At 40.8% G+C, this 231,707-nt stretch overlaps 12 protein-coding genes and 3 long non-coding RNA genes across 24 annotated transcripts; 4 read left to right on the forward strand and 11 right to left on the reverse strand.

Moving 5' to 3' along the window:
* Positions 1-24,532: 24,532 nt before the first annotated feature.
* On the reverse strand, positions 24,533-25,855 carry LOC110015905. The gene is made up of 2 exons (XR_002874168.1): positions 25,403-25,855; positions 24,533-25,007 (listed from the first exon to the last, which is right to left on the reverse strand). It is a non-coding gene; the product is annotated as an uncharacterized LOC110015905 (long non-coding RNA).
* A 28,819-nt stretch (positions 25,856-54,674) lies between these two features.
* LOC101160743 (homeobox protein Hox-A1a) lies at positions 54,675-57,203 on the reverse strand. Its single transcript, XM_004073855.3, has 2 exons — positions 56,124-57,203; positions 54,675-55,719 (listed from the first exon to the last, which is right to left on the reverse strand). The coding sequence occupies exons 1-2, from the start codon at positions 56,725-56,727 to the stop codon at positions 55,352-55,354; spliced, it is 972 nt and encodes a 323-aa protein (XP_004073903.1). The 5' UTR covers positions 56,728-57,203; the 3' UTR covers positions 54,675-55,351.
* Positions 57,204-60,381: 3,178 nt separating this feature from the next.
* On the reverse strand, positions 60,382-93,629 carry LOC100301594 (homeobox protein Hox-A3a). 8 transcript variants are annotated; one of them, XM_023959823.1, is made up of 5 exons: positions 92,680-93,629; positions 81,601-81,713; positions 73,128-73,188; positions 61,973-62,238; positions 60,382-61,420 (listed from the first exon to the last, which is right to left on the reverse strand). In XM_023959823.1, exons 1-5 carry the CDS (start codon positions 92,688-92,690, stop codon positions 60,708-60,710), a joined length of 1,164 nt encoding a protein of 387 aa, XP_023815591.1. In that variant the 5' UTR covers positions 92,691-93,629; the 3' UTR covers positions 60,382-60,707. The 8 variants fall into 8 exon arrangements, with proteins under 8 accessions (XP_023815591.1, XP_011479176.1, XP_004073901.2 ...); XM_011480874.3 differs by lacking the exon at positions 92,680-93,629 and adding an exon at positions 86,688-87,106; XM_011480869.3 differs by lacking the exons at positions 60,382-61,420; positions 61,973-62,238; positions 92,680-93,629 and adding exons at positions 65,337-67,036; positions 69,120-69,693; positions 86,688-86,818.
* On the forward strand, positions 63,759-65,456 carry LOC105355068. Its single transcript, XR_909580.2, has 2 exons — positions 63,759-63,906; positions 64,910-65,456. It is a non-coding gene; the product is annotated as an uncharacterized LOC105355068 (long non-coding RNA).
* On the reverse strand, positions 78,260-81,111 carry LOC101172830 (homeobox protein Hox-A4). The gene is made up of 2 exons (XM_011480868.3): positions 79,855-81,111; positions 78,260-79,349 (listed from the first exon to the last, which is right to left on the reverse strand). The coding sequence occupies exons 1-2, from the start codon at positions 80,270-80,272 to the stop codon at positions 79,018-79,020; spliced, it is 750 nt and encodes a 249-aa protein (XP_011479170.1). The 5' UTR covers positions 80,273-81,111; the 3' UTR covers positions 78,260-79,017.
* Positions 93,630-93,724: 95 nt separating the features above from the next.
* On the reverse strand, positions 93,725-95,587 carry hoxa7 (homeobox A7). Its single transcript, XM_020707129.2, has 2 exons — positions 95,101-95,587; positions 93,725-94,336 (listed from the first exon to the last, which is right to left on the reverse strand). Exons 1-2 carry the CDS (start codon positions 95,456-95,458, stop codon positions 94,047-94,049), a joined length of 648 nt encoding a protein of 215 aa, XP_020562788.1. The 5' UTR covers positions 95,459-95,587; the 3' UTR covers positions 93,725-94,046.
* A 3,698-nt stretch (positions 95,588-99,285) lies between these two features.
* On the reverse strand, positions 99,286-100,806 carry hoxa9 (homeobox A9; the record flags this gene model as incomplete). Its single annotated transcript, NM_001104666.1, is given in 2 exon segments — positions 99,286-99,813; positions 100,150-100,806. Coding segments are annotated over 2 exon segments (792 nt in total). The 3' UTR covers positions 99,286-99,571.
* Positions 100,807-103,840: 3,034 nt separating this feature from the next.
* On the reverse strand, positions 103,841-109,447 carry LOC101161418 (homeobox protein Hox-A10). Its single transcript, XM_004073857.4, has 2 exons — positions 105,666-109,447; positions 103,841-104,827 (listed from the first exon to the last, which is right to left on the reverse strand). Exons 1-2 carry the CDS (start codon positions 106,528-106,530, stop codon positions 104,553-104,555), a joined length of 1,140 nt encoding a protein of 379 aa, XP_004073905.1. The 5' UTR covers positions 106,531-109,447; the 3' UTR covers positions 103,841-104,552.
* Positions 109,448-110,229: 782 nt separating this feature from the next.
* On the reverse strand, positions 110,230-113,424 carry LOC101161653 (homeobox protein Hox-A11a). Its single transcript, XM_004073858.3, has 2 exons — positions 112,205-113,424; positions 110,230-111,433 (listed from the first exon to the last, which is right to left on the reverse strand). Exons 1-2 carry the CDS (start codon positions 112,872-112,874, stop codon positions 111,201-111,203), a joined length of 903 nt encoding a protein of 300 aa, XP_004073906.1. The 5' UTR covers positions 112,875-113,424; the 3' UTR covers positions 110,230-111,200.
* A 23-nt stretch (positions 113,425-113,447) lies between these two features.
* On the forward strand, positions 113,448-117,546 carry LOC101162222. Its single transcript, XR_177454.4, has 2 exons — positions 113,448-115,152; positions 116,633-117,546. It is a non-coding gene; the product is annotated as an uncharacterized LOC101162222 (long non-coding RNA).
* Positions 117,547-118,683: 1,137 nt separating this feature from the next.
* On the reverse strand, positions 118,684-126,794 carry LOC101162380 (homeobox protein Hox-A13a). The gene is made up of 2 exons (XM_004073861.4): positions 122,027-126,794; positions 118,684-121,586 (listed from the first exon to the last, which is right to left on the reverse strand). The coding sequence occupies exons 1-2, from the start codon at positions 122,676-122,678 to the stop codon at positions 121,339-121,341; spliced, it is 900 nt and encodes a 299-aa protein (XP_004073909.1). The 5' UTR covers positions 122,679-126,794; the 3' UTR covers positions 118,684-121,338.
* A 2,756-nt stretch (positions 126,795-129,550) lies between these two features.
* evx1 (even-skipped homeobox 1) lies at positions 129,551-132,791 on the forward strand. Its single transcript, XM_004073862.4, has 3 exons — positions 129,551-130,224; positions 130,967-131,202; positions 131,463-132,791. Exons 1-3 carry the CDS (start codon positions 129,861-129,863, stop codon positions 131,988-131,990), a joined length of 1,128 nt encoding a protein of 375 aa, XP_004073910.1. The 5' UTR covers positions 129,551-129,860; the 3' UTR covers positions 131,991-132,791.
* A 22,470-nt stretch (positions 132,792-155,261) lies between these two features.
* Positions 155,262-180,873, reverse strand: LOC101163014 (3-hydroxyisobutyrate dehydrogenase, mitochondrial). The gene is made up of 8 exons (XM_004073864.3): positions 180,739-180,873; positions 179,125-179,285; positions 178,883-178,992; positions 178,654-178,775; positions 162,417-162,550; positions 161,802-161,878; positions 157,887-158,043; positions 155,262-156,418 (listed from the first exon to the last, which is right to left on the reverse strand). Exons 1-8 carry the CDS (start codon positions 180,806-180,808, stop codon positions 156,260-156,262), a joined length of 990 nt encoding a protein of 329 aa, XP_004073912.1. The 5' UTR covers positions 180,809-180,873; the 3' UTR covers positions 155,262-156,259.
* Positions 180,874-181,260: 387 nt separating this feature from the next.
* On the forward strand, positions 181,261-208,063 carry LOC101173317 (tax1-binding protein 1 homolog A). 2 transcript variants are annotated; one of them, XM_020707130.2, is made up of 18 exons: positions 181,261-181,452; positions 182,855-182,951; positions 183,644-183,858; positions 186,293-186,395; positions 186,851-187,041; positions 187,288-187,443; positions 190,626-190,774; positions 190,982-191,072; positions 191,147-191,332; positions 191,423-191,674; positions 192,337-192,528; positions 192,623-192,695; positions 198,964-199,424; positions 201,598-201,684; positions 204,205-204,391; positions 204,467-204,675; positions 205,905-205,987; positions 206,256-208,063. In XM_020707130.2, exons 3-18 carry the CDS (start codon positions 183,670-183,672, stop codon positions 206,464-206,466), a joined length of 2,820 nt encoding a protein of 939 aa, XP_020562789.1. In that variant the 5' UTR covers positions 181,261-181,452; positions 182,855-182,951; positions 183,644-183,669; the 3' UTR covers positions 206,467-208,063. The 2 variants fall into 2 exon arrangements, with proteins under 2 accessions (XP_020562789.1, XP_011479180.1); XM_011480878.3 differs by having other exon boundaries at positions 181,261-181,397.
* A 101-nt stretch (positions 208,064-208,164) lies between these two features.
* LOC101173559 (juxtaposed with another zinc finger protein 1) lies at positions 208,165-222,539 on the reverse strand. 2 transcript variants are annotated; one of them, XM_023959825.1, is made up of 5 exons: positions 222,234-222,539; positions 214,085-214,157; positions 212,578-212,705; positions 211,519-211,688; positions 208,165-210,008 (listed from the first exon to the last, which is right to left on the reverse strand). In XM_023959825.1, the coding sequence occupies exons 1-5, from the start codon at positions 222,346-222,348 to the stop codon at positions 209,832-209,834; spliced, it is 663 nt and encodes a 220-aa protein (XP_023815593.1). In that variant the 5' UTR covers positions 222,349-222,539; the 3' UTR covers positions 208,165-209,831. The 2 variants fall into 2 exon arrangements, with proteins under 2 accessions (XP_023815593.1, XP_023815592.1); XM_023959824.1 differs by having other exon boundaries at positions 212,509-212,705.
* Between the last annotated feature and the right edge of the window lie 9,168 nt (positions 222,540-231,707).

The raw sequence follows: 231,707 nt of genomic DNA on the forward strand, positions 1-231,707 counted from the left end.
TGAGATAGTTGTGGCTATGCCTGTTTTATTTATGCAACAAAATCCAGAACTATATTTACAGCATCCTTTCTGACTTCTACTGTGACAATAGAGGCAAATAAATAATCAACTCAGAAACCCTTGAAAGTGACTGTGTCAAACACGCAGCATAATCAAAAAACTTGTGTCATTTTTTAGGACACAGTTGGGAGTGGGACTCTTGGCGAGGAGTAAGCCTGTCCCCATTTCCCATCATCATCAGCTGGCTTTCAGACGCCTACACCCACAACCTAACATTACCTGTGCAACAAAAGTGCAAGGCAAAATTGAAATTATCTAGCTGTACAGTTTTCAGCCAGATACCAGTTCAGACGAGAAACCTGAAGTTTTATTGTTTTTAAAAGTATATAATTATATAAGGACACAAACCATGATGCGAAACTTTTGTTAGAAATATGTATAATGCACATTCCTAACTGTATTTTACCTTCATGGCAGTTTGATCACTCCATCCCACCTTCTTCTAAACACTCATGCTTGTATGAAAGTTTTAACACATTTTTTCATGAGACTACATTTTCAAATGATGAAATTATTGTTATAATAAATGGCTTTAATACAAGGTTCCAAAGACATCTGTTCCAGTAAAGCCAAAGTATTGAAACTAAAGTCAGACTGAAAATGACATGGAGGTTTTTGCTGCTGCAACCATGACATTGCAGGTATTTGTATAAATCCTGCCACACATGCAGCTGTGTGTACTCTTTGTGTGTTTTTATTTATGTTTTCCAGAGAGCAACGGAAAAACATGAACACATGGGCTGGGAGACAGAGGAAGAGTTTAGGGAGGGAGAGATCTTCCCAGTTTAAGTCTAAACTCCTCGTTTATTTGTTTGATTAATTTGTGCGACGGCATGTGGTAACCCCGTTCTGTCACACGCTTCCTTCACGAGGGTTTATTTTAGCTGCGCAGTGAGTGGCCTCATAATGTCAGTGTAGTACTGGGTCAGGATTTTCCAAATGGAGGGATGAGGCTGAGGGAAGAAAGACAGAGTAGCAAAGTGTGAGATAAGAAAAGGAGGAAAACATCCCTCATTCATCTTGTGAAAGTGGGTGTTAAAATAATACCTGGCTTGACTGAATTCGCTGTGGGGGTACCAGGCAGATAGAGACATACCTGGAACTGTGGGGGCAGCTGTTCCTGTAAACTCATGAAAGGATAAATGGATGTGTAAACACATGCTGGATGATGTATGTGACAATTTGTCTTCCAAGTATTTAAGTTTGAGCTCAAAGACCCACTCCAACGAAAATTGTGTTTTAAAACGTGTTCTTTTGGCATTTTCCTCAAGATGGAGGACAAGAAAATTACTGGTAAGCTTAAAATTGAGTGTTACATTATTAAAATTGTTTTGAATAAGCTGCAAACAAAAGAAATGCCATTTGAAAAAGCTTGTAGCTCTGAGGTGATACAATCAGTGGGCCACGAGCTCCCTGCTGCCTCCATTCTTAGGCATCCTCCTGTAGACTAAATCCATGTACGCCTTTGTTTTCCTGGCATCTGGCCCAAAACTGTATGGCTGGAAAGCTCAGGAAATGCTTGCCATTTTTGTAACAACGGTAATGTTAAGCTGGGTTATAAAGGGTTGTAAGCTAGCAAGACAGCATGTAAAGAGATGGATAGAGGGAAATGGGGTCGGGCTTACCCTGTATTTATACTGTCTGCAGTGCCTCTTCATCACACTGTGTGGGAAGTCAATCTCACGACTGTCAGTTAGTTAACATTGTCTCTCTTGCATCCCCTCTGCCTCCAGAGCCTTTGCTTTGACCGTAACTCCTCATGAGATCAACATGGATCAGCTGATCAGCACAGAAAATCGGCTTTGCGCTGTAAGCAACATTTTAAAGTGTCTTTTCACAGATATGCATGTAAAGTATTGCATACCGGCGCAAAGCCGCTTTTCTCCACAACAGAATATGCTGATTCACGTTGATCGCGTTAAGGTTTGAAAAATTACCGTTTTGAAGGAATGTAAACACTGTCACTAAAGCTCCGGTGAGTTTTGTTATTACTGTTTTTGAATGGATAAAACAATTACAGTCTTTGCCCGTTTTAAGCTCATGATCCACACTGAACCAGGAAAAGTTTTAATAAAAGGTGCTATAATTCTGAAATCCTGCAGAATTTCCGTTTCCGGCTAATGATTTCTGGGCGCCATAAAACTTATGTAATCAGGCCCCATGCCTTCTCCTTCCTCACTGTGTCCTTGTAAAATGCATGTTTTGTGTCATAAAGGATGTTATGTTTTTGGACTTCCAAAATTAAACTTTCAGCTACATGGTGAAAATGGACGCTGTTGATTTCCCTGGTGTTAACGTGCATTCTCACCTTAAATGTAAAATAAAATTTAGTTCAAGTTTAAGTTTTATATTGATAGCACAACATTTTTATTTTGCAACCCGGACAACACTGATGTGTCAACAACTGGAAATAGAGCTCATGCATTACAGTTTTTAAAGGCGACTGTCACAGATATGATGGAGGCAATGTTACATTCTGATTGATTAATGAACACTCTAGTTTTTGCCAATGCTACAGTGAAGTACCGCAAACGGGAAAAATGTAAATCATCTTTTATTCTGTGCCAAAAACTCAGAGGTGAATTTCTAGTGAACTAGCGTTGCTCTGCAGACACTATGTCCTAGAAAATTAAACATTTTTATTTTATTTTATTTTGGCTCAAATGGCATAATCATAATTAAAAGACCACTGGGAATGCTTCTACCAAAAAATTCAAAGATGACTGGAGTGGGAATATAAAGGCTATCTGTCTGAACAACATTACGAGTCACGACATTTGAACAAAATGAATATGCATGTGTAAGGGTCTGATTTAGCGACGACAGGGTAACATAAGTGAGGTAGATGGCCGACTTAGGACTCATGACATCTTGCAAATTCAACGCTCTGTTGCTTGTTCGACCAACTGAGCTTTCAGGAGAAAGCCAACTAGTCAAATTACCGGACGTGCTCGATTCTGTCTGTTGCTCTGACAAGGATGTCAGAGGAGGGATTTAATCTCTTAATAACACACAGGGCTGAGATGCAAAGATGTTTTTTCACACCTCCGTCTATGACTCTACCTCTGTTCATATCTCGTTTCATCTACAAATCACATGCATTTCCCAGAGTGAAATATCCATATCTAAATGTCTTATATTCCCTACTGTTTTCTTCTCTGCACTTGTTCGTTCTTCCATCTCTCCTTTTCTAATACAAGCCGTCCTGCTGCATCATGATTGATCAGGGCCTTAGTGGCCAATGCCAGCTCTCCCTCTTCTGCTGCAGAAATGAATGGGGTTCAGATATGCTGCATCTATGAAGTTGGAGGCTTCTGATCCCCATTGAGCTGAGTTATTTGTGACACAACCTGGAGGCGGAAAGACTAGAAATGAGAGAGTGGAGAGAAACACACTGTAATTCTACTGATAACTAGTTTAGAGATGAATGAAACCTGGATTATTCGAAAAATTCTTACATTTCTTAAGATCGCGTCCCCTAACATTACAAGTACAATTCTTAATTGGCCTGAACTTTACTGGAATTTTGACCTGGGTGGCTCTGCAAAGGACTTTTAAGTGTTTCTCATTAATCAATTCCCACACTCATGGTTGTTACCAAGGAAAACCCCCTCATGTAGAGAGATGAAGGCCCAATGGCAGACAACCTGCTCCCACTTGTATAAATATTCAGTTTGAAGCAAATGCCAGAGAATCTCTCAAGCCTTAGCACTTAGATTAACTAATTGATCAATGGTAAACAATTCCTCCTTTATGAATTAAGCCCTCATGTGTCAAAAAGATATGCAATCTGCAGAATAAAAAAACAAAAAAGGACTTCTAAAAGACATTAGAATTATTATATAAAGTTTGATGGAGGATGACAATCTTCTCACTCATAAAGTTGGAAAAAAGACAGAAAAATAGTATGTCCTTGCTGACATCTTTGGTATTTTTTTTCATTTTGACCCACAAACAAAAGTTCTATTGTGAAAGTAAATTGCTTCCCCTTTATCATTAGTAGCTGTTTGATAGCAAACAAGTTTATGTTTACTCTCTTCTGCCTTTACGTGTGTCACAAATTTCCAGTCCCTCCCCTGTAAACCTGCTGCATTTGATTGGTCCCATTGTCCCAGCTTGAACACGGATGGCCCTCTTGTTACGGCCTCTGGGTTGAAGCCCCATCCCCTCATCACCTCAGTGACAGTTGCAACTTTGGTGATTAATGCCCCAGGAAATGAAAGTGTTGCCAGGTACAATGTGGGAACACCGTAACTTCCTGTGTACTGCTGAGGTTGGAATGCGTTGGTGTCCGACATCGAGCCGTTAGCTAATTAGCTAAATCAGCTCGCTGGGGTTTAATTATAACCGGCTCGCAAACACAACCGTGTCCTGGGGCTCTTTAATTACCCTCAGGTTCATTAGGAGAGAAGAGCTTCAAACTCTAATTAACTGGCTCTGTGCTCTTGTAGGCGTCTGTGTGTGCCTATGAATGTGTGTGTGTTGTCGTGTGCACATGGAGATGTACTCGTCTCCCACATAGTTCAGAGAACAACAGGAAATGCTAATAATTTGTTTAACTGTGTTGCAAAACATGATAAACCGAGATGTTGGTGAAGAACTCAAAGGAGGGTGTGAAGAAAAACATGTAGACAAATGAACATGAGATAATAAAATGACTCCTGCAGCGAATGAGTGACATGAAGACGGAAAGGGCAAATGAAGGTCTGTAGCAAAGCTGAAGGGTAGAATGAAGATGGTTTAGCAATGATTCAATGTTAAATGTATTTTGTCCTTTTGTGGTGCCTGTCAGTACAAAATGTCTTAACAGTGGACACAGGGCAATAATTAGACACTAAATTAAGATCTATTTAGTCTAAATATATATAATTTATCAGCTTAGCTGATAGATAGGTTTTATGTTATTCTGTAAAGCCCTTACACGTTGTTACCACCCTGTAAAATGTAGTGAAGAGCTTGGAAACAGTGAGATGTCAGTACGACACAAAACAAGGGTTTAAAAAAGGCAAGACTTTTCTTTTTCTACCAATGAAAAGCTTTGAAAACTTCCCATTTCTTTCCTGTAATTTCAATAAATTATTATTAAAACCACTGTTAGCAATTATTGAAAACATCAGGAAAGAAGAATTGGTAATCATTTTATGCAGTTTGCATAACAAAATAGTTGTTTTGGTCATTGTCTTTTAGAGAGAACTGTCATGATGTCGATGACCAGGCAGACCCAGATGCTGAAACCCGGAAGAAACTCAGACATGGGAGTGCAGTTGAGTATTTAATAAGGAGATTCAGTCCAGAACAAAGATGTAGTAGCTGAAGCAGACGAGACAGGATCGAGGCTTTTGTGGGAACCCGGAGGAGAGTCTAGGAAGTACGCCGAGATGCCAGTGGGCGAGAAGGGACACCATGAAGGGCGATCCAGAGGACAGCGAGGAAGGCTCCGCGTCTTGAGCAGCGTGAGACGAGGGCGGAACCAGCGGCACCCGTGGAGGAAGGACCTGGAGGACAGGAAGAGGTAAGTACAAGGCTAGGAAACTAAAAGCAAGTTACTTAGCTTGAGGCCAGGCGTAAGCACCGGAGAGTGTATAACGAACTGGCGTAGAATGCTAGGGTGGATCTCCTTAAGAAGGTCAGCAGGTGATGATAAGATGAATGGCAGCTGGTTCCAATCAGAGAGCAGGGAGGGGGAGGCAGCTGATGGGGAACCGTGACAGTACCACCCCCCCCCCCCTCAACGACCGCCTCCAGGCAGTCCGGGTGGGCACGGTAGAAATCCTTGATGAGGGTACGGTCCGGAATAAGGGAGCGGGAGATCCACGAGCGCTCCTCCGGACAATAACCCTCCCAGTCCACGAGGAACTGAAACCCACGGCCCCGGCGACGAACATCTAGCACCCGACTGGCCGTGTACGCAGGAGCGCTGTCGATGACCCGGGCGGGTGGTGGGGAAGCGGACGGCGGGCACAGCGGGCTCTCCTGGAAGGGTTTTATCTGAGAAACGTGGAAGGAAGGGTGTACCTTCAGCGCCGCCGGGAGCCGCAGCCGCACACAGGAGGGATTTATGATCCTCTCGATAGTATAAGGGCCGATGTAACGAGAAGCCAGTTTACGGGATGTGGCCTGTAGAGGTATGTCCCGTGAAGAAAGCCAGACCTTTTGTCTGGCCTGGTAGGTGGGACTCACCACCCTGTAGCAATTGGCGATTCGGCAGTTCCTTTCCCTGGTACTCAGGAGAGCGGCTCTGGCTTGGTCCAAGATGCGTAGGACATGCCGAAGATGATGCTGGACTGAAGGAACTGCCAAATCTAACTCCTGAGAGGGGAACAAGGGTGGTGAGTACCCGAGGGACGCTTCAAACGGGGACATACCAGTGCCGGACGACGGGTGACTGTTGTGGGCGTATTCAATCCACACCAAGAATGAGGACCAACTAGAGGGGTTCTGGGCTGACAGCGGAGAGCAGCCTCGAGCCCCTGGTTGGCGCGTTCGGCCTGCCCATTGGATTGGGGTGGTGCCCAGACGAGAGGCTGACAGTGGCACCCAGAGCAGAACAGAAGGTCCGCCACACCTGCGACACAAATTGGGGCCGCGATCTGTCACGATGTCACTGGGGATGCCGTGGTGGCGAAAGACCTTCTGCACCATGATGTCGGCCATTTCGGTCGATGATGGTTAGGATGATGGTGTTACCTTGTGAGGGGTGTAACCCCGTGACAAAGTCCATGGCCAAATGGGACCCGGGGCGTTTAGGAACAGGTAACGGATGGAGCAGACCAGCAGGAGGAGAGTTTTAAGACTTTGATCGGGCGCAGATGTCACAGGCAGAAATGAACTCCCTAACAGCCTGCTCCATGGAGGGCCAGAAGAAACGGCGTTGAAGGAGTTTGAGAGTCCTTTGGATGCCTCCATCACAGGCTACACGGGAGGTGTGACCCCAGACTAACACGTCGGAGCGGAGCGAGGACGGAACATACAAAGTGTTAGCTGGAGCCGGGGGATGATCGGGTTCCTCTTCTTGGGCCTGGTGACAAGAACACCATTTTCACATTACTTAAAATTAAACAATAACTGAATCTTTTTAAAACTGTTAGTATAATTGAAACAAAAAAGGGGTTTATACATACCTAGTGTCTTCAAAGATTCATAACCATTTATTGTACTGGTGAAATCTGTTAAACACAAGAGGCCTTCAGCTCTCATCTGTTTGCTCGGCTGCTGGTCAGGACTAGTTATTTTAAAAAAATCTTTTTTTTTTTCAAATCATCATGATCATGGCTACTAAAACAATAGATCAAAGTTAACATACTTGCAAAAAACACCAATACTTATTTCATATTTTTAAAAATCCTTTGCTCATTTAAAGTGGACAAGAATGTCACAGGAAGTTACAACCTTTACAATAGAAATTAAAATAACGGGTTTTCAACAGTAACACACTTATTTCCTTTTTTAAGCCTTAACAATTGGTTTTCCTGTTGTAGCAGCCCCTGCGTAAAAACATCCGTTTGATGACATTTGTAAAGGACATAAAAAAATAAAAGAAGAAAACCTGGACCTTGCGTGAAAAAATAGAAATGTTTTTAGAAATAGAAGCTTTTGACTCTATTTTAATATAGGATTTAATCCTACCAAAACGGAAATTTGCTGCTAATGTAATTACCAGTAGTCAAGTAAAGAGAGTTTTATGTAGACTTTGGAACCGAATTGTTTTGAGTTTTTTTGTAGCTTTTTTTTAACCCACGAATGCCCGTTCATGGATCAAGTTTCTTTTCTGCGATTAGAGTTCACCTTACCATGAATTTCTTTCAGCATTTGCTACCGATTTTTAACATCACATGTGAGACAACGCAAATATGCATCAGATGTTTCAACAATACAGAACACATTTTAATTACACACTGTGTTTACATGTGCATCAAAGCTGGTTGCTCCATGTTTTTTAGTAGTCTCTCAATAAAGGAAATGAATGAAACTGGTCCATAGTAGCAGGCAAAACTAAAGAGTAAGAAGATCCATCCATCTATTTTCTAAACCCGATATATTTCCCTTTGGGGGTAACAAGGTTGCTGGAGCCTGCCCAGCTACAGGAGGATGAAGGCAGACAACACCCTGGACAGTTTACCAGTCCATTGCATGTTAATGTAGAGACTAACAACCACATACCCACATTCTCACTAACCAAAGCTGCATGTTTGTTGACTTTGGGAGGTGAAGCAAGAGTGCCAACCACTATATCACCAACCGCTGAAGAAAGAGATATCTTTTTTGTGTGACAACGCCACTTTATTTTGTAGCCAAATAAATGCTAGTTTGAATATTGGTATTTTTATAAGATGTAATATTACATATTATAATGTGTTATATAATATTATAATACTGGTATAAAATCCTGTTTTTTTTGCAGCGTAAATGCTATACATATAAGTCATTACTCCAAAACTCTTTGGGTTTGTTTGAGACCTTTTAACTCTAAATTCCTGGAGAACCTTTATATAAAATGACGGATGATGCCACTTGGGTGAATGGGGAAATGTTTCAAAGAGACAACATTTTAAGTCCAGATGGCATGGTTAAACAAGACAGTCACCTGGATGACTTTGAACCTTCATTGACTTTTTCATAAACATTGACAAGGTTTTTAATACAAAAACTATCAAGAAAATATGGGCAAAACCCCAATTTTTATTCATTTCGAAAGTAAACGCATGCTTTGGATGTGGTCAGTTAGTAAGACGCTGTCAGGTTTCTCCCCCAGTGCTCTGTATGATTCATATATGTCTTCCTGTGCTCTTCACAAACTGCTGTGCCATGTTCTGTCACGCCCGCATAAGACGGGCTTCGTATGGATTAATTGATTGACAGAATGACTTGAAACTGCCAGGTCTGAGGCATTGAGTTGGTTCAGTCGATTTGTCCTTGGCTGACAGAGAGAGCTGTGATGACACACAAACTATTAATTCACAGAGTCAGTGTTAACAGCAATGCAAAGAGAGTGATGAAAATGCATTTGTACTCAAAAGAAAGGAGGAACAATGGTGATCCCAACTTCAGTTAACTTAACTACAAAGACTTTTTGCAATAGCAAAGGACACCTTAGAACTTTACAAGAAAATAAAGACCTTTTGCAATAAAATTAAATATTAAAACAAAAAAATATGTTACAAAAATGTTGCAGGGATTAACCCCTTGACAGTTGAATTTATTTCCTGATATAGTAAAATTCCCTTTTGTTTTTGCTTCATGTATATCAAAGTAACTTTTGAGCAGAAGTGGTTTGGTGTATATTTCCATTGGGTCAAGGGGTAAAATGCAAGAATATTACTGACTATGTTGTATTTTTTAGAAATAATATTGTGCAATATTTTCACAAAATAATTTTAGAGCAATTTACTAGAGTGATCAGATCACTCTAGTAAATATCAGAATCAAATAAAAAAAACTTTGTAAAATGTCTTATTTTCCCAAATCTTCTTCCCTTTTAAAAAAAAAGGACAACAGTCATAAAACATTCTTTGCCATGGTTCAGAGACAACACACACTTTTGTTTTCTTTTTTATTTAAATTACCTAAATATTAACTTAAAATGAATAGGTTTTCTAATGATTGATTGATACTTTGAAACATTGGACGTAGAAATTGTAAACATCTTTATCTCTCACTGAGGCAAAATATTTATCTTACACATTATGTTGACTTCTATAAATTTAGTCTGTCACTTTAGTTATTTGATTTCTTTTGTAACTTCAAATTTTAAATTTAAATAAATTAGAATTTGTTTCTGTTTTTGATTTGTTTGTATTTATAGTTTTTTTTATTATATAAATTGTTCAGTAAAGTTCTTTGCTTCTATTTAAAACCTCTGCTTTTTGATTTATAGCTTCAGTACACCCACTGCTGTCCGATAGCATCTCAGTGTTCAATTTGTTTTTTATTTCTTCTTTCTTTAGTTTTCATTGTCAAACACCAGTACACACACCACCTACAACTGTTATACGTTACACAGATTCCCCCTTGTGCACTTACAGTTTTTAAACATTTAATAATAATTATTCCTGCAGTAATTCCTGGATTACTACTGGGAGCAGGTTTAAGAAGGATCCTATGTGCAACTGCATCAGCTTGCTGGTATTATTTCAGCTTAACTCTTGTGCTATCTTAGATGACCCCACCCTTACTTTGACGTGTTCTCCCTACCATAACAAAAGTGGATAAAGGTGGAAAGATTTCATGTAATCCAAGGACACCAGTGAAGATCACAAATCATTGAAGAAAAAAGGTTCAGAGTACTGTCTGGTGGGTCTAGATGACCCAACTCCCAACGTTAAAGTGCCTAGGATAGCACAAGGGTTAATAAACTGTTGCTTCACAGCCTATTGCTTCACAGCTGGCTTATAATTTTCACATTTTCTTTAGGTTTTCATTAAACTCTAAATGTAGTTTTAAGTATTTTCCTTTTTTACTATTGATAACATCTTTGTGATTGTTTTCTTTTTTCTTTTTCTTTTTTTGCACCTGCGTTGACATTTACTAATATATTCTTTTGTTTCCTGTTTCTCTCCCTTCTCTTTTTGCTGCTCAGCATTTTTTGTCCATCAATTGCATCATATTCTTTGCCTTTTAATAACGGAATTGACAAAAGTATGAAGGACAATAAGGATAACCATCAAAGAAATTGATGACCTTTATTCCAATGTTGAAACCAGCTGACAGTGATTGGTCAGAGTCGCTCGGAGTCCCTTTATCTATGGCAATTACTGGCGCCAAACAGTAGTGAGCTTTTTGTGAGTCCCCACCTTTTCCCACACCTCTACCTCTTGAACGCTGTTTCCATTGACTATGAAAATTGCGCTAATTGGATTTGCTATGCTGGATGGAAAGGCAGCTAGCTTGGGCCTCCTACATCTTATATATATGTTAACTCTTTTTATCAAGACAACTATAAAAAGATTCTCTAGTTTGATTCTTGTTTTTATTTTTCCCCTCTTGAACTAATGTGGGTCATAGAGACACGAAAGTAGCGGGGGAAAGTGGCTTTTGTAGTGGGAGTGGAGGTAGTACTGGGAGAGATTGAATGATCTCATGAACCCAGACATGGACACATGATTACTGATGCTTTTGTAGAGCTCTTTAAAATAATCTATGATTTCTAAACATCCTCCGTGTCTTCCGTGCATTGTAATGAGATATACACAACAGAAGTTTGAATGTATCTGCTGTAAAGTAGTAGTATTGTATTGTTCACATTGTTCACATCTGTGTTTTTGAATGACTAATCGTGTGACTTGGTTTGTGTTTATTCTCATAATTAGGATTTAATGGAAACAACGAAATTGTGTTCTTTCGACATTTTTTGAATTTCGATAAGGTTTTATGGATATGTATAATGGAAACACAGACTGGATTCAGCTTTCCCTTTATACACTTAATATTGCTGGCTCAAGAGAATTGTACAAGCTGTTGAGAGAGAACCATTCGAACATTTGAATCTGTGATTGATAATTTTGCATTTGTTAACCTTTATTCTTATTTTTTCTTAGATTTTCCCATGCCAGAGAGACACGGGAAAAACTCTGTTGCTTTTTAAGAATTGGAAAATAAGAAGAAAAAGACCTTCACAGACAGCATGGATGAAGTCTGCTGCCACTGGCTACCCAAAATCTGTCAATCAAACACCTCAGACATTTGACATAAGACCCTCATGCTTGTGCTGAGGCATCTAATTGGTCAGTTTATAACTTGCATGACTTGCGATAAAGAAAAATTATCTTTAAAAAAGTTATGATTAAAAAGAAGATGTTAAGAAGAAAGTATCAGAGCAAGAATGGTCATTCTGACAAATAAAATGACTGAGTAATTACTGTCTATTTTTCCATAGAAGTCTATGGGATTTTGGCCTCTTGAAACCAAGTAGGTACTTGTGGATTGAGCTGTCCATTTTTCTTACAGTCTATGTTCCTGGTACAACTCTGTACTTCATCTAGGCTGGGGACTGGCACAGGGAGACCCAGACTTAAGCTCCCTTGAGGCTACATACATAGTGTGAAATGTCTTGCCCGAAGACCCACAATGGATGAAGCTCATTACGCCCCTTGGGAAATGAACTGTGGTTTCCCATACACCAGTCCTACACGCAGCCAAGTGTGACATTCAGCAGCTTTAGTATAAAAAAATATTGATGACCACAAATAGTTAACATGATGTGACTGTTTTTTGGATTTATAATCAAAGCAAAAGAAATTGCTTAAATTTTTTTTTAGGTTTTTTAGGTTTCATGTGTTATTAAAAAGCTATAAAAACTAACCTGATGTAACAGGTCTGTGGGGCAAAGTATCTCCCCACACAGAGACAAAGTCTGACATTCATCGCTCTCCTTCCAACTGTAGAGAACACACTTTCAGCCATTCATCAGTGTCAGCCTGTCGCCGTCGGTTACAGCCCGGGACCCGTCGCGTCTTCATTACGGTCCAAATAAATCTGAAATAAAACCACAGATGATTTATTAGCTTCCGATGGCGTCATGCTGGTTAGCATGGTTTGCTGCCATTCTGAGCTAGAGAGACACCTCTCAGACATGAGAAGCAAAAATTCAATGTGACAGTGGTGACATTGGTATAATATCAGCCTGTGATCACGAATTCTGCCTGATGGGAGGAAGGGGACATCCAGGAGACTAGCAGTGTTGATCGGATTCATGTGACACTGGTCACGGACGGGGAAACAAGGGTGACTTTCATAAAGGGGCAAAAAAAGATTTGCCTATCCAATAGATGTATGGTATTTTTGTCAACATGGTTTTCTTTAGTCAAACATTTAGATGTTTTGTGGTTCATTCAGGGGTGTTGCTACAATTGTGAAAAAGCTCAGGTGACGAGGTGCTTTTCTTAAAGACCCACTCCAATGAAAATTGTTTTTTGGGTGTTTTTAACAAGTTCTTGTAGCAGTTTTCTAATGATGGAGGACATTTATAGTCATGGAAATATATTCAAACTCAAAATCTTTATTCAAATTATTGTAAATTATGAACAGATGAAAAGATGCAATTTGAAAAAGAGCTCACCGTATTTGTGATGTGGAAAATATGGTGCTCTATTCTGATGCATCCACTTGCAGACTAACAGTTCCATGTGAGTCTTTGTTTTCCTCATCCAAGCTGTTATCTGGTTCAAAACTGTATGATTGGATTGCTCCAATATTGCTCGTCAATTTTGTTACACCAGTAAAATTACGCTAAAATATGTGAGGGGCTGTAAGGAGTTTGGAGAGAGAGTGTAAACAAACGAATGATGTTAAATGGGGGCATACGGTCTTGCCCACAACTCAGAGTCAAATTTCTATGTAATTATTGTGGCTCAGCAGAAACTATGTCCTAGAAACCAACACAGTTTTTTTTTTTTGTGGCTAAAAATTGCATAATCATAATTAAAAGACAATGCCTTTAAAATAGCTCAAAAGGTGACGGAGTGGGTCTTTAAGTTGGCCCACAGCTGAAAAAGATTGTTAACATTCAAAATTAAATGAATTCTTTTTGATTTTTCTTTTTTCTTTAATGCTGTTCAATATTCAATTTCAGAAAGCCAAGTCAAACATAGATTGTCAGAATGTCTATGGTAATTCTCCAGTTTGCTTGTTTTAAGCTACAATGATGACTAGTTTTTTTACAATGACAGTGTCATTTTTGACTCACCGTCCCTTTTTCAGTTTGTTTCCAATGTTTATTAACTGTCATTTTTAGCAAAACAATACTTTCTGATTGTTTTAATGTCAGACCTGTATTTTGTGTTGTCTAATCTTTTTAAATTAAAGGCTCTATGTCATGCAACCGCCAACAGGGAGCGAAAGAGAGATCGATTCGTCTTACCTTCAGATAGGAAAATAACCTGCAAAAATAACTTGAATTTCATAAAAAAGGTGTTCTTAGTGTTGCTGTGGTAATATATATTATCATATATTATAATTGTATATATGGATATAGTTTACTATGAGAGGCTTAAGAAAAGCATGGTATATAGGCCCTTTAAATATTTCTTTCTACTTATTGAAACATACTTAGTCCTTTTAAACTGGATACACATCAGCATTCTTGGAGGGTTTGTTTATCCTAATCAATTTTCTTATGTTAACCAATTATGTGGAACGCAAATTAATTAATATAGCACAAGCGGAACAACAGAAAAACTGTGTGGTATCTAAACAGTTTTATTCACTGGTATTTAATGACAAAACGCAAATAAGAAAAGGCAGTAAGCTTTGTCAGCTTTTCAAGATGCTTTCATCACTGTCTACTTGTGGGTTTGCTCCTTTCACTTCCCAACTTTCCCCTACAGATGATTAGCTGTTAATTAAAAGGATCATTGATCCATTTGGTGCAGGTTCTTTTGGCCCAATGAACCACTTAGACAATTAAACTAAGCAAACATGTTAATGTCATCAATAAACAGACACATTTTTAAAGAAAACTTTGGTTGAAATTTATATACATTACATACAGACCACTCATGTTAACTATTAGCATCTACAAGGATAAATATGAACAGGTTGAAAACAGATTTTGGATGTCTCCTATTATTTTCTCAACTGCTTCTGTTATAACAGATGGATTTAATGTTTGTCTCTATTATTTTAAAGCATGTAATGCAGTAAATATGACAAATATTAATAGAATAAAAAATTAAAAGTGAAAATCATTTATTGTTATCTAAAAGTACTGAAATGTATGAACACCTATAGTGACCATCAATCTTAAATTGTAGTAATATTTCTCTGGTATTGTTTTTGAACTAGAATGGCTTCCTTATATAAAGTCCCACTCTGATCATCTTTTGATGTATTTTTTAAAGTGTTCCCAGTTGTCTTTCAATTATTATTATGTCGATTTAAGCCGAAGTCAAAAAATCTGTGAAGTTTTCTGGTACATAGTTTCTGCAGAGCTGCACGCTTTGCGCTCTTGCCTCACAGCACGAAGCCCCCTGGTTCAAGTCCCGGCTGGGGGACCTGAAGCAGAACACCAAATAGGGGACTTTTCTGTGGGGAGTTTGCATGTTCTCCCCGTGCATGAGTGGGTTTTCTCCAGGGACTCCAGCTTCTTCACTGTGTCCAAAAAACATGCTTCATAGGTTAATTGGTCACTCTAAATTGTCTGTAGGTGTGAATGTGAGAGTGCCTGGGTGTGTGATTGTGGCCCTGCAACAGACTGGAAAAACGGATTAGAAAATGGATGGATGGAGTTTCTGCAGAACAGCAGCAGTTCCCTTGAAACTTTTGTTGTGAGCGTGATCGCTTGGTTGTGGCAACCCCGCCCCCACTTCCCCTCCCTATTGGTGACAGCTGTCTGTTTCTCACACCCCCAATCTAACATTACCAGTGGACAAAAATGACAAGCAATTTGGGAACTTTCCAGTTGTTTACCTGCGGATGCATCAAAATGGGGTGGAGCAGGGAGCTTGTGGCCCACTCAGCATATTTTCAACGTCACACATATACATTCTTTTTTCGTCTGCTCCTGCTTCACAACGGTTTGAATAAAGAAATACTCAGACCTGTAATTTTAAGCCTATTTTTCTTTATATATGTGCTCCATCATCAGAAAAATGCCAGAAGAACATGTTAAAAAGACCCAAAAAACTAATTTTCCATCGGAGTGGGTCTTTGAGTTGAGATACAATAAAAACTCTTCATTCCTCTTTATTTCACTCAAATTTTTGGGGCTATAGATTTAAGATTTTTTTGAAAATGGGCCTTAAAATGAACCATTTGAAAAATAACTTACACCTCATTGCCACATCTGTTAGAGAACTAGTGGTATACTCTGAAAATACCCTTCGTTTAATTATTTTTTATTAACATTTTGCAGCATCTTTAACAAACTTAAAGTTTTATCATGCTTGCTTTTTTCTATCCTCTATCATGCCAAGGAAAACACAAAAGTTTTTTACTGATTTTAGCTTCAGGCCCAGCCAGGTCTATAACCCTGGAAGAGTCCCAACCTGGCTGCTTCAGCCGAGGCCAGTCCAGATGACAGAGCTCCAGCTGACTCCAGGCCAGTTCAGCACGGAAAGGCGCAGCTGAGACCTGCAGGTATCACACTGTCCTCTTTGTCACTAACCCAATTACACCTGGATCACTCCAGCATGCAACATGAGAGCATAGATGTATGTGGCCACACACATTCATGCAGGCAAAACTTTTATGTGGAAATAAAGAAGTCTTTGAAGTGCAAGTGACAGACAAGGTCAGCTTTCTATAGAAAAACAGGAATCCAGGATATACATATCCTATTTGTCCTTAAGTAAGTTAGAAAAGGCTAATAAAACTAAAATAAAAATAAAGTAAAAATGTGATTTCGACACCTCCAATTTACAATTACCTCATTGTTTTGTCTATTTATTATTTTTATGAAAGACTTATTTCATTTATGTCCAGTAGTCAAATATTTTAATGTTTATATGAGTGTCCAATGGCAAAAACATGTAATCAAACTACAACTTTTTGCACACAGAATTGTGGTGGATGAACAGAAAAATGAATAGAACAAGAATAAATCGATAGTAATAGTAATGTGCAATAAGTGAGTACCCCTCATGTAAGTTGTTCAATTTAATTTAAAGAGCATTTTAATGTCAATGTTTGGAAAGCAGTTGTTGTGGTTTAAGTCATCTAAAGAAGAAAACACAACTGTGAAAGTGTGCCCTAATGGTGTTTAATGCCTAGACTAATGGCTTCAGCAGGGAATCCTTGCGTCAAGCTTTAGCCCTGGCCAGGGCAGATCGCTGGCAGGACCATTTCTCATCTTGATACCACGTGGAGGTGAGAACCGGGGGAATACTTACACACACACACAAGCATGCATACACGTACTCTCTTCTCACTGGCTTGCACAACTTATGGTTTATTGCTTTTCATTTACTGAACGTTATATTTCATTGATGCATTTTGTTCCTTTATCTTTGCATATTTATTGTGTCAAATTTAAAAGTGATTTAAATGGAATTTTATTTATTTTTGTTTTTAATGGGTTACTTGAAACCTAACATCAAACTAGCCAGACAAATGTATGTTTCCAAAATCTTTCTGATAATGTCAATGTTAAAATACACAAATTTGCAAAACCTATTTTGTAAGCAGGATGATGAGTTTAAAGAGAGAGACTTTGTTTAAATTGTAAAATGAACCAGCATTATAGAAGGATTCTCTCTTACCGTTAAGGAAAAATGCTTAAAGCTGCACAATGCACCACATTAATTGTTTCTAAGGACACTTTTACGTCCCCATGATTTGCATTATTTTCTTCTTAAAACGCAATATATGGTCAGTTTGCTTGTTTGTTTGTTTATTGGGAGGGCATTAACTTTGATTAGTGGTTGCTTTTCCTTCTGAGGTCCCAGTTAGTGTTGAAATAACAATTGTAACTGATTGCAACTTTTCTTTTTTAAACTTTTGCCCCCAGAGATGTCACTGGTGACACCTAACTACTTACCCTTTTGACATAACTCTTCAAATTTTCATGCGACCAATGTCAATCAGCTGATTCTGACCTGGAAAAAAGCGGCTTTGCACCAAGACACATTGCTAATAAAGTGTTTCACGATGGCGCAAAATCCCTTTTGTCCGCAACAGAATCAGCTGATTTATGTTGATTGCGTGAGAACCTCTGCACTATAAAGTCTTACATCAGTGCAAGGTTCCTTTTCTCCGCTTCTGAATCTGCTGGAATTGCGTTAATTGCGTAAACAGTCGCAATTATGGTAGGAAAAAATGCCAACACTGGTTGACAAAAGAAAATGAAAACACACACCCACAAAAATGGAAAAAAACAAAACAAACAAAAACTGCTTTGAGGTACCTAGGAACCAAAGATTAGGACTTTCTGAAATAATATTTAGTACAGAATACCCACGTTTCGAAAATTTTGATATTTAGAGTTTTGAATGTTAAAGGCAAGTCAACCTAACATGTATTTTTACGATTTTTGTACTGATAACTGTCTAATGCAGGAGAGACTGGTGTCAGTGAGTCATTGTTACCATTTTGGTTGATTGTTCTGAAGTATAGAAGACATCTTCTTGGATTTGGGGTTGCTTATTAAAAGATTTTTCTGACTGAGGTTGACTAGTTTGTGGAATGCAATCTAAAGAGTAGAGGAGAGTCTAAAGGGTAGAACCACATTGGAGAATATGAAGAAGTGGAGAGCAGATAAGTGAAAATGGGTTGGTAAGATAAAACACGATGCAGTGGAGCAGAAGGTTCAGAACAGTAAGTTTTGCACCAAAGGAGCAACAAGGCCAGAACATAATTGAGAGCCAGGTTGGAAATGGGAGAAAGGCAGGGGGTAGTTGTGTGTATGTGTGGGAGTGAGGACATGTAGGCTGTTCAGGAGGTATATTGGTGCTGGGCAGTAAGACTAGGGGGTGGGGTTCTGGTTGTCAGTACAGATGCTCTGTGACCGGGTGTCACAACTCGGGCCAGGAAGCTGAATCCAGCGATTAATCACAGGGCCCCTCCACTTGTAATCAAACAGCCTTTGGTCATGATGTATGAGCCATGTCACAATTACTGACTCACACTCGCATGCTGGTGTGCACACATTGCGCTCAGAGTTGATCGTGTGCACACAAATTCACAGATGAACAGACGCACAAGGCACCAAAAACAGTCCAGGATTATGGCTGTCGTCCAGGAGGCCACTGGGGCAGACTTCAAAGACAAAAACATAAACATCGTACAAAGCCAGCACATTATAATCTTAGTCAGCAACACGGGGTTAGCAGAGGAGAGAATGTCAGCAGACAATGAAAAAAGGAAAAATAAAAAGAATAAGCTGAGTGAATCAGTGGGAGTTCAGAACTAATGAGGACGACAGATATACTGAATAAAGGGAGTAGATGAAAGATAGATGGAAAGATTGCAGAACCCAGAAAGACTTGAGGTGGGAGGAAAGGCTAAATGAACAAATAAGGGAAGAGATAATGAGTGAGAGAGATGTGGAGAAGGAAGTGAGAGCTGAGGAGAGGATGAAGAGGTGAATCCGTTGGGATGGGATAAAGCTCTCGGTCAGCGGTTTCCACGGCGATGCCGGACAGGGCAGCTGACAGGATGAATAATTTAGGAAGAGGTGTGTGTGGACATCGATCCCACAATGCACTTTTGCCTGACCACCATCCCAGGCCCCTGTTCTCAAACAGGCGCACATGCTCTTGAATCCTTTTCAGCAGATCCTCAGATAAGAGCTGACCTCCATCAAGCCTCCACCCTGACAAATGGCTGTTGTCTGGCACCAACTGTACTGCCTACAGCCAGAATTGGTTTGAATGTGAATGTTAAACCTTTTCATACTTTTATTTAGTTTAGCTTGGTTTCACAAAGCCCTCTTGAACAGAACAACCCTTTTAAAAAAAGTTATTCAGTTACAACAAACCACAGATTTGTTAGCAGTACTGCAGTGAATCAGGTCTGACCAGCAAGGAAAACAACTCCAACTCCAACTCTTCGATATTTATTTGTGTCTCGCCTTTTCAATACACCACATTTACACTTGAGAACTTGTGTAACCTTTTTGTAATTATTTTTAAATATATAGTGTTCACACCATTCCCTAACTTTCTCAATGTTAGGGAATGGTCTATGCATTCACATGCAATTAAGCTGTGATCCTTGGTACTTGGTGTAGCAGGGTTTGTCTTGACATTAATGCTTTGCACAAACTTGATTTGTATACTCCCAAGTTCAGATGACCCAAAAGAAAGAAGACTTTTTGATAAAACAAATGGGCAAGTTGATCAATACTCACTCTGCCTACCTAAACAGAGTTCCAAAAATGGATGATTGGGTAGAACAAGTAAATAAAGGTATTATGGACTCAGTTGGCTGTATGTAGGACTTGTGCATGGGAAACCAGGGTTGGCTCCCCAGGGGGTGTGATTAGTTTCATCCAGTGTGGGTCCTTCACGCATGGGGATAACTATTTAGCCACAGGGGCACTCAAGTCTGGGTACCCCCGGTGCTGGTCCCCAGCCCAGGAAGGACTCTCTGTGAAAACCACCTGTGCAAATCAGTGAAAGCTGATTTGATGTAGTGACCCCTGAAGGGATATGTCAATAGGTGCATAACAACATTTTGGAATCCACTCATCGGCCTGTCCACCTGCCAATCAAAACAATCACATCCCTAATAATGCACAAATTTTAGTTCTAATAAAAATTAACATATTCAAATTAGGTTTAAAAAAATCCCATAGTTGGCATGAATAGTATATATAGCAATAAACATAGATGACAGGTTTGTTTGAACCATTTTTAAGAGTCAATGGGAAATGAGCGACCCCGTCGCAATTTCTGGCAGGCACTCGGCAGTGTTATAGGTTACTCCCCTCAGTTAATTAACTCACCTGCTCAGCGTCCTATTGAAGTCCAGGTGTGCAGTGTTCATTCTCTTTCTTACCTTCAGCGCTACATTCCTCGCCCCTCCCTCCTCCCCGGCTTCCACCTGTGGGCTCCGTTAAGGGGGATTTTGTTACCCAAAAGTTTTATGGAAAATTATCTCATGGAATTGAACGGAGAGTTATGCCAAAACGAGAAAGATGTTAATGCCAACTTAAAGAATGTGAATATTAAGTATGTGGAAATAAATATTTCTTACTGCAAGAGTTGTCTGACAGAAATAACTCTATTTTGCAACTTTCATCCAAAGAAAATTAGGAAGTAAAGCATTTTGTACTTCCTGGTTGGCTTTCAATATGGAAACTGAAATTAGAATGCAGCCAATGAGTCAGCTTTGTTCAACAACACAATGTTCTAAGTATATATGGTACAATTTCACAATGTGTTTGTGCAGGCAGCTGTGTCCGCAATGTATGGTGTTTTTTCTGCACTTCTTGTTCTACTGTTATCTGTCCCACAACAGACCTTCATAACATCACTAAGAACCATATGGGGTGTTCTAATCGAAATACCTTTTTTCTAATTTGTTTTACCTTAATCCAATTCAATAAAACCCTGCAACTGTAAACATGCATATCATAATGAAACCAATGGAGGTCATCAGGCTGTGAAATTGGTGTATTTTCCTCAAATACACACATAGAAAATATTTTGGCCTGTGGTGACTGTCACTAACATTTATGAATGATGTTGGTTTCCAGTAGCTTTTTCTGCTTGAAGGCCTTCCTGTTTGGTTCACCAGTATCCTGCCTCCTGCAACCTGATACTTCCTGGTCAGGTCTGATCCCTCTGACCTTTGCAACCTGCCTTGAAACCCAAATAGCCATTTCTAGAGTGTTTTATGCAGCTGTTTGGAAGTACTAACCGTGAGTGCAAAATTTTCTATACTTTTTTGCTGACAGAAAATTTTAATTGAGTAACTCAAGAGAATAAAATAGCTTTAATAAATATTTGATTAGTATAATCTGTTGGTGAGATTGATATTAAACCCTGTACATGGGGAACATATAATTAAATTGCAGGCTTACTTTTTTTTTCAAGCAACCTTTCTTCATGCCTCTGGCACAACACAAGACCATTTTTAACCTGGCAGCACAATGTTTCTCCCAAATCTCTCTGGCTTTGCAGGCACCTCTCCTCTTCATTCATCACACAGCCTGAACAAGTGACCGGGGAATGACCTCGCTTGCACACATACGCGCGCACACACACACAAACACAGACTCACAATCTGTTACATACACACGTTTGCAAACACAGAATTATCCCACAGAAAAGCACGATTCATTTATCACAAACGATGGATACCTTGGAACACATGCTCAAATGTGTGCGCGCACCATCTTACATAGACACACACCTCACTGTGCACATTCATGTGTAGCAGTTTCTTTCACATCCGTTACAGATGGGTTCTCCTCCTCCTAAGTCCTAAATGAATATAAATATGTCTCTTTGACATCATTCATCTGCCAGAGATGAACACATTTACCGCACTCTGCCATAAGAGGCAGTGTTGCTCTCTCCTCCACTCTTCAGATGCGTATGGGAAGTACAAATTGAAAAGAGGAATGGCAGCAGGGATGAAGACTTTTAGAAAGGAGGATGAAGCAACAGCATCTTTTGAGGCTAGAGCAAAGCAGTAAATTAGATTACAAATCATTAATGCAGTTTTTGTTTTGCTCGCGCACAAACCATCCAGAAACACAAACTTCTATCTCTTTTTAAATACGTTCTTTTCCAATGCCTTTGCCCACCTAATCAAATCTGTTCCTATACCACTCCACCCTCTTGACAGCTTGCATTCACAATGAGACATTTGAAAGTCCATTAACTCCACTTTCCACCAGCGTTAAGCCAGCAGCACCGCAATGTTGTCAGGACGAGTCCGAGAGAAAATGACAGTCAGACAAAAAGTAAAATGATGTACTAAAAGAGCTGAGAGAATCATGAGATATCAGTGATGGGTGCAAAGTAAAACAAAATCCTGGATGATATGCCATAAAAAGATGCTTAGGAGCATGATGGGACAGATTTAACTGCAGAAAAATCATGCTGTGCCAGTGGAAAATCTTAATTTCGTCAAGATCTTTGGCATTTTGTTTGCTGTTTTGCAAATTGAAAAATAAAGTGCACCTGTTCATAATATGATTTATTCTGGTAAATTTACCGGAATAAATGCATTTATTTATAAACGTATTCCATACCCACATTGGAAAATCCTTCAAACATTATTTTAAGTTTTGATGGTCATAAAAAAAAATTGTTTTTTCATGACAGGTTGTAGATGTGACCTTTGTCCCGAGCCACTATCTTGTCCTCCCTGTACGGCCCTGAAGGAGGCGACAGCGGTTTCGAAGAGAGCTACCCTTTGCTGCTGTCTTTGCTCCATATGTCATTAAGCCTGTTGGAGAAACACTAGGTTAAAGTTACAGCCAGAGCATCAGCGCATGCTATGTGGGCAGTTGTGGGTCAACATAAAAGTGGCGCCTCACTTTATCACACTTCCTCTTGTGTCTGTCTGTTTGTGTTAACAAGACGTTGTCTGTTTCTTACTGCCACGCTTTTGGAAATGTATACTCCGTTTGAGTCATTTCTTTTTCATTCCGCCCTTCTTTTTGCCTTTATGTTTAACCTTCACAAGCTCTGAGCTTTGCAACATCATAACCCCTATAACAGTAAGATCCCTTCTTCAGTTAAAATTATATTTCTGAGGCTGCAACAGTGCTTGTCCATTTATAGAATATATGCTAATTCTTTTTCATCCTCCTGAAGTCTAAAAGTTGGTAGAATTAATTAAATTAATTAATTAATGAAAACAAACGTACATGTACAAATTGCTTACTCAGGTGCTTACAACTGTCTTTTTTAATTCCTTAATAATATATACAAGCAGGAAACAATAAAATCAGTTTGGCATTTTCACCTAAAGGTTAGATGGAGGTCAACATAGAGTGTCATTCCTCTGCTCTACCCCCCCCCCCCTTGCCACCATCACCACCCTTCCTCCTCTTTGCTCCTCCTCACCTCCTTCTTCCCCATTCCTATGACAAAGGGAGCCAGTTTAGTTGCCACGGAAACAGGCTTTTTCCATGGCGATGTTGGAACACGTGGGAAGGGAAGGGCAGCTTTGTTTCGCCTAGTGATGAAGGATTCTCCCCATGCATGTTTAATCGCCAGACTTATGGTCTCAAACCCAACAGCCAAGCCCATCTACCACCGCCTGATTATGCTCAATGGAGCTTCTGACACAGTCATTTTGCCTGTTCTATCACGCTGTGTAGCTCTCACCAAGGGAACCTTGGCTTTTGTTGCACAGCGTTCCTGATGAGTACAGCTGAGGCTACGAATATGAAGCTAGAAGCAACACATACATCTTTTAAACAATGTGAGGATGGCCAAATAAAAAACACTCAATTTGCGAACACACAGAAAAACCAATTTTGCAATCTTTTCTGTCCTGTTAAAAAAAATAATACTATGTTGGCACCCACCCACCAATCTTTGGCTCAGCAGGAGGAAAAATGGCTGATCACCATGGCAACTGTGTGTGCTTCTCAGCTACAGCTGTGATGCATGTGGTGACACTTTTGACCCACAGCTGAACTCTATATGGCAAGAAAAATATCCTCTCCTATGTGCATCCTGCGGTTTGTTGCAACCTCACAAATCCACTTTAATCAGGGAGGCATATTGTATTTCTTTTCATTCAAACAACTTAAATCTATCCAAAATAAAACCTTTTAGTAGAGCATATTTACAGAAATAAAACTAATTCTTTGTGATTCAGGCATTTAATGTTTAAATGAACACAGTTTGCTAATTCCAATCGGATTCGATCCCATTTTTGTTTTCAATTGCATCTGTCATTTGTCATTGGAATGTTTTATTATCTTGCCTTCAAACAATATATTATGGCATTGAAAGTTCACACTAGATTTGTGTCACATTCGCTGTCTATAACTAAAGAGAGGTGTCTGCAGTTTGCTTTGGAATCTAGTTTTGTTTGGCCCTCACCTGTTTGTTTCCGACTCGCCCCTCGGTTATGTCTGTCCTTTATTGTCACACAACACAACACTTCTTCAGAAACAATGGCGCCATGCCATCGCCACTGACATTTACAAATCACACAGACTGTTTCATACATAAAAAGGGTCGCTGAAAACAACCTGTGCCAGGATGCGCAAGTGCATACACAACGCCTCCAGTTAGATATTACTATTGATATACATACACTTAGATGTGAAGCTGCAAGGTCTACTCATGCAGTTTTGATTCCGAGAATGCAGACAGAAACACAAAAATGACGCCAGTGTTGCAAGAACTAAACAGACAAAAGTATTACAACATAATACATCTGCTTTGCGGAAGACGACAGTCAGAGGTTATCGCCTCTTATCTGGTTGGATTTGTTGAATTTGCAGAGATGAGACGCCTTTTCTGGGTTTCCACCACTAGGAGTGCTGCAGCTTTGCATTAAACCAGTCCTCCCAGTTCTGCCTCTGCTTCTGTAGCCTCCTGCAGCAGATGAAAGGGAGCCGACAGGAGTAAATGCAGACAAGTAGACACCCTCTTAATCATTCACATTTCTTTTTTTAAAAACACAATTAGTGCCATATTGAAGCAGACACAATATACTGTGGAGCATGCAGATAGTACAAGTCAGCATGGATGACATGAATGAAAATTCAAACACAGGCTACAAAGAAAAACCACATTTAATTGTATCCTGCAGAAATACAAAAGCAGAATGGATATATATATAAGTTCGGATAATAACATAAAACGTAAAAATGTTATGGGTTCATCATGATTTCAAAAGATGCTTGTAGAAACCAATCCTATTCGTAAAAAGGGGTTTAATTTTTTGCACTTTTTAAAAAATTCTTAAAAAGAAAAAAAAAAAGTAGTACATGTTGTTGAAGCTCTTTGGTCCTATTTATTCTGCCCCTGGTGTGGAAGGGTCCAAAACTCCTAATATACACTCAGAGCTGCCATTTCACAGAGGAGTCGACCTGCAGGTCAACAAACACAAACAAGGAATGAGACAATTAAAAATACAGTGGCAAACAACAAGGCACACAGGATCTAGAAACTTTATAAGCAACTTTTTACCAAAAAAAAGGTGTTTTTAGTATAAAAACAATTCTACTAAGTTTATGAAACTGATTTTCAGTTAGCTTTTAATCCCACTCACCTTAAAAATGATTTATGTGTCTAACACAATACTTTGGCCATTGTGTAAAAAATATAGACAGGGTGGTGGGTAAAGACTGATGAACATTTGAGACTCAGCCAGATACAAAGACAAAAGAGGTCAGAAATGTCTGTGCGAATTTTAGTTAATCCACCTCCAACACTACATTTATAAATAGGTCCACAAGTCATGAACTATCTAACCAAACATTTTATTTTTACTGTGCGACAGCAAGCTTGCGAATGACTCTTCCACAATGCAACTTGACTGTGACCTAAATCTATTTGTCCACCCAGGGTTCTACAAGTGAGGAATTGAAAACATTTTTTAGTAACTTCTGAAATCCTAAACAGCCTGAACATCAATGGACTGTTTCCATAAATTCGGTTGTTTACAATGCAAATAAAAGGCCAAATAAAAAATATTTGCATTTAAAGTCTTATAAATCACAAGTTTGTTGTATTTATATTTTCTTCTAAACCTAATTACTTCATTTCACAACAAAAAATACAGCATGTGGTCAAACAGTTTAACCATACAACTGGTTTATTTTGAACACTATTTCATCTAATTATGGCAAAATAAATATGGTAAATGCTGTATACTTATACTAACATCTTTACAGTCACAGTATCATTTACCAATTCACACACTGATGGCGACTGCTGCCAAACACTGACAGCAACCACCAGGAGCAATGAGGGCTTCAATGTCTTGCTCAAGAATACTTCTACGCATAGGTGTGCAGACTGGGAACTGAACCTGCAGTTTTCCAACCAGAGGTTGACTGCTCTACCTCTGCACCACGGCTGCCCCAAAAGTAAAACATTCCAAAATCTTAACATGGCATTTTAATTTAAGTTATGAAATTTGTATTACTGTAAGTGAGTTTATCTATCAGCGACAGGCTGAACCCTCTCTGCCTATACTCCATTTCTTCTCCAGGCACTCATACATGTCTTGTCTTGTTTTATATAATTTTCTTGTTTTATATAATTTTTGTCTTGTTTTTGTCTTTTTTTGTTATTTTACACTTGTTTTCACTTGTCCAAAATAAAAAGGTTACTACTACTACTACTACTACATCCTGCAACTATCGGAAACATAGTTTTCACTGTTGCTAAAGTGTCATCATGTTTTGAAAAGTTTTTGACTTTGGAACAATGACTGTATCAGAGAACTAATAATAATAATAATGGATTGGATTTATCTGCACTTTTCCAGACGCTCAAAGCGCTTACAGTGTATCCATTATTCATTCACAGTTGGTGATGGTAGAGGCGTGGCTGCCAGTTCACACCAACAGTCCCTCTGACAATCACTGGGATCATTCATGCACGTAGGCAGTAGCATTACGGGCCTTGCCAAAGGGCCCTCACTGGGTGGTGTGAACTGCTCACCAATTCAATTGTTTGCTTGTTCATTCCCCCCCCCCCAGGGAATCAAACCCTGGTTTCCTGCATGTCAGTACTTCACCTTACCAACCGAGCTACCCAGCCACCAACTGGACTGAGTGAGGGTGATGAAATCCATGGAAATTGTTTACTTCCGGTTCCTTCTAAGCAAAGTCAATTCAGTCATCATTCTTTTGTGATACGGGTGCCGAGGTGTTGAAACCAGATATCGTCAGTAAGCAGTGATTGGTCCAAGTCAGTCTGAGTTAGTATTTCTATGGCAACCACTCCCACCAATCTCACCAATCAGGAGTGAGCTTGCTGGAAGTCCATGGTCAGTGTATAACTTGAATAGGTTGCAGAAATAAAAAAAACAAAAAATTTAGGGTGAGCAACAACATGTTAAAAAAAGGTCCTAAAGCAAAAATGGCTATTCTGACAAACGTAGTGTAATGACAAATTTTTACGTCTCAAAATAAATCTATGGGATTTTGGCTTCTTGAAGCCAGCAGTTTCTTGGGAACCTTAGGAGGGAAGAGGTAATTCACTGAGTCCATGTTCTCACATGGTCAACAGTTTGGAGCTACCAGAGTAGAGGTAGATAGAGGCCTAGAGGAAGACCAAATAAGAGGCCAGGCATGTCTTGGAGGAGGATATGAAGATGGCTGGTTTGAGTGGGGAGGATGCAAAAGACAGGATTAGATATATGCAGATAATTAATTGGCAGTGGCGACCCCAAAAGGCAAAAAAAAAATGTGATTAAAATACTCTACTTTTCCTGGTATACATTTAGCACATAATATCAAAATAAAATGACACGTGGGGTTTAAAAGGTTCCCACATATTTCCAAAAGCTGTTATTTCTTACTTTGAGAATAAGTTAAGATATATTGAACAAAACCTAAACTTATTTTAAGTGAGCATTTTCAATGTAACTCTTTTACGCATGTAATATTATGGCTCAAACTGGATCACTTTTAAGTTTTTGTTCAATTATTGTTTTCAGGTTGAGTTTATGGTTGTGTTGTTTAGCTTTTCTGGTGGTTTAGGACTCATTATTTAACATCTAAGTGAGTATTATACCAAAACTCTTTTCTATGGTAAAGTCAAGGTAAATATCGCTTTGCATCTAAATGTCTAGTTCTGCAAATCCTGCTCATCACTGTGGTGGGGATGGACCCCGTCACCTGTCCACTCCTTCCTGATCCTTGCTTGTGGTCCCGCCACTGATCTTGAGTGGGTGACCTTTTCTTTCAGCTAATCCACACCAAAAAGCCCTAATTACTGCTGCCGCTCCACCAGCCTCCTTTGACTATATAATCAATAGAGCCGATTGGCTGGCGGATCTCCTCATCAGACACCAAGGCGTTACATGCGACTCTGCGTGTGTGTGTTTATGCATGTGATATACTCCTGCTCATATCATGAAGGAAATTAAACATGATCGGAGCGATTGCAAACAAGAACTGTGAGGTAGTATTTGGAGTGTCTGCATAAACGACAGAAAGATAAACAGAGAATGACTACAAAGTAACCATACACACCCTTGTATTTACACACATTTCTCTCTCCAACCTGAATGTTGTGACACCAGTTGACCTTATCGAGCTGCTGTTGTGTAAAGAGTTCCTGATTAGAATATTTTCCCTTTAACCTTTAGCAGAATGACACGCCTCCAGAAAGCCAAGGGTTTATGCCAAGAGCTGAATGTATTCTGGCACTATTTCATTAAGCTGTGGCATTTTACTAAAAGTCCTCTTAGCAATTTAGCAGCTGCACTTGTTTTTTTTTTAAGAAGCATCCAGGTGTGAACTTTGAGATATACACTGTGAGGATCTGACAGTACAGAAAGTATGTTACCTGGTCACCTACCTTACCTTTTCTCACCATTTCTCAGTTTTATATTTACGTGTGGGCAAAAACGTCAGTGAACATCTGACAAGCAAAAAAGACACAACACGATGTTATCAGAGAGTTAAAGGAAGTTTCATTTTAGCTGAAGCAACATGAACAAAATCATATCTGTTCAGTGAAGCAGCCTGCCTCACTTTCTTTCCCCTTTTTTCCCCCTGTCTTTAACTTTTGCTGACAGTCTTTGATTGTATTAGACAAGTTAATGAAAAGCAACAAAGACGAAGCAACTGGCAGTCCTCCATGTAGCCTGCACCTGCCAGAGTGTATGTCTCTGAGTGCATACCTGCCAGTGCCTATGTCAAACCGCCTCATGTCCTCAGGCGTGCCAGTCAAGATACTGATGAGACAGTAAGAGAGTGTTGAGAAACTCGTCTGTACCTTTAGGGTGGTCTCTGCTCTGCAGACATAAAGATGTTATGAAAATGATCTTATGCTACCAGATGAAGTCAAAACATTGCGCTGTCTTTTGATGTGTAAACCACTGCAAACTAAAGCAAGATGCTTCACCAATCATGAGCCTGAGTTAGTATGAAAATTCAATTGGACTTGCAGTATGGTACACACGGACGGTCCTATATGTATTTTGTACAGGCTTTCCTTGGAGTTACTTTTGTTGTTCAGCTATCTCAGCAACACACAATCATAGTATTACACAACTGCATTCATCCAAAGCCATTTACGTAAGGATTATATAATATTCACAACATGGTGTTTAAACCAAGGACAAAATTGTTGTGTTTCCTGGAAAATCAGCTTAGGGTTAACCAGGTTTCCAAAAGTTGGTTTTGCTTCTTCTCTTTTCTAAATGATTACTGATTTTTTTTTCTTACTGATGCAAGATTATCCATATGTCTGATCCGTGTTAGTAATCAGTAATCTAGTCTAAAGATACATTTAAACTGCGCTGTCAAGCGCCCACTTTCAATGAAAAGTCTATGTAAACCCGCGTGTCGGGCTTCCGCATTCAAAACTTTGCGTTCATGCAAAGCTACGCAAGTTTTTACAACCGTTTCTGGGCTCTACATACAAAATGTGCAGCCATTGAACTTTGCCCAATCAGGTACTCTGATTTAGTAGTGTCGTATGGATGGCGTTCCATTTACTGTATTTCACGGAAGTGCCAACTGTTTTAAAATTGATCATGGAGGAGAAATTATTGATTGCAGTTTGAGCTCGGACGTAAATATTTGACACCAAGTCTTTCATATATCGGTAGAGAGCTGTGAAAAAAAAAGCCTGGAACAAGATTCACAAGATTAAACATTTCGCACCAAGACTTTTTTCAACTGTAGGTGGTGGACATGTGCTAATAAACATTAGAAAATGAAAAATAAGAAGACACCCTGCTTGTTAAGTGCAAGCACTTTGGGCTATTCTCATGTTCAAGATTGCGTGTCACATGCCCGGTGTGTCCGGTGTGTGTTACAGTAAATTATTTCAGCTGTTTGGTGGTTTGGCTGTGGATGACCACAGACCTGTCAACAGTTAGCCTCAGGTTAAGGCAGATTCATGGTTTGGGAGAAGCAAGACGTTTTCTTTAAAATGAGCAACATGGGTTTGTCCTGTAGTTCATAATTAGGAGATCTTTTTGCTTGTGTCCAACATCCTTCAGTACCTGAACATTGTCTTTCAAATTGTGCAATAACTCATGTATGATTATTCAACCATTTATAACTCACCTGGACACAGGTGCAAACACAAAACAGGTATTGAAGACTTATAGAGTGGGTTAAGCGTGTAGTGACTCTTTATATATAAATTACAATTCCTTCAATTTATTTTTATTCTTGTTGAATGCTTTTTTTCCCATTATTTGCCAAGTTGCCATATTAAAATAATAGTATTGTACATTGTTTTTTTTAAACCTAAAACAGTTTATTAAACCACAGAAAGTTGTGGTATTTATAAATCTATCTTTAGACATTCAAGTATTTCTTGCTTCACTAGTAACCTGTGTGCATGCCTCTGACAATTCACAGATTTTTTTCCGAAACAGTTTCGCTCTTGCATGAACTATTTTTAAAAAGTTAAGCATTTTTGCTTACAGTTTTTCTCAGTCGCTTTAGTACAATTCTCAGATCAGAATTGAAGTTTGCAAATACGTGTGTGCATTTCTCCAAACAATTTGTACAAACAGCAAAACACTATGGATTTCTTGCAAAAGCCTGTAACTTGCTCAAAATCTTTAGTTCATCTCTGAAAACTAAGTCTTTATGTCATTGAACATGTCAGTGCCATCAGAATGTCAAGTCCTTGTGTCATTGTCTACGAACAAGACAGTCGAATTACTTAGTCATGTTGTCAATATAACTGTGTACTTTAGAGGGAGGTTCTGATGTAAACTATGGCTAAAGTTTGGATGACAATTATTGTAAAATGTAAGTTACACATTTTTTGTTTGATTGCAAGAGACTGGACAAGATTCACATTTACACTTTTATTGTTCATATTGTAATTTGTTGACAGACCATGTCATACCAACAGAGAAAAAACCCACTGCAAACAGTAACACAAAGGGAAAAAAAGATAGGACAATATTCTGTACAACAGTACAGGCAGTGCAGTAGGAATTGGTGTGGTCTTCCTACACCTCTTGTCATTCCTGTATGTTAGGCCACAAATTCTCATCCACATCACAGCGAATATCCTCTCTTGCAATGCAGCGAAATATGTTTGTCACATTATGACAACTTGGTCAACCATTTTGCAGTTAATGACTTATACGATGAACTACTGACTAGGTGTTTTGAGGAGTAAGACTATTGCACAGTGAACTATATACCGGTAATACATTTTGATCAACGTGACATAAACAATTGATAATGTAGCAAAGAGCAGAGAATTGTACATAAGCATTTGCATGGATGTACCAAAGCAATTGCAACTTGTTCAAAGAAGTGAGAGACTGGTTATATGATGTGCACAAGTGACATCATGATGTGAAGATTGAACAAATAGTTTTGGGAATTTCATTCTGATCTGACAATTGTACTAAAGCGACTGAGAAAACTGTAATATCATATTTTCCGCACTATAGGGCACACTGGATTTTAAGGCACACTGTCAATGAATGGTCTATTTTTAAACTTTATCATATAAAATGCACACTAAACTACAAGGTGCATTTAGGGAGACAAAAGAATCATAGATAAGTCTGTCAGGTCAGTCAGACTTTATTACGATTCACAGTAGCTCTAGATTTGTTTGTGACATGCTACACGTCTTACACATTAGAAATGTTAGCTGCATTACAATACATGTAACACCCAACCTTGTTTGTAGCACATAAAAAAAAACAACTGTTCGAGACCACTACATGTTAGCCGCATTAGTGTATTCACAATAACAACTCGTACAAAAAAACAGACTGACGTTTTGACAGAGCACCGTGTACCTCGCAAAATCACTTCTACATCAGTAAACAAAATCAAAATTAATTTGTAGGCGCTCCGGATTGTAAGGTGCACTCTCGTTTTTTTGAACTGCGAACAGACCGACAGATAGATAGATAGATAGATAGATAGATAGATAGATAGATAGATAGATAGATAGATAGATAGATAGATAGATAGATAGATAGATAGATAGATAGATAGATAGATAGATAGATAGATAGATAGATAGATAGATAGATAGATAGATAGATAGATAGATAGATAGATAGATAGATAGATAGATAGATAGATAGATAGATAGATAGATAGATAGATAGATAGATAGATAGATAGATAGATAGATAGATAGATAGATCTTTTCCTTTACCAAAGCCAGTCTTTGAGTAATAGTTTATTTAAGATGAAACAATGAAATCACAGTAGCTGTGTGAGTGATGTAATCCCTGCATTTTGTTCATCCATCAGTGGTTGATGCTTAAGCCTGAGGTCAATTGAGACATATCTATCAGTCCTTGATATCTAGCCAATTTAAGAGATGTCACTCTTTAAGTATCCACTGTTACTGCATTTCTTTTTAAACTCATTGAAAATATTCTGCAATGACAGATAAACACAGGTCCTCTAGAAGATACCATGTTTATTTCTCACATTCATGTTGAATTTACCTTTAAAATTAATGATGAGATAGGCAGCTAAAACTTCAGTTCATGTTTTTGTGTCAAATTTATACCCACGCTTTCATTATATTCATTTGAATACGTCAAAATAAGGAAACGTTTGCCAGAGTTAAAAAGATTTGGATAAAATGTTTCTGTCCAATACTCAAATGCTAATATAATTTTGCAGACAATAATTGAATTACCAGCAGGAACAACACAGGATGTGAAAAAACAAGTATCACCTTTAATGTGTTTTAAAAGTGTGTAAATGAGTTAAATTTCAGAATTAAAAAAAAAACGTTTTTGTTGGTGCTAGTAGCTTTATAATTTTCTGCTGGAAAGTTGAGCATGTTGTCTGTGTATTTGTCTTCCAACATCCTGTGCTCATGCATGCGCAGCATGTGTGTGTTTGTGTGACTGCAAAGTGAAGTGAAGACAAATGCACTCCCACTGAGAGCTGCCCAAGTCGGGCTGGCCTGCTGAGTGAAACCCTGTGGTAATGTTTAGCTTAAAAGGTGAAAAAGAGGGTGTGTGGGTGAAAGGAAGGGAAAAGGATGAGGGGGATGACAGTGCTGGGGTTTTGTATGTGGTGAGCCAGTGAATGAGGAAAGAGAGCTGGGGATGCAGGGAGGTAAGGATGGGTCGTATAAAAGTGGTTGGAGGAGGGAGGGAAGAAAGGATGAAAAGTCCAAACTGGACTGAGAGTAGGAGGCTACCCGCTTGGACTCGTCACTCAGTCATCCCTCACCGACACCTGAACCTCCGCTGACCGGGTCATGGCTGCCTCTCTGGCACAGGAGATATCACCGGGTGGGGGGCTGACCTTTGACCTTTCACCTCTTCATCACCACCACAGCCCTCTTCTTCCCAACAAGGATACTTCTTCGCCAGCTGTTGTGTTACCCAATGATGTCTCATTTGCAAATATCTCAACCTTATTTTAACAAAAAAATGTAGTTTTGAGTTATAAACTACATCAAATGTATCTTTAATTGTGAGAGGCACCTGGCTTTTCATACTCTGCTTACAGTGCTCAGAGCAATATTTTATTTTTCAACATGCAAGTATTTATATAGGGCAAATAAGCATTACACCAACTGAATTTAATATTTATTATTTTTAAACATGTTTAATTTATGATTGACCCCAACAGTTTTATGGTATCTACAGGTTGGCTTGCAACTGCATTTTCTTGAGTGCATTGCTTTGCTTCACTAGTCATGGGACCGTGAAATGACCCAGAAGTGACCCGCATGCGCAGAAGAGTACTCAACGGTGAACAACGTCACTCGTTGTTTGCGGAAGTCGCTATCGTTAACAATGTATGTCAACAACAGTGTTGTCAAAGCAGAACTCTTTTTGCAGTACAGTGATCCCTCGCTATAACGCGGTTTACTTTTCACGGTTTCGCTACTTCACGGATTTGCATCGTGCATTGTGTTCTTCATTCTGATTGGCTAAAAAGTCACTCCGCTTCTTCTCTACCTGTGCGTCAATAACGTTGCAGCTTAATATGTCTTCTGTCTCTTTCGGCTTTTCCCAACAGGGGTCGCCACAGCGAAACAACCTCTCTTTCGAGGAGAGGTCGCATGGTTAACTTGGCAATGTTTTACACCGGATGCCCTACCTGGGCAATTTATCCGGGCTTGGGAGCAGAGAAGGGAACAAGGAGCAGCCCGAATTTGAACCCTGGTTTCATGGACAGAAGGCGCCGCAACCCAGCACGAGCTAAACTGGCTCCCAGGGGTTGCAGTTTAATATGTACATGTACGTAAAACAGCTTGCCAAATTTACATTATGTACGTGCAAATTCTCTTGCAATTTTGAGTTTCTCTAAAACCCATAGAAAAAAGAGCGACAACAAATACCTATCACTATGTGCTTTCCCGAACAAACACACCTGCATCGCGGGCTTCAAAAGGGGAACACACTGCAGAGCGGAGTCAGGATGCAGCGGCTCAGTGTGAAGAGCAGTGAAATAGACCTGAGTCTCTATTTATCCAACTGTACTTTGTATTTTTTTCATGATCATTTTAAATTTCCTCCCGTTTAATCCCATTACTCGGGTCGCGGTGGGCGGTGCTAATCTCCGCAATTTGAAGCCTTCTGTTCACATTGATGATTAAAATTATTATTTGACAGTACAGTACAGAGTTATTTGTTTCTAAAGTACTTTTATTTGTGAAACAAATGCTTGAGCCTGTAAAATGGTTTGTTCTTTCTTTTCAATGTTTAATAGAGTATTTCAGTGTATAATACTTGTAAAAAAAATAAAGGTTTCTACTTCACGGATTTTGCCTATCACGGGTTCTTTTTGGAACGTAACCCGCACGAAAAACAAGGGTTTGCAGTATTACATTTATTTTCACAAAGAAGCCAGCACAATTACAATCTTTTCATTTTAAGAAGGCATTGGAGCCAGGATCGTCTGTACCCACTGTTGTGGAATGGGGATGAGTATGTGTTGGGGCCGCACGTGTGTGTGTGTGTGTGTAAGAGACAGTGCGTGCAGCGAGGAAGAGAATGTGGGGGGCAGTGTGGGCGTGCATTCATGTTGTGTGTTAGGGAGGAAGGAGAAGGGTAATAAAAGGTTTTCCCGCAGAATAAATCCTATGGACTCTTTATTAACCCGTTCTGGAGAACCTAAGGGTCCGAACGGGGAAGTGAACCCCGGAGGAGGATCCGCCTTGGGTCCCCCGCGCTTCTGACCACGGTCAGAAAGGGAGAAAAAAAGAAGTCACTGCGGGGAAGGTTCAACACCACGCTTGGCCATTTCGCTGGATTTTTTTTTTTTTTAATCGCCCGGTCGCCCTCGAGTTTGGCCTGAATAGAGCTGTCAACCCAAATATTAATCCAATCGGTGACCTCGCTTCCCTTCCACTGACTGGTCTCAGCAGCTTCGTCCGCCATGGTTGATGTTTATGTTCTCGTTCCCGCCTACTTCAACACAGACTGATGACGTTTGTAGCGTAACAATGAATAGGGGTCGGATACATGTGGCATGGCCGGGCAGACGGCAGTCGCATTTCAAAAGATCAGATACGTATCGGATTCAGGACCACATACCCAAGTGGCCTGGGTTGCATTTGAAAAGATCGCATAGGGGCAAAAAAATCGGAATTGGGTCGTTTCACCCTGGGGTGTGAACGTAGCCTAAGATGCATTGCATTGCTGTAGAGTTTCCGCAGGATCCTGCTCTTGTCTGCTGGATCACATTAGCTATTCTGTAAAAAAAAAAAAAAAACATCATTAACATTTATCAGAGGTGTTATTTTCTGCAATTCTGGAATAAATGGTGAAGGGTCCTTTTGAGACTTTTTCTTGCCAATAGGGAAGGGATTCTGTGACTAGATGAGCCAGGAATCAAGCCATCAACTCTATGGCTGATAGACAACAGTACCTTTTGCTCTACAGCCACCAGAATTTAACTACTTGATGCCTGAATTTGTTTCTACCAATGAAAAAAAACCACTTACCCATTATGTTTTACTTTCAAATTGAAACTAAATTAAAGTAATTTTGGAGCCAAAGTGGTGTGATGCATATTTGCATCAATAGGTGTCACGGAGTTACTATAGATATAGAGATATAGTGAATATTTGTTTGCCGGGCATCTCATTTTCTTAATGACAAAAAAGGCAACTTCTGATCAGCCTGCTCTGAAAGCTGTTTCATCAGATAATCCTTCCTTCCACTTTACTTTGCAGAGCGAGTTCTTTTATGGGTTAGCTTACAACAAATTGCATGCATGCACACCCATCGACGCAAGCACACATGTCCCTGTGAGAATTGGCTCTAATCTCGGGTTTACATTGTTAGGACAACAGGGATAATCCTTCTTACAGGCTGTTTATATTGAAAGTGCCACCACTGAATCCTCAACACACACAATATTGACTCAGAAAGAAAAAAAGCTGGAAGGAGCTCAGAGGACATGCAGGGATAGCATCAAAACAACAACATAAAATGACCAAGAGACTAAAAGGTTTGGAAATCCCACAGACGGCGTTTAGGGGGATAAGGTAGGCAAGTAATACTAAGAAGGAATTAGTATAATAGAAGATGTAATATGACTTTTTCATATGTACCAGCTGGCTGAGATATACAAAGGCTTTGGGCCTTCGAGGAAGGTAGAAAAGCGCTAAACAAGTATACACCATTTTAAAGACCCCCAGCAGTGTTTGTGAGGAGACCATAACATAACACAATCTACAATGTAATAAACTGATTAGTACCACAATAATATGAATCAAAACTTAGAGCATTAAAATCATACAAACAAGTTATTATCTTGTTTATGAGAAATGCAATTCTGTCATTTTGGATGATTGGAAAATTAACATTTTAATAGAGTTGGTTTAATCTTTTGTTAAATTAATTTCAGATCATTTGAAAAGTTTTTTTTACCCTAAATATCTGAGGGAAGACTTTAGACACAAAAAACCAAGCAAAAAAAAAAAATCCTGATTACAATTTAGATAGTGTACTTTAAATGCAAATAGCTTTAATAGGAAATTAGGTTCGCACCTACGTTAAATAATTCTGCCTTGGGTATAACCACAAGCAAAAAGGTTTTTGTCTTGTTAAATTTGTTTGGCTGTTTCCTTTTTTATTCTCCTTCATAAAAGCACTTAAGTGTGTATTTTTTAGGTTAATTTTGGTTTTAACTTCTTTTTTTATCCTTTCATTCATAATTATGAGCCCTTGTTTGTTATCAAGATTCAATTTTCAATTCAATTCAATTCAATTTTATTTGAATAGCCCAAAATCACAACAACAGTCGTCTCGATGGGCTTCGAAGTGAAACATGAACTCAAAAGGATCATGAATACAATACAAGATCATATAACTGTAGTTGGAGGTTATCTTTTAAAACCTTTTCAAATTTGACGAATATTTTACCGTAAACATATGTGACATATCACATGAATTATTATTTTGTGGGAACTAAATATTATTTCGTAAGAACACTTCTTTTTTTTTACCCATGTCAGGTCACGGGCTCTGTGGATTTGCTCTAATTTATTCTCCTTTTCCACCTCACTCTATCATGAACATCTTCTACCCTAACATTAGCCAACTTCATGTAGATAATAACAAAAAAGACCTTTTGTTTGTTCATTATTTTGCTAGATTTGGGTAAAGTGGTTCTGTGAAAAGATCCCTTTGTTTCTTTTAGTCATATTAAGTTGGTGTGATTTTATTTTGGGCATAAAAGTGAAGGAAATTACCCTAATTGGATTAGAAATATAATAGGACAAAAAATCTCTAAGATTTCTGTCTGTAATGAAATAATAAGTGAAATAATAAGTCGAATTTGGGTTTCAGGGACTATAAAATTTTATTTTTGTCTTTTATACATTTAGGTAAAACCCCAGATTATCCAGACCATTCCAACTTTTTTAAATTGACTTGAAAATGTTTTGTTTTCTACATTGAATAATTCCTGCCTTCAAGCCCAAAAATGATATTTTCCATGAAATATTAGCCTCATGAACACCTGTAAACCACATACTGCTGTGATGTTTCCCACGACACTACTTTCTTTTTGTACTTGATGCTCCTATGACTACTCATGCTAACTGATGAATTTGTCATTCCCCTGCAAACTGTTAATGATGCTGGAAATGCAAAACACATTGCTTCCAGTCTGCCAGGAAATATATCCTGAAGATGTAAGCAACACAAGAGACACATATCGGGAAAAGTTTCATCACCTGGGTGCAGGAGTGAATCGATTATGCATAGTGTCAGAGGTAGATACGGCTAAAGTCATTGCCTCCTCAGAAGATTAGTAGCTTAATACTCTAACATAAGCCATTCCTGGTGAGAGACCTCATTCTCTCTCTATCATCCTTTCATTCATCAGCGCTCCTGTTGGATGAAATTAATCTGTCTTGAACTGAAGCCTGTTGTTTCTCATATTTGTCACATGAAAGGAATCAAGAGCTTGTAAGTTCATAAATCGGCATGCTGTTGTATCTGGTGGAACAGGCACATCTCCTGGGGTTGCTTCCTAATTACAACAGTGTGCCTTGAAGTTACCGCAGGAGGCACAACAATCACCACTTCTGCAGCCCACAAAACAACCAAAGAATTCCATGTTAGGAGTGGGACGAGCAAAACAATGAATACAGCTAAAGATTCTATCAACAGGTACCAATATGACAGAATACAGACACATTAAGGAAAAATATAAGACTTTTGTAACTCAGTAGTATGACATCTTTTTGGTTCTAAAACTTTTCCGTGTCGTTGTCAGTATACATTTGTGGATAAAAACTATGCGCAGTAAAGAAAAATATTGCATTTATTTTAGAACAGTCATGGTCATTCTTACAGACAACTTTGATGCCAACATGTGGATGTCAGGACACATTCCATGGTGTTGATTTCCAACTAATTTCTAACTTCTAAGTAGAAAATGCAGTGGGGTTGCTTTCATTACCTGTTTATGAAGGAAATCAAATAAGTTGAATACATTTCTCAGCTTTTCCTTTATTTAACCAGAAAGGAAATTAGGATAAAGCAGGCTAATAAAATGTTAACACAAAATCTAAAGTATATAAAATCTATGTTACATATGTTAATGTTTATGTTAAATGTCTTGCAAACCAGGAACTATACGGAATGAAATGAAAATTGATATATTTTTGTAATGCCCAATAATTCCTGCTCATGCAATGTGATACAGTTTTGAGCCACTGAGATCAGTGTTGATTTCCTTCAGAGGAGATTCTTCACATAACCAGCCACACTATATACTGAATATATATATAGATAGATATATATCTATCTATCTATATATATATAGATATATATGCTTCTGAAGTGATTCTGAAGTGTCTGATTAGTTTTGGGAAAGAAATTGGCTTCTTCTAATGAACTGTTGTGCAGGTATGTAATTGTATTTGGCCAAAGGACCTTTTAGTTTTAAGAATGTCATTTCAGTTTCAAGAAATGTGCCAAAACAACAGATAAAAACTGTAATGAACTAATGCCACTCTGCAGAAACTGTCAGAAAGACCACAGGCATTTTGATTTTGGCAAAATCAATATATACAAAGTATATCAATGTATCAAAAGTGGGTCTTTAATAAATCCTAACTGTTTGTATATCCTGTTTTTATAAACCAAAACTTTCTTAAAAATTGATTTTCTTGTCTTTGTTCTGAATGATTTTTTCTATCGTAATATTTTATTTAATAATCTCTAAGATCATTTTTCTTTTTCTTGACCCATCAAAATAACTGTGTTGACTTAGCTTTTCTAGTTTCATGCCTTATTGATAATGAAAGCTCTCCTTTTAGATATGGATATGCAGGTGTGAGCTTTCTATGAAATAATTGGGTGAAAACAGTAATACTTTTTTTTATAAAAACAAGTAACACTAAGAGACTAAAATAGAGAAATGATGTCTTGATGATATGTGCAAATACATCCAATTGACCTCCTGAGACCTGACTGCTACTGCACATCGACAGAAGCCGAGAAACTTCTCACATTAAGGCATACACAAAGATCGCAGACACTTTTCCCTGCAGGGGCTCAAACTTCAGTGGCTAAATGCCACTCCAGTATCTGATGCTGCCTGTTGGATTATTGCGCTGGCTGGCATTAACCCTTCTTTTGGGGGAGGAAAAGCAGTAAGGAGAATATTGGAAAAACAGCAGGCTTTAGCATGCATGTCAGGGACAGGGGCTGCTCCCTGAGCCAAATGCCAGTCTATAGATCGCAGAGGGGACTAAAGATCACATCATTGTCCGCATAGACATTGGTGACACTGGACGGTGGACGATAGGGAGAGGAAGGGCCGAATGATCCTTGCCAGGGTGAGGCATTATAGACAGCAGCTGTCATTACACAGCAAACATGCGCTGGTTTGAGAGGACAAATGTAAACACACACAGAGCAACACACACGTACACGAGCCGTGACAACGAAGTTATAGACAGGGGCTGTCATTGAAACAGTCTCTGTGGAGCTCAAATGATAACGAGGAAGGGGGGAGGAAGACCGGGTGATGCTGAGGAGGGGTAATGTCCAGCTGCATTCAGGTGAGCTCCTAGCATGCAGCAATTGAACAAATGACATTAAATTCACAACAAATATATGGTTACTGTTCATTCTCTATAAATGAGATAAAATGAAAAATATAAATGAAAATAATAGTCTTGGCTCATGTTACTTTTAATAAATTGACACATATGAAGTGATATGTGGATTTCAGCTCTACATTTGAAAAATCCTTCTCCACCAAAAATAGAAAAGACAATAATAAAACGGATATAGACAGAAATTTTCTTGGATCTGTAAAGCACTGAGAAATCAGATGTACTTTGTACAAAGATTTTGCACAAGACATATTTGACTGAACTCAGATCAAAAAAGACTTGAGACTTGACCAGGACTTGATGTTTGGGAATGAAGGACAATTCTGTATTTTTTATTGTCATTCATTTAAGGATATCACTGTTTACAACATGACAGCTCAGCTTTTTTTTTCTTGTTATTGTGAAATTGTAACCATATAGGCACACTAAAATACATTCCAGACACATTTTTATTTTTAAAGTCTATTATAGTGACTTTCCTTAAACTCTTGAGACCTGAGCTTTTGTTTTCTATGTTTTTTTACATTTCATAGTCAGAGGCCCCCAGGTAATAGGAATTAACTACAGTTGTAATAAAACCCACAATGTGATGTCCACGCATGACAACGCCAGGTCTTAAGAGGTTAATGATTCTAGATTCAGGTTGGCTCGTCTGTGCGTCCGAATTTGGCCGTGTACCTCGTCTCTGGCTCATCTCTGCTCCTACACTTGGTTGTTGACCCTACCTCTGGCTTGTCTGTGGGCCTGTACTTGGCCGTGGACCTCGCCACTGGCTCATGTTGCGCCCTCAGCCATACCCAACTCCATCTGGATGAAGCCCATCTGCTACACTATTCAAACATGTAGTTGTAGAGTTAGATAAGCCAATTCTTCTCTAACAGTCCTGGTACATCGCCTGTCCGTCCTGGGAGAGGATCCCTCCTTCATGTGGGCTTCCCTGAGGTTTAGTCTTTATTTTCCTGGAATCTGATTTTTTTGGGAGGTTTTCCTACCGAGAAAGAAGGAATGCCCAGTCTAGTTTAGTCTGTTTCGTTTAGTTTTGCTATCAGCTATTGTATTTTATAATTGATTTTATGTTTTGTACAATTAAGGAAGCCGTTGAGACATCTGTGTTGTAATATTGGGATATAAGAATAAAACTGAATTGAAAAATTGAATTGAATTCGAGTCTTTGTTTTCTCTCTCTTTTTTTCAGTCAGATTTTACTTTTAATATTTCTTCCCATATTCTTTCTCTCTAAGCCCTGACTTGCACTCATAGGGCAGCAGACAAGAGCACTGACCACCACTTTCACTGAAATCCCTTTTATAAGGGAATTATTGGTCATCATCAGTGTAGACTGAAGGTGGAGAGTATGCTGCAATGGCACAAGTTCATGCCACAAAAACAGAGTGCATTTCAGTTATAATAGTAGTCAGTTTATGTTCAGATATTGCATTTTGTTTAATTTGTTTAAGTAATATATAAATATTGCTGTTTGCACCGACTGTCACCTTGCACAATAAAGCTGTATATACACCAGCCTCAGCAATGACCACTCCCAATAAAAAGTTTTTATAAGGGCTTGTATATGCATGTTTCGGGCTTCCACTTTCAAAACTCTTGTGTTCAAGCGTCCCTACAGGTTTTTAGTTGAATTTTCCATCTCTTTGTATGAAGCGCATGGCAATTGAACAAGCATTGAAAGTTATACCCTTTGAACTTTGACCAATCAGGGATTCGGATTTGTTGGTGACAGAGTTAGCATCTGGGAATGGCTTCTGTTTGAGAACTGATTATGAAGGAGAAATTAAGAATGGCGGTTTGTGCCCAGCCAGAATGATATGAAACCAAATTTTCATGTATCAAATAGAGCTGTGAAAGAAAGATATTGGAGCAAAATTCTCAAGATTTTGAACATTTTCCACCAAGCCTTTGATGACTGTGAGCAGCCGACATTTACTGGTATCAGATCGCGACAGTCAAATGTAAACACTGTATTCTAAAAGTGCATTCAAGAACCCATGTTCAGTACATTCATAAATGCAAATCACACGCCCTGTGTGTGTGGCCTTAGTCTAATTAAATCAACTGCAAGTTCTTATTACTTGTAAACGTTTTTCATACAAAAGCTATTTTTAGGCTTTACAATACCATCAGCAAAGCAGGCTCAATGGTTCTAACTTTTACATACAGCTTGACTATAATATAAAACATTCGGGAAAAATAATGTTGATGGAACCTTAATAAAACTTTTCAATAGATTTGACACAGTTGGATGCGTTGAATGCCGTGCCATGGTTTTTGAGGGCCCTAAAACTAGATTTTAATAATAATAATAATAATAATAATAATAATAATAATAATGATTGACACATATGATAATAATAATAATAATAATAATAATAATAATAATAATAATAATAATAATAATAATAATAATAATAATAATAATAATAATTAATAATAATAAAACAAAACAATAATTTAACATTTGTTTTATTGCTTTGCAAAGCGTTGACCTAGTGATGATTTGTTGTTTGCACATACGTTTGTAGTAACGCAAAATTTTGTACATCTGTGGGGACAAGGCTGTTACTGTACACAGGAGGGCAAATGCCTCCCCATAGATTCGCCCCTGCTCACATGTCAGATGTGCCAAAACTGGGCAGTACATAATGAATGAAAGGCTTTACATTCATCAAGCATGTTAACAGAGAGGCACTAATCACCCATGAAAAGCACACTGCTTGAACATGCTATGAATGCAAAAATAATTAAAATCCCCCCCTGGTGTTTAGCAAGAATCTCATCTCTTAAGAGTGCAATAAAAGTAATCTATCTATCTATCTATGTGTGATACTAGAGCCATAAATATACGGCATCTCAGAGACTTAATTTAAAATCAATTTGTCGTTTTAAGCTTGCCGCTAAGAGAGCCTGAGATTCTAATCTCCACTGCTCTCTGCCTGAAGGGGACGAGCAGACAATCAGTGCATAGTTTCACACCAACGCTAAGACTCCAACATGTGATGCCCTTCAGGGTGTGTACAAACTGAAGGCTTTGAGTTACACAAAGTTTTAACATCTGTCACTGAAACATGCCTCTCAATTCTTGCAATAAATGGACCGTCAGTCTTGACATCCATACAGGCTGCACACTGCAGTGAAACTGTATTTTGATCTAATAAACCTGCCTTCAAGGGAGTTTGAGACAAAAACAAAAAAACACATCAAGCTTTAACCTGACTGAAAGCTGCACACCTGCAACCAGATTGTGGTACAAACTCCAAAATCATTAATATGATCTGATACTTTCACATGTCAGTATTCATTAAAAAGGGTGAGTTCCCACATTTTGTATCATTTGACACACAAATTGTTCACTAATCCTCCCAGATTGTGTTTCCAATAGTTTTCTGTCACAGCACACGTGAGCACCATTGCTCTTGCTCTGAGGAGGACTGACAGGTGGTTTTCAGCTAAAATGGTGTCAGGTGAGTTCAAACACACCAACAATTGCGCACATCCCCGCAGGCAAAAACCACAACTTCCATCATCTGCAGATTTCAGCTGACATGGAGACGTTTCAGTTGAAGTGCTGAAACCTGTCCGTTGTCCTGAAGCTGTGTGCGTGTTCATATCTGGATGTTAAGGCAGTTATTTTAACTATGAGTCCCTCTTTGATATGTCAGCCGTTCCCTGAGGGCGTTTCGTCGTGTGCATTTTCAACAGTTTATTTATTCAGGCAACCAGAGGCTCAGGTACTTGATATCAAAGAGTTTTCTACAACTCTGTTTCCTTGTTGACAAGAACAGCTTGTCGTAAGTTTAGGTTTGGGGATTAAGTTGTAACTTAGCTTTTCAACTTTGAGTGTATAATCTTACAAGAAAGGCATGGGTGTGGAAATTGCAACACAAACATTACAGCCTTTATAAAACAACTGAAGCACGTGTCAGGACACCTTATCTCTCTTTGAATGAAATCTAAATTTAGGTCAATATTATCAATTGATTTATATATTTTCAGAAATATCATTTAAAGTAATATTTTGCACATAAATCAAAATCACAGTCAAAATCTTTAAGGAAAAACTTTGTTGATCGTCATTGCAGGAGCTGGTATGTTATTCTGGTTTGTCATAAAAGAGATAAAAATGCAGTGTTGGTGTCTGACAGAAAATTCCATGTAATCCCTTTGATTCTTGTCACTTAGTGAAGGGTTAAACATGTGATGCAAACACAACAGCTGCTAATTTGAGACTGGCTTTACAAAAAGCAACAACAACAAAAAAAGTACAAGCTATTAGATTTCTTTGTAGTCTAACCAATGAATATAATTTTCACTTGTTCTCTCTGACTTCTGCACATGCTCACAAGACATTTTCAACTTTCACCTAGTTACTTCTTTGGGTTCCTACTGTGAGTTTTCATTTATTTCTACACAAAATGCACAGCCTTGTACTAATTTTCCCTTGAGGCTTGTGTGGCCACCTTAAGAGACATCATGAAAATGGGATGTAATATTGTTGTCCATGTGGAAAGTGTATCGTAAAGCATTTGTAAGGATAATGTAAGTCATACGCACTTATAACATACGGGTGACACATGTTTGTGACATAGATGGTCAGGAAAGCAGTGATCAGCAATTTTTATCACTTTAAAAGTAGTTTTAATGAGATTGAATTCATCTGACCACATTTCAATTAGTTACTGTGTCTCATTGTTGTGGCATTGTTTTAAGAGAATTCTGTTAAGGAACTTCAAGGTAGTTTTTAGGATGACGTCACAGCAGCACCAGGTGTGTGCCACGTAATGAGATACAGAAAAGCATGTAAAAAGCTTTTTCCGCAGTGTTAAAATAAACGTTTTAACAAATAAACTGTTGGACTCCGTTCTGTTTGATAAAACGACAGTTTAATTAAATCTGTCCATGACTCATCTGTTGCATTATTCCTAATCTGTTTACATCAGGTGACGACCGGCTACGGTGGCCGTTTTGGTTCAGTCGTTTCGCTCCAAGGACGATTGTATTCAGACTGAGGAATCTTAGAGTGAACCAACGCTCAGTCTAACTGGAAACAAGCCCAGACCAGTCCCGCACCAAGGTCAGTTTGGGTGTATTCTGACAAAAAAATTGTACTGGATTATCTGGGGAAACGAACTTTGGTTCACTTTAAGCTAACCAAATATGTCCAGTCTGAATACACCCTTATGGCGCTTTGGTTAGAGGGCAGTTGTGATGCAGAGAACATTTACCACAGCTATTCTGAGTGTATTTTGCTACTCTGCAAAAAATAAAACAAAAAATAGTCCATCACTATCGATCGTTTAGTAAAAACCCCACCCACTGACAGATGAGTCCTGTGGAATTTGGTCTCTACTCTTTTTCCATTTTGGCAATTGTCAGTATTCACTAAGCTGTGTTTTTGATGGTTAGGTCCTCTTACTTTTTGCAATCCAATTTGCTTTTGTGTTTTGTTGAATTTTCTGGCCAGCACAGAGTGAAGAGTCTGTTGTGTAATAAATAACACAGACCAACAGTAACTTTGACAGAACATAGCAGCTCTTCATATTGTCAGTCTTCATGTCTTTTCTAACTTCAAACTTGAAGAATTCAGTTAGCTGATCCTGACAGTTTTTTCAAAGATTATATAGTGAAGAATGAGACTTATTTATTTAGAATATAATCTATGAAGAAGAAAAACAATACATCATTGTGGTGTGTTGTTATGCTTCAGTTCATAATTCTTGTAGATAAAACGGTATCTGTTTAAGATAAGATTTCATCTAGCAAACAACAACAAAACTTTGTGTACTCTACTAACAAATGCTTTGTGATGTTTATTGACTAACCTATACTTGTTAAAACCACAATGTCCTCAATTGAATACTTCTTGAATACTTAAGTGATTTCCTTTAACTTTTTTCTGCTTTACTTTTTGGCTTACCAAGGATTGCGCCATGTGTGAAAGCAAACCAACCCAAATAAAGGTGTGAGGACCTATTTACCCCCCCCCCCCACCCCACCCCACACACACACACTTAAACCAGGTCCACAGGACTATCCTGATATGAAAACAAGCTTGGGTGGACTGTTAGCTTGCTTGACTGCAACAGAATTCAGGTACATTTTCACACTCCGATACAAACAAAGCAAACCATCTGAGGAAATGAACTACAGAAACTGCAGCAACGGTAAACTATCATGTGAATAATTAGAAAAAAAATTAGGTGTTTGAAATAACGCAAGTGTGTCCTACTTCCTCAAATTCAACACCCTGTAAGGAAATCATGCCAGTAAACTGAAATGCAGTAGCACAATGGTAAAAGTAAAACATGTCTGTTGGCTGCTTTTTTTTATTTATTTTTCTATCGTTCTCTTATCACCGGTTTGTGTGCAACCTATTATTAAAACTTAAAGCTGCAGGTAATTACATAAATTTGGTGATTAGATTAGCCACATCTTACATTTCTAACAAAGGTTAAGTCAGAAGGAAATTTGGAACAGTGGGTTTGCTTTTGTCTATGTACTATTTTCAAGAGCCTCACAACATTGCACATTTCCCATTTTTACCATTTTAATCAGTGTAAGACTATTTTAAATGCTTTCTTGTTGCAGTTGCAATACAAGAATGAAATTCGCTGCATTTAAGGGATTTTTAAGAACTGCAGGACTCTCCATAGAAGCCCATGATTATCTTACCATTGCCCTTTTTGCCCCATGACTAGACTCAACAGGTTTGTCTGGCTCACAATAAACAAGCAGGAATGAAAACCCTCCAAGAAAGATTGCAAGCTGGCAATGAAACAAGTAAAAGTGAACAACATTTTTATTCTGTCTTTTTTGTTAAGACTCATTTCCCAGGGAGTGTCATGAGCTTCATCCAGTGTAGGTTGTTTCGCACTACTGCCTAACTATGTAGCCACGAGGGAGCCCAAGTCTGGATCCCTCTGTGCCAGTCCCCAGCCTGGATAAAATTCAGGGTTGTGTCAGAAAGGGTAAAATTCTCTGCCAAACCACCTGTGGAAATCAGTGAAAGCTGATTCACTGTGGCAACCGCTGAAGGGATACGCCGAGAGCGGGAGAAGCACTGGTTGACTGCTCATTGTTTCTTCTTTTTTCCCGGAATCCGTTTTTTTAGGAGCTTTTCCTTACCGCGAAGGAGGGTCTAAGGGCAGGGATGCCCAGTTTAGTAAGTTCAGTTTAGAATTTTCCTATTGAATTCTATGTATTCATGATCCTTTTGATTTTATATTTACTTTGCAATTACCGGCACGAAACCCATTGAGACGACTGTGTGTATATATATATATATGTATAAGAAGAAACTCTGCTGCACAGTCTACAAATGCACAATCCTTCCATATGTGGCACCATGTAAGGTGAATTGACTTTCAACTCTCATAATGTACCACCTTTTTGTGTTGTTATTGTATCTGTGACTCTGTCTTTTGTTTTGTCCTGTTTTATGTTTCCTGCCTAGGGACTATGGATGCAAATTAGCATCATTGCTATAATCCAGCATGTTTATGCCTATCATTCTTTGGTAGATGTTCATTAATGTGCACTGTCCCTATTAAATAAAGCTTAAATAAATAAAATTGTACTGCCAAGTTGAATTGTTATAACTCAACAACATACAGAAACAACTTTTCTTACTTTTTGTGGTATCTTCAGAAGCCATAATTTGCTAAATCATGTAATGTAGTTATTTAGCAGAGAAATTACAATAGAAAAAATACATCCTGCAAACAGTGGAGTTAAAAACAGCACAAAGAGATCAGCAAACATTGTCCTAAGTTAACCCATGCGGTCTTTGTTGGGGAGTTGTGTTCATATTTTCGAAGTACTACTTTCGATTACATTTTCAGACCGGAGTTACAATTTTGAAGTGCTGCCAAATGATTTTGTGCAGAGACACAGTGACAGACATAATAATTACACTAGTGTGCCTCTTATATCTCACCGGGTCATTTTAGAGGCTTGTATGGCAGAAAGCTGGATGTGTGCTCTACTGCTGCTCTTCTTTAGAGTCAAGTTAACTGTGTTAACTGTTCTCTTCTTGTGTCTCAATTTTTAACTGTAACATCATCATGAAGTCCCCACATAAATTAAATTGAACAAGAATAAAAAATATAATGAATTTAGTTAGGCTGCATGGTGGTGCAGTAGTTTGTACTCTTGCCTCACAGCAAGAAGTCCCTGGTTCAAGTCCCAGCTGGGACCCTTCAGTATGGTCCAAAAACATGCTTATAGATGAATTGATTACTCTAAATTGTACCTATGGGTGCATGATGTGCCCCCCCCCACCCCCCCTTGCCCAACAACAAGACAGGTTCCATGAACACCCTGAGCCCATAAGGGATAAAACTGGTTAAGAAAACAAAGAGATGTTTATTTTTCACATTCAAAAGTGAGAAATTAGTGATTTGCTAAAATCTCAGAAACTGTTTTATGTTTTGGGATATTTATTCACTTAATTTTGTTCAGATTGCTTTAAGAACATATTTAGCTATATTTTAGTTTAGAGGGTTTTCTTTTCTACCTTGATTCATGGTTACTCCAGGTTTCCGTTTTCAATCCTCTCAGACACTATGTGTTCATTTCTCTTCATTGTATTTAAAAGTTTAATTTTCCGTTTGGCTTCCCTTCTTTGTTGAGTTATTTTTCCAGTTTCTAATTTGTCACTTTTTGTTATTTCCTTGTGCTAAAGTATATTTAATAAGTTACAAGTGTTTTATTTGTATGTTTAGGTCGTCAAAAACCACCGTTACTGGCAGGAGGAAATGTAAAGATCACTTGTCTTGAGCTGCTGCTGTCAGTTTGAACTTATTTAAAAATCTATCAGTCTTTTTTTATGCCAGAATTTTTTTTTTTTTTTCAAAAGACAAAACCTCTATTCAGGAGTTTGCATTTTTAGCTAAGTGCACAAACAATATCATAATCATATCACAAGTATAATTTATAAAAATAACATTTTTATGTACATATATGAATATAAACACAGAAGAATTACAACTTTAAACTAAATAAAGTGTTTTAAATAACTGTAGCAAGAAAAATGTACAAATTTAGTTTTTGAAAAAACTATGTTAAATCACTAATTAAACAGTAACATCAGGTGTATTATTTCAGTTTAGCATCATAGCTTAAACGTTGACATCATAATGAGAACCAAAAACATTGTTATTGGATATTGGGGTAGCTGGGAGATCATCTTGAAGAGACCAACAATAAGAACAATCTAAATAGGAGTCCCAGTAAAAGTTAAAGCATTTGAAGAATTTTACAATAAATATGCTTTAACATTTTTTGTTTTATTATTTAATAACAGACAATCTTTTTCTACACTTAATTTAAAAATAAATTTTACGAAACCAAATAAAAGTTTTGTTCCAGAACCACTTTTTTACTTATTATTTTAGAAAATTTGAAACAGTGTTCAGAGATATTCTGTGCTTTATTTCTGATATTTTTTTTAGAAGTTTTTCTTCTAGTTTATATCACGGATATTATTTTTTTTGTTGTTAATGTTTCTCATCCATGAATTTGTTCTCAGTGGCTCAGCGTTTGAGCGAGGAAATGTCCTACTGTTCTTCCTGTTGGAAGCACATGTCTGTGTGTGTGTGTGGTTGTGTGTCAGGTGTTGGTACTCACATTAGTCATGTACAAAACAAAGCCTTTTGGGGAAGCACTGATGGCCTACACAAAGAGCATCCAGACTCCTCTCAGTGTCACCCGATCTCCTGTGTTTGCACACACATGTGCATGTGTGGGGAGATAAGTGTGGGCCTGTGTGGTGGGGCGCTGACTTTAGGGGGTGCAGGCGCCTCATTGGCTGCTATCCTGAGGTCAAGCTGAGGTCAAGACATCTGTGATGGATGGACCTCTGTCTCCACTATGAAGCCCACTTTCAGCCCTCACTTGTGTTGGCCTGAGACATGCTGAGGTGCCGTGGCTGTGCTCTTCTGTTTTCATAGAACTCAGTTTTACGCCCCGTGTAGCAACGTACCATCAAGCAGAAAGGAGCTCAAAGAAAAACAACTTTTTCAGGTGAGTTTCGACATAAAGATGAAGAATGTGCACCTTGGCCTCCTTTCCCTTTTTCTGTTCCCCACTTTAGCAATCACGTAGCAGAACAAACCCACTGACCAGTCGACATCATCCCTCTTTTTCTTGCCCTCCATCTCTTCTTCCATCACGTTGTCAATCTCTCCATCGGCTCCGTCCCTCTATCGGCACATGGAGACGTGCATCTGTCAATGGGTGAATTCATTTTGGCTGCCAATCACAACAGGGGAGTGGTCAGTGACTGCAGACGTGCCAATACTTCGACCACTGTGATAAGTGACTTTTGTCTATCTGGATCTGTCTCTCTGGGTTTCCACCTCTTTTTATACACAAGTTCATTCTAAGACCATACATTGCCCATTTTTTCAATTAAAATTTGAATTGTTTCATCCCCAGCATAATTTTGTTTTATCGTTCAAATTAAAAAACATGCAAATAAAATGTAATAGCAAAGCATTAATGTTGTTGCTATTTAAATCCAAAGACATTTGAAGTAGCTTACGTTAAGAATAAAATATCCTATGTTGTAATCTTATGTCTTACAATATAACTCAAGGTGTTACAGTCACAGTTTTAAATCTAAAGACAGAATCCTCTGCTTTTCAGTTTGCACAGAGAGACACATACCTATAGAGAAGGAGCATGAAATCAAGAAATCCTGATCAAATCAAACAGACGCTGGACAAAAATCGACTGTATGAACGCGTCTCCCTGTTTGCAGTACCTCACATTGTTAAATCGACAGTTGCATTTCTTAAAAATGTTTTCTGAGCACAACAGTCTTGTTGTGTGTGGAGCTGTGAGACGAATACCTTCTCTTTAAGATGCGGGTCTTTGGGTATTCATCCTCCTCGTTTCCTCTTTGTGCGGCACAAATCATTATTCTGAGGCTGCTGGAGGAAATAATGATTTTCATTGATTAGACAGAATTTCTTATTTAGAAAAAATTATACTCAGATTTGACAACTTTTTTAATAGTTCAAAATATTATTTTTTACAAAAGAAATAGCTGTTTCTCTCATTTTTGTGAATTTTTTCATTTAATTTCTAATTTTTTTATTTGTTTGTTCAAAATTGTAAGTACTGTGGTTTAAGCAGTGAGATGTCTCTCTCCAAACTGCAGAGGATATTTTTTATTTTACTGGCCACACAGAAGACAATTGAAAGTAAGAAAAAGCAAATACAAAAATGAAAACATCAGTAATAACACACCAAAAAACAAGTTATTTAAAAAAATAATTATGAAGATAATAAAAACAGAAACCACCCAAATAATTAGTATAACAACAAAACAGTTTTGATGTATTAATGAATGTTTTTCCTTTAATTAAAAATGCTATAATGATAGCTCAGATCATATTAAGTCCATAACTTTGATATATAAAGCAATAATTTGGTGGAACATAATATCTTTTTGTGATTTTGTGATATTTATACATTATTTCTTTTATTTCTGTTATTTTAATAGTTTTTGATTCAGTTGAAATTTTGAGCATAAAATGTAATTAATTTAATTTGCTCGAGGTGTTACTATTTCCTACAGTTTCAAATTTGGATTTATGAGGTCCATCAATATTCATAGAAACTTTACTTATATGATTACATTTAACTAATTCCTATATTTTTCTATGCACTGGTCATGCAGGGATTGAGTTACTTTTAAAGCAATAGAAAATTCTAAATCTGTGCTTTGGCACTTGGCATTCCTTGAAGTCAGAAAGATAAGCAGTCATTCTTCTTATGGCACAGCTTTACCATTCTGAGTCTAGCATCTGTCTTCACTCATGGGTTTATCTCAGCATTTTAATGGGAACCATCCAGACTTTGGAGATCAGAACCTTTACAGTCTACTCTTTCTTTCTTCTATTTGTAACATTTCAGTGCATTTCTGACAGTGTTAGAAAAAGCTACAGTCTGACTCACTGCACAGTTATTTACTCTCTGTGTTCTGTAAACTGTACTTTTCATTAAGGCTGATGTGACAACAAACTGAAACCATGACCGAGGGTTGACCCCTGCACTTTCTTTGCATGATGAGCTGAGTTTTACATTTTTAAAAAACGCAGATACATTTGTTTAAAATGTATTTTTTAATTGAATAATTAACTATAAAGGAGGCTTGTCATTCAATAGGCCTTAAGAGCAAAACAAATAAAATGAGTCACTGGTTAAAGTTTAAAATAAAGAAATTAAGAAAAGAGGATGTTGTCTTCATCGGATCGTCTTTTTAATCATAATCTTTTTTTAACCGTAACAATTTTTGTTGGCAGTTTAAAACAAAAATGTTTTTGATTGTTTTGTTTTTTTCCACACTCATCTGATATAAAACGTTGTTCCCGTAAATTATAATTGTTTATTTTAAGGTTAATATTTTTAAAAAATGTTATTTGTGTCTTTTTCATCCTTTTCTTCCTGATCATCATTTTTCTTTCCAATGATCTCTCTTGAAAGACTTTATATCTTTTCTAAAACAGTTTTAATCTTTTAAGAGACAACCGATTTGTTGGCGCCCGCAGCTGAACTGACAGGCGTTTTTTATATTTATTTATTTATTTGCTTTAATAAAAAGAAATAAAAATAGAAATCTTATTTTAAACCTGAGAGAACAAGCTTTGGCTTCAAATAAGTGATTAGAAATAAACAAAACCAACAATTTCAGATAAATGTTCTGTAACTTACTCTTGTCTTGCAGCGTGCTGCAGAACAGGACTGAGCGACCCGCTCTGCAGCCTCAGTGGGTGTCCGCAGTTCAAATGCTGCAGCTCCTGCAGGTGGATCCAAGGTGAGGCTGAATGTGGCACATTAATCAAGGCTCTTTCGTCGTTTCTTTGCCCTTTTATGGTGGGGTGGAATCGCACTCTGCACACCAGGAGTTTAAAAAAAAAGTCATCCGGAAACTCCAACCATGTTCCCACAGTGCTACGTTTTTGTTGTTGCTATTTTTTCCACTATTTTGCCGCCCAATATCTGAGGTAAATTGTTTCTTTGGACGTTGTTCTGTGAACACTCCGTTTGTGACATCCCGTGCTGAAAGTTATCATAGTTCATCTTGTCGTTTAGGGGAAATCGTGGCACTTTTGTTGAACTTGTGGAGTTGTTGAAGACGAGAGTGGTGGGGCTCCCACCCTTGTCAGTGGCATAACCTGGATGTTTCAATCAATAGAGTTTCTTTTTGTCCCCTCAATATAAGCCGAGAGCTCGATAAGGTTGTCATCACAAATGTCGCTGCTGACACTCGCACTCTCATCTTCCCCGCGGATAAACATGCCTTTATTATGCCAATACCTTTGACCCTTGGGATGGCCGCGCGCACAGCCGCATTCATTGTCAGGCTTGATGCGTAAAACCGACACGTAAAGTTTGTGCGTTTTTCTGCAGACATCTTGTGGGTATTGTGCATAAATTCTAACCCAACATCCCAATACATGTTCCCCCAAAGACGTGACAAGAAAGAAAACATTCAGAGCGAGACGGACTTTAATGCACACGATTGACCCGTAAACGTCTCTCTGGACAAAACAGTTTGCATGTGCATCGCGGGATTGAATATATACAAAGCCTGAAACACTAAAGCTTTGAACGGCCTGTTCCGCAACTGATAAAACTCAGCGCCACTGCAGTCATGACACGTGAAGGCAGCTTGCAAATCTCACAATACATTCAAACAGTCGACACACAGACACCTGAAACAGATAAATAACAGGGGAACCATAACAGTTCACTCACTAAACATTCAAAAACGAGGTATTCTCGTTGATTGTGTGTTGCCTTGGTGATGGCACAGTGCGTTCACACGTGTGATCGGAATGCACAGCTTGGGCACCTTTGAGGTATTCATTTGTCAGCAGATTTTTGATTATAGCAGCAATTGGCAGGTAGAAGTGACACCATCTAACAAAGTTTGGCAAATTTCGAGCCAAATTTAACGCAATGGGGCTTGTTTGGACAGCAGCGCCTTTGTTTTTACAGATACATAATACAATATATAACAGTTCTTGACTCCAGAAATCACAATTGTCCAGGATCCCTAGTGTTTTCCAATTTATGGATGTCTACACAACAAAAACTTCAATACAAGTAAACTTAGGTAAATACAGAACGCTGTGGCCCAGAGAGGAAAGGAGGGCAGTTGGTCCTCAGTTTGAATTGTAGGCATCCGCTCCTGTGGAAGACACCGTGGATGAGGAGGGGGAGGGGGTGGAGGGAGCCGAGATTGACTTCTCAGACGCAGCATCGTTTGTTTTTTCTCCCTGGTCTGAGGTAGAAACTTTAGCTGGCATGAGTCCTTCTTTTTCGCGCTTCTTTTGCTTCATTCTCCGGTTCTGGAACCAAATTTTCACCTGAGTCTCATTCAGCTGCAGCGCAGCTGCGATTTCAACACGGCGAGCCCGAGTCAGGTACTTGTTGAAGTGGAACTCCTTCTCCAGCTCTGTCAGCTGCTTGGTGGTGAAGTTGGTTCGAACAGTGTTCGGCTGACCAGAATATCCATATTCACCAGACCTCCCTGTGGGCAATAAATTCTTCACTTTAAAAACAGACTGGTTGGTTTTCTGTCATCAAACAGAACGTAAACTCTGGAACAATGTCGTCATAACTTCACTTTTACGCAGCGTCTGATAACTTTTACGCATCGATCAGTAGTTATCCTCTTATATTTAATATAACAAATATACAAGTTTTATTATATACTTTAGAGCACATTATTTTCTGAGAATGTAAAGATGTAAACTTTTTCCAGAAGCAAACATTTTAGCTATTAATCTTTCATTAATCTCGTTTACACATTAGTGCGTCCAGTGAAGAAGCATGTTGTAGGCGCCCTTCAGCTCAAAGCTCGGATCATTTAACCCGCTTGTTTTAGACACTACGTATACGTCCATGCACACACAAAAACAAGATAGCACACACCTGTTTTTGGTGGATTCCTCTTAACTTTCATCCAGTCGAAAGTTTGCGCGGCCACTGCTCCCTCGGACAGAGGGGAACAACAAGCTTCCAGGTGTCCGGCGTGCAGAGGGGACAGGGGGTTCGAGGCAACAGGATACGCGGCTGTCTGCTCATGCCCGCCGCCATAGGCAACGTGGGTATACTGCAATTGACCCAGGGGGGCGGCACTGTAACCATGACGATGCTGAGGGACCACGGATGAGGATATGTTACCTGCATACATGAGTGGGCCACACTGAGGAAATGCAGCTGAGTCTACTTCCTGGTTGAGAGTATAATGGTTGTAAGAGGCGCAGAAACTTTGGGGTCCATAGTTGGAGTTGCAGGCCGGATGGGCCCCGCAAGAGAGACCAAGCGAGCCCGCAGTAGACTGGTATGACCCCGAATGAAGAGAGATGCTGTCGGGAGACGTCCTGTTTGACATGAAGTGCTCATCCGCCCCGCAGTTGTTGACAGCAGCCCCGCAGGACTGAAAACTTGTAATCCCGTGGTCCGAGTGGAAGGTTCTGACCGAACACGACCCACTTTCTCCGCTCATCACCGAATAGTCTAAAAAGCTGCTCATTGTAGCATTGTTGTGCCCTGACCGAGGGACTGTCTTCTTTGCAGACACCCCTCTGCTGTCTTGCCGCTCCCCACTCTCACCCTAAGTGATCCTGCCAACTTGTACCTTAACTCAGTTCTTATCAGTAAGGGAAGGAGGGCGCGTGGGGTGATATCAATGAACGGGTGCTGTCACGTGGGCCAGGGTCAGCCAGTAAGGTACTTGTCCTCGTCCACTTAGCCGGTGACAGATTGGTGTTTGAGGGGCTATTTAAATTCCAAGCGCTCGTCGATCAAGGTGACGCGCGCCGCCACTAATGTATGGGCCAAGCAAACAATGAGCTGGGAGTCAGACGGCGGTGGACAGCTCCGGGGTCGCAGGAGGAGCGGGACGCTGCAGACATGCTGTACCGTAACCCCCGCTGCCCGCTCTCCCACAGGGAGAGATTAGCGAGTCACCCTCCGCAGCCTGACATGACGACGGCCCAACACTTTGACCCCAGGTACGGTATTTTTGGAACACAGAGAGATCATTGTCTGCATGCGTGTGTGTTGGAGCGCGTGCACGTTCGTGCCCTCCACGCTTTATAGGCGCGATATCATATAGCCTATAACCGTGTCACCCTCCCTGTAGATGGATGGATGGCTCAGAGTGCGTGTGCCACTGCCATAGGCTATCTGTGGGCTATTAATGTCCCATTCTAATGCGAAATGTTTCACGCTTGAACATTAAGGGATTTTCTCTGCAAATATTGTCACAGTGCGACAGTGAGGGAGAGGCAAGAGGGGTTCCGACTTTCTTCCACTGACAGAAGCCTTCTTGGGCTTTGCATTTTCTGTGCATCTGTTTTAGCATGCACAAGAAAGTGACGTGGCGCTGCACATCTGTTTTGAGCGTGTCACTTCACAGCATGTGGCAGTGAAAAACGACAACCCCGGCCTGAACTTTTTACCCCGACACATCCCGGCTCGCCCCTTGTGGTGACGCAGTAAAATGACGCGCAAAAAAGCAGAATGCGTACAAATAAATAAATGTCAAGAATGATGAAACGGCAAAGACAACACAGGGCTTCAGATTGAGTTGTTATTAGTGTGTTTCTTTCTCCCGTGGTCGCGGGGTCGTCCATTTGCCTGCAATCCTCTGCGTGTTTTCATTATGCATAAATGGTGATCAAATAAAATAACAGGATGAGGTCTGTCCTGGCGCTCCTGATTACACTGCTTCGCGTAAAGCTCGTGGAGATATTAATGGCACCAAAAAGTAATGGGGAAATCTATGAGTGTGAAGAGAAGAGGTCTGGGGGGGGGGGGGGGGGGGGGGCTACTTAGGGCAGTGGTGGCAGATCCCCAACCTCTCGAAAAGGAAGGAGAAGAAAAGGGAGGGAGGCAAAAGAGGGGAGTCACTTGGAAGAACGAGCGCCCCTACAGGCTATAGGAGGTCAAGCAGACTTGATGTTTATTAACATTTCATGGTCAGTAGTTTTCTATAGATACAGACTTCTAAGATGATTCTGAGTTTAATTGAAGTTTTTAGTTTATGCAACCTTATACGTTTTCCCAATGTGTGAGGGCAAAACTTAAAAAATCCCTTTCTGCATAAAACTACTTGCAGTTTTCCCACTTTTTAGACTTTTAAAGTTTTGTTTTAAGATTAACTTTGTTGAAAACTGTAACAACGGTTTGGAGACTTATTTTCTCCAAACTGCTACCCTGACCAGACCATAACCAGACCAGTATCACGGTGCCACATGTTGCTGGTCTGTTAAATGAAGTTGAATTACAACATGGTGATTTTTGTCTCTGAAATAATTCAGAGTTAATAGAAACAACATTTTCTTTTTTCAAGTTTCCAAGAGATACATAAAGTGAGTTTGGTTTGTAGGGAAATAAACTTGCTGCAAAAACAGATCCCTTAGAAAATAAGTGAAAAGTCTTAAAATTTAAAAATTTTTCTTTTAATAAGCAAAGAAATCTGCCATTGAGGTAAGAAAAACTGTCTTAATTAATAACTTTCAACAAAACAGGAAAATTGTTTTTGAAATGAGGACCTTTGAACTTTCTGAAGATTCAGTTTTTTGCAGTGCAGAAGAACTTGCTAACAAAAAAGGGGGGGCGCATTGTGGGTCAGTTCCCCACACCCACCCACCCCTCCCTCCCTTCTCTCAGTTTTCCCAGCTGCCTCTGCAGTGAGTGGGCGCATAGGACCATGCCTTGCCTGCATGTGTAAAAGCGCTTCTCCGGGCTTCAAGGCTTTTCTTGGGTCTTTGTTTGAAGTCAGGCGCACAGAAAAGGCGCGCTGTCTCGGAATGAATTGGTTATGTTGGCCCCGTGGTTAGTCAGGGACCAGGACAGCAGGCTCCCTGCCCACGCTTTTACCCTCCACACAACAACACCAACTTTCCCAACATTCAGACCAGTCAATGAGTTGCTTATGGGTTCCAGATTATTCAATAAAAGTTCGAGCTGGCTTCCACGCATGCAGATGTGTCTCTGGATCGATCCATGTCGACATTCATCGCAACTGGTGGCAGCTTTTGCTGTTTTCACACTCGCAGTGTCGAGTTGTGCTAACCTCCTGAGTAAACTCCACACCTCCTCAAAACTGATTCCCATAAATCCAATCAAGAGCATAATAATGCAGAAGGAATATTCCTAATCCCCTTGCTTGTTTGAAGTGAGGGATTTTACGTGCAGCTGCAGCAATATTTAATGATGTCGTAAAGTCCCCTCTAAACTGACCTTCAGTGTAAAATAAACTTTGATTGTTATTTGCTCTCCAGGCATTAACCAGCCCAATTCACTTAAAACACGTAAATCTTATGTAATCCATGCGGACTTTTAAGTTTGGCCTACTTTTGAACGTAATTTACGCAGAGGTTTGAGCCTCCGAGCTGCTGCTGCTGCTGCTCCTTTCGCCCGGTTAGTCGTGTTTAAACAAACTGTAAAAATGAATTATTACCAAAACTCAAGCAGACACTCAGCCCCCTTTTTAGATCAGGAATTGGGGAGTCCCGTATGAGAACGCAAGACGGGTTTTATTTGTGCACATTACGCCACAATTGGCCTCCTTAATGTCCGTCTCATTCATGCCACGGAGTGATTTATGAGCTCCTGAAGGCAAACATGGCTCGGGTATTTGCCTGCAACGATGTTAAGAGCCCTGCTCTCAACCGTGCTGGAATATTTGCCTTTCCGCCTCTTCAGAGAGTTTAAACTTTCAGGTGAAATTAGAAATAATCTTTTAGTGTGCAGCATAAAATAGTCCGCATGTGCTGAAAACCCAACGCTTCATTAAAGTAATTTATAAGATTAAACAAATTTGAAAATAAAAAATAACAAAATAAAATAAACATTTTGAGTATATTTATATTTGTGCAAATGTGGGGAAAGTAATTTTTTAAGATATCCTTTAAAGCTAAACTTATTTTTTTTAATTTTGTAATCTCTGCAGCAAAAACAGCAATTTAGTGGTGTGCGGATCTGTATTATATTAATATTCAAATGCGTGTTACCCTAAACATTTCAATGCAAACAAGACAATTTATATGCATAGCCAACCTGTTGTTAATTTGCATATTTATTCCTTTACTCCTCTTTTTAAATTTTGCGCATTTTCTATTAAATATATAATTATTAAAACAACAAAAGTGGGGGGAAAGAAACACAAAAAACTGAAAAAGATTGTAGCAAGTTATTTGTATTCTAACAAAAATATCCAAGACATTGGAAGCTATACAAAAATAAAAATGACCAAGTTCCATAGGTCTCATAATGTGTAAATATTCACACACACTCAGCCACAATCTCTTCTTCTACAGATCAAGTTGTTATAGTTACAAGCCACTTAGCGAATGTCAGTTTTAGTGATTTCATTTCATCCTTACCTTCAAACCGAATACAACAGAATACATGTGCCGAATGTACAAACAACACCAGATTTAATGTCGTCGTAGCCTGATATCGCAAAAAAAAAAGGAAAAAAAAGAAGAAAGGTGATTTTAGTTAGTAGTTTAGATGCTGTAGGTCTATTGTGGTTAGGGACTCCGAGAAAAAATAGAAAGTGTCCGCAGAAATGTCCACGGGGCTGTCCAGAGACTCCGACAAGCTCGGCGAGGCTGTATCTGAGAGCTGAAGGCAGGAATCCGAGGAGAAAGGTTGAAAATCGTGTAAAGAAACATCCAGAGCAGGGGGACTGTCGCCATTGTCCGGGCCAGATGCCGAGCCGGGGCCCATTGTTGTCATGCAGCCCGGAACAGTGGGTGATGGATTGGGGAAATGTTTCAGATTTTTGTCATTGCTGTTGAGCGGCGCAGCTGCAAAGCTCACGGAGTCTCCATTGTGGAGCTGCTGTGTGTTGTTCTGAAAGGAGCAGGTATCTCTCTCCAGCAGGGCCCCGCTCTGCTCGTGGAGGGGCCTCTCCTCCTCTTCGTCGCTCTGGATGCCATCTTCGGCGCCCGGCTCCTTGGAGTCCCCATTGTGGTTCTCTTTGCTCTGGGTTTGTCGCTTGTGCTTCATGCGCCGGTTCTGGAACCACACCTTGACCTGCCTTTCGGTCAGGTCCAACAGGGCCGCTATTTCCACCCTCCTCGGCCGGCACAGATACTTGTTGAAGTGGAACTCCTTCTCCAGTTCCAGTAGCTGTGTGTTGGTGTAGGCAGTTCTCAGCCGGCGGGAGCCCCCTCCTCCCCCACCGCTCTCCACGATCTCAGGCGAGCCTGGAAAAGACGCAGCCCGGTAGCAGGAGATCAAAACGCAAGGCACAACAATTACATAACCCTACTGATCGTAAATCTGGCATTATGGCTGTCACGGTCCATATGAGCTGAACTCTCAACAAGCTCCAGTAAAATGGCCGCTGGTGCAAAACGAAGCGTCCAGTTTGTCCAAGAAAAATAAAAAATAAAAATAAGAAACCTCACAAAGATGCAGATCGGATTGTTTTACGCACAAGAAGCTGTAGTGCACCATAAAACAATGAGGTCCTTGCTGCTGTAGAAGTCTAATGAATGCTCCAGCTGCCCTCTACGGCAAAGCCACTCCATCACTCTTCATTACTGTCACGCATCAAAACTCCACTCGCCTTGCGGAATAAATCATCTCAGATCGCCAAACTTTATCCAAACTTTTTTTTTTTTAAAAACGCAGCTCTTTCTTTCATATCCACTAATAGTGGTTTCTTTTATTACCTAGGTGGGCCTCATAATGGCTCCACCACACAGCAACAGATAGTAAATACAAATGTCTGCGCGCACTTTTGAGTCACTCACCTTTCGGAGAGAAGCACACAGGTCCGTTGGAGATGGTGGTTGTAGTTGTGGAGGTCGGCAGGTGGTTCTTCTTGGAGGCTTTCTTCTCCCGCATCCACGGGTATTCCGGGGGCAGGGAGGCAGTGGGCAGCTGGCTGCATCCGTCGGGGCTGTGTCGAGGCCGGCCATGCCGCGGATGGCTGCCCGGATTCAGGCTGGGGATGGTCTGCTCGAAGGGAGGAGGAATCAGTGTCGGGCGTGAAAGCGTCGAGCTCTTGATTGATGAACTTTGAAATGAATCAGCGACAGGGGGGAAAGATGTCAGGCACTCAGCAAGCGACGGCTGACTATTGATAAAACCGCTCTCTCGCTCGAATTCGTAATTCATCTCCGCTCCCTGAGAGCCGAGGAAAGTTTGCGCGTATCTATATAAACGTTGCGGCTCAGTGAAGACGAGAAAGAAAAAAAAAACATAAAAAAAGAAAATCTCCTGCGGGTTTTATCTATTTCACTGATTACGGCCGTGTGGGGACCGAGCTACCATTAAACTATTGAATTCATGGAGACAAGGTTGAAATTGGACCGAATTGCCTGTCACATGATTACTTCTGCCCAATGACAATTTGGGGTTTAATCAAAAGAAGCTACTGTCTGCCTGATTGATCCAAAAACTCTGGTGAATATCGCCTCTCTCAGCTGGGGCACGACTGCTTTTATTTACATCTCTGTCCGCGCAGTTTATCCTCCTCCCGAGCCTCCAGTCCAGCTAAGCTACAAAATGTGTTTTTTTTTTTAGAATGGCCGCCGCTCACTATTACAAGGAAGGAGCTCTGGCTGGGGTGCGCAGATTCGCGCACTCCTCTTTCTCGTATTGTTTGAGGATGTCAGTCGAGAACGCCCCCACCACACAGACACACACAGACACACACACACATTTCACACCAGTAGCACTTCAGTTTTGGAAAGGTGAAACTTTAAAAAGTGATATTCTGGGTTGTTCAGTTAGGCGCACGAGCGTAAATGTGACAACTGTGGGGCAAAGTGGGACTTGTTCACAACGATGATAAAAAAAATAATAATAATAAATCAATCTATAAATTTAACACTGACAGTCACGTCACATTCGAATCATGCCACAAGAGAAGGTTTTGCGCAGACACGTGTGCACACACAAATAGCACTGCCTAACTGCAGAGACATGACACAACATAAGGCACATTTTCCTTTATTCCACATGAGGTCGATTTTATGCGCAAGCCAGGCGCGCCCACGTGCGTGCACAAACTCGTAAACCCCTGGATTAAACGTTGCAGTTCCTTTTCTCACTGATTGCAAATGGTCACATTGCTGTGCTGTTATGTGCCAAACCGCATGACCAGTTCAGTGCTTGTTCGCGGGCAACACAGTTAAAAAAGGCTTACCACTCAATTTCTATTGTCACATCTAACTGGAATTTTAGTGAAGCGAATGTGAGCACAGTTACACTAGCAGCATATTATGGAATAGCTCATCCTCACCGCACCAGGTTTCATGCCTTTTTTCCAGAATAATCTGTAAAAAAAAAGCCAGATTCTGGATGTTTTTTCCCTTTAGACTGCACATACTCTTTTATTAAAAAAGAAGGCATATAGTATGGTTTGCTGTGGAACAGAGGAAAGAAGAGAAGTGGAAGGCCTCTCTGAGTTTGTTGCTTATATACCAAACAAAGAGTCCTGGAAGCCTGTGCGCGATCAATCTTACTCGCCAAAAGGTCTGACAGCTCGGTGCCCTCGCAACACATTTAAGGCTTCTAACTCTCCCTCGGATCAAATGCAGCCAGGAAGCGCCGAGAAACACTGGCTTCTCAGATTAGAAGCAGTTCTAGCTTGCAGTTATAGTCTAGATGTCGCTTGAGGGATTTTTTAGAAGACAAACCCAGCCACATAAGATTGGAACATTTTCTCCCTGACAGGGCGGTGAGTATGGGGCAAAGCAGGCTATCCCACCTGGCTTTTCAAATTTGTATTGAAAATTTACACAAGGAGGTATTTTTTAAAGAAGACATGCATGTTTTAAAGGAACCAAACTGAGCACTGAAGGACGCTGAGACGGACTTTGGAATTACGCACGGGCTTTGTGTCCAAGGATAGGAGTGGGTGGCGGCATTCAGTGGATTTCAGCCTGTTCTGCAAACTTGTCTTTTTTTTCCCTGCAGGATTGATTAAGTCCCATTTTCCCACGGATTCAAATTCAACTAGAGGAATTTAAATATTCTTTTAAAGTGAAACCCCCAATTCTACCTGTGCATTTGAAATATATAGGTCAAATCATTGTCTCCAAATACTGGTGCGCCTGTGCTGGATACCGAAATATGAACCACTGCAGATTTTTCCCCTCCTCTGACACACCACGTTTCAATTGTTCTAGGTTTCCCTGCTAACCATATGTCAGGACTGGAAATGCACATGGCTAGATATCAATCATGTTGTGGCGAAAATCACGCGGGTGAAATTTGTGTGAACCTTTTACAATTAATAAATGGTTTTTAGGCATTATTTTAGCTCAGAAAAGAGAATGGCTTTTTCATTTTTAAACATTTTTCTTTGAATCCAGCACTTTAACTGGAAGACTATCTTAAAAAAATCAAATGTTAGAAAATTACACCAACGATAATAACAAAAACAAGACAATTTTATGGTAAATTTGACATTTTTTTTTATCATTGTGATATTTTAACAAACAAAATGAGTCATCTTAAAAATGTGTGTAGATTGTTGTTGTCCATCTGCTTGGCAAAGGCTTGGCTTCTTTGTGTAGAACTGTCAATCGCAAGTGTGCAAAAAAAAAAAAAAATCCACAAACGAGCTCCTGTATTACTCCAGTATTGAAGCTTTGCCTCTAGACTACATTTGACTGACTGAACATATCAGTGAATTATTTTTACAACGATTTCTCATTTAGCTCGTTGTCTCTTTGCAGAACCTTCACGAGAGCCCGGGTGACATTTTTATTATTATTGATGTCCCCACGCAGATGAGAGGAGGTGAGAGGGCCACCCTCGAGTTCTCCTTTCGTCGAAATGAAAGGGTTGTGGGAATAAAGACAAAATAAATAAATAAATAAAAGGAGTGCGTAATCATTTTTTTTTTCTGAAATTTGTGAATGTGCTACTATTTGGGATATTTTGATTTGGCAAAATGTTTTTTTCTCTTTAGAATAAACGTTGTTTTTCTGTAATATTTTGTAGCTTTTTTTTTACCTCCAGTAATTTAAGGATGCATTTTTAATAACATTGTTATTACCTGAATAATGCTGAACTGTATTTGTCTATTTTTTAAACCAATTTTGCCTTTTTGTTATTCGTACTCATGACAGAAAAATTACAAATTAAAACTAAAAGATGTAATTTCATTTAATTCATTTATTTTATTTATTTCTTCGGACTGGAGCAGCATGGAATGTTTGACATCGAAAAAGATGGTTTGTGTTTTCTTTAATATTAAAAAATAAAAACGTTTAAAAACTACCTTAATGTTTCCTTCTTTGCAACTGATTTGCATGAAAAGCTGAAATTACATTCGCCAGAGAAAATAAAAACCTCCTCGTAGCAGAGAAACAGAAACAGAAATACGGTTGACTGCTGCTTCCTCTGCGTTTTCGGGCTAAAAAGGATCGAGCTCTTTGCACCAACCTTCTCCCCTCACACAACTGGGAGATGGGCTGAAATAATACTAAAAAAAACCGAGTCTTTAGTCATTTTATCTTTTAAGCCGAACAAAATAAATAACATTTGGAACAGAACAAAAACATAATCAAGGGGGTGGGCTGCGTGTAAGCCAAAAAACCCTTGTTTTTGAATTTCCCTCACAATCACAGCTCGTGGTTCTTGAGGTTTTTAACACAAAAGTGCAACAAAATGCAACAAAACACAATTCTTCAACTGCGGATAAATAAAAACGGACACCTTCACATTGAAATTCAAAAATACCCTGTTTGAGCTTCGATGTTTAAAACAAGTCTTCAAAATAAAAGATTAAATAGGCCTTTGCATAGGCTATGCAGTATGCACCCCCTCCCTCCCGTTCTAGACACTCTAGATCAACGTCTTTGTGAGACAATGACACAAGCAAATAGAGGAAAATTCAAGCAAGTCGTGATTATTTATCCTACGCTACTTCACACATCAAACTATAGATGAACATAAACAAAGGCAGGAGAGAAGGTGGGAGCCTTGAGGAGGCGCAGAAACAAAGCAGGGATATGCCTGGAGGTGGATGGAACAATGGGCGGAGTGATCCAGGCTGCGCCACTGCTACAGATGCGTCAGTTTGGGCGCTTCCTGGATTCTTCCCTGAGAGTAGTGCGGCGTCAGGTCTGTGTAAGTCGGTGTGGGATCACACACTCCGTGATGCTGACTGTTACCCATTGTGATTGCTCCATTGTACTCCATGTTTGCGGACGGTGGATGTGAGAGATGGGTGAGACCGAAAACAGACGCCCCTGAGCTGGGCATCGAATCGATGTAACCTCCGCCAACATAAACGGGGCTGCCTTGCATGTGCGTCCCATAGCTGCCACTGCCTTGGAGAGGATGTGCGTCATACTCGGGCGTGGCCGAATCTGTCCCGGGGTATCTCTTCTGAGAGGGTGGGCAGTTGTTCAGGGAGTTGTTCAAAGGCGGTGGATATGACGTTGGCATGGCGTACGCATTTTGGTGAGGTTTACTGTAAGAAGTTGGCGACTGGGACTCGTATGGTACACTGTTTACAAGAGAATGCATAGAGTTGAGGTATCCGCCTCCACCACCGCCTCCACCAGAAGCCGGGCCCACCGGACTTCGTGGGGACTGTCCACCCGGAGAAGACATCATTCCGACACCTTTCTGATCCTTTTTGTATTTCATCCTGCGGTTCTGAAACCAGATTTTGATCTGTCTCTCTGTGAGGTTGAGCAAATTGGCCATCTCCACCCTGCGGGGTCTGCAGAGGTACCGGTTGAAGTGGAACTCCTTCTCAAGCTCCACGAGCTGAGCGCTGGTGTAAGCTGTCCGGGCCCTCTTTGATGCTGCCGACCCCGGAGGACTCTTGTCTCCGGGGCAACTCTCCACTGTTGGGGAGAAGGAGAGGAGGGTGTCACTCATTAATTCATTGCAGGGGTACAGAGACAGCAATGAGAGTGAGAGCTGAATCATGTGACAACAACTGATAACCAAACTTCACTCTATAGGATGGCGATAAACAGTCCCCGAGATAAATATGCCCATAATACCATATTTGTTTAAAAATCATCAACTCACACTCCTCCTCATTTTCTCTTTCAACATGACATCCACACATTTCTTCGTTTTGAAAAATCTCCTTCCAACACAGAGGTTATCACCAGGGCTCCATAAAACATTTAACAGCACTGCGCCTGTGCGCGCTCAAACGCCAGAAGTGTAACTGAAGAATACCAGATCGATATCTGATAAAGAACCAAGTGACCATAGGTTTCCTGCTTAAACATTTTGACCTTTCTCCTGCCCCGCACGCGCACAGTAGCACGCGCATTTTACCCACACATGACGTAGTGAAACAGCTCTACGTGCCCCCACTGATAAGCTTTAAAGGCTGGAGGCTGCTCTGCAGAATAGCAAAGTCGGTGTACTTACCACTGTGGCAGAGAGCCAACACTTAATAAATCTAACTTCATGTCTCCCAACCCTGAAGAAGGAATGCATGCATGACATAACCTGAATGACGGCGTACAGATGAAAGATATTAACACGTGGGTTAGAAGGATTGTCCATAACATCTTCAAGAGTAATCATTTGCTTTATGCAAAACACTTTTCAGAAAATTATCTCCAGGTAAATAACAGAAAATATAATGTAAAAGTAAGCGCTCTTTTCTTTTCTCTTTCTCTTTATTTATTTGTTTATTTATTTATTTATTGCTTTAAGAAATGCTTAGATCAATAGATTTACAGAATAAATTATCTGCCTCACAATGTAAATGTCAAAAGTAATAGTTTACATAAGCAAATCTTTCTTTATTTTATTCAGACAGATACTTTCCCAGTTACCATTGCAGCATTTGGATCAAGTCTTGAGAAACTGAGTCACCAAATGCGTTCTTCCATAAACGCTAATCTAGTTCAACTTTGAGTGTTGAGAAACTGTCTTATTGTTTTGCATACATTTGCCTTAAAATTAATACTCAAATGTATGCAATCAATGTAAAAGTATGTGTGTATCTGTGCGTAAAATGTGTCTGTTCGGCGTCCAGAATCCGTTCTATGAATTAAAGGTCTTTGGATGACGGGCAAAACTTTACATTTTAGACACTGGCGGGCAATGCCCCCCCCCCCCCCCCCCCCACACACACACACACACACACGCACAGCACCACCCTCACCAAACACGCGCACACGAACACTTCTCCTCAAAGGAACTAAATCATATGGTTCTGTTTACGCAACGTACTTCAACATTAACGTGTTTCCGTCAAAAACCATCAAATCCACAGAAGGTCATGGGAAACCTTGTAAGGTTTTTGGTAAAGTTTAAGTTTCCCCCCACCCATCCTTTCTCGTCCACACACGCACGCGCAGAGACACACAGACTGACTCAGAGAGAGTTTTCTTCTGATCAAAAGCAGCAAGGCAAACTGAAACAACTGTTGTGTGTGTGTGTGTTTGCTGTCTCTCTGGGAACATTATGTGATCAGTAGAGATGCATGTTTACAGTAGGGACAGGTCAACTTCAGGGCATGGGGACAACACATGGGGGGAGGAATTCCTGTAAAACCGAATTCCTACCGTTTGTATACTGTAACCTTCTTTTGAATGTTACAAGTTAAATGTGAGGTGTTTTTTTCCTCTGCAACATTTAAATGCAACGTTGCAATAGTAGGGCTCACACTGGGTGAATGTCACTAACTCAAATGTGGATCTCCTACAATTGGATGAACTTCCTGAACTTTGGAGCAAAGAGGTGTTTGACACCATAAAAATGTCTGAGTGAAATGAACACCAGCACAGACAAATTAATATTGTGACCTTCCTTGAGGCTTTTTGTTTCTTTTTTTTTTATTTTGTGGTCTGCCCCCCTTCCTCATTGCTTCTTACCTACCCAGCCACCCCCATTCACCCCCTCAGCACTGACTGCAACCATCAAGTCGTAAAATGTCAGCAGCAGCAGCAGTAGTACCTGAACTGGAGCTGCTGGCGGGTTTCTGCTTGGTGTTCTGACGGCACTCCTTCATCCATGGGAAGATCTGTTTGCTGCGCGCGCCTGACGTCGGTGAGGCGTTCTTGGCACCGGGCTGGCTGGACCCGTTGCTTGCGTTTTGGCTGATAGCACCGGGAGACTGTGAGGAAGGGGGTGGGCCCGACACCGGTACCTGATTGTTTTCGGGAATCACCTTGGACTGCGCAGCTTGAATGGATGTGGTCCTGTCGCAGCCCTCCGCCATCTCCCCCGGCTTTTGAAGAGCTACAGAGCCGCCGGGAGTCTGCAGGGAGCAGGCGGGTCGATGGTACTCACTTTCCACATGAGAGGCCCGGGGATATTGAACCTGATTGGCATCATAACTGAAGCCATTTGCGCTTTGATATGGGTAGCCACTGTAAATTGCAGAGCTGTCGTAGTAGGTTGCCTTTTGCATCTCGCCGTTTCCCAATATTTATTTCAGAAACTGACAGGGTCTTGACACCCTTGTAGAATAACATTGGCACCCCGTGGTCACGTGACGCCTCTCCTCCAATGGCTTCCCTGGGTGAACCTGGGGTTACAAGAAGCACTGTGAGGAGGAGAAATGGTGGCGATCCATCTTACTTTTCAATACAGACCTGACACTGGAGACTATGGAGGCAAGATAGGGCCAACAATTCTGCAAACTATTACCGTTTACCTTATGGCTTACACGGGGCCCAAGAACAGACTGCAACCTCACATTACCATCTGTACCCAACAGCATAAAAAAACTTTTTTTAAAGCACTCAAATCATTTGAAAAATAATAATAAAAAAAAGCTAACGAATGTATTTTAAACATCTGAACCGAAAAAGGAATTACAGTCCACCCTTGTGCTGAGCATACTGAGGGCAAAAAACTGCAATGGAAATAGCTTGTTAGCGGGTTACCACACAGGAAAATAATATTTCTGTTACAATGTTATTCTACCAACAGGGCTGTCAACAGTATATCTAATTTCCTCTGCTGCAGGTGAATGCATTCTGTGTGGCCCACAAACGTTTAAACACTAGGTTGTGTTTTGCTTCCAAAAATAAAAAAATAAAATGTTCTTTAGTGATAGTTTTACAGCCGCAAAGCAGAAAGTCTCACCCTTCCTTCGATGGGTTTTTACTGTCTTTCATTGCTGAAAGGTTTAAAACAAGACAAGAGGAGGAAAAAAAGAGAAGAAATTACCAAAGAAAACCAGAAAAACCAGACGGGTGTTTTCGCATTCTCATGACCATGGAGTGAACTTTGTCTTTCAGGCCAAATTTCAACGCTTGCCGACGGTCTCGGTGATGATTGACTGCCAATGGGCCGGGTTTGTAACGAGCGGCGAGACGCGGAATCAGGGCGAACACATAAACCAAATGCGTTAAGGTAATCACTTTGTTTAAAAACCCTAAATTTTTTGTTCATTTTTCGGTAATTATAATGTTACTCTTGACATTATAATAATAATAATGATAGTAATAATAAAATAATAATAATAATAATAGTTTATGTAATTCGTGTTTTTATAATAGTAAGATCTAAATAAAAGCAAAAGTATCCATTTATTAAACTTTTACAATGTACTCAAACGCAACTCACAGCAGCTAAGAGTTAAGTGTTAAAATAAATCTCCAGAATTTAAACTCAGTGATGAGTGATTAATCTTCTTTTAAACAAATATTAATTATTCTATGAATTTGTTACAACTCCACATTTGTTACAACAAAGTACCAGCAAACAGTAAACTAACATAGTAACAGTATTTTTTTTTTCAAGCCACAAAAACTAATGTGCGCTTCTTTCGTATAGCAAGAAGTAAATCAGTCTGGACTGAACGTCCAGTTTTTCCTCAAATTTCCCTCAAATCCCTCAAATTAGTTAACGTTCGGAGGCGGTTCGATCGCTATTTCTGCGCCCATGACGACCAAGAAAAGGATCCCAGAAAGCTTTGGATCTTCCATCTCCTGGCGATTCCTCACGACAGTCATAAATGGCAGAGAAAGAAAGACAAAGGATAGACTGGAGCTGTGAGCGCAGCCCTCTCTGCTACTCGCGAAAGAAGCCTGACTGACCGACTGTGTGTGTGTGAACTCTTCCTGAACCGAGATCTAAGTCATACGGTGATAAATCACTGCGCGACACACAAACTCCACCATTTACAACTGAGGGAGCCTATTTCTGGCCTGCTTACCTTATCCTCTCACGATGAATGCAAAGCACCGTGCAATACTTTCTCATTCAGCGACGAAATCGATCAAAGGCGTAATCCAGAGAAAAGTTTAAAGGCAGGGCTCTCTGGGTGGAGGAACAGTAGTAGACCTCTCCGTGTTTGCCATACCAGACATTAGCAGCCACAACAACAGAAAAAAAGAAAGAAAAAAAGGAAAGAGCCAAGAGAAGCCCTTTTCCTGGTTTCCTTTTCCTTACTCGACGTGGATGGGTAAAGCGAGATTACGAAAGCAGGCGTGAGCAGTCGGGTCAGCGAGATAAGATTTATCTGGCCTGAAGACTGAATGTATCGTCATGCTATGGAGCAGTGGACAGTGCTTCATAGCAATATTAACGTCAGCCAAGGCGATGCTTGACTATGAGATCCTTCACCAGTACCATGCAGACACCAGTGAACTGCCCAGAACCAGAGCGTCACCATAGACAAGAAAAATTATGCAAATGAAGTCGCGCCTTGGAAAGCCAGTACAAATCAAGCGGTTGCCTCTCCTCCTCCCCCAACCAAATGAGGTAGTGCATTTAGAAGAAAAAAATTGAAATAGTATATTCTTACAAATTCTTCACCCCTATGTTGGAAATGTTGTTATTTATTCTTAATCTCAGATAGGAATTGTAGCACCAGGTTTGGAATTCTGACAAGGAAAAAAGGATCTGGGCATGCTGCATTTCCATTTCTATAGGACATAAAGGGCTTCTATTAACGGTTTAATCATTAACCTACTTTTTTTTCTTTTGAAGAATTGACTGTTTTAGCACATACGCAGAATTCACCCGCATTTCTGCGCCTGATATAGCTCTGACGCACAGGAGCGATTGGATAAGAAACGTCTGCAGATCAAAGCGGCGTTCGGGAAAATCCCACCAGGAGCAGCGTGTAATAAATGGGCTGAAGTCCTCTCACCAAAAGGGGAAAAGCGGAGGACACGCAGCGTGCAAGAGTGGAAGAGGAGAGCCGGCAGCATGCGGGGGATCCCTCTGCATGGTAATGTCTTATGCAGCCAGAAAGACAAAAAAACTGAAATAGATTTATGGCTCATTTATCCTCCCTGGGCTGTAAACACGGCCACAGGCCCGAGCGTCCCTGCTGCTCCGGCTACAGGAGAAAAATGTAATGACACAATCAGAAAACACTCGGGCGGCGTGCATGGGAGGTTGAGTGGGAGAAAAATTCTAGAGAATTCTTTTTTTTGTTGTTTTTTTTTTAGCAAACTTTGCTTTTTTATATAAAGAAAACTCCTCACTTTGTTTAATTATTTGCTCCTTTGTTCCAGATTGAAGTGCTGACGCGCTCCTCTTTCTAATTTGCCCCTGAGGAGAAGGTTAAAAGTCAGAGAGCTTCTGTTCATTCACCGCCGTGCGTAAAAAATAGGCTCAGGACGACAGAAAAAAAAGGAAAAATAAAATCCTAAATATTTATGGAGGGAGCAATACGTTTGAAACCGTTCACGCAGCACTCACAAGCTGACAGTTTTCATAGACAGTGGGCTTCTGAAACGAGTGAGGCACCGCTCCAAGAGCTGCGATTCCTCTCGTCACTTTTATAGTGACAAATTACACCACAAAGACAAGTGGAGGAGAAGGAATTATTGCTCTCGGGCTGCTCATATTCCTGCAAACGGAAATGTAGCTACATGTCATAGGCTGTTTCTCCGGCCCTGCGAGCGCTTTGGTGGGCGTTTGTGCTACTTATTTGAAATTGAATAAGGATATCACCATCAAGCATTCATAACACAAATCAATAAAGATATATGGACTTACCGAAGGCAGCTCAGGGTGTTTCCGAGACCGAGAGTTAGCCTGAGTTTACTGGGCTGGATTTCTGCAACAAAGACAGAATATTTTCATTCCTGCTTTCTAGACTTTTCTTTTTTTTTGGATATCGTTTTTTTTTTATATATGTGATATATGATTCACGCATTTTTGGTCCTGAAGTTTAAGATCACAACTTTTTTAATTCAGATATAATGAAAATGTATATGAAGAACGGCAAATCTTTTTAGAAAACCGAGAAGATACGATTTTATTCTTCTGTGCGTAAAATGTCTAAAACAGGCACTAATGCAAATCAAATTTTTTAAGATCTCAAAACACACAAGGGCTAGGATGAATACATTAATATTTAGCATAAATCAAACCAAACCATTTAGATTATGAAACGATATAAACATAATTAATATCCCAGTAGGATAAACGAGTAATTTTGTTTTTTAAAAGAAATAAAAGAAAAGGGGCTTGTTGTTTGTTTGCCGAACGGTGAGCATGTTCACGAACGGATCGAATAGTCATTAGCTCTCGCTCACCATCTCCCCCAAGTCCCTGCGCCCATAAATCAAGCAGAAGCGCCGTGACCTCAGCGCGGCCGCGCGGTCTTGGATGGCACTCCGTCTTCCATTATATCCTCGTTTCCCCGGCGAAGCGACACAACCTCGCCGCTTTCCCCTTGCTTTTCGCGGGACTCCTCTTGATGTATCATTTAGGTGCAGACACAAGTGCGTGTAAAGCGCAATGTGTTTTGTTTTATAGGACAGGTTGAACCTTGGGGCGCCGCCGGCTCTGTTTGGGTGTTTTTTTAGAAGCAGGGAAGTGGCTGCAATATTTACACTACTATCACAGGCCTGTTTATCCAAATGTTCCTAATGTCAGACGGACATTTAAAAGCAGGGAGTGGTGCTTTTTCTTGTAAATCCACTGAAAACAACGATGTGTTTACTGGCGTGTAATGTTTATATAGCGTGAATTCGAGGTTTGTTGCAACATAAAGGTTCTGATAACCTTATCTGCAATGGGACGTGCGTAAAATGCGCGCATATTGTTTAAATCTATTTAGCTTTTTTTATTTTTTAATCCCAAACACACATTTATTTATGAATATTTGCGACGTACGCCATGAACAGAACACGAACCCCCTTTTTACGTAACTAGCCCACGTCTCGTGCAGCAATAACTCACGACAGTAACGAACAATCGGCGGAAATACCTCAAAATAAAATCCATCCTCCCATAGCTTGGGCTCCGACTCTGTCCGCGTGGAAAAACATATCCGTCCCTGACAGCAGTATACATCCACAAACCCAGGTTGTTCTCTTTTGCACTCCTCCTCGCTTTTATTTTTTCTATCTTTTTTCCTTCCCTTGGTGGGCAAACTACAAAGTCGGGTCTCCCCTCACAGAAAGTGGGGGTAACCAGCATATAATCTGCATCGTATGGCCAGACCAGGGCTCCGGTTTTCTTCCCACTGCCATAACATCGCGCAGTATTATGCGCCCTGCTCACGTGACGCAACGTCAACTTAAATCCCTTTTATTTGAGTCCGTGAATCATTAATGGAGGCAGTCATTGCCCCCGAGGAGAAACGGATCAGTTTGTAGGGAGGAGGGGAAAAAAGGGGACTGTGTGACACTGCGATGGATCTGGCAGAGATGCAAGCCTCTCGCTGGGAAGCAGCTTTTCCACGTGCCGCCCTTTCAAAGGAAAACGCTGTTCTGACAGTTTTAGAGCGCAATATATTTGACGCCTGTTAGCGGCTGGAAGACCCAATCCTGCTGAATTACAGCGAAGTTTGAGTGCAGCCCACAGCGAGGCACGGAGTGTTTGCACAGCAGCCTAACAAATCGCAGCGTGTTAAATGTAGAAAGCTGTCCTTACACAACACCATTTAAGGGCGGCATAATCACTACACTGGAAAGCTCATCTCCTTTCTCCTCTCTGGATTTGGCTGCACAAAACTACTCAATGTCGCCCCCCTTCCTCGCTGTAACTCCTGTGCATGAATCTGCCGTTTGGAAAGAAAATATAATCATAAATAAAAATGGAAAGGGAGGACGATTACCTGTCACGCACAAAGAGGGTGTGCGTCTTGATCGGGAGAGGTGTCTGTCAGTCAGCAGAGGGGTAAAAGTCGTGTTCGTGGGAGCAAAAAGTCTGATCAGAGCACGAATCCCCATAAGACCAACAAGAACTCACCTATTAGAGATTGATAGTGGGGTGTTTTTAAGTTTGTCAGAGTCCGTTTCTAAAAATCTAATTTCTGAAAAGGGCCCACGTGTGCCATTGAGAATATTTTGCTTCTTGCACTCCACGCTTTGCCAAAAAGCACTTGCCCGGAAGAGCTTCTCTCCTCCCGGCACCGTTTGGCGCTTGTTTTCCGTCAACACCGAGCAGCGGGCGTGGAAAAATCCCAGCACGACTATTAATCATTCGGGGCGGACAGAGACGGCATCGCTCTTCTGCGTCAGCCTTTGTCCTCCCGAACTCCAACTTGAGTGGCAAACTTTTTAAACGCCAAGAGCAGAGGCAGGCATTCTTGATTCACAATCAACTAAATAGGCTTAAAGTAATCCAGAGGGAGGTTTGGAAAGCTGAAAGGCTTTGGCTTTTTTATTTACCTTTATAGGTTTGAGTCTGTGCCTGTGGGTTTTTGTGCAGATGTGAAGCCGTCAAAAGGATTAGGAGACTCTCTACACGTCTGGAAGATAATCCAGATTGCTTTTCGTCACCGCACCTGAACTCTCCTCTGACCCGCGCAGTTTGAGAGGGTTATCTGCGGTTCAAAATGAAGGGGGGCAGTAATCTCAAAGCATCTGCTGCTCTCTTTCATTTATGCAAACCTATATTTTTTTAAATAAAACTCAAACATGATAAAAGATGTTTTCAATCTCTATTACACCAATGCTTTAGAGTATTTACACAAATCAGAACTCCTTATCAGCATCAGCAAATATAGCTCTGGATCTTGGCCAGACAGCGGTCTGTAGCTTCCCACATTGTTGACACTTGGAGCCCTTTAACAAGCAGGCTTGGGTTTCCAATTCCATTCGAAGATAACGGCTTCTGCGAAGTTTACACCGGCCAACATCAAGGCTAATGCGAAATCCAACGCCTCAAGCAGAGTGGACCTGTCTCTAATTTTTACTAACCTTCACTAGCCAGTGAGGGGAATAAGGCTCTTCAAAGTTCTATAAAGACCTTTTCAATTGTTGAGTCGTGTCCTTATTCTGTGATGTTTACTTTTGTGCTGCAATCCATTTTGAAAACACATGTTGAATGCACAAGGGTCTGCCATTTACCTTAATAAATTCTAATAATAATAATAAAAATAAACTAATATTGTTCAGTATCAGTGTGTTTCTACCACAACCCTTTACACAAGCATTTAGCTAAAAATCAAATGCAACTTTTGAATGAAAGAGTAGATTTGTTTGTTTCGCAATTAGAAAACATCTTTTTCCAGCACATACAGCAGTGAAACGGTATTAAGTAATTTTTATCAACATTGTTTTAACAAGAGTTAAATCATGCAAATGTTGATTTATATAAAATGGTTTTGGTGTAAAATTTTACAGCACGTCTGATGTAAATTAATTTAGAATTAATATTAACGCATTTTAATATTCAATATTTAAAATTTCAATAACATATTTACATGAACAAATGCAAATAAGAAAGAAAATATTAGAAATCGGAAAAGAGACGTCACATTATATCATTGTCAAATACATGAAGTTAAGATATAAAGAAAAATTCACCTAATACTCACAAGCGCTGCATATCCAGACTTCTGTCAGAGGAGATCTGACTGCGCAGCCTGAAGAGCATCACTTCAAATGAAAATAAGTCAGATTTTCAGATCTATTTCTGATCCTTCGGGGAGCATTTATTATTCAACGAGTCACGTGGACGGGCGAATTAAAATTTCAGCACTCTGAAAGTGACCTCCACTCATGAATCCAATGACCTGAAATCTGTAATTGAACTTTTGCGCAAAATTGTTGCCAATCAGCTTCAGTTTGAGATTAGAGAAGTGTACTTCTATCTTTTATAATATTAGATGCTCTGAAAAGTATTTATCAGGAACTTTACTAAATGTATTATTATGTGTTAATGAACCCACATCGTGCATAAAAAATAAGAGCTACTTGAATGCGTACTAGTGCATCCCTGCATGGCCCTGCGCATGCACGGCTGGCCTCTCTTCAAGGCCTTCCAGCGGTGCCTCTATAATGATCGGCACAAGGGCTGTCTCCTACAATAACTTGGAGAAAATTCATGGCTCGCTTTCACACTCAAAGCACAGTTATTGTTTCCACGTCGTCTTTGGTTAAATCTAAAACGTGAAGAAAAAGCTGACGGAGGTCTCGACCGCTGATGTATGATCTGAACATTGTGCGTGTCGAAAGGTCAGGGGTCAGAAGAAGTGCTCCGAGCCGGTGATTGGCCAGCGCCGGCCATGTCCCCTGGCTGAACTCTCTATTGTTTGGATGAAGCAGGTATGACCAACACTCACACTAAGTTTGGCAGAAAATCTTCTTGTCACATTAAAGTGAGAAGATCATGTGTTGCCAGATATTTAGCAGTTCGAGGTTGGTCTAATTCCCGTGCCAGCAGCGCACTCCAGCATTGGATCACATTTATTTTACCCAGGTCCCTTCTTCATCCACAAAAACGTGCATGATATTCATTAACAGTTTCCTCTAATTAGGATTTAGAGTTACAGGTGAGTAATTAAAAGCAGCATGACAAGGCGTTTAGGAGTGCTGTTTACAGTGAAACCTGACTTACTGCTCCTGTTCATAAAATTAAACCTGAGACACCTTAAAAAGTGACAAAATAACTTTATTCAATTTAATTAAAATAGCATTAAAATACATAGATGATATTGTTTTGGGTGGCACATTAAATCCCGCAATTTTGTGTTACTATTTTAACACACGATGCACTGATTTTTTGTTTGTTTGTTTGTTTTATTTTTTATTTGTTTTAATAAGTAATACTATAAGGAATTGCTTAGTGTTTTGAAAATCAATTACACCATTACCAAACGCGCGCTCTGAAGCAGGCTGTTGCGCACGGGTGAAAACCTTTTGGCGCAGAAAAACATTCAAAAGCAGTCAGCCTTGATCATGTATTTATTTCATCAGAACAGGGTTAAACCTATACGCTAAGCCTACATTGCAACAGCCATTTACTGAGACGACACATACACGTATTCACAGTTTTAGAACACAGCACAACAAAGGACGCACGAGCACAAATGAAACTGGACCTCACAACACCAACGAAGTGAACGAAACGCTTTCCTTATTGTGCCTTCATTAGGTAGGATTTGTCTATGTACATTTGATGTGAAAGTCACTTACATTCAACAGTAAACCAATCCATTCAAACACATAAACTACACTGCCCGCTCTGCCTCTAAATTCAGCCGCTCGGTTCTGAGGCAGAAATCTGGCTATAATAACTTTCAAGTATATTTGAACTTTCTGTGAGCAAAAGTAATTTAAAAATATATAAAAACAGAAACAAATTATCTGAGAAAACATTGGAAATTAGCTGAAACTTACTTTGCTCTCATCCCAATAAAACATCTACAGATCTATTTGAATGTGCGTTGAATTATTTCATTATAAACAAATATATAAACACTTCAGTTGCCACGGTGGCCATTAAATGTGTGTTTTAAGCTTATATGAAGAGGACGACCGTAGGGAAAGGGTACGAAAGACGTGAAATGGGCCCAATGGCAGAGGCAAGGTGACAAAGATAACACCAAGAGTGTAAAATACTGAAGATCGGTCCATCAAACTCCACCCGTGTTGTTTGCCATCTCAGTCTTGGATTTTTTTTCTCCTTTCGGGGGTTCATCTGTCCACTATAGACCCACAGTGCACGGCGTGGGGACGAGCTGTTGGCCTGTTTTGATCTGCTGCTGCTGCTGGGGCCCGGAGGCTGAGGACGAGGCCGAGCTGGAGGAGCGAATCTTGGTGTTTGGAAGCTTATGCTCCTTTTTCCACTTCATCCTCCGGTTCTGAAACCAAATCTTGACCTGGCGCTCGGATAGACACATTGTATGCGCAATTTCCACCCGCCTCCGTCGGGTCAGGTAACGGTTGAAGTGAAATTCTTTCTCAAGCTCCAGAGCCTGCTGGCGGGTGTAAGCAGTGCGGGACCTCTTGGGTACTCCTCCATTGTAACTGGCATTGACTGGGAGAGGGGGAGACAAGAAGCCATACACAGGCAAGCAAGCAGGTGTTACATGCAGGTTTTCACCGTTCAACGCCACAGTTTCATGATAGAGACCTATAAGACAAATATCTGGCTTTTATTGGAAAATTTGAACATCTCCTTTCTCTGAAGAAGGCTTTCGTTTCACTTAAAGATAAAGATTTTAATGCAAAGATGCCGAAAGAACGAGCTTTCGAGTCAGACAGATCAAGCTTGGGCATGATTAACATAACAGCAGCAGGGCTGAATATCACAGTTTGGCTCTACTCCAGTGGTGGGGCTAGTTTGGATTAAAAAGCAACAAAGGCGCATGGCCCCGACACACGCACACAGGCAATAAAATTTACGAGGGTCCTTAATTACCGACCCTGCTGCTCGATAGTCGTAAATTGCTGTTGTAGGAACTGCTGTTGGTGCTGCTTCAATAGGCGGCTGCGTGTTCCGGTGCTTGTGTTTCTGCCATTAAATCGTGGCGATAACTCACCGGTGCTAACATGAACCTTTTTCATCCATGGATAGACCACCGGCTCCTTGCCCTTCGCCACGCCGGGATAAACCTCGCTGCCGAGGCTGCAGTCTTTGCTGGCATTTGTCCCTGCGCCACTGTCCGGCGCCGCGGTGAGGCGCGGACCGTGGCTCTGTGGAAGCGGCTGCTGCTGCGCGTGGTGCCCATCGCCAAAATCGTCGAGTCCGGCGGTGGGGACGTTACCGTAATCGTAACCCGTCTCTGTGTAGTTTGACCTCGGATAGGATTGCTCGTCGTGGTGAGGGAAACCCGTATCTTTTGGTCGCTCGTAGTAATCGCCATGGTTGGGGATGTATCCGCTCTGCTGATATTCGTCGCATGGAGGAAAGGAAGGCTCGATATAGTTGGAGTTTATCAAGTAGGAACTCATGGTCATTAATTTGTGAAGTGCAACAATACTAATTTTTATCGCGCTGTCGTTTTTCTGATCTCCACAAAACCCTCCTACTCCCTGTCAAATGTACAAAGTTGCCTGGTCACGTGTGAGGAGCCACCAATCACCGGCTGTCCTGTGGGCATCATGTAAACAGGAACCAATGGAAAGCATGGCACTGGTACCACCAGCACCGCTCGGACTGGCTCACGTTGATGTTTTCTTTATTAAATCGCAGTATAAAAAGCAAAAGTCATCAGCTGAGTTGGTTTCTGCTTGAAAACTTATGCGGCGGGGGCTTTCCGCCACATCTGAAACACAGAGGAGGAACGCACGCCAAACCCAGCAAAAAAAATGAAAGATGCGCACAAAGCAATGCGCTGCTGCTGATAAACGGCGAAGCCGGCTGTTGTGAAATCTGTTGCATCCCAGCAGAGAACCCACCAGGAAGGCAAAAGCAAATACAGCAATCAAAATTGTAATACAAACCCATTCAAATCACTAAAGAAAACAAACCAGGCGCGCGTGCAGGCTCTGCCCGAGCTGGCAACCCGTGCGTCTATTTTCACCCATGCTTGCACTCTGGAAAGCTTTATTGTGCATCAAACCTAAATCACCAACACGATATATCTTTTAAGATGCACAATTGAGCATAAAACAACTCTTTTTCTGCACACACTTAAAACCTTTCTTTTGGCAACACTGGCAATCAACTACGTCAGTTCCTACAAATGAGAGCTGCAGTCTGTTTCAAAGATCACCTTAAAACAGATACGAACTTCAGGAAACATGATAACACGTTTTTCAAATATAGAGAAAAAGAAAAAGCATAAACCTCTGGAGGATAACTGTTCAATAAAATCATTAATGTCAACCTAAAATTATCAGTATCACGTGTCAAACATTTGGCACACTTTTATATTTGTTCTGAATAAAACCAAAATTATTTTAATTAAATAAAATAGGCATCGTGAAAAATTTTCAAGGACATTTTTCAGGGCAACTTCCATATTTCTACAAGCATAAGAGTTTTTTGTTTAATTTTAAAGAATATGAAGATTTTTCCCCCGTTTCAATATGATACGAAATATGAATAAAAGCACAAATAAATTGTATATATATATATATATATATATATATATATATATATATATATATATATATATATATATATATATATATATATATATATATATATATATATATATATAATAGCAATTCAAAACTCATTTTTGTGCATACAAAAATATTTAAAACAAAAGAAAAAAATCAGACTAAGTTGTATTTCTTTAGATGTATTATAACATAAAGGCAAAATCAAAGTTTCTGACCGTGCTCGTCGTTGTTTGCCATCACGTCCCGGGCTTTCTTCACCGTCTCCACACCTCTTGAGGACGCAGCAACTCCTAAACCAGCTTCCACGCTGCCCACTCCAACCAGGCCTCTGCAAGGAGAAAACGAAGGGGCCAAACTTACGAAAATATAGAAAGCATTATTTTCTCTCTTTTTTTTCTCCCTCCCCCACCATTTTTTCTGGTCACCCTCCCTATTCTCTTAGCTCCCCTACACAGAGATAACTTCTGCCTGACCCTAAAGTGACACCGTTTCCATTTTGTTTCTGATTAATCTTACTCATTGACAGTCTTTGTTAAACAACAAGGCGTTTGCCCTCCCTTTTTTCCCCAAAGAGGCGACATTTTCATATCTGTTAGACGCAGTGACCGGGGGTTCACCCCGGCCTTGGACTTCAGTTTAGAAAGCGCTCTCTTTAACTCTGCATGGGGAAGATGGGGTGGGGTTCTGTCGGGGGGGTCACTGAGCACAAGGATAGTCCTTGGAGGATTTTATTTTAAAAGTGTCAAGAAAGTCCACCCATCTGAGCATAAACTGAAGCGAAGACAAGAGAGAAAAAAAATGCTAAAAACGACAACAACAAAAAAAAGATTTGCTGAAGAAATATTGAGCTTTTGTGCTTTTTTCTCCATCTCCAAATTTGTTAATCTGGGATGAGAAGTGCCAAGAAGAATCAGGTCGCAGTTTTTTCTCTGGCGATGTCAGCGCCCTGCTGCAGACTCTCCTATAACTCACTACATGGCAGCTGGCGCACTTACCGCAACAGAATCACTACGTCCGTGTGGTGAAGAGACCACCTGAGAGGCTATGAGTCAACCAAAAGTCTGGTAAGACAACTACACCTGATGTATAAATTCTCACTCTGCTGTCAATCTGTTCTTAGTCTGAGCTTTTCTTGATGTATACTTTGACTTGTATTTAGTGCTATTTTTAAGGATCTTTTAACTTGTGGATCAAACCATTTAAAATTCAATGTAAAAAGAACTTCATTAAAGCTTCTTGTCAGTTATTGTCATGATAAGCAATGGAAGCATCACTGCTGAAGAGCCCTTCAAATAAAAGCCTGTTATCCTCTGCAAGCTGCAAGGCGATGCTGGGCTTAAGTGCCAAAGCTGCTGCACGTGTCAGTCCAAGCCATGCCGAAAATAACAGAACACTTATTTAATTTCACGCTGGTCCAGATGCATGTACACGGTAGCCACGCCAGCCGCAATTTCTACAATTTTCCGCAAAATTGAAAATCTATTTTGCCCCTGATGTGGGGAGAAAGAAGAAAAAGACTACAATAGGATTCTGGTGAAAAGTGCAACAACCAGAGCAGGGTATTCACTTTCAGCGCATGTTCTGTGAAGTGAAGGTCTTGCGCACCAATATACATCATACTGACAGTTTACTGTAAATTTAGATTATCAGAGAAGTGCTGTGACGACGATGACAGATTGCACATGGTTCTCCCAAGGTCCTCTGTCTCCGTGAAGTTGTGAAAGGCTATTTGTACCAAGGATCCGGGGCTAAAAAACACATTTCACGGCTTTGTGAAAACACTTTGTTTTGCTTAACACTGATAATAAAACATTTTGTCCAACACTTTTTGCCATGCGTGTCTTTATTCTCAACACTCCTTTAACGTTCTGCAGCAAAAAGACAGAACCAGAATCACACACACACAAAAATATTTTTTCTTTGTTAGCATTTTCTTCTACGAGGCCTTCATGTGCAGCAGCAGCAGCAGCAGCATATCCGGTAACGAGCGGGGGGGGGGGGGGGGGGATTCACACAGCTTTATAACCACTCGGGAAGGGATTTTTTGCCACTGCATGCGCACCCTACAAACAAAACATGCGAATCTGTGCGCCAAATTGACTTATTGTGCAGATTGAATACTTTAAAGAGCAGATTTTGACAGTGCTAAGGCGCTTGGACACTTAATAACACAATCAAACTAATGAGAGAATTTGAAGCAAAGGAGGACAAAAAATCTTGGTTAATAAAAAATAAAGTAATAGATTACCAAATCAGTATACTTTGTTTTATGACTAAAGTGTGACAGAACATTTTACTATCACTTAAGGCCCAACAAAGCAACAGAATGCAGCCTTTGATGTGTTACAAACTTATTACAAAGAGTTAAATGTTTACACAAAAAGGTGCATTGAAATGTAAAATATTACATTTTAATCCCATCAGTAAATTCTGTACTTTGTAGGCTTTTAAAAACTGGGAAAATCTGGATCACAAACAAATAAACATTTTTTGTCCCAAATAAAAGATTTAAAAAATGTAATAGTTATTGTGATGTGGAACATTTCAGTATGTTTGTATTTTTTCCATTTATGTTTTATTCTAATTTGCATTGTAATAAAAAAAGTTTTAACTTTCATTTTTGTATATTTCATTTTTACAAATGTTTGACATTTAACATGTTCCTTGTTATCATTTTTATTTTAAGACAATATTTAACATCTCCCTTGTTATCATTTTTATTTTAAGACAATATTTATTTTTTCCAGAGCCAATTTTAAAGGTTCACTTTTTTAAATGTATTTATTTTCGTTTGTCAAAAGGGAAAAGGCCTCATGAGACAAAAAAATAGTATTACTGAATCAAATATGTTTGTGCAGAAATATCTTCTGACATTTTTTTCTAAAATAACCAAAACATCTGGGACATTCCTCTTTTTAAAAGGCTTCTATTGAGCTGAACAGGAAGAAAGGGGCTAAACGATTTTTAAGGGATCCGGGGGCTCATTTAGGGGGCTGTGGGCCTTCCCAATACTCTGACAGGGTCGAGAGTATCAATCCTCAAAATGCAAATTTTGCCCTGGTCCCTAAACATATCAAATGCAATTTATTCAAAGGAAATTCACCAATCAACCTCCCTAATAAAACGCAAGCCACTCAATCTTGTTGCCCCCCCCCCGGTCCCAAACGCGAGGTCATCGCGCTTCCAGGGTTCACCTGGAGTGCACCGTGCAACATATGTAATGCAAAGCTATTCTGCCTTTTGTGTGGAGAGTCAAGATCCCTATTATAAAGCTGGCATCAGGCTCTGAGTGAACAGATGACTGAGACTTGTTCAGTGCGTAAACTTTTGACCCCAATTTTTCCTCCTCTTCTGCTGCTATCTCGCTCTCATCAGCCCCAGCCCGGAGAGATGTCTGCCATGCCTCCCCTTCCTCCCCACCATCACCTCTCCTCCACATGAGAAAAGTTGATTCTAACAACGTGTACATCTCTTTGTGCGACAATGATCGTTTTCACAAATTTGATAAGATGCCAGCAAAAAGATGCGATCGTCTTTTAGTGAGGTTTCCAAACACAGAAAAGAGAAATGGATCCAACCCAGGAGCGGCAGAACCATAAAATATGCAAATCACTCATTTAAGTCGGAGCAACCAAAAGAGTTTGTTGGAGAAAACAGTTTTTTTTTTCATCTGGTAGCGCTGTCTGTTCTAAAAGTGCTAGTATGTCCTGGGGTTCATTATTGCGCATCTTTTTTAATCCACAAAATACACATGAAGACGCACGCTGCTATCTGTTCACGTGCGCGTACTATTGCCTTTTTGCTGCAGTGACAGTGAACTTGGCCTAAAGCGAGCTCTGCTGGTGGCTCCGAGAGGATGCAGATTTATCTTGCTGCTGCGGCTGACCTCCCGATGAACCTGCGCAGCCTCCCTTCTCTATCTGCCGGCAATGCGCGGCACATGGGGCCCTGTCGAAACGTCTCCCTCTGAAATATTGGCAAAAGGGTTCCAGTTCCAACTATTTGCACACATGGAACATCCTGTTTCATTAGGGCTCAAACTTCATCCTAAAGGGTTGAATTCTGCTTGTTAGGATCGTTGATGAAAAATATCGTAAAGCAAAGATGCTCAAAATTCAAACCTGTTTGGCTATTTAGTGAGTTTTTTGATTAGAGAATAAATTTAAACCATTTCAAGATACACAAAAAAACACATCTGGATCTTGAATCAACTCAGATTTTCATTTTCCACCCACCATTTGAACATTTTAACAGATAACTTTGGTGGTGGGTGTTTTTTTCCGTTAATTTTGATTCTAAAAATGTATTTAAAAAAGGAGAAATCCCTCGTCAAAATAAAGCCATTACATTCAAAAAGTTTTTCCGATTTGGTTATCCTTTTACTATTCCAAAATATAACGTTAAAGAAATGTTCAGTTTTTTTTAAACCTTTTTGTGCGCATTTGGGTTGAAAAAGGATGCGCATAGACAAAACGTCTCCTGGTGTAACGCTAGCAAATATGCTAAGAGATATTACAAACGTTTCTGGACAAATATTTTTGCACAACTTATGCCTTTGTCCACTCGCGCTTTTGTTACCTATGTCCGCTGGTGGCCGGCTTTGCCCCTGGCCGCGCGGACAAGAGGTCACCACAAAGCGAGAGTGAGTTTTTGAGATGTCATTTGAACTTTTCAACCTCAAACACAATAAGACTGGCTCGACACAAAAGGGAATTCCTTTCAAACATTTCCCTTCTGCTGTTTCATCCGTGTTGTGTTTACTCGACACTGTTTACAGCCAACCCCGAAATCCACAGCCTTTCACCCACAGCCAACTCACAGCCAACATGTGCAGCGCGCGACAAAGCTACTGCCAACTTTATCCGCGCCTGAAAAGTCGCTGACAATCACTAAACAATCCCTTCTTGCGGTCTGCAGATCTGCAGGCCTGTGGCAACGCGCATCTTCTCCCACACTCCAAGCAACTTTTTGCCTCATGCTCTGTGAACTCTCCAATGTAATAAAACGACAAGTTTGCGGGGGTGGAAATGGACACAGAGATAATTATCCAACATGTAAAAATGGATTATGAGTTACACCACAGATGGAAGAGAGCCAGTTACGCAGGGAAGGAAGCAATTAAATAGCCACGAGCCGAACCCAACCCTGTGCAACATCTGCCCAGACCAGTATGCAGCACTCCACAACTGACAAATTAGTATAATAGACTAATAGGGACGGATAGATGGAGCGAGTACAATAATACGACTGTTTAACACGGGATAGCTGTTCCCAGGCTACCGACCAATCTGCAGAAACTCACCCAGGGACGCGCTCCCCATCCTACAAAGCGTCCGGTCCACGCTGGCGCAGCTTGCGCCACGAAAAAAAGCTCTGAACCGGTCAAGTATCGCTTCCAGCGTGCAAAGGGAGACTCAGACGAAGCTTCGCCTTCCGTGCGATTATATGTTATGTGCAATATACTGTCAACTCCCCAAAACCATAAAACTTACTTTAATGGCTACCACGTGACCGTTTATGGCCAGTGAGCCTATCTGGCCGGTCTCCGGATGATTTTTACGATCTAATTCATAGACAAAACCCCCATTCATTTAGCACCTAAATGTCAGGGAGCCAGAATCAACCCCTTAATAAAGTTTACAGCCAGAAAAGTCGAGCTGATTCTTCGAGAACATAGGACACGAGTCTGCTTGGGGACGCACGGCCCTCGAAGCCTTACACGCACACAGGGCAAGGTGAGTCAAAGCATGATTCCAAGTGAAACCTGTTGATTTAACTTAAGAAATTAGAAATTTTTGAAACACCAAAACAACAACAAAACTTTACAAAAACTCACAATGAAGTTTTCATTCCAGTAAAAACTTTATTATCGCGGCCATCACAGCCATTTTTACCAAGACCATCTTTATTCTTATAGCATATTTTGACTTCCAGTCTTTAAGAGGGAACAAAAATAATAACATTTCCAAAAAAGCTTGGCACGATGAAGTTTTACACACAGGCACAGGGATTTACCGTGGGACCGTCCACACAGAAAACAGCGAGACAAAAGCACGTTTCTTTACTAAGATGCTGCGCCCAGGTGAACACCTCAAACACAAAGCTGCTGGGAAAACAAAGAAAAACAAGGCACAGCTACTGTACACACAAGGGTGAGGCGGCATGCACCTCTGCCCACACATGTGCTCACAGCGACTACCACACAAAGGCTTTTTTATGCTGGTTCTACATCTGGAAGCTGATTTTTGTACAATACATCAAACCAATAAATACACACATTTTTACAGTAAATACAGAGAAATCCAGGCTGAACGCAAACCTTCTGGCGAGCTTGCTTTGTCACAGAAATATCTGCAATAGTTTGCACCACTTTCATCGCTTTTTCTTTTATTTTCCAGCCTGGACAAAAACAATAATTTAAAAAAAACATGTATTTCCACGTATTCTTTTTTTCCCCTAAAACTAGACAATACTGTACAGAATCCACATAAGCATTAACTCGATGAAGGGTTAAAGAAAATTATATTTAGGAATATAATGGAGACTTTTTCTGGACATGGAGAAGTTGGGGTGCCCCCTGCCCCGGCTGCACAGTCAACAAGTCTTTTTTTTCCTCAAAAGTGAAAGAAGGGTTGATATGGCAATTTCTGTTTTTAATTTTTTTTTTTTTTGCATTTATTTTTTGTACGTGCTCTTCATTATCTGGAGGGAGATCACGGCCTGTAGGCTCCCCCGCCTGCAGCCGCCATGCTCATGCTTTTCAGTTTGTTGTCCTTCTTCCACTTCATCCTGCGGTTCTGAAACCAGATTTTGATCTGTCTCTCTGAGAGGCAGAGGGCGTGCGCGATCTCGATCCTCCGTCTGCGGGTCAGATACCGGTTAAAGTGGAACTCTTTCTCCAGTTCCAGGGTCTGGTACCGGGTGTACGCGGTTCTGGCCCTTTTGCCTTCAGGTCCGGAGATATCTTGATGCGTGAAAAAGGGAGGAAAACATTTCAATCACCAAAGACTTTTACAATAAACAAAAACAATTTCTGCTGCTTGAACTTATACAAATTCATTTTATTATAAATATGATTAAGTGAAAATGAAAATATTTCCTCAATAAAATCATAAACAAAAGTTAAAAATAAAAAAAGGAAAGTTCACGAGCAAAAAATAACTAACATTTAAATCCTGAGATTTGGCTAGCTAATTAAAAAAGTGGAGAACATATTAAGCATTTTTAGAGATTGATTTAATCATTTAAGGTTACATTTAGCGTTGCATGGTGTAAATATAAATTGTCTCGTACTTGGACAAAAGTGAATCCAAACTATCAAACAGGTGAGATGGTGCATTTTGGCGCCATTTGCTTTTCACGTGAAAACCATAATTTTGGATTTGCAAACCATCATGCCATGCAAATATATTTCATTTTGCCTTGCTATACGATGCAACGCTTCCTAAATGACTCAGTAATGACCTGCTATTTAACAAAAACCAGCTTGTTATTCAATGAAAACGTTTACCGTGGCTGATGTGGAGTTTTCTCATCCACGGATATATCTGAGGCTGTGCTGAGTCGCTGGCATTTTGAGGAGTTGATGGTGCGCTTCCTGCAGCCTTTTCGTCCTCCAGAGGGGAAGCTTTGGACACACAGTCCCGACTAAGCAGCAGCGCACCTCCGTTGGAGCTGGAGCACTGGGCGGCCGAGGAATTCTTGACGGGTCTGTGTTGGGATTGCGCCTCGGCGACCGGGGACGAGCTGGCGACCGACGAGCAGGGAAGAGGGTCAGGCGGGGGTGACAGAGAAGAGTTCCCAGCGCTGCTGGTGGACTGACTGTGGCTGTATCTCACGGGCTCCACCGAGGCTGACGTCGCCGCCGAGTGGCTCGGAGAGTAGCCCGCCGTCCGCTCGCTGCCCACAAAGTGTCCTCCAGCGCCCCGTCCGACTGTCAGGTCCATCCCGTTGTATCCATAGCCGTACCTGCTGGAATGCATTGACGCTGAATCTCTGTATTGCTCGTTTGCTGAACTGTGGTCTCCATAATTATGTAACTGGAAGTCCGCGCCATTGGGATAGCGACCGCAGAATGAGTTCACAAAATAGGAGCTCATTTGTTGACAGTTCCTCCGTTTGTAGCTTTTGTTGCTTTTATGATTATTGTTGTGGAAAGCAAACAGCATAAACCTGCGCTCTTGATTTGTGGCTCTTATGGCTTAGTGCGTCCTATAGCACCCTTGCACAATTTATGATGAATTATGGAAATGAGTGGGACATGGACTTGATTCTCTCTTACGTAGGCACCCAAATATGGGGTACGGCGGGGAATCACGTGCTTTTGTTGACCAGTCGTAAATCCTGCTCGGTGACCTCCAGAGGTAAACTCGCGCACGCAGGAAATACTGGGTGGGATGTAAGGGGCGCGCGCCTCTCCGCGCTCTGGGCTAAGGCGAGCGAGAAGGCAGGGCTTTGCTGTTTTGAATTGTCGCGCTGCGCCATCCTCTGGCGCAACTGTTGCACTGCCTGTCTGCGGCGTTTCCAGAGGCGTGAGCTCCACACGGGGTTATTCGGAGGTTAACGATCATTGCGGCAAAAAAGGCTCCCTAACAATACAACAAGTGACACGCTGCGAGCGCAATCTTTGCAGTGATAGTGCGCAGAAATAACACAATCAGAATGTGTTATGCACGTTGAGATGTGCAGCGGGAGTAAATATCTTTGCAGATAATAGAATACAATCCAATTCAGAACAGCTCTGTGCAGTTTTTATATGTTTTCCTTAAAATGATTGTTTTTAAAGTAAATAACTGTGCGTATCGAAGACAAAAGACTCAGTTTAAAGAAGGAAGAAAGCAGGAAAATGTACATTATTATCGGGCAAGCCAACAACGTTTCGTCCAGGGCCTGTCTTTAAAGCCACTTGAAAATGTATTTTATTCATATGCGCGCTATGAAGCAACTACCGCTGTAAGCGTGTTAAAACTTAACGATCAAAAACTGCGGGAGTGTGGATGAAAGTTTTTGCGCCTCTTTTGCATAAAGCGATGAAGATTAGGTTCAGTTTAATGGCAACAGTTCAGTCAAAATGGCTTGAAACACAAATCTGATTAAGCTGCCTTTTGTAATGTTTGCTTGAATGATGCCAGTCTGAGACATAAAAGACGTAAAATGTATCACATTTTTATTATGCGCAAAAGCAGATCATTCACAAAGGAAATGTTAAAAACATACCAATAGAGAAAGTAACAATACTGTAATCATATACGATTATTCAGAAGAAAGAAATCGCTGGCTTAAATTGGAATTTTTTGACATAAAAAGACACAAAAAACATCAGATGTTTCATCTTGAAATTTTTGACATTTTTTTTTGAAAAAAGGGGATCCTTGTCGATCTAATTTTTCAATGGAAACAATATGAAAGTGATGATAAAGTTATGATTAAAAAATCACATAAAAGCAAAATCAAGATGGAAACCACCTTCATTTTGCTTTTATGTGATATCATTTTTGTATGATCTTTTATTAGCCTTAGAAGCGTTCCAAAATTTCACACATTTTAAATTACACGCTACTGTTGTACACATTTACCCAACAAAAGAATTACAAACAAAAATTCTTAATTATTCTCTTTGATTGAATAACAACGCAGGACAACAACCAGAAGATAAAGCGCAGGCGTAAAGCCTCTATAATGTCCCGGCACAGCGGCTGTTCATTTGTTTTTTCTTGTCGTGGAATTTTTATGGCACCTATAGTCTCTGGAAGGCAGAGACTTGTCCTCTGGTTCCCCTCTACGCGGCCTTTCCCCCCAGAGCTGTTCATTTTCTCTGCACAATTTAGCTCTTGCAACACCGAGACTCGATCCAGCAGACAGATTGTTGATTCTGACCCAGGTGTGCGCTCCTGCGTGGAGGTCACCGATGCCCGGAAGGTGTTGCGTTTCGTGCAGCATGATTGCAGTGGAAGAAGGGAGAGCTGTGCACGGTCTCTGCTGGTCAGACTTTCGTCCAGCAGCTGATTTACGGCCGGCCAATGGCAACAAAGTTCCCACGAAAATTGAAACGCAAGAAAAGACTTGAGTGCGCCCCGGTGTCTGACAGAGAGGGAGGAAAAGAAGGGGGGGGGGGCACTTTTAGAGAGGAAAAGGAGGGCGGAACACTGGAGGCCCCCAACTCTGCTGCAAATTAGTCACGGACAATAAAGATAGAATTTTATAATAATTAACGAGGAATCTGCTTGCGCATTTAAATGAAATAAGAAAAATAAAACCTGTTGTCTAATCTTTAGGGGTAACATTTGTATTTTGAAAAACAGTATCGTAATAAAATAAAAATCTGTTCAAATATATATCGACCAAATACCGTTTCCTGTTTTTTTATAGAATCCATATGCTGGAGATTCTTCAAGGATAACTTGTTAATTTGCTTTTTCCCTATAATTTTTCAGTTACTAATAAAGTGGTATTAAAGGTTGTGTTTTTTATTTAATACAAAATAAAAACCAAGACTGCATCAAAATCAATCACATTGAGATAAATTACTGCATTAGAATGATATAAAAATAAATAAATAAAAACTAACAATATTTTTGTTAAAGGAATGAACAGAGTTGTGACTACGTAAAAACAAAAGAGCTCCTTCACGTTTTGGTCGTGATTTATTGTGAAGAAACCGACACTTTCAAACCTTTCAAATGCACTGTTTTAGCCCCCCAAATCAGAACCAAAATCTCCCACCAAGACAGAAAAGATAAAGCAAAAAGAAAGCAATCTGCATTGCCACAATGAGTATCTCAACACAAACTGAAGACGTCTCTTTTCTATACATAGATGAGATTCCCATCAAAATGCAAGCCAGAAAACACACACGTGCGCGTGCACAAACACAGGTCCACTAGTTGTGTCCAATTTCAGATAAAAGCAGCTGTGGGGCTCAAGCTTCTCCACAAGAGGGCGACAAAGAGCGCTTGTTTTGGTTCTTCACTGGATATTCCTCTTTAAAGATAAACAGCCAACAATCACACACCACACGTCATCAAATAAATCCAATATAAAAACATATATATATCTATATATCTATATATCTATATCTATATCTATATATATATATATTATATATATATATATATAATGACAACGTCAAATTTATTTTTACATGTAAATAAAACACGACTCATTTGTCAAATGGATGCAGGATTTCAACATTATAGCACACAAACAGATCCTTATGAATAAAGACTTATTTTCCGACTCTGTCGGCTCAGAGTGGAGCAATCATGCCATGGACACAGAAGCTGTGGGGGTCCTACCTCGTCAGCATGTCTGTGCGTAAACAGGAGGAGGTGAAGGGGAGGGGAGGGCATGGGGCAGGTGCAGACCGTCCATGACGGAGGAAAGTCTCCAGACGATTCCTTCAGTCAGTAAACGGGGCCCATGAGGGTCAGCGACGAACACTAGTTCCTTCCACACACCCTGCCAGAAGTCTGGAATAATCCTTTCACCTTCCGCTTGGAGCTCCTGCATCGTTCAATCCGAATAAAAAGAACAAAAGGTGGAGAACATATGCGCGTGTGGTTAAGAAGAGGATCGTGGAAAGCTGGGTCTCTTAGATGACAGGCAGCTCTTTTCCGCTATTGGAAATTAAATATATATATATATATATAAAAGTTCATGTTCACGGGTCCCTCCCACGTGATGCGCTGTGGCCAATAGGCAGCCGAGGCGCGTCGTAAAGTTGGACCGCTACGTTGTAAATTTTCATAAACAACAACGGATTTATGACCCGGTGCTGGGGAGAGGGAGAAAGGGGGAGGGAGAAGGGAGGGGTGAGGCGCCATCTTGCTGAGACTCAGGGGGGGAAAGCTCAGCAATCATCTGCAGCTTGTCCCATCTCGCATCCTCATAGCTGACATTCTTCCACTGCGCCGATTCCAATGCGCTCCTGAGCGCAGAAAAAGTTAACATTAACTAGTTTCTTGAAGCAAAATGTTTTTTAGGATTTTATTAATACGTTTATGGTTAAGGCAAATGTTTATTCTTAAGTGATTTTATCCAAAGAATAAATGATTGTGCGAAGCTTTAAAGAATTCCTGCGCCAGTTCCAATGCTTTCTGCAATTCGTTTTCACTACAAATCTTTTTCTTTTGGCTCAAATGTATCTAGTTTTTACACAATATTTGGTATAATAAAACATAAATGAAATTACAGTTAATACTTTATTAGCCTCACAATTTTAAAAGTTAATGAACACTCAGATGTATATATATATATATATATATATATATATATATATATATATATATATATATATATATATATATATATATATATATATATATATATATATATATATATATATATATATATATTGTAATGTGTGTGTGTGTTGAAAAAGCCACATATTTTGCAAAAATCCCCCCCTAAACATGCACATTTGCCTCAAAACAAATTATTCTGATTTTTACACATTTTCTACAACTGTATTGGGTTTTTGAAAACTGAAGAGCAAATATAAGATAGTTTCTCGTTAAAGGGAATGTTGAGCTTAAAAAAATCCAAATGTTATTGTTTAGAGAAGCCTCCGGTTTATAGTAGTGCACACATGCATGGGATATGTTCCTTCTCATCTCCCTTTCAAAAAACAGAGTATATTTGATCTAACTGTCCGTCTCTGTTGTTACTTTGCAGTTTGGGATTCCACCTCTGCGCTCCCAGTGTCTTCTGCATCGGACAAGGCCTGAACACCACCGTGCGTCTGCACGGGGCCCGACTGTTCCTTGTGGTCCTTCTTCCACTTCATCCTGCGGTTCTGGAACCAGATTTTGATCTGTCTCTCTGTGAGGGTCAGGGCGTGTGCTATCTCGACCCTGCGCCTGCGGCTCAGATACCGGTTGAAGTGGAACTCCTTCTCCAGCTCCAGAGTTTGGTACCTGGAGTAGGTCTGCCGTCCCCGCTTTCGATTTGGATCTGGAAGGAGGGAAAGTGACTAGTAAAATTAAATGAAAAAACGAATTTTCCTATTATCATAAAACCAAAATGTTCCTGATACGTGTGCCAACAATAAAATGTCAACAATGTAAAACAACGGGGTGTCGTGAATGCATCTGTAATTGCCTTCTCATTGTACTTTATAATACCACCGAATACACAAACACACAGACACACACATGGCCCCTTTTCGTAACACACATTTACCAAGTAGCTTTCCTTTTTTCTCTTTTCTGCATCAATTTAAAGTGGTCCTGCTGGGATGTTTGGCTCCTGCTTCCTTAAATACCTTCCATGTTTTTCCAATTAAGAGGCATGTTCTGCTCACCAAACGAGCTACACGTGGGCTAAATGAATTGCACGCATCTTTTAAAGAAAGTCCGGAATGCCAAGGCTTCCTTGTCGTTAGCTGGTGGAAACAGTGGTTTCAGGAAAACACGAGAACCTCTGCAGAGCAGAAAGGAGCAGCAGAGACCAAGAGAGCTGATTTACACCACAGCTGCTCTGTTTTACAACCACAGAGGGGAAAAAGAGGCTGCAAGAGTAATAGAAGTGCAGAGAAACCCCCCAGCGGTGAGGTCCCTGCTTATAGTGAAAACACAGAAGCGCAGGCCAAATGAATTTATGGCTGTGGAACGCATTAGTTGCGCAATACAGAATTACGATTCTTTCCATAACAACATCGAGGTTTTAGAAATAAAACAGCGACTGTTCTTTTATACAGATTCTGATTTAGTTCATACCTGATGCCTGCATCCAGGGGTACATCCGGTGCTTGTTTTGCGGTGGAAAGTGGGGTCCCGGACCCGGATGACAGCTGCCATCGCTGAACAGACGGTTCTGGTCAAAGGGGTTGTAGTGCAGAGCGTCCCCTCCGTGCGCATCGCCTGAGGTAAACACTGGATAGCTCCGGCTGGCTGCGTTATTGGCGCTATAAACTCCCGAGAGAGATGGTGCGAGCGAGATGGCCGCAGAAGTCCGAGAGGAGCCCTGCTTTTCGCCACAAGCTCCAAAACTGCTCCAGGCGCGCTCTGCGCTCGGGAACAGGGAACTCACCGTTGCAGATTTGCTAAGAAGACCATCCACATAATAAGAACTCATATTTTTTCCTCTCAGATTTGTTGGCCCAGAATCCCCAGTGTCGTTTTTACGAGGTAGTGTGATATATTACAGCAATACACCCTAGATTTACACCAAACCCCATTTTCCTCTGGACCAAAGAACTTCCCCATGTGACTTCGGCCTGTTCACTCTCATCCAATCAGCGCAGGCGTCGCTTTCATTGTAGAGCCGGGTTTCAGTTGGATTAACACTTCACACGTAGACACATTTAGATACACACAGGAAAGAGAAATCCCCATGTTGGAGGAAAATTAATGAACACAAAGGACATGTTTATGTCAGACTTTCCTGAATTTATGCCAAAAAATAAAAATAATTAAACCCGTATTACATATATTTTTTAAACTCTTATAACACGAGGAAATACCAGCGACTCAAGTCTGACTGCTCATAAAAACTGCATAATGAGTCTCATCAAACATGTTTGAACATGATCAAATATTGACAGGAAACTTTTATAACAAGACAAAAAATCCTGAAAACATTTAGGACAGACAGACGCATATTTTAGATAAAAACAAAACAAAGTTTTATTTAAAAAACAACTCATTGGAATATTAGCCCAAAAAAGCTTTTCTTTTTCCCTTAAAATCCAGATAGCAACAAATTCTATGTTCAATATTTTATTTATGTAACTTAATAACTTTGGAAGTCAGTACCTTTCTGACGTGGTTTATTTCTGTCATTTTCTTTTGTTTTTTTATTTCATTTTAGGTTTGTTTTGTTTTGTTTGTGTGTGTGTATGTCCAAGACTTTCTTTTATTACATTTTGTATTTATGGATTTGATAGTAAATATATGAGAATTAAAATGACAACTGTAAAAATAAAAGCAACAATAATGAAAACAATTATATTATAAATAAAGTTTAATTATTACTTTGATGACAATGCAGATGCATTTGAAATTCACTCAAAAAAACACTAACAGAAATTTAAAACAAAAAATAATTATTACATTGTTTGAAGAGGCTAAACGTAGCAAAAAAAAACAAACAAAGCTTCACAGTGCGAAATTAAACATACATTTAAAAAAAAGAATAAATACTGTAGTTGACGTCCAAACGTCCAGCTGAAGTGTGTTTAGAAATGCTGGGTGAAAAAAGATGAGTAGGAATATGATGCAAGCATAAACTTGTTAACACTGCTGAACACATTTAAAAAATTTTAAAGATTAAAATCACGATAATTAAAAGGTGAAAAAAGGGCATATTTTTAACTCCAACTCAAACATTAAATATCAATTCAAATAGAGTTTTGTTTTAAAACACAAAAATAAAAAATAAGAACTAACTGAAAATATTCACTATTTACCAAGAGTAACACTGGATTCTAAATGCAGTTACGTTTTGAAGGCATAAAATTATAGCTCAACATACTTTTGCTTTTTTTTTAAATCGTTTTCACATAATCCTAATGTAGATTCAGACAAAGAAGTAACAAGGTCCTTTGAAGCTGTGCCTTTCAAAGATTAAAACATTATGTTGGAAATCAAATATGAAAAAGAAACATTTATAGAAAGCAAAAACGCCCAAAAAATATTATTTCCTAAATGAGTTCTTTTTAACTAAGCTGCCAAATTGTGCTATTATTTTTCATAAAACCATTGTAAGGACTTATCCTTTTTTTCCATTTCAAGCATAAATAAATGCGTATGAACTGTAAGACTATAAAGTCGGGACAGACCACACATGATACTTTGGATTCTTGAATGATCTAGGATTTAAAAAGATGCAGCCACAGGCAAATTCTAATTGAAGTTTTTGCAGTTTTGCCATTACACAAATATTGTTTGAAATACACTGCCTTAGGTTGGCTGTAAAATAATTGTAGGACATTCTAAAAAAAGATCAGACACCGAAGAATGTTTTTGATGTTTTAGCAGAGCAGCGATCCTCCAGCAGCATGTCATGTTTTCTTTCCTGCAGAGCTGAAAGATCACCGAGTCGTTTTTGCACCGAGACTGTAAAAACGGTGTGAAATTATTCTCTTTGACCCAAAATGTGACTTCAGTTTGTTGACTGTGTTGTGGAACAGTACCGCCACCGTCTGGTCGCGTGGATGAATTGCAAGGTGAACAATCAGTTTTGCGCATGCGTAGTTTATCTGAGTTGTGAAGTTGGGTAGGGGGGGGGGCGACAATCTGAATTAAATCGGTTCAAATTACGCGGAGAACTAATAGCTTCTCTTAATTAAGGGTTTAGGCGAAACACTTGTGTGATGATGGAGTTAAAGAGACAGTAGCATGTTTCAAGTCTTGTGTGTTTGGGTTTCAGCAGCTGAGTTTATAGCTGCTTCCCTTCAGCAAGAGCACAGCGAAAAAGGAGCAGAGGGCGGAAGGTTCCCAGGTAGAAACAAAGGATTGCTCAGAATGACCGTGAGTCCTGCGCGTCCCCGGCGGGCAGGATCCAATAAAGCTGATCATTTCCGCCCAGCCTTTTGTGGAAATCTCAGTCACACAGAAAGAGAAGAAGAAACAAATGGGTGTCATTCTGGAAACGGCCTAATTGTGTCTGGACTGCCATAAAGTCATTAAAACTGGAATGCCAGACAGTATAGCAGACCAGGCGTTTTATTGCACTGTCTCTGGCCGAGTCTTTGAAGTTTGGGTCCATCTGCGTCCTTTAACGGGCGTCACAACAGCACAGCCGCCGGACTAAAGTCCGATTTACCCTTCGACGTCCACGCCTTTGTTTCTTATTGTGAGGCTTTCAGGAGAATTGAACAGCCTGCCTGCGTTTGCAGACCTGCAGTTGATCGATCAGGGGTCCAGTTGTTCTGCTATGTTTGGCATCGAGACACAGAAACAAATATATACAAACAAATTATAACTTTCAAACGTTCTTTTCTTTTATTATCTTTTCATTTTATTTATCCTGTGTTATTTTTTTCCTCGATGGTGTTATGATCAGAACAGCAGCCCGAGACTCAGTCATATTTGTGCAGAGCTGGACAGTATTTTGGGGGCTTCAGCTGTTGAACACTTCGTGTCTCTTTTTTCTGTTGTTGTTTTGTGTCCTCTCGCCTTGCGGCGCTTTGCACCCAATAAAAGGTTATGGCGGTAATTGTCTTTTATGACTGCATACAACTAACAACATCCTTTGCCAAGACGCAACACTGTCCCCATCCTACGCACACACGTACACACACACACACACTTTTACGCACACATTCACTATTACGCACACGCATGTTTACGCACATACAGCTATTTTTTTACCTCATGCCCACCTTTTCTAAATCTGTGGGTGTGTTATTTTGTTCTTCCAAATAAAAAAATAAATCCCTTTCTCGCACTTCCATTTGAATTTTGAATTTTAGGCGATGTAAAGCACAAAAAAACAATCGCAAGGCTTTACAGTCCAGATATAATTTGTTTTATTTAATAAATAGTACAAATTACATTTGTGAAGCCAACGTCAGACGGCCAGCAGACCGCGAGGTATTCGATGAGTAGCCTACAGTGTTTCATTTTCTCTAACTAACAAACATTATTTCCCTTGAAAATGTTGCTCCCTGAAATTCAGTTACAGTGACGCAAGCAAATCTACAACAATCCGCAATAATCTAAAAACAAATGTAGGTAGTTAAAGGACGTAGGTAGTCAATTATGCCATGTAGCTTTTGTTTTTTCATAATTTTGCGAGAATTTTCAAGAGATTTCTGCATTTTTGTGCACCTACTTCATATCTTTTTATATTATTAAACGTCTGGATTTTATCTAAAATAACAGGAAAACGAATACATTTTGGAAACTATATGCGGTCAGCACACAACAAATATAACTATAAACAAAACACACAAATCTACAAACATCCATACACGGACGAGCACAGGCAAACTATACACTGAAAATATTACTGAAACCAGGAGAGAATGGCCAAACTAATTACATGGAGATGGCACTGTCAAGTTGTGCAAAATGAAGGTAGTCGCATAAAACTATAGCTCAACATGCTTTTGCTTTTTTTTTATCTTATTCACATAATCATGTAATATAGAACAACCGAACATATGAGTTAAAAACAAGTCCTTTGGAGCTGTGCGCACAAAGGCCGCCTTGTCAACCTCAATGCTGCTCCTTTGCGCTTTACTTATTCGTCCTTCGGCGCGCCGTCTTTGTTGAACTTCTTCATCTTCATCCGGCGGTTCTGGAACCAGATTTTAACCTGTCTCTCGGTGAGGTTCAGCAGCCTCGCCACCTCGTACCTTCGGTCCCTGGTCAGGTAGGTGTTAAACAGGAACTCTTTCTCCAGCTCCAGGATCTGGTGCTTGGTGTACGGACAGCGCTTTTTTCGCGTGGCACTCGCGTGGAGCCAGTTGGAAACCGGGTTATCTGAAAAGAATTTGATGCGAGACTTTGTGAGGTCCCGGTTCTGCCTCAAGAAAAAAAAAAACACCCCCAAAAACACACATCCCAAAACAACAATAAATAAAACACTCTTAGAAATGCAGCTGTCTTGTTAGGTGTGCCCACTTTCACTTTAAATGCTGCACCCGACATCGAAGGCTGCAACGTGAGCACGGCCATTAACACCCCCCCCCCCCCTCCTTTTTTTTTTGGAAATGGCATGTTTAGAATGACATCTGCGCCGATGCGCACCCCCAACAGGCACCTCACTCAGCTTTCTGCGTAAATTGTTAAAACATAAACGAGTGTGCAGCCACTTACTAGGGTCGAGGCCCGGTTTCTCTTCGCCCTCCGCGCTCACGTCTGCCTGCGCGCTCAGCTCGTCCTTCTGTCTTGGTGATGCTGTCGCCACAGTACCGTTGGCGTAATCGGAGAGCAGCAGTGAAGTATGAGATCCGGGCAGCGCGCCTTCCCCTCGCGTCCCCAAACCCTCTGGTTTGATACCGAAATGTTGGCTCGTCGGTAATCCGGTCAAAGGCAAAGAAGCGGACATGGGCTCAAGGAGCCATGACTGATAGCGGCCATCTGTTTCTGCAGCCACTGGGCCCTGAGGATGCCCGTAGTGGTGATGATAAACAGAGGAGACTGTGCCTGGGAACTGTGCGGGGACGTGGTTCCACGTCGGCCCAAACACCTGGGGTTTGGACGGGAACGTGCAAGTCCCAAGTTCGCTGGGGTCGCTGATGGAGGCGGGCTGTCTGGCGTGCTGCAGCCCGTTGGCGGAGGGGTACCTCGGGACAGAGAGCTCCTCGCTCTCGGGCAGAATGAGGGAATCCACGTAGTAGCTGGTCAGCGTTCCGGATGTCGACATGGCAGAAAAAATGACTTTCACATGGACACACAGTCATACAATAGATACGAGCAAAAATGCAACGCGCACACGCACTACACACATACATATACACACGCAGTAAACCCAGCCTCACAAAATAACAATGTGGAGAAATCAAGTAGCAACTTGGCCCCACACAGAACTACAGTGGGAAAGTAATGGGGAGACAGACGCCCCTGCCATTGGTCAGCAGAGTCACGTGATTACAAGGCTGAACAATAAGGAATAAATCAATCCCTGTAGTCATTAAATACTCACTCTCAGTGCTGTTACAACCTCGACTTTTAAGAATTATCAATATTTAAGAAAAAATCTGCTAATTGTATTACGGGGAGAGAGAGATGTTCGACCAGAAAGTAAAACTTTTACGGTGTTATTTCCATTTACAATCCCGTTGGTTATCCAAAACGACGCATTCGGAAGCCTCATTTTACGAGATGCTTTATAGGACGCCTAAGCACCCTGATATTACAGCGCGCCAAAACACATTTTCAAGCAGCAGCGGGATATGGACGCATTTCAGGCGGGGGATTAAATTGAGGATTTTAAACGAAAAAAACACAAATTATTTTTGTATTTGTTGGTTTTGCGTCACACATCCTTCAACCCACCTATATTATCCCAATCTTCAACAAGCCGCAAGTTCTAAAATGGATATGAACAAAAGCGGAATTCAGTTTTTGTTTTGCTTAAACTTTGACAGTTCCGTAAAAATAAATATTTTTAAAAAAAAATCTAAAAGCTGAAAATTGTGTTGATTATTTCAATAGTCTGAACAACAACTGGCTATTGCTGCTTTATTTTTCCTCCGTAAAAATACTTTTTTTTACTGCGTTTTTTCTAACATCACATCCTCTCACATATGAAAAATAAAAACAGTTACAGATATATTAAATATCATCTCTAAATATTTGTAGGCATATAAACGTTTTAAATAACGCACTTTTAACATTTCACGTAACGCAGTAAACGTTTAATTGCTCATAAATGCTGCGCAGAACTTCAATGTTTTTAGTTTGAGTATTTTTTTTAAATACATGTGTTTGAAAAGGCTGTAAAATAAAGAAACTTTTACATGAGGTGACACAAATTTTCGCTCAAAATAGTTAATGAAAATTTATGCTTGGATGAAAAGAAAAAAATGAATAGTAACTACAGTTTTTGTTTATTAAAATAACACAAATACAAGCACAGATTATCCACTGGTTTATCTGAATCCATTTATTATTTGCACCACAATTATCACATGCACAGGCGTCAATGTTGGTATCCTCACGGCCATTAACAAATGCATTTTAAAGTCTGCCAACAGCCGCAGCTTCGGTGTAAAGTTTCGCAAAAAACGGTGCTAAAAATAAGCATCAAGTTTTATTGTCATACTTAATAAAAGCAAACAACACCCAGTGCGCATTCTCTGTAAATAATGTTTCGTAACGTTTTTATTTAAATTTGATTTTCAAATTCCACGTGCTTTTGCACGAAGCCAGGTTTGCAGAAAGTTGGTCAAAATGTTTTCTTGATGAATGTTATTGCTTGAGCTCAATTGAAGGCTCATGCTTCAATGTGTTTATTCCAAAGCATACCTCGGTGCTGCTAATGTGAAAGGAGCAACTTTTATTGTTTTACTCTGCATGGTATTTTATTATTTATTAGCAGCATTTAAAATGGAGCCTGGCCAACACCCATGCAAGGCCACATGGGAAACAACACACAAAATCTGCACACTGCGGCTACCAAGACATAGAGTGAATAAAAGGAGAAAAAACATATATGTAGACATTGATCTGACTGAACGTTTCACTATTTTTTTATTTGGTAAGAAGACATCAAACAAGCTTAGGATGGTCGGAAAAGAACCATTGTGTCTCTGTTTGTGCACTAAAACTCCAAGCAGACAAATAAGAATAGACAAACATCTTCGGAGCAGGAAAAAGACGCAACAGTCCCAAAGGCTCTCAGGCTGTAAACTGCAATCAGGGTGTTTTTTTCACCCCACAGTTTACCGCAGGGGCTATTCACTACTTTTCCCTCTGCAGATAACAGCCTGTCTGGCGGATCTAAATATCGCCATAAAGCCCTTCCCCTCCTTTTGTGTGAGCCTCCATTGCGCAGCGGAAGCATCCGGTCCCATTGCCCAAGGAGGTCGCTGTTGCCTCATTCACCTTCCCCTTCCCCTCCACTGCAGTGGTCGTAACCGAGGCCTTGTCTGGCGTGTCTGCGTCACCACAGCTCACGGAAAACACACGGCTTTAGCCTTTAATCCCCGCTACACGACGCATACTGCGGCTCAGCTTTGACATATTCAGAACACAAGCCACGTCTGCCTCTCTTATCAACAAAAAAAAAAAAAAAACATTTCTAAAAGCAGCGAGAAGGAAAACTCGACAAGGAGAGACTGGGAGCAGAAAAACGAGCCACCCTCCTCGGTTCTTTATCTGGAAAGGTTTGGGACGTGCGTCTGCACACTTGTTTCCACACGCGGACAAAATCCCTCCTTCCTCGTGTTCTCGGTTTGCTTCCCGCTTGATCTCGGCGTTTGTAACTGTGGCAATTAAGGCAGTTTCGTGTTGCAGAGTTAGAAATGGACCCCAACAACATGAAACTACCTAAACCACTCGACAGTCGATCCGGGCCTCCGGTGAAACACAATCAGCTAATTCATATCGCTTCTGTCACAGTGTGTCCAAAATGATCTAAAGAAAACAAAAATCAACCTCGGATCTAGTACACACTCTGGGCTGCAGCAGCAAGGCTGGAATGCACACAAAGACAAGTGCACTTACCCGATCTGTGCTACGTTAATCCCAGTATTTCCGAGCTAAAGCTGAAATAATTTTATCCACAGTGTGTGTGCAGCTCAAATGTGTAGCTGTGAGCCGGGCCTCCTCTTCGTCCGACAGGCTGTCTTACGACTGAAGCAGCTCTTCGAGGAGAGGGAGAAAGCTCATATACCAGCCAGTCATAAAACTCTACAATAGCCGGCTGGGCATGCAGCTATACGGCTCACAGCCTAATATCCTAATTATTTCCGAATACCAGCAGACATTGTACCTTCAATGTTTCTGTCTCAACTGTTGTACAAACACGCACTTCCACTCTGAAGGAGGATTTATTCATGTCATTTTGGAAACGTATTTATTAAACCTTTCCATATCCTATATAGAGTTTGTACAGATTATAAAAAGGCAAGCAGTTCCTCTTTAGTGTGAGCTGATAATTTATTAAGCATTACACAAAAACACAATGCTATATGTACACAGAAATATACAATAAAAACATTCCTCCTTCCCTTTCCACGCTGCATGCGCGCTAAACTTCAGTTTGAGCAAAAGTACACTTCCTTTTTTATTTGATGTATACATGGATTCGAGTTTATTTCACTGTACACTTTTTTAAACTTTCAAAATGTGGCGATTTTCCAGTGCGTAAAGTAGGATTTTTGAAATTTTGTCAAAACGAAGATTATTAGGAAACCATGCAGATCCAAATATTTGTAAAATATATGTTCTTTTTTTCTTTGAATAGAACATTTTATAGCGGGATACTAAAGCTGCATCTTTTGGACTACAAATGTGCACTAAAGCCATCTGCACAACAGAGGATATGAGGTACAAAAAACACAGCATCAGAGTTGGATGAAGTTCAGTGATATTGCTTTGATTTTTCTCAGTAGGTCACAGATGAGGATGCACTGACATTTGGGTCTGGAAATGAAAGAAAGTTGCACCCCACAGTGAAATGAGTCATTGCGTGGACAGAGTGAGGGAGGAGGTGGGCGTTGGATGGTGGACGTCATTGAGATCACCTTTTTGCGCCGTGATCACCTCCACCATCACGAAAAGCCGTAGTTGGAAGTGAGCTCTCGGATTCTGTTCTCCCGCGTCATCTTCTTCAGTTTCATCCGGCGGTTCTGGAACCAGATCTTGACCTGCCTGTCCGTCAGGTGGACGCTTTTGCTAATCTCTAGGCGGCGCTCTCGGGTCAGGTACATGTTGAAGAGGAACTCCTTCTCCAGCTCCAGTGTTTGGTGTTTGGTGTAAGGGCAGCGTTTCTTTCGGCCGCTCTTTGCCGTCAGCCAGTTGGCCATGTTTTCAGTTTTTGCGCCTCCTACAGAAAACGGCATATAAACCCTTTTAAATAAAAATGAAGAACTGAGTGATGTGTGAAAGGAGCACAGAAAAGCACAAGCTGAAAACAAACGTGTGGAGAATATAATAGTTATAATTATTTCATGTTTAGAGAAAAGGAAACTCTAATAAATATGGATTTTGTACTTGTCATTAACGAGTGTTAGTTGTGTTTAAATAGAAATTTGGTTTAAACGCAAACAAGTCTGTGCTTGGAGAGTATGTAAATGCAAGAGTTTATAAACGTAACAACATTTAAAAAAGTATATCCAGTAAAATGCATAAAAATAAGACATTTTGCAAAGATATAATCAAATTCTGCAGCTTGTTGAGCGCGTGCGCTCGGGAAGAAATTTGGATTGAGTGAAAATGATTTTATAAGGGTAAACATGACATATGTGCAATCAATCTGAAGATGGAAAATCAATTTTCTGATCATATTTATTTTAAAACATAGTGGGATAGAAAGCATTAAGTTATCAATTGTTACTTGAAGTCCTAAATCCCAGCTTTTACGCAGCAGCCAAACACTGTGAAATTGTAGGTTGGAATTGTAGGTTGATGGAATTCAATATAATGTCTAAATATATATATATATATATATATATATATATATATATATATATATATATATATATATATATATATATATATATATATATATATATATATATAAACTTTTCTTATGCAACATTTACAGTTGTGCTCAGTTGTTACAGATGCCGAACTCTGAAATAAAATTTAACAGGTGTCAAAAAGCGTCAGTCAACCTGCATAGCACCAACACAAAAGCGACCACACCTAGGATCTGCGGTTACCTTTTATGACCTTTGATGGTCTTTCTTTGTCGTTCTCTTCCGTTTCGTCTCCGGAGGAGATTTCTCCATCCGAGGACTCCTGCGCCTCCTCGGCGCCCAACGCTGTGCGAGGCTGCGGGTCTGCGTTTCCTGAGGACACGGGCTCCTCGGCGTCCTTGGTCTCCTGGTCCGTGGCTCGAGCAGAAGTCGAGGTTGGCGGAGAGAGAAAACGTGCAGGCGCGGTGGGGTGGAGGCCAAAATGAGAATGGGAAGGGTTCGACTGGGGGCCGTTGGTGTTGTAAAGTTTATGAGAATGTGCGTGCGTCTGAGACAAGCGGAAGTAACCCGGGACAGGCACTGAGCCCCCGCTGCCGCCTCCATCGGTAGCTGTACAAGAACTCGACCCGAGGCCGGCTGTAGTTAACCTTGAATATGTCAGGTCTTCGGCGGTGGAGGCTTTGGGGCACTTCGGCTGTTCGTACAGGCAGTAGGTGCTCTCTTCTTTGATGTTCTGCGGGAACGAGCAGTGCGCGACCTGGGGACCCACAGGGTGCTCTTGCTCCATTCGACATGACCTCTGCGTGTCCATCCACATCTCCACATTGGACATGTACGCACCTGAGGCGGAAGCCACGTTTTGGGGACCCATCTCACCCCGTTTCGTCATCCCTGGGAAGTATCCGTAGCTGTGTAGTCCATAAGGCACTTCTGCAGCGGTGCTGTGAGGGACGCACAGTGCACCCCCACTGTAGTGACCTCCTCCACTCTCGGTGCGACCACTGATTAGAGAATCCACCAAGAACGCGTTTCCTGACGGACTCTCCGAACATGACATTATTGTAGTGTATTTTGGCGAAGGAAGAAGATAGCCCTTTCTGGCTGACATTTCTCGTACAAAACATGCTGGATATGATTAGAGGCACCCCCTCTCCAGGGTAGGCCCCAGACCAATGAAAAGACTGGAAAAGAGGAGGTCCCTCCCACTCGGCAGCTACGTATTTGTTGGACGATCTCCATAATGGAGGCAGAGAAAAAAGACGGAGGACCGACTAGTGTGTTCCCTCACCTCGCCTTATAACCCACCTACAGAGGAAGAGACACGCAGCAAAGTGCAGAAAAATTCATTTCGGAAAAAACATGTATTTAAGTGGAATCTTAATCTAAAGAGATTTCAAATAAAATAAATAAGTTTCCCGTGGACATGCAAATGTACTTTTACAACAAATCTCAGTGCTTCATTCAACAATCTGACATTAAAATGGACTCTCCTGGACTTTATAAAAGGATTGTTAAGTCAAACGTTTGTTGAAAAATAAATTTTTATTTCAAAAATCCACCCATTACAATACCCTAACCTAAGTAGTTCATTGGTAAAAAGAGGAAATTAGGAATTAAATTGTCAGAGAATTTGAGTCACCATCAAACATGAAATACCTGAGAGTCACGAGTGACATTAAGAGTCTGAAAGTGAAGCTTGAATTCGCCTTGAAAAGAAATTACCAAGAACAGAAAAAAGCGCTTTCTGTGCGTCATCGACAGTTTGAATTTAGAATTATGTTTGTGTAATTCAACGCTTGGAACGCTGCTCATATACATACTTAACCCAATGCCTGCATTGTTTTATTTCGTTTTCGTAGAGGATGCTGTTAATAATTTGTCACACACAAGTCGGTTTTCAATTTAATTTATTTTTTCTTAGAAAAAAGGTGAAATATACCAAACGCAGTAAAAATAACTACAATAACACCGATTTTTTTTTTTTTTTTTTTTTGCCCTAAAAAACATCAAAAGGCTTTGAAGAAGTAAGATGAGCAAAGAAAAAAACAAAATCCTGATAAATGTCTTGGAATAAAATACGAATTAGAATTTTTATTTAATGCGCCTTTTTTTCCGGTAAATATTTAAAAATATGTCTACTAATTACTAAAATTGCTTTAATGATACATTCACCAATCTCGTTTAACTCCGTCCATATTTTTAAAACAGTTGGACGTATTTAATTTTAAAATTACGCCGGCGTGCCTTCTTTTTTGCCCCGTTTAATTATCCACACTGTATTTGTAGAAACCCTAAAGTGTGGCGTGTGAGGGTGAGGAGCTTCGATTTGCCGCAGTGAAGCAAACCTAAAGCTCATGTACATCTCACCCAGTCGATCCAATTTGGGTCAATGAGAGCCACAATAAAACTCTTTTTCCATCTCGCCGTGTCCTTGGACATGTGCACTCTATTGCGCGTTCCAGGCTGAAGTTAATCTTGGCTTGCTTTGTCATTACCAGACCCAGGTGGCTCCCTGCCTTGCGGATTTCATTGCAGCCTGTTGCACCAGGGAAATTTGGAAGAAATCCATTTATTAATCGCAACTTTACGTCCACGATTTTGTCACCGAATGCGCTAACTCTGTTTTGTCAATCACTGTTGCCTCAAAATGCAAACATTTCCAGATATATAAACACATATGGAATTATGTTGTTTGTAATTGTGAACCACTTAAAAAATTAACTGACACGTCAGGTAAATTACTGAGAGATGTTTTCCGGGGTTTTGGAGCTAAAAATTGCGCTGTAGCCGTTTTCTATACAAAAATTCAAAACCACTGACTCTTCCTTCACTATTTCCAACAAAGCATCAACAGTAGCCTCAAAGTCAACACATTTGACCACGGTGAGTCCTTCTTTGTGGGACACTTGATCCCCAAAGGAAACCAAATACATCAATTAATAATGCCTGCCCCGAATTGAGTTGTTTTGGCATGCGCACTTCATGATGTTGGCCTGTGGATGGAAGCTATCAATATCTCGGTGTTACAGTTATTAATTACAGGTATTAAATCTTCATTTTCACAGCTGCCGGCCATTGTATCATGAAAACACTTTGCCCTGACCACTGGCTTTGATCAGGCCCCATAATGGTGGCCGAAGAGGCCGTTTGAGTCGTCTCATGTTCGTCCCGAGTGCAGTTATGAACAATAATGCAGCGTTTTATTACATCCAACGGAAGTATTTATTTTTCACGAGAGACAAAGGAGTGCGTGGCTGGGTTCGCACTTCCACATCCAGGGTAACCCGCTCCCCGTTTGAACTAACACCCAGCAACAGTCAAAGTTCAGCTCTATGTCTATCGCAGGAAGGAAGAGATCGTGTCCTATCACGTGCACATCAACCTCTATCACAGTTCAGACACTTGAGTTGGGAATTTGATGCGATAAAATGTAATCTCCAAGCGAAAATTGTTTCTTTATGCACTTGCATATAGTTGAAACAATATTTTTGGTCTTTTAATTTCAAATATTTTTGTTAGACTGCTGCTAACGTTTCCAGGTAAAAAATGAACCACTAAAATGTTCAAGCCAAGCAAAACGAGGAACACATGCAGCATGAATCTCTGGCGCACATGTGCAGCCTTATTAGGGTTTAAGGAAGACTGTCTCCACCGCATGGCGCAGTGGACATCAGAGAAGCAGTCTGGTCTGGTTGGCCCTGTGTTTATATGAGGCTGAGCATAAACGCCTGTGTTGCCAAACAGCAAACAGCCCAGCAGCTCTCTACTTGCTCTCTTGGCATTTTTACCTGCAGAGTTTGAAATGAGTCTGAAGAACAGAAGATCCAAGGCCGTGACTTTGGTCCCAATTGCGCCGCCCGGTGGTTAAAGTCCTCTTGTAAGCAGTTAAATCAACAGATTTGAAGCGGATGAAGCACACGAGGGGAAAGAGGCTCCCAAATGAAGCTGACGCGGCCACAGAGGCTCTTCCTGTCTGTCCACTCGCTGTCGTTGCTGTCGCCTCCTTAGTAACACAGTTAATAACCTTGGGTCTCAGACGGTTTATTGCACTGCACTCCAATTGTACAAATGCTCCAGACTCTCAGACAGCTTTTATGGCGGCGTTGCTGCGGCAACGGGGAGGATGTCCCATAATTAGGGACGGAATTCCAACGCGCGGTAAAGGATGCGCTAGGCCGGACTGTGGCAGAGAGAGGCAACCATAAACTTCAGCCTCTCTCCCTATGTTTATGGCCCTTTTGACTGTCATATATGAACGCCAATGCGCTGCGGCCAACACCAATAAACAGAGTGATAACAACAGCAAATATGGTGACCCTCGCCAAAGGAGACTGCCGCTGAGTGTTTCCAAATCAAGTCAGATAAACAGAAGAATAGCACTGGCACTGGTTTGATAAGACAGAGGTGGACCAACAAGCTGCTTTCCCCAACAAATTCAAATCCTCTTAGAATCCAGGGTAAAAACGTTTAGAAAATATCAAAAAATTTAAAAAACAAGCAATACTTTGCACTGACTTTATTATTCCTCTAATTAATGTTGCCAAATTGTTAATAAATAGACTGGGCTTTTGGAGATACAAAACTAGATTTTTCATTTCTTTACACTATTCACTTATTTTAAAATGTCAGTGTTTGTAGTTTTGCATTGTCTTTTTTAAAAATTGTCTAATTTTGCTTCAAGTGCGCTTTTTACGCGCTTGGTGTGCGCAAAATGCGTCACAGGCGCGCCACAAACCCCACACACAACATTTAACTCCAAGAAAGGGATTTCGATACCAAATGAAAGAAAATACTGAGCAGCACATTTCTGTTTTTCAGTAATCGTTTCTTTTGATTTTATTTGTAAACACAAGATGATACACAATTGTTTTGGGCATATCATTGATTCAATGCGATGACCCTGACCAGACCTGACATCTAAGAACTTTAGATTTTCTTTTTTTGCATTTTAGAGCACGATTTGTGAATTGTGGAAAGCTTAAAATTATTTCTAAGATGTCCGCTGCATATTTCGGGCTACACCTGTGTGAATGTGCTGGGTGTGTAGCTCACTATGCGGACAAGCTTATGTCTCTGGTTTGTCTTGCGTGATCAACTCTGAGAGATGGGGAAAACCTGCGGATTTGAGCGCCCAAAGATACGCAAAATACAGAAAGAATCAGTCCTCGTTCTGCAGGCGACAGGAGAGAACAAAAGTTTGTTTTTAAGGTCAGCAGAACCTCAACAGCCTGCCAGCAAAAGTGACTTAAAACGCCGTGGCATCAAATGAGACGGTAAACGTCAGACTTTCACATAAATAGGCATGAAAAAAAACAGAAACATGTCACTTTTATCAGCACTTACTCATTTTTGGTCACACCAAGGTAAATCTGATTAGCCTGCAAAATATCATCGCCAAAAAATCGAGTCCTGCACTTTTTGTAATCTAACAACGAAGAAACGCATAAATCTTTTGATTACAAAATACACAAAAGCAGTCAATCAGTGACTGGTCTTTTTTTGCCCGCGTTAAAAGAAAATAAATGTCTCTGAGTCCCAACATTAACATGGGCCTTTGGAGATACAAAGTTTTGAGGAGGACGTACATTTTCCCCAAAAGGAAGAGCGCAATCAGAGTCCAAAGACTGCGTCAGTTCAAGGTATTTCATATCAGCGCGACACTGCTGTCCTCGAACTTGAAATTAACCACGGAGCAGTGTTGTGGTGTACAGAGAAAGCTACAGTCTGGAAACATAGTCCCACAGCTGGACACAAGTGGAGCTGGAGCGGGGGCTGCTCCTAAAGCAGAGGATTAGACGTGTAATACTGTAATCTGTCTCTGTTCAGTTTCTTCTCCTTCATTCGACGGTTCTGAAACCAAATCTTTACTTGTCGGTCGGTGAGGTTGAGCATCCGCGACAATTGCAGCCTTTTCTCCTTGTTTATGTACACGCTGAAAAAGAATTCTCTTTCCAGTTCTCTGATCTGATATTTAGAGTAAGGACACCTTTTTTTGCGGGTTCTCTGTCCACCTGGAGGGCACAGAAAAGGATAGAGTAAATAAAAACAAAAACTACAAACATGTCGAACAAGCTATGGAAAAAAGTGTTTTGTGTTTTGGATGTTTGCCATGAGAGGTATGTGGGGATTTCCTCACCAAGACAAAGCAACACATTTCCAATTTGGTCCAATATTATAAAACATCGTCACCTTTTTGCAGCTGACTTGGTGGGCAATTTGGACCTTTTTTTTTCAAATCCAAACACATTAAAATGTTAACAAGCAAGCAAGTACTCGCAAATATTGTACGAGGCAAAAGAATTCTTGAAAATATTAGATATTGCAGAATGCATTAAGGGCAAACGCACAAGTAGGAACACGAAATTTTGCGAATAGCTTGAAGAGCTTGAAGAACTGCTGTGTGCTATAAGGGCACCACCCTCGTTACATGCAAGGGCTCTTTTAACGCAAAGAAAGCGTGAAAAAGCACGTTCGTAATAAATGGATGGTCAGAGCGAGGACTCCGCGTTCATTACAGCTGTGTGGTTTTTCTAAAGACATGTTAATGTTGCAGGAAAAAGCAGAAATCACTGGCCTGCTGTCTTTCACGGCCAATTTCAATTCCAAACACGTGATCCTGCAGTTTATAACAAAGTTTTGTTGGGGGGTTGAGGGGAGTGGGGGGTTTCTACGGGCCCTCCATAAACCTTATATGCTTATAAAACAGCATATAAAATTTTTAACAGCAGCGCGCAAGATTGCAAACTTTCTCTCATAACTAAGGCGCTGACTTTAATACGTACTGCTGCTGCTGGATTTCTCCTCATTGTTGCCGGAAGATAACTCGGGGCTGCTCGTTTCATCCCGCTGCTCCTTTGCGTCGGAATCACGGCAAGAAGGGGCTTGCTCCGGCGCTGAGCTTGGCTGCTTGGCCCCCGTTTTGTCCCCTGAGAAGGCACTTGTGGAGGAGCTCTCCGACGCGTTTCCGTACGCCGTCTCGTAAAACTGGTCGAAGGCTTGCGGCAGCACGCCATTTCTGCCCACGTTGCCGTAGAAGTTGCTGGCTGCGGAGCCCGTGCCTGTGTGGTGGTGGTGATGGTGGTGGTGGTGGTAGGCGGCGGCGGCGGCCGCTGGGCTGTTTTTACCAAACATATCTCCAACGACGGTGGTTTGCGCCGAAAGACAGTCCCGGTGCACCATGTCCTCCGCGCTCGGGTAACACTGGGGCAAGTTCCCCCGGTGCGGCCATTTACCCGACGCATCAATGGCTGCGTAGTCCCTGAATGTCACTTCTCTGACGGGCTGAACCTGCGGCAGGTTAGAGGAATACGAGTATGTCATGGGGCGGCTGGAGGGGGTCTGGGACAGAAATGAGGGCAAACCAGAGAAATCTGCCCCCGCCGACACGTAATAAGTGCAACTGGGTAAATACATGTTCGATCCGACGGGAACCCTTTCGTCGAAATCCATCATCGTAGTCCAGCCGCTCCTAAGTCTCTTGGTTGGGTTTGGATTCCTCTATAGCCGCCCTGAACATGGCTCTGAAGCGCCGTGCCTCTTGGCTCTTTGAAGCAGGTTCGCTAAGCAGAAATTTGGAGACGTAAGCTGACGTGGAGAGCCATCTCCATCCACTCCACTGAGGAGGAGGGTCACGTGATCACGCGGCAGAAATTGACAGATTTTCAGACCGTGTGCGTGCGCCTGTGTGAGTCTACGTGTGTGTGTGAGCGCCTGCCTCTATGGGTGTGTATGCTTTGGAAAGGAATACTTTGTGGGAGTGTGACAGACTGCTGTGCGTCCTGGAGTCTTACATTGCTTTATTTATTGCAACCTCTAATTAAAATGAATTTCATATCAAACAAATGAGTCGGGAGTGGGGAAAGACACACTTTTATAGAGGCTGTTTAAAAATTAAATAAACACTTAATTTAAATAAGTCTTAACCAAAGTTGTCGTAGAAATGTCTTCAAGCTGTGAGCCTTCACCTTGTTGTTGATGCTTCATTTAGGGAGAAATACATGCAAGGTAATTGTGTTGTCACTCTTTCAAAGAAATTTACCAAAAAATTACAAATTATAAGCACGGAAATGTGGATGTGCGTTATAAACACGTGCGGTCAATCCCTGATAACCAGCTAAAAAAAGCTACTTCCCAAAGAATGGTTTAATCCTTGTGATTCTCATTTGGTCGTTTTACAACATGGCGTTTGGCTCTGCGCATTTTGTTATCAGGGTCATGTTCAAAGTAGACGCTAATCTTTTAAAGTCTTATTTTCATGTCAGACGCATAAGAGCAAGTTCATTGCTTTAAACTGCAAAAATAAATCTGTATCTAAACACTGACGATTTTGTTTGAATAAAAACTGAATAAAAATGTCATTTTAAATACCCGTTTTACGCCGCAGCTCTTCTGCAATGGCACACAAACGCTGAAACATTTCCTAGTTAGTAAACCAAACTAATAACATGATGTGACGGTTGGGGACGGAGGCTGAGAAAAGTAATCAAGTATTGATGTTCAAAGTCTCGTTTGCAGCCTATTCACTGTCTGTCTCAGGAGTGACATTGTGGACGTCTGTTGAAAAAGACAAATGTTCGGGTTTTAACATCCCGCTGTTCTGTTATGTCTCCAATGAGCATTTTATGAATCCACTGGCAGCTCCAAAATTCACCATATTTAAGGATAATCTACTTTTACGCACATCTATTTTGTGGCGTCTGCCTAAAAAATGGTCTCAAGTGTGATTTTTCAGCAAATATAGGATTCTAAGAATTTAAAAATTTAGTTTGCAATTTTCGTGAAGTACAGATTTCACAATATTTTTCATTTTCCCTCCACAAACGAGTCCTGGCACGAATGTTTTTCGTGCGTAAATCTAATTATCACAAAAGAACTCAAATAATTGATCATGGACAATTTTATTGGATAGCAGAATGTTATAAAACACAGATTTTCGCTTTGTTTTCTTTATTTTTAATTTTATTGGTGCACTACTTATATATTAAGGTAAATCTAAATTTGAAATCCTATTAACATAATGTATTAGAATATTATAAAACTGTAATTTTCAAAGAACAAAAAAACGAAATAAAGAAAAATAAAAGTTTAAAACATTTGTATTTTAATTTGTAAAATATTTCACATCAAACAGTCTCTGGCGCTCAGTTGTGTGGCCACCATGTAGCCGGTTTTAGAGACGCTGCAACCTGACTCTAATGCGCTGTGAATGAAAGACCTGAGCTGAGATTAAGACCGCCGTGGCTGGTCTGGCCCCACAGCCCGATGTGTATATTGGGATGGGAGCTCCTATTGCCACATATGAAACACAACCTTGAAATATTCCACAGGCTTATTCGGCCCAGTTCTAACCAACGTGTGGGTCTGAAACCCGAGGAAAAAACACACAGCATGAGATTTAAAACGGCCCTGCTTGCATGCCATCTTATTTGGATAAATTGCAAAGGCACAAACAACCCGTGTGTCTCTGTGACCACATGCTCCGCCTCTTAGTCAATCCAGGCAAATTCTACGAGTTGTACTGAGGCTTTTAAGCTGTAATTGAGGACAGGATGCTCAGGAAAACCAAAGCCAGCTCTGCACTGAACTGCGTTTTTATAGCTGCCATAGTAGTCTAGTGCGCTGTTTACCCGACCAGACAGACACCACAAAAGCGGCCAAGCGTGAAGTCGTCACCAACGCGAATTCAAAGTCAACAACTGACCTACAAATACACAGAAAAGCGGTTTCAACGGTAAGATGCTTAACATAAAACAGGCTACATTCATTTCCGAAGAGGCAACAAAACATAATTTGAAAAACGCACGAAAAAGTAAATTAACAACGTATGTATATGTTATTTTTATTGAATTTCTTTGTAAGCAAAGCAAATTCTAGGACTTACAGAAACTTAAAATCTACAGAACTCAATAGGCTTTTGCTGAAAGCTGCAGTCTTGTTCTGCTTCTCAGCTCTCAAAGCCAAAGCTTTGTCTTTACGGTCGACTTCAAGTTCGGGGGAGGGAGAGGGTCCTTCACAGAGAGCAGAGGGGGCGCTGTGCCCCGGATGGAGTTCATTTAATTGCCCCTTGCATCTGCTAAAGCTTAAGGTCGCAAGAATTGTGAATCTAGAACCACAAGCAAAGAGGGGGCAAAAAAAACTCATTTTGCACTAATTGTGTGGATTTATCACTGCAGGTGGGTGTCTGTGCACGTTTGTTCCTCTTGATTTTTTTCACTCTTGTCGATCCGGGAGGGTTGTGTTCTTTAATAGGCCGCACTCAGTAACAATTGTTTTTTCTTTTTGATGAATGTTGGACGAAATAGGATTAAAATCGTCCATTTAGGAATCCACTTTTCATTACAAAAACCCACAAGCGATTATTGGTAATTGCGCACTCAAAAGATAGATTTTATTCCCTTAAAGTTTGCTTTTATGCTTTTCTGACAACAAATTTGACAACGTTTAATTTGTTTCTTGAATTCTAAGGGCCTTCCAACATATAAATATGTTTCTGTTTACAAGTCTTTACATTTACAAGTGCGTCTTTGTTTTCAAAGCCATGGTTGCGCACTTCCTTCTTCTCGAGGAGACTTTTACCAGAGCCTCGCGCCATGAAGTCGTTTTTAAATAACGAGACAACAATCAGGAGAATTTACACTTTAGCGCCACGTAAGGTAGACATTAAGGCTGTAAATGATACAAACTGGAAGCCACGACTGAATACATTTTGTTTATCTTAAGTCTTCGTGTAAAAAACAATATCTTGGAGCTAAACTACAGGTTGTTTTGTTGTCACTTTATGCTTAGAAAAAAAGACCATCAGACCTTAAACACTAAGTTTCCTCTCACCAATTCATAGCTCAAAAATAGAATGGTTTGAAGGAGCCGAGAGGCCTCAGACACTGCGGCGGTGTGACGAAACCTGTTGGTAAATAGAAGTATTTTCTTATATTATAATGAAAAAACTAAAATTATCTATTTAAAAAAATCCTAATACACGATGAATGTTGGGAAGGTTAAACCCCACCTGCCTAATGTAGAAATGTGATGCTTTGAACTTGGGTTAACATGGAGAGGGGATCAGCAGCTAACGCGCTGCTGGCGATTATAAACCCATCAGACTGTAACTTGAAACAGCAGAGCTCACACGTTGTTGCCTACAAAATGAACAAGCTGCGATGTGCCAATAAATTTGAAACCGATTTAGTGAGAAATTGTTGATTTACCCACAGGTGAAAGAAAAGTGATCTGACGGCGATGGCAGCGATTGGAGTCCGAACGGACCACACAAGGGCCTCGGAGGGGCCAACCGATCAACTCCACGGTCAACAGCAACACATCTGGCCAAAAGAAAAGACGACGACGCTGGTTTGGCGATCGGAGAAGACATGTGGACATAATAGTTCTGTGACAATTACACAATAAAATAAGAACAATCTGCTATTTAACTGAACTGAAAAGGTTTCCGATTTTGGAATGAAAGCACATGGCTGAACAAAGAACTTCCATTAAATTTGCGAATGCCCCAAAATTCTTAAACATTAAAATATTTCCGTACAACGTTTCTTTTTGATGTTTTCCGATATAAATATTCTAAAATTGTATGCTGCAAATTGCGTAGAATGGCTTCTGTCCCTCAGAATTCAAAGCTGCTCTGCTTTGGACCTTGTCGACACACCTGTTATTCACTTTATGGAGAATCAGAAGATATTCAAAAGAAGAAAGATTAATGTAACCTAAACTTAAGCGTATATAAAGAACAAAAAATGCAGATGACAGTTTAACAATGCTGTCGGTGACGGTTCTGATTTAATAATTATACTAATCGTGATGTAGCCTTAGGAAAAACGAAATCTTAGGCTACATCACATTTAAATGATTAAAATGATTACAAAATAGAATGATGAAATGAATGCGTCGTAGATATTTTTGTGAAAGCAGAGGTTTTGTTTGCTCTGATCACGCCTTTTCGTGCGTTATTTTTTGTTGCCTATTCGGGTTTGACTGGACCTACTTTTATTTTAAGGAAACACCCTTTTCAGTACATTTGTGGTTCCCCAGTCATTTACTTTGTTTGTGTCGAAGTTTAAAGACAATGTAGGTAAAACAATATGAAAATAAAAACAAAACCGTCCCCGTTCTTCTCTAAATATCTGTGGTTTATCTACTATTTCGTCTTCTTTTTCTGCATGGTTCTATGTATATTCTATGAAACGGTTGCGCTTATAATGAGCTCTTGACGCCATCTCCACAGATAGATTACTCTTTACTTGATGGACGTTTTTTTAGTTTTTCCAGTTCACCCAACGATCAAACCCTTAATTAATTAATGTATTTATTTATGCATTTATTTAAAAAGCGCGTAGCCAGGAATTACGCATCACTTTGCATTGCTACAATAATTTTCACAGAGAACCGTGCAGCCTGCAGATGAATCAGAGCGCGCGCAGAGGATGCGTGTTTCTGACCGCATGTCCTGCTTCTGCTCCCGCTCATGTCCTTCTGAGTCTTGCGGTGTATTATGGGATTATTTGTGGGATCTCCATTTCAAGCTTGACCGGAGCTGCATCCCTGCCTGACTGCAGGCCTCTCGACTCCATTAGAGACTGCGAAGGTCAATGTAAAGAGCAGTCTGCGCTCAGCCACGTCTCACAGGCAGGCGGTGGCGCTCTGCGCTGTGGATACATTAGTTTTGTCGATAAATAGCTTCTACTTTGATTAAATACGAGAAGGCAGGATTCGATGGAGTGTTGACATTAACTTATTAGCTTAATTAAAAAAACAATAAGGCACTGGTTGCATTTCCTTTTTTCCCTTTTTAAAAAAAAACAAATTTCAGTTAGAAATTTGTTTGAAAAGAATTGATAACATTTTTATCAAGAATTGTTTAATGTGTCTTAGACAAAATCCCTTTTTTGTTTTAATGTTGGCAAGTAATGAACGCTTGATACATCTGCAGTTTCCTTTTTATCCATTAGATGGCAGTAGAGTTCAACTCTTGAATGCAGTTTCACCTACCGCCCCCTGTGGCGTTTGGCCGCAACTTAGACGGTTTATGAGGGAAAGAAGATGGGCGGAGCTTGGTGCAGCCTGCCTTGGAACGTTCAACCCTTCTGATGAAGGCGGGGCCTCTCAGCTTGCCTCGGTTCCCTCTGAACCAAAAAGACCGCCTCCTGTGGCCTGGCAGCCAATCAGCTACCTTAGTGGTTACGTCACAGCGGCAAACTTCCGCTTTCTGTCCTTTCTCCGTCTGTCTTTCTTCATTCAATGATACTCACGAGTCAGCATAGCTCTTTATTGAACGAACAAACGTGCCGAGCCTCATTTCCCACACAAAAGAAGAGCACTGTTTCTAATCAGCATAGACAGAACAAGTCCCAAGTATTTCATCCTTTTTTGTCTATGTCCTTAACAATGGAGTCGTAAAAATATCTACTTTATGACTCTTTGCAAAATATTTTTCTTATTTTTCAAAACCACAAAAACTTAAAAGTGTTTCATTGTATTTACTGAAACATTCGGTTTAATCTTTGTGTTCCTTCATGAAATCATGACTTGAATCCACTAAAATATATCAGCTGATGACCTCAAAAACGTAAAGCAATTTAGACTTTTAGACTTTCATTAAGCCTGGAAAACTGCCTAGACTATCTAAATTAATCTAACAGGAGGAAATGTTTTCAAAATTAAGTGCGTGTTTTTTTGAAAATAAAATAATTATGGTATATTTATGGTGTATTGCTTAAAACTTGGCAAACTATTTTATATTTTTCGAAAAAGAATTCTCTCTATCACACCTATTGATTGGCCTTATGGCACGTTTTCTTATTTCATTTCCCCACCAAGGCCTCCGCCATCTCCATGGTCATACTGCAGCCTTGAAAACGAACGGTCACGTGTTCACTCTCCACTCTGCTTCGAACTGTACGCATGCAAAATCTTTATTTCTCCCTCGGTTTTGAACCATCGCTTTTTCTGACATAAAATTCATAATTTACTGCAAAGTTTCTGGATAGTAGTTGGTAAAAATTAAGCCTTGTGACTTAATTTTTCCACGCAAAAATCCAGTCGTAACACAATCTGTATTTACGTTTTGACTAGGGTGCAACTCGAGCAATCACGTGGGAAAATGTAACAAAATTATTTTATTTTTTAATATCATGGTTAAAAGCTGGCCTTTATAACATAAGGGCATTTTATTGTAGAGTCCTTACAAAACAATTCAATTACAATTTAAATTTAACTGCGTATTATTAATTACTTCTCTGTTGTAATCCGTAAATGTTAAGATTAACCACCGTGGTAAATAATGAACAAAACACAAGCAAAGATTCTGTCTGGAGTTTGTGGTTAGAAATGCATTTCAATTCCAGGCAACAGTTAACGCGTCAAATGAATGTGGGAAAAAAGAAAAGCTTAAAGAATTGAAATATATAAAAACTCAACATTATTGTTGAGAAAATTCACGTTTTTTTGACATAAATAAAGAAAAACAGTTTGATGGGCTGAAAAACAGACGTTACGAATGACAGAAACACGCGTTGACAAAAATAATATTTAAACAAGTGTTGTTGTTTTTAGGCAATGCCGTCTCAGCTTTAGCAAAAGAACTTTCATTTTTTGTCACCTTTTGTGACAAAAATATGGACTTTTTGAATAATTTTAAATAAAATTAATGAGTTAAATAAATTAGTTATTGATAAAAAATACACAACAACGCTGAATTAGTTGATTTGAGCCAATAAATATTTAAGAAACAAAAAAAGGTTTTTAGGTCTAAATATGTATGTGAAATAATCGTATTTTTTTATATTTAAAATTGTGTTATTTTGTTAGGTTTTTGTTTAGCTGTGACTGAAAGAGGGGGTTTCTTTTCGATTAAACGTGTCACAAAATGACCGCTAGATGGCAATGTTGGTTTATTTTATTCTTTTTAACCCAGAATTGTCTGGCCCAAATTTTTGTCCCTTCTCTCACTGTTGCAGACTGAGGTTGGGGGCAGGACCTCAAATAGTGTACTTCTAATACTATAGTAGTACTTTTTGGCAGAATCTACATTTAATAAAATACAAAAAAAAATCTTTTCATGCAGTTTTATCAAGAATACTGAACATAAATATATTTCATCCCCCCCTTTGGAAGCGTGGAATGATCTGATCCAAAAAGCAAGATTAAATCTTAAATAAATGTAAATAATGAATGTTTATAAATGCGGAACTGTCATTCTGATGCTATGAAAACAAACCTTTTTCACATAACCTGGATAAATTTCAACCAAGTCCATGTTTTATTGGAGTGGACTTTAACACGGATATACTGGAGTCAAGCACGGCCTGGGTATCATGCCTGAATTCACTTTTATGTTTATATACAACTACAAGAATACGCACACATTATAAACGTTATGATGGACATGAGCAAATCTCCCGTTCGATTATGTATTACAAGCAGGACATCCACCATGTCGGGTATCCCTGGGAGCACGATTTGAATGATAAGACTAAAGATGATACAGCTAAGCACGTGAGGAGGTCTTAAAAGGAAGCCAGAGTTTAGATAATATTTAACATTCCCAAGGTCCAAATCCGAAACTTCTCTTGAATCTTCCATTTATAACTCTTGTGGAAACAAAGGTGTTGCTCTGTGACGCGCACCTTTCTGACGCAGGGTCCATTCCAACGAATCTGTGCATGCCAAAATAAAATATAACAAAAAGAGAAGTCACACATAATGCACATATTTTTCTCTTTTCTGTTGCTTCAAACTATTAACAAATGGCAGGATCATCATGGAGGGCCCGGCCTTCAGCACCCCGAAATGTTTGTTCCAGAGGCTCCTGGAAATCATCTGCTCACACAAGACGCAGTCAGGAAGGAGTCTGTGGTCAAAATGCGTCTTAATATCCCGTTCCTTTTTGTCCATATCAAAAAACGATCAACTAGCTGATGGTTTTCAGTTTGTTGACAATTTTCTTCTCCTTCACGCGTCTGTTTTGGAACCATATCGTGACCTGTCGCTCAGACAGGTTGGTCTGCGCGGATATCCTCCTCCTTTTGTCCTTTGTGATAAATTTATTGGCGGCGTACTCGCGCTCGAGCTCCTTGAGTTGCACCTTGGTGTATGGCACACGCTTCTTCCTTCCACGGCGGTAAGAGCCCGAGTCTCCCCCGGTGTGCGACACAGCGTCTGACAAAGAAAGACAAAACTGCATGTTAGTCAGAGCCTGACTTTCTCCAAATATGTCTACAGGCTAAAACATCAAACACACGGTTGTGTAAAAATAAAAAATAAAAAAGCTATATCTTTAAATATAATATTTTATATTAATAAAGTCTCCTCCTGGATAATAAACATGAACAACTTAATTTTGTAGAATTTTATGCGCCAGAAATGAAAATGAAAGGGATTCTGCATTGGAGGATTATGCGTTACATATACTGTGGTATAATCATTTTAATATTTTACCGTATTATAAAGACATTTTGTAATACATAGGAGAGTTTGTTCTTCCTTTTGATGTAACTTGTATTTGTTCTACGCTGAAATCGACGTTTCCTGATTTTGTTTAACATGCACGAGCATGTTAAACATTTGACAAAAACCTGGAATCGGATTGTGACGCCTACCTGATATGGAGGATTTCCACATGTGTGCAGGCTGAGGCTGCTCCTTGGTGCAGTAAACCTGGCTGTTCCAGCCGTTGGGAGCGAGAGTCCATGGCTGATAACTCTCCATAGGCAGGAGGGGTTCGTGCCTGGTCTCTGACGGCGCACTGATTGTTGGAACCACGGGAACGTCCAGGTAACTTGGAACAGGTTGGTATGGGCCCGAAGTATAAGTAGGGTAAAAAGTAAATTCCTTCGCTCGAGGGGTGAATTCGTCCCCCGAGGTGGACGTATCCACGTATTTCTCTCCATAGGCGGGCGCGGACGACGCTGCACACGACTTAATGCTGCTGTGATGCGACATTCTGCACGGATAACCGAAGTACCCGTAAGGAAGGGACGCGCTGGAGGAATTCGGAGCTGCAGAGCAAGGGCTACACTGCTTCACCGGCTCCCCCATACCGGGGGCGGGCACGTCGCTGGACGAGTACGCCGTGCTAGGTGCCAGGGACGCGGGGTGAGCCATCAGATTCCTGCACTGGTTCGCAGCAAAGTTGCCACCAGCGAAACCCTCCATGTTCTTGCTCACTTCATCGGAACCGCCGCCGTTGTCGTACAGGAACATCACCGACGGGTCGACCCAGCGAGGACGGAGGAGCAGTGACGTTGTCATAGCACGGCATCCAACATTGAAGCTTCTGGCTCTTTTTTAAAAAGCCCACTGACTGAAAAAAGGACGCACTGCTTCTCAGAGAGTAAAGCCACTCTGACGCGCACAAGAGCGCGCAGCTCGCGCTCTGATTGGTCAGGGCGCCGGCACGTGACCGCACTATGCAAAGAAGACACGGTAAACAACAACGCATAATTAAATGGTGAAAAATGCAGCGATGGAAGGTTATCACATTCAACAACGCCACGAGCTGGTTTTTTCGGATTTGAATCATTTTGTGGGGGTGTTGATGCGTAAAAACGCTATATCACAATTTTCATTTGTCGTCACACTCCAAACACTGCCTTTTATTATAATGTATTACGAAAAAGACTGAATTATTATGTAAAGGGTTAATAGGGGCTATTTTAAACAGGGCACAGTATAGTTTGAGTCTCTTGCTCATGACTCCACTGTCTTCGGCCTTCGTGCGCTACAACAACCATTCTTTGTCTTTATAATTTGAATGTGGAAAAAAAATTAAGCAACCACACACACTAGGATCTTTTGTTTATAGATGAGTGAAACCACAGAATGATTATATGTTTGATTAAAGTCGATTCTTCCTCCACTGTAGGAGCGCAGAAGCGATTCCAACATGCCGCTCACCTTGATCCATGTGTGTTTTCAGGACGCGTAAAGGGTGAAAACATAACACTCATTCCAAGTTCAATTCTAGTGAATGTCTTTTTTTAATGTGTCGCTGTGACCAAAAATTGCCACTAGTCAGTTGAACCGTCAGGTTAGGATCAGAGATAATCCTTTGTGCGTTACTTCCAAACTCTTTACAATTTGAGAAACCAAAAAATAGGCCTGGTTAGGCAGCGCTTTGGGACGTAAACGCGGCTGGAGGCCAAGGTCAAGTTGAAAGTTGCTGTCTAGCCACGCAGCCCATTGGACTATTCAGGCTTTGAAGGGTCCGTCTGCTGCTCTTGAAAAGAGCGGAAGAGGGGTGAGAATTCCTGTGCCAATGAAAGCGATTGGAGGACATTAACTTTTACTGTCATTGTGTTTTCATCCCCGATCTCTCTCTCACGGCCCCGTCTGCCTCCCTTTCTTGTTTACTTTTGTGTTCCAGCTTTGACATTATCCATTTATAATTTCTCTTGTTTTTAAATCATTTTAGTGGTTTGCAAGTATGCAAAAAATGTTATAGATTCCTGAAAAAACGAGGGCGGAGTAGACGTGGCGCACGTGTGATTTTAAATGTATGTGCTCTTCTGCTTTGTGTGTATGGCTGGTGCCTCTCAGTGCTCTGCAAGGAAATGAACCTGGAGTTTCAACCAAAGTACAATATTCAGTATGGTTTTGTAATTGCAAAGCAACAACACACAAAAATAGAAGCGCAATCTGCGTTGTGTGCGCTATTTTTGGTTAAACCGTTATGGTTGTTAAAACAGTTTAAGCAAACATGTTTTTTTTTCTATACATCTTGTGGGGGTTAACTTAAACATCCAAATAAGTATAAATAAATATACACATCCCCATAAAATTAGAAACATATTGTTACAGAAAAAATTGGAAGACAGCACAAGTAAAAAAAAACATATTTATTGCGGTTTCAGGAAAACATATAAACAATAGACAATCTCATAATTTTAAATTAAGTAAACCAACTTTAGGATTAGAATTATAAAAGCTAGAACGTTGTTTTTATGCTAAGTCTTGCGTTTTTGCTTTTGATTTTTGTATGGTATGATTTGATTCAGATTGTTTTGAAATCAAGATAATTAACAAATTTAGGTAATTGTTCCCAAAATTAAAGTTTTTGAAGACAGATAATTAAAATAATTGGTTTTTTATTATACTGGCTGGTATTTCATAATCATTTGATGTGGTAAAAATAAACAATAAATAATTAGAAGAAAACAATACATTTTCTTTCGGAGTTCAAGAAAGGTGAATCGTTCTTTGCTATAATAGGCCGTTTGAGTTCTTTTGCATACTTCCTTTGTTTAGATCGCAACCAATACCCGGCATGCAGCACGTCGGAAATGGTGCAATGCCCAGAAAAAAAAAAATCAACCACGAGGATAGTTGATTTTTTAATAAAAACGCCAAGAAAATAAATTCAATCTTCAGCAACAAGCAGCGATCATCATGAATCACACTGCAAGGCCCGGCGTGTTGCGACCTGCCTTTTGGCGTTTTTGTTAATGCAGGCAAATCAGGCTTCAAGATAAAATACAGACGCCTTAATCATTAGCTTTTGCACAGACGTGCTTTGTCATGTTTTAAGTTAATCTATATACTTTTTAAGTCATGTCTGTATGTTGTCTGTGCGCGCGCTCAGTGTTTTGGGTATCATGAACATTTGCATTTTAGGAACTTTTTTCTCCGCCACAGCTTGTTATTAAATTCAGAATGTTGTTCCGCAGCCCTGCTTTCCTCGAGGAAGATGACAAAGAAGTGACAAACTAACGTAACCATTATTATTATTTTTTACGTGTATTCATTAACCAATAAAGTCCATCAGACTAACTAAACCAGGACATTTTCCTTTTGCTGTTGGTGTTGCGTCATGAGAAATTGTGAATTTACGCAGCTTAACGCACAGCAGACTTTCTTTTATTTGCGTAAAATGATCCCAAAACTTGCCTTGAACTTCACTTTGGGGCTTGGCAACAAACCCCAAAGGTTTTTTTTTTCTCTGAGGTCATTATCAAGTCTTAACTTAATGTTTATACTGGCATCCAAATCACTAAGCCGAAGGAAAAGAAAGAGCGCGTTTATGTCTCGACCTCAGCTCCTGCAGCTTCGGGAAAGCCGGGAAAGGTCCATATAAAGTTATGTCCATGCTATAAAATTCATAAAGGAACTGATATATAAAACTGCTCGCTAAGATCTCAGAAACACACTCCAAGCATGTTGATGTGCATGTGCTTAGAGTAGATGTCTGTCAAAAAGCTGTCAAAAGCTCACTGCCAGCGTGTTTTGTGGTGAAAGCAGGCAGCCACAGGGCGGTCGCACGCTTGACTTTTCCATATTTCCTGGATGTTGGCCTGAAGTGTAATCATAAGGGCTTACAAATAAGTGATGGTTCAGATGCAAATACCTGCAGGTCTGCTGTTAGGAGTTTTACTTACAAACAACGCTTAATAAGGTATGGAAACATCTAGTTGTGCTGCAAATGCCTGCGTTTTGGTAAAAAAAAAATAAAAGCAATTGTATTTCATGCAATTTGTGCAAGTTAAAGATGTGCCCACATTGCATGAAATGTATCTGCGTGATTGTGCCTTTTTTGCCACCTTTTTTATTATTTTCTTGCAGGGGGATCATTTTTTTCTATTTGTTTTGTAAAGAAGCCGTTGACACTTTTCCTAGATGCAGCTTTAGGAATATAACAATTAGGTCACATTATACTGCAAAGATTTGTTCTTGATATATGACTAGAACTTTAAAAAAGTTGTCAAGTGTTCTGACCAAAAAACCCATATTTGTCTGAAGTCAACTTGTATAAATTATACACAGAGTGGCCAATTCTACGCAATAACTATTACTTCTTGGCAAAAGATACTTTACACTAATTAATAAAAGGATGTATTGTGCCAATCTGTATTAATGTAGATGAATTTGTTTCAGCAAAAATGTGTACTTCCCAAAAATGTACGGACAGACTCCTGCTGGTAAATCGGTAACCTGTGTTTTATTATAATGCTTATTATAGACTTCATTTTCGAAGTTGCCTGATCTGTAATTGCTTTTTCTTAATGTATAATTACTGGTTATGGACACAAGTTATACAAACTGTGAGTCATGACAACGTACTGCTGCAAAAATACGCAGGGAGAGAAAAGTAGTCCTTGCAAAACATCTATGCCGAGATCCAAATGTGCCTAAAAGTCTGAGTTAATTTGCTTTTTGGTTTTGGCATGAATGAAAAGGCATAAAATAATGCATATCTTTTCATTTTTATTCTGAACGTGATTTGGCTTCTTAAGAAAAATACAATTTGAAAAAAAAGGGTGTAAATTCTACAACAGCTTACCTTTTAGCCGTCCTCGTGCGTCATACGGCACACAAGGAGGAGCAAATGTAACCTTCAGTTTCATTCTGTGGAATTTTTTGTTTTTTAAACGTTGTTTGTTAAAAATTTGAAAATCAAAACCAGTATGCTAAATAAAAAATAATATATTAAAACATCCATGTTAAAAGCAGCCTAAGTATTTTGAACAGAAAACCATTTGCGTCGAGACAGACATTTGGATCACGGACAAGTGTGGAACTGTATTCTTCCAAGTGAAAATCAGGGCTTTACAATTGGTGTGTTGTTCTGCGACTGATGATCTACTCCCCGCCTTACACCTTCACCCACCCTTTAATTGGGTAATGCAGGCCTGGACTCAGCGCGTGCGCGCATATCCCATCATGTGCAGGATGGAGCGATAAAAAAACGAGTCTTACAGCGCAGATTTCCTGTTATATAGTCATCGGGACTCGTTACAGTCCAAGGTCAACGAGTTAACTTCGGTAGCTGCGTCATCCAGTTTCAAGGCCAAGTTGAAGCAACAAAGACGGGAAGGGCCATCATAATGAGGGAGAGATGATACCTGTTCTCCCTCCCACGTAGGATTCCTGTGTAAAACGAGGTGCGTCCCTGCAAGAGGTGGAAGGACCCTCATGCGATAATCTGTTACAAACTAGAACATTTTTCTGAGCTAAACCCAAACCCCTCTAAGATGCAGAGCCATGGATAGAATTACACTGCCTACTGCGCAGACTCCATGGTCAAGTTCAAGTTGTCCTCCCTAGTAAAACTGGGGGGCGCATTCTGCAGTGTCTGCAACCCCCTAACACCCTTTGAAGTTCCCTTGCAAAAACTAAACTCTGCAGCTGCGCTCAACTGCACTTCTTCAGGCGCGAATTGGGACCACCTATTCAAGAAGACATTGAGCACGAGCGCAACGCAATCCTCCGCTCTTCAAACCCACCCGGTGTCCTCCTCTATCTAAAGTACACACATAATATAAATGGCAGTACTCTAAACGCGAAGTAATTTGCTGTTGCGCAAAACTCTTCGAAGCATTATCTATCACAAGATCCCATCGGGCCTGGCTGCAGCCCGTTGCTTAACTCTTAGTTACTGTTTGGCATCTTTGCCATAACTGGGCGCTGTACGCATGCCCCTTCATTTATTTTAAGAACACAAGTTAGCCAACGTTCCCGCAGCGGAGTGGGGAATTTCTCAAGTTGCAAAGAATCTGAGAAATCCTCGGATGTGAACCAACAAGCTCAAATGGGCCCCTTCTGTGCCTATTGTAACATTTAACATGACGCCATAATGTTATTATAATAAAAAGAATGTGTTATTTCTGTGGCCAGTATTTTTCTTGAGGTTCGTCTGAGAATTTTCATGCTGAGCACATTTCGATTGTTTTGTGGTTCGCCTGCCTGCTGACCTAAATGATGGCCAGCTCATCTCCAAAACACAAGCAGAAGTCCAAACACCACTGATTAAGTTCATGCATCACGTTTTTATGCGAAACAGCTCAAAAACCAGTTTGCATATTCAAACCCATCAGAGACCAGTGAGTGTTCTGCCCATTTGCTGAGAAAATTAAAGAGTCGGTGGGGGGTTGGAAGCCAAAGGAATTTCCCTCACTCCTGAGCCTCCGGGCTGCTGGAGGAGCTGGAGGAGGAGGAGGAGGAAGAGGAGGAGGACGAGGAGGAAGGCGGCGGCATTGGCGCTTTCCTTGTTTTGGACAGACGAGGGCGCACAAGGACAGCGGAGGCTGCTGCAGCTCCGACGTATCTATAAGAAGTCATGTGACCTTTTCCATCTGAGCGATATCATTTACACCTATGAGCAGCCGGCCTCATCTACGCCCCCAAAACAGATCTCTGATCAGCTCGACAGAAAATGTGGATTCCACGTACCTGTGCAGGTGCAGGCCTGACTCAATTGAGTTCGACTGGCTATTATAGATCATTGAAAGCACAGGAAGCGGGCACATAAGTATTTAAAGTGTAGATTTTGCCAACAGCAAAGTTGACGCCTCACAAATTCTCAATGTAATAACTTTTACTTTAATTCACTCCCACCATCAATAAAAATTAGACCCCGGCAGCTCTGAAAATCTGAAAATCATTTTTAAAATGAGAAACTGTTTTTAACGGATCCTCCTGGTAAAATAAAGGTTAAATAAATAAGAAGAAGATGATCTGGTTCGTCCCTGCTGAAGAGTATAACTAATTATGAGTCAAGTTGCAACTGTTGGCATTTGTAAATTAATGTTTTTAACTGTAATTATCAGTGTGTAACCATGTTTTGTGTACAAGAACCTATTCTGTGCTTAATAACGTATTTTATCATTACTTAACTGAATAGTTTATTTATTTGTGTATGTGTGTGTGTCTGGGGGGGGGGGGGGGGTCAAAGATATTTAAAGATCAAAACTGAAAATGGAAACGCTTGTTGTGTGCTGAGGTTAAAGTCTGCAGCCTCTGTTTTTAGGCTCCTTTCAGATATCAAACTTAATGTCAAATGTATTTTCTAAATCCTGACCTCATACTTGACCTTTTATAGACTTCAGTTGAGTCAGAGGAAATCAGGGAGATGAGGAGACATTAAAAATGTTTATTTATTTGTCTAATTGCTCTGTTGCCATTTAAACATTAAAGCTTTGAGCTTTCATCAAATCTTTTTGGTTATTAGAAAAAAATTAGTTCTCATAAACTTAGAGTCTTAACTGACACATCAGGAGCAGACAGTGATAAACTGCTCAGCTTTAGATGCTGTGCGTCTCAGCTGCTTCTTATTGTGGCACCCCTCCCACCTCCATGCCGTTCCTGCTGCTGCTCCTTCTATTTACCCTCATATCCAATCAATGCATGTCGTCATCAGTGGGGGCATCTCCACGACTAGTCTATTAAGAATGACAGCTCAAAAGGCAGGGAGAGAGCGAGGGTGAATGGTGATCCCTCCCTGAGCTCCTTCTCTGCACTCTGGAGCACTCTCCTCTGAGGGTCAGACCGGATTTCAGCCCCTCTTTTTTTCAGAACCCTCCCTTCATCCTGCGAGCAAACTCTCCCACCCGCCTCCAGCTCCAGCGCCATCATCCCCACAGCTTCACGCCCCTCCAACCTGACACTCGTCGTTTGGACTCACGCTCTCCCGCAACCAGGAGGCTTATTTCCCCCCTTGTGATGGAAACGAGAAAGGAAGAAGCGCGGCTGGCGGAGGGGGGTCCGTTTGGTAAGAACGACTCAAGTATGTCAAAAGGTACCGGGAGCCCTGTGCGGGAGCAGCAGGGGAAGCCGGGCTACAGGAGGTGTATCAGCCCCGGAGATGGGGCATTTACCCGGGCCAGAACGGAGCCGGGGGCGGAGGAGACCGTGCGGAGGAATTTTTGCGCCGACGGAAGGCCGGTTGGCCGCGCTTCGTCCGTGGAGAAGCACCGGTGCGACAAGCCACGCAGGGACGGCAGCAGCTCAGACACCGAGTCCGACTTCTATGAAGAAATAGACGTGAGCTGCACGCCTGAGAGCATGGACTACCCAACTACTAAAGGTGGGTTTGAGCTAAAGGTTTATTTTTCTTTCTGTTTTTGTTTTGTTTGACTGCATCTTAAAACCTTGAATGAAACACATTTCAGCTGCATTATGCATGCAGCTTGAACCTTTTTGGATAAAATACGCACAGAAATAGAACAAAATAAATCGAAATGTATGCCAAGAACCCAATCACAAACACAGTTTCACCTCAACAGCAGGAGGAAAAAAACAGTGAAACTGCAGTGTTCTGTCAAATGACCACAGTGGCTGCAAATACTTAAGTGACACCCACAATCTAACCAGACATTTTCATCACTGACTTTGACGTGCCGTATGTACATTTACCACCACAGGAGGAGTTTTAAGGAGCCAAAACCACAAGCAAAGAGTCGAACATTCAGATTTTCTAAGCACATTTTAGTGTTTTGCAAATGCAAAAACTTGATATTTCTTTATCAAATCTGAATTTATAATTGTTTACTTTGAAGAATGATGTAAACAAAACGATTTCTGCAAAGCAGAACTGAGGAAAAATTTGGAAAACGCATCAAAATAATCAGATAAAAAGAAAATAATATTTCGATTTTTTTTTATGATTTTCTTCATCACAACAGAAATGACAACAATCAAATACATAGAATAAAAAAAAAACATTAAGGGCCCGAAGTTACATGTTTCATTAAACTGTGGAATGTTTGTACATTTATATATTTTTATTTTTGTCAAATATGATTTATAATTTTTGCGTATTTACGCAGGTCAAATGGAAGATTCTCCAGGTCGCCGGAGTGACCTGGGAGCTGACCCGGGTAAGACGGTGTCCGGTCAAAGCACTCTGTCTTATGCGGCGGACCAGATTCGTCGGTACCGAACCGCCTTCACACGGGAGCAGATCGCCCGGCTGGAGAAGGAGTTTTATCGGGAGAACTACGTGTCCAGGCCGAGGAGATGTGAACTTGCGGCTGCATTGAATCTTCCTGAAACCACCATCAAAGTAAGGTTTTTGTGTCATCGGAGCAGGCCTTAGATCCGAAATGTCAGACCTTATGGTGTCGTTGTAGTGTCAGTCAGCACTGATGTCCATTATGAGTGCTTTGGTGGTTATAACATGAACCTATTTTTAGACTTAGCAGCAACATGTTTCCTTTAAATCACCAGATTTGGGCATGATTAAAGGCGGAAGTGCAACCTGACCAGTGGTTGGTCGCTGGAAAACTCGTAGTTAATATTTGACGCGGTGTGTCTCTCCCTCAGGTGTGGTTTCAAAACCGAAGAATGAAGGACAAGCGTCAGCGTTTGGCCATGACATGGCCTCACCCAGCCGACCCAGCCTTCTATACCTACATGATGAGCCACGCTGCGGCCACTGGCAACCTGCCATACGCCTTTCCATCTCACATGCCTCTTCCCTACTACTCCCCCCTAGGTGTTGGTGCTGGCTCAGCTCCTGCTGCCACCCCTTTCTCAAGCCCCTTGCGCACTCTCGATAGTTTCCGAGTCCTGTCTCACCCCTACCAGAGGCCGGAGCTGCTGTGCGCCTTCAGACATCCATCCATGTACACTGCACCGACCCACGGCCTCGGTCCTGGAGGGAGTCCCTGCTCCTGCCTTGCATGCCACTCCGCTCAATCCAATGGCTTGTCAGCCAGGCCCTCTGGCTCGGACTTCACTTGTTCCCCAACAAGCAGGACAGAAACTTTTGTCACTTTTACTCCTTCAGTGCTCAGCAAATCCTCATCTGTCACACTGGACCAGAGGGAAGAAGTCCCTCTGACCAGATAAAAAAAGAAAGCCTCAACCATCTCAGACAACATGACTTAGCGTATGAACGCACAACCGAACTGCTGTTTTTGTAATATATGAATCCCATTGCAGGACTGTGGGTTGACCGCATGGAAAAATATTTAAAAAAAAACTATAAAAATTATTCGGGGCTTGGGAAGGGAGGGTGCATTATTACAACTTAAAATCTCCACAAATGTTTGCATCAACATTTCTATGATTTATATCTTTTACGCACCCATTTTCATTTCTGGTGCAAGATGCCTCCCAAATATATGTATTTTAACAGGCTGCAGTCTCATTATACTGCAGCCCCGCACCTTGGAGCCCAGCGACGGCCGCGCGGGCCTGAAAGATGCAGATTTAAGTCAAATTATCCAGGGATGGATGTGGGGGGAATTTTGACTTCTGAAATAATTATAAAACCAGAAGGGATCGCTCTCAAAAGGTAACAAGGCGTCGGGGGAACGGATTAAAGCAGACCAGATTGACACAAAACCCTGCAAAAAAAAAAAAAAAAAAAAAAAACGGGGGAGGAGGACAATCAGAGCAAAAATAAAAAAAATCCGAGCATTTCTGTCCAACGAGCTTTTATATATTTTTTTTTCTGCTGGATGCATTTTTAAGCATGATTAAAATGCTTAAAATTTGATTAAACGTCTAAATAATGCATTTCGTAGCTAAAATAACAAGTTTGTTGCATCTTGTAAACAGGTTTCTTATTTGTATGTTTTAAAAAGTTGTATTTTAAACGGCCCATTCCTTTTTTTATTTACAATAAATTATGTTTGAGTCAGTGGAGCAAAAGCGTGTTTATCATAAGAAATCATTTGAATTTTATTTTATTAAATGAGATGTTTCAGACTTTAATAATGTTTATGGCAACTAAATGAAGTTAGGAACTTTTTCCATATTTTGTTTTTTATATTTAATATGTCTAAATGTCTTTTTCACAAATAGACATATTGCCTCCACCACTCCAAACGCGACCCCCTCCGATAATTGTTCTCAAGTGGTTGCTGTCAAAACACCACCGTTCTCCCCCATATTTCCTGATAGGACTTGCTAGATTGACCGTGACAGCTAAGTGGTCCCCGGGCTCCGTTAACGCCACGCAGATTTTCTCTGCAACCACTTAACAGACACGAAATGAGTTGTCAGGAGATATTGGAAATGCAAAAAAAGATCGATGATTCAAAGAGGACCGCCAACAATCAGCGGGAGCTTAATTGGCCGCACAAATAAAGGAGTTTTCCGAACCTGATGGAGTTGGTGAGGAGCTGAGGGACGCACAAACCAGACTTTAAAACTACTTTTATGCAGTGGATTAGAAGTCAGAGCTCTGATAGAACAAAAAAATTACATCAAATTAACTGTAATTCCACTTCTGAACTTTTTGGAAAGACATATAAACCTTTCCTGAAATTTCTCTGTCAAATATGCACCAAATTTGTCGGACAAAGGTGGTATGTTCACCCTTTTGTGCTTTCTGAAATAAAAAAAGGGTAATTCTCCCCCTCTTCTCCCACTCCAGAACCAGAGTTTGATGGATGTGCTTATTAACTGGAGCTCTTGTAAGTGTGACCAAGCTGATTAAAATGCATATGTTTGGAATAATACACCGTTAAACCTCGATTGGGGCGAAACCACAAGGCAGATTTATGCAAACTATCAGTCGGTGTCTAAGCCTGATGGGTCAAACTCTGCTTTGTGCGCAGATAAAACCAGGGCATAAAATAAAGATGAACACATCAGATCCGAGGGGACAAACAAAAGGCGCACTTTTACGCTGTTTGGTGTAGCAGCAACGTGCCGCTCCATACTGCGCCATAATGACACATTCAAATGACAGCCACAGTACGCATATCAGCCTTCAATCTCCCATGCTGAATATTGAACCCTCAGTGGCCTAATCCGGCATAAACGTGCCATCTAATCTTTATAAGATTGACTGATTCTCAGAATATGATGGGCTCGCAGAAATTGCGCACGCAGAGGCAATTACAGAGCTTTATGAGAACCAAATAGCGAGATTTGGCTTTGGTTTCCCAACTCCCCTAACAGACACAAAGCATTTTGATAGGGGTGCTGCAGTGCAGCTGTCCGCCGTGTTAGGAAAGAAAAAAAGGACGTGAGGCTGCTGCCGCTGTTTAAATTGGATTACATCCTAATTTACAGACTTGTCGAAACGCGAGGGCCTGTCGGAGGCGTGGACGGACCAATCACACAGTAATGATGATAAATGGGAGATTAATTCGCATACAAGCAAGACAATTTAAACCTTCATCTGTTGAAATAGGCGTCCAATATCATTTGGAATCGGAGGTCGCGTTAACTCAACCGGAGGACACGTGAAAGTCGCTTTCGTCGGCGTCTTTCTCAGCATTATTTACGGCGCACCGGAGACGGCGGTGGGATGATGGGTCGCCTTGTGCGCGCCTGAGTCCTACAAAAAAGCAACGAACGCAGAGCGGAGGGACGTAGGGGGTGGTGGTGTGGCGGGTTTGTCAATCTAACCATAGTGTATGGTTGTTGTTATCAAACAAAGCCAAATGTATTCCGGATGTCTTTGCTCAAATCTGACCAAAAACTCCAGAAGTTGTGGTCCATTGCTTTGGTTATTGAAGGGACGCAGGATTGAAGGATGAGTCCAAGTTTTAATCTGTCTTCGAACAACTTCTCATTTCTGCAGGCCACACATTCAAGATTTCTATCTATTTTACCTGTAACTACTTCCAGGACTTACTCAAAAACCGAACACTGCGGTCATTTTACGCACTTTTACAATTTATTCAATGGTTAATGAAGGTTCTATTTACAAAACAAATCCAGTGGAATTTACACGTTTATACCTAATTTAAGTTCCTTTTTGAGAAAAAAAGCTATTATTTTCACTTTTCATTACTTACATAAATCTCTTTCTTAACAGCTACAACACAAATTTACCGTGCTGGAGGTGAGTTAATGTGGTTCTCCAGAGGTAGCAGAAGAGTAATCATTGATTGGACAAAAGTTGAGATCTTGAGCTGGTAAGTTAAAAGAATTAAAACTGAAAAGCAAAAGACTATAGTATTGTTTTTAAAGTGACAAAAAAAGAAATAAGGAAAAGAAACAGGAAGAAAATCCAAGAAAATATCACGTCAACAAAATAAAACAGGAATTAAAATTTATCCACAGAAGGAAACTCCACAAACACGAAGAAACCAGACTGCTAGATGTAGGTTCTTTCGTCATCTCATGATTGAAAAAAATGCAAATAAGAAAAATACTAAAGTTTTGGAATACATTTGTACAGCAAAACATCCTGTTTAAAATTGTTGGGAACCATTTTTGAAATACTTTGCACAACATTTCCACAACATTTTTGCAAAAACGATTTTGAAATAGCAAGTACATGGAAAAAAAAGAAAAGGTGAAGTACTACTTTGCGCATTGGACTTTAACTGCTGCAACTTAATAATTCAAGTAATCAAATGAAAGGCTGTATTAAGAGTAGCAGGGTGTTTTGGATGAACTTTTACCTGTTTTCCTCTTTAACACACAACTTTTTCACAAACTGTTTTAGAAAGTTTAGTGTTTGTTTAAACTTGAAGACCACACATGGAGGACATTAAAAAAATCTCTCAGTTTACAGTAGAGAAGAACCTGTTTGGGCTGCATGCTGCGTCTATTACAGGATATGAGCTGATGGACAGACTGTTTTTTTTTCTAACTACCTTCTGACATTCACATCTAGTTAATTGATCACAAAGCAAACCTAACAGAACAAAGGCCACAATTTCTGGACACAAAACACACACTTCGTGCACAAAGCTATTCATAGCAAAGGAAAATCTGAACTGATTTGTTTAAAAACCAGCTGCTGGTTATCAACAGCTCAGTCTGTCTTTTCTTCACCTTTAGCATTCATTTGTTTGGGAAATTGAATTCTAGAAAAAAACACTTTAACCACAGAATTGTTGTCTAAGAGAGCAGATAGTATTTTTTAAAGACCCTCAAGGACTGAAGAGGAGTAAAAGTACATCCATCAAGATTATTTTTAAATTGCATTACCTCATGCTGCTGATGCACATGCATTCTTACATGCACTCTGTTCAATGTTTTCATGAATGGATCTTACTTTTAGATCTGTTTCATAATTTTATAATATTTACTGTAGATTGGTAAATCTAAGCCACTGGCACAGTCTATACCCTTGAGAGTCAGCATAGAATAAACTATGGAAAAATAGAGAAGTTAAACTCCCAATGTTTGACCAAAGTCTTTAGATGTGAAGCATCTTGAAATACTGATATCTTGATGATCCAACACACCCACATTGGCCTCAAGTCAGCAGGAATAATTTTTTCCCCTAGCTCAACTTCTTTTTTCGAAATAATAACTTTCCAAAATGAAAGAAGCCAAGTGTCCCAAAGGGTCATACACTGTTGCCATGAGTTGAGAGAACTCCTCTTTAGCTGGCTTGATTTTCAGTGTCCCTGAAGGAGAAAACATTGTTCCCTACGTCTCAAATAACTCTCAAAGCTCCCTGTTCTGGAAGATAATAGTGGTTGAATTCAAAGTTTTGTTTTTGTTTTTTATATCAGCAACTCCAATACCTGAAGGAACTATCACTTATCCGTAATTTAAACAAAAATTGCAAAAAGAAATATTAGAATAGAAAAGATTCTAGGAAGTCACATTACTTGATTTTTTTAAGAAAAAATATTTTCTTATCAAGCAGAAAGTAAGTATCTAACTCCTACAAACAAACGCTAATTCTCCTCCTCTCAGACCTTTTACTTCTTCAAGAAGCTCTGCTCCTCCACTTGTTATCTGTAGTAATATGACTTGTTTTAACTGGTTATCTCTATGAAAATCGCTGGTCCACAATCTTAACCCTTGTGCTATCTTAGATGACCCCACCCTTACATTGACGTGTTATCCCTACCATGACAAAGGTGGATAAAGGTGGAAAGATTTCATGTAATCCATGGACACCAGTGAAGATCACAAATCATTGAAGAAAACAGGTTTAACACACTGTCTCTAGTGGGTCTAGATGACCTAACTCCCAACGTTATCGTGCCTAGGATAGCACAAGGGTTAAAGACCCACTCCAATTAAAATTGTGTTTTTGGTGTTTTTAGCATATTCTTGTGGCATTTTTCTCTTTTTTACACTTCGCCATATACTGTCCACAATTCAGAGGCAAATTCTAATGAAATCCTGTCGCTCTGGAGAAACTATGTCCTAGAAAATTACACATATTTTTGGATAAAAAATGGATAATCAGAGTTAAAAGACCACTGGGAACACTTTAACAATAGATCAAATGATGATCAGAGTGGGACCTAAAATCACTCTGATCAGACTGAAACCTCTCAACCGAGACCAAAGAGCTGTCAAAGGACACCAGAAACAAGATTGAAGACCTGAACAAGACTGGGATGATCCAAACTACAGCAAACAAACAGCTTGATCAGAATAGTTCAACAGTTGGAGCTTTTACATTTTAATGGAAGAAACATAAGATCACTGACAATATTCCTCCACCTGGAGCTCCATTAAAATTCTCACCTGGTGGGTACAAATAATTTTGATAACACTGAAGAAACAGCCCGAAACTACACGGGGGAGCTGTTTAATGACTTAAAGAGATCTGGGACCAAATGAAGAAATGTTACCAAAAGTAACACACCATGTCATCAAGGATTCAAACCTGCAATGGTCCAGATGTTTGCCTGCTTAATCCACCACATGTCCAGGCCAGTCCAAAGTTTGCCAGGGACCATCTGGTTGATCCAAAGGAGGATTGGGAGAATGTGATGTGATCAGATGAGACTAAAATGGAACATTTTGAAATAAACACCACTCGATTCTAAATTATTCTAAACACTGTCCAGGCATCGCTGTGGCTACACCATTGACTATAAACAAGAACTGGACTGAGTGACTCCTCCCAACTTGCACTCCAAATAGGAAGTACCTGCTGGCTCCAAGAAGTCAAAGTCCCATATACTTCTATTTAAAAAGAAACAGCTGTTACTCAGTCTTTCTGTTTTTGATCTGTTTTTTTGTTCTTGATAGTCCTAGTTTCTTATTATACATTTTCTTTATTTCAAGTTATTCAAGTTACAAATCGCATGTGTGCATTCTTTTATAGTCACTTCATCGTTCACTTGTCTGTTAAACCAATTGTGTTATATTTTTTAAACCTTTTGGTTTACATGTATTTTCTTTTCACATATACCTGAAGTAATTTCTTTTTTCAAAAATCAAAATCAAACATTTGCTTAAAAAACACAATTTGAAGATTCGGGCAGCTTTTACTTTTTCTGAGCTGATTTAGCATTTAGCCTTCATAATAATTCTTGTCATGTCTCTTGTTAATTTTGGCTTTTTTGTCATAAACCTATTTAGCATTGTGTCAAGTTATTTTATGATACCACGTTTTAAATCAGAAATTTAGCTAAATGTATTATTTTAGGTGCAAACAATTGCTTAAGGTTGAGCAGGACTTTATGATATTGCAAATTTTTATTAGAAATATTAAGCAGAAGCAGCTAAGAAAAGATGTATAACTTTAGACCTCTGCAAACTGCTTTATTTATGATACATCCTACATGCACACATGCATCTCTATTGTATTCAATTCTTTGTTGTTGGTTCCCCGCACAAAAAAACCCAGCAGGCTTTGCACGGGTGCGGCTCCCACTGTTTCTCTGATGTACAATTGTCTCTTACAGTCCAAGTAATGGCCACATAATGGCCAACTGTCACTGTATCGATCGTTCTGGTACAGCAGCTCAGCAACCACCTTCTCCCCAAAGTCTTACTCAGTGTTGTGATAATGACCAACTTATTAAATTTCATGGGATTGTTCAGCTTCCTTCCCCATGAGATCTTTAGGTTTGGTGGAAGCTCTGACAAGGCGCACTACAATGTGCAACATAGTTTAAAATGATTTAATAAGCACTTTGTTTTACAACATAGTGTTATTATTTTACAATCCCCTTGGCGGCCAATAGCTTTGCAGATCAGTCCAAGTCTTGCCACTCCTCACTTCATTTTACTACTCACTGGCTGCTTTACTGCTCGGTAACAGTGGCGGCTGGCGACAGGAAAAGTTGTCCCCCTTCTTTCCCATGGAAATCAAACAACCTCCTGCACAAAGTCTGTAAAGATTACGTGTGTTCCCACAGTTAAACTGGCCCCACAAAATTCATTAAGCTGCATTTTCTGCTTCATGACAAGAGTCAGTTGAAGCTGAAAGGATGTCTCAGTTTGACAGTAATAAGGATAATGGCAAAGTGGTATCGGTATTGGTCATTTGGTAGAACACAGCAGGTATGTGTGTATTCGTCTTTCCTTGCCTGTTGGTGTGTTTTTATGTGATGGAGTACCTCATTGCTTCAGTGATGTATCCTCATTATGCCCTCATCCCATGACCGTCACACCAAGACTTGCTGGTCCTCTCCTGGGGACCGGCAAGTCTGGGTGTCCCCTTTTCTTCATTCCTCGATCTCCTGCTAAGCCTTGCCCTCATTCTGACTCCAACACCCCACATCCCTCGGCCCGCTCTTGGTGGGAAGTGCTGAGTCTTGCTAACCTTTCATTGGTGCTTTGCCTCCCTATGCACAGTTTCAGGTGATACATTAAAATACTACAATCAGGCTCAGGGTTTAACCCTTTAATAATGGAAATGTCACCGACGACGCCTAAATAACACACGTGCTTTGACATATCGTAAATTTTTGACCGTTTACACGATTGATGTGAATCAGCTGATTTTGACGTTCATCTCACAGAATCCCTCTCCTTCCTGAGCGATACGATAGATGGGCGTTCCTACTATGTTTATAAATGTCTGAACAGATGAACGTGGCACCTTCAGGCATCTGGAAATTGCACCCAAGGAGGAACCAGACTTGTGCAAATCCACAATTGTCTTCCTAATATCTTGACTGATTTATTTTGATTGTCCCATGATGTTTTACAAGCAAGCAAGCGTGTTTCAAATGTGCCCTAATATACAGTCCAGACCAAAAGTATGGACACACCTTTCCATTCATTTGAATGAGAAGGTGTGTCCAAACTTTTGGTCTGGACTGTATATCCACAGGGTGTGTTTCTAATAAACTCAAATGCTGTCAATAAACACATCCGAAGCTTCCCAAGAGATGACATCATCATCTGCGGTTTCCCAGATTGTTTAAAGGCATAGTGATCTTAGCGTGTGTTAACTTTTACTTTGATAAAAGTAATAAAAACCCTGGTCTCATAAGTCTGACATTTAGCTAATAGAAATAATTTTGTTCATTGTAATTGACCTGAAACAGCAAATGTTTACTTTTATTTCATGTCTGACCGTGAGAAAAAAAAGCATGGGTGTTTTTATGTGGTGTATGTAAACTTCTGGTTTCAACTGTATGTAACACATTATCAACGTAAAGTACACATTACTAATGTAAAGTGTGGCATAACCGCACAGACACTTCTCTCCCCGACAGAATCGGCTGATTTATGTCAATTACAGAAACTATTCACTACTGTAAAGTGTTGCAAATCAGCGCAAGACTGCTTTCCTCCGCTTCAGAATCAGGTGGGATTACATTTCTTGCGTTAACGGTTGAAGAGTTACAGGAATGTAAACACTGGACCTAAAGCGCTGCAGTTAAAGATCCTTTCACTAATTTTCAAAATAATTTCTTTTAGTGAGACTTGGAAATAAAAATTAGATTGAGTCATTAAACAGAACTTTCAACCAAAAGTGCATTACATTTTTCTTACAATCCAGGCAATATGAGGTTATTTGTCTTGCCTGAGGAAATAATGACTGTCAAACCTGGTGTTTGAACCCCTGACCACCTACTGCTTAGAAAGTTGCTTAACTTACAACTTGAACTGGCATCTCACAGTAATTTGTAATCTAGTAACTTTTACTCATAGCTGACAACAAATCACTGTCTGTGATTACTCACACGTTACTCCAAAGATTTCTGCTCAAGACAGAATTATTTCTGTTTACAGATCCTCTGCTTATTTCAAAAGGGAAATGAGAGAAAAATAAACATTTGATGCTTATACTATACATTCTTCTGGTTCTGGATGTCTTTACCTCTGGTTCTCTACTTGTTAACCCCTTCAAGACCTTTGTTGCTAATCCATAACATAAAATCCAGGATTCCACTTAATTTAACACAATCCCGAACAGAAAAAACAATTAAGAATATTTTTCTGTAAATTCAGTCATGAAGGGGTTAGACGTTTGTTTATCATAAATATTTTTTTACTTCTTGCAATTTATTTGTTAAAGTTTAGGCAGCTTTACATGTAGGATTCAATTGTATCGTGCCATTTTCTTGTGCCACTTTATTTAATATCACAAATTGTGCTTGAGTTACGCATCAACACAAAATTGACCCACACGCTTTGGCTTGGATCATTGTTTTTTTGTTTGTGTTTTTCTGTGATTTTTGTCCCAAACTGGAAGAAGTCTGCTGAGGTCAAAGAACATAAAAGTATTCTTGTTTGTCCCATTTGATGTCTCCTTCAGTCCGATTCCACCAGTATATTTTAATCACACATTTAACTGGATCTGAATTTGGACAATTGTTATCACACAGGAGCCATTTTATGAACAAGTCAATTTAGGGGTGCATCATTTTGGGAGGTTAAGTTCCCAAGGTTGCTCCATGGGAAAGGCAGCACTGGAGATGGTGGTACCAGATAGTAAAGGTATCACAGGGGAAGCTAAAAGCCTGTGCTTAGTGAGTTAATGGATGAAGTCAAAGAACACTCACATTGTTTAACAGGGAGCAAATCTCCCCATATCTATAAACGTCTTGACTGACAGTGTAGAGGAGGGGTCAGCGGCATGTTGGTACACTGTGTCCTAAATTTCCCCAAAAAGAAAGTCTATCATATGTTCACAGTTGAGATGAGCAACAGTGAAAAAAAATAAAAATAAATAAACATGCAAAGATCTTCATGTGTTTTTACAAATAGGATTAAGAATCCTTGGCTTTTAAATGTTTTGGTTGTAGAAGGTGTTGTTTTAAATTAATTGAATAAACTATAAAGCTTTGAAAGACAATGTTTTGTGGTCAGATAAATTATCGTATTTGTTGTTGGGCTACAGATAATAGTAGGGTGGAAAGTGTTATAGAGATGGATCTCATCAAAAACATGATGTTTTTGATGCATTGTACCATATAAAAATATTTACAGCTTTTATAATCCTTTACTTGTTATAAAGTATCTTTTTGAGCTTCACATTTCCCACAGAGTTAGTCAGTTCAGAATTTAAAGATTGTTTTTTTTTATTTCATAGATGTTATTACAATTTTTTAAACTAATTTATTCATGAAAGTGTTTTTTAAGAAAAAAAAACCCAACTGATTTTGGAATAAGGCTTTCCTTTCCAAAGATGGAATATTTTAGCATCAAGTGAACCAGTGCTGGCAGAAGTTTCATTGGAATGGCTGTGAAAATGAACAAATAAAGGTGTTTATAAATAAACATGAATGAATGGATTTGAAAGGACAGACAGAGTGCTGCTGGTGAATAGACCTGCGGCGTCTTTAAGTCGTGACTCATGGATCTGGGACCCTGTTAAAAAGAGTTGGATGATAAAAAGAGAGCCTTGTTTAGGTCAAATGAAGCAGAAAGACAAACTTAATGTTTCAAATTTGTCATTAAGAAATCCCAAAGTATTATGAACATAATAAAGATATTAGCAATTTGAATGAAAATTAGAGAGTAAATGTTACAAAAACCACTAGGAGATCAAGTGGAGGCAAGCAACAAGGACACAGTTTATAGAGATGCTCTGTTTGTGACTGCTGTCTGCTGGATGAAAACAGGGCCTCCTTAACTCCTCGTGGGTTAATGGAACTTTTATGAGTTTGTTCTGCAATCATGTAACCTCTGGCGTCTCCTTTTCTCTGTTTCTCACACTGCACCCTTGTCTTTCATTCTAGACTTTTTCACCAACTATCGCAGGGCGGATCAGAGGTGAGCCGCTGCTGTGTTTCTGTAAACACTCTCTGTTTCCACATTGAGTTTATGAGGATGGAACCGCTGTAGAGAAGTCTGGATGACTCACTGCTTCGGCTTAGTTTACATTATAGGTAAAGACCTGTTTAGGCATTGGTAAGTGTAGTCATGAACAACGGATAGCACTGGTCCAACGACTTAATGGCTTGTAGGTAAGGGGCTGGATAGTTGTCCAACCACTGAGTGTGAGAAATGATTAACTCATTTCTCCTGAGGGCCAAATGAGTGTTTAATCATACTTAAATACTGGTAACTCAGTTGATTTGCCATAACCACATTTCTGACCTCAGATGCCGCATGTCTCGAGAAACAAAAACTCTTCCACACAGGCATCGGATGTCTGACTACACAAGGTGTATTAAGTCCAGAGGAGAGAGGTTTGCAGTGGGGGTGGATTGATGGAAAGGGTAGAAAAAAAGTGATGGGGACCTGATCAGCTCTCCCATCATAAAGCATAGTTGAGGAATGATCGGCTGCAGGCCAGACGCAACTTTTAATGTCTGGCCATGACTCAGGCTGACTGTTAGTAATGAGTTTTATTCACTTCCATCATTTGAGTGTCGATTGTGATCATGGGTCTCTCTGGTAGGAATGATTGACGGGATGGAGCCAAAGATGCGAAGCAGGAGCGTGGAGTAAAGGAGGTCAAAAAGGAGCTGGACCATGAGCCTTTTCCTCTTGTTCATCTGTCAGTCAGGATGAAACACTTGCTTAAGAACAAATCTGTATTATTTTCATTTCTTTTTCCCCATGAAACATTAAAAGAAAGAAAGGAAAACAATTTTTTTGTACCTTCTGGGCATGGGGATTCTTTTAAATTTCACATAAAAACATCAGTTCAAATAGGATGATCAATATTGATTCCTTTTGGGAGAATATGAGGCTTTGTACATGGAAGGGGAGGTTATTATGCTGCTTAGATGTTGATCAATGATCTTTACAGAACCAAGAATGGATCGCTCTTCGTATAGAGACTGCATCAGAAAAAACAAAGTTGTGAGGATGGTTTGGGTTCAGCATCTACTGTAATTTCTTTGTTTCTCCTTTTTTGTCCTCAGTTTGGCAGCACAATTCAACACCACAATGAACACTCATGTGATAAATATATGTGTTTGTCTGCAGAGCGTGGATGCAGAGGTGAGAGATCCCCCCGGGGTATTGATTTGGAAGAAATGTGTTCTACCGAGCATGACACGCTCTGTTTTTTATGGACAAAAAACATGATCATAGATTGTAGTTCACAGTTCTTGTTAAGTTCTTAAATGTAAAAAAGTGAGTGCAATAAAATTGAGGAAAATTTCATAATAAAACTCAGATTTTTGGAGTAATGTAGTGAATGTAGTGTGATGTAGTGAGTAATGTAGTGAAGTTTTGTGGGAAAGCTGTGGTGGTCTTTCGTCTCAACTGGTTGTGCTCACCCTTGACAGTAAAAAAGCTTTTCCTCTTCTAATAAAGACTGTCCTCGCTATATTTACCTGCTTAGCACAGTCCAGTGCCCCAGGGCCACAGTGACCTGTCCAACAGAGTGTGTTGAGTGTGTGCGTCTAGGGTAAAATAATGATGACTTAGCACCTGTAAACGTCAAGGATATGTAGATGTGTCGATGCAGCATCTGAATTGGCAGCGAATGCAAATTTATTTGTGGCCCAGGGTGTAGATGGGCTAAGAGAATTTACCGTTTGTGCATGTGTGTGTGCTTTTGCGCAGAGTTGAGAGAGACAGAGAGAGATGAAGATTCAGCTGTGTGGGTGAGAGTGCTGGATTAGAGATGACAGCCAAGACTGAGGAATCCCATCATTCCACATGCGGGGAGCAGTACAGCCAGCCACTGACATGGTCCTCTGGGATGGGCCCATAGGAGGATGCCAGTTACTCCCTGTCAGGAGGTCTTATGACCTGATGGATGCGTTGCTATGGGACGAAAAAACCCTGAATTATATACCTCTGACATGCAAAAAAACATTGGCAGCACTTAGAGCTTTCTTGTCGTTTTTATTTTGCCCTAAAAATCTACTTTTGCTACACCAATCCTGTCTTTTAATACACGCCTTCAGACACACATTGTCTGAAACAAGAATCCCATGATCATTTTTGAACTGAAAACGCCAAAAGTTGCATCTTCTTTTATTAGAATGACATAATAACTACCCATCAACTCAGCCAGCCAACCGTATCTCTCCCTCCTGACGCCCACAGCCAATCATCTGTCGTGATATTTGAAAGCTAATTTGTCACAATAACCCCCCCCCCCCAGAAGTGAGGGTTATTGTCATCCAAAATCTCCAAGGATGTTTTTTATCATTCCTGCTTAGTGCAGCACTGGGACTCATGGGATACACACACTATCATCTTTCCACCCACACCAACTGCTTTGGAAGCCAGGGATATTCTTTTTTTATGAGCGTTCAATTTTGCCCTCCTTTGCTCTCTTTGCATTCATATCGCACTTACAGTCAATGATGAGTGTTAAAGTGTGTACGTGCGCTGTTTTTCTCCCCTCTGCTCTAAACGAACCAATTATGGGTGTTTATGTAGCTTTAATGTGTGTAAGTGTCAGGAGAGAAACATTGCAGCTTTCTCCACCTAATCAATGAGGCCTTGCATGCTACACCACCACGCGATCACATCACTGCCCCTCATTTTCTCTTTCTATCCGTTACCCTGCCTCTCACTCCCATTCCTTCTCTGTTCAATTAGCAAGAGATGAGAATGAGGTTTAAGGTCAATTGGCCGTGAAGAGAGCATTAAACGGAGCGAGATGAGACCATCAAAAAGTTGCCATGCTAAGGGAACTACTGTAAGTTTTAGAAGCAGTACTTTTTTTTTTTTTTTGTTTAACTTGTCCTGTCCAACAGCTAGGCAAACAGATGAGAGCTGAGGGCCTCTTGTGTTGGACATATTTTATTTTAACAAGAGGGGTTATTCATCTTCAGACAAACCAAAGGTATGTCTGAATAAACCCCTTTTGTAATTGAGGCCAAACTTTATTAATTTCAATCATGTTTGAAAATCTTTGGTGTTGGACCGGACGGAAAAGGAAAGAGGGGAAGAAGAGAGAGGGACGTTAGAGAGAGGGGGGGGTAGGAGGGTGATAATAGGAGGGGAAGGGGGGTAAGACCATGAAGCAGCATAGAGCAGACAGGTTTACTGGTTGTTTATCGTTACGGTATGGTTCAAATGTAGTATAAAAAGGGCGGGACCTGTTCACACACACTCAAATATTATCAACACACCTGCTAGCCGCAAAAATGTCCACATGTCAACATGCACACAAAACAGATAGTGTTCACGAACGCATACCTATGCCTTTAAACCAACTAGTGTGAAATCTTTCATTCATTCAATCATGCAAACTATTAGTGCAAAGGTGAGCTAACACCTGTGCTCAGGTGAGTGTTTATGTTCTTCTAAAATGGATGGTGGAATGTGAAAAGAAGGAGGAGGAGCGCCCAGCCACCCCCACACCCATACCACCGCCGCAGCAGCAGCGGCAGCCGGAATTCCCCCAACGCCACACGGGAACAGGCAGGGAACAACCGCCCCCCGGGCGACCAAGACCGCCACCCAGGCCAGGGCCAGCAGGACCGCCGCGAGGCCCCCAGAGCCAGAGAGCAGGGAGGCGCAGAGGGAAAGAGAGCGCCGCCCCAGCCCAGCCAGGAAAGCAGCCCCCCGCCGCGCCGGAAGAGCCCAACGCAGGGCCCCACCGGAGAGGGACGCCCACAGCCCCAGACGAGCACCCCACCACCACCCAGGAGTTCCGGGCATCCCCCCGCCCCGACCCCAGGTACGAGCCAGGACCCCCCAAGGGAGACCCGCTCCGCACTCCAGGCAGCCACCCACCCGGCCCACGGTTGGTCCAGGTAGGAGCAAGGCAGGGGCCCGCCGCCCCCCCCCAGGAGGGGGGAACCCCGGGGAAAAAAGGGCGGCCCACAAGGGATGTTATAAATATGGCCCGACCAGGCTCGGCCATGTTGGAAGTTTGGCGGGGCCCAGCGCCCAGGGGCAAGGACCAGGACCCACCTCCCAGGGACACGAACACCCCCGGCTCAGGTGTAATATGAACCCCCCCACCGTGCGGAGAGAGCACCGCCGGGCCCAGGGAGCCGGCACCCAAGGGACACGGCCGCCATCGCCAAGGGGCCCGCACCCCCCACCAGGGAAGGGGTAGGGGACAGATGGACCCAAGTCCCACCTTCCTTGTAAAATGTGTGTGCGTGTATGGGTGTTTGAGAGGGTGTTTGTGTGCATGTGTGTGTGTTTATGTTTGAATGTATATATTGAAGGGGGAGGGGTGTGTGTACTAAGGGGGGTGCAGTTAAAATTGGCGAGTAGGGCACTAAGGGGACATCTCCTGATTACTCACAGTGATGTCCCCTCACCCTCCACACCAAGGGGCCCTAAATGTCTAAGGTGCGGTTAAAATTGGCGGGTAGGGTGCCAGGAGGACATCTGCTGCTTGCTTGCAGTGATGTCCAAGCACCCCCCCTACCAAGGACCCTACATGTCTAAGGTGCAAATAAAACCGAAAGAGGGGGGGCCCACTCCATACGGCAACCATAGGAGGGGGGCCACTCCCAAGTAGCCCCCCCCCAAGGCGCATCGCAGGCTAGACCCCCCACCCCCTCACCCTAATATGAGGTTATATAAGGAAGGGGGTAAGTTGGGGACAGGTGGTAGACTGTCCCCCGGTGGTCAAACAGCCGTCCCCCAGCCCACCCCCAGCAAAGGGGCTAGGGCCACCCAGCCAGAAGCAGTACTTTTTTAAGATTTAAAGTATATTCCATGTCTTCAATTAGCATGATTTGCATTAGTCATCGCAGCATTGTTGCAATTTATACAATAAAACAGAGGGACAAAAAAGTAATTATTCAGCCACTAATTGTGCACGTTCTCCCACTTAAAAAGATGAGAAAGGCCTGTCATTTTTATCATAGGTATACATCAACTTTGAGAGACAAAATGAGAAAAAAATTCACAGAATCACATTGTCTGATTTTTAAAGAATTTATTTGTAAATTATGGTGGAAAATCAATATTTGGTCAATAAGAACAGTTCAACTCAATACTCTGTTACATATATCTGGCGGCTGGGTAGCTCGGTGGGTAAGGTGAGAGACTACCACGCAGGAAACCAGGGTACCATTGTTCATTCCCGGATGGAAAGTAATTGAGCCCCATTTTTCCCGGATGGGAATAAACAATGGGGCAATTACCATATCAATGGCGAGCAATTAACATCATATAGATGGCGAGCAATTACCATCACCCAGTGAGGGCCCTTGGACAAGTCCCTTAACTCCCCACTCCCCCAGGGGGTGGGTCAAATGCAGAGAACAAATTTCACATTGTGGGATAAATGCAGTATGATAAAATAATAATAATAATTTAATAAATCCTTTTTGGCAATGACAGCAGTCAAACATTTTCTGTAAGTCTTAACAAGGTTTTCACAAACTGTTGCTGGTATTTTGACCAGTAGTTACTCAGATCATATTGCACATTTTCAGAAATAAAACAAAGCAAAATTTGACCAGATCACTTCAACATTTTCATTAGCTTCTTCCTCAGCTGTTGGCAGAGAAGGAGCTGTGCACTGTTTTGTTCTCTCCTGAGGATTTGGGACCCACCTGGGCGGTTCTGAAGGTAGCAGTGAGGCCAGAACCTTGCTACCAACATCAGTGATTATTTACAAGCTATGGGCCTCTGCGGGAATTACAGTGATGGATTTTGATGTCGCTGATGATCGCTCTTGGAATCGGAATAATTAATATAATGAAGAGCTACTGAGCATGTTCAGGGAGTGCATGATGAATGGTGCAACCCTGTTATTATTACTCACAGGTGACAGTAGGTGAGTGGGGGCTATCATCAACAGTGTGGGCTTCCACAAGGAAGTAGAAGTAGAAAAGGAAGGAAAGATGCTACTGAGGAGAAAAACAGGGACTATTTAAAAATAAAGTATGCAATGATGGAAGTAATTGAGCTCCATTAGAACACTGCACGTCTGTTCACTGAAAAACTGAATCTTAAGAAAGTAAAAAAAAAACTATTGTATCAAGAAAAAATGACTTTCTATCTTGCAAGAAAAATAATCTTATCAAGAAAGTTTCTAAACAGCAAAATAATCTTAGTTTGAGAAAACCTACCTTAGTGAGTATTTGGTAAGACTATTTTTCTTACCCCATTGGCATATTTATTGTTTTATTTAAAGAACATTTTTCAAATTTTAGGAATCTTTTACTTATTTCTAGAGGGCCTGTTTTTTCAGTGTCAAAGATTGTGGCACTAAAAGAGCATTGAAATAAACTAAAAGTAAGTGAAAATAAATCAGCATATCAAGATAATCATGAAAACACTTCAGGGGTGAATTTTATGCAAATGTTTTAATGATATCATTTGATGCAACCTTTAAACCAGGTATATAGTAGTTCATGTTTAACAACAATTCAAAACTCCCTCGGTGTATTCGCAGCCATGGCTCAATCATGATAATTAAATGTTGTTCTAAGCCTCACAGTCGAGATAACAAGCTTTGTGTCGACTTGCAGTCGGACTGGAATTATCGTCACTAACAAACCTAAGCAAAGTCAATGACTCAGGACGAGGGAATGATGTCTACAAAACAGGAAGAAGACGTGTGGGTGTTTTGCTGATGTGCAGACGCTGTGGGTGTGGATATGAGCAAAGACTAAATGAGCTGAATATTATTGTTGGGTTCATGTAAAAGATATGGAGGCCACATTACTGCACAGTGATACACAGGCTCGTTACACACCACTGAGTGAACCACAATACCTATTAGATTCAAGGCACAAATTTAGCTGCGTGGCATTTAATGTGCATCTGATATGAATCACAGGGTGTTTAAAGGAGCCTTAACCCTCTGTTTTGCTATCTGACCTCAACACTTTTACTTCCTTTAAGCGCCAGCCGTTAAACAGCGGAGACGATCCACCAGCAGCTATCACAGAAAAATACGAATTGTTGTGGCTTCAGGTATTTGCCACAGCAGTTGTACACTGAGGAAATGATGTTTGAAAACCGTAAAATGGTAAAAATGGTTAAGATGGTTGAACAGGATGGAAATAAACTGCAAAATCTGAGATGCAGAAAAGTCAGCACAACACCTAAATCCTGCACATAATGCAACATTCAATGAAACTTGTATTTTCCATTTTGGTTTAACACTTTTGGATGGCTGAATACCCATTCTAAGCCTAAAGGAAGGAAACTAAATATACAAATATTGCTTCTAACATTCAACTGTTAAATGTGAAAAGCATTGCTGGTATTTAGGAGCCCCCTTACATATTGGTTAAGTGTGTTTTCAAATACAGTAATTAATCATTGAATACTATTCCCTATCGGAGACCTTTGAGTCTAATTTTTTACAACTTTGCTTTACTTTACAGAAAAAAAGTGTTCAAGGCTTGAAGTCCCTCTGCGATCATCTTTTGATCTATTTTCAGAGCATTCACAGTTGTCTTTTAATCATGATTATGTAATTTTTTTTCCAAAATGTCAAAAAAACCCTGTCGTTCTACAAGAGCATCTTAAAAAACAAAACAAAAAAAAACACAATTTGCATTGGAGTGGATCTTTGATGAAGCATTGTGGTTAGGATGAGGTCTGAACTTGCATGTACTAGATAATCGGTCACAGCAGATGATCAGTCTTACCGAGTCTGGTTCTCTTTTCTAACTCATCTTCTATTAAAGCCTTAGTTATAACTGCCCTTATGGGTGGTTACGGGCTGTCTGTGGTTGAAAAATTGTCAAACTTGTATGGTGGCCCAAAGAAATAGCAAGGTTGTTGACCGCTCGATGATCTCGTAGCACAAAGATGTTCATGCACATTTTTTTCTATGAACATGCTGTGAGCAGCAGGTTGTAGCAAACACTTATGCAATACACACAAAGGTAAAGGAAAGGTTAAATACCCGCAAATCCTGTGACACGCAAAAGGGGCTCATGAGTGCTGTTCTTGTGATAGTTATGCGTGAAACCAGACAATTAGTAATTAGGAAACTGGACTAGAGTAGTTTGTGTGGGCATCCTACAGGCACTTTAATATCACCCCCTATGTGCAGCATTTGTGTGCAAACAGCAAGGAGCCAGTACTTGCACCCTACTGAGTGTGGCGTAACACCACGCACAACAATGGTATGTTCCATTTTCATGATGTCCCTTGAGATGACCATAGGGTCATCAAGGGAACTGCCTTACACACCTGCGCTCCCTTTAAAATGCAGCCCCTCCTTTATATGTTCCTCTATGGGTCCGGAAAACCCAAGAAAACCGCAGCTCCCATACGGGTCAACCCTACATGTTTTTAAGGCATTGGAAGCGCTTTTACTCTCTATCTATCTGTCAAGTTTTGCTAGCACAGTTCTGGGATTACAATGAAAATCCTTTAGCGTTAACTGTTGGTCATTTATATTTCATTTCTATACAATTAGGACAGTCTGACTTTATTGGACCAATCTGGACTCAATTGGATTTTATCATCATTTTTGTGTGGCGCTTTGAGACGACCTTGGTTATGAACTGACACTTGATAGATAGACTGACTTGAATTAGATTTAAAGATTACATTAGCATTGTCTCTATCTTCCACGGACAGGTACTTGATATTTCTCGAAACATTGAACTTTTGCTGACACATGAGTCAACTATAGTATTCTGGTGTTGACACAGTCACTGTGGTGTGTCTGGTGTCCTACCGCTGGCTGCCGGCACAGAGGGTGAGGCCCTCTGGCTCAGACCGACTGGCTCGGGGACTCAGTTGTTCTCTCTGTTGCTTGATCCTCTACAGACGTCAGTGAAGCCTGGCCTCGCCACCGCTCCTTTAAAATCTGCTTTCATGTGTCCTTTAATGAAGAAACCACCGGCTCAGCAGCTCGCTATAAAACACAGGCAAATTGAAACACCCAAATATGAATAAGCTACACTGCCTAATTCTCCAGCCCAAACCAGCGAGTTGCTCTAATTTAGAGAGACAGGAGGAAGACAGAAATCTATCGTCCGCAAAATCTGGTGGAGAAGGGACTTGACATCACCTGAAGATCCACTTCATTTTACCAGAACGACTGTCTCTAACCTAATTTCCCAACAGAAAAAGATACATTTTAAAGCATGCAGACAGTGCAAATGTCAAAGCTCCCAAACAACAATAACAGAATGAGTCACAAGCCCACAACACAACTCTTGCCACTGACGGCTCGCCGCAGTCTGCTACAACTACGAGTGCCACTTAGACAACAGCAAGTCCATAAAACATCGAAGAAACACAAGCCCTCAGGAAAAATAAAAAAGATGTGAAATAAAATGAAACCACGCTTGTTTTTTTCCTCTCACTTCATTGCAGGAATGGAAATAAGGACATCATTCTGAGATTAGTGCTGCCATTTCGCCTTGAATTAAACTGAGCTGTAAATGAGCATCTGTGCAGATGGAAAATTGAGAAAAAAAACTTTAAACAATAGTCTTCTGAGGAGGAGGGCTGCAAAGTTAGAATCCTTTCACTGGTTAAAAGATGCACTTCTTACACAAAATAGTCGTTACTCTTCTGTTAGCAAAAACAAATCTTCAATGATCACCATTTAAAAGGAAAAAGGATTTATATTCATAGAGTAGAATAAGTCCCTGCTAACAGTATATATTAAATTAGAGAGTTTTAGGTACCCATTTCCCCAATGTTGGGAGTAATTTTGATGGTAATTGTCAAACACGTTGTTAGGTATCATCATCAATCCTAAATTTAAACAGAGTTTGAATGCATTCAAAGGAATGCGTAAAACAAAAGCTAAAAGTTAGAAAGTGAAGCCAAATTTCCTTTCACGCAATTTGTAAAATAAAAGACAAAAAAACTACTTAAGCACACAATGCACTGTAAAAAACTACGGCTGTCTGTTTTGGAACTCAAAAAAAAGGTACTTATGTACAAAGATTAAACACGATTTTTCTCTAAAATAAAGTTATTTGTTTAGTATCTTTACAGTGCGTTCCAAATCATCATGCAAATTGTATTTAAGTGTCAACAAAATACAATTCTTTGTTTTTTAATTAAACTCATGGATGATATTGTGTCTGAGGGCTCTTTGGACCACTGACAATCTCAGACACCTGTGATGATTAGTTTTAAAAGTAAGTTAAATTAAAAGAAAAACTACTAAAGAAGGATGTTCCACATTAGTACGTAGACCAAAATCTTCAAGAAATATAGAAAAGAAAAAGTTTCTCTCTGCTGCTGAAAATTCTGAAATAGTGAAATAGCTTGGACAAAGTATGAAAACCTTGGATATTTCACAAAAACTTAAGCGTGATCCTTGTACTATTAAAAGATGTGTGGCTGATTCAGAAGACACAGGGGTTCCTTTGATAAAGGCAGAACAAGGAACGGCTGCAGTGGGCCCAGACATACATGAAGACTCATTTCCAAATAGTCTTGTTCACTGATGAATGATGTGCAACCCTGGGTGGGTGGTTGGCCACCATGTCCCAACAAGGCTATGACATCAGCAAGGAGGGGGCAGAGTCATGTTTTGGGCTGGAATCACAGGGATAGAGCTGGTGTTGTCCCTGAAGGTGTGAAAATAACCTCTGAAAAGTATGTGGAGTTTCCGACTGATCACTTTCTTCAGTGGTGCGTGGTTTGCATAAATAATCTTCATGCATGGCAATGCACCATCTCATGCTGCAAGAAATACCTCTGCATCTATAGTTGTGTTTTCATTACACATATGCACAAACTTTATCGAAATTCTAGAAATATCGAAAAATCACAATTTTGCAATTATACTGTTTTTCTTAAAGCATAATAATGCAAATAAACACAAAACCAACCCATGCGATAAGTCATTCAAAAACATGGCAATACTGTCATTTACAGCAGATACATTCAAATTTCTGCCACGGCACTAGCGCTCATCCTCCTCTAACAAAGGAGATGTAGGCATCTTATTGAGGCCATGGAGCAGCTCCTTATACGAAGCAATTTTGCGAAATCGTTGTTGGTGATTTTACAGGGGATCTGTGGATCCAATAATTTCCCATGTCACGCTCAACTTTTCAACGGAAGGCCTTGTGTTTTGGACAGATTTCCACTTGCTCAACTTTGATGATGTGTGAAGGTGCGCGCTGTGCAGTGCTCAAGGGTGCCACTTCCTACAAGAAGCGCACTGCCATCCAGTTGTTAGTTACTTGACTCATTTCATTTTTAAAAAGTGTTTCCATTGCAGTTTTGCAAAATATTTCAATTTCGAAACGCCTCACAAACCACCTTCTCCAAGCGTAAAAACTTTTTTCTGATAAATTTGTGTTTTTAAAATTGTCGTTTCCATTAGACAAATTTATTGTTGCAAATGCAATCTGCGCATTTTCAGTCAATGGAAAAGCAATTAGCTGCCATGGACATAAAAGGAGTGACTGGTGGTGTGGCCCACATCCTCCCCTGACCTTAACCCTATTGAGAACCTTTGAAGCATCATCAAGCAAAATATCTTGGGTGGGAGGTGTTCACATCCAAACAGCAGCTCTGGGATGCTTTTCTGACATCCTGCAAAGGAACTCAGGCAGAAAAACTCTCCAAAAACTCAAAAGTTCAATGGATGCAAGACTTGTAAAATAAAGGGTCTTGTGTTAAAACGTAATTTGACCTGTCAAAATATTTTTGATTGGAATAGCTTTTGATTTCAGTGAATATGACCTCCTAATGCAGCAAATTCAACAAATGACCATTTTTTTATGTTGTGGAACTGTTGTCCATAGTAATGTGGCTGGGTGTTGGACTGTTAAGCAGGAAACCTCGGGTTGCGTCCCAGGGCGCGCAATGAGTTAAAAAAAAAAAATCCAGTGTGGGTCGTCAGGGAAGTTCGGTCGTAAAAACTCTCGGCCAAATTACCTGTGCAAATCAGTGAAAGCTGAATTGCTGTGATGAATCCTAACTGGATAATCGAAGAGGTGAACAACAACTGTTATCTTTGGGAGGTTTGTTCAATAACATTCAATATATTCTGTAATAGTTAGTGACTTGAAAATTATGCTGACTGTCATATGCATTGAGTATTTAGAAGAATCATAGAAAAATATAATTTGCATAAGAATTTGAAACGCGCTGTATTTACTGCCCTGGATTCTGGAAATGAAAAAGGTATTACTGGATGAATGAGTTCCATTAGATGCATTCATTTTTGAACGTGTTCTGACAAAAACCACGAACTTTACAAAAACATCAAAGTAACAGGCGCTTGGAATTCCTCTTTAATGCTACACAACATTATGAAAAATAAATTATGTACAGTTACAGTTCAGAGCAAAGAAGAAGCCATCCTTACTCACGCTTAAAGGTGGAACACTGACTGCGTACAGAAAGAGCTTTAAAGACAGTGCTGATGTTTTGGTAGTTTTTGTGGCAATAGTACAAAATGTAGACAACCTTGTCAAAAAATAACACTCATATGGCTCAATAAGCAGATGTAAATAGAAGAACAAAGTAGGTTCTGTAACAGTATTAAAGTGGCAAAGCATATCGCACTGCGATGGATGCTGAACTAAACGTAACCCGAGACATTTATTAAAGTTCAAAAGAGCGGAAACAGTCTATATACTGTGCTGTAACATTAGTGTCATTGATTTTAGAGAAAATAATGAATTTATGTCCCCTGAGATGCAAGTGTCTAATAACAATCTTGCCCAGGACAAACAGATGAAAACAGTAATGCTCGAGTGTCAATGGTGTGAAATTTTGGAAGTGGTGCATATGGATGCGACCATGGGATTTCATAAAAATATCAATTAAACTCTCTATTTTCCAATTTGATCCTCTTTGCCCATGTTTTTAACAGAAAGGGTAACAGACAAATCTTGAAAAATATATCACAAGAACAATCTTATTATATATTCATCACGGAACATGTAAACCTGAGAAGCCTCACTTTGTATTTTGGGAAAGACGGGAAATGTGTCGTTTCCATTGTTACTGATCTAAGGTCAGTTTTAGCATTTTTCCCTCTAAATAATGGAGGGGTTCATGAATAGAAAATATGATTCAGGTAACACGACAAGGGACCACGTGTCAACATACAGTATGTTAATTAGACTGAAAATCTGCGCCTGAGGGCAACATCTTAGTCTCTCCTGAGCATTGCGGGATAAGGGACACTGGGGTGTGTGGTTCACATGTGTATTTGTGGACGACAACAGTATGTTCAGATGTTCCCTCCTCTCCATTCACTGTCCTTCCTCCTCACGCAGGAACTGGAAGATGGAGGAAAAATCCTTGTTAGCGTAGCCTCGAGAGGACATGACTCTGTAGATCTGGTGGGCCAGGGACCCCAGAGGGATGGGAGTCTTTGTGTTGGTGGCAGTGTTTTGGGCCAAACCAAGATCCTTTTAGAAGCATGTGAGTGAAGAGAAAGAAGAACATTAGTTAGAAAAGAAGATATCTCAACAACTGAAATAAATCTCATTTTTAAAGCATTTGAGATCAGAGGATATCTTGAAAAAATCTGTTGTTCATGTTGGGGTTTTATTATTTAAAAAAAAACCCTGTTAAATATAGATTTGATGCAGGAATAATAGATCAAGTTAATAGAAACGGTCTTTATTCAGGAAAGGGCAACAATAGAAAAGTCAAAAGCACTGCCTAGAATCCCTAGCTACAAGGAAAGCTAGGCTTAGTGAGAGTTTTTTTTTATAATGTTTATTTTAAAATTCTTGTATTTGTTTTTAAATCCTTAAATAATCATGCACCACCGTACCTCTCTGTCCTTCCACCCCCACCACGTGCCTCAGGTTAGCTGATCAGACCTGAGATACCAAGGTCCAGGAGGAAGCTCAGAGAAAAATAAGTGTTTTCAGTCTGTGCACCGAAGCTGTAGAACGCGTTATCACTGAGCATTCCCCAGGCATCTTTACTGTCTAATTATAAAAAGACTTTTTAAAACTCATTTTTATCACCAGGCCTTTGACACATGATTAGATTAGATTAGATTTGTTTATTAATCCCACAAATGGGAAATTTCCTTGTCACAGTAGCATGGAGTTTGGCACAAGTATGTACAGACAGTAATTAACAAAATATACATTTTAGAAAGAATATTTACAAAAATAACAGTGTTCTGAAAAAATAAACAGGGAAAGAGATGTGCAGGAATATAGAGTCATCTGTATTTACATTTTTTGTACAGTGGAATAAAAAACTAAAACTAAAACTATAAAAACTATTTGCTTAGGCTGAGGTTGAACAGCCTGATGGCAGCTGGGATGAAGGACCTGCAGTAGCGTTCCTTTTTGCATCGTGGGTGCAGCAGTCTGCCACTGAAGGAGCTGCTGAGGTCTGAAACAGTCTGATACAGTGGGTTAGACTCTGCTGAGCTCATGTGTTTTACTGTTTTGCTTTGCTTTTATTTGCCGTTTTTACCTTTTTAATGCCACTTATTTGACCTTTTTTGCTTTAACTGTTTTAACCTTTTAGCTGTTGTTTTCATTGTTTTGTAGAACTTTTAATGTACTGTGCCTTTTTTGACTGAGGTCATTTTAAGGTGCCGTTTAAATTTTAAAAACTTAAACCAGAAAATAGATATTAAGTTGTCCACACTTGTCCAAAAATGTAATTCCTTTTTTTTAGATTTTAGTTGTACATTTGACATCAACACACATCTCACATTTTCAATAACCTTAGGGTAACACAAAAATCCTTGTTTTTTATTCAAAACACAGCTAATGTAACTCTACCAACTGTCTATTCCCTGGATAAGGCGGGGGGATAAATGAAAGTTTATAATTTAATTACATGTGACCAAACAAACTAGCTTTAAAAACAAAAACAAAACAAAGGAGAGGGTAGCTGGTCTACCTTGGCCATTAATGTGGTTCCAAAGCCCCCTTGGTAGTTGTTGGAGGAGGGGACTCCCTCCATCACGCCTGGAACCGGATTGTATTTGTCACTGGACCAGCATCGACCTGACGACATGTTGAGGATCTTTGTCAGCAGCTTAGGGTCGAGACCAAGTCTGAACCAAAGAAGTCAAAGCAAACATTAATTAGTTTTAGAGCTTTGATGATTTGACTGATGAAAGCATGTTTTCTTTGTGTTTGTAATTGCTAGCCACTTCTCTGAGGGCAAAATTAGTCAAAAGTGAAGTAATTTTGTCACTGATTAAAAAAAAAAAAGACTCAAATAAACTAAATGTAAACAGAGGTAATGGCGGACCAAGTAGAAGGTTTAATAATTTGTTTGGTACCTTAAGAAAAAACACAAAGCAGTAAAAGATGGGTGTCTGGGTCCTGATGATTCCACTGACCCCCATTGAACCCTAAGCATGGCGGTGACCATTTTTCAGCCATAATGACGAAAGGCTTTGTAATGCTGGCTAATGCAGTATTGATGTTCATCCCTTTAACTGTCCTTCATCATCCCTCTTCCAAGAAAGTGGAGGAGGAGAAGTGGTTGAGCTGCACAGAGGAGCCATAAACTTCACTGTCACATCTTAGCTCTGGTGTCTAGCAAACTCTTATCATATGCAAGAGGATCACTCTGTGCTGTGATGAGAGGGAGCACAAAGCAAAGGAAGCCATGACTGAAAACCAGCGCCAACCAGTGCAGTGCAGCTTTTGTACATTAACACTTTAAAGGCCACTGTAAAGCTGACCACATCAAGTCCTGGCTGCTCTACTTTATTGTTACTTACAGGCCTGTAACTCTATTCTGCTCTCAATATGACGATAAAACCATGATAGCTCCTTAAAGCCAGCAATCCTCCCTCCCATCGTCCACCTGGCTTTCATTCTGCCATTACTACCACTGTTTTATTAGCTGTCTACCAGCTAATTAAGAATAGGGATTACAGCTCATTTTAAATTCCCTTCATCTTGTTATTTTAGATGTAATTTTTTGGGAAATGCAGCATCATTAACTTTGCCTGTAAGGTTCTAAAATGGTAGTCTTCAATGTCCTGCTTTTCTTCCAATCTTCCTCTACCATCGTCCACACTGACACCTTCATGTCTGACGGCTCTTTGGGACATATGTTTGACATTGCAGCATCGCTCCATCCTCCTCCCACCCAGCTCTCCACACTTATGCGCCATAAGGAGGCGGCCCCTCCCTGCGTTCTGGGTCAGCAGCTGAAAAGGTTACAGGCTGAGCAACAATAAAGCGCGTCAGAGCGGGCAGATCGTTTGTTAGAGCAACCGGAGACGCTGACGGGGAGCTGTTGTCCACCGTTAACGATAAATCAATGAAGTTCCCCCTCCTGATCTCATCACGCGCGCACACACATGTTCACACGCACTCAGCTGTAAACTGCTAACAGAGTGAAGCCGTTCCTCGCCTGCAGTAATTTGCGTGGAGAACAGGACATGTCATGCTTTGACAAGATGGACATGAATTAACAGACATGAGTGCTGGAACAAAGTCCGTTGATGTTCAAAGCTCCTGCAGATCCAAACAAATGACGGAGAGGTGACTCTGCAGATGGAAAGAAGGATGGAAAGAAGGGTGGTTGCGAGAGGCCAACTTTAGCAGGTGGAGTTTATTTGCAGCACTGATACCACATGTCTGTTTCATCATGATTAGTTTCTCATCTTCATTTGACGCCACAAGAGAGGAAGCCCAACTGGTTCCTCATTTATTATTTCATTAAAGAGCTAACGAGCACTCAAACAGACACACAAGCTTTACTGTCGGATTTATAGAGGCAACCGGCGCATTTAACGCCCATGTTTAATCTTCATCACAACATATGCTCACAAGTCATTTAGGCTGTGAGGAGTGCAGGGAAAATGTTTATTTGTGTGGAAACTGCCTTGTTTAAAGTGCGACTTGACTGTCGACTTGTGCATGAAATGAACAAAGGAGCAAATATATCGATTCATCTTCAGGATCAATGTCTGTATGCATGAAATGGTGAAAATGCACAGATTTGCAATGTAAATCAGGCTACAGAGTCCTTACTCTTCTATTCTTTACCCCACATCCTCTGCCCTTTACACTGCAGTTTTTTTTTGTTTTTTTTTAAGTCAATGGTTAACTAGACATAAACATTGTACAGGCACAAAGGAAAGAAACGTGAAAAATAAGTAACTGTATTGTATGTAAAGTTAACATATGGGGGGGGCAAAGCAAAACATGCAAAAAAGACAATGGCTGCATAAAAGGTTGGGAGTGTGTGTGTGCTTATAATTGACATTCAGAGCCATTCTTTGCATTAAGAGAGCGTCACAGTCTGTTGGAGACGGCCAGAGTCTCCATCTGAGATCAACAAATTAGCTCTATGAACACAATTGCGTGTGCATCAGTGTTTGTGAAGCACGGCTGGTGAGGGACACGCATGTGCACGCAAACATCTCCATCAGGACAAGTCCAGCATGACAACATGTAAATGGGGTTTTCCTTTAAATTGGCTGTGAGTTCCTGTGTTTTGGGTTGTTTTTTTTGTGCTGAACTGGTCTGCCTGCACAGATGCATCTACGAGAGTGTCCACTTTGCATAACAAGCTGAGCTGCAATGCAGCATGGGAGAAATATGGTTCCTTCTAAATGGTGGCAGACTTTGTCAAGCCGTCTAAGAAAGCTACAGAGATTTTGCAGCAAGTTGAGGGGGGTAAAAAAGAGGGCGCACGCAAACACATACACACACAAGAAGACTCATCAACAAAACACATGCATGACAAAGCATCATGTGGCAAGTCTTTTAAAAATCAAACACACCTTAAATTTAAGATGGGAACAGTTTTGTATTGTGCGTGGGCATTGTAAGTGTGCTGTGTGAGGAAAAGCTGCTCGTTTTATTTCGAGTAAATGGGCATGTGTGTGTGAGTGCATTTACTCTCGCTTCAAAGAGCTTGTGACAATGTGTAAATCTGTGCTGCTCGCCTAATGCCTCCATATTTCACAGGCCTAGTGAGGGGATTTATATGCGACTGCTCGTGCCAATTTTCTTCCTCTGTCTCAGCAAAAATAAATTAGTTGCACTTATACAGCTGCACTCTGCAAAAAGCAATTCATTTAAACCAGCACGCTTAAAAACTGGATGCACTTCCAATTTCACAACGGAATAAAAAAACACATCATAACGCAAAAGTGATGGGATTAAAAACATCTGATTACTGATTACGCATAAATAAATAAAAATACAAGTTTTTGCTCATTTTATGTATATTGTGCAATGTTTTGACTCAAGCTCCCAAATCAGTGTAACCTCTGACGAAACTGAAATCGATCATGAAGGGCCTTTTCACGTTTCAATACTCAGGAAGATTCTTACAAATATAAACTTAACTAGTTAAACTACTAGAACTTCATTTCCCATCATGCTAAGCCAAAAAGGAAAGGGCCTAGGTTGGACTGAGACTGTTTCTAGTGGGAATTAAAGATGGTTTTGGGTTGCAGGGGTGAGAGAACACTCTAGTGAGAGCTAAATCAGCAGATGTAAATCAGGCTGTGTGGCTCCACCCACTCATCAATCTTGATCCAAAGGAGGCAGCTCTGAATCAGAACAGGGTGACCTCTTTGCACTTCTGTAAGCCACCAACACACATTGAGACACCTAACACAAACACATCTCAAACTTTCATTAAACAAGTAAATAATAATTCTTGTATCGTGAGAACTTTATTTTAAAGGCCTTTTATTGCATTACTGTATGGCTAAATTGTGCATTTTCAAAACTTACAGTGTATGACATAAAAAAACCCAACCGTGATAAAATATAAGAGTTGGAGAGTTTTACTTTCATTTTCTGTGATTTAAAAAGCAGTTGCTTCGTGTACCTGATGCCAAGGTTCATCGTTTCTGCAGTTCCAATCATCCCAATTGCAAGCAGCATGTTGTTGCAGATCTTAGCTGCCTTAAGACACAGACGTAAAAAAGAATTTTACATGTACAGAGTAATGTTTACCAGCCACAACCATTAGGTCTTGACGTTTAGCTCAGTTAAAAAACAAGAGCATTCTAGTGTAGATTTTCTAGACCTAAGGACTTTAGGTCTAAAAACATTAAAAAACTCAGAAAGACCAATTTAAGACAAAGACGTGTTTAATTTATTTACTTGTATATTATATATATTTTTATTTTATATAATATAAGTTTTTTCTAATATAAATGCAATAAAAACATGCAAATCAGAGCTTTGAAGAAGAGGTTATTCTTGTGTTGATAATCTTGTTAATTATTTAAAGAGATAGAAATGTTTGAATATTTTCTAAAGAACATTCAACATTAGTCTCAAACTAAAAAAAAGGCAGAAACAAGGCCAGATTAATACAAATATGCACAAAAGGTATGTCTAAAAGCAAAATTTGTTCTATAAATACCACAAGTCAGAACCTAGAGTAGGTAAATGATGCATCACCTGATGTCTTAGGTATTTAGATATATAGATGTACCTGTCCAGTGCCAACCTGTCCACAGTAGACAACATTGGCTCCCATGCAGGTAAGCAGCTCCTGGGCTGCTTCGTATTCTTCCTCCAATCCTCCGACCATAAAGGTTAGTTTGGCCAAGCTTGCAGCACCAACACCTAAAGACGACACAAGCACACGTATTTATATCTGCAAAGTCCAAGAACTTTTTTCACTCACAACACAGATTTTTATTTTATACGAGAAACTGAACAGAACGCATCTTAAAATCAAAAATGAGATTTGCTTAAAAAAAAGACACCATCGGGTGTTGAGCAATTGAGAGATTCCCTCTCGTCTACAAAGGCCATGTGTGTGTGTGACACTGGTGTTGGGCTCGACGCGTTAAGTAGTGGTGCTCCAAAGGGACAGACGTATCTTTAAAAGCCGATTGTCGCCATCATCCACCGCACAACCCTCGTGGGAACCTTCGCCTTTTGTCTCGTCCCCCCGCTCCTTCATGTACACACACACAAACAGCTGTGCCCTCAGGCCAGCCTCCCTCACGGGGTATCAGTGACAGGCGTGAGGGGTAATTAACTTTACACTTTATCATGTTCAATTAGGCATCCCTCCCCATGCCTGATGGCTTAAAAAGCGTGCCATGTTGTGGGAGGGACACAACACCCCCATCCCTCCTGTGGACACACTTTCCATAGAGTCCTTCATGCAGAAAGAACCTTTTAAATAGGTGGTTGAATAAGGCCAAGTCTGAGCCTCTTATGCAACATGCCTATCTCCTAAACGCTTTGTAATTGGATTTGAACCTACAACATACAGCTAAGTGGCTCTTTTACTTTTGGCATTGTGTAAGCAAACTCCTGAATGCGTCAGATCAATAGAGACGTTTTCTTTTATAGACGTTTGCTATCAAACTAATCAAGGGCATCAGAGCAGTAGCCCCTGGCTGCTTTGTATCCCCAAATTTGACCTTAAATACCTTACATATAGACCTACATTTAGGGCTTTATAAAGAAAAGAAATGTGTTCTAAGACTTGATAAGGAAGATATGCAATTTTTTCACAAAACGTTATAGTTTAAAGGCCAGTATTAGGAAACAGCTCTGTGTAGGTAGATGTAATGGGTAAAAAGATGACAATTCAACTAAATGTCACTGCTGCTATGGGCAGAAAAAAAAACCAAAGTCTCTGCAATTAAGAATCCAAACACTTTTCAATTAATTTTCCCTTTTTAATTATGTCAGTTGAGGCAGAGGCTCCAGAAAACAATGTCTTTGAGGACAAAATCATCATTAGATGGTAATAACTCTTGTAATTTAGGAGAAATGTTTTGGTAATTTAACAACCTTTTTTGTATTTTTTTAATTTAACATCCACATTTACATTTACTTTAAAGTAAATAATAATGTATTACTTTTTTCCACACTAAGGAATAAATGTTTTATGAATTTCGAGTCATTTTCACAGCTCCTTTTCCTACCTGGACGTAGGACGACTCAATCTCTGAAGCATCGGCTTTCGCTCCGCCCATTTCATGACGTACTTTTGCAAAGATGGATGTGCATATTGGGCATATAAGAGAAAAGTGATTTTAGCTCCGCCGAGAAAGTGTGTGGGTGTGTGCGTTAGCCTGAGGGCGGTGCTGGGAGCACAGACTCTTCCTGGAAGGGGCTGTTCCTCACTATCTACGTCACAATGTGAGAACCCGTTCTTTTTTGTGGAGTGGGAGGGGCTGCTTCTTAGAAGGCTGGTTTTTAGAGGATTACTCAGAGATGTGTGAATGGAGCAAAATACCACTTAAACACTTAAAAGCTCAAAAAAGTTTATTTTGAATGATACAGGCCCTTTAAATGTATCTTATGTCATTTTTCTTTTTAAAAACATATTGCTTAGAAAAGTTCATTTTAGCCCCAACTCTTTTTTTGGTGATTTTTCTGATTCAGTATTTCAAATCTGTCATTCAGTTGAATTATATTAATAAAATAGAGAAAAAATACAGATGTCTTTAGGGTACCATCAAGGTTAAAGAACAACCCAGTAACTAATGAAAACCTAATAATGTCTCTGTTAATAATTAAAAGGGAGTTAGCAAAAACAAAAGAGCCCACGGCCAGATTTGTTGTGCAGTTTTAAAGCCCACAAACATAAATATACATCTTTACCCTTCCCCCTCTGTAATTGTCTGTGCTGTTGCCAATTATATGATGATGCCATAGCATGTATCTGTGTGTTTTTGTCAGTGATGAGCTGTCAGAAGGTCATAGGAGCCACACAATGAAGCCTGAACCCCAAGCTGCAGCCGCTGATTATGGACCAAAGCAGGCGTGCATTCAGCATCCGGACGCCACACACACCAATCAGGAAAACATATGGTTCCCGTAAAGTTTATCCAATCATTTTTTCTATTCATTCACATACGGTTTCAGTCTCCCCAGTTTAACCCCCCCCCCCTTAAAAAAATATGTTAAATTTAATACTTCATTTCTAGAAAATGCACAAATTCTAAAAGATTTTATCTGGCAGTGTAGCGCGACACTTGTGCAGGTTCATTAGTGGAGAAAACCACTTGCAGAGGAATAAAGAGGAGATTATTGATAACAAAGTGGACGTGCTGATCAATATATCTTGCTAAAGAGGGAGTGTAGGAGAGAAAGCTAGGAAGGAAAACTATCTTCCTCCCTCTGCTTCTCGGGTCCCTCCCTCAAATTAACTAATCACCCATAATAAGCTCTTATGATCTGTAGTGGATTTCTATAAGGAGTGACATCAGCATGATGGAAGATCTTTGGAGATGAAAGAATAAGACATTATTAGCATAATGACAAGTGTGTGTGTGTGTGTGTGGGGGGGGGGGGGGGTCTTGGGAGTATCACCTCGGTTGCTCGTGAACTGAAGTGCATTTGTAATTCGCAGGTGTTGTCATTCGGATTTCTGCACCTTCACCACGCCGTATTTGAGAGGGAGGGGAGCCCCTTTCTCGGGCCGATCCTGTCAGAGACGGATTTAAGTGGAATTCTATAATGAGGCTTTCTGAGAGCCGGTTATGCCTGCTCATCCATCCCAGCGGGAGTGACAGTCCTGGATCGTTAGCTCTGCACAACTACACAACGCCCCCTAGGGGGGAGAGACACAGAGCATGTGCGGGTGTGTGTGGTTGGGGGTTGTTGCAAAAAAGGATACAAGGGAGAGATCTACAGGAAAAAGTAAAGGAAAGATGACAACATTAAGAAAACATCAACAAGTAAAAGTTTTACCTGCTGCAGAAAAACTTGAAAAATGACAATATTGTGACGACAAGGCAACCGAATTAACTGCACAATCCCATCAGTTAATGACAATGGCTCAATTAGGGGGAGAACCTCCTCCTTCTTGATCAAATTAATGAAAAAAAAAACGTTTTGTTCACTAAATTCGGTCCTCTAATTCCAAATATTTGGAACAAATTCTAAACACTGAGTCTTTTCAATGAAAACCTGTTAAAACCAGGAAGGCCCCGTGAATGAAAGGAGCTCTTTTGATGAAACGTTTCATTTAAGAGCCACTCAGAAGAAAATCCCGTTTTGTGTGTTGTTGTTTTTTTAACATGTTCTTGTGGCATTTTTCTCATTATGGAAGACATATATAAAGAAAATGAAGCTCAAAGTTGCATTTCTGAGTATTTTTCATCAAATTGTTGTGAATCAGGAACAGACAAAAAGATGTTCTTTGAAAAAGACCATATGTGTGGTACAAAAAATATGCTGGGTGGGCACAAGCTACAAGCTCCACTCCATTGTGCTGCATCCACTTGTAGACAACTAGATCCTTGCTCGTCTTTGATTTCCTGTTCTGAGTTTGAATCTGCCTCAAAACTGTGCGGCTCAAATATTGCTCACCATTTTTGTTGTTAGGTTGGGGGTGTGAGGGGCTGTAAGCTAATGGAAGAACACGTAAACAGATGGGTGAGGGGAAAGGGGGTGGTCTTACTTCATGCCAACGGTGTCGCCTACAACTCAGAGGTAAAATTCGAATGAACCACTGCCGCTCTGCAGAAAATACGTCTTAAAGTTATGTTCTAATTTTGGCTACAAAAGGCATAATCATAATCAAAAGACCACTGGGAACACCTAATATAGTTCAAAAGATTATTGGGGTGGAAATTTAAGATTAGAAAACCACCACACAAAGAAAGCTTTTTGTTATCAAATGGGTGCATTTGCAATGGTGTCTTTGTACAATTGGCTGCAAGCTCCACAGAATTCATTTGTATTTATTTAGCAACTTAGTGGCATTGGAAGCGGTGCTTCGGAGCATGTGCTCAACAGCAGGCCTCAGCGAGAGCCGAATCCACAAACATAAGAGTAACCAATGGCTCAAAGGCAAAGGAACACCAGAGGAACAACTTTGGTTTGGTTTGTTTATAGTGAACACCAAGTTCATTAGCACGTCTTTCACTATATACAGAGGATTCAACTAAAGGATTTCATGACAGCTATATAACCTTTGAAAGTCTAGCTCCCTCTTAAGTGGCGAGTTAATGTGTGTGTGTGTGTGTGTGTGTGTGTGTGTGTGTGTGTGTGTGTGTGTGTGTGTGTGTGTGTGTGTGACAGACAGGTGCACATAGAGAGCTGGCCGCCAACAAGACATCAGTTGGTGCTTCAGAGGCTGCTTCAAAGTTACGAGCCGCGTGTAAACCAGGAGCCATTTTTTTTTTTTTTATTAGCGACAGGTTTAAATTAAACTACATTTGTTGATACAAGGCTACGCGAACTACAAATACACATGTGCAGGGAATGACGCAGTTGTCTCTGTCAACACAAAATTTGGAAAAACTAGTGAACAAAACACCTGTCATTAAAGCTCCATGAAGCACAGAGCTTCCTCAGATGATAATGTGGAAGAATGCCAGCAAAGATTTGAATGTACATTAATTAAAAAAAGAAAGAAAAAAAAAATCACATTAAGCTGTTTCATATGTGTAAGCAAAATAAAACTGATTTGGTCTGTTTTATAATGAAGACAACCTCACGGAGAAACAGTTTCAAATCAAATGTAGTCGACTGAGAAACTGTGAGGACAGGATGTTTACAGGCTAACAACATAGTATCACGGTGCCCACCATTGTAATTACACTTTAGAGCAGATCTGTTTCTCAAACAAGTTAAAACGACAAGCAGTTCCCATAAAAAAGCGCCACGGATGGAGTAAATAAGTGAAATGGGAGGATCGTGTGTTTTAACCAAAATCGCTAAAATACATCAGCATCAGAAATCTGCGCCTCCAATACCTTCTTTGCCAAGTTTACTAATGTTTTTCCTTTGTGTTAAAAACAGACTCTTTATCGGCTGCGTTTTACGAGCACAGAGCCATGAGAACCAACTTCAGCACATAAATACTCCATGAGAACCTCCAGGGAGTAGGCCACAGAAGAAATTTGAGTTTTATGGATTAAAGAAAAAAATAAAAAAGGGGCTAACTCAGTTCAGAATAAATTATAGATAAAGGTTTCCCCGACTGAAACGGTTTCTGATGTCTCTATTGACTATCAGGTCAGCTCTCATCATCATCACTAATATTATCAACATCAGTAAGTTCTCTGTTCCAAAAGTCGAGCGGCGGGTCATTGAGAAGGACATGTGCTGGAGAAAGCCACAATCAATCCTTTCCTGGGTCCAGTGAGACTCATCCACAGCAAGTTAATAATCTCCACCAATTAGACTGGCTCACAAGGCCACACTTTAATGCTGACAGCTCACATTCGGGGGAAGGAGATCCGGTGTGGAGCATTTTTGATAGACGGGCATTTTTAGCATGACTCATACACCAGCTGACTGTTTATCTGCACACAGCAGGTGACATAAGGGCAGAGTTGTAAGAACCAGCCCCCCAGCTGCCGTGGGTCCACCTCCATCTGGAGCCGAGGCAAACCCCCTACATGACTGCCTTCTCGACATCACCCTTTCTGGCCATCTTACATTGGTATAAAGCCCCCCCCCCCTCATTTCTCTGTCACCCAAGCCCGTCAGTGAAAGGCTTGTTATGCTAATCTTGTTTTAAGACAACTGATGCCCTCTTGTACCGACCGGCCACAAAAGACTGCGACAGTACCACCCCCTGCCTGTCTGACGGCATCCTTTAGCTCAGTGTTTTACTCAGCTAATCAGCATGTAGGCTTAGCTTTTTAAATCGTTAGACTATCAGACAGGATTAGCCAGCATCAAGTCCAGCAGCTTCAGCGTTTGTGCTTAGAGAAACATTCAAAAAGAGATTCTGGTACATGCATCACAGTCATTCGTCTTTTGAAACCTTGCTAATAATTCTCAATGTGATCCTGACTACCAGCAATACAGATTTGCCCTTTGTAGCAAACATTTCTAAACCTGAATATCTCTTAACCAATGCATACTACTGCATTAATTCCTTTTGGAATCTTGAGAGCACATTTGGAACTCTTCAATGATAGCAATGTGCGTGTGTGTGTGTGTGTGTGGGGGGGGGGGGTTCTGGGAATTGTAGTTTTTTGAGGGGATTTAAAAATAAAAAGACTAGACAACGTTTTTTTTCCTTTGGTAGTCAGGAGGATATGATCCACATTGAATGACTCTACTAAAAGTAACACCACTAAAAGTGTAAGAGTGATGCACATACCAAAATCAGTGATAGATCTTTAAAATATTAGAAATAATCCTTCCAATCACAGTTAGATAAGAATAACAGTAGACAGTAAACAAACAAAGTTACTTATTCACTAATCTGATAACCACTGCATTATCTCCCTTTTAAACTAGAGAGATTAGTGTTAATCTCATTTAACACAGTAATACAAGTAAAGAAAGGTTTGACGTTACACAGTACATACACACACACATATATACATATATATACACATACATATACATAGATATACACATATATATATCTGTATATCTATGTATATGTATATACAAATATTATATTATATATATACACAGGACAGAGACACATGCTTTCTAATTTAGTTTCTGTACATCACTACAGTGAATTTTAAATAAAACAACTCAGATGCCATTGAAGTGCAGACTTTCAGCTTTTATTCCATGGGTTGAACAAAAAGATTGCATAAAAATGTGAAAAAGTAAAGCATTTTTTTAAACACAATCCCTTCATTTCATGGGCTATTTTCTGAAGCGCGGCACTAGTTTAGCAGATATTTGCCTCCAAGTTGTGAGTGGGACCGCGGACACAAAGCAACAAAACCGTCACAAATCTGTTTAGACGCCCTCCCACTAGCTTACAGCCCCTCACAGCCCCAACGTAACATTATCTGTGTAAAAAAATGGCGAGCAATATTGGAGCTAGACAGTCGTGCAGTTTTGATCCTGATGCCAGCTTGGACGAAGAAAACAAAGTAGTACATGGATCTATTAGTCTACAAGTGGATGTATCACAATGGAGCAGAGAAGGGAGCTTCTGGCCCGCCCATTTTGTCTACACCGGCTTCACAACAATTGGATTAAATAAATACTCAAAGATACAGTTTTAAGCTTAATTTTCTTTTTATAGGTCCCTTAGTATCAGAAAAATGCCACAAGAGCATTTTAAAAACACCAACAACATAATTCTTATCCGAGTGGATCTTTAAGAAAAAAAGAGGAATATACAAAATGTAAATTTAGAAAACACAACTGCACTTTAAATATCTTTTGTTTAAACAATAATTAAAGTCAATAGGTATTATAGTCACAGTTGGAAACAATTATATTTTAAATTCACTTAGAATCTCTCTTTCTTGTTTCTTTTCAAGTGTCATAAAAATACATACATTCTACTGCCCAAGGCTATAAAAAAGAAGGAAATTACTTGATGAAATCTGAAACAAACAATAAGTGATCTAATAGACATTTTTCTAAATTATTTAAGCATATACTTAGCATAATTTTACTTCATTTATATTTTAACCATCTTTTTTTTTTCTTTTTTCTTTTTACAAAACTCAGATTAGGTAACAGTGGTAGACTGTGCTTGTTTTTAATTAAACGAAGCCCAGATGTTGTTGGCACAAATGTCCTAATCACTCGGCAGAGCAACAGCGTTCACTGACAAATGCTCTGGTGCCAGCCTTAGATTGAACAAGCTCCTACAGGCCCCACAATGACGTTCAAACTGTCAGAAAATGACACACTGCAAAACCGAAGCCGACTTGATGTGGTTGGAATATGACTGGCAGGGTACTAAGACTCAGTCTAAATAGGTACTTAGCTAAGTACGATAACAGCTCACAAACAAGCAAGATTAGTGCGAGTGCTTGGGCTCCCACAGCGGCTCGAGCCTCTCTAGCTTTCATTTGGACAGACGGTCGCCTTTCCCAGCTCTGGGAATAACACAATGAAAGGTTTTAGGGCCTTTTTAAAGCCACCGTGCGTTAGCAATGCGACAGCCCACCATGGGCACAGACACAAAAACAGGCATTCTGGGTAATTACTGCTAACGACACCGCCACTCGTTATCCAGGCCTCCAATTTTTGCCCTTGCTGTGCCAACCCCCTCCCCCGAGGGTGTGACGTCAGAGCGCATTTTGTTGTGGGTCCGCTTTGGATGCGGACTCTTAATGACACCAGACATTGGTGGAAGCATGTGTGAGCTGAAGAACCTCAGTTTTAGCCAGAACCACCGATTGTGTTGGGGTGCTCAAGAACAACTGTAAATGAATGTGTGTGCACCCCCCTAAAGCCATGCTGCTGGTCAGACAGGAAGAAAGGTACCCAGTAGAAATGCAACAATTCATTTTCCCCTCGATTTGGTTCAAACCTCCATTTGTGGGTCACGTTTTTGTTTAGGTTTGTTAGCTTAATGATTTGTGAATTACAAAACAAAAAAAATAAATAACTATTTTTTATTTGCTAATGAGCAAGTAAAAAGAAAGAAAAACCTTTCAGTTGGTTTATACCTGGTACAATGTCAGAAAACAAAAAATAACACATACTTCTGAAATTTGTCACAATACGTGTTTGAAACACTCAACATAGAAATAACCAAACGTAGTGAAGCAACGATTGACTTTTCCCACGATTCAGTATAATTGTGAAACATCTAGTTCGGTTTTAAACCAAGAACTGCGTCATCTCTAGTACCCATTGACACTAGGAATGAGGTTTTCTATCCCCTTTGATTAAGCCTTTTATGAAAAAGATTAAGACTTTGTAATTCAGATTCCAGGGTTGCCTGCCAAACCCATTGACGCACACAACATGTAGCCCCATTCGTGTAAAACACACCACCTTACACGAGGCAATTTCTTTTATTAAGAAAACCAAATTAGCATCAAGAGAAGGAACAGATCATGACGGCATGAGTTCAAAAGATTAAAGATTGCGGCGTGCCTTTTTCCCGGCCAGTTTTGATTGTACGAGGCCTTCTGAAGCCCTGAACTGACCAAATGTCACAAAACACATGAAGACATTCACACAGAAGACGGAAAAAAAACAGAAACTCAAGCTAGTGAAAAGACCTTTGTTTTCATGATACATTGTTACTTTCTGTCTTGCAAGAAAAATAATAATATCAAGTATGTTTTTCAAGAGCAAAATACTTTGAGAAAAGATTTCTTAGTGATTAGAATGTTTTTCCTAAAATAAGAATTCAGACAATTGTTTTTTTTCTTACCTCATTGGCTGATATTGCTTTTTTAAAATAAAATCTACCAATGGGGTAAGCAGTTTGGACTTATTTCTAAGGGGCTTGTTTTTGCAGTGTACGCTTTAAGCTTTCACTTTCCCTTTCCCTTTTGTACTTCTTTTTCTTATTTTTTAGGACTAACAGCAATAACTTTGCAGATATTAAGAGCCGAGGCCATTCTAATGTTTAACACATTCATGCACACAAACCACAGAATTATGATAGTGCCCTGTTTGAATAGGGTGCCATCTCCTGGTCAGCGCAAAGCAGGAATCCTCATTTCCCGAAATCAGGAATTATGGGGGGGGGGGGGGGGGGGGCATGCAGGGGGTGCAGAGCTACTTTTTTTACTTATTTTTTTAAAATCACACATGAACCATCTTTGAAGGGTTATCAGGGCGACATGTTTCTACACTTTCCTAAGGCAGAATAAATATTTTAGTTGGGGGAAAAAATAAAAACGCTTATTTTCACAAGAGCAATATCATCTTGATTTTTTGTATGTCTTCAACTCAAACTGCATCAGATTGAATTTGGACATGAGAATGTTTCAATACCAAAACGGGTATACTTTAAGCAACTTCAGATGAGTGCACTAATGAAAGCAGAGTTCCTGTGGTGACTGGACAAGGCAGGTAAATCATTGGTCATCTCAGCCCAGTAAAAGAGGCTTAGCTAATAGACAGCAGAGGAAGAACCTTCACAGAGGACTGCACACACAAGCCCGGCACTGTCTGCAGTATGTAAACAGTGTATGTATGAGGGGAGAGAAACACACTTAGGGCTCTGATCTCCTGAGCTGCAGTCAGTCTATTCTGCAGACGCCAGCTGGTAAACATACAGAAATGGTTTCAGTCTGTGTTTGTGTGGAAGGCTCAGGAAGTACAGCCTGTCTTGAGCATGAATCAAAGACATAGCAATAAAAAAGTGACAATAAAACTACTGTATGATCTGAGAAAGCGGTTTGATAAGCAGGAGAATCAGGGCACAGAAAGCCTGAACTGCAAACTTGATCCAGGAGAACCGTATGTGGGAGGGTGGATGAAAAACAGAAGGACAGAGAGAGCAAAGGAGATGGACAGTTTTACTGCCATGTATCTCCTTCATGTCTTATCTCCCTCCTCTTGTCTCCTGCTTTCCATGTGAGGGCAGCTTCTCTCTTCTTTATGGCTCTTTATCTGACATGAAAGGCACTAACATGGGATACCCGCCATTACGGCTCCATCAACATGAAAAGCCCTGACAAGAGATTCTCCACCGCGGGCTCAGCCCATTAAGAACGACTGGTGATCCTGTGCTCTGTCAAGAAGCCATCATAAGTAGACTGCCGCGACATAATGAGGATTTAAAACCTTAACCTTGCCTTTGAGACCTCTGGGCAAAAGCAGCAATAGAAAGCTCATGAGGGCACCTACTGGCTGGCCCGCTCTGTAATTATAACGCATGTCCAACCACCAACCCCAAAGTCCAATAGTTTGGAAATACTAAAGAGAAAAAGGCAGTTTGGCTCCAAAGCTGAAGGGTCATAGGCCTGACATGCCATAGTTAGGCTGATTATAATAAAGAAACTTTTTAGCAAAGTTTCAGTTCACTTCTTCCTTCACCTTATATTCACCTGTATGGCAAGCAGGGCAGTACATCTGGAAGTAGCAGTCTCATTGGATACAGACGTGTGCATCAATGCCATACGTCGTTTCATCAGCAGAAGAGGACAGGTTGAACATCTGACTTCAGATAATGGAACCAACTTCATCAGAGCAAACAGAGAACTGAAAGAGGCTCTCAAAGGGTTGAATCAGGACAGGATTCAAGGATCCATGGCTCAAGTTGGAATCCATTGGAATTTTAACCCACCAGCAGCTTCACACCATGGGGGTGTGTGGGAAAGCATGATTCGCCTGGTGAGGAGAGTTCTCACTTCTGTTCTACATCAACAAAGGCTGGATGACGATGGACTTCATACAGTGTTCTGTGAAGTAGAGGCCATTCTGAATGACCGTCCTATTACTAAGCTCTCGGATGATGTAAATGATCTGGAACCTCTCACTCCAAACCACATTCTTCTCTTGAAAGGAAAACCAGCTTTGCCACCAGGCTTGTTTGAAAAACATGATCTGTACGTCAAGAGGCGTTGGAGACAAGTACAGTACATTGAAGACCTGTTCTGGAAGAGATGGACGCAAGAGTACTTACCGTTGCTTCAAGAAAGACAAAAGTGGAACGAAAGAAAAAGGAGTTTAACTCCAGGAGATATCGTAGTGATCATGGACTTTTCAACTCCACGTGGATCATGGCCTCTTGGAAAAGTTCTAGAAGTTTTTCCCGACAAACGAGGACTAGTGCGCTCTGTGAAATGCAGACAAAGTCCAATATAATTGAAAGGCCAGTCACAAAACTTTGTTTGGTTCATGGGGTGTAAACTGGTTGTGATGTAATTTGTTTATCATGGCACTTTATGGCTCCATTCTGCTTAAGGTATGAATTATTGTGTCAGTTGTCATCAACAATTAGGGGCCGGTGTGTAGGAGCCATGAATGTGATTGTAGTACCCCTTACTGCCAGTAGGCAGATTCTGTATGTAAGGGAAGATGTCACAGTGTTTGTCAGGTGTTTTGGCCCGGAAGGGCAAAGGGTTTTGACCGCAGTACCGCACGAGTGTAAGAACGCAGGCTGGACAATGTCGAATGCAAGTATATGTATGTAAAACGACAGCAAATAAATGTCAATGTATCGCCATACAAAATGGGAGTGGACATTTAATGACTGGAGGAGCAAACAGATGCGCGTCAACCTCACCTGGGTCAAAACAATCTCAGTAGCTGAGTTGTAGGCTTAGCTCCTTCAACAAGTTCTTTACATCTGATTAGAGAACACTTAAGAAATAAAAAGGACCTTTAGAAGAAACATTTTATGCTTATAGTTCCAACATTTGAGACTAACTGTAAAGCTGATTTTTTTCATATTTGTCATTGCATCTCAATTTGGCAAAAATAGCTAATAAGAACCATCCAGTTTTTAAAAATTCATTAAAAAATTATTCAGACTTTTTTTATAAGTCCAGTTTAAAAAGGGTCACAAAAATAAAAGTTTGACATTGGTAAAAGTGAGAGAAGAATCTTTGTTTTCAATTTTTATTTTGTTTAAATCTGGCTAATTTTCAATGTGTTGGCAGTCTGTTTTTCTTTTGACCCAGAGGTGGCAAAAGTTAGAAAAATCTTTTAGTGTTTTAGTTGTCATCCTGACATAAAGTGTCAAAGCGAAAATAAAAAAATAAAACATTTTAAATACGAAAATGCTTGTTGTTGTTAATCTTTCTCTTCGGGGGTGGCCACAGCAAGTCAGCTTTTATTTGAGTCATGTTTGATTTGCACATGTGGATGGGCAGAGATTTTTATACCGGATGCCCTATTTGACACAATCCTGTATTTTTTTTTATCCGGGCTGAAGACCGGCACAGAGAGATGTGGATTTGGCCCCCATTGTGGCTGCATAGTATTAGGCAGTGGCGTGAAGGGTTTTGCCTAAGGAATCACACTGGATTAAGCTCATTGCATCCCTGGGAAGCAAACCCTGGTTTCCCACATGCCTACACCCAGCCAACTTAGCCATCCAGCCGCTAAATAAGACAATGTTTGTAATTTACTTATTGTAAACCCTAACCCTAAAAGATGGCGTGCGGGACAGCACACACAAGTACTTATTTATAATGTGGACAAAAAAACCTTAAGTGAGAAAACAAAATGCGCTTTTTTTAAACATTTTGCAGCTTTAGTAGCCGGTTGTCAGTCACAGATTCTGCAAGCTTTTTCACCTAAAAAAAAAAAAAAAGAGTTTGGTCTGCAACATTCATCATAGATACATTTCAACTGGGAGACAGAATGTAAAAAAAAGATTCCAGGAAATCCCATTTTAGGGATTTTAAAACAATTTATTTGTGTCGTGGTGTAAAAAATAAGTATTTATTTTCTGCTAACAAACAAGAATTCTGTCTGTCACAGACGTGTTACTTCTTTAAAAAGGGAATCTATTTCCACTTGTTGTCTGTAATGTCGCCTGTTTGAACTGGTTGTCTGCATAAAGACATCTGTCCACACCTTCAACAGTCAGACTGCAACCTCTCCACGAGGCCTGCACAATAAATAGCAAATTTATCGTTATCGCGATATCAAGCTGTGCAATACGCGTATCGCAAAAGATGGTGAAAATTAAAATAAATGGTTTCCTTAAATGTGCTAAAACACTGTTCTGGCAGCTTGAAGTATTTAACAAATCAAATAAATCCTTTTATGCATTTGACCAATTAAATGGACGCCTTCACGTTGTTGACCAATCGGACTGAGCCCTTTCATGTTAGATGCTCGCCTCCTATATAGACGAGGGGCATTTCGAGTATAATTTAAGTTACGTTGACTCCTTTTGGAACTGTTGCAGTGAAATGGAAATGATGTATTTGATTGATTTGCTATTTGGTCATGTACTGCAAGTTATATTGTCATCGCAATATTGATCACTAATATTCTGAGTTTTCCTCATATTGTGCATTCCTACTCTCCACCATAACCAAGACCAAAGAGCTGTCAAAGGACACCAGGGACAAGACTGTAGACTTGAACAAGACGTGAATGATCCAATCCACAATAAACAAACAGCTTGATGAGAAGAGGCTAACTGTTGGAGCTGTTATTAAAAAATGGAAGAAATACAGGATCACTGACATTCTTTCTCCACTTGGAGCTCCATGAAAGATCTCACCTGATGATCTTGAGAATGATAGGAAACAGCCCAGAACAGGGGGACTGGTCAATAGCCAGTAGAGAGCTGGGACCACAATAACAAATATTACTATAGTAACACCATGGATTCAAATCCTGCAGGGCTCCAAAGGTCTGCTTATATAGCAGCACGTGTCCAGAACCATCTGAAGTTCTGCTGAGACCATCTGGATGATCCAGAGAATGTCATGTGGTCAGATGAAACCTAAATGGAACTCTTGGGTATAAACGCCTCTCGGCGTGTTTGAAAGAGAGAAAAAGCTGAGCTGCATCTGCACACCATGGAACCCCATACCCACTGCGAAGCATGGGGGTGGAAACATCATACTTTGGAGCTGTTTTTCTGCAAAGGGGACAGGACGACAGACCCGTATTATGGAGAGGACAGATGGGGTCATATTTGGTGAGATCTGGGGCAAAACCTTCCTTCCATCAGTGGCAACATTGAGGATGAAACGTGCCTGAATCTTCCAGGAATCCTCCCAACAAAAGAGTGGCCACATAAACAGCATTTCAAGGTTCTGGAGTGGTTTATCCAGTCTGTGGAGCTCAATCCAATAGAGCAGGGATCTAAACACATTTTCACCGAGGGCCACATCAGCATAGTGGTTGTCCTCAAAGGGCCAGATATAATTTATACATGTAACTAAATGTAATGAAAAAAATAAATGTAACTACTCCTTAATGTTAAATTACTCATTATTTATTCTAACTTTTTAAAGTGACAATTACAGTTGCACAGAAAACGGCAGTAGAGCAGGTCTCTACCAAGCCAGCTGTCACCCCCCAGGGGGTCAAAATGCGGAGAAGAATTTCCCCATCGTGGGATAAATACAGTATCAATTATTGTTATTATTATGTTTGCTTGTTAGTCTAGCATAAATCCTTTTAAATTTAATTCTGTCAGGTTAGGTTATATGGACAGTGTTCAAGTCCTAATGTATAGTTGCCCAATGCAATATTTCAAGTCCAATTCCACCTAGATATGAATAAAGACACACCAATTTTTGTTTTAGGAAATGAAAAACTTTGATGCTCTCGCGAGCCACATAAAATGACATGGCGGGCCACATTTGGCCCGCGGGCTTCGAGTTTGACACATGTGCAATAAAGAATCAATGGAGAGAGTTGAAAGTCTGTGTTTTCCAGCAACAGCCCCAAAAAAAAAAAAAAAAATCACAGCTGTTGAGGAGATCTACATGGAAGAATGGACTAAAATAGCAGCAACAATGTGTAACATATCTGGTGAAGATCTAAAACAAACATTTGACCTCTGACTCTGAAACCAGGGTTACATTACAAATTATTAAGGCGAACTTTAGTTATTAAACAAATACTTTCTTTATCCAAAGAAATTATCTAAAAACCATACAATGTGATTCCCTGGGTTCTCTGTTTACATTCAGTCTTTCACAGTTAAAGTTTTTCTATGCAGAACATTACAGACCAAGCTTAGCTTTTAAGTGCAAAATTTGCAGAATCTGTGACTGAAAAATATAAAAATAAATACCATTTAGATTGAATGCAGATTTACAATAAAACCTCACCCCTGGCTGAATTTTTTTGATAAGATTAAACTACTGAACAGTTTTTAAATTTTCTGTCTAAAGTACAGACCAAAGGTTTGGACACACCTTCTCATTCAAATGAATGCATCATTGAAAATTCTTAATACTTTTTCAATTTAAAAGCTCTTAAATTGCAGCTGTTGGAGGGTGTTTAAACAGTAAACAATTGTTTACATTTTTAGTAACATTTTACATCCCAAATTGACACGGAAATACAACCAACAGTAAAGTGAACTTCTTTAAAAGTGAAGTTCTATTTTCATAGGTACCAAATATCTGTTTGCTTACCTCCAGAGACTGGAGCATCCATAAAAACAGCACCCATCTTCTCTGCAGCTTTGGCCATTTCTCTAGATACAGCAGGATCAATGGTGGAGGAGTCGATCAACAGTGTCCCCTTCTTTACTTTCCTGGATAAAATCGGATAGGAAAACATTGGTTTGCTTTCTAATGAAAGAAGCTGCAAGAATGTAAAACAGGCCCATCTCATGGTGACAACAGAAAGTAACTGCCTTACTTCAGAATGCCATTCGGGCCTGTGTAGACTTCTATGACATTAGGACTAGATGGCAGCATTGTGATGATGCGATCTGCTCTGTCTGCCACATCTGCAGGTGAGTCCACAACCTGAAAATTCACAAACCCAATGAAATCTAACTCTTAAGGTTCCAAAAACTGTAATACGTTTTAAAGAAGACATGTAGCTGTTACTAAAGGGGAAAATGCGGGCAGATATTAAATTTCCGGGCAGCAGCGTACCTGTGCACCGATGTCCTGCAGCTCTTTACAAGATTCTGGGAAGACATCGGTGGCAATTACAGGATAGCCGTTCTTTAGCAGGTTTGTGGCCATGGGGCTGCCCATGTTTCCCAAGCCTATAAACCCCACTGGTGTCTTTGAGGCCATTGATCGCAGTGACACTAATGGAGAGAAGCAAAACAGTCAGATTAAGAGTCATCAGACACTGGAAACTAGAATGGAAGCATGTCTACAGAAACAATTGGATTAAGCTAAAGAAACTAAAAGCTTGGCGTGGATGTGATTTACTCTCAACTATGCCTGAACCAATACTGCTACATAACTTCATGTAATATGTACCATTTTCATGAATTGCTTAAGACCCAGCCCAAACATTTTTTGATCCATTTTCAAAGTGTCCCAGTGATTTTTAATTATGATTATGCCATTTTTAGCTAAAATAAAAAAACCTGCGTCATTTCCTAGGATATAATTCTGCACTTCAGATAGTTCATTAAAAATTCACCACTGAGTTGTGAGAAGAATGTGAGCAACCCCGCCCCCCTTTATCCTCCCCATTACTGAGAGCTCTCTGTTTACATGCTCTCCTGCGCTCATGTCCTCCAGGAACATGTTAGAAACACAAAAACCCTGCTTTTCATCATCAATTACTATCTTGCCAGATTTGTGATTAAATGTCATTTATCAAAAAAGGTCATGATCAAATAAACTTGATTGAATGCAAGATTTTTAGCTTTACATCTAAATATTTTTTTCCTGTTATCTGTCATCATGTTTATGTCTGAGTTGCAGCCTTTTTTTAACAATAGATCTGTAGTGACTGGTTTATGGTAAATTTAACAAACAAATCCCTATTTAACTTTTCTGATGGCTGGTTTTATGAAAGAGGCATAAAATAATACACTGCAGAAAAATGAACCGAAAAAAGATGTCTGACAAACTCTCAGTAATTCCAAATATGTTATTGTCTTCAAATGAAAGAGAAATTGTCATATTAAGTATTATATTTATAAAAAAGATTTGACTGATAGGAATTATATCTATTTTTTGACAACTATTTTTTTAAATCGTGATTTATCAAACCACATATAGTCATGTGGGGCTTTTAGTAGGGTATGTGTGCATTATGGAAAAAGTTTCAAAGTACCATAGTTGTTTTGTTTTTTTACATTGTTTAAGTCTGGTTTATTCAAGTTAAACAAATTTGAGCATTAACCCAGTAGCTACAAGTAGACTTTTATGATCTTTTTGTGACAAAAATGCAGTGACTGGTCAAAAGTCGTAATATAAAAAAGTCAATTTCCAACTGCTGGAAGCATAAAAAAGATTTAAAAAAAATTAAATTCAGGAAGAGGTTTACATGAAGAAAAACAAGCGAAAAGCTACTGCTGCTGGAGTCGCTGTTTTTTTTGTTAGTTTTTTTTATCCTTATGCAGAATGACTACAGGAACACTGAGTCTTCCCAGAGGGAACAGCCAGGTATTTTCAGACCGTCAGGGCTAACAACCTAGCTAACAACTATGCAAAACTCCCGCTTGCACTTATAAGTCACTAGCAAGCGGTAGGAGGGGACGCAACGAGGGAACACGGAATAGACAGACATAAATACGTTACCAAAACTAAATTCAGCATGCTTATTCCACCTTAGCCATATATTTCGAGACCCTCTAAACAACGCAGCCATGGTTCTCTCCTCTTGACCTCAGTACTGTGACAGCTGTCAACCAGGAAAGCCCCACTCGGCTTTCATGATTAACGGCGCTTTCGGCCAATCACAGCTGGACATTAGTTTGAAAAGCCAATAGGAAGCAAGTAGGGGCGGGACATCCTTTGGCTTTTGCGTTGAAGTGCCCCATAACCTTCCCTTCTTAAGCTGTTACTTTTTACAGTTTAAATTAAGGACGTCTAAAAGACAGACATTTTTTTAAATAAAGTAAATGTTTATCTGTACTTTGCTGTGTTTTAAGATTGTGTGCTTAAGGATGAATCGAACAGTTGTTATTTCATATTTAAATAAAAAACGAACAATAATAATAATAATAAAGACTACCAAGCTAAGTTATAATATTTTTGAACAAAGCAAAAATTAAACATAAATATTACAATTATATTTTACGTTGATGACATCACTGTTCCGGCTCAGCATCCCGGAAGTTCAGCATCACTTTCTGTCAGGAAGAGACGCTCCATCGTCAGAGCTTTGACAACAGAAGCAGCAATGACATAAACGCGACTGAAAGCATTCATTTTCACTAGTGTCAACCTCGCAAACGGTAACCTGTTTTACATCTCCAGCCAAACAAACGCCTATATTTGCTCGTCGTAAATGTAAGCAAGCTAGCCGCACTGTTGTTAGCTACTAGTGCTTTGACATGGCCTGTTGTTCACAAGCTAATGTTAGCTCTCTAGCAACCGTTCATAACATAAAGCCTCTGGCTAAATAAGCTGGGTTTGTGTTGAAGACCTGCATTTATGCAAATGTGATGTTTATTTGCTGTGCGGTGTGCATGTGAATACACAATATTGTTATGAAGTCGTGCACTCATCATGACTTCCACAGGCTGGTTAATCTGCAGCTGAGTCATAAGAGTCTAGAGATTGCAGTGCTGGTGGTTGCAGCTGCATCTCCACTCTTGCTAAATTTCTTTATTTTATTTCTCTTTTCGGCTACTTTCCTCTCAAGTAATGTGTTAAAAAGATATCATTGGTATGTTGTTTATATCCATGAGCTAAAGTCCCCCTCTGATAATCTTTTGATCTACTTTCAAAGCAATCATATAGGTCTTTTAATTAGGATTATGCTGTATTTAGCCAAAATAGAAAACAAAATATGTATCATTTTCTAGGACATAGTTTCTGCAGAGCAGCAATAGTTCACCTCTGAGATATTGGTGGGACTGGGGGACAGGAGTAAGCCTGCCCCCACATCCCATCAACTCTTTGTTTACATTGTCTCCCGCTAGCTTTCAGCCCCTCACACTTCCAAACACAATAGGCGAACAATGTCAGATCTATCCAGCCGTATATTTTGATCAAATTTCCAGCTCAGACAAGGAAAAGAAAAATGTAAACGGATCTATTCGTCTGCAAGTGGATCCATCAGAGTTGGGCTGAGCTTGTAGCCCACACAGCGTATTTTCTATGTCACAAATAAGCTCTTTTTCAAACAGCATTTTTTTGTCGATTTGCAACAATTTAGATAAAGAAATACACAGAAATGCAATTTTAAGCTTTATTCTCTCCAAATATGTCCCCCATTATGAGAAAAATGCCACAAGATCATATTAGAAACACCAAAAACCCAATTTTTAATCCTTAAAAAAAAGTAAGAGCCTGCATTGATTTTATTCATTTTCATTTACTGAAGTAGCTCTGGAATAATTGTACTCTTAGTTTTTTGCATGATAATATTAGCAGCAAATTGGTAAAATAAAAAAATGTCGAAGAAGTGGGTAAAAGTTTACAAGCATAATTACAGTTTTCTGTACCTACTGAATATTTACTTGTTTCAATCTTTACCTGTTTATTGGACTTAAATGCAAATTGCTGTCCATTTTAATTTATTCGGTTTTAAGATAACGTTTCATTTTTGAGGCCTAAGCAAACCTTGTTAATGTGTGGTTCTGCAAACTGTTGTAGAAATGGTAACACTGTGACTTTCCCACCTCCAACTGCATCAGCTATGTGTCCACATATACCATATGTTAACTGTACTGATGATTTTTCCCAGCTGTGTGTGCATGGTTTGGTGAAGGAAGACGTCTGCTTGTAACCATGTCAACATCTCAACCTTGACTGAGCTCTACACTACAGTTTTTGTATGAAGGGTAACTATGACATTTTTTTTGACTAGTTATATTATTAATAATTAGGTAGTTGATTTTCTTGGTTGCCTCGAAATTATATTTCTATATAACCTTATCAGACGCGTTCATTAAACAGCATCAGAACCATGTCTGATTCTGTTTATAAAAGCATTTCAAATCAATCTAGAGAATGTGATGTATCCTAAAAATAAAAATTAAGTTCAGAATAATCAAAGGCGATATCAGCTAATTGATTATTTTCAGTTGCATTGTTTTATTTTCCTCAGTTGAAAATTAAGCTGGGATAAATCCAACTCTGCAACAGAAAAGTACCAAACAATCAGTGCAATAGTGAAACAGCAGGTTTACAAGCGTTTCAAACTGAGAAATGGAGCCCAGTTTTTAGCAAACACTCCAGATGGTGGGAGAGAATTTAGCATGGCGGATTTTTCCTATTTCCTTCTGCACACGCTGATGCGCCTTGTAGGCTCATAAACTGCATGAAACTCTGGTTTAAATCGTTACACGTGTCTTGAGTTCGGCCGTGACTGCAGCCCCCCTCAGTGATTAGCTCAAATTGCGAGAATAAACTTAATATTGTCAGGTTTGTGACAACTAATGTGCCTCTAAATGGGTTCTATTTGCTGTAAAGAACTGCCTGTTTAGTAGTTGTGTCTGACATTTTGCTGTCTTCTTCCGTTATCTATCCACAGACAGATGAAGTGACCCGCACGCCACGATGTCATCCTTCCAGGTGGTGGACTCGTCGCCGGGCAGCAGCGTCAGCATCATGGAAACCTCCAACTTTGCCCATGTCATCTTCCAGAACGTGGGGAAGAGTTTCCTACCGCAGGCACCCTTGGAGTGCCGTTACACTCTGACCCCTTACATCACCCCTCACCCTAAAGACTGGGTGGGCATTTTCAAGGTACCACACATGCGTGCATCATAGCTCAAAAATCTGGAAGAAATCAGAGGAAAATGCATTGCGGAGACAATTGATTCACCATTATTTTGTACTTTGAAATGTCAGGATAAATCCTTTTGCTCTTCGTTAAATGCTTTGCCACACACTTTGGCGTGGTGCACTCAGAAATAGGAAGAGTGTACATGGCGGGCTGTTCGCCGTCGCCCTCAGTGGGGGAGCAAACATTTTATGAACCACTCTGATTCTTATTAGGACCTCTTTTTTTCTTCTTTCTCTTCATGTTTGTTCCTCCCTCATCTTTCCATCAGATTTTTCTCTGCTTCCTGCCAATCAACCCCCGCCCCCTTCCCTCCCTGCGCCACTCTTTTATCACAGCCATCAAATCTCACACTTAATTACCAGGAAATGTGAACTAGGAAACTTAATGTCTCGTAAAGTCATCAGACAAACATTTTATCGTTTTTTTTTTTTTTAGGAACTGACTTCAGATCCACTGACTAGTTCAAAAGGAATAAAGATACTGGCTTTATGTGGAAAAATGGGGATTGGAAAATGTAATGATGGCAACCCGTGCTAATGAAACCTGTTTGATGGTTAGCGCTCTGTGTCGGGGAACCAGCACTTTGACGCACGTCTGTCTTTTTTGTGTTCTTGCTGAGGTTATGTGAGAATAAAAACTTCAAACCGCGTTTTCCAACAGCAAGAGGTCCGCGCATTTGTGCTTTTACAAAAACAAGACACTTTGTGTCGGAAAGATGAAGCCTAAAATGAGTTTTTGACATTTTCGTTTCCAACACCTGCCCTATCTGTGGGACTTTTGTTTCCTCCTGAAGGCAAAGTCTTCGTGCAGAGGTGATTCAGTGGGAGAATATTTTCTACCTCCTCCCTTCCACACATGCAGGCTTCACCTTAAAGTCAAAGCTGCTTAAATGACTCAGACCCTCTGTTAAGTTGTGCACAGACACCCCCTAGTGGCAGGAAAGTGTAAGCGTAATACTGTAATGAGGATTCTGATGAAAGAAACCTGTTCCTCCACCAGTGTGCCCTTGGGCACAGATCACATGTCTTGTATTCACATTAAACAACAACAGTGAACATTTTTTAACAACTTGTCAAATTTATTGTTGATTCCTGTCGATTTTGGACTTATTTTTTCATCAATTGATGTCAAAAAATGGTTCAGAGAAAGCACACATCAACACAAAAACAAGGCGGGGAGAAAAAAGAAGGTGCAGGTTTTCAGTTGTGGCATGTTCGTTGGGTCGACGGGGAAAAATCCGTTGTGAGTGTATAATTAAAGTGTCATCATGTTGTCCCCTCACACTTCTCCTGAGTGATTGATAGCTGCTTTGCCTGTGATTATTTTATAACATCACTGGTGTGCTGGAATGCCACGCCATACCTAACCAAACGTCAGTCAAGCTCACTCTGCAATTAGCAAAATTATTGATGCCTTTTCTGTCTTAAGCAAATACGAGCAAACAGGCAGGAATCCCGATGCTGCCGAGCCTCTCGCTGAGAGAGCGGTGGAGGTGGAAGGAATGTTCTTGGCTCAAGTCTGCGTGCTGACTCTTACCATTTGTTTGGAGCAGCATCGCATACTCGGGTTAATGTATGCACAGAGGGAAAAAAACAGCAATTATGCAGTTTGAAATCAGAAATGGAAAGATTTTTGTGTTTGATGATTTAAATTTTATTACGTCTTTTATTAGAGGATTATAAAAGTTTCTTGTATTCTTTTATTTATTGGCTGAATATTTCTTGTTTATATCTGTTTATTTATTTATATAATGCAGCCCTGGAACTCATTTAATGAGATTTTGGCTGAGCATTCCTAAACATGTTTCAGTGTCACTTTGGATACTGAAAGCTTGTCACAACATCCCAGTCAGTCACATTATTAGTCAGTTAGTCACAGCTTCTGTTTCACAAGCTCAACACATTAAGAGGTGAATGACTTTGTTAAGTATCTAGAAAAAGAAGCTGTGCAGAATTGGAATAGGAGTTTTCAGGAAGGAAATCCAGGGATTTATTTTTCCCTTGACTTTTTGTGTAAAATTGTCACCTTCTTTCTCCTGGTTTTACTCTACTCTACCAACCTTCCCCTACTTCCTTTGTTGCGAATTGCAGCTGCCACCAATCTGCACGCATAGAGGGCAGCCCAAGCCTCCGTCCTCATTCGCCCGCCTTATAGCTTCACTTTACATGAGTCCAAAAGGTGTCGGGAGGGCCGAGGGGACCTGGTTTTTAAAAGTCTAAGCTCTGGCTTTAAATCATCTGAAGAGTTTAGCGGTTAAATAATTGAAACGCCCTAGGAGCACTAACCGCTCTTGGAAAAAAAAGAAGAAAAAAAAAGTAGATTGGAAGTACTTTTTGGACACATTGTCTCCTGAGGCTCCAAATATTTATGTTCTTGTTTGCACAATTCCCTTAGGTGGGTTGGAGCACAGCCAGGGATTACTACACCTTCCTCTGGTCTCCAATGCCGGAAAGCTACGAACCAGGAAGCCCCGTGCACAGGACCGTGGTGTTTCAAGGTGCGCTTGTGTAAACCACTACACAGACTCGGGAGTATTTCACAGTAACTCCTCCATTTTACGGTGCATATAAAAAGCAGCACTTTTATTTAATAAGGGAACACAACCGCAAACAGCGGCCTGGGACCTGAGCACCTCTCTAACCACACTCACTCCCACAGAACTGGTTTTACTGGGCCTGGAATGGTCAGATATTACTCAATGAAAATATGAGAGTGTGTTGTGGTGTGTTGGGAGTCAGTAAAAGCAGCAATAGCTTCTGGGTATTCCCCACCCCCTCCCCCATTTCTGAAAAGCAGCTTGAATATGGTGGTGGCCCATTTATGCCTCCAAGTAAGAGCTCTTAAAACCATCTCCTTTGAAACGTACTGTGTTTATGGAAATCCGAAATGCAAACAACAAACAGAAGGATGGCATCATCTTAAAGGAGGTGACATATTTTCCTCCACTTTTAGGTTACTACGTCCCGAAATCGGACGGGGAGTTTTACCAGTTCTGCTACGTCACTCACACTGGGGATATCCGGGGAGCCAGCACGCCCTTCCAGTTTAGGCCAGCCACGCCCACCGAAGAGCTGCTCACGGTCACCGAGGATGACAGCAACTCAGACATACTTGTCGTCACCACTAAGACCGGCCTGCTGGAGGTAGACTGCACACGGCCATCAACCCCATTTGTCTTTTTCTAATACAGAATCCAGTTGTGTCATTCTATTTGATGTCCGGACGTCTGGACATAGTAGGACAAATGTCTGGGGTAGTTAATGTCCCTCATTTTTTTTTACAACTCAGTGGCTATAGAATATTTTAAAATAGAAATAAAGAACATTAGAAAACCTGAACACAAAATGAATTGTGGCGTTTTTAATCTTCTCACTGGGTGTGTCTTGCAGCGTGTGGAGGAGATGCAGCAGGAGCGCAGGGATCTGCTGAAAGCCATGCGTCTCCTGCAGGAGGAGAAGCAGCGGCTGCAGGAGGAGCAGAAGCGCCTGGTCAGGGAAAGGGAGCAGGAGAGGGAGACGTGTTGCCTGCTACGGACACACAACCAGGTAGCTGAAGAGGCTGTGTGGGAACGCAAACATTAACATGAATACAGAGAAAGAGAAAACAGCTGGGAGGTCTGCAAGTCATGCAAACACATTTCACATTTGGACTATTCTCCGCACTACAGGTGAACACTGGATTATAAGGCGTGTCATGTCTAAGGCGCACAGAACTATGAAGCGCATTTAGCTATGCAAACGAGTCAGAGATAAGTCAGACTTCATTAACTGCCTTAACAGCAACTCTACAACATGTTTGTAACCTGTTAGCCACGTTAGAAACGTTAGCATTTTCACAATACCTGTAGCTTCCAAACGTGTTTTCAACCGAGCGCAGTGGACCTCCTAAAATCGCTTCGACATCAGCAAAGACAACCAAAATGAATCCATATATAAGGCGCTCCATTATTTTTTTGAAGTCAAAGCTTTTAAGCTTTAAAAGACTGTATTTGAGATGGGAGATTAGACGGTTTCTGGGTGGCTGTGCATCAGCGTCTGCATGGACAGACAGGCACTTCAGCGTGGAGCCGTTCCTCTCCAATGATCACAGCAGAACACTTCAAAGGCCTCTGCCTTTATGATTAATCTGCGTTTGTGTTTCACAGACCCAGTCTGAGCTGCTGTGTGTGCCCGCGCACACACCCGCCGTCTTTTATGGCCTGACCCAGTGGGCCAGAACGAAGTAGAGACCCAGTTATCCTGGGCATCTGGCGTCAGGGACAATGCCATCGCGACCACAGAGAGAACAAACATGACGTCAAACGAGCACACGCCGGCTCGCACGCACACGCCGCCACACTGCCGTTCAGGTTCTGCACTGCGGGGCCCCTGCGGCGCACATGCACGGCAAACACAAACGCACTCATTATGCCACCCGCTTGCAAACACTTTTAGGCTGTGTGTGGAATGAGAGGAGGGTGTCCACAAAACCGCCTGTCTGAAAAAAAAAAAAACCCTGCCCAGCCCCAGGGACAAACACGACTCAGTCACGCGATTCACTTTCTCACCAGCTTTCTTTCTCTCTTTCTTTTTTCTCTCAGTTTTAAATGAAGTTGTCACTGTCACACATTTGGACAGATCCGTCTGGGATGAAAAAAACATTTTATAACTTATGGGTTTCGTCCTTCTTGTCAGTATGAGTATAATTCAGTTTTTTCGTTTATGAGTTTTGACATTAGATGGGCACGGATCCCTGAAACCATTCCGCCCCTGGAGGTTTGGTGTAAAAATTAAAAAGGGGAGTTGGCAGAAAGAGCTGAAGCTCTGAACTTTGCCAAGACTTGTGAGCATTTGAATCTTGTCTCATATCGCCCCCTAGTGTAACTTTCTGGTCTAGGTGACCAGGGAGAGTGAGCTGCCTTGAGTTAGTCTGTTTTTTTTTTTTACGTAGAACGAAATCGCCATAAATTAAGGATAATATGTGCGCGCACTGTTATTACTGTGCCGTTTTTCATTCAGCAGGCAGGTCCATCTGTGGATATACGACTTCTGCGAGTAGGTGGGTGCATCCTTCTGTGAAGCACGTCGGCTTGTGGCGCTGTGATGAAAATATCTTTTGAGTTTAACATGAAAACATAAGTACATATTTTGTGGCTGCTAATTTTACGACTACACTTTTTATAAGGTCTTTATGCACTGCTGAAGTGCTTCCCGAACGCCAGCCGTAAAAAATCATACAGCCATCCGAGCAGAGCCAAGTCCCAGAGGGAGACAGGTCTGAGTGTTCGCTGGCGTGTGTGTGGATTTCTGGAAAGCTGCGTGTCCTTAGATCGGCAGTTGTCTGTTGTTTTCTGTGCCCAAGAGTTCAGGAGATGGAGGGAAAGAAGGGAGTTTGTTTGGTTGCGCAAGCAACGATGACCGCTCGCAGAAGGTATGTTTGTTCTGTCACACCAACATTCACTCTGGATGATTTAACGCCTTTCGCTGCTGATCTGCTGCAAGTTCAAACAAGGCATTTCCTCAGCGGACAAAACCACGCGGAGGAAGCGGACTGTCTGCATGTGGTCTCTTCCAGGAAGTTGTTTCGGGACTGCACAGAAAGTCTACTTGTCTATTCTGTTTGCTTCCTCCCTCAAGCTTTTAAGTGACTTTACATACCCACTGTGTGTTTTTACATCAATCAAAGCACTTGCGGTATAATACTGGTAATTTGTAACTGGTGATTTACGAGTGATCAGATAAGACTCCCAGATGCCCAAAAGGAGCTTTTGTAAGTTACAGCTGCTGCTGAAAAATGTGAAGGAAAACCCCCAAAATACTAGATACAATAATAAAACAGAGTTATAATTGTGCAAATAATACTCAGTCACCTTTGAAGACGTCAATTCCGGATGATGTATTAAAGACCCACTCTGATCATCGTCAACTATTTTCAAGCGTTCCCAGTGGCGTTTTTATGTAAGTATGATTATTAGATTTTTAGGCAAACTCCCAAAAACCTGTGTTGTTTTCTTGGACACAATTTCTGCAAAGCGGCAGTAGTTCATAAGAATTTCATGAGTTGTGGAATACACTTTTTCTTTTGTTTTTACAGCCCCTCACACCCCCAACCTAACATTCCCAGAAAAGCGTTGAGCAATATTGGAGCTATCACCCATCATACTTTCTACAGCACAAATAAGCTGTATATATATTTTTTGGTCTGCTCCTGATTCACAACGATTTGATAAAAGAAAAACTCAGAAATGCAATTATCTTTTTATATGTGCTCCATAAGAGCATGTCAGAAACACCAAACACACATTTTCCTTTGGAGTGTGTTTTAAAAGACTCTTGTACAAGAGCATATAAAAAAAATTACTAATCTTTGATAAACATTTGACATTTCAGATGTTCTTAAACTGTACTCTTTAAATCACAGGTGTCAATCTCCAGGCCTCAAGGGCCGGTGTCTTGCATGTTTTCTAACCACCCTGCCATTGAAGCCCCTTTAAGGGCTAACCACACCTGATCCAGGTAATCAACAGCAGATGAGGCAGGATTTCGGAAAAACCAGCAGGAGGTTTGACACCCCTGCTTTAAATGGTTTCTGTTGACAAACATGCTCAGAAATACACGTCCCCACTGCCGTCTGATCAAACGAGGCTGCATTTGTCCATCTTCAGTTCTTTGGCTCTGTAATTAACAGAATACAAAAAGGTTTAGCCTGCTGTTTCGGCTGCTGTGATTGGACGGCCTGTGTCCCGCAGGAGCTGCTGCGCTCGTCGCAGGGCCTGTCTGAGGAGAGGGAGGAGGTGCGGAGGAGGCTGACGGAGGCCACAGACCGCGTTCGCCAATTGGAGGAGGACCTGCTGGGAGTCACCCAGAGAGGCCTCCAAAAAGAGACCGAGCTGGATTGGTGAGTGGAGATCGGAGAGGAAAACAGGACAGTTGAAATGCATCATGTAGAGAGACACGTGGGTCTGCCTGCCTGTCAGGTTTCTCAACATTTCCATCAGCTCATTTCATTTTTATGGATAACTAAGTAAACACAATGTTCATTTATCCGTTTTCTACATGGTTATAGGGACAATAAACTATACTAAACAGGTTTTTGATGTTGCAGTCTGCGGGACCGCTTGAAGAAGCTGGTGGCAGAGCGAGACAGTTTTGAGAACCAGCTGAAAAATGAGAAAGACGAGAGAGATCTCTATAAGGTGAAGGATCTCCAGGTCCAAAGACTGATCATTTATTTCTACAGACTTATTTTACCGGGTTGGCTTTTGTCCAGGCTCACCTGCGCAGCACAGAGTTGGAAAACACCAAGTTGAGCGCAGAGCTTCAGATGCTGAAGGCTGTGGAGCTGAACAGGGAGGTGACCATTGCTCAGTTCCAGGAGGAGCTGGAGCGGCTCAGGGCCTGTGTCGTCCAACGCGATTCTCTTGAGAAAGAGCTGCATGCACACAAAGCTGACAAAGTAGGAGTGGCTGCTGTCAACTCATTTGCTGTTTTTTAACGAGCACTTGTTTTTTTCTTTGTCTATAAGAACACTTTCCACGTGTTTTAGGCTGAGCTGGCCCGTGTCCGGGAGCAGCTGCGTCAGGCTGAGGAGCAGCTCCAGGCTTCCCGGCAGCAGGCCTCCCTCCTGGCCTCCGAGCTCCGTGACTCAGCCAGCGCCCGTGACCACTCCATGACGGAGCTGTACCGCGCACGCCTCGAGGCGGACAAGCTCCGGAGCAGCCTGGCTGATGCTCAAGCGGAGTGCCAGCGCATGGAGAGCCAGCTGGACCGCATGAGGAGCACTGCCCAGAGGGACGTGGTCAGTGTCTGACCTCCATGATGCCTCGGCACTGACTTTAAGCTACGTCTACACCACCCTCGACGACATGCATTCAAGCAACCACTTCCAATGAAAAGTTTATGTAAACGTCAATTTCGGGCTTCAGCGTTCGAAATTCTCGCATTCACGCGTAGCTACGCAATTATTTACGACCTTTTTCGGGCTCCGTGTACAGAATTGAATGCTGGAATTGGAAGTTGAACCAGGGTCAAACTTTGACCAATCAGGGACTTATGGATTTGGTTAATCTAGTAAACCCAGACACGGTGACTACCTTGATGATGTCTGCGTTTGTTTTTCAAATAAAGATAAAGCAAGCCACTCTCCTGATATGATGGTAATCCATATTCACCATTGTAAGGATGCTAGCAATGAACCCAACCGTTTCGGGCCCAAATTGTAAGATTTGCACTGCTTTGACACTTCGTCCCATGCCTGTTCCAGCTGTAGGTGGTGGACAGGCGCTACTAAACAGTAGAACAGTAGCCCCTCCCTGCTTGTCCAGTGTGAACACCTTGGGCTAAATGTCATCAAATGCCCGGTGTGTACGTAGCTTCAAACTTGTTCAACCTCTCTTGGGTTGGGCGTTTCAAATAAAGGAAACTATTTGATTACTGAATCTGTTCACTCTTATTATCCAGTCTGTTGGTACCAGTGGAGAGATGGCACCCAGCATCGTGGTGGTCTCCGAGGCAGAAGCCGAACTGCAAAGAGAGGTGGAGGAGCTGAAGCTGCGCCTCCACATGGCGGCAGAGCACTATAAGGAGAAGTACAGAGAGTGCCAGCGCCTCCGCAGGCAGGTGGCCAAACTCAATACACCCGAGACACAAGGGGTGAGTTCTGAGGATGAGGCCTGGACAAAAGGGCACTTCAGTGTCTGCTACCGCCAAGCCTTCAGCTTTCCTTCTCTTTGTTGATACTTTGCAGGAGTCGAAGAGAAATGTGTCCACTGAGACAACACAGGAGACGCTGACTTCCAGTCCAGAGTCTCCAACAGGAGGTACAGTCCCGCCGATGTCACACAAAATCCAAATGTTTGCTTTCAAAGCCCTTTTACTCTCAAACTTGCAGGAAGACGTTATGAGAAAGACATGTAAATCATTAGAAACTGGTAGAACTCTTTCTCCTCCTTGTTTAAAATATTATGAAGTTTATTACAAAGCCTGGAATACTGAAATCTATCACAGTTTATTGCTTATAGATAGAGAGATAGAAAGAAAGAAAGAAAGAAAGAAAGAAAGAAAGAAAGAAAGAAAGAAAGAAAGAAAGAAAGAAAGAAAGAAAGAAAGAAAGAAAGAAAGAAAGAAAGAAAGAAAGAAAGAGTTTGAGTTTCAAAACACCTTTAATGACCAATCATCATTAAACAAATAAAATATTCACATCAAAAAATTAAAGAAAAACACAAAAACAAAGAAACAAACTCAAAAATTTACCACTAAAGAGTCATCCTTGACGAAACACAAAACATTTTGTACAGCCCAAATATTTTCAAAAACATCAAGTGCATGTGTGAGCCTATAAAAACCAAATTCGACGTTCAACCTTGCCACCAAAAGTCTTTTAAAAAGAAACAGGACATCGTCAGACCCAACTCCCCGTATCCGATTTTTCCTCGTCAACCATACCGCCAACTTGGCTTCACCGGAAAGAAAATTTAACAAAACATGGACTCTCCGCTTTCTGGCCAAATATTTTGGCCCATAAATGAAACACACAGATGAAAACTGTTCTCCCAGCCCCTCAAAAAAAGAACGAAGAAGAGAAAAAAGTCCAGTCAGACGTTGACACTGCAAAAAAAGATGTTCCACAGTTTCTGCAACAGAACAGAACGGACACCCATCCCCCGCGCCAGGATTAAGGTGCACCAGATATCTGTTCGTGGCTATGATCCCGTGTACGACCCTCCACTGGAGTTCACCTACCCGTTTCTCAACAGGAGCTTTGTACAGGGATCTCCAACAGCCCCTCGGGGAAGACCCCGTGCCAAACAACTCAGCCCACCTCGACACTCTGACGTCCATCAAGGAGCGCAAGTTCAAAACTTTAACACATAAAAGATATAAAGCCTTCTTCCCAATCGTTTCAAAAGTTCCTATTTGAGGAGTAGTCCAGGACAGGAGTTTAGTTCCGTCCTCCTGCCATCCCTCGCAGGCCGGAGAAACCTGCAGAGGAGGAAAGATGAAATCCACACCATCCACCCACTGGCTAGATGCAATAGGATCCATCACATAGGTTTGATAGGACACAGGCAAGGAGAGAAAAATCTCCTTCACGAGATTTTCCAATGTTCTGAGAGATCTTATTCCGGTAAAAGCAGAAAGCTCAGGAGCAGGAGTCATTAGGAGATGTCCAAGCTTCACACAGCCCGCATCTCTCAACTTCGACCTCATGGTAGCAGAAACCAGAATCTGTGAGTTGAGGAGGTCGTTTCCAAAAATGGGTTCTTCGAACAGCCATATTCCAGGTGTTGAAACTATTTCCCTTTTGCAGAGCAACAGTCGCCAGGCTTGTAGGACAGAGCAGTAGAAAGGTGAAAGTCCAGTCAGGTCCAAGGTATGAAGCTGGGGCAGAAACAAATGTTTGTCAAATCCATAACCCCCAGCTTTCCTCAGCAGCACACATGCAGTATCCAACCACGGCAGTCCAAAACCGTGGAGCAGACGCTGCGCTGTCCGCAGTCTAAAGGCGGCTACACGGGCCGAAATATCAATCAGTCCCTGACCGCCCTCCTCAACCGGCAGGTAGAGAATGGCAGCTCTTAGCCAATGATGACCAGACCAAAAGAAATCCACCACGGTCTTTTGAAGTGCAGTGATGAGGCTTGCAGGAGGAGGCAACACCATCATACTATGCCAAAGTGTCGAGGCAACCAAGTTATTGACAACAAGAACTCTACCCCTGAAGGAAAGCCGAAGCAGCAGGTATTTCCATTTAGACAGTCTGGCACACACTCTCTCCATGACACCCTCCCAATTCTTTTTCTGAAAAACGTCACTGCCCAAATAAACTCCTAAAAACTTCATCCCCTCCGTTCCCCAATCAAGATTCCCAGGCAAAAGAGGCAATGTGGAGCCCGACCAACGTCCCAACAATAGAGCGGTGCTCTTACCCCAGTTCACCTTAGCCGAAGAAGCCCTTTGGAAAAAATCCAGAACATTGCACAGAGAATCAATATCTGCCTGATGTCGAACAAAAACCGTTACGTCATCTGCATATGCAGACACCACAAGAGACGGTTTGTGGGACATTTCTGGTAACATCAATCCTGTAAGCAGAGTACGTAGCCTATGGAGAAAAGGTTCAATGGCAATAGCGTACAGTTGTCCAGAAAGTAGACATCCCTGTCTAATCCCTCTCTGAACCATAACAGGTCTGCTCAGTCCGCCACCAATCTTGACTAAACAAAAAGCCTCCTTATACAAAAGAGCCAACAAAGATGTAAAAAACTCTCCAAAACCAAAAGCTCTCAAAGCAGAAAATAAATAAATATGATCAACCCTATCGAAGACCTTCTCCTGATCCAAGGATAATAGTCCAACTGAGGTGTCACAGTGTTTGCAAACATCAAATAAATCACGTACAAGAAAAAGATTGTCCATAATAGATCGGTCAGGCACACAATAGGACTGATCTCTGTGAATGATTACACCTAAAACATTCTTAAGTCTATTGGACAGGACCTTAGAGAGCAACTTATAGTCTGTACAGAGCAAGGCAAGCGGTCTCCAGTTCTTCAGGAGAGTTAAGTCTCCTTTCTTAGGAAGAAGAGAGAGAACAGCATGACGGCATGAGAAAGGTAACAATCCAGTCTGTGAGCAATCCCTGAACACCTCTAGTAGATCCGGGCCCAGGCACTTCCAGAAGTGTTTATAAAAATCTGCCGGCAGCCCATCCAAACCAGGAGACCTCCCGAGCGCCATCTGACCCACAGCAGCAGTCAATTCCTCCATGGAGATTGTAGAGTCCAAAAGATCCCTGTCTGCGTCACTCAGTCGTGGGAGTCCCTCCATCAGCTGATCCACACAGTCGCTGTCGCAGTCCTCTTTTCCGAATAAGCCGCTATAAAAATCCACCGCAAGAGTTCTCATGGCAGCCGGACTCGTAGTAACAGTCCCATCAAGAAGGCGCAGACAGACCATCTGTTTCTTCCTAGAAACAGATTTCTCCAGGTTGAAAAAGAACGACGTGGGAGCATCCATGTCTCTGATGGTGGTAAACCGAGCTCGAACTAAAGCTCCCTTAGCCCTTTCACGGAGAAATTAACTCAGTTCACCCCGTCTGCTCTTAAGTAAATGACCTTGTGAAGCACTATGAGTTGAACAAGTGTTTTCTAGCCCAGAAATTTCTTTTTCCAAAGCAGATATTGCTCTCTTAGTTGCAACTGTGGAATGGCTCGTATACTGCTGACAGAAAACCCGTATTTGTGCTTTACCCACCTCCCACCACTGGCTAACAGAAACAAAATCAGATCTTCTACATCTCCAAAGCTCCCAAAAAAACTCAAATTTCTCACAAAAAACTCTATCCAGTAGAAGCTTCACATTGAAATGCCAGTATGAACTTCCTTTTGTAGAAGATCCAAGGTGTAATTCTAGTGTTATCATATGATGATCACTAAAAGCAACTGGATAAATGGAACATCCATAAACCCTGTTTCTAAAACTGTCTGTGATATAAAATCTGTCCAGTCTAGCGAGGCTCAATTTTCCACCCACATTCCTGGCCCACGTGTATTGTCTGGTTTGGGGATTATTAAGCCGCCACACGTCAACCAAAGAAGAGTCAGAAACAATCTTTGATAAAACCGATGATGACTGGAAATGAGGTTCTGCACCTGTTCTATCTAAAGTAAAATCTAACGTGCAGTTCCAGTCACCGCCCATTACTATAACGTCCCCTGGATCACAGTTCTTCAAAAAATCCTCTAAAGTGAGGAAAAAAGGGATTCTGTGAGCACCTTCTGCAGGTGCATAAAAGTTAATCAAACAAAATTTAAACCCGTTCAGTTCAACCCTCACAGTGAGGAACCTGCCCGCGGCCACCTCACTAACGGATAAGATATTAAGACTCAGCCGAGGTGAAAAAAGAACCGCCACCCCAGCAGAGAAGACTGTACCATGAGAAAAGAAAGACTGACCCCTCCACCACAGAGCCCATTCTGCTTCAGTCAGTACATCACTATGTGTCTCCTGTAAAAACAAAATATCCAGAGCTTTATCTTCAAAAATGTCTTTAATAATCGCCCTCTTTTCCGCATCCCTCCCACCATTAATGTTTAAAGAGCCTGCCTTAAATGTAAACATAGAGTGAAGAAGGAAAAGTGAAGAAAATAACAGGAAAAGAATCATCCACACACACACAGTCATAACTACGTCAGTGTTTCACCCTTTTTCTTCATTTTCAACCTTCTGGAGCTTTTACCCTTCAAAGCCTTCAACTGTTTACGAATGGTAGTGACATGTTTCTTTAATCGAAACCGTTTCTTTTCATCAAGTATATTAAAGTCAACCTGTTTCTGCAAAGTTAGTGACGTCAGAATGAACTTCTCCAAATCTGGAAAATAATCAGCCACTTTAACTGGTCTACCAAATGAATCTTCTAGGAAGTGATTGATTTCCTCAAGTGAATAAATGTCATTGGACGATTTCTGGGACTCTGCCAGAGAGACACAGTCAGAATCTGAATCCAGCTCCATGTCTGTGGTGACAGGAGGAGGAATCACAGCAGAAAAATCATCAGTAACAGCAGACTGTCCATCTGCACACTCAACCCCTTCACCAGTCACCCCTGTGCCCATTTTATCACCACTAGAATGGTCAGAAATACCGGCAACATTCTCAACACTGACACTCACACCACCTTCAGACTCCTCCTGAAGCTCTGAGGCAGGAGCAACAGTGTTGTCTCTAACATTAACCTCACTATTGCTGCTCTGAGCAGCTTCAGAGCTGCAACCTTCACCAGGATCTGTACCAGTTAGAAGGGCGGGGTCCCCCACACCCACACAGTCTGCAGCGGCGAGCCCCTGCTCCACCTGAGCGGCCGGAGCGGCCTCATCAGGCCGCCCTTCAGCTGCCCTGTGAGGGCAGGCGGCGCGCTTATGCCCAGCGTTTCCGCACTCAAAGCACTTCAGATTTCCCGTGCTGGCATAGACCAAATAATTGCCATCCCCGTGCTTCACGCGGAAGGACACGTCCAGAGTCTGAGCAGAAGAGCTCAGAAACATGAAAACCTGTCTGCGGAAGGACTGAACATGTCTCAGCTTCTCACTCCTGCAGCCCAAACCTACAGTTCGGAAACCGCTAGCAAACTTTCCGTAACGCTGCAGCTCTTTTTCCAGAGCGTCGTTGGGAATGAACGGGGGAACCCCCGAAACAATGACACGCGTCGACGGCACCGCGAGCGGGGACACCTGCAGGAACTCCCCGCCCACAGTGACGCCACACACGATCAAGTCAGATACCAAACGCTCCTCCGTCAGAAAAACTATCACTCCTTTGTTCATCCGAGAAGCATAAGTAATGTTGGCGTGACCAACTAAGTCTCCCACGGCAAGGAGAATTGTCTCCACAGACACCTGTGGGTCGGGTTGGACGCGGATCCCATGCCTCAGGGACAAGGACGGCGTCTGAGACGCCATCCCGGCGAGGCGGGTGAACCGCTGATCCCCCAAACTCACCAGTGAAAGTCGTTAAAAACAGTAAATAACTCAAAATAGAAAACGAACAAAGGAGCACTAAACCACACAAACTTTCTGTCAAACTCTCAAACTCACTCACTCACCCACACCGTCCATGCTGACGCCGCTACCAATCTCCCAGCATGCAGTGCAAGAAAGAAAGAAAGAAAGAAAGAAAGAAACTTTATTAATCTCCCAAAGGAGAAATCCAGGTGTTCGGCAGCAAAACACACACAAAAAAAAACAACATAAACAGCAGTAAAATGACAGCTCACAAATAGAATGACAGTTGATATCAGGCATGTTCATTAAACAGCTGGATAGCTGAAGGGACAGGTGAGTTCTTAAAGCGCTCTGTCCTGCAGCGCAGTGAAATGAGCCGATTGCTCCATGTGCTCCTCTGTCCAGACATCGTGTTGTGCAAGAGATGTCTGGGATTGTCCAGGATGCTTTGAGTTAAGGCTCTCATCCTCTTCTGCAGCACAATTCCCCCAGAGTGATTGATTTGATTTGGACAAAAGGGCACTTCAGTGTCTGCTACCGCCAATTTATTTAGAAGACATCATACTGAATTGCTGCTTTCTTGCAGGAAACCTTGCAACTATTGTCCTAACAATCACGCCAGAGTTCACAACAGAAGATCCTGCCTGTGATGACCATACAAACACGGAGAAGACTCCAGGAGACTGCAAGCAAAAGGAGAAAGCTGCGTTCGGGCCTGAACAAGGTGGGGAACAAATGGAAGAAAAGCAGGAAAAGAAGGAGGAGGAGAGCCTGAAGATGACCAGCTGGGTAGATGTGAATAACGAGAGACTGAGCGCTGAGGACAACAGCGAGAAGGAAGCCACTTCGAAGCCGGAGGAAGTGAGGGATGGTGTGGAGGAGCAAGAGCTGATGGAGGTGGAGGGGAGAGGCAGAGAGGAGGTGGAAAAGCAGCAGACCTGCTCGGTAGAGGCAGACCTGGCAGTGATGGAGGAGAAGTGGAGGGAGCAGTGTGCCATTAACGAGACGCTCAAGCAGCGGCTGGCCAATGAGGAGGAGTGCTTTAGGGTAAGAGACCTGCACCAGATTCATTTGAAAAAACACCGGCTGGGTCAAAATCCCGACTCCCTAAAAGAATACACAATGTGGGCCCATCTAGTGCCCTGGACTTTACGCAACATGCTCACTACTTTTTCATTTTTATTAACGGCTAAATGTTGTAGAAGTAAAAAGCTAAAACATTTTTCGAAGACTGTTTATGAATCCAGTGTGTTCTGATGATGAAAACTTACATAATGTTTATAAATAACTGTAAGTACATTTTTTTTTGTGTGTGTGAGGCTTAATCCGAATCTGTCACAGGAAAATTACATTACACAAAATTTGGGGAACTATCGTTCTGCCATCAAGATTTGACCAACCTTAACAAGATTTTTTTTGACATATGCATACTTGTATCTATGGTGAAGCGTTACCATTTTTAATTAAATCATCGTAACTAATTGTGCTAAGTCTACGATTTTTTAAATGGAAACAATTTAAACCGATTTTTTTGTCATTCATTCACTGATGACAGCAAACTACCGAATTGATTTCAATTTACAAATTGATTTAAAATTTTAATTTATTTTAACATTTACTTTATAAAACCAGTTTTGTTTGGTTATTAAAAAAGCTGTTTTCCCGTTGCTAGTGGCGTAAACCAAACAAAAGAAATTGCAAGAGTTTGACTTAAAAAGGAATCTGTGTTTTGACTTCCTCATCGACTGTATTTGTGAACTGAACTGAGACTGAGACCACCCCACCCACCCCACCCACCCCAGCGTCCCAAACGGCAACTACCTGCAGGTTCCAAGATGCCAAAATCCTACAGACCTCTGTATAGAGATAAGCAACTACCACTGAGCTCTGATAGCTTTTTAACATGTTTTCTTCAGAGCAAATGGAAACGATGGAAACATTTGACAGATTTAGTGTGCCCCGCTTTTAAGTGGTAGGGGTATAGATTTCCAACAAGCTCATTCCTGATTGGCCAGAGTGATTTCTTGCCAAAGAGACCGCAACAATTTACTGACGTCGTCTGGTTCCAACATGGCGGCGTCCGTATTCTGGGGAAAAAAAGGCGACTGAATTGACTTCATGTTGGAGCCTGAAGTAAGCCATGTTCTATGGATGACATCACACCCACTCTTATATAGTCAATGGATTTTTAGAATCAGTTTTACCTTTTTTAGCTGGAGGTTAATTAGATTTTGATTAATCCAGTTGTTTGTTTGTTTTTAACTAAACCAAGCTCTATAATTTCACACTCCAATCGTCAGATTTCCAGGTGGTTTAGTTCTACCTGAAAAAAACAGCAGATTTTTTAGATCACTTTTTTAGAGTTTGTAGAGATTATAGAATTGATCTGATTTTTGATGAAATGCAGGAAAACGTGGTGTGTGTGAGTATAGTGTGTATTTGGACTGGCTGTAAATGCGTCTCCCCCTTGACTTTGATTGAGTCTGATGTCTGAGGTGAGGGTCCACAGCCCCCCAGCGACCCCCTCCAGCGGTCCTTAATGGGCCCAAAGGCTGAGGATGGGGGCAGACGCAGAACTCCGTGCTTTACGGCTGTTTACATCAGCCAGAGAACAGAGGGAGTCACCGCTCTGCTGCAGACTCTCTTCACCTGAACTTAACCCTCTAATGCTGCGCCGTAAATTCATGGGAAGAGGGGAGAGAGGACGGGAGGAGATGAAAGGGGGAATTAGCGGGGGAAGCAACAGAAACGGAGAGTTTTAGGGCGATGAAAACAGGACAGACAGACATTAAGCAGAAAGAGAGACGCTGGGAGAGGAGGGAGGGGGGATGAAGCGTTTAAGATGAAGGGAAATAAGAGAAAACAACAGCCATTGTAAACCATCCTGCAGGGTTAGTTGTGTTGCAGACGGAGAAATTTATGGCCGTCCCCTGACCTGCTTCATCTTGGCCTGAACACTGACCTGGTGCTTTGGCTCTAGTTATGGCTTTCACAGTCAACCCTACACACTTGACTTTACGCCAGCATAGATAAAAGACAAACAGTGTGTTTGTGGAACTACAATTGAATTATTCCTGTGGTCATTCACAGGCTGAAAGCAGAAAACCTTATTTCTCCTCTGACAGCAGTTTTTAATAAGACCTCCGAATTCTCATGGCTATGATCCCTTTTATCATGTCATCTTGGGTTTTTGTAATGTTTATGTGTGTCTGTTCACTAGGTGCACATGGCTGAAAGAGCTCGCGAGGTGAAGGAACTCAAACGCAACCTCGCCCAGGCGCTGCGAGAAAAGGAGCAACTCCAGGAGGTGAGGCTGTCCAAAAATAACCCTAAACCTAGAAACCACTGAGATAACGTCATGGTATAAGCCTCCATGATGAGGTGAAGCTTCTTAAGCTACGTTCACAGCACCCTGCATTCTCTGCATTCAAAGCTCTAATGCTCTTGCATAGCTATGAAAGCTTCTACAGCCGTTTTTGGGCTCTACATACAAAACGAGTGGCCATTGAGCACGCGTTGAAAGGTAAACCTGGTCAAACGTTGACCAATCAGGGACTTGGATTTGGAAACGACGTATGGATGCCGTCCTTTTTAATTCCCGGAAGAGCCAACTGTTTGAGCATTGATCATGAAGGAGAAATGAACTATTGCGGTTTGTGCGCGGCTGGAATTCTACAACACCAAGTCTTTCATGTACCAAAATAGAGCTGTGAAAGAAAAAGCCTGTTGCATCTTCATGAGATTTGCACCCCTTCAACATCAAACACGTCCCATCAAACCTCTTCCAACTGCAGCTAGCAGGCATGCGCTTGTAAACAGTAGAAAGAGAAAAGAAGAAGAAGAAGCCCCTCCCTGCTGGTCCAGTGTGAACAAGGTGGGCTAAAGAGCCTGCATTTAGTGTATTCTTAAAAGCATACCTTTTTTTCACATATGATATTCAGAGCTATAGCAGAAACGAAAGGTTTTGTCATCCAAGTCCACAAACAAGCAACTTTTGTTTTCTGTTCACAAAGAAACCAAAAAAATATTAAACTTTTCTACCAATGGAAAACCCCCAAGCTAGCAAATTTAACAAAAGAATAAACATGTTTGGAAAGTCAAATTTTGCAGAAAAGTGAGGAAACAGAAGTGCCTTCAACTTCAAAATAAAAGAAATTTACATTTAACAGACAAAAACCAGGAGTCTTTACTCCACATATGGATTTATTGTGACAGTTGCTTCCACACCTCCTAATTATGCATACAATTCAACAACCGGCTGTCTATTGGTACAAGGATGCTGCTAATGAAGTTGTTCAAACAGTGGATTCACATGTATTATTAGATTTAGAAAACACCAGCTTTTGTGATCGTTTTTGTTTTGTTTTTTGTCGCATGTTAAAAGTCAAACGAAGCTAAAGTTGATGTAATTTTTTTTTTTAAGCTTCTACTTTTACAGTTATGGGCTTAGTTTAAACCAGCTGCAGATGTTTTACAGAGAATGAAGATTTACCATCAAAAGTTAAGGGAAACTGAAAGCTAAAAATAAAATAAAAACTTCAGTCACTTGAGCCTCGTACAGACCAGTCCGTGAAAATATGTCTGACAATAAACCGGTCTGCAGTTTGAAAAAGCTTGGAGACCATTGATCTAAAATTCCAGCCCAAATTGAATAAATCCTCTTTGTTTCGTTGAATTTTGTGATAACAATTGACTTGAGTGTTTACACACTCTGCATGACGCTTCTTCAAGTCCCAGTGAATGCCAGCTTTGGCTCCCAACAGGCTGTGGTTTTCCTTTTCACATAAGTAGCTGTTGTAAACTCTAAACTGAAGTCCATAACAAGATCATTGCTCTCAATTATACACAGCAATCGTGTCATGTCTGAGCTCTTTCTGTGGCTTTTCCCTTCCAGCTCCCAGTCCCTCCATCCCACTAATTAATACATCTATACTTGCTTCTTTCGCCCTTTAGTACAGCGCCATTAGACAGTGAAAATGCCACGCTACGTGTCTGTTTCACCTCCCCAACCCCGCATTAAATGTTAAATCTGATAGCAGCACACTAATGAAGTCATCAAGGGAGGAGAACAGCGAGCTATAGAATGGGGGGACAAATGAGAGAAGGTGAGCACCTCTATCAGCAAAAGCCTGAGCATCGGGAGCCTGAGTCTGGCACCCATTACAGTAATGAGTGGGGTACTAATGCGCGCGCTTCAGCTATAATCACAAAGGGCAGAAATGAAACTTACCAGCAAGTTAAAAGTTTGGACTGGCTTTGTTGTTCCTGCTGGAATTCTTTGTGGAAAAGGAAACTAAGATACCTGAAAACACCTGTGAAACAACGTGTTTAAAAAGTTCTGTTCACAAAAATGGACTATATTTAGGATTGACAGGTGAAGCACAGAATCTTTTCATTTATTTTCAAAGTGTTCCCAGTGGTCTTTTAATTATGGTTATGCAGTTTTTAGCCAAAATTGTTTTTTAAAAATACTTGTTTTTTTAGGACATAGTTTCTGCAGAGCAGCAGGAGTTCATTAGAAATTCACCTCTGTGTTGTGGGCAGGACTGTTGGCACAGAGCAACACCACCCCCTCTTCCCCTTTCCTTTGCTAAGAGCTCTCTGTTTATACGGCTCGCCCATACAAATATATATGCCCCCATAGTTTCTGTCACAACTACGCTTTTTTTTTAAACTGCCTCTGTCTTCTGCTCCTGATTCACAACAATTTAACTAAAGAATTGCAATTTAAATCTTCATTTTCTCAAGAGATGTCGTCCATCATCAGAAAAAATGCCACAAAAACATACGAAAAACACGACTTGAATCTTTCATGTTTCCTCTGCAGAAGCTGCAGCGGTACGTTTCAGTGCAGAAAGGGCAGGAAGCTGCTGTTCAGTGCGCAGAAGTCAGACAGCCGATGGTGCTGCGCTACCCGCTCCCCTACCCCCAGGACCCCTCCCCTCCACCGCTGGTGCCACAGAGACCCGCTGAGCTCCAGTACGGCAATCCTTACTCCACTGACACCCCAAGAGGTTGGATGAGCGCGAGTTTTAGTCACACTCATGCCCGTCTGCCAGCATCTGACTTTTTTTCCCCACTTTTTAAAGACCGAACCGATGTGTCGCTGTCTCCCGAATACCTGGCACGGCCTCCACCTGAGGCTCCTCCCTGCACGCCTCCCTGCGCACCTCCGATCACACCCCCCAGCCCCGGTCCAGGAGTGCCGGGATGGAGCAGAAGGGTTGTCTGCATCCAGCCGTCCCGCAGCACAAGTCCTCCAGAGAACAATGAGCCTCCACCAGCGGAAACCCAGAAGGTAAGAGGACACAAGAACCAAATGAGTCTGTTCGGAAAAAATCCCCTCAAGCACTTTTTAAAGCATTGAGCTTCAGTAAATAAACGTTCACTTTCATGTTTCTGAGCTGTGAGCAAATGTTTCTCAAGGCTCCGTCTGTCACTAAGGAGGAAAAAAAAACTTGCCCTCCAGAGCCAGGGCTGCAAACTGATTTGCATAAAGTTATGATTAATGTGAGGACAAAAGAGAGGATGATGATCAGAGCGAGGAGAGAGTACGTACAGGAGATCAGTTACTGGCTGTTAAGGATGGATTTTTTTTTAACACAGTTACGTTGAAAAAGCTCTACGAAAGTGTTTTTCTGCACTTCATCATATTATTATTTCTTTATCTGTTTTTTTTATTCATTTTGCACATTTTTCTATGTCCTTTTTTGTTTTTAGCAGTTTTAGTCCTCTTCCACACATTAGTCACGATTTCTGTCTAATAACTATCTTAACATTAACAGCAAATCATTTAGAAATCAATCATGTTATATTTGTAAGGAGGAAAATGTTGTTTTTTAGTATTTTTAATGTCTTCTTGAAGCATTTTTCTGATGATGGAGGACATAAATTAAGAAAATTAAGCTCCAAATTATATGCATGAGTATTTCTTTATTGTAATTGTTGTGAATCAGGAGTAGACAAAAAAAAGGTGTTTGAAAAATGACAAAAAAACTACAATCAGCGGGATCGCTGCCCGCTCACAACTCAGTGGCGAATTTCTAATGGACTATTGCTACTCTGCAGGAACTATGTCCAAGAAAACAACACAGGTTTCTTATTTTTCATAAAAACATTATAATCAAAATTAAAAAAGACCACTGGGAAAACATTTACAACAAATCAGAAGAGGATCAGAGTGGGACTTTTAAACCGTTCAGTGTATCATTTGTTGTATTTCAAAGTAACAGTGCTTATTATACCAGTGAATGCCAAAAACCTAAGTCATCTTGTTAATGATGAAGCAGTGTGGAGGTTTTGTTTTTGTTTTGGCTTTTTTGGTGTATTTCTTACATCTGGAACCAAATGAGTCTTTGCATGTGGGCAAAATCACCTTCCTTTATAAACTGTAAAATACCACTGAAGATGAAAATAAATCAGAATGGAACCAGTCTTCATTTGACAGAAAAACGGTAAAAAGCAGCTGTTGTGAAGATGTACAAACAAATGCACACCTTTAAACTTTTCTACACATTATCATCCAAGGTGAGCAACGGAGCTCCTCCTTCATGTGATCATCAATCTAGTCGGCGCAGTGAGGCAAGAAGCAACTTCTGCTTCGACTCCAGGTAACTCCCATCATGCACTTCTGTAAAGAACAAGAAAAGGAAGTTGTATGCTGTCTACACATTTGAATCTACTCAGTGTGTCGGTTAAATCAGGTGTTTGGCATGCTTTAATAGGTTGAATAAATGTTTTTATCTATTAAAATATCTTGTAGTAAGAGGGGAAACGTCAGCTCACTCCAGTCCTGCCAGAATGTCAAATTGTAGTTTCACAGTCTCATATGCTAAACTACACAACTCATGGCGTGTTTTTACCCCTGCTCTGCTGTAGTAGTGACGTCCACAAGCGCTGCCCCCTCTGCGAAGTCATCTTCCCGCCACACTTTGAGCAGCGCAGCTTCGAGCAGCACGTGGAAAGCCACTGGAAGGTTTGCCCCGTCTGCTCCGAGCAGTTCCCCCTCGACTGTCAGCAGTGCCTCTTCGAGAGGCACGTCCTCACACACTTCGACGGCCACGTGCTCAACTTTGACCAGATCGAATGAAGGTGGCAGAGCCACGAGTCAGCAGATTTCAATTTAGGATCCGCTGTGTTGTTAAGGTACAATCATGGTCACTTCTCTGCAGTCCTAAAGGTCTGAATGTAGAAGAGTCATGTATGTCTGTATTGATCCAGGCTTTTGTTTTGATACATGAGCTCGTCTTTTAAAACGCATGCTTATACGATGTGACTGCAAGTGGAAAACCACAGAATTCCCTCCCGTTCTTGAAGGAATATTAAGAAGTTACTCTAAGAAAAGAAGAAGCAATGTATTTTCTGTGTCCTTAGCCTATCCTGAACATGTGTAAATGATAAAGCAGCCATACAAGTATATATTTTCTTTGATTTAGTCACAGAATTCAAAGCTTAAGTGAAGTTTGAGCTGCTTTAACTCACCTGAATGTGTACATAAAACTATAGAATCATATGAAGATTTTCTTCTGTCCTGTTGTGCGCGAGTGTTTTGCAAAGATGTCAGATGACGTAAAACAAAAACAGCACCACATTTATATGTATCTGCACTAAAAAAAGGCTTTACTCTGAATGTACTGTACATAAATGACACATTAAAAAAAGTGGACAGAAGTGTGAATAGCTGTCGTAAAGCAGGTACCGTTACCTCCATCATGTTTAGGGGACCTTTCACTTCCTGTGGTGCACTTTTTTTCATTTTGATCAAGCAGAATTGCTGATGCGTCAGGTTATAGGATGAATTGCAGGGTGTTGAGTTCCAATTTGAACCTTTTTAAAATAATAACTGTGAAGAAGTTGCTGCTTTGTGCAGGTTTGTTAGATCCTTATGACTGATAGAAATATATTTTCTTTGAGCTTTACAACACATCCTGTTCACTTACAACGTATCTGGAGCATGACATTCAAAAAAAATGTTTTCCTCAAAGTAGTATTTTGTGTGCACAAATACGGATTTTGTGGGTACAAATTAATATTTTGTGAACACATATTAGTAGTTGAACATATTGAATATATTAAAATACTAATTTGTTTTCACAAAATACTAATTTTTACCGACAAAATCCTTATTTGTGCCCTAAAAATGCTCATTTTTCCCCATGAAATGCTAGTTTGTAGATACAAAATGCTAATTTTCCTGCTCAAAATTCTGATTTGTGATAGTTTGTACACATGAATAGCTATTTGTACACACGAAATGCTAATTTTTCCCCACGAAATACTTGTTTGTACACACGAAATGCTAATTTTCCCCCATGTAATGCTAGTTTATACTCAGAAATTGCTTATTTTACTGCACAAAATGCTCATTTGCACACAACAAATGCAGATTTTTCTCCCCACGATGTGCTATTTTGTACACACAAAATGCTCATTGGTGCCCACCAAATGCTCATTAGTGTGCAGCACTAATTAATTCATTTGAGGTATCCAATTTTTTTATGTCATGTCCAGGGCTCCGTAACCCCCCCTCACCTCTGTTACAGTGTTGTGTCAGGCTTGAATGTCTGCACATGCTCAGTCATATCAAGGCAAACAAATCTGTGTCCTTTCAGCCTGTTTCGTGGAAGAATGACGGGAAAATGTATACAAAAAAACATCTTTATGAATAAATTAAGCTAGTCTACATGCACTTCATGGCCTTTCTGTCTTTGTGTCAAACGGACAAAAATTCTCCCTTTTGAGCTACACAGCTTATCACTTTATTTTTGCAAAGGTTTTTTTTTTTTTCCCAGACATTTTCTGTTTACATGAAAGCAGCTCACCTTTTGTAAAGAAAAACAGTTTGACATCATTTACAAATCACTGGTCAGAACCTGTTGAACCCCCATACAAAAAGAAAACATTGGTCTCCACGTCACATATGAAAATATAATTTAAAAGCACTTGACAACAGACACACGAACGATACATTCACTGTACATGGTATATTGGAGTCCCTCATCTCTTCATGTGAAGATCTTCCACTTCTCTTCTTCCTGTTTGTGTTAATACTGCAGGTGAAACTGGAAACGTCTAAAGAGTTTGGCTTTTTTTTTTGCTTGTTTGAGAGCTTTCAACACCCTGAACATGCTGAAAACACTATAAAGTGATGCCAAATATATAATCTCTATACGATCGGGTAAACCTCTGCTTAAGAAATAAATGACAAACTTTTTGTCTGCAGGCAACGACGCACAACAATCCTGCGCCATAGGAGTCGAACCAGCAGCCTGGCGCAGAAACATGAGACATTCAAACACAGAAACACCAACATACTTCCTCCGCTGATCAATTTTTGTTACTGCTGGACAGACACCTAAAACAGACTTCTTCAAATACAAAAAAAAAAAGAAAACCTCAGAAAGCATGCATGAAAACATTCACTCGCTCTTTTGGAGGTGCAACTGCCGCCTCCTCCATTGTAAAATCCCCCCTCCCCTCCCATCAGGCACATGGTATGGTCAATGTTTGGCAGTGGAGAGCTGTTGGCAACGACCATAAAAGGAAAAAGAGAGAGAAAAAAAAGCCACAAAAAGGAATTTTGGCAACTGGATTGCAGGGAAGCTACTTCTGAGGGTGCGAAGCAGCTCCGGCACTCTGAATGAAGAAACGCTGGGGGTAAGGGCGCTCTACGTGGGGGTGAGGGGGTGAAGACCGCCTTCCTGATCAACAGTGAAATGATCCACCTGACCCCGAAAATGGCCAAACGGAAATTTGAAGGTTTTACAAAAACTACACACTCAAGTCCAACAGCTTGCAACCCACAAAGCTGCCAGCCAGCAAAGGAACACTTACAGATGTCCAAAATATAGAAAATAAAGCTTGAAAATAAAGGAACTTTCATGAATACGCCTGTGAATAGTTTTTATATTTCATATACATATCTTTATATAGTTTACATATGTCAATATATCTGTTATAGTATAACTTAACTCTTTCTGCAAATCTCCCAGAAGTGACATTGAAGGCAGATCTGAATCTGGACTGGGCCCAGTCAGAACCGCTGTACTCCAGAACCCAACTTTTCCCGCTCGGGGGGGGGGGGTGCTGACAAGGCAGGAGTCTGACGCACTTCTCGATCCGTGTCTTCCTTTCGTTTCTTTTGTTTTTTTGTCTTTTCTTTCTGATTTTTTTTTTTCGTTAGCACCTTATGTAAGTCAAACAATAGAGTAAAATGATAGCATATACGAATGTGCAAATATGTACCATAATAAAAAAATACTACAAAGATACTTTTCTGTCCAAAAATACAAGTGATAAAACATAGATAGAAAAAAATACGCAACATGAACGAAAAATGGTGACAAATAACAGAAAATGAGAACAACTTAAAGCATGCACTTGATCCTTTAGTGTGTTGGGGTGCAGGGACAGTCAGGGCGGGGCTACATTTGGGGTACTTGATGATCGCAGGACCTAGCCTTGAATTTTGCGCAACATCTCGGTGGACACGGGCGGGTGGAAGTTGATGGTGTGGTGCCTCAGACCCTGGGACGTCTTGTAGCTCTTGCCGCAGCGACACTTGAAGGGTTTCCTCACACGGATCTGAGTGCGGTGGCCGTTCTTGGCGTGGTATTTGATGCCGTTCACATTCTGATGGAAGAAGACAAACCGGAGAAAAACACTCATGAAATACTACAATTCACCAGTCCATTTTTATTTCAAGAAATTTCTTTTTTCCCCAGCAAAAAACAACTTTTATGTTAGTTCCTTAACCCTTGTGCTATCCTAGGCACTTTAACATTGGGAGTTGGGTCATCTAGACCCACTAGACAGTGCTCTGAACCTTTTTTCTTCAATGATTTGTGATCTTCACTGGTGTCCATGGATTACATGAAATCTTTCCACCTTTATCCACCTTTGTCATGGTAGGAATAACACGTCAATGTACGGGTGGGGTCATAGGATAGCACAAGGGTTACGTGGGATTTTCATAATTTAATAAAAGATTTTTTTTTTTTGTTTAAGTCTATTTTACTTTAAATACTTTAAATCCAAATCATGATCGGGAGCGCATAAAAAATGCCATTCAAAAAAGCTTGTAGTTGTTCCGTACAAATTACAATCGGTGGGCACAAGCGCCCTGCTCTGCTCCATTCTGATGCATCCATCTACGTCTTTGATTTCCTCATCTGAGCTGGAATCTGGCTCAAAACTGTATGCCTGGATAGCTCCAATATTGCTCCACATTTCTGTTTCACCGGTAATGTTAGATTGGTGGTGTGTGGGAATGATGGGAAATAAGGGCAGGCTCACTCCGTGCCAAGGGTTTTCCCCACAACTCGGTGGCTAATTTATATTGAACGACTGCAGAAACGATGTCCTAGTAAACTAGAATCCTAATTTAAAGACCGCTGGGAACACTTCTTCATAGACCAAAAGATGACTTCTCTGAGTAGCTGCTCCCTCGTTTAGCAAAACACGGTCAAAGCATTTGTGTTCATCATTTTGTTTTCATTTTAGCACAAAGTCTTAAAACAGGATGGAAGAAAAAGTGGTGCAGAGAACCTCACTGCGCCCCCTGAAGCCTCCATTTCAGGAGGCGGAGCTTTGGCGCCTTCATGGCTGAAAATAGAGCGGTGGCGTTTTGAGCGGCGTATGTGAGGTGTTTAATTTAAAAAGGGACATTGTGTCAACTTGTAAAGAAAAATGACATGGGTCCCCCCTCTATAAGCTGCTTGAGTGAATCAGGAAGAGCGACAAACTCCACCAACAGAAGATGTTTTCTTGTCCCCTTTTTCTCACCATTTCAAATATGAGGTCAGCATTAAACCCTGAAGGACCAAACACCAAATGTGGCTTTCCCACATCACTTTCTATTTGCCTTAAAGGGGAGTTTAGAATAATGTTCCAAAGCTGTCCATTCGTTAGGGAGCACAGAGCTGAAGGAGCTCTTTGTTTGGAGGTGCATTGAAATTCACGCAATGCAAACCTCCCATCATTTATTTATCTCTGCCCCCCATCAGGACAGAGTGGATTTATATTCAAACATTACGCGCAGACATGTGATGTTGGTACAAAAGGACCAGTGTGGGCTGCAGCGCAGACGAAAGCTCATGTCCTGTGGCTGCGGAGGACTCTCCGTCTGCGCGTGAGGCCTTACCTTGTATCTCTTCTTGCAGCCGGGAACGGGGCAGGCGAACGGCTTCTCCTCGCCCCCGTTCATGCACATGGAGCTCAGGATGGACTCGGAGCTGATGGCACTTTCTGTGGTCCAGGACTCATCGCTGTCTGACTCCTCGTAGTCTACTTCCTCCTCGTCATACTCGCTGCCTGGAGGCACAGTGGAGCCGCGCAGAGCAGACAAACATTTGGATGAATTGCGGCTGGAGGAGCACAGTGCTATGAGGATTCATCACACGGAAAATGATATGAGACTCTCCTTTATTGCTTTTCTCTGTGAAACGGACGCTAGTTTGATTAATAAACCACTGGAAGCAGACGAAACAGAAGATGTGTGTGAGTCAAAAATGCGGGGACTGGCATGGAGAAAGGGCTCATTAAGTGGGAGTGATCCCCATTACTCAGCCTGCAAACAGGGCTGAGAGCCCAACATTTTTCCACTCACATGCATGTACACACGCAGACTCACCGACCCCCGACCCCCCCCCCCCCCCCCCCCCCCACCACCACCACCAAACATAGAACAGGAAATGCTGCTCCCCAGCATGAGGAAGTGGATGGCACCCTGGCACATGTTGAAAGAATGCGAGTGTGTGCGTAAGCCAGGACCTAACACCACGTTTGCAACCATTTGGGCTGGAATTGGACATCTGCTTGGAGGCTGAGCGCCACCCGGCCCCGTTCAGGCGCACCGTGTGACAGCTGCTATGTAATTAGTCGAGTGTGAACTGGTTTGCTCTCTGCAGGAGCCGCCACACTCACAGGGGCCCTCAGTAGACGGACATTTTTGCTGATGAACGGCTTGGAGGCGTTCAGATACATCTTCAAAAAAGTTTTCTGCTGAGTCATGCTCTCTTACCAGGCTTGTAAAGTTATGAAAGATAAATGTTCTTTTAGTTGGTTTGTTTAAATTAGCTCCCCGTCAAACACGCATTATAACACACAAAGCGCACACACACACCTGTCGTACCTGTAGGTGTGCTGCTGCGGAATGAGGAGGAAGGGGTGATGGGGGGCGTGACAGGAGGCGTCAGGTTACCGCTGGTGTGGCGGGGAGGCGTGGCCGTGCTGTTCCTGGACATTCCTCCCGTGATGGACAGGGACAGCTTTGGCGTGGCCTTCTTCTTCATGGTCTCCTGCTCCCGGCGTGCGGCGTCTGTCATGAACCTGACGAGACACCAGGGCTATTAAAGTCCCACTCTGATCATCTTTTTGACTCTTGTAAAGTGTTCCCATTAGGATTATGCCGCTTTTAGGCCAAATCAAAAACCTGTGTCGTCTTGTAGGACATAGTTTCTGTAGAGCGGCAGGAGTTCATTAGAAATTCACCTCTGAGTTGTGGGCGGGACAGTTGGTGCAGAGCAACCCCGCCCCCATCACCCGTAACTAAGTGCTCTCTGTGTATGTGCGCTCCCCCTGGCTTACAGCCCCTCACATCCCCAAACCTAACATTATCAGTGTAACAAAAATGGCGAGCAATATTGCAACTCGCCAGCTGTACAGTTCTGATCCAGATTCCAGCTCAGACGAGGAAAACAAAGACGGATCTAGTTGTCTATAAAGATGCATCTGAATGGAGCTTGTGGCCCGCCCAGAGTATTTTCTATGTGACAAATATGATCATTTCCAAACGCATTTTCCATCTGCTCCAAATTTACGATTTGAATAAAGAAATCTTGTATTTTCTGCACTGTAAGTCGTAGCGACAAATATAAAGAAAAAAATCGAGGACAAGTCACACTGGAGCATAAGTCCCCATTTTAGGAGAAAAGTGCGACGCTTCTAAACAACTTTGCCAAGACCCACATAAGATGGAGCGCTGCTTCTTCTTGTGTGTTGCTGTCAATGGCAAATACTGATTCACACAACTACAGCGCCCTCTAGCAGCTTTTAGTGGGAAAATTACAAACATATGATCCTTTTTATATAAAAAAAACCTCACATATAAGTCGTACTTGAGTATGAGTCACACCAAAAAAAAAAAAAAAAAACTTACACTCTATGAAACTTAATTTTTTATTTATGTCCTCCATCATCAGGAAAATGCCAAAAGAACATGTTTGGAAGACAAGCATAAACCAAACCCAATTGGATTAATTGATTCCTCCATGCTATTGGTGGCTTCATCATCCATATAAATAATGAGTATCTTGTGAGAAACGACCCAGCAGAATGAAGAACCCTCAGACAGTGAACATGGATGACATTTACAGCCTCACCACTTCAGCAGTTGTTACTGAAAACAAACCATTCTTCCCCTCCCTTTTGGTCTTTACTTTTGGCGGAGGAAGTTGACACATTGATTTGCTGCACAAACACACACACACACACACATGCTGTGTGGACCTGCGGCGCTGCCTCTGGCGGCACAGCGAGGAGGAGTGACTCTGCGGTTTGCTGTGCTGGTTTACAGATAAGTGCTCTGTCTGTGGGAAGACATCAGTCATTCCGCATTCTCCCGGGCGAGTCACATGAACGCACGCCTTCTGTGGGTGGAGCAATGCTGCCCTCTATGGTCACACGCGTCAGCCAGCGAATGAGTGTACCTGTTGATGTAGCTCAGGGCCAGGTATGTTGGCTGCTGTTGCTCCTGCTTCTCCAGGACCCGCGGATCTGTGTCTGAGAAGCAAACAGACATGCGGATTAGTCACCTTTCACCAAACGTGTGAACACATACTGACTCAGAGGATTGCTGGTTGGTTTCCCACCATGTGCTCCAAGATTATCTTTAATTTACAGCCTCCCGCCCCCATCTCAGGGGCTTTTTAATCATTTCCGGAAAAAAAGGAAAAGAACTATGTAAACTGAAGCAGAAATCTGAGATGGATGTACAGTGCTACAATGCAGCATTTTCCAGCTGACTTGTAATGATAGTGAGGCCATTTCCACAGCCCAAAGGGGAGCAGCAGGAGCGTTAAAGGCCCACCTCCCCATCCCTGCTAAACAGGAGCAACTCCATGAAACCACTGATGCATCGTCTGTATTTATCTGTGAACTACCAGCGCCACTAAGTGTTCAACCGGGGTGCAGCAGACGTCATGTGCCAGCATGCGTCAGCCTGTGCACAAACAAGGCCGGAGTAATTGCTTCTGCATCTTTAATGGTTTACAGATGTACTGCAAATGAGATTCGAGAGCTCTTTTTATCTAACCTGAAGTGTAAGTCTGTGAGTGTGTGTGTTTTCCCCGGTGGCTTTTAGGCTTTCACACCTCATAATTAAGAAAAAAAAAGGGAGAATGCAGACTTCCCAGAGAGCAGGAGAACACCAAGGACGCCGGCGCAGCGAGGAAAACACCCACAGAGGGGTGAAACCTTCTGAGGGGGGGTGGAGGATGGCAAGGGTTGGATTATCTACACAGACAAGCAGGCCCACTAAGTCACTCACTCACTTTAATGTAAGGTTCTCCTCTGAGGTGGTCTGGGAGGCTTTTATGGCTGAGCCTTTCTAACCGTATACTTGCTGCTCAGATGTGGAGACCAGAGCAGCATTAGAAAACACACACCACTTAATCTATAGTGTGATTAAGTTAAGTCCAGCTTCCTGCAGCAGGAATTAAAAAACTACATTGGATTTCTGGATTTTAGAGAGCTGATTATAAAGAAAAACAACTTTCTTTCTGCCTTAATTGTTTCCATGAAAGCCATGCCATGCTTAGGGATCCTGGATGCCCAGGGAGCAGCAAATTGCAGATGAGGTAAGCGTGTGCATGTGTGTGTGGAGATGGGGAGGGGTGTTAGTGGTCAGTGAACCAGGTGCAGAGCTGCAGTAAATGTTCGCCGGCTTTACGACTTCCGCACACCTAGCAGGACAGGAAGCCAACACACTGCAGGTCCTGCTGCCGAGGCTGGAGGACAACGAGAGCGCCGCCTCATAAGATGTGACTGCAGGTCCATTTGTTTCTTTCACTGTATGCCCTAACATTGTTCTTTGCTTGTGCGTGATTGTAGGTTTATTGCGTCTGTGTTTTCAGGTAGGAATTCACGAGAACAGATTTTGATCTATTGCAAAAGAGTTCCCAGAAGTCTGTTAATTATGATGATGCCGTTTTTAGTCAAAATCTAAAAACCTGTTATTTTCTAGGGCATAGTTTCTGCAGAGCGGCATAGCAGAGCTATCCAGCAGCTGCCCTGCAGTTATGAGCCAGATTCCAGCTCAGATGAGGAAAACAAAGACGTACATGGACCTATTTTTCTACAAGTGGATGCATCAGAATGGAGCAGAGCAGAGAGCTTGTGACCTGCCCAGTGTAGCTTTTACATCACAAATGTGCTCTTTTTCAAATTTTATTTTTTTTATCTGCTCCTGATTCACAATGAATATAAATGCAGAGGCAATTTTGAGCTCAATTTTCTCAATAAACGTCTTCCATCATCCCAAAAATGCAACAAGAACATGTTATAAACACCAAAACACAATTTTCAGAGTATGTCTTTTAAGATATGTTGACCAATTATATCAACTGATCTGCAATTGTGAACTTGAACTTGCCTTAACTACAAAACATCCCGTATTTTAAAGTATTGAGCTCCTAGAGTTCAATAAATCCTGCCACTCTTGAATGCAGCGTTTGTTGATGAGCAGACGCACTTGTGGCCATGCAGTCTGGAAAAAATAGCAGCAAAGAAAAGTTTATATTGATCTATAAAAAGTACAAATTCACGCAACATTTCCCTCCCAAAAGGCTGCCAGTTTATTGTGTAAATGTTGTCATCCAATCAAAAGTTGCTCCACTTTTTTTCCTAACTTCCATCTTCACTTCCGGTGCAATGCTGCCCCCTGGTGGTGACGTCAACGCTCGTGTCCATCGCCACATGGATCCACATGCATCTATACGTGTTGAAAGCAGGCCAAGAATGCACGGCTTGTTGTGCAGCCGCGCTAATTAAGCCGCAGAAAGGATTTTAACGTGTTTCTAGAGCAGCAGGCAGCCGGATGACGGGAGAGGGCTGGAGGATGTGCCGGAGCAAGGATGGGTGGGGGGAGGGGGGTAGAGTGTGTGTGTTGGGTAAGGGATGGTGGGGGGCAAACCTGTCTGTAATTACTCTTCCCAGAGCTTGGTGTGGCCCTCCAGCCCGCTGAAAGAGCCTGTGTGCTTGTGAGTGTGTGTGCGGGGTGAAAAGAGAGGGTCTGCAGATTCCAGCTCGGGATGGCAGCTCAGTAATTGCTCTACCACGCCCTCACAGGTCATTTAGGAAGTATGGTGAGCACACTGGTGCATGTACAAACATGCACCCCCTTCCCATGTCGCACCTTTTGAAAATGAGATGGGAGACAAACTAGCAAGTAAAGTTTTGGCCCCAAAGCAGATTGTGCTCGTGGCTAAAGGAGACATGCGCCCGTTTCCTTAGGTCTGAAGAGAGTTGGAACCAAATGTTGGAACCGGAACAAGTCAATCCTGAATTTATTTCTGAACCATTGACTGTACATAAGCAATGGACTGAGTGACCCCTCACCCCTGCCGTTCCAAACAGGAAGTACCCACTGGTTTCAAGAAGCCAAAATCCCATAGACCTCAATAGAGAAATAAACAGCTGTTACTCAGTCATCCCCTTTTTAGAATAACCGTTCTTGCTCTGAAACCTTTTTGTCAACATGTTCTTTCCAATCCCATTTCTTTTCCGTAGTGCAAGTAATTTGAGTTATAAACGGACCAATCAGATGACTCATTAACAACATGTGGTGCCTGCCTGAGAAGACTTTTAGTGGTAGGGGTGCAGAGTTCCAACAAGCTCACACCTGATCGTCGTTGTCATAGAAACCGTGAGTCAGACCCATTGGAACCAATCACTCCTCACTGATGATGTCTGGTTCCAAAATGTCAGCGTCTGTTTTGCAAAAAAAATTGACTTCATTTCGTTCAAGCCGGGAGTGAACCATTATCTATGAGTGACATCAACGGTGTTCAGTCCAGTTCTCGTATACAGTCGCTGTTTGGTACCAACTCTAGCTGATCATAGAGAAAAAGGAAAAACGTTTTTTTCAACTAACATTTAAAATGTACTGACATACGTGACGTATTTCCCGTCAATATAATAATTTAGGTATCCGAACTATCCTGCATTCATTTTATTTTTTTTAACCACGAGGGGTTAAACTCAGTGCTTTTGTTTGACACTCCCAAGTCTGGATAAATGTAAAAATACAATCAATCGTGCCAACAACAAACATGACCCAAGTTAACAACGATAACGACCGGTGCCACTGGCCTAAACGGGGGGCGGTGGAACTTGAACAACTGTTGGTTGAAAAGGAGGAAGGCGTATTAGTGGGCAAGGGAAAAGGAAAGACAGGAGCGTAGGACGTAAGAGTGGGAACTCGGAATGCAGCGACTTTGAGAGAGAAAGGTGGAGAGTTGGCGGACATGATAGACAAAAAGGAGGAAAAACTCTGTGTTCAAGAGATCAGATGGAAAAGGCAGCAAGACTTGATGCTGATGTGAGGATGACTCTGACAGTGATGAAAAGGATGAGGGTCAAACAGAGAAGTGAGACTTTGGCTGTGTCCAACATGGAGGGCTGTGTCCTTCCTGGGCTGCCTTTGTACGCTGCTTACGTCACAGCGTGCTGTCCAAGTCCAAACACTACGGCCTTCTTTTCACCGATTTCAAGGATTGGTCTGGTGTATCCTTCTATGGTGTAAACATCCCAGGATGCACAGCTCTGAGATTTTCTGACAACATGGCGGAAGGTGAAGCGGGACCCGGAGCAGAAAATGGAGGGAGAGGCTGCTGTGGAGCAGGATGTAGAAAAGGTCTGTATGGATGAGGTGAGGAAGACATTGAGGAGGAGGAAGCAGTTTGACACCACATCCCGGAAGCAGAAACTTTTCACAGCTGAGGACAAAGCAGAAAATGAAAATGACTCAATCTGATCATCTTTTGATCTAGTTTCAAAGCGTGCCCAGTGTTCTTTTAATTATAAATAAGTCGTTTTTAGCCAAAGTAAAGAAAACCTGAATCGGTTTCTAAAACATCGAGCGGCAGGAGTTAATCAGAAATTCACCTCTGAGTTGTGGGCAGGACTGTTGGCACAGAAGTAAGTCTTCGCTGATATCCCATCATCCCCTTGTTTACACTCTCTCCTGCTGGCGTACAGCCCCTCACAACCCTGAGCTACCATTAGCGGTGCAACAAAAACGGCGAGCAATATCGGAGCTCTCCAGCCGTACAGTTCTGAACCAGAGAGCAGCTTTACCGAGGAAAATGGAGATGTGCATGGATCGGTTCGTCTAAAAGAGAGACTTTGCTCCCCCGTTTCAGTTTCTACATCCCAACTGAGTATTTTAAACATTAATTTAAACTTTTTATTTCTGCAAGAGCTGAATAAAGAAATACTCAGAAATGCCTTTTTAATCTTAAATTATTATATGTCCTCCATGAGAAAAATGCCACAAAAACGTCTTAAAAACACCAAAGAAACCTGACTTGCATTGGAGTGGGTCTTTAAGGTTGTTTGTCTCTGCTGTGCCACTAATTCTCCTCACAAGACTGAAGTCTTCCTCACTCTGTGAACGTTGAACAGCCTTCAAAATAAAGAGCCACGTCAGTCATATGAAAACAATTTCAGATGTTCCTCCACTCCCAAACTCAAGTCACGGCCCAATTTTCATTGATGACATTAAGCTATCTTGGCAAATCTTCATGAAAAAAATGCTCCAAATATGTGTGGATCTAAAACTTCTGTGTAGAAATTACCCGGAAATGAATTTTTCTTGACATTTCTTGAGAGTAATTTTACTAATTTATTATTAAAGTTGCTCACTCAACTGTATGAAGTTTGGCATTTCATTTCCGGCAGTTTGTACAATGGGAATAAGTTCATACCGTTGTCCTTGAGGGTCGAGGGTCACTCTTTCACTGGTGTTTTTAGTGCAATTTTTTATTCTAATGTGCTGGACTTATTTTTCTACAAAAGTTTGAACTTTTATGTGAAAATGGTTATGCCTGTGTATAGAGTATGTAGCAAGGGAGTTTTAGAGCCTTAAAACATCTGTGATCCTACTTTGTGAATTTCACCAATGGCAGGTTATTTCTAGAAGGTAATATATTAGGGAACACTGTATCACAAAAGCAAAATTAACTTTGCAAATACCAGAATAAGCTGAATTTCACATTGAACATTTACACAGATATTAAACTATAGAAGTAGTATTTTTTCTGAGCTATATTTTATGCACTCCAAACACCAAAATGCAGAAAGGGGAGTTTCTCCAGAAAAAAAAACCCCTCAAAAAATCCCATGCAAATGTGTTGGTATAAGGGTCTGTCTGGGACTTCGTCAACCCAGATGCTGCTTCACAAATCTTGTTCATCAAATCTTTGTCAATCTTAGGTTCTTTCCTTTTCTGCTGATGTAAGAGGCAGGTATGTGCTTGTGCAGGTGAGGCGCGCTGCAGTCGTGCACGGCGGCACAGGGCCCTGACATTATTTGCATTCCTCAGGCCTTACCTAGACTCGCAGCACAAAGAGCTTGGCAACAAGCAAACATGACACGACAAACAGCCGACCGAAGCAACTGCCCCTCACGGTCACCTGTAATCTAAACAAGGGGTATGTCATTGGAAAGCCACAACTCTTTTTTTTCAGGGATGAGCTCACACATGAACACTGGCACGCTTTCTAATGTCCTCGAAAACAGGACCACGATAGACTCACTCTGTCTTCTTGAAGAGAGTTTCTGAAGGCAAGAGTCTTAAAACAAGCTCATCCCAAAGATTTGAGCCTTTTACTGTCTATGGTGCATTTACCATATCCTGACACAAGAGGGCAGCAGAGACTGCAGAGGTGGAAAAGTCTTTCTGACACTGAGCTGCACAGATTTCAGCAGCCGAACCATTTTCTAAAGACTCACAGTATTTTCCACATTCTATAACTTAAGGTTGCTGTAATTAGTAGACATGACATGTATTATTTTTTTATAATCCATGCATGTAGAAACATGGGGAATGGGGAAACAAATATGCTCCATCTACATCCAAACCCCCCCAAAATTTGCCTGAATCATCTGGTTAATAATGATTACCATCATTTAATTGGATTGTTCGCATCTAGATCTCTTCGTTGCACAAGCAAAAAAAACTAAGGTTCAAAGCCAAATGAGACACCCACCCCCCACCTTAAACCCCGTCTTCCTGCCACACGGTTCCCTAATGTGCTCACAATATTGATTACCCCATCCGTGATCTTGACCCTGCTTATGAAAAGCTTTTGGTATAAAGTGAGCAAAATGCCAATTCATTAATCCAGGGAAAAAAACACCGGCTTGTCTGCCGTTCTGCACGGCTGACGGTTAAAGTCAAAGGTCAAGCTGAGGGCCAGATGGGACACCAATTGATGCACGCTAGCTTTGCTCTGTGACTGACTGTAAGACAGAAACGCATATTTAGATATTTATGTGACTTTATGTGTAAATGTCAAGGTTTGTTTTGTGCAAAAGAAACGTTAAAATTGAACAAAAAATAACAAATGTCTTAATTCCTGCAACTTAGAAGCGATCCACGTGTAAACGGAAAGGCGGTTTCTAGCACAGCGGTCCCTTCCACTGCTTTACAAACATTTTATACCATGCGGCTTCATCACATGAGGCGGCATCACCACAGCTGGCGGCCATGCAGCGTTCTTTGTCAGTGAGACAGCAGGTGTGCAATAACTCCGCCAATATACTGCCCTCCAACCCCATTGGAGACTGCTAGTTACCATGGCGACCGGCTCAATGAAGCATCCATTTTGCTCCCAGGGCCCCTTGTTTTCAAAAGTGCTCCATAAAGATAGAAATATGCCACCAATTATTATTACACTCCCCACCCCAATCACTTCTGCCATACATTGCACTGCAGAGTCACTTTTATGGTGGATTAAAATTCCACCCAGCAGAGGGAGGAGCATTAGTGTCCAAGAAGAGGAGGAACTTTGATCCATGCTCTGCAAAATGACATAATCCAGGTTCAAACTTGGTTGGGGCCAGTAATGCAGAGCTTTTCATGTTGTACTTGCAGGTTCTTTATGGTTAGAATGATGCATTTAATGTTTGCATTTTATTTAAAATGCTATTATAATATTATTATTATTTAGGATTGTTATTATTATTAAAAAGAATAAGCCATAAACCTCCAAAATATGTCTATTAATTGATGCTTAAAGTGTTATTTATCCTGTGGCAGTGACAATGGTTTATTTATATATGTAAATTTAAAAGGTGGTGCAACAAGTTGAGGTTGTTATCTATTTATATCATAGTTTATAACTAGATCATGAACATTGAGTGGGGATTAGGGAGATTTTAGAGGAGGAAGATGGAGGTAGCGGGCGGCTGCAGCGCATCAGGCCTGGAAATGTGAGCGTTCAGCGGGTTAGCTGGGAAACAGCTGCCGTCTCCTCGGGATGCTAGTTCCACCTATGAAACGTACGCAGCCCTTTGCGGTTCACCCACCGCCGCGGACGGAAATGTCACAGCCTTCACCAAAACACGCGCAATTCCACTGCAAGCTATCCCCCTCCCTTCCCCTCCCCTTCGCTTCGACGGGGGGTGTAAGTTGCTTTAAGGACTCGAACTCCCGTCGAGCCTCGACAGGGAACGGAAAGCCGGGATAGCGGACCGCAGAGGCGATCTGCGCTCACTAGCTAGCTAGCTGCGCCGTTAGCACACATAGCCGCTAACCGCCTAGCTCCGCCGCCCCCGCCCCCGGCCCCAACTCACCGATGTGATTGTCCTCGATGTGAACGATGAGCTCGGCGAGAGACTCGAACTGGAGACCGCAGCCCCCGAACCTGCAGGAATTCGAGAAGAAAGAGGCGGCGGCGATGCCCGTCATGGTCCCGGTGCATTCACTAGGTGCAGAAGGGAGGGGGGGGGGTCCGGGAGCCGGGGTCGGTGAGCGAGGAGGCACGGGCTTCGGGTCCGGGGAGGGAGTGGAGCGGGGCAGAGCGCGGAGCAGACACCGGGGCGGCCGGCCAGACGGGAAGACAGCGGCAGGCGCAGCTGGGAGGCAGGCGTGACGGCGGGTGCGGGGGGGGGGGGGGGGGGGGGGGGGGGGGGGGCTGGTGGCGGGCTACGTCACGATGTGCCTACCTGTTGAAGTCACATGGAGCTCTGCATCTCTGCCAGCATCCACAGCCGCACAGTAATAGGGGGATGAGGATGTTTATTCATGGAATAATAATCCCATTTATTCATCGTGTAGCAAAAAATTCTGTTTTAGATTCATAATATTAAAAACAAAAAAACTCACTCTAGTCTATCCATGCCAGTGTGTATCAAACAAATTCAGTTGTTTTTTAATAAAAACAACGTAATCATCTATATTTAAAACGTTTCCAGTGGTCTTTTAGGATCAGAATCAGCATTTTTGACCAAGTACAGTGCATATACAAGGAATTAGGCTTTGTGCTTTCCTGCAAACCAAGCAAGGTATAAGAAGGTGTAAAGGGGTGAAGACCAAGAAGGATAAATAATAATAAAAAAAAGTTATTTATAAATAGATAGGGATAAATAAACAAAACTAAAGAAAATGCAGCAGTAGTTCTGGTATGACAGTTTTCATGTTAGTGTACCATGATTAATTACGAATGCGCCAAAATGAAAAAACGTGTAATTTTCTAGGATATCAGTTCTGCAGATATAGGAAATTTGCCTTTAAACTGTGAATGGAGCAATCCCTTCTCCCCTTCCCATTATCCATAACTGAGAGCTCTCTGTTTATATGCTCTCCCGCTATCTTACAGCGTCGTACACCACCACAACATTAGCGGTGCAACAAAAATGGCAAGCCATATTGGAGCTAGAATCTAGCCCTACAGTTGTAAACCAGATAGCAGCTCGGACGAGGAAAAAAAAGACGCAGTCTTCTATAAGTGGATGCATCGGAATGGAGCAGAGCAGGGAGCTCAGGGTATTTTCTATGTAACAAATAATCTTTTTCCAAAGGGGTTTTTTCATCTGCTCCTGATTCACAACGAGATTGTTAAAGAAATACTCAGAAATGCAATTTTAATTCTAACTTTTTGTAATATATGTCCTCCATCATCAGAAAAATTCCATAATAACGTGGAAAAAAAAATTTTTTTGGAGTGAGTATTTATTTGTACACTTTGTATGTCTAGTGAAGTTATTTTCTGTATGACATATTTGGATTCATATTAGGTAGAGTCAATTGAAAAGTAATGTGTACCATTTGGACCGAAAACTATTTAAGATAGACTGCAAAATACAATAAAGTGTATAAATTTGTATGAAATTAAAGAGATATTTTGATGTTTATACTCTTATTTATTTTGTTCTAATTTTTCCTTGTATACCTAATTTGTTGAATGAAAGTTTTTATGTTGTAGTCAGTCAACAGAATTTGCCTTGTAGATTGATAAAGGTAATCAACATAATTCAACTTTTACATTTTTATCTTGTTCTAAAGTTCTAAAAAATCAGGACTATGTATTTACAATACGTAGCAGGGGTGGAACGATTAATCAACTTAATCAAAGAATTGATTTCTATTCCTACGATCCAACTAGATCAATCTGTCTGAGGCAAGTTAATAATTGAATCGACCTATACCAAAAGATTACAAGTATGTCAAAAAAATTTAAAAGCTAGTGTTTAAAAGATGTGTAAGATTTTCTGAAGTTTTGATGATTCACTTGAGCATCAGCCTGAACGACAATGTTAAATGAGAGTCAATAACATTGTCTTTAATAATAACAATAATAATGAATTTTATTTATATGGCACCTTTCGTGACACTCAAGGTCACCTCACAGTACAGAAGATGAAGAAAGGAAAAAAAAACACAAGAATAACTCAACAATAAGTCAACAGTTAAAACAGCACTTTAACAGAACTAAGCTGTCTCACAGTTACAATCTGGATCAATTTAGAGGAGTAACTTTTTCTGACAATAGTTGTCAGAAAACTTAAAATTAAAATTAACAGTTAATAAAATACATTTTAGTTTCATCTTTATGCAAAGTAATGAAATAATTTCATTGCTTGCAAAGTTCTTCTGGAACAAAAATTTATGTGCAACTTAGATGAGTTTTTATCCATAAAGATCATTGATCACCAGTAGTCGTTGTCCTAACAGTTTCTTTTTAAGCTGTCTAGGTTGCTGGTTTGCATCCCCAGAAAGGAGAATGTTGCTGAATGACTGCGGTCTGCCTGTGAGCGGCTTGTTTGGTCAGAGTTAAATCAACCCGCCATAAACCATCGACAGCTGACTTCAGCAAACAGCCTCAAGACTAAGGAACAAGCATTTCCTTTTTTCGACAGCTGCCCATTCATGCAATGAAAACACAGCCAAAATAAAATACACAGTGGCCCACAAACACACTAACATGAAACAACATAAGTTCACCAGAAATCCGACCCCCAGCCCAAGGTCAGCCTTTCACACATGTATAGAAGGGAAACTTGGTGACTTCATCTACCTATCACAGATGTTCTGACTTACACACAAACACCCTTATTGCACACACATGGCACCTCAGACCCGCGACTGTGACGCAGTTCCCAGCAGCATTGCGCAAATCCGAAGTGGTGTCATGTGGTGCAGACTACCAGCAAAAAAAAAAAGAGAGGCACGGGGAAAGTGTCTGCCGTGTTACATCATCTGATCTGAGGTCAGAAGGTGGTGCATACTATTGTATTTTCTGTTTAGTTTGGACCTTTTGGTGTCAAAAGGAGTACAAGGCATGGATGACAGCCACACAAAAACATGCTGAGCATACTCTATGGGATCAACCAAACAAACAGTACAAGAATCCAACATGTACACACATTTCTGGTGGTGAAGCTGACTGCTGAAACCTAAATTCATTTCAAATCATTCCATTACTTAACCATTTACTTTAAACACTGTATGCATCTGTTGTTTTGCTTCAGATTTCAGATGAAAATAACGTTATACTACAGCCAGACTTTTGACTTGACACATCCCTTTTTCATATTAAATATCAATATATCTCTAGCAAAAGGCTCTTCAATGCTGCACCAGAGTGGGGATATCAGGACTGGGATATCCCCTAAGTTAAAATAATGACAGTATAGGTCCATCTCCAGCGGGACTTTCTCCCCTATAACCCTCACCAGACACTTACTGACTTGCATCACAGACTCTTAGAGCGCACTCTTCATGTGCACAGAAGCGTGCACTAAAACATGCCTTATCTTCACTGAAAACTCTGATTCACATCCAAAGTGACATCATCACAACTTCCTGTTTCTTGAAGTTGCCATAACTCCCAGAATGTACTTGACTTGATTGGTGGTTGGTGAGTCAGAAGGGCTGGTCCAATTTTTCACTACGACCACAACAAAACCATTCCTTGTGCTCAGCTGAAGCACCGGAAAGTCTGACCAAACATGTCTGAGAACTTTTTTTTGTGTTCATTCAAATAAATGCAGCTTTTTTTCTGCTTCATAATGATAGTTTAAGAGTTCATTGAATCATTTTACACACGGAACAGTAAATGTGTGATCCAAATGGTGACTTAAATGAAGTGAAACATGACCTTTAAAAGTAAAATATAAGTAAATCACTCATAAGCACAGTCATGCAACCAGCATTGATTAGATAAAAAGATCTAAAAAGGTTAGAAAAAGTAGATAAAACTTGATAAAAATGATTTTTCAATAATCAAATCACAATTTTTATTCAAATTAAAATATTTAATACTCATTTTTAAATATTTTCTAATAAAGTTTTTGTTAGAATGTACAGTTTTTTAACATAAAAATAAAAACAAGCAAACAAAGAAAAGAAAGAAAACTTATGAAAATGTTAATTCTAAACAAAGTAAAATACATTCATTTATCAATTAAAAAACAAATTGTGGAATCTGACTATAAATGATGGCATATTTGAACAAGTTTGTGGATCAGACTGAGTGTGTGGAAAGACAAAGACACTCTAGATATCAAAAGGATTCTTCAGAAGTTTGTAGATGGGAATTAAGGGATGTTGCCATCTTTTACATACAGTACTTACTTTTTGCTCTAAACTTACTAAAGGATTGCTTTTGTGCCCTTTTAGTTTCAGCACTAAACCAAATGTTTTCCTAGTTCAGTGCAAAGCATGGTTGACTCATTTCAATACCTATCTATCAATTAAAACCATTAATGAAGCAGAGATGATGATTGTTTTCTAAAGGAAATAGTATATGAAAATACCAACGGAAGAAGAAGCCGTAAGGTTTGCACAGAAGTTGATGTTCTGATGTCAGAGCTGTCAGATTTATCAGATTAAAAAAAAGGTCATGTGTCAAGAAACATTAGTGAAGTTAATCTGTGTGGCACCACATGAGAAAAGCTCTGACCTCTGAACAAACTCCAAAGCGCACATGTCAGCATGAAAAAAAGACTATAACACGACCCAAAGGACCCTCCTTCACACTGCACCTCATTCTCTATGCCCACAGAAAAATCCTCTGGCTTTAGAGCAGTCTGTGTCCTCAGATATTTCTGAGAATTACAAAGGTTTAGATTCATCAGTACAAAAATAAACTAGTTTTGTTGAATTTTGCAGCTTCATCAGAGATGAACTGGGGGGGGGGGGGGGGGGGGTGACAGAAGAAATTAGCAATAGGAACAAATCACGCTTTAAGATTAAGTGAATTATTAAAAATAAATCTCTAAATGCCTTAACTTGCTTTCGGGTTAAATAAATAAATACAGACACACACACACACACACCCACACACATACACATATTTATATTTAAACATAGTACAGACCAAAAGTTTGGACACACCTTATCATTCAAAGAGTTTTCTTTTTTTCATGACTATGAAAATTGTAGAGTCACACTGAAGCCATCAAAACTGTGAATTAACACATGTGGAATTATATACATAACAAAATAGTGTGAAACAACTAAAAATATGTCATATTGTAGGTTCTTCAAAGTAGCCACATTTTGCTTTGATTACTGCTTTGCACTCTTGACATTCTCTTGATGACCTTCAAGAAGCAGTCACCTGAAATGTTTTTCACTTCACAGGTGTGCCCTGTCAGGTTTAATAAGTGTGATTTCTTGTCTTATAAATGGGGTTGGGACCATCAGTTGCATTGTGCAGAAGTCAGGTGGATACACAGCTGATAGTCCTACTGAATCGGCTGTTAGAATTTGTATTACGGCAAGAAAAAAGCAGCTAAGTACAGAAAAACGAGTGGCAGTCACAAAAACCATCAAGAGCTACAAAGAAACTGGCTCACATCTGGACCGCCCCAGGAAAGGAAGACCAAGAGTCACCTCTGCTGCAGAGGATAACTTCATCTGAGTCACCAGCCTCAGAAATGGCAGGAGTTCTAGTAGCAGACACATCTCTACAACTGTTACAAGAGACTGTGTCAATCAGGCCTTCATGGTAGAATATCTGCTAGGAAACCACTGCTAAAGAAAGGCAACAAGCAGAAGAGACTTGTTTGGGCTAAAGAACACAATGAATGGACATTAGACCAGTGGAAATCTGTGCTTTGGTCTGATGAGTCCAAATGAGTACAACCACCGTGTCTATAAGTTATATGGTATAGGTTAGTTTGGACTCTACATGCCTGGTTCCCACCGTGAAGCATGGAGGAGGGGGTGTGATGGTGTGGGGGTGTTTTGCTGGTGACACTGTTAGGGATTTATTCCAAATTGAAGGCATACTGAACCAGCATGGCTACCACAGCATCTTGCAGCAGCATGCTATTCCATCCGGTTCGTGTTTATTTGGACCATCATTTATTTTTCAACAGGACAATGACCCTAAACACCTGCAGGCTGTGTAAGGGCTATTTGACCATGAAGGAGAGTGCTGGGGTGCTGCACCAGATGACCTGGCCTCCAGAGTCAACGGACCTGAACCCAATGGAGATGATTTGGGGTGAGCTGGACCACAGAGTGAAGGCAAAATGGCCAACAAGTGCTAAGCATCTCTGGGAACTCCTTCAAGACTGTTGGAAGACCATATATATATTTGATTAAACATATGAAGGTGGCTGTGACAAAGTAGTTGTATCTACTTGTCACCTGTCTGTCATAGCTCATCACTTTTAGACACATCATCCACAACCACCAAATGTCCAAGACTGGTTTGATTTTTGTAATGTTTCTTTTTTTTCAAACGTTATTGAATGTATCTTTTCAATAGACAACAATGCAAAACAGCAACAAGGAAGGAACAAGCCAGGGGGTTATTACATTTTACACAAATACATTGAAACTGATGCACAGATCAAATGTTTTAATTGTTTTCTTATTAAGATTTTCTTATTGTGTTCATAGATTGTTTGAACTCATTGATAAAGAGTGAAAAATGAGGGGTATGATTTGTAATTTTGTAATGTTTCTCACCTTCTCTTCCTGGTGCACAAGGAACAAAATGGTGGCAAAGGCCTTCACTTCCTGTACAGTAGCTGGGTACAGGAAGTGGAAAGAATTTGGATTTCTTTGTATATATCTTTTATTGTAATTTTTTGAGATGTTTGCAGGACTTTAACTGTATTATTTACAAGACATTTCTATCTTTGTTGTACATTTTCTTTATTGTTTGTTTAAAAGTGGCTTCCCTCCTGGGCGGGGCCAGCCAATTAACTGGAGGCCATAAAAGAGAAGCTCAGTGTAAAGGGAGAGCATGAGTAAGGTGTGCAGCCAAGGTGTAATAGAGAATAAAAACCTGTTCCTGGTTTTGGGGTTTCGGGGCCTGTGGAGGGTCATGGAGAGGAGCAGTTGCATCTTAAAGGGAGCAGAGGTGTGTCTTGCATTCCCCTTGAGGCTCACAGGACCACCTTAAGAAACGTACCATTGTCATCGGTGTGGTAGGTGTATCGGGAAGTATTTGTAAGGATAATGTCAGTTACAAGCTTTTATGATGTACGGATGATGCTGCCCTTACGGCATACTCTAGTCAAGTCAAGTTTTTGCTCCTTACTGACCACCCACAAATGTTGCATGTACGGGGTATGCACGTGATGCGTAAGTAGGATGCTCAGAGTCTAATTTCCAAAATTCTATTAGTCAAGGTGCACACAAGGAATGCTTATCATTTGACCAGCACTAACAGACCCCTTGCACACCGCGCAGTGTTTGGGGGGGCTAGAAAAATACGTAGCGTGCTTGCATCTCACCTACTTCACCCTTACTTACCCTTGTGTATCGTGAAAATGTTTTCTATGACCTGTTGCCCACACCATGCCCCCTAAAATAAAAGTGTATTTTTGCCCTATGACCTCATCAAGAGGTCTACGACCTTGATGTTTCATAAATTTCCCAATGATGAATTAACTGATTCCAAAGCTTCTTTTAATGTGTGGGGCACTAAATAATGCTCTGTAACAGTTATTTTTGTTAGAGTGTCGCCTTTTTTCATCTGTGTCAGTGTTACTAATTAAAATCCCTTAAACGACTGTGTATTTTTTATTTTTTCTTGTAGGATACCTCCTGCTGGTGGATGAACTACTTGTTACTCTTACCTCTTTTATTCCCATCAGATGAATCACTTTGTGGATTTTCTTCTCCTGTGATTGACTCTTAAATGCCCTCTCAGCTCATGTCATGCTTGTGTGTGACTGTCAGCATTATGGTTTAAAATGTTCAGGCTGTCCATAAAAAAAACCCCAAAGCATCAAGACGACCATCAGTCAACATCTCACCTACCTTTCATACTGCTGCAGGACTCACCTTTTCATTGTGTTAGTTCCTCAGAATTCCCAGTGCTTTTTTTCCATCAACAGCTATATACTTAACAAGACTGGAATCAGATAGGCATAAACATCAGCTATTTTCTTAGCAAGGATCTGGCACTAATTGGGCTTCACCTCTGGGTTCTCTTGGAATGCAATCAATCCATCCATCTACTGTATCTTCCAAACCCATGGTTGCAACCGTGTGATCCCAGGGGTCACAGGGTTTTTAGAGCCTATTCCAGCAACTGTTGGGTAAAGACAGGGTACATCCTGGACGGGTTGCCAGACTGTCGCAGGACGGAATGATTCTATATTCAAATGCCCAAGCAATTCAGATTTTCAAAGCCCATCCTTGCTTTCATCTCTGCAAAACACGAGTTGAGGTTCTATATCCTTATTTATCCTCATTTATCCATGATCCCAGGGTCGCAATGAGCCAAGATCCAGTGTGGGTCCTTAGGTGAGACCCTTCGTGCTGCTGTTTATCTGGGTCTCCCTAAGCCTTAAAAACACAGGGTTGTGTCAGGTAGGACATCCGGCGTGAAAACTCTTTGCCAAACCTCCTGTACGAATCAGAAAAAGCTGATTCGCTATGGCATCCCCTAACGGGATAAACCGAAAGGTGAACAACATCCATGATGCCATCTAGCTCTTCTCAAGCTGTTAAAGATAAAATTATTGAACACTTTATTTCTTAATCTATTTCAAAATTTTCCTTGAACCATATTCCAGAAAGACAAAGAAATTGATGATAAAGACAATAATCTTGTTGAAATACTTTCATTGCTTCCTTCACAGCTACAATGAAGCCTGATGTGGGAAATATTTAATTCCACTTTTCAATGCGTTTGTTTAGCTTCATGTAGCTATTTTGTCAGATTAAATAACCAAATCATGAGTTTGAAATTGTTGAAGCGATTTTGACATCAATGTCTTTTAGATGAGGAACTCATATTTAGTTTACATTGTTAAGTTGCACATTTTTGTTATTTTGTTTGATCACACGTAGAGCTGGATTTACCTGATTGGCCCCATCAGGTGGCAAAGGGTGATGTCAGTTTAAGTAGATGACAGCATGAAGCTGACTGTAGTCATGTGATGGGACTATTAAATGAGCTAATCACCCACTATAAATCTATGTGAGTGTGTCATTGGGATTAAGCTTTGGTAATTGAGTGAGTGTGTTGCTTGGTTGTTGGTTTTAATTTAAAAGTTAAGATTACTTTTTTTCTACTAAGTTTGTTTAGATTAACTTTCTTTTTCTTTGCTATTATATATATATAGTGCTCTTTCTTCCTTCATAGATCCATGAAGGAATCCATTGATAAATAACAACTTTTTAGAAGGCTCACATCGTTCAAATCCTGTAAATACTCCATAATCGTCTGAATTATTGAGGCAGCTTTGCCTGCATTCTGAAGTAAAAAAAAGCCAAACAAAGCAAAGAAATTCATCTGCAAACTCATGAAAAAACATCTGCAATGGTCACAAGCCTCATAATTGTATGTTTTG

Source organism: Oryzias latipes, chromosome 11 (assembly GCF_002234675.1).
Source record: "Oryzias latipes chromosome 11, ASM223467v1".
NCBI classification, from domain to species: Eukaryota; Metazoa; Chordata; class Actinopteri; order Beloniformes; family Adrianichthyidae; genus Oryzias; species Oryzias latipes.

Bases quoted from the DNA above. Each gene is read 5' to 3' on its own strand.
- LOC101160743 (XM_004073855.3), bottom strand. From the start codon at position 56,727: ATGAGCAGCTTTTTAGACTATTCGGTGATGAGCGGAGAAAGTGGGTCG. The intron at 55,720-56,123 runs GTGTGTGCTATC...TATTGCCCACAG, and splicing joins GAGGAATCCACCAAAAACAG to GGAGGTCTGGTGAATATGGA.
- LOC100301594 (XM_011480869.3), bottom strand. From the start codon at position 69,576: ATGCAAAAGGCAACCTACTACGACAGCTCTGCAATTTACAGTGGCTAC. The intron at 67,037-69,119 runs GTACTACTGCTG...TCTCCCCAACAG, and splicing joins CGCCAGCAGCTCCAGTTCAG to TGGAGAGTTGCCCCGGAGAC.
- LOC101172830 (XM_011480868.3), bottom strand. From the start codon at position 80,272: ATGACCATGAGTTCCTACTTGATAAACTCCAACTATATCGAGCCTTCC. The intron at 79,350-79,854 runs GTGAGTTATCGC...CCCCTCTCCCAG, and splicing joins AAAGGTTCATGTTAGCACCG to TCAATGCCAGTTACAATGGA.
- hoxa7 (XM_020707129.2), bottom strand. From the start codon at position 95,458: ATGAGTTCTTATTATGTGGATGGTCTTCTTAGCAAATCTGCAACGGTG. The intron at 94,337-95,100 runs GTATGAACTAAA...CCCTCCTTCCAG, and splicing joins CCCCTGGATGCAGGCATCAG to ATCCAAATCGAAAGCGGGGA.
- LOC101161418 (XM_004073857.4), bottom strand. From the start codon at position 106,530: ATGTCAGCCAGAAAGGGCTATCTTCTTCCTTCGCCAAAATACACTACA. The intron at 104,828-105,665 runs GTAACCGCAGAT...CGTTTTCTGTAG, and splicing joins ACCATCAAAGGTCATAAAAG to GAGGCGCAAAAACTGAAAAC.
- LOC101161653 (XM_004073858.3), bottom strand. From the start codon at position 112,874: ATGATGGATTTCGACGAAAGGGTTCCCGTCGGATCGAACATGTATTTA. The intron at 111,434-112,204 runs GTACGTATTAAA...TGTGCCCTCCAG, and splicing joins GGAGAAATCCAGCAGCAGCA to GTGGACAGAGAACCCGCAAA.
- LOC101162380 (XM_004073861.4), bottom strand. From the start codon at position 122,678: ATGACAACGTCACTGCTCCTCCGTCCTCGCTGGGTCGACCCGTCGGTG. The intron at 121,587-122,026 runs GTAGGCGTCACA...TTTCTTTGTCAG, and splicing joins GTGGAAATCCTCCATATCAG to ACGCTGTGTCGCACACCGGG.
- evx1 (XM_004073862.4), top strand. From the start codon at position 129,861: ATGGAAACGAGAAAGGAAGAAGCGCGGCTGGCGGAGGGGGGTCCGTTT. The intron at 130,225-130,966 runs GTGGGTTTGAGC...GTATTTACGCAG, and splicing joins GGACTACCCAACTACTAAAG to GTCAAATGGAAGATTCTCCA. The intron at 131,203-131,462 runs GTAAGGTTTTTG...TCTCTCCCTCAG, and splicing joins TTCCTGAAACCACCATCAAA to GTGTGGTTTCAAAACCGAAG.
- LOC101163014 (XM_004073864.3), bottom strand. From the start codon at position 180,808: ATGGCTGCGTTGTTTAGAGGGTCTCGAAATATATGGCTAAGGTGGAAT. The intron at 162,551-178,653 runs GTAAGCAAACAG...TGTCGTCTTTAG, and splicing joins GGATGCTCCAGTCTCTGGAG to GTGTTGGTGCTGCAAGCTTG. The intron at 156,419-157,886 runs GTAGACCAGCTA...TGCTTCTAAAAG, and splicing joins GAACCACATTAATGGCCAAG to GATCTTGGTTTGGCCCAAAA.
- LOC101173317 (XM_020707130.2), top strand. From the start codon at position 183,670: ATGTCATCCTTCCAGGTGGTGGACTCGTCGCCGGGCAGCAGCGTCAGC. The intron at 191,333-191,422 runs GTAGGAGTGGCT...CACGTGTTTTAG, and splicing joins ATGCACACAAAGCTGACAAA to GCTGAGCTGGCCCGTGTCCG. The intron at 192,529-192,622 runs GTGAGTTCTGAG...GATACTTTGCAG, and splicing joins ATACACCCGAGACACAAGGG to GAGTCGAAGAGAAATGTGTC.
- LOC101173559 (XM_023959824.1), bottom strand. From the start codon at position 222,348: ATGACGGGCATCGCCGCCGCCTCTTTCTTCTCGAATTCCTGCAGGTTC. The intron at 212,706-214,084 runs GTACACTCATTC...GTGTCTCGTCAG, and splicing joins GCCCTGAGCTACATCAACAG to GTTCATGACAGACGCCGCAC. The intron at 210,009-211,518 runs GTAAGGCCTCAC...TTCTTCCATCAG, and splicing joins GCTGCAAGAAGAGATACAAG to AATGTGAACGGCATCAAATA.